Source organism: Paroedura picta, chromosome 13 (genome assembly GCF_049243985.1).
Source record: "Paroedura picta isolate Pp20150507F chromosome 13, Ppicta_v3.0, whole genome shotgun sequence".
Taxonomy (NCBI): Eukaryota; Metazoa; Chordata; class Lepidosauria; order Squamata; family Gekkonidae; genus Paroedura; species Paroedura picta.
In genome coordinates, this window is record NC_135381.1 from 10,738,226 (window position 1) to 10,999,522 (window position 261,297).

At 48.2% G+C, this 261,297-nt stretch overlaps 6 protein-coding genes and 1 long non-coding RNA gene across 11 annotated transcripts; 5 read left to right on the top strand and 2 right to left on the bottom strand.

Annotated features, from left to right (window-relative positions):
* Positions 1-10,732: 10,732 nt before the first annotated feature.
* Positions 10,733-31,591, top strand: TESC (tescalcin). Of its 3 annotated transcripts, none has more exons than XM_077307495.1 (8): positions 10,733-11,105; positions 24,388-24,457; positions 27,200-27,280; positions 27,911-28,050; positions 29,828-29,889; positions 29,999-30,106; positions 30,502-30,549; positions 31,236-31,591. In XM_077307495.1, exons 1-8 carry the CDS (start codon positions 11,048-11,050, stop codon positions 31,311-31,313), a joined length of 645 nt encoding a protein of 214 aa, XP_077163610.1. In that variant the 5' UTR covers positions 10,733-11,047; the 3' UTR covers positions 31,314-31,591. The 3 variants fall into 3 exon arrangements, with proteins under 3 accessions (XP_077163610.1, XP_077163613.1, XP_077163611.1); XM_077307498.1 differs by lacking the exon at positions 10,733-11,105 and adding an exon at positions 23,417-23,503; XM_077307496.1 differs by lacking the exon at positions 10,733-11,105 and adding an exon at positions 23,930-24,164.
* FBXW8 (F-box and WD repeat domain containing 8) lies at positions 30,383-101,194 on the bottom strand. The gene is made up of 11 exons (XM_077307490.1): positions 100,810-101,194; positions 95,753-95,857; positions 90,342-90,506; positions 89,540-89,628; positions 76,623-76,780; positions 60,204-60,400; positions 59,352-59,558; positions 46,430-46,557; positions 38,031-38,204; positions 35,070-35,186; positions 30,383-33,705 (listed from the first exon to the last, which is right to left on the bottom strand). Exons 1-11 carry the CDS (start codon positions 101,137-101,139, stop codon positions 33,561-33,563), a joined length of 1,815 nt encoding a protein of 604 aa, XP_077163605.1. The 5' UTR covers positions 101,140-101,194; the 3' UTR covers positions 30,383-33,560.
* Positions 46,463-54,948, top strand: LOC143822408 (uncharacterized). Its single transcript, XR_013226145.1, has 3 exons — positions 46,463-46,612; positions 49,347-52,711; positions 53,396-54,948. It is a non-coding gene; the product is annotated as an uncharacterized LOC143822408 (long non-coding RNA).
* Positions 101,195-105,076: 3,882 nt separating the features above from the next.
* HRK (harakiri, BCL2 interacting protein) lies at positions 105,077-127,544 on the top strand. Its single transcript, XM_077307499.1, has 2 exons — positions 105,077-105,796; positions 122,992-127,544. Exon 1 carries the CDS (start codon positions 105,425-105,427, stop codon positions 105,734-105,736), a length of 312 nt encoding a protein of 103 aa, XP_077163614.1. The 5' UTR covers positions 105,077-105,424; the 3' UTR covers positions 105,737-105,796; positions 122,992-127,544.
* Positions 127,545-128,490: 946 nt separating this feature from the next.
* Positions 128,491-155,900, bottom strand: RNFT2 (ring finger protein, transmembrane 2). 3 transcript variants are annotated; one of them, XM_077307492.1, is made up of 10 exons: positions 155,821-155,900; positions 153,610-154,057; positions 150,126-150,604; positions 149,375-149,451; positions 148,446-148,546; positions 143,583-143,736; positions 136,292-136,441; positions 134,657-134,722; positions 133,601-133,702; positions 128,491-132,333 (listed from the first exon to the last, which is right to left on the bottom strand). In XM_077307492.1, exons 2-10 carry the CDS (start codon positions 153,690-153,692, stop codon positions 132,199-132,201), a joined length of 1,347 nt encoding a protein of 448 aa, XP_077163607.1. In that variant the 5' UTR covers positions 153,693-154,057; positions 155,821-155,900; the 3' UTR covers positions 128,491-132,198. The 3 variants fall into 3 exon arrangements, with proteins under 3 accessions (XP_077163607.1, XP_077163609.1, XP_077163608.1); XM_077307494.1 differs by lacking the exon at positions 155,821-155,900 and adding an exon at positions 155,301-155,557; XM_077307493.1 differs by lacking the exon at positions 155,821-155,900 and adding an exon at positions 155,263-155,557.
* Positions 155,901-156,027: 127 nt separating this feature from the next.
* Positions 156,028-166,972, top strand: SPRING1 (SREBF pathway regulator in golgi 1). Its single transcript, XM_077307500.1, has 5 exons — positions 156,028-156,334; positions 160,995-161,151; positions 161,967-162,118; positions 164,416-164,529; positions 165,347-166,972. Exons 1-5 carry the CDS (start codon positions 156,224-156,226, stop codon positions 165,428-165,430), a joined length of 618 nt encoding a protein of 205 aa, XP_077163615.1. The 5' UTR covers positions 156,028-156,223; the 3' UTR covers positions 165,431-166,972.
* Positions 166,973-207,875: 40,903 nt separating this feature from the next.
* On the top strand, positions 207,876-261,026 carry LOC143823041 (uncharacterized). The gene is made up of 6 exons (XM_077308839.1): positions 207,876-207,957; positions 215,056-215,144; positions 223,187-223,259; positions 224,867-224,928; positions 260,009-260,070; positions 260,218-261,026. Exons 1-6 carry the CDS (start codon positions 207,876-207,878, stop codon positions 260,282-260,284), a joined length of 435 nt encoding a protein of 144 aa, XP_077164954.1. The 3' UTR covers positions 260,285-261,026.
* The last annotated feature ends 271 nt before the right edge of the window (positions 261,027-261,297 follow it).

Sequence of the window (261,297 nt, forward strand, 5' to 3'; positions counted from 1 at the left end):
TAGTAAAAAGCAGGGGACGAAAAAAACAGCTCTTCTAAACGGATAAGGTCATGACAGGTGAGAAACAAATGGCCCTGGGATGGGTTACCAACCTCCAGCTGGGGCCTGGAGAGCTCCCTGGAATTACAACCAATCTCCAGGCTTCAGTTCCCCTGGAAAACGTGGTTGCTTTGGAGGGTGGGCACACAATAGGTACCCATAGGACTATGTCATGGGAACGTCAGACTACAGATATCTTCTGCCTTGACAAAAATGGTGTGTTGTAGCATACGCCAAGGGTGGCCAAACTGTGGCTCTCCATATGTCCATGAACCAGGGGTAGTCAACCTGTGGTCCTCCAGATGTCCATGGACTACAATTCCCATGAGCCCCTGCCAGCAAATGCTGGCAGGGGTTCATGGGAATTGTAGTCCATGGACATCTGGAGGACCACAGGTTGACTACCCCTGGACTACCGTTCCCATGAGCCCCTGCCAGCATGTACACATGTATTTGAGGGGACGTCTATGAGAAGAGCCTCTTGTGGCACAGAATGGTAAGGCAGCAGAAATGCTGTCTGAAGCTGTCTGCCCAAGAGGCTGGGAGTTCAATCCCAGCAGCCGGCTCAAGGCTGACTCAGCCTTCCATCCTTCCGAGGTCGGTAAAATGAGCAGCCAGCTTGCTGGGGGGTAAAACGGTAATGACTGGGAAAGGCACTGGCAAACCACCCCGTATTGAGTCTGCCAAGAAAACGCTAGAGGGCGTCACCCCAAGGGTCAGACATGACCTGGTGCTTGCACAGGGGATTACCTTTACCTTTCACCTTTACCTATGAGAATGCCGCAGATGTTATTATGCACTCTGTGTTTCTCCAAGTTCGATGGGCACAGCGGTGAGGTTCACAGTGCAATCCTGTTGGCTGCCACCTTTGTTTTCTTCCAAGCAGAGGGCAGTGGTGATTTACAGGGCCTTTGAAATAGCCACTTTTATCTCCAAATGTCGGAGCACGACAGACAATCAGACTCCTCTCAGATAGCCGGCGCAGCCACAAATCCTCCGTCCCATCTGCCGGGGGGAGCGACCACATCCCAGAGATGCTTCACTCCTCCGACTTTAAATCCAAAATGCAAACTGGCTGTTCTTGGCGTGCTCCTGCGGAGCCTTGATTGCGGAATTCCGCCCTTGCAGAATGATATTGGTTTAGAATAAGCCTTCTAGTGTTTCTGCTTCAGGGGCTGGCTGAGGATTCTTTGTACAACAGCTTGCGAGAGAATAGCAAGGGGGGATTCGTGGGGTCTGCGGCCATATGATCTAAGAGTTAGGAAACAAGTCTCCTGATAGCCAAGTTCCCTTTGTGTTCCTGATGAGATAACCTATCAAAGCATGGTTAAGGGGATGGGGGAGACTTCTGTTGGAGGCCCTGGAAGAGTGACTTGGCATAGTAGTTAAGAGAGCCAGCGTTTGAGAGTGGAGGCCTCTTATCTGAAGAGGCGGGCTTGATTCCCCGCTCCTCCCCGTGCAGCCAACTGGGCGATCTTGGGTCTGTCACAGTTCTCTTATGGTGGTTTTCTCGGAGCAGTTTCTCTCTCAGCCCCACCTTCCTCACAGGGTGTCTGTTGTGGGGAGAGGAAGGGAAAGCGATTGTCAGAGGCTTTGAGACTCCTTTGGGAAGTGCAAAGTGGGATATCAAATCCTCTTCTTGTTCTTGTTTTTCCTGTTCTTGTTTTTCTTCTTGTTGTTGTTCTTTTTCTTTGTCTTCGTCTCCTTCTCGTCTTTCTCCTCTTTCTTGTTCCCACTGAGTCTGCCTCCGTAGAAGGCAGCTTCCAGTGTTTAAAATGAGACTCTTTGGGAGAGGGGATACGGCTCCACGGCAGAGCATCTGCTGTACACACCTCAGGTACCAGGTTCAAGCCTCAGCATCTCCACTTAAGAGGAACAGGTAGCAGTAGGTGGCCCCTATCAGCTGTTATTCCGGCATCAGGGAGCAGCTGCACCCCAGCGATGCCTTGGCCAACTGGGCCGTTTTTGATGCCCCACCCCTCCGGCCAAGTGGAGCAGACAGGGAGACACACAGAGAAAGCCAAAAGAGCTGATCAGCATATTTATAACAGGCTGAGAGAGAGAGAGAGAGAGAGAGTATGCAAAGTGAATATAGCCAGAGTTAGCAGGCATTTGAGGCAAATGCTGGCAGGGGCTCATGGGAATTGTAGTTTATGAACATCTGGAGGACCACGGGTTGACTCCCCCTGTTCTGGACGGATCTCACTATTGTGTTTGCGGTACCCACCTCCAATGGCCTCCACCTATTCTGCTTGGTTACATGTACATGAAGCAACCCCTTTTGAAATAAAGTATAATTCTCCAGGCTTCTATGCCAAACTCAAATCAGGGGCTGGATCTTTTCGCCACACAGGGAAGCAAGGAGGCCATTTTCTAAAGGCTATTTGGATGAAAACAGCTAGATCCAAGTCCGGAAGCACCTACGAGGCCGAGATTTTGGGGGCACAAACATCTCCCCCATCCTACTCCTGACCTTAGCAGACTGAGAAACTGCAAAGCAGAACAAAATTCCCCTCCTCCCTGCTTGCACTTTATAATTTAGCCTTCATACCGCCCCTCCCCGCAGGTTGACATAATAAGCAATAAAACATTGTGGAAGTCAAAATTCAACAAACACGTTAAAAACATAAGAAAATCCACGACGAATCTCCCTCCATTCCCACCAGCAGCACCCACCACTCCTGTCCCCAATAAGAGGACGAAGGGGGAGGAGGAGAGGATGGGATGCCCATGATGGGATGTAGCATCTTGGCTAAAAGAGGATTCTTATGACTCAGCACCTCTCCCCCCCCCCCCCCCGCCATTCTTTTTGTAATTGGTGTGCAGTGACTGCATTGTTTCTGCAATCCGTTTCTTTTCACATCGGCCAATTTGGCGGTGGTTCAGGCAGCAGCAGCAGCAGCAGCTGATGACCGGAGAAGAAAGCTACTGCTGAGGGCCCCTGGTCTGTCTGTCTCTGAGGTCATTATGGATCCTTTCTGGCCCAGGTTTTGTTGGCACTGCAGCACAGAGAATTCACCTTCTGCCATTCTAGAAATGCCTTAAAGGTAAAGGTATCCCCTGTGCAAGCACCGAGTCATGTCTGACCCTTGGGTGGATGCCTTCCAGCGTTTTCATGGCAGACTCAATACAGGGTGGCCTTGCCAGTGCCTTCCCCAGTCATTACCATTTACCTCCCAGCAAGCTGGGAGCTAAACTCTTACAGTGATTTGATGGGAATAAATTGCTAGCTGGAAAAGGGAAGAGGGAAGGCGGCTGCTTAGCTGGGATGTCTTGTGGGGACAGCGGGATGCTGCATGGGTTGCCAGCTCTGGGTTGGGAAATACCTGGAGATTTGGGGGGTAGAGCCTGAGGAAGGGGAGGGATGAAGAGGGGAGGGACTTCAATGGGGTATAGTGCCATAGAGGCCCCCTTTCCTCCTGATCTCTACTGTCTGGAGAAGAGTTGTCATCCCAGATCTCCAGCTGCCACCTGGACGTTGGCAGCCCTGGTTGAGAGGGTTTGCACCCTCAGTGTGGTACGAGCAAGAAAGGTGATCTCATTCATGGGATGCGGGCAAGAAAGGGGCTGTTTTTCAACAGCAGGATGCTGTGTGCCAATCCCAACCCTCCTGTGTTTACAACAGTTTTACAGCAGTTGGCTTTAGCAATACATTCCATGCTTTCTGGCAGTAGGTAGTGCTGCCCCATCCTCAGAAGGATTCAGGAGGGAGCGAAGGGCTTGGTGACTGCCAGAATTGGCATCCCGGCTTTGGCCAGGATGCTTTTGACGGTTGGGGCCGTGTAGACTGAATTGTTCTGGCTCAACACAGTCGTCTCCATTGTGTTTCGGTTGCTCTCCTGAATAAGGATCTCTGTTAGCTCGGCTGACCTATGCAAAATGCAGGCATGCCTAACCGGATTTGAAAGAGTTGTCGAAATACGAAATAACAGTTATGAACGGGAGGGGTGATAGCTTTTCGGCTTCCAAGGGGCCCTGGGGGTGAACGTTCATTTCGGCAGCTCTCCCTCCCTTCTCCCTGTCGATGTCTCTGTGTTCTCAGCTGGCAGGAAAGCAGATGCTTATATAATCTGTAAAACAAGGAAAGGAAGAAAAGAAACTCATCTAGATTTGACACCGGCATTTAACACAGGAGTCCATGGATATATAGGATTGGCTGGACTTGCAGAATGCAGATCTCTTTCCACTTAAGGGATCAATTCTCTTTCCAAAGTACAAGCTTTAAAAAAAGCTTTCCGAAAGGCAAGCTTAAAGACTGTGAAAAATTAGACATGGTCTTATCTACCCATCTCGGCCTTTCTCTACTTTTTGTTTTACTGTTGAGAAACCCCTGAAACATTCTTCAGGCTTTGAGAAACCCCAGAAGTGGCGCAATTGTGCAGAATATGGTTGGGAAGCAGAGCTGTGGACACGCCCACCCAGAGCCCCTCCCCTTCCCACCCCCTCCAGGCCTGTCATTGGCCAATTTGGGGGGGGGCAGGGCAACATGACCCTATACAGTCATATCACCCAATAAATATTTAAGAAATTTAAAAAATATATTAAAAAATTAATTGATTCCCACCCATTCGGGAAACTCTTCCAGGGTTGTCAAGAAGCCCCAGGGCTTTCACGAAACCCTGGTTGAGAAAGCCTGGTCTATCTGGAGCAAATTCAGGTGCAAGGCCATCAAAAGTGATTGTAGGGTTGCCAGCTCCAGGTCGTGAACGTATCTCTAGATCCGGTGCTTGCACAGGGGATACCTTTACCTTTCAGAGGGGATACCTTTACCTTTTAGAGATGAGCTGTTAATGTGGAGACAGTGAGACAAATTGCTACACTGGTCAGATTTGTAAATGACGGTGCATCCAGCACACAACAGAAATGGTTTAATAATCGAAGGCTTGGCTGGGCTATTCAAGATTCATTTGGGAGGCCGTTGCCAGTGGATGCATTATACTGAAGAACTGGGTGGCTTTTCCAGGTGCTTGCAAACTAATTTCTTGGCTGATTTACCTGGGATTAGAAATCCTCTATCTTCAGGAGAGAATTGGACATTTTAGAGTAATTTTGCACACGCAAACTGGCTGTGTATCAAGACGAACAACTCATCGGGAAGGCAGATGCTAATTTACAACATGCCTTTCCCCACCAGCCCTTTGGCAGAACCTCTATGGCCCCCTTTCCATGGCAACCTATGCAGTCCTAAACAGAGGTGCCTCCTTCTAAATCCATTCGAGTTGATAAGATTGTCCACAAATGCAGAACATAAATGCACTAATTTTCCACGTCTTCAGCATAGTAGTTAGACTTGTAGGGGAGACCCAGGTTTGGATTCCCCATTCCCCCACAATGCTTGCTAGACAATCTGGGGTCATTCACAAGGGTGGAGGCCATAAGGGTCAAACCGTGAAGGGGGAAATGAAGAAATAAGCGCTTTGGGTCCTCATTGGGGAGAAATAAGTAGTATAACAATGTCTAAGAATTCTCATCACGCTTTAGAGGGACTTTCTTTTCTAGTGGAGGATGTGTTTGTATGAATTCTGAGTTCTGCATCCTACAATGCAATATTAACCCATGGAACTCACTGCCTCAGGCTATAGACGTGGCTGCTAATGGGTTATTAGACAAATGCAAGAGGGGTATCCATTGGCTAAGGGGCAGGATGGCTCTGTGTTCAGAGGTATTGTGAATGCCAGTTTGGGAGGGGCAGCCAGGGTTGTCAGTTGAGGAGGCTGGGTAACTGCTGTGGATTTGGGGATGAAGCCTAGAAGAAGAAGAGTTGGTTCTTGTATGCCGCTTTTCTCTACCTGAAGGAGTCTCAAAGTTGCCTTCCCTTTCCTGGGAGAAACTGTGGCTTCCATGCCTTGCTTGTAGGTCTTCCGGAAGACATCTAGTTGCCTGTTGTGGCTGGACCAGAGTCTTACATTCAAATGAGTGGCAGGAGGAGGAGATGAACGTGGGTCTTGTAGAGCTAGCTGTAACTATTATTCTGCCATTGGATCCAACTATTATTGGATCCGTGAGTGACTTGGCCTTTTGGAAGGAGGGTCTGGTTAGCAGAACACCCAGGACCGCGCTGTGCCCACCCACCGAAAAGCTTCCTTGGCTGCCTTCTGTCTCGATAAATGGAATTTTGGCGGGCAGCGAAGCTGCATTTTAAGTCTTCTCCATCATCAGCAACAATATGTACCAGAATTCTCTCTTAACACTCTGGCCACAGGCCAACGAGTTAATCACCAAGGAAGAGTTCTTGGCGGTGGAAATCGGATCATCTGCTCCCTTCTTGAAGCTCCCCTAAATGGTTGTTGGCGCTTCCCATGACAGCAGCAAGAGGACAGAGCAGGCCGCCAACAGAAAGGGGGAAGGATCCCCTGGTTTTATAGCTCATCTCCAGGCAACAGAGATCAGTTCTGCTGGAGAAGATGGCTGCTTGGGAGGGTGGACTCCGTAGCATTGTCTAGGGATCACCGTCCCCGGATGGGACCTGGCGATCCCTGAAATTACAGCTCTTTTCCAAACTACAGAGATCAGTTTCCCTGGGGGAAACTGCTGCCTTGGAGGGTGAGCTCCATAGCATTATATGCCCCCCCCCCAAATCCCACCCACTCCCAGCTCCACCCCCTAAGTCTCCAGGTCTTTCCCACCCCAGAGCTGGCTGCCTTTATCCCCAGGACACAGAGGCAGCTGGAGTGTGCAGAGCTTGCTTTTTATTCCTGAGTTGTTTGTTATTCAAGAACTGAAGTTACCGTCAGGAGCGATTTGTACCTAATGAGGCCCCGGGAGCCTTTCTGACGAGTCTCCTCCAGCCTAATCGGATTTATGCCTCGCTGCCCCACCCAAGGCAGCCAGTTTGACCAAGGAGAGCGTAATGGAGAACTGAGTTCGGAGGATGTGCCCTTGGGAGTTCGTGTAGGAGGAGGGGGTCTGGCCTGGAAAGAACGTCTTGCTGCAGCTCTCGGTACAGGGTCCATCTGGTAGCGCTTGGAGGGGGAGAAATCTAGATGAAGACTCATCTATCAAGGTGTAGAAATCAATAGCTAACCTCAGAATTGCCTTCCAGCCCTTTCTTGATTTTGGGATGGTTTTGGATCCGAATAATGCATTTGTTCTTTGGAATGTCGGCTGCTTAAAAAGATGGCTCATTCGTGGTTAAAGGTACTTTAAGCGGGAGCATGAAGGAAACAATTCCCCCGTGTTTGTCCCTCAATAACTCTCATGGCGCAGAGTGGTAAGGCAAACCCTCTTGTGGCGCAGAGTGGTAAGGCAGCCGTCTGAAAGCTTTGCCCATGAGGCTGGGAGTTCAATCCCAGCAGCCGGCTGAAGGTTGACTCAGCCTTCCATCCTTCCGAGGTCGGTAAAATGAGTACCCAGATTGCTGGGGGGTAAATGGTAATGACTGGGGAAGGCACTGGCAAACCACCCCGTATTGAGTCTGCCATGAAAACGCTAGAGGGCGTCACCCCAAAAGTCAGACATGACTCGGTGCTTGCACAGGGGATACCTTTAACTCTCATGGGTCCTTGAATCTTCTAATCTTCATCATGCGAGGGTCGCCAAACCGTGGCTCTCCATATATTTGTGGACTACAATTCCCACGAGCCCCTGCTCAGGGTGCAGGGGCTCATGGGAATTATAGTCCATGGATATATGGAGAGCCACAGTTTGGCGACCCCGTTTCGTTAGATCTGAAGATGCATGCGTGCGCATGAAAGTTCAATAACTGGTATTGACTCGCACACTGCCTGCGGACATTGGAGCTACCACAGTAAGCCGATATGGTTTCTGTTAACAGAGATCGGATCACTTTTTCTAGCCAATCAAACCAGTGGTTATCACCAACATCTTGTGGCAGTGAGTTCCATGATTACCTTTTGCTTGATATGCAGAAAGTGCCATCTTTTGATCGGTCCTGAAACGTTTTTGTTGACTTCCTTTGCTGCCCATCTGGCTCTAACACCTCAAGCTCCAGGCCCACCCGCTGACCTTGAAGAACCCGGCCCTTGGGTGCCCTTGGGCTACTCACCCTCGCCAGTTTGGTGTAGTGGTTAGGAGTGCGGACTTCTAATCTGGTATGCCGGGTTCGATTCTGCGCTCCCCCACGTGCAACCATCTGGGTGACCTTGGGCTCGCCACGGCACTGATAAAACTGTTCTGACCGGGCAGTGATATCAGGGCTCTCTCAGCCTCACCCACCCCACAGGGTGACTGTTGTGGGGAGAGGAATGGGAAGGCGACTGTAAGCCGCTTTGAGCCTCCTTCGGGTAGGGAAAAGCGGCATATAAGAACCAACTCTTCTTCTTCTACCTCACAGGGGTGCTGGGAAATTAACATGGTGGACAGGAGAATTCCCTGAGGATAAAGGTGGGCATAAAGGAAGTAAGCTAAAAATAAATCTCACGCAGTCCCAAGGGGGAAAAACCTCAAGGTGCCTTCCCTTTTCTGCACACCCCAGCTAAACTACGTCTGCGTGTATGTGCACGTGCACAGCTAACTCCTTTGTGTACGTTCAGCAATAATTTAAAAAAAGAACCCAGCAATCCCAAGAAGTGTCTATGCAGTGAAACCGTGAAATAAGCATGGAAGACAGCAAGGGATTAATTTTAAAAGAACAGTGTATCATATGGCACCGGAGGGAGAAACGAAAAGGGAGCCTGGTGGTGTGTTAAAAGGATACGGGATCCACTGGGGCTGTACATCCCCCTGCCGTAACTAGCCCTACAGAAGTCATGATTTGTTTTTTGCTGAAGGCTCTCCTCCAGCTGTGTGCACTTCACACCTGGAACAGCACAGTTAGGCAACGGCTCTGCAGGGCAGGGGTAGTCAAACGGCGGCCCTCCAGATGTCCATGGACTACAATTCCCACAAGCCCCTGCTTGACTACCCCTGCTGCAGGGTTTCAGGCAGAGGTCTTTCACATCACCCGCCCATGCTTTTAACTGGTGACGCCAGGAATCGAACCTGGGACCTGGTTTGCCCATCAGCCCCAGCCCCAGCCCAACCCAGCCCACCTGCTTTGAAAGCTCCCGATTAGAGATGGTCCCTATTTCCTGGTTCCTGTCCCTAGAGAAGGAAGCTTCTCCCCACCCCCTCTTATGCTCTCCGACAAAAGGAGAGGATCCAAATGTGATGATTAATAAACCTCAAAGAGAACAGAGTGTAACACTCCTCAGTCTGTGTGCTAATGGGGAGATCTCTCCTCTGCAGCGGATGGATGTCCGTGTTTAAACCTGACAAATCCTTTTTAAAGGAAACGATTCCCATTCACCCCTTCTGTTGCCTAATTCTCAGGGGTTGGATGCTCGGTGTCATAACTTTCCTTGTTGCTGTGACGGCCTCCCTTGGCAGTTGCCGAAGGGAACAAGGAGAAAGCATCACTGTTCCCTGATGCACAGAAGTCGGTATAGCTTCCTAAATTAGGAATGCATTCAGAGAGAGACAGAGAGAGAGAGTAAAATTGGTCCTTAAGCCGATGGGTCCCACAGGGTTCTTTGTCAGGGAGGGTGTTGAGCAAAACAGGGAGGAAAAAGAGCAGTGGTGGGAAAGACTTTGTGCATTTTTAGCCTAAGCAGTTATGTAGCCTAAATCCATTGGCTCCAGTAGACTTAGAAGGATATAACTCTGATTCTGAAGATGGCTCCCGCTGCCAGATAGAGCCCCAGAAGTATCACCTCAAGGTTAGGGTAGCGGAAAAGTGCAATCGAGCTGCAAAAAAAGATCTCAACCTGCACTGAAGGCTGTTGTTTGGGATACTCAGTTCTCTCAGAGCTCTCTCAGCCCCACCTACCTTTCTTGGCCCCACTACCTGTTGTCGGGGGAGGAAGGGAAGGAGTTTGCAAGCAAGTTTCTGGCACTTGAGGCCTGCTGGGTGACCTTGGGCCATTCTCAGTTCTCTCAGAGCTCTCTCAGCCATACCTACCTTACAGGATGTCTGTTGTGGGAAGAAGGGAAGGAGTTTGTAAGCTGCTTTGTGACACCTGAGGCCTGCTGGGTGATCTTCGGCCAATCTCAGTTCTCTCAGAGCTCTCTCAGGCCTGCCTACCTCACAGGGTGCCTATTGTGGGCAGAGGAAGGGAAAGGTGCTGATAAGCTGATTTAGGACTCCTTCGGGTAGTAAAGAGTGGGTACAAAACCCCATCTCTTCTTCTTCCCCCCTCCACTCCCGTTTCTCCTGAGGAAGGGTTCTGTGGTCCGTTCCAAAGCTCACTCCACAACGCTAACAACAGCAGCACTTTTATTGGCATAACAAACCACACAACAACCAGAAACGTGCACCAGATTAAACATAAGAGACTCGTATTCTAATTGCTTGTTGCAAGAAGCCTGCGACTCTGTCTATTAAAACAGGATTCTGACTGGGTAGCCTCAGGAGGGTTTTAGAAGCTTACTCACTCCTGCCTGTTCAATGTGGTCCAGACTCTGCACCCCTGGCCCACTCCCATCCCCACCCATTTTGCCCTGTGAGGCAGGTTAGGCCGGCCCCCATAGAATCACAGAATCCTAAGGAAGGGACCTCCAGGGTCATCTGGTTCAGCCCCCTGCACCGTGCAAGAACTCACAACTCCCTGCCAATCCACAGGGACCCCAGTTTCATATCCAAATGATTCAACCCCCCCCCCCCCCCAGCTCCAGAATCCAGCCTGGCCTGGAGGGATTTCACATACCATCCCACACTGCAGGGCTGTCTTAAGGATCCGGGGCCGAATCATTTAAATCCTGCCTGCTGCGCTGGCCCCTGCGCCCGCCTCCCTTCCCTCCCGGCGCGACATTGCGCGCGAAGCATCAAACGCGGAGGACTCTTGGACCCGGCGGGAGCCTCGCGCCGCTCTCCCTGTGCCTAGCGCTGCGGCTTCCTCCAGATTTAAACTCCGCTGCGGCCGCCGCTGCCCAGAAGTGCAGGCGAGGCGGCCCCTGCAGCCAGCCGCCCTCTGCGGAGTTGGGCCCTTCGGCCAGCCACCCCTGCAGCGGCCAGGCCCCGGGTGCAGCGGAGGAGGAGGAGGAAGAAGAGGAGGCGGCGGCGGCGGCGGGCATGGGGGCATTCCACTCCCGCTCGGAGGAGATCCAGGAGCTGGCCGACAAGACCGGCTGTGAGTATCCCGCCCGGGGTCTGGCCCCGTTGGCATCCCGCGCCCGTGGGCTTTTGCAGCTGCGTGCAGCAGGGAGACCCGCGTGCAAAGTGCGCGGAAGGCGCAGCATCCTCGGGGCGCGGAGTCTCGCCCTCTCGCCCTGCCTGCCTGGAGAAAGTCCGCCTCTGCCCTTGCTGGGGTCCCGCGGTGGCCGCCGGGGGAGAGTCGCAGCGCGGCCCGTCCGTGGCTTTCGCGGCAAGGAGAGGCGCGTCTCCGCCCGGCTGCGGGAAGGAAGTTTGGCTGGGCGGCCGTCCGTGGCGTTCACCTTTCGGCGGCTGCAGCCTTCGGCGCTTTTGTGGCCGGCTGGCGAGGGGACCGCCCGGCCGCCCGCGATGGACTTTTGCGAGGAAGAAAAGGGGGGGGGGTTGGTGCTTGCGGGGCAAGGCTCGTGAATGCTTGCGAGGCTTCTATATGAGGGGAGATGAGGTTGTCATCAACTTTCCCTTCGGTCAGCATTCTGCTGTTTCGGGAACATAGAATCCTAGAGTTGGAAAGGGACCTCCTGGGTCATCTAGTCCAACCCCCTGCACTGTGCAGGACACTCACAGCCCTATCGCTCATCCACTGTCACCTGCCATTCTGGGGTGGTTTCCCTCCCCCCCCCTATTTTCTTAGTTGGACTGGCGGCTTCTTTTGGGGCTTTTGCAAGCAGCCTTCTCTTTCAATTATCTCCCCCCCCCCCCCCCCCGTGGCCAGCATTTTGCCTTCTGGGACTCTTAGCGATTGGGATAAAACAATGGGACACTTTGCTTGTGTTTAGGATAACCCTGCGAGGTAGGTCTGCAGGGCGGGCACTGTTTTGTGGGGTGGGGGAGTGGCAGTTCTAGCTGCTCCCTCACAAATTTTCACCTGCCTTTATCTCCTCCTCCTACTAACCTTGTAAGGTAGGCGAGGCCTGGGGAAGGAATTGGTCTAGACCTGCCAATTGCAGCTGGGGAGATTTCTGGAGATTTCGACGCAGGGCTTGGGGGCAGGCACACCATGCCATAGGGTGATGGTCTAACCGTGGTGCTCCAGGTGTCCATGGACTACAATTCCCATGAACCCCTGACAGCACCATGCAGGGACTCCTGGGAATTGTAGTACATGGATATATGGGGAGCCACAGTTTAGCCACCCCTGCATACATAAAGTCGGCCCTCCAAAGCTGCCATTTCTTCCAGGGAAATTGATCTCTGTCCTCTAGAGATGAGTGGGAATACCAGAAAACTCTAGGCTCCACCTGGAAGTTGGCAACCTCTTGGAATGGCCAGTGATGGGTCGGGAGGGGATTTGACCTGGCCATACAAATCTTTGCTGGCTGAAGTTCGTTGCATGTAGTTGCGACCGGAGTCCAGAGAGGTAAATACTCTAATTTTAACTTAATGGCCGGGGATGGGGGAAAGATGGCTGCAGAGGCATGCCATGTGACATCTAGGGGCGTGGCAGGGAGGTGTGGCCTGCTGACATCACTTCCTGGGTTTCTTGAAGCCTGAAGAATGCTTCAGTGTTTCTCCATGGTAAAAAGGTTGAGAAAGGCTGGAGTAGACTAGGATCTGGGTGGCCCAGAATCCCTAATCATTCGTGCAATTCCTTAAATTATCTTGGGCCAGTTACTCCCTTTCAGCTCAGCCTGTTTCAAAAGGTTGATGATAAAAATGGAAGAGGGAAGATTGTAAACCTCCTTGAATCCCTATTGGGGAGAAAAGTTGGGCAAAATTTATAAATAAAGGTCCAATGGGAGGAAAATACAGATTTGGTGTAAGCTCTGGGACAACTAATACAAAAAACCTTCTCGCCAAGCATTTCTAGGTTGTGTGGCATTGTAGGGAGGGAATTTCTCAGTTGTGGTGCCGCAGCTGATGAGGCTCTGTAGGGTTTTCAAGGCAACAGGTGGTTTACCATTGCCTGGCTCTGTGTCGCAAGCTTGATATTCCTTGGAGGTCTCCCATCCAAATACTGTCCTGTGCCAATCTAGTTTAGCTTCCAAGATCAGGCTATCCAGGCATAGAGTAAATCCATAGCCCGGCGTTATCCAATTTATAATAGGCTCCAGAACCCTAGCTTTCCCATAAAGCATGTTGGTATTTGAGCTTCAGTTTCTTTATCTTGCCTTTCCTCTTCTGTAAAATGGGGATCGAACATTCCTCCAGCAGGAGGAGTCTGAACCTTTAATATTATCTGCAAAACTGGGCCCATAACCTCCCTTGGAGGTCGTGCAGCTGGAAGCGTATCAGAGTTAAGCACGGGCCTGTCTAATTTCTTTTAATAGCTGGAGTGATTTCCATGTACTGGAATAACCCTTTTGTGTGGGAGCAGATGCTGGAGCATTGTTGCTCCGCTCTTGCTGGTGTGTGTTTAAAATTATCGGCTTCCCCTGAAGATGGCAAGTAGACAGTATATGAAAGCCGAGCTTCTCCTCTCCAGGGAAACCTAGCTCGAGCGCTGGATTTGAACTGGGAAGAACTGACCAGCTCCAAATGGACTATGTACCATTTCCCAGCTTGTCCTACCTCATGGGGTTGTTGTGCTACCGAACTTCACTCTACAAATGAATGGGAAGTGATTTTCGTGATTGCTGGGCTGCAAAGTTCATCTTGGGCAATCCTAGAAATTTGGGGGTGGAGCCTGGGGAGGGTGTGGCTTGGAGATGGGAGGAGCCTTGGGGGGGATAACACCATAGAGTCCACCCTCCAATGGGAGACAGCTTGGTGTAGTGGTTAAGAGTGGCTGGCTATAATCTGAAGAACTGGTCTGGATTCCTCCACTCCTCCACATGCACCCAGCTGGGTGACTTTGGCTCAGTCACAATTCTCTTAGACTGTTTTCACATAACAGTTCTCTCAGAGCTCTCTCAGCCCCACCTACCTCACAGGGTGTCAGTTGCAGGGAAAGGAAGGGAAGGAGATCTAAAACCGCTTTGAGATTCCTTTGGGCAGTGGAAAGCAGGGTAGAAAAAAACAACCCTTCTCTTTTTCCTGGGCCGTTTTCTTCAGGGAAACTGATAAGATTCCATCCAGTCCACTAAGCCCTTTCAGACCCCTTCTGTAAGGGTGCATATTGAAAAGAGGTGGCAGCTTTTAAATTAACTTTCATACCTAATTTGCCTGATCCATATTATTTATTACAGATGCCACTTATTCTTGGATGGTTTTTAAACCTGTTGTGAGCTGCCCCGTGCCAGTGAGGGAAGGGCAGTGTGCAAAAATAAAATAATTATGATAATGATTATTATGCCGTCCGGGAATCCGTGGTAGTTCTGGGAGGTCCCTGGGCCTCACCCTGTTATTTGCACTCCTAGGAGCTGCAGCTATGCAACTCAAGGCCCTTGGTTGCAAATTATATCTAGCAACCTGCTACGGTCTTTCTCTGCTCGGTTGTACTCCCACAGGTGCGATGCTGTGGAGCAGGGGTAGTCAAACTGCGGCCCTCCAGATGTCCATGGACTACAATTCCCAGGAGCCCCTGCCAGCGAATGCTGGCAGGGGCTCCTGGGAATTGTAGTCCATGGACATCTGGAGGGCCGCAGTTTGACTACCCCTGCTGTGGAGGAAAGCTATGGAGGAAAGCCAGTTGTGTGAACTGGTTGTGGCGATTGTGAAGAGATGAGACTTGGCTAGCGAGGGGTTTCTGGTAGTAAAGTCCACAGTAATGAGATTGTGCTTATCTACGATACTACTTAGGAGTTGTGCAGCTGCTACGAAAGGTGTGCGGCTGTGGTCATTTCCTTTGGCTGGAGCATTTGCTATTTGTGTTTTCATTGTTTTTTCAACCAAGTGAAATTGCAGGGTTAGAGAGTACAGTTCAAGTCGCTCCCAGTTTTTAGCGACCTTATACATTCATGTCCTGTAAAACATTCGATCCTGAACAGCCTTGTTTGGCTCCTGCAAACGGAGGGTCATGACTTCCTTGGCTGAGCTGGCTCTCCTGTTGGCTCTTCCTCTTTTCCTGCCGCCTTCAGTCTTTCATTTAACATGCAGTAATGGGAGTTACCTAATTATGTACTTTCCTGCGGACATAAAAACCACAAGCCACTTCTCCTTATCCCAACGCCTTCCAGAACGGTCCTGTTTTACATATTCTGGAGCAGGGGTAGCCAAACTGCGGCCCTCCAGATGTCCGTGGACTACAATTCCCAGGAGCCCCTGCCAGCGTTCGCTGGCAGGGGCTCCTGGTAATTGTAGTCCATGAACATCTGGAGGGCCGCAGTTTGACTACTCCTGTTCTGGAGGGTCAGGCAGTTCACGGATGAGTTCTGGATTTGGACGTTCCTGGTGATTTGAAACCTGGCCAACCTGTTTAGCTGAGGCCAAATGGGATCACTGTTAATAGCGGCTCCTCCTTTCAAACCACCATCAACTCTCTCGGGGGGGGGGGGGGGGGAAGTCACCTGTTTCCAGTCTCAGAAGGCGGCAAGAAGTAGTTATGGCAACGCTCCGGAACCCAACAGGGGCCTTGCTACCTGGGCTGGGACTTAGGTGAAATGTTCCTCGTGAGCTGAAGATGTCCAGGACCATTCTGCCTTTCTCTTCGGCTGTTTGGGAGGCATATTTGACCCTTTTCTTGCTTCGATCATGGTTGACTCAGGGTTTTTTAAAACATTTATTTGAATCCTCTTCCTCTGGCGTGTTTGGCTGAGAGAAGGTGGAGAACTCCAGGAACATGCTGTTTGTTCTGGGGACATTCTCCCCGCTTTACAGACTGAGTGCTTTCCTGCTCCTTGCTTTCCTCAAACACCTCTCAGGCTCAGTTGGCATATTTATAAAGAAACAATAAAGTTCATAAGCCTCCGGGACCCTTGGTGTTGTGTCCTTGGTGTTGTGTCTGTAGCCCTACTGAGCCTGAGGTCCGAGGCAGGATTCCAGCCAGCACAAAACTGACCAAGGTGCAGCTAGATCCCGTCTGCCGGATCTAGTCGGTTCAAAATGACCAATAGCGTGCACTAACAGGAAGATCTATTATGTGACTTGCATATATGCGTTGGGGTGTTTGGGGAGGGGGGGTTATTCGGTTCAGTTCAGTACTGCTTGTACTTGGGTCTTAACGAAGAGCTCACATAACTTCCAGCATCCATGTCTACCTCTGAACCCATGGATTTAACACTCGGGACCATATATATTTATATATGATGCCCCCAGGAGAGAAAACGACATCTGGTAAAAATCGAAAGCCACAGTTGATCGCAGTTCTCTCTGGGTGTGAATGGCCTCTCCCTGTCCCCACTGCCCTCTCTGACTCTGCATAGAATTATAGAATCACAGAATCCTAGAGTTGGAAGGGGCCATACAGGCCATCTAGTCCAACCCCCTGCTCAACGCAGGATCAGCCCTAAGCATCCTAAACATGAGATGGAAGAGCAGAAAACTTTCCCCAGAAGGACCGCATCAGTGTCTCTTCATCTCTGGTCTTTGTAGCCGTATGGGGAAAACAGAATCCATCCTTTACTCATTGTATGATGGGACCGGAGTCTGGAAGGAAACCTCAGGGCTCTTTTAACAACAAGAGAAGTAGGGCAATCAATTGACTGGCCTTTTAAAGTTAGCTAAAAGCTAAGCAGTCCTGTACGATAGAATCCTAATTTTATTATTATTTTTCAAAATGGCATTCATGCCAGGTTGTTTTTGCCCTTCACGCGGGAATTCTTGCCTCGACTCATGCTGACAATAATAATAAAGTCGCAAACGGGCCACAGCAGGGGGGAGGAGCGAACTTCCTAGATCACCCTTCATCCGTGACTCCCCATTGCCTCTGGGTTCGTAAAACAGCAGTATGCACACAAGCACCCCGGAACTGGCCAGACTCATTCAAAATCATTGCATTCACTTTGGGCCTTTGGAAGAGCGCAGAGCAACTGATGTATCAGGACTGGGATATGGAGATAGAAAAAGGGTTGGGAAGTGTGACATCACTTGCCTGTGGTACTGTGGTACCCTGGTGCCATGTGGTACCACGAAGGCCCCTCAATGGAGCTGCAGCGTGAAAGTTTTAAAAATGGCGGCTGGGGAGTGCCCTCCTACCTAATACCTGCCATTCTGGCGCTGAGCAAAGAGGAAAGAAAACTTTTAAAAAAAAGCCCTAACCTTTTTTGGGCACATAGATTAAGAGTGGCGGCTTCTAATCTAGTGAACCGGGCTTGATTCCCCGTTCCTCCACATGCAGCCAGCTGGGCGACCTCGGGCTTGTCACAGTGCTAATAGTGCACTCGGAGCTCTCTCAGCCTCACCTCCCTCGCAGGGTGTCTGTTATGGGAAGAAGGGAGGCGATTGTAAGCCGCTTTGAGTCTCCCTTTGGGCAGTGAAAAGTGGGCTCTAGCAGTAGTAATATTTATTACAGCCATAAACCATTACATAGCAAATATAATCAAATCATCAATCAAATATAGGTATAAAAAACAACATTTTCTTCTTTTCCAAAGGGGCCAGTGATGCACCTGGAGGGCAGGTGGGAAGGGGAAACATGAGAGTTTAACGGAGGGCACATTTGGCAGCAGTTGGAGATAGCTGTTCTTTGCTTGCAGGGAGGCTCATTCTGTTTGGAGAAGTGGAACCAGGCGCCTCTCTTGCGTTTCTCTTGCTGTCTGGCTCGAGACGCCAAAGCCAGGGGGGAAATGGGCAAAGAGGAAGGGTTTGTGGGCTTGTTCCTGTTTTGGTAAGGCTGAGGCGACAAATGACGGCTTCTTAGGCGTTTTGTGATGACCCTTCTCCGTTCTCCCCACCCCCCTGCTTAAACAGGGCATCTCCCCAAATTGTGACCCCCCAAAATGCAACTGGCATAAAGGAACAGCTCGGCCAGGAGCTAAATGCCAGGAGCCCCAAAGCCAAAGGAGGAGAATCTTGTTCTCTGCAAGAGTGCAAAGATTCCACGCCACTTCCGCAGGGGGGGCGGAAATCATGATTGTGGCTACAGAGCCTTCTGACTTCCATCCCTCCCTGCACAACCAAAGAGCCTCCTGCAGCATCTTCGGGGGAGTGATCGTACAGCGGAAGGGTGCCATGGTGGAAGCGATCTGGCTGGCGAAGGCCACAGCTCCTACCGGAGCTGGCTTTCAGAGGAAAGCGTTTTTCCTCTCCGGTAAACAGTTTCGGCACACTTTTCCCTGCCTGTCTTGTCAGAGACTCCTCCAGATGGAAGGCAGATGGTTGGAAAGGACGGCACTTCCCAGGCATAGAGCGGAAAGCAGCGGGAGGTGTTTGCCGGATGGAAGACAAGCAACCCTGTCTTTCTCCCAGCCTGTGCATTCAGTGGTTTAAGGGTTTTAAAAATTTTTTGTTAACTTCCAAGCCTTTCTTTTCTGCCTTTCCGTTTTTAAACAGAATCCGTCCAAACGCCCCTCGCGAACGCTAAAATAAACGGCACAGAATCGCCCGGCCTTAAATGGTTTTAAAATAGAGACGTAGCCATAAAAATATCCTTTATCAGACAGGAGCAGAAATAACCTTAAAACTGCAGGAAACCAGAGACTCGCGGGGGGGGGGGGGGAGAGACTCTTTGCATTAAAATAGCAGCAGATGCGCTTAAAATTTTTGCGAAAGGTTCAAAGCTCCCCAAGCCTGTGTCGGTTTTGTAGGGTGATTGGCCTGCGTGCAGCAAGGGCTCTGAGATGGTGCCTTCCGTCTGGCTACGTCCGAAGCTTCCCTCTGGAGTAAGGAACCAAAGTCACTCCAGATGGGTTTTGCACAGATTGCAAAGGTACTTGTGTTCACTGCCCTTAATAAAGTGTGGAGAATTTGGGGACATCAGGGTTGCCAGATCTGGATTAGGAAAGACCTGGAGATTTTTTTTTTTGGGGGGGGGTGTTGGAACCTGGGGAGAGCTGGAGAGGAGGGGAGACTTCAGTGGGACAGAAAGCCAGTCCCCCTTTCAAAGCGTCCATTTTCTCCAGGTGATCTGATCTCCGTTGCCAGAGAGCAGCTATGATCCCAGGAGATCTCCAGTCGCCACCTGGATGTTGGCCACCTTTTTGGGCACAGACACAGGGAGCTCTGGGTTCGAACGTCTGTCTCCCTGAGCTGCACTTGCAAACCATGCTTCCTTCCAAGGTTCTGATGACTACAAATATACAAAAGGTCACCTGGGATTGCGATCATCGTCTCTGTAGAGCAGGGGTAGTCAAACTGCAGCCCTCCAGATGTCCATGGACTACAATTCCCAGAAGCCCCTGCCAGCGTTTGCTGGCAGGGGCTCCTGGGAATTGTAGTCCATGGACATCTGGAGGGCTGCAGTTTGACTACCCCTGCCGTAGAGGAATGGGAAAGGTTCTTCCCAGTTGACGGATAGAAGTGTTGAAGCTTGGAGAAGTGAAATTATTTAACCTAAAGTTATTCAGGAGGCTTGGGGCAAGCCTAGGGACGCCAGCCTTCCAGGTATGACCTGGGGATCCCCCAGAGTTACAGCTCATCTCCAGACTACAGAGATCAACTTCCCTGGAGAAAGCACATGATTTGGAGGGTGGACTCTATGGCGTTGTGCCCCACCTAGGCCCCTCTCCTCCCCAGTCTCCATCCTCAGATCTCCAGGAGCTTCCCAACCTGGATCCGGCAGCCCTATCCCAGCATCCCCTGCCAGTGGCAGCCCAAGGTAAGATGCACATGATGCTGAGCCCCAGAGGGGAAGGTGTGTCTGGATGCCTTAATTAAACATCGGAAAGCCATTCCCTAAGTGCGTGCGCTGCGGATGCAGGCCTGGAGCACTAGAAGAGGGAGGATTTTAACTCTTTTTCATATGTCATTTTCCTGCTTAGCTCCAGGAGCGAAAGTAGACAGGCAAGGTGTGAATGTCTGTCTTTCTGCGTAGGGCTTAAAACAGCAGTGTAGAAGCAAGATTTATTTGAGGGGAGATGACCTGGGAACAAGCGGGCTTCCCCAGCACTGCAGCCCGAATTTAGCTTTCTTTGCAGCGAAGCTTTGCATCTGGAGATCCGAGTGCAAATCTCATGCATCCGTTTGCATGTCGGCCTCCCTCCTGCAGTCACAGCTGCTCCTTCCCACCCTTTGGGAAGAAACTCTTGGCCCTCGGAAAACGGGACAAGGTGCTGCCTTACTAAACAGCCGAGTTCCTGTTTTAGCATTAATTCCCCAAAGTTTATAAGATGGTTGTTTTTGGAGGGAAACTGATTAAAGTTCCAGATGTCTGGAATGACGCTGGCCCCTTGGTTTCCGTGGCAATCATGATGTCAGCCAGCGAGAATGTCAAAGGTCAGCTGATGTCAGGGAAGGTCTAGAAAGCAAAACGTAGGGATGGCTTCCTTTCGGGTGCAATTGGAAGAAGGAAGGAAGAACTCCCAGCCAGCTGGGTGGAGTGTTTAAAAGGTTGTGGGGTCATGATTTGGAGAGAAGTTCCCGTTTTTCTGAAAACAACTAGGGTGACAAAGGTCACATAGTTAAATTTCCATTTTTGGGGGCCCCAATTCAGATCACAACTATGCAAGGACAAGGGGGGTTAACCCAAATTATGCATGCACACAGGATCATAGAATCATAGAGTTGGAAGGGAACTCATGGGTCATCTAGTCTAACCCAAAGCGCCATGCAGGACACTCACAACCCTATTGCTCATCCACTGTAACCTGCCACCCTCTTGAGCCTTCACAGAATCAGTCTCTCTGTCAGACACACCCACCCAGTGACACCTCTGGAGTGCCAGGATAGGGGAAGGTTCAGCAGGAGAAACCATACAGAAGCTGAGAGAATTAAACTTCCTTTGCCCTTCATGCATACCTGGGAAGTATCTTTCCAGTGCTTTGAGATTGTTAGATGTTGCAGGGATGGTGGTATGGGTGGATGAAAGACTAAACTGACCCACCCTCTCCAACCATTTCCTACCCTTATTTTGTGGTCCAGTTATTAGTCAGGGAGAGGGTCCATGCCAGACCTGTTGCTATTCTGCATTCTCTTGGTTTCCAAGCTCCTGTTTTTTTCTAGAAGTTTTCTGTTCTACGTGTGTTTTGTGCCCTCTAGTGGTAGATTTGGTGTTACCCTGGTTTATTTCCAGCATATCTCCCAGATTTAAAATTCAGGTTTTTACACTGGAAATAAACTGCTGTGATATCAAAATGATTGCTATAGGAAACAAAACACGTGTGGAACAGGCACCTGCCCACACCGAAGAAACAGGAATTTAGAAGCAAGCAAGATGAGAAGGCAAAAAAAGCCCTTAGCTGAGCAAAGAGAAGTATCCAGCGACTGATTGATTTGGGAAGGGATCCAGTATTCATAGGAGAGGGCCAGTATTCCTTCTCTTATGTGAATGAGAGTGTCTGAACTGCCAGAGTACCAATTTTGTGGACAAAAAAATCCTCTCAAATTCCTGAGAAACATTTCACCCCAAGCCCTTGTTAAAATGAAATGGCTCATCCAGCAACTTGCCGTATCTTGCGTAGGGCAAAATACGGAGGATCCCTCTAGAATAAATTAGCATATCAAGCTGCATTATGTTATTTACAGAGAAGTTTTCCCTTGACAGAGACTGGGATTTGAAACGCATCAAGAGGTTTTAAAGACCTGAAAGATAGTGTTTTCATGCATGAATAAGAAAGCAGGCTCTAAGGAAGTAGGGTTTTTTTTTTTAAGCAACCAAAGGGTAAGGAGCTTTGGCATATTTGCAGAATGTCCTGTACCTTGTAAAAGTTAAATGTCCTATCTGATAGACAGCCAGCAATTGAACTCCTGTTTTCTTTCAGTTTCATGCGCTCCTGCCAACCAAGGATGAGCATGGGGCTGCCAACTGCATCCTGGAAACTCTCTGGAGATTTGGGGGTGGGGCCTAGAGAGGACTCCACCCTCTGTGACAGCCATGTTCTTCAAGGGAGCTTATCTCTGGAGGTTGGCAACCTTATGCTGAGGCCCTAAATGTTGTGAGCTGCCCTGAGTCCTCAAGGAAAGGACAGCATAGAAATTAAAAAATAAATCAACTGTGTCACATTTAAGAGCGCCAATAGCATGCATTACCTCCCAAATTGGCAATTTAGCAGTTGTTGGGAATGTATTTTGAGGACCCTCATAATCTGAGGTCCTAAATTGTAGTTGACGTATGCCCCTTTCAGACAGTAACCTGTTTTGGTGGCCAGTTGCTAATGGATCTTTTGTGTCCTTTCAGACCCAACCGTTTTAGCAACTGGCTGCTAGCAGATTTTATATACCTTTTCGTACAAAACCACTTGTGTCCCGTTAGTAATCTGTGGTTGAGCTGATCTTGAGGTGAATTGCTCTCTTCCATTTTCTTCCTCTTCTTTGTGTTTCTGAATGTCTGTATTGTGCTGTTTGAAATAGCTGCAGCACTTCCAATAGTGTAGCACTCCCTCCCCCTCCTTTTTCGCCATGCAATCTTCCTTGAGCAATTTTTTTACCGTTCTAAGTGGAGCGCTATAGCGCTAGACTGATACAGTACTTCAGTGCTACAGCAGCACCACTGAAATTCCTTAGCATTCCTGAGATATGCTGATAAGTGCTATATTGGTCTGGGGTTATAGCGCTCAACTTAAGAACGGGTTTTTGTTTTAAGTTCAAGGAAGATTTCATGGTACAAAAAGGCAAAGGGGGGGGAAAGCGAGGCACTGAGAAATGGAACGAAATTCGCCGTATGAAACTTCCATCCCTGTATTGCTTGACTTTGAACTGGGCCAGCAACGAATAACACCCGGTTTAGAACAGTAATTTGAAAGGGGCCTTAGCTTGTGCATAACGCTAATGGAAAAATACATTTGCGTAGGGATTGACTGGTTGTGTGGTAAACCTCATGTCAGGAGGCTTCTGGAGAACCAAGAACAAGAGCTCTAAGCCATTGCGAGGGGGAGTAAAACATCCAGAAGTATTAAGAAAAAAAATGGATTTACTCAATTCTTTTAAAACTGTTGTGGGATTATTGATTTGCACCAGAATATTATCAATACCTTGAAGTGGAACAATCCCTCCAATAGTCATTAGCTTGAATGCAGGCCTGCCTTTGCATGTACAGGAAGGCACTTTGTGTGAGTGGGGGGGGGGCTTTCATCTTGGAAAATAATAGGAAGGAATCTCTGAATGACTCTTGCCTTGAAAAACTTGTGAGGTCACCATAAATCAGCTGCGATCTGAGAGCAAAAAAATAAAGGGAAGGAGTTTTGAGGCTTTCTGCGGAATACCGTCCAACACGGACGCTCGTGGTGGTTGCAAAAGTTATACACAGCAGGCAGTAGAGCAGCATTCCTGCCTCGACTCAATCTTTGGCCTCTTAACATGCGTCAGTCGCTTTATTTAGCTGACCATTGAAGATGATGCTCTGCTCCTTAGGGCTCATAAGAGACTGAAGCTGACAGGTCGTACCCAGAACTGAGCTGTCCCGATTCCGTGCCTGGCCGAGGCAAGCGTTTAGCCTGCGATCCATGGCTATTGATTGGTCTCAAGGTGGGCTTGTTTTCTTTGCCCTGATATCGTCAGATGCTCCCATCTGGATTGGCAGAAGCCGGACTTGCATCTGCTACGGGCTGGTACCTATCAGATATCTAGCAAATACTAATATTGACGAAAGGAGTTACCAGGTTATCAACGGTGGAGAAAGCACAGAGATTGTGTGTGTGTGTGTGTGCGCTTGCATTGTGTTCATGCCAAAAAGCGAAAAAAAACAAACACAACCCAACCGTTTACCATGTTAGCTGTTTGCACAATCTTGACTAATTGATTGACTCACTTGCTGCGGAAACTGAACTGGCTTATGTGGCACTCCGAGGTTGGGGAGGGACGGTAATTTGTCACGTGCAGGCTTTAGTTGCGATACTTTTGGCTTTCTGGAGAAGCTCAGCGCCGTGACCCAGCGGATCCCTTTGGTGTTCAGTGGTCTGTGGACTGCATCCCGGTGTTGAAAAAAGGGGGGAAGCCCCACCAAGGCAAAGAAGAAGAAACTAAAGGGGGAAGAAAGAAAATTGAATATTTCATAGTCATATAACCCCCTACGTACTTCGTATGGAGTTTCATCAGGGGGAATCTTTCAGATTTTTTGTTATGGGTCTCCGAAAGATCCCCCCCTGGTGAAGCTGCATGCTATTGGGTCTTCTAAAACCGATTAACGGTATGAAATACAGCTGGGTAGTCAAGGGAAATTTGTTAGATGTAGCCCCAACAAATACTTGTATAGTGTTTCTTTTTGGAGCCCCACTTTCTAATATCTAGAAAAACCACTTTCAGCTGCTGTTTTCTTCTGCGTCAGAACTAGAAAGCAGAGATTTTGCATTGTGCCTCACACCCTCAGCTGCAGGTTCCTGACCCACGGCTTGTCTTCCTTCTTTTGGTAGTCACTTCCGATCAAATCGAGCACCTCCACCGAAGATTCAAACAGCTAAGCGGGGACCAGACAACCATCCGGTAGGATATTCCCTGTTCCTTTTCCTTTCCGAGCTGTTTTTTTAATCAGGGAGCATGTCACATGGAACGCATAATAATTTGGCCTTCATCTTAGAGCATTCGAGTGTTTATTATTTTGTGGCTGCAGAAATCCTCAAAGCTGCTCTTTTGGAAGCAGATCTTGATCTGAGTTGCAAATTAATTCCGGTTCTGTTGAGTAGTCTGGCTGCATCTGTGGCTAAAGGCCAGGCTATGCCGGGTCAGTGTTTGCTGCATACAGCTGGAGCTGTATCAGGGAACAACTCCTGCCAAGCAAGAAAGCACCCGTACGAAGATGGCTATTGGGAGCTTTGTAATGACCTAGAGAGGCCCCTGTTCCAGCCTTGTGCAATCCTCATTTTCTTTGGAGTAGGCTATTAAAATGGGACTCTATAAGAGGAGCAAACGTGATTATGTGAATTGCAGAGGGAAGTTTTTAAAACACAGAGCCTGGATACTCTTTTTTTTTTTCTTGGCAGAATGACACATGGATGCTTTTCTGTCTGGGGTCCCCAGTACTTGGGAGCCCATGAGCAAACGTGGAAGGGGGCAGTGGAAAATCTTGCTCTGAGAAATGAAGTGAGGCATGTTAACCAGCTTCCAGCTCTCTTGCTTATCCTGAAAAGGGAAAAGAGTTTCTGATGAGTCCAGACTGTGTCAGCAAATTATGTATGGGATTCCACCTGTCTAGAATTGCAGGAGATCAAAGACGACAGACAAAACACAGGAGGGGAGTCTAGACTGGGGAATCAAACCTGCAGACCTTCCCTGGTGCCCACAGAAGGTTTTTAGAAGTCCAGCCTCATTGAGAGAGACAGATGATCGAATACATAGGTCTATTAATGGAACCTCCATGGTTAGAGGCAGTAACCCTCAGAAGACCTGTGTCAAAGGTTAGAAAAGGGAGACGCTTGGGTCTCTATGCTCTGTTGGTAGACTGGGCTCATGCACTAGATGGAGCCCTTGGTCTGATCCAGTGTGGTTTGCTGTTCTGTTTTTTGTATGAAAAATGAACAAATAGGGCCTATTCATACATCCCCACTTAGAGATTTAATTTCTAGAGGCCTTGGAAGCTCTTTGTTGCTTTTCTTTCCTGTTACATGCCAATTTTCGGCCCCCTGGGAGCACTCAAGGCTGCTTATAATACATGGAAAAAAACCTGAAATGATATAAAACCACAATGAACTGAAGCCGCGCAAAATACGAATTAAATTAAAACGTCGCTCTGAAGCAGCAGTGATAAAGAGCTAAAAAATAAAATCCCCCTACCCCAAAGTGTCTCTCAGACCAAAACCTTAACTTCCAGAGGGCTTGTGTGAACAGGACAGATTTTGCGTGGTGCCTAAAAGATGCTAAACACAATAGCAGTTAAATGATCTGGGGTGGGGGGGTGGAGTTGCCTTGGCCTTGGGAACTGTAGTCCATGGACATCTGGAGAGCCACAGTTCGACCACCCCTGCTTTAGTCTTTAGCCTAGGACTGTGGAAACCCAGGTTCGAATTCCCTCCTTGGCGCGGGTGGCCAGACAAGCACTCACAGCCTAACCTACCTCCCAGGGCTGTTGTGAACATGAAACAGGAGGAAGGAGAAGAGAACTACCAGGTCATCCCATGCTCCTTGTAGAAAGGGCAGGGTAGAAATTGTGGCGGGTGGGTCTGGAATGCCAGACATTTTAATGTGTATGCATTTTCAAAAACCAGGTTTTGTTTCCAATCCTGGCCTCAGACTGATTTTACGCCGTTTTGTTTAACTGTTGGTCAGGAATCATTTTCCTTTTTTGTTTGTGCATGTTTTCCTGCACAGTCAGATTTGCAGGCTGACCTTTCCCCAGGTGCTGGGGAATTGGACTCACACAGAGTCACAGCAGTGACCAAGGAGCAGGGCTCCGTGGCGGAAGACTCCTGCCAGGCGGGAGGCTGCTTGCATCATCCTTCCCCGCCTGGGAGGAACAGCCCAGAGATACCCGGCTAGCGGAAAAGAAAGAGGCATTCAGTATCATCGGCTTGCACGCAATGCTCTCGGATTGTGGGCTGTCCGGGTGCTGCGAAGCCTGAGCTGTACCACCAGAGCCCAGCCTAGAAGAACTAGGCCAGGCTGAAGTCCTTTCTGGAATCCACCACCATACAAATTTGCCGTGATCAGCTGGAAGTCCCGTTTCGCCAGAACGCCACCACCGCCACCCCAAAGGGGTTTTGCGTAAAACAGCACCCTGCTCCTGAATGCCGGCGGATAAATATCTCCCAGTGCCGTAAAACAAATGATTTTAAAAGAGGAGAGGAAGAGTTAATGGTGATCATCTGCTCCGTCGGCTTCCCAGGCAGATGTGTCCCGCTGTGTACGATCCTAAACATGTTTTATAGAAATTTAATTAGCTCCATAACAACCGACGGATGAAACGCCATCTTGCTTGTGGTCCGGCTAGCCTAGGGTTGCCTCCTGTTTCAGGCAGACAGAGGTCTTTCCCGACACCTGGCGCCTGAGGTTCTTTAACGGGATGTGTTGGGATCTGAACCTCGAACCCTCTGCATGTCAAAGCTACCACTCAGCTGGAGTCCCAGTGGGACAAAGTCTCTTAAAAAAAACCTTACACAGCCTGTAGAAGTCTGTTTTGAACGCTAATTCCTTCCTGACCACAAGAGAGACCTCGTCTCTGTTGCTCCTGAGCCTGCCGTTTTGGTCTTTGTGGGTGATTCTCACAGCCTTTTTGTGCTTTCTTTTCCACAGGAAGGAGAATTTTGATCGCATCCCGGATCTGGAGTTCAACCCACTGAGGGCCAAAATCGTTCAGGCCTTCTTTGACAAAAGGTAAAGGCCTGGGGGCTTTGTTCAGCGCCAGCTCCCATTGGCGAGTTCCCTCATTCAGCCCTCGGCCTTGTTACTCTGCCCTTATTTCCGCTTTCCCTCTTGGGTCTTCCGCCAGTTCAGTCAGCTGGCGTAGAGATATGCCTCTTCCTCTACCTCCGTTCAGAGCCAGCTTGCTGTACTGCAGGGGTGGCCAAACTGTGGCTCTCCAGATGTCCATGGACTACAATTCCCATGAACCCTTGCTAGCATACTCATGGGAATTGTAGTCCATGGACATCTGGAGAGCCACAGTTTGGCCAACCGTAATGTAGAGGTTAAGAGCAGTGGCCTGTAATCTGGAGAACAGATCTTGATTCCCCCTCCTCCACATACAGTCAGGTGGGTGACCTTGGGCCAGTAACAGCTCTCTCAGAGCTCTTTTGAAAAATAATTGCTAGATTGCCCTCCCTCAGCCTCACAGGGTGTCTGTTGTGGGGAGAGGAAGGGGAGGCAACTGTAAGCTGCTTTGAGACTCCTTTGGGGAGTGAAAAGTGAAAAAAAACAGCTCTTCTTTTTCCGATTGAACGCATACAAATCTCTGTGCCCTTTTCCATCTGTGTCTCATCCACCTTGTTCTCCCGCTTCCTCTAGGAACCTACAAAAGGCGTCTGAAGGGCTGGTGGATGAAATCAATTTTGAGGACTTCCTCACAATCATGTCCAATTTCAGACCGATTGAGATGCATATGGATGAAGGACAGCTGGACAGTTTCCGCAAACAGAAGCTGAAATGTGAGTGGAATCGGCCTAGTTTTCGGCCCTTGATGTCCCCCCGGGGTCATGGCTGCCTTTTCCAGTGAGATGGCTAGCCGGTAAAAAAGAAGAAGAGTTGGTTCTTATATGCTGCTTTTCTCTACACAAAGGAGTCTCAAAACGGTTTACAGACGCCTTCCCTTTCCTCTCCCCACCACAGACACCCTGTGAGGTGGGTGAGGCTGAGAGAGCCCTGAGATTACTGCTTTCTCAGTGCTGTGTTGAACCCAAGGTCACCCAGCTGGCTGCATGTGGGGGAGGAGTAGGGAATCAAGCCCAGCTTGCCAGATGAGAAGTCTGCATCCAGCCCTGTCTACCAAGGAAGAGACTTTTAGCCAATTGGGAGGCTTTTAACCAGGACCGCACTTCTAGCGGATTGATCAGTTAACGTTTGGACTGGCAAATAAGGTATCCCAATTAATGGGAAGGCAGGCTGTAATTTTTAGAAAGCTGCGTCATCTCTAGATGCCTGCCTCTGTGAGACACCAGGAGAAATGCCTTTTTGGGGAGTTGACTGCTGCAGCATGTCCGGCCGTTGCTAAAAATGGGAAAGGTGGCATTTGATAAGGTTGGTTCATGAAAGCTTGGGAGATAAGGTGGGATCCCAGCAGCTTGGGAGCTTGTCACGTGACGCCCCTCCCCCAGTTTGAAGAACAGCCTGGGGCCATGTGAAAACTGACCAGCTGCTGTACTTTATGAAGTTTTAGCTGGACAGAGTAAAGTACGACCCTTCAGTGGCTTTTGAATATTTCCCTACGGGCCATCATGGCTCCCTGTCATTTCTAACTCCTAAAGGTTCCGTTTTGGTGATTTTTCTAATTAAAGGGTCCAGGTTTTCGACCCATGATGAAGACTTTGAATCCTTAAGTTTCACAGGAGCTAGAGCTGGCAGCTCAAGTGCCTCTGAGTCTCTCTGGTGCAGGACTGAAATGCTTACTGCCAGGGGACCCATCGGTGACCCCCTTCCCCCCGTGCAGCCATGCTCAGGAGTAATTTCTGTAGGGCCTTGGACTCAGTCCCGATCATCAGGGTCATGCGTGGAAGGGGACTGCTGGTTGTCAAGCTCCCACCCAGGAAAGAACAGCGGGTGTTGCAAAGGGACAAGACCTGTGGCCCTATCCTGCACCTCCTCTCCCCCTATCTGGCATTCAGTTGGTGAAATACTGCAGGGGGAGGGGCTTCTTGATGACCCTGGAAGGGTTTCCTGAATGGGTGGGAGTTAGTTAATTTTTTTACATATATATATTTTTTAAATTGCTTAACTTTCATGAGGTTAATAATGATGGGCCAGGAGGGGGAGGGGCCCCGGGTTGGCGTGCCCACAGCCTTGCTTATTAACCACATTCTGCACAATCGCAATGCTTCTGAAGACTGTTTCAGGGGTTTCTCAATGGTAAAAATGTTGAGAAGGGCTGAGACAAGACAGAGCGTTCTGCCAGGCTGAGATCCGGGCTCAAAACGGCCCAGCTGAGGCCAATTTAATTTCTTTGGGGCCTGTTTAATTAGATCTACAGCTGCAATAACAGTGACTTGTAGAAGGCCAGCGATGGCCTCTCTCTAGAATTAACTTACTGTTTGATACATGTTCAAGTGTCAAGAGACTGGGAAGTGAAGGTCTCAACATGGCTGCAGGCCTTTAAATTAAGATTTTCTTCTGGACAGATCTGTTTAAGATGGAGCAAGGCTACAAGCTCCGGTCCTAAGCTGGGAAGAGCCTTCTGACCCCCGCTGCTGTCTTTCCCCTTGTATCTTCCAGTCCTCTTTCACATGTATGACTCGGACAGCGACGGAAAGATCACCCTGCAGGAATACAGAAAAGTAACGTATCGTGGGGCTTGGGGGTGGGTTTGGCCACCTCCTTTCCTGACTGCACTTTGGTGAGCTGTGGGCACCGCTCCACCCAAGTTCCTTTGCTCCCCGGAGCCAGGTGGTGCAGGAGCTGCTCTCGGGGAACCCCCACCTGGATAAGGAGTCGGTGAGGTCCATTGCAGACGGGGCCATGATGGAGGCCGCCAGCATCTGCGTGGGGCAAATGGTAAGAGGAGAATCCACCCCTCCGGTTGGGAGGCACCCCCTGAACCAGAAAGTCTCCCTGACTCATTTGACTCTGTGCACCTCTGTGCTGAACACGTCAGTTCGTAATCGTTCCCACTTTGCAGACTGTCAGGGATTAACCGGCTTTGGGTCTTCCGGAACTGGGGTGGGGCCTCCGAAGAGAGTCAAGATAAGTGAACCAGGTGGGGAAAGAAGATCCCTCCTTGGCTCCAAGCCAGTGTGGTTTGGGAGGCTGATGATGGATTGGGTCCAGAAATGTATTAATTTGTTGGTTTATTTAGCAATCTGTTAGCCACCGTTCCTGGCCAGGCCAGCTCTTAGCACCTTATATGACAATGAGAAAATACAATACTCTGTCCTCTTTCCTTGTTCCAGGAGCCAGACCAGGTGTATGAGGGCATCACATTCGAAGACTTTCTGAAGGTGAGAGCAGAGCATTGTGTCATCTCTGGGTTCCAGAGCAGGATGCCTGGCTGGCACGACAATGCTGTCGGGGCCGGTGTTGCCATACCTGGAGGTGGGGAGCACCTGGGACTCACAGCTTCTGGTGGGACCCCCTATTGGTGACATGCACGCTCTTCCTCCGCCTACCTGCTTTGCAGAACTTCTGACCCGGAATATTCAGGGGAAGGATGTGGGTCGTGCAAGCGCCTGTGAGCAAGGCAGTGACCGGGCCGAGGAGGAAATGGGGAAAGGATGCATTTAACCTTCTTAGGGGAGAGGGGCCGTTGCTCAGAGGCAAGAGCATCTGCTTGGCATGCGGAAGGTCTCAGGTTCAATCCCTGTCGTCTCCAGGTAAAGGATCTGGCAGGAGATGATGGGAAAGATCTCAGGCTAGGGCACTGGAGAGCTACAGTTAGTCTCAGTAGACAAATGCTAACTCTGACGGACCAATGATTAGAAGAGCAGGGTACTTCCACTGCTTTTCACTACCCGAAGGAGTCCCTAAGTGCCTTTTACAAACACCTTTCCCTTCCTCTCCCCACAACAGACACTCTGTGAGGTAGGTGGAGCTGGAGAGCTCCAAGAGAACTGCTTGGCCCAAGGTCACCCAGCTGGCTGCAATGTGATCCCCAACTCAGTCTCCTCTCGCCCCCTTCCCCTGACAGATCTGGGAGGGGATCGACATCGAGACCAAGATGCACGTCCGCTTCCTCACCATGGAGCCGATTGCGCCTTGCCACTAACCAAAGAGAAGCTGCGACGGAAACGAACGGTGCCTTTGGAGCGACCCGGACAGAACGTCGGGGGGTCGATACGGGTAGATGGGGGGGACTGGCCTCTCCCAAGGGCTGCAGGGATTCAGGGCAGCTGCTGGGTACCAAATCTGCACTGCTGGTGGTGGAGGGGGCACTAGGGTGAGGCTGATTCGTCTAGCCTAGCTTGGCAGGAAATCCCCCACCCCAAATGTAGTCACGTTTCTGAATCCGCACTAGCGACATGCAATAAAGTAGGATTGTTTATAGTTCTTGGTGACGGCCGGTTATTCTTCCCGAGATCTTGTTTTGCCTGACAGGTCTGTGAACTCACAGGACCCCCCTATAAAGCCCTTTGTGGCATTAGGAGTCAAGTATCCAAAAGGGCATCTCTCCGCGTAACCATTGCAGTCTTCTGGCTGTCACCTCCTCGCTGGGGCCCTGCTTCAGGCTAGGCCATGATTTCTTGATGGCCCTAGAAGGGTTTCCCAAACGGGTGGGAGTGAATTAATTTTGAATCTAACACCATAGATGGTCATGTCAATCCAACCTGCCCCTCCAAAATGGCCATTGATAGTGCAGGAGAGGGTAGGAAGGGGAGGGGCCCCGGGTGGGCGTGTCCACAGCTCTGCTTCACAACTGTATTCTGCCCAATCACGACGCTTCTGAGGTTTCATTTTCTACGAGAATTCTGGCAACCTTCCCTCCCACCGGGAAGGGCCACAGGTGAGTAAACAGGAAGGAGCTCAGAAGATGGCTGGTGTCACTGCGGGTTCTCAATTAGGGGAGAGGGGGAAGGAGGCGGAGAAAGAAACACAGGCTCTGCACGCGCTCGCTTCTGTGCTTCTGCCTTTCCAAAACGTGCACACTAACAAAGGAGGAAGCCGGTCATCAGTGGAGACCTGGCAGTCAAGAACCCAAGATGGCTTGCCACGGTGCCACAGGGGCTGCGTGGACAGGGATAATGCTGGGAAAGGGACATCTCCACTCCCCCCATAAGGAAAGAGGGGATGCAAGAATAATGCTGCCGCCTTTCCTTACTTCCTGGGGGGAAGGTGGTGGCTGGAGAAATTATGCATGGAAGCAGAGGGACAATTATACACCCTACCAACACACAATACTGAATTACATGTCTGGATGTGGCTCAGCTCCTGTGTGATGGGCCGGTTCACCTTGCTTCAGTCATGACTCATAAGAATAAAAGCCCTGCTGGGATGGGCCAGGGGTCCAGTCTCCTGTCTCGCACACTGGCTGACCAGTTACTCTGGAGGGCCAGCAACGGAGCATGGAAGCCGAACTGGACGTCAGCAGTGCCATAACGAAAACTCTCCCCGAACCGGGCAGTGAAGCTGCTCCCTGTGTTTGGGTTTCTGGAAATTGGGCCGTTCCCGGAAGAACGCCAACCGCTAAAGCAATGGCAAGTCTCAAACCCTGCTCCGGCAAGCGTTCCCTTGAGGTTCCTGACAGTGCAGTGACGGCTTGGAGATTCCTGAAGCGCAACGGAAACTTTATTAAGGGAGGCGAGAAAGTTCTCATTTCAATCTGTCCAGGTAAAAAAGTCTGCTTTCCACACAGTTCTTCCATGTGTCCTTTGAGGGGAGCTGGGCCCAGACTCACTCCTTAAGGGTTTGTGCAAAACTTCTCTGTTTCTTCCATTCTTGGGAGATGGGACCCCCCCCCCCCCCCCATTACCACCTTGGCTGTCTCCTTCCCTTCCCTTGTGCCTCCCCCTTCCTGCTTCCTGGGCCTACAGCTCTCTGTTGCTTCTTCGCCATCAAGGCACTGCAGGCTTACGGAAACCCCCGGTCAGCTTTGTCGGAGGCGGTTTCCCGCTGCCTACCTCTGCGTCACAACCCTGGACTTCCACCCAACCGTTGATTGAGGCTGACCTTGCAGAGTTTCCGAGATCTGACAACGGCCTGTTAGCCTGGACTATCGTGCTCTTCTCGCCCCTAGAGCTCCACGGATATTTTCCTGCCCAGTGAAAAAAGGCCAGTCTTCCCGGCTGCTCTCCCTTGCTTTGGGACAGCCCCTTTTTGGATTCTTCTGGGCCAGCCATGTGGAGGCTGAGCTTGATGCTGGCCCATTCTTCTCCTTGGGCCTTTTCCTTGCTTTGGGAGACGTTTCAGGAGGTTTTGGCGCCTCCTCTGAGGCCCGCCATCCCCTTGTTCTGCAGTTCTGGGCCAGGCCTCAGCCCTGCAGCACGGCGTTTCCTGATGACGGAGGGTGACCTGCTCCTTAGAGGTCGTCGTAGGGGACGGCCAGGCCGATGTTGTAGTTGTAACCGGTGGTCTCACTGTAGGAGGAGCGGCAGATGGGAAGGACGCTCTCCGCCGCTAGCTGATCCACCGAGAACTCGTAAGCGTACAGGATTCCACGGTGTCTGCCCGGCGACAGAGAGAAAAAGAAGGTCCAAATGGATAATGGGTCATGGCATTGGTGCATTTTTTTTTAACCTGGCCTTCCTACACGAACCTTGATACCCCTGCCTCCGTTTTACCCTAGTAACACCCCTATGCAGCAGTAGGTCAAACTGAGGGTGGGAGTGATCCAAAGTCACCCACCTGACATCAAAGCACAGTGTGGATTTGAACACTGTAGCCCCCGCAACTTGCTGACTCCCAACTGCCTGCTCCACCCCGGCTTCCAACTTTGCAGGATGTCATCTGGATCAGAACCATTTCTCTCCGCCTGGCTTATTGAGCCTGCTTCTCTAAGTGCCCACGTTCTCATGTTAGGCGGCTTGGATCCTGACTGAGAAAGTGTGAAGACCCGTCTCACTCAGTTGGATTGGGTTTCAAAAGCTAAATGGACACCCCCCCCATAGGGATTTCACGGGGGTGATTTTTGCCTGGTGATGGAGCCTAAGCGGGCCGTTGTAAAACTTGGGTGTTCCTGTTGGTTTCACCACCGAAACAGCTTTGCCTACCACAGGCAAGATTTTTACAGCAGCAACAAAAATACATTTTATTTACATCCCTCCCTTCCGCATCGCTCAGGATGTGTAACGGTATTTAAAACGTACAATTACAAATCTAAAAATTTACAATTTCTTAATACCCTCCAACTAAAATTTTCCCAGACTTGGGGGCTTTGTAAGGACCTTCTAACTCATTCTCCCTCCAGCAGTGAGTCCAGATTTTACTGGTGGGTGTTAATTTGGGCCTCAACCGTAACTCTGGTGGAATAGCTTCATTGTACAGGCCCTGTCGAACTGCTTGAGGTTCCACAGGGCCCTGATCTCTCTTGGGAGCACATTCCACTGGATCAGGGCTGAAAATACCGTGGCCCTTGTCAAGGGCAACTTCACCTCTTTTGGGCAGGAGACCCTGAGCAGATGTTGGTCCGAAGGCCACAAAGATTCTAGTGGACTCCCATGTTTCTATGGTCAAAGAAGAAGAGTTGGACTTCATAGCCCGCTTTTCCTTCCCCGAAGGAGTCTCAAAGCAGCTTCCAGTCGCCTTCCCTTCCTCTCCCCACAACAGACACCCTGTGAGTTAGGTCGGGCTGAGAGCGCTCTGACAGAACTGCTCTGCTAGAACAGTGCTAACAGGACTGTGACTGGCCCAAGGTCACCCAGCTGGCTGCATGCAGAGGAGCAGGAAATCAAACCTGGCTCTCCAGCTGAGACGCCGCTGCTCTTAACCACTCTGCCAAGGCTTCACCTACCCCTCAGTCCTCTTCCTTTCATGCCCAGTGGCCTCCCCCTTCTCCCTCCACTATGAGCAGCACCCAGCTGTCTCTTACCTGCGGTGAGCCGTCAGGTCATCGTCCATGATGCTGGCGCCCCGAGGAGTCTTCTCGTTAGGGATATTGGCGGTGATGAGACTGTGGCTGTTGAACCAGATGTAGCGGACAGGGTGCCTAAAAAAAAAAAGGAAGAGCCAAGTTCAGGTGGCCGTCGTGCAAGAAAGCTTAACCGTGAAAAATGTCTACGCAGCCTGAACAAGGCTTTATAGCTCAAGAAGCCCTTGCCAGATATGAAGAAATCTACTCAGAGTCAGACTATTACAGGGTACGTGGAACAAATACCTGCTCTAGGACTCCCTAGTTCTGGCCCCCCTCCTCTCTGTCTCTCTGTCTCTCTCTCTCACACACACACACTCTCCTCCCTCCCGCCCCCTGCCTCTCCTTCCTGGTCTCTTCCCCCTCCCTCTCTCAGATATACACACAGATTCCTTCCCCCCAACTCCACCTTCCCTTTCCCCTCCTTGCCACTTGCAGCAGGAGGGCCACTATGTTCTGCTGGGTTCCTTCAGGGCCCAGCACCCAGTGAGGCTCAGAGCTGGCCCTTCCTGCTCAGCCACTGCCACCTGCAGCTCCCCTCTTCCAAGGCCAGTCCTGCTCTCCTGATGGCAGGACCAGCCTGGGAAGATGGGTGGTGCCACGGTAGAGCACCAAGCAGGGATCAGTGCTGGGCTGGCTGCTCTGCAGCCACCGGCTTACCTCCTGTCTTCTGATGCTGTTCCCACTCTCCAGAGGGTGGGCCAGCCATGGCGGCTGTGCCAGAGCAACAAGCAAGGCACAGCTACCACCCACCCACCCACTGCGTTTCTATGGCAGAGTGGGGATTTGGCCTGGGCAAATAATCCCCATTGGTGCCCATAGAGAGCAGTACTGGGCTACACAAACCAGCGGCTTCCCCACGGATAGGCGGCTTCTTGCTATCCCTGCGACCCCTTGTCACTGTAATTCCCTGCAAGAAGCAAGAACCAGAATACAAGAGAACAGACGGCTGGAAACAGTGACGATTTTTTTGTCTGTCCCTGAGTTGCTGGTTTCACGGAGAACAACAGCCGCGCTGAGCGGGGGAGGATCGGACTCAATTCCGGTGCTCTTGCACATTTGGGCACCCAGCTTTTCAGGCCCTTCCTCTCCATCTCTACAGCCCATGGAAGGGCGGGAGCAGAATGAAATTCGCTGCTCTCTCAAAGAGGAACAGGCCTTGCCTGGCTTAAAGGAAACGTCGAGCAAAGGTGCCTTTAGCGCCACCCAGTGGGGTGTGGCAGAATTACCACGAGACGTTAGCCGGTCTTGTGAGGTCAAAAAGCAGCTTTCCTTTCAGCACCACTGCTTCTGCGTGACATTATATATCGAGGCCACCGAACACATCACAAGCTGCCAGCAACCAATCGTCTGACTCAGCATAGTCCAGAATTGTTCCTGCTAATCTGGGCAAAGGTGCTGGTGTAACCACAAACCAAACCTGTCCCCTTGGCCTTCTCTCACGTGAATGTAGGAAGCGGTTTAAATATGATCAGGCAACGGGTCCCTCTAACTCAGCACTCTCTCGTCTAATTCAGGGGTAGTGAACCTGTGGTCCTCCAGATGTCCATGGACTACAATTCCCATGAGCCCCTGCCAGCAAATGCTGGCAGGGGCTCATGGGAATTGTAGTCCATGGACATCTGGAGGACCACAGGTTCACTACCCCTGCTCTTATTGACCGCAAAGGTGTGTCATTCTAAGATTCTCCCCAGGGAAGCTTCAATGAGGTTTACATAATTATTCAGAAGAAGTTGCTTTTTATACCCTCTTTTTACCGCCCGAAGGAATCTCAAAGCGGCCTTTCCTTCCTCTCCCCACGACAGACACCAGGGCAGTACAGCTCGGTCAGAAGAGCTGTGTCAGGGCTGTGACTGGCCCAAGGTCACCCAGCTGGCTGCACGTGGGGGAGCGGGGAATCGAACCCGGCTCGCCAGATTGGAAGCCGCCGCTCTTAACCACCACACCAAACTGGCTCTCTGCAAAAGAGACCCAGTGAAGTTGATTAGGCTGAGAGCGAATGAATGGCCCACAGTCACTCTGACCTGGATGGCCCAGGCTAGCCTGATACTGTCAGAGGCCAGAAGCTAAGCAGGGTTGGGCCTGGTTAGTTGTTGGGTGGGAGCCCGCCAAGGAAGCCCAGGGTTGCCAGGCAGAGGGAAGCCACCTTGGTTAGTCTCTGGACTTGATAATCCTCCAGGGACACCGAAAGTGCTTGAGGGTGCTTTCCGTCACCATCACCCCAGTATGTTTCCATGCCCGAGTGGGGATTTTAAGGACCTGGGTTTCCCTTGCCTTCATCAGACACTGTAATCCCAACACCAAGCTGGGGAAACCAGAGACTCAACCAGGGATCTTCTGCACACCAACAGAGGTTATGTTCTAGCACTGAACCATGGCCCTTTCCCATTGCGTAGAATCAGAGAATCACCAAGTTGGAAGGGGCCAAACAGGCCATCTAGTCCAGCTCTCTGCTCAATGCAGGATCAGCCTAAAGCAGCCACTGCTTACAGAATCATAGCACCATAGAATTGGAAGGAGCCATATAGTCCAGTCTGCTGCTCAATACAGGATCAGTGTAAAGCATCCATGATAAATATCTGTCCAGCCACTGCTTATAGACTCATAGAGTCCTAGAGTTGGAAGGGGCCAGACGGGCCATCTAGTCCCGCCCCCTGCTCAACGCAGGATCAGCCCAAAGCATCCAGGATAAGTATCTGTCCAGCCACTGCTTATAGAATCATAGAGTTGGAAGGGGCCAGACAGGCCATCCAGTCCAGCCCCCTGCTCAATGCAGGATCAGCCTCAAGCAGCGAGGATCAGTATCTGTCCAGTCGCTGCTTGAAGACCGCCAGTGGGATGGAATTCACCGTCTCCAACACCAAGCTGTCACAATTACGCAAACCAGCTTAAAAGGCAAACTGGAACGGCAGTCCTCCTCACCTGGCATGCATTTCCCAGAGTTTGGTGCCCATCCGCTGGTCCCAAACGCAGACGAGGCCGTCTTCTCCTCCGCTGACGACCTTCCAGTCATCCATCTGTATGGCAGAGATGCCCAGCTGGTGGCCATAGAGTGAGCAGACGGGGTTGTTTCTGCGGAGGTCGTACACCCTCACCCTAAAATGAGAACAGAAGAACATCAACGCTCACAGGTCGGGGCAGGGGGTTTTTGATTTTAACGACTGATTTGTATTGCTTGGGTCATCTTAAGTTTCCAAGCCAAATGCTTACCCAGTTTGTTGGCACCCTCAAATGCTCTTTGTTTGGCCCATTTTAAATTGCAATATATTTCATTTGACATATTCTGAGCAAGCCGTTTAATCAAATTAATTCCTTGCAATAGTTTTTTTCTTCCGCGTCTTAAGCTGGTTTTCCTTGGAGTGCAGAAGGTCCATAAGTTGTACCCCATTCATTCATTCATTCATTCATTCATTCATTCATTCATTCATTCATTCCTGATTCCTTTTGTTTTTTCTCTATACCAGAGGTAGTCAACCTATGGTCCTTCAGATGTTCAAGAACTACAATTCCCATGAGCCCCTGCCAGCATTTGTAATAAAGTACAAGGACTTATTCCAACACTGGTGACTGGAAATGTGTGTCCTCCTTACCCTGGTATTCCCACCAGACGGTCCTGATGGATGAGATCCAACAGCCATCTAGTCCAGCTTCCCCTCTACCTTTACGAGAACCGGTGTGGTGTAATGATCAAGAGTGGCGGCTTCTAATCAGGCGAGCCGGGTTTGATTCCCCGCTCCTCTACCGGCAGCCAGCTGGGTGACCAGAGGTCCATCAGTCCTGTTAGAGCTATTCTCATAGAAGAAGAGTTGGTTCTTAGATGCCGCCTTTCTCTACCTGAGGGAGTTTCAAAGTGGCTTCCAGTCGCCTTCCCTTTCCTCTCCCCACAACAGACACCCTGTGGGGTGGGTGAGGTGGAGAGAGCCCTGATATCACTACTTGGTCAGAACAGCTTTATCAGTGCTGTGGCAAGCCCAAGGTCACCCCGCTGGCTGCATGTGGAGGAGCGGGGAATCAAATCTGGGTTGCCAGATTACAAGGTGCCACTCCTAACCACCACACCAAGCTCCTAACTACTACAACAAGTCCTGCCAGAGTGCTCTTAGACTCACCTCCCTCACAGGGTATCTGTTGTGGGGAGAGGAAAAAGAAGCCTCTTTGAGACTTCTTCTGGGAGGGAAAAGTGGCATATTAAAAACCAACTCTTCTTCTTCTACCTCTTTCGCAAGCCAAATGCTTCCTGGATCTCTACAAGCAGGGCATAAATGTGAGAAACCCTTTGTTCTTCTTGTGTGCCCCGTGTTCCAGCATCTTCCGTTCAGGTGGGTGATGCTACGGAACATACAGTTTCTATGGAGACTTTGTGGCTTGCAGCTGCTGGCCAACTCGTCTGCCCCTGCATAAATTTACCTAATCCTCTTTCAAAGCTATCTAAGTCGGTGATCGGCCCTCGCATCTTGAGGGCAGCGAATCCCATAAACTGATGAGTTAAAGCCCCGATCCCTGATCATTAAACTCTCTCACAGACTAACCTCCTTCTTTCGGGGGTCTGACTCATAAGCCGTTGACCTCCCGGGCTTGGCTACGTAGCCGTCTGCGTTGTGAAAAGCCAATCACTGCTTCTACCTGGATGGATGGGTTGGCTTTGTCGAAATGGGGAAATCGATACATGATTTCATGCAAGGGGCCCTTTCGAAGGCAGAGTGCCCCCCGAGGATTAATCACGAGCGCATTTGTAAATCACGCTCAGCAGGGCAAGAAGTCTCCGAGGATGCTGGAGTACAGGATGCGGCCTCTGCATGCCGATTCCGCAGTGTTTCACTCTGCACAAGTGGCAACTCTGTATTTGTAACAATAGGAACAAGACTGTATGTTGAATTACAACTGAACTTCCCTGCCCCATATGCGAGCTGGCAAAAATCTCAGAAGCCAGAGAGGTGGCTGAGAAGCGTTCCCAGCGGGCAGGAAAAAGGGGACTGCTAGCAGAATAAATTATGCAGAATACAGAATATATTATGCATAATAGGATCATACTGCCTTGCAACTGGGGTCGCGGGTACTTCAGGTTGCCCGTTTATTGGCATGATGCAAAGAAGCCCTTTTAGAAGAGGAGGGTATGTTTGTACCCTGCTTTTCTCTACCTGAAGGAGTCTCAAAGCAGCTGACAATCACCTTTCCTTCCTCTCCGCACAACAGACAACCTGTGAGGGAGGTGGGACTGAGAGAGAGCTGTGGGAGAACTGCTCTGTGGAAACAGCGCTATCAAGACTGTGACTGGCCCAAGGTCACCCAGTTGGCGGCATGTGGAGGAAAAGTGGAGAATCAAACCCGGCTCGCCAGATTAGAAGCCACCGCTCTTAATCCCTACACCAAACTGGCTTTGGACAGCATTGGACATGCATGGACTATCAGTTCACAAACATCTCCACCCATGCAGATGTGGGCAAGCCCAACTCCTTGGTCAATAAAAACCAGAACATTCACCAATATCATCCATCACACTTGTAAAGCAGCTCATGAACTGTAACAAGCCTTCAGAATAAATCTGGCAAGGCCAGGTCGACTACGAAAGGAGATTTCTGCAGGAGCCAGTAGTGGAATGTACCGTCCTTGTAAGAGCCCCTCATGGGCAAAGGGCGCCTGTTCCAGGGGCAGGATATATGCAGTGCCTCCAGAAGGACCACAGTTCATTCCTAGGCATCTCCAGTTCAAGGATCTCAGGTAACAGATCTCGGGGAAGACCTTTCTCTAGACGAGACCTTGGAAAGCCATGACCGGTCAGACGAGATTTTACTAAGGTGAGAGAGTCCAGTCCTCTGACTTCATATTGGAGAACCTGTGGTCAGGGTTGCCAGGGGAACATGTAGATTTGCTGTATTCTGAAGCTGCGGCATCACTTCCGGAGTGACAAGAGAAACAGGGGAGAATCTTAAAGAGTGTTGCACTGGTGCAATGACCTCACTTCCGGGATCATACCAGAAGTAACATCACGGCATCAGAACATGGTGCAGCCCACCCACCCCTCCCGCATTTGATCGTTGCTGCTCGACTGAGCACCAACACATCCCCGGCCTGTGGCTTTGTAAGAGATCACAGGCCTTGCCGGCAGGAAGGGGCTGGTTCAATTCCAGTGGAAAGGCCTCGTGTGCAGATGTTGGGAAGAGCTTTCTGTGTCTGAGAACAATGACCAGCTAATGATCCGGCTGCTGATCTCTCTTTGTTTTGAAAAGAAATACATATATCTTTGAATGCCCCTGTCTACAGAGGGCCTGGGTATGAGAGACAGGGAGGGAGGGAGGGGGAGAGAAAGAGAGCCCAAGCTCACAGGCACAGAAGGAACGGCTGAAAAGTTTCATAATCCAAAATGGAGGAGATTAAAACAGCAAAACACAAAAGCAAAAAAAAAAAAAAACAACCCGGAGAGACGAATGGGAACCGCCACAGAGGTCGCTGGAAAAAAATCAAAACTCCCGCCGGCTAATCCTTGGGAAAAGACCGACGGCAGAAGCCCAATACCCAAGTGGATAGCGGCCTGCCGAGGAGGAAGTTCGCTGTGCCAGAACTTTCATTGTTTAGGATTCCTGCTCTGATCCGGAGGTTGTTCCAAAATAAAAAAAAGAAAAGGGAAAAAAAGAATCTCCCCCTCCCTCCCCACACACACACCTCCCCTTTCTCCCCTTCTCTAATGAAACCGCTCCATAGGAGCCTGCAGACAGCTCTATCCTGACAATTAAAACAAAAAGACGACAAAGACTCCAACCGGGCGGAATCCGTCTGACAGGCTGGAACGGGGAAGGGGGCACGCTCGGGCTGGGGCGCTCCCAACACCTCCGCGTGGATTGTCAGAACGGTCCACAGATGGAGTAAACAAAAGCCCGGCTCCCCTCTTCCTCCGACAAAGTGGGGGGGGGGGGCTCGGCAGAACCTTGGGCTCGGCAAACAGCGCAAAACACCTCCAAGCCCGGTCCCTGACACCACGCCACCTGGCGCTCTGCCCGCCGGCGCCACGCATGGTAATCAGGCTGCCTTCGATTCCGCAAGCCCTGGCGGCGGCTTTGTGGTTTCATTAGCGAGGACCCGGCGTCCAGGCAACCGTGCCCGGGGAAAAACAAAGACGCTCAAGAGTTGCCGTGGAAAGTCTGACGAGCCTAAGGACCTCCACACGATTGTGTGGCGTCAATCCTCCCAGGCTTCCGGGAGCGTAAGGGTGGAATTCTGCACGTGGGGCAAAATGCAGGATCCTGAGCTCATCTCAGCATCTCTATCAAAGGCACTGTTAGTTGTTTTCTTTTTTAAATGTTTCTAGTCCTCATGGCGATGAAGCGCAACGTGTGGTATGTGAACAATAACCAAGGAACCTCTGAGGATGAAACGGAATCGGATTCGGGCAGCTGCCACTGGTTTGCTTGATTCAGGTATGCAGTGTAAGGCGGAGAGTCCTTAAAAACAACAACATGAAAAAAGGGAGTCCATCGATAGTATGGAGATGGAAACAAGAAGAGTTGCCAGGAGCAACTCAATGAGGGATCTTGCAAGTAAGGGCAAAACTGTAAATTAGTAAACAGGAGGCCTCCAGAAGAATTCAGATGGTTAGGATAAATAATAGCTATGTATATTTTATCGGATTCTCTTTCGACAACTGGAGTCTACAAATGAACAGCATGCTGAATATCTTTCGTTTCTGCATTGTGCAGGGGGTTGGACTAGATCAGGGGTAGTCAAACTGCGGCCCTCCAGATGTCCATGGACTACAATTCCCAGGAGCCCCCTGCCAGCAAATGCTGGCAGGGGGCTCCTGGGAATTGTAGTTCATGGACATCTGGAGGGCCGCAGTTTGACTACCCCTGGACTAGATGATCATGGGGGGACCCTTCCAACTCTACAATTCTAATGTTTTGGGGGGAGCTCACCAGGGTGGGCTACTTTGAATTTCTGCTTCATTGACACAATGTTAATTGTATTTGATACACACAATCTCTATGTCTCCCCCCCCCCAAATTTTCACCTCTCCTTTCTTTCCATGCTCCATTGCTTAAAATAGTGATCCCCAACCTGTGGGCTGCGGACCACATGTGGTCCTTTGATCAATTGGAGGTGGGCCCCGAAGGACACCTCCCCCCCCCGGCCCTTTACTTCATCCCCCCCAGCCCTTTACTTCATTGTTGTGGCGTGTCTGTATCTTATTTTGAAGGGATGTTTAAACATGACCATAGCGATCAGAGAGCGCTAGGGCAGTGGTTGAGAGTAGAGGAGTAAACTACCCCCCCCACTGGGCCTCAGTAAAAGGCGCTGAGTGGTCCCCGGCGATAAAAAGGTTGGGGACCACTGGCTTAAAACACTTTTCACCATGCCTTGGCTTGCTTCTGGTATTGGACTTTGCATGGGAGAAATGTGATTCTAACTAACAGAAGACAGGAAGTTCAGCACAGGAGGCTGTAGCTCCCCCTCCTCATCCATGTGCCCCTTTTCTTGTAATACACACATACACACGCCTTATTGCACATGCGCTATTGCAGAATACATTAATGCAGGCTTTCTCAACCAGGGCTTCATGAATTGATGGGAGTTAATTTTTTAATATATTTTTTCTAAAATGTGTTAAACATTTATCAGTGATAATGACCATACATGGTCATGTTGACCCCTCTTAAAACGGCCAATGATGGGCCTGGAGGGGGTGGGAAGAGGAGGGGCCACGGGTGGGCGTGTCCACATCTCTGCTTCCCAACCATATTGGACACGATTGCGCCACTTCTGGGGTTTCTCGAAGTCTGAAGAATGTTTTGGGGGGTCTCTCAACAGTTGAGAAAGGCTGCATTAATGAAATGGCAACTCCTGTCCACGTTGGCCCTTGAAAGCAAGCTCCTTGCCGCACTGGATTGCTTTCTGACTTCAGGGAAAGATCACTAGAAAGCCACCCTGGCTGGCCCTCTCTTCAAGAAGTAGGAAAGAACAAGTTTTCCGCCATAATTTACAGGACGGGCCGTGGCTTGGCATTGATCTGTGTCATCTCCCATTTAAAAGCGTCAGGCAGTAAGGTGACGGGAAAGACCTCCGCCTGACACCTTGGAGAGCTAGCTGCCAGTCTGCATGGACAAGACTGATCTTGATTTGGTATACGGCAGCTTCTTGTATCCAAGAATTGGCTTTGAGAAGAAGGGGGGGTGGGGAAGGGGAGACTGCCTTCCAAGCAGAACTGCTTACGGCTGCTCCCCTGGAAATGGAAGGGACAATCTGGCCCGGGAGGAAGTTGTGAATCACAGAATCATAGAACAGCAGAGTTGGAAGGGACCCCTGGGTCATCTAGTCCAACCCCCCCCCCCCCCCGCACAATGCAGGACACTCACAACCCTTTTGCTTACCCACCGTAACCTGCCACCCGCTTGAATCTTCACAGAATCAGCCTCTCCATCAAGATTCAAGGGGGTGGCAGGTGAAGATGGGCAGGGTCCACTGCTGGGGGTGGGGGAAATGGTCTGGCTCACAGATAACGGCCATGGAGGTGGGAAAGAGCCAGGAGAACAGACTTACTACTTTTAAAAATACACAAGCCTGTACAAACAGAAAAGTAGCCCAAAAGGGGGACCGACTTTAGGCTTCCTGCCGGCTTTCTCCTTGCAACGTCCTACACTGCAGGGAGACTACAGTGTGATCTCACCTGTGACCTCTGCCTTGGCAGAGCTGCTCCGTTCACCTGCATGCCTCAACCATGCCTTGGACTCAGAGTCTCTGGGTGGAATTGCAGGGACAGAAATTCACCCGTTCTCGCGTCTCCCTCTGACTGCGTGTCGGTTGACAAAGAAGAGATTGGCAGAAAAAGGGAAGGAAGAAAAGTTTTTCCGCAAGCTGGTGCCCTGGCAAACTTGAGGCGTGACATTTGGCAGCTAAACGCCTTGCTGTCGGAAGCCCGCGACACCAGCCCTGCTGCCACCTGCAGTCTGATGCACCCGTATTTTTTTTCCGGGAGGGTGGGAGGGGGGAATGGAACGATTGGGTCTTGGTCTTCGGCCACCACCCCCTCTCTGGGGCAAGACATCCGATCATTGCAATAAAGAGCTCCCCCCCCATCTAAAAAATTGGACTCAAAGGGGTATTTTTAAGCACTTTAATCCTTTTGTGCTGATGACTCCCTGTGCGTTCGCATTTGCCAGCAGACACGGAGCAGAAGGGGGGGGGGGGAGGCAGAACTATGACTGGCCAAGTGGAATAGATAAAGAGAAGGCTTGCTAATCAGCTAAACAGAATCTGGAATCTGTTCACATGAAAAATTCCCTTTTTTTTTTTTTTTTTGGTCACCTGAGGGACACGGTCGCGCATGCAGCCTTGTCACTCGTTGGCGAGTGGAACTATTTTGGCCTGCGAGATTCCCTCCGCACGCATCCCCCTTTAGGTTATTTTTCTTCTTTGGTGCCGGGAAGTGAGGTTTTCCATGCCAAGCTCATTTTGTGAGTGGCAGCGGGAAAGAGAAAGATATTCCAAGAGCCCTCGCTGGGCCGTACACCAACTGTGTCCACCAAATGGCTTAAAAAACACAAAACAAAAAACTAGGAATGGGATTCTTCCCATTGAGCTTTTAAAAAGAAAACAAAGCGGGCCACGCTGTCCAACCATTACCTAATACTCTGCTTCTCAAAGTTTGCAAAGGTCCCCAACCTTTTTATCACTGGGGACCGGTCAACGCTTGACAATTTTACTGAGGCTGGTGGGGCGGGGTAGTCTTTTGCCGAGGGATGTCACTGCTGCTGCTTGAGCCCCTGCTCCACTTGATTTCCCGCCGGCGCCCCTGACTTCCCGCCGCCCACTGGGGGGCGCTGCCAGCAGCAGCTGCGCAGTGCCACGCCGAGGTGAACCCCAGCCATGGTGGCCGCCGGAGAGCACCAAAGGTGAGCCATGGCAGAGTGGCAGGGCAGCCCTCGAGGCAGCAGCCGGGGAGGAAGACGAGGAGGAACTACGGCTCAGTACCGACTGATCCCGGGGTTGGGGACAGCTGATCTAGTCCAACCCCCTGCACTATGTAGGACACTCCCAACCCTATTGCTCATCCACTGTCACCTGCCTCCTCCTTGAACCTTCACAGAATCAGCCTCTCCGTCAGATGGCTATGCAGCCTCTGTTTAAAAATCTCCAAAGATGGAGAAGCCGCTTGTTACACTGCTCCTGCGTGTGGCCAGTCTCCCTGAATGCCAGTTCCTCAGCACTGGAGGGGGTGTGTGTGCTGTTGCCTTTTTGCCCCTGATGGGAGGGGGCTTCCTAGAGGCATCCGGTTGGCCACACTGGGATGGCAGACTAAATAGACCCATTACCCTTCTCCCACACAGACCTACCTTCTGTCCTTATTCCCAGCCACCACCATCCAAGGAGGACTGTCCCGGAGGTTGACGCAGGAGAAGTCGCCCAGGGAGCTGCCCAGCTGCGCCACGCAACCTCCCGTTTCCAGGCTGTAGAGAAGGATCTGGAAAGCAGAAGAGGCGCCACAAGGTTACTTGACAGGGTGGCCGAGGAGAGCGGTGAGGATGATCCGGGGCCTGGGGACCAAGCCCTATGAGGAAAGGCGGAGGGACGTGGAAATGTTCAGCCAGGAGAAGAGGAAGCTGAGAGGGGACAGGATGGCTCTATTTAGGTACTGGAAAAGTTGTCATTCAGAGGAGGGCAGGGATCAGTTCCTGTTGGCAGAAGAGGAGAGCACTCGCAGTAAAACCCTGGTGTTTCTTGATGGCCTTGGAAGGGTTTCCTGAATGGTTGGGAGTTCATTAATTTATATCTATATCTATATCTAGAGATAGAGATCTGTCTGTCTGTCTGTCTATCTATCTATCTTCCTTTGTTAAACATTTATTGGATTATATGTCTGGTCTGTCTGCCTGCCTACCAACCAACCAACCAATTACATTTATGTACCGCCCTCCCCTAAGGCCCAGGGTGGTTCACAAAGAACGTAACAGAACAATACATTAAAATGACTGCTTAAAATCAATGAAAGGTAATAACAGTAATAACGACAATAAACAGAGAACAACAGTCTAACAGTGCAGGGGTAGTCAACCTGTGGTCCTCCAGATGTCCATGGACTACAATTCCCATGAGCCCCTGCCAGCAATTCATGGCAGTTGTAGTCCATGGACATCTGGAGGACCCCAGGTTGACTACCCCGGTAACAGTGAACAGTCCAAGAGGCCCATGGTTGGTCATGTTGGTCAAGTTGACCTCCCTCTGGCCAATAATGGTCCTGATGGGGATGGAAAGGGGAGGGGCACGTGGTGGGCGTGTCCACAGCTCTGCTTCCCAACCGTATTCTGCACGATTGCAGCACTTCTGGGGGTTTCTGGAAGCAGAAAGAATATTTCAGGGGTTCCTCAATGGCCAAAAAGTCGAGAAAGGCTGGGCTAGCTGCTGCTCTCCCAGCGAGCCACCAAACGTTGCTCTGACATGCAAAGATGGCAGCCATGGCGACCGGCTGTGCAAACTCCGGCTCCAGGACTACAGGCTCCGCAGGCGATGGCTGCTGTCAGTCGCGCCCGCCAAACAAAGGCAAGCTTTCCCTATTTACACTTTTCAACGTTCAGGAATTGTGCGTTGCTGGGCCGGAGAGCTCCCCGAGCGCTGAATAATTCAACAAGCCCGAAATGCCTTAAGACGGCCTTCGCCCGTGACGTTTAGTTAAAGACCTTGGAGACTAGGGAGGGGTAGGGGAGGGGGAGAGGAGAAAGCAGGATCCATTTCGCGGGCGATTCTTTTCCACGTTACAAGTCCCTTAACGACCTTTACCGCCTCACCCCCTCGTTCGCTCTTTTAATAAGGCTGAGCAAATGGGACTTCATTTTCGCTGGTTGCTACAGAAGAGACCGCTCAATTATTCATGGGCCCGCTCTCCCTTTTGTTCAGGCAACCCATTAGCCTGATTCCACCTCTTTGTGGCACGAGTCGGGCAACCGGTGGCCGGTGGCCTTCGACAGATGGACGGGTGCGTGGCGGGAGCCCCCATGAAAGAACGGGCAGAAGGGTCTAATTTTGGGCAGGTGGGGTGGGCGGTGGCAATCTTGCTAACGTGTTGGAATCTGCCGACCTTCCAGCACCCTTCTGTAGCTACGTCTGGTTGCTAAGAAGGCCGCTTGGAAACCTTGTCGGGGTCCGGGACCCAAATGCAAGTGCTTCCCAAGATGAGAAAAATGTTGACAGGCTTCCTCGGGAGGTGGTGGGTTCTCCACTCTTAACTACTACACCACTCTCAAAAGTAGGTTAGTATCCTTGAGGTGCTTCTTGACCTGTAAGTAGGACCAGGACTTTTGGACTCCAAACCCGGAAGCAGAGCAGCAGTCAGGCAAAGAGGTCTAGGACAGGGGTTGTACGCTATCTCCCACCCGACGGCGGGTCAGTGGGCCATGCAGCGGCAGGAGTCTCCTGCATGCTTCTCTTGTGAAACCCAATCCTGACCAAAGCATTGCCGATTTCCTTCTCCCCACCGGTAGCACCGCAAACTTAGAGGTTCAAGGGTGACCTGTTGCCTTCTGGGAGGGTGGGAAGCAGGGGGCGGAATGTGCTGATGGGCACCCTACTGTGCCCCTGGAACAGATTGGGCTGCCGAATGGTAGGCTTTGTCTCAGTTGGAGTGCACCCTTGTATTATTTTAAACACGTAAACTGAAATGGCCCACAGTTGGGTTGGAAAGGGCCACCTCTCGATGTTCACAGTGGCAAAGTTCGGAGTTTTGTGATGGTGACTGAAGACAATGGCTTAGTGTGGTTATTGAAGAGCTGATGCTCAGCACAGGCATCATCTTGGGCAGGGGTAGTCAAACTGCGGCCCTCCAGATGTCCACGGACTACAATTCCCAGGAGCCCCCTGCCAGCATTCGTTGGCAGGGGCTCCTGGGAATTGTAGTCCATGGACATCTGGAGGGCCGCAGTTTGACTACCCCTGATCTTGGGACTCCTGGCTTGGGTCGAATGCATAGTCAGCATATGAACACCAACAGAGAGAGAGAGAGAGAGAGAGAGAGAGACAAGTGGATGCATTCGATAATAGATTTACAGATGAGCTAAGATTTGGAACATCTATAGGGGGAGGTTTGGAAGTGCGGGGGGGGGGGCTGAGAAAAGAGTAAATCTACACAGAAGAGCCAAAGGGAGGGAGGTGTGGAATAAAAAAAGGGGGAGGGGGCAAATGTGGAGCGGTTAATATGCATGAATAATGGATGTTTGATTTAAAAGCAGTTTACTCCAATATGATGTAATTTCTTGACAGCCCGCCAGCCAGACTGAGAATCTTGCAGCCTGCTGCCAGAGAGAAGCCAGCATGCAGCGTGGGGAATGCTACCTCATCTAGGATCATGCAGAAAATCGACTTTCATAGCATCCCAGAGGTTACTTTCCATTGGCGCCAGTGCGCGCGCGTGCACGCATACACACACATCCATACAAACAAGACCTCTCTCAGGTGCTGAGCATACCTGTGCAGTGCTCAAAGATGCTGGCTGGGGGGAAACAGCAGAAGCGACATGTTTCTAGCTTCGCGACCACCGAAGAAGAATCCTTTTTCCAAGTCCCTAACTTTGTCGTACAAATTACTGGGGAGGTTCTTTAAAAAAACAAAAGATTTGTCTCCTTTCGGTTTATTTTTTTGTTTGAAGAGCGTCAGAGCAACCTGCCGAAAGCTGTCATCTCTGAGTCAAGCCAGGCATCATGCGGGGAGACAGTGCCCGGGCCGCGGCAGCAAGTTCTGCCAAAGCACCTGCAACCCCTGCTGTTTCCGCCCCGGACCTTTCCTGAGAGCAGGCTGCCAATCTAGGAGAAATGCCAAACCCGACAAGGTTGGGATGTGGGCAGATGTCTGCTGGAGGCAGAAAGGAGGTCACCGGACTCGTTTAACCTGCGGACAAAGACAAACGGGGAAAGGAGTCTTTGCCCGTCTATTAAACATGGCGGCTGCCTTTCACCAGGACAGAGTAGTGAAAGGTGGGAGGGCACGGGACGAGCAAAGAATTCTGCTCTTGCGCATTCATGCCACGTGCAAGGGACTCAAGTTACCGGTCTGAGATGCTGATCTCCAATTAAGGCCTTGAAAAACATCAGCTACAATAATAACCATGCATAAATGCGATGCATACGTATAATTTTGATGTGACACAGAAATCCAAGGCTGTAAGTCGTATGTGACAATATACGCAGGGGCTTGATTTATTGTTGTTGTTGTTATTTTGGGGATCTGTCTTGAAAGCACCAGGTACATATAGGGGTCTCTACACAGGAGTGGATTAGGATTAAAGCCAGAGTAAGTATATCCATTTTAGCAGGGGCTTCTGGGAATTGTAGTCCATGGACATCTGGAGGGCCGCAGTTTGACTACCCCTGCATTTTAGGCTTTGGCCAGTTAATTCGAGGCTGGAGGTCCTAGAATGCCCCTCAACATCCAGGATGAGGTGAAAATGTTAGATGTCGAGAAGCTTGACAAAAAAAAAAACTCCACATCCCCCTCATCATGATTCATGAGACTGAACGGGCCTAACGCCATCTGTCAAGGGGATGTTCCAACTAGGCTGGCGCAGCAGAAAAGGGGTTGAGGTAAGAAATGAGTTCTGTTCCAATCCAGAGGGGCACAAGCCAAACACAAAGCCACTGGGACAAACTAAGTGATGTGAAGAAGTCAACAGCAGCGGACTGGATGTGCAACAGTATGCTGAACAGGTGCTCACATGGATGCAAATGGATGGCATTGTCTGTGCATGATTTTATTTCATAAGCGATAAAAGGGAGGTGTCATATCTGGATAACCGTTTCTGACAGCAGAGAGTCTTGACCACAATTAATTCTTGCACCCCCAAAAAAAGTTTTACTAAGTCTTATGAAGAGTCTGCACTCATGGGCCTCCTTGCATGAGTCCCTGAGCTTTCCACTAAAATAGAACAGAGACCCAACAGGTTGGGTTTGCCATCTCTCTGCTCCCAATCCAATTACGAGAAGATGATGACAACTAAGAGTTGGTTTTAATACCCTGCTTGTCACTACCCTAAAGAGTCTCAGAGCAGCTTCCAATTGCCTTCCCCTCCCCACAACGGACACCCTTTGAGGTAGGTGGGACTGAGAGAGTCCTGGGAGAACTGTTCTGTGGGAACAGCACTATCAAGACTGTGACTGACCCAAGGTCACCCAGCTGGCTGCATGTGGAGGAGCGGGGAATCAAACCCGGCTTGCCAGATTAGAAGCCACTGCTCTTAACCACCTCGCCAAGGCAGAAGGCCCCTGTTCAGTAGAGGAAGGAGGCAAAGCTTCAGCAGTAACTCATGCAGAGTCGCAGGACGCAAGTGGATCCTCATGGGACATTTTAAAATATTGATTTTACACAGCAAATGCAGTCCTCTGGGACACTGTTTTCGCGGGACTAACATGCATGATTAGACAAAGCTGCAAATCTGTAATTTATTTACTTTTGCTAATGACACTGAATCTGGGATTCCCTCCGCACGCTTTTCATGGTTGAAATACAAACAGGTGACATTTGATGTTTAAAAAATGTTGACTCAGGGAATCAAATCAGTAGCTAGTAAAGGAAAAAGGAACCCGGAGGCGTGTTACCTCTGAAAGGGAGGTTCCATTTATTTGTTTCTTTGCTTGTTACATTTATATCCCATTAGCCATCCCTACAAGAGTTTACGTCAAAATATGAAGCCACGGTTATGTCCGAATAAAAATTACTTGAATCATTTTAATCCCGAATGCCTAAACTCCTATTAGGACTGATGGTCGTTTCTCACTTTTTTACATTGGACTGTTTGTATTCGAACAATGCTTTCTCAGTGTACCTGTCAACCTTCAGCATATTTTTAAGATAATGCAACATTCTTTACTTCATGGGGCAAAATGTGCTGGCATTTCATCGACGAGAAAGGGTAAGCCATGAAGATACCAAGGAGGGCTGCAGGTTCAGTAGACCAATCATATATATCCCAATAAAGTTGACCTCAACCATACTAAATGTCTTGTAGCCTTTCATTCAGTCTGGAAGAAACGATGCAGCTTCCCACAATAAAGTAAATGAGGAAGACATGCGAAATGAGCTGAGGAAGACTTGCGAAACTGGATCATACCCGGGATGCCGGTTCTCTCGAACTCACTGTCTTCCATGATGTGAAGATATTTTTCATCTTGCTCTGCTTTATGGCGTGAAGATGTACCATCGCTTCTAGATTAAATGAAAGACTCAAATACATTTAGTGTGGTTGACGTCAACTTTATTGGAATATTGTGATTGTGGAGCCAGACGGTTTTCGTCTTTGGTTATTGCATTATCCCGTGTGATTTCCTTTTGTGTCACTTTGGTTCAGTAGACCGAGCAAGTGAAGTTTTAGTTGATTAACTATTGTATTTATTTATTTACATCACTGAATCTTGCTTTCCTCCCCTAGGAGGACCAAAGAGGCCAAAATAAAGTTTAAACAAAGAGTAAACTAAACCGCATCCGGATCGAGTTATGAATCCACTGGCCAAAAGGCCCCAGACTGCAGGCCAAGAGCCAGAAGGTCCACATTTCTGGTTATACATCTGTGGACTGCAGAAGGAGAATATTACGCCAATTCATTCCATGAGGCAAAAAGGATTTACAAAGAGAAAAAGGTGAGTGGATCAAGTCAGTGTTTAAAGGACCCTACCTGAAGATGAAATTAAAATGCTTTAGCCACCTCATGGGAAGGAAGGACTCCCTGGAGAAGAGCCTAATGCTGGGAGCGATCAAGGGCAAAAGAAGAAGGGGACGACAGAGAATGAGGTGGCTGGATGGAGTCACTGAAGCAGTCATTGAGAGCTTAAATGGACTCCGGGGAATGGTAGAGGACAGGAAGGCCTGGAGGATCATTGTCCATGGGGTCACGAGGGGTCGGACACAACTTCGCACCTAACAATAACAACCGTAGTTTTAACAGAAGATTAAACATCTTTCACGGTGTCTACCTGAGCCCTATGCCTTGATCATCTGACCCCCCTACTCTAGCCTGTTTCCCCCTGCTTTTAAAAGCACCAGTGGGGAAGACTCAAGACTTTTAGGAAGTTGGGTGAGGCAACCTCTGCTTGTGTACTCTGACAGTCAAGGAGAGGGCCAGGGTTAAAGTTCCTCCAGGCTGTTCTTGGTTCTGTTGAGTGTCTGCCAGGCTAGGGACACATCACCACTCCTGGTAGCTCAGCTCCTTCACCATCTCCTGGCTTGAGTCCTCCTCCTCCTCCTCAGGACCTGAGCAGGCCTGATCTGTCTGCAAGCCTTCCATCCCCAGGCTTTCGCTGCATGACCTCTTCTTTCATTTTCAGGTCAACTAGTGGTATGGAGGCGCTTAATGATGATGTCAGATCTGCATGCTGCTGGCCCTGACTGAGCCAGATGCATTCTGCCACAGTATAGGGCTAAGCATTTGGTGCACACGCCGAGCAAGTTCCATTACAGAAATATCGCTGTCATAAGGCATCATAAAGAGAATACCAGAATGCTCCTTTTGACAACACATGTTCACCTTTACTTAAGTGTTAAGCCTCCCAAGGACGTCTTACAGTGAATCTGGTATTATGCTAACACATTTAATTAACTCACTAATAGGTTAAAAGGTGGATTAGGCAACTAAACATCCTCTGGTAAACAGCTTTTTGTGTAAGATGGCTCTGATTGTATCAGGCTGAAGAAGCAAAGCATGGAGCCGGTCTAAATGTGCTCCAGCTTATATGCCCTTTTGGCCAACGGCTTGTAAACTCTTGGCTCCAGAAAACCCAAAATGGAACATGACTCGATGAGTGAGCGGAAGTTTCCGCCCCTCCCCAAACACAGCCAACGCGCTGATACGTCCCCGATATCAAAAGGCTCATCTACCAAATGACCAGAGTAATCAGCCAATACCAAGTCCCTTCACGTCTGGGGAATAATTATCGTAATACACATTAGTAATTAGTTTCCGGCGTGATGTCAGCCAGTCCGGCGATGCCAAGCAATCCCTCGTCCTCGTCAAACACATCCCAGCCGTCTGGACTCCTTCGGCCCCGTCTTCCTGATTAGAATACACACTGATGTGCGGCTCGAGACCATCTGCCAAAGCGCACCAAAGACTTTGCAACCACGTTAGGCCATTCGTCCGCATTGTGGAACGGGGCCGTGAGCCAATCGTTCCCTTCCAGTTTTGTATGGACCAGCCTTTCTCAACTTTTTTACCATTGAGGAACCCCTGAAACGTTCTTCAGGCTTCGAGAAACCCCAGAAGTGGCGCCATCGTGCACAATATGGTTGGGAAGCAGAGCTTTGTCCACACCCACCCGGAGCCCCTGCCCTTCCCACCCCCTGCAGGCCCATCATTGGCTGTTTTGGGGGCAGGTGGTGGGTCGACATGACCATCACCTGATAAATGTTTAACAAATTTCAAAAACATTCAGAAAATTAGTTAACTCTTACCCATTTGGGAAACTCCTCCAGGGCCTTCAGAAATGCCTAGGGTTTCACGAAACCCTGGTTGAAAAAGCCTGTGTTAGAGGCGTGAAGGAGGCCCTTCAGTTTTCAGATCTACGGCCTGCTGGATGGAAGAGGAGGGCTTCTGCAGCAAGGGGTGCAGAGCAGAAATATAAAAGGAGGAGCTCGCTTTCCTGCCTCCCAAGAGGCTGTGTGCCAGAGTTAAGGGGTGTACCGATGGAAATACCAAGAGTGGACAAGGGAGCTGCATTTACAATGTTGATGGCGCATCGTTAGGCTGCATGTGATGACTGGATGCAGTTTTTCCATTTCCAAGAGCTCTGCAGTCCTTATCCTTGTCTTCTGAAGTAAGCCGCTGCTGTCAGAGATCCATCTACTCTATAATCTTAAATGTTGCTTGTGGGCAATGCAAATCTTGCGGTAAAATAAATAATTTAATTTTTTAAAAAATAAAAGGCTGTTGCTGAATTTTTCAGCTTGCAGAAACCGGGCAAATGGAACACCTGCCCGGAATTGCTCTTCTTTGATCGCATTCATTTTTGCAAACGTTACGGTTTTGCATAGCTTCGATTTCACGGGGAAGGGCGGCGTTTTTCCCCACCCTCAATGTTAATTTCGTATCGCGGGCTCTGTTCCGATTGCTAAAACAACACGAAACAGAAGCAGACCCCCGAACGTGAGATGTCAGGATCCCCGTAAGCTGGATTCGGCTGCCAGCATGAAATCAGGTGTGTTTCTGCAGAATCACAGAATTCACAGGACCATTTTTTTCTCGGCCGCTGAGGAAATGAACGGAAGTGGAAAAAGCAAGTTGCCGACAGCCGCGGCAGAGATGGAACTCCACCCAGATTCGGTACACTCCTCTAGCCACCAAGCTCCATTTAGGTTGTGCCTTTCTGTGTGAAGCCGAGCACGGAAGCCGAGCTCTGTGCTTCCCCAGAGCTGATACACCAGTGTGTGTAAGGATCTGAAGTTCAAATCTCACTTCCCATCATCATACCACACTGGTTGGTCTTGGCAAAGCTATTCCTTTCTCTCCCCCACCCCCACATACACCCTCAATGTGCCCACCTCTCTGTACAGGGCCAGTTCCAAGTCTGGGGAGGGGATAAGAAAGAAGAAGACTTGAAGAAGAACAGACTCCCAGAGGAGTCTCAAAGCGGCTGATGGTCGCTTTCTCTTCCTCTCTCCACAACAGACACCCTGTGAGGGAGGTGGGGCTGAGAGAGCCCTGACAGGGCTGCTCTGTGAGAACAGCTCTAACAGGACTCTGACTAAGCCAAGATCACCCAGCTGGGTGCATATGGAGGAAGAGCGGGGAATCAAGCACAGCTTGCCAGATTAGAAGTGGGCGCTCCTTACCACTACACCAGGAAGGAGTTAGTTTTTATATCCCGCTTTTCACTACCTGAAGGAGTCTCAAAGCGGCTTACAATTGCCTTCTCTTCTTCTCTCCACAACAGACACCTTGTGAGGGAGGTGAGGCTGAGAGAGCCCTGACAAGACTCTCTCAAGCCAAGGTCACCCAGATATCTGTCACTACCTTTCCCCCTCTAAACAGGTTGCTTCCTTGTGCACATGTGTCCCCCTCCCCAATCATTTGGGAGAAGAGTGCAGATATGCCCTGGCACATTTTTAAGCCCCTCCTTCTGAAGCTTGCAGTACTTAAAGGAACATGAAAGACTCATGCTCAATCTCCTTCCTTGGGGTCCTAGCAGCAACTTCCAAGTTCCCCCCATGACGTGGTTGTAAGGGTGGTCTTCCAGTCCTGGAGCTGCTAGTAAACCCCCTACTCGGCAAGGGGCCTCCGTAGATGCCCAGCTGTGCTGATCCAGTAATAAACGGACAACACCCGTCTTCTCTTTCAGGTTGGAAGTAAGTATTACTGACATAACCCATGCAAAGGGCTTTGAGCCCGCACATTTACACAATGCTTTTTAAAAATTAAACGGCATCATCCATTATGCAGAACACAAGCTCGATGGGGAAAGACGGCATGGCTGCTATGGTCTATGCCAGGGATGGCCAAACTGTGGCTCTCCAGATGTCCATGGACTACAATTCCCACGAGCCCCTGCCAGCAACACTGGGCTCATGGGAATTGTAGTCCATGGTCATCTGGAGAGCCGCTGTTTGGCCTCCCCAGATTTAGAGCAGTTGAGTTAGGTCAGAGGCAAAAAGAGGCTTCAGCCTTAAAGTCCATGAGTTGGAGCAGATGATCTCATTGCTGGGCTTTTACCTTGAATAACATTCAGAGAATCTGGTTTTCCTAAGTACATCCCTGGTCGCACACGCGTTCTGCTAGTTCCATGCTTCCCTGACACATGGAGGACCAATTCTGATCAGGACAAAGGGCAAGGCAGGAGCAAGAGTTTAGGATGCTTAGGGCTGATCCTGCGTTGAGCAGGGGGTTGGACTAGATGGACTGTATGGCCCCTTCCAACTCTATGATTCTATGACTCCCCCATTTCCCCAAACGCCAGAGGGAGGTGCTATTTGCTTCACAGGGGGGCTGCAAGTGTAAGTAGATATGGCTTCAGGTTATTTTCCCCAAGACAGCAAGTAGCAGCTCCATATGGGGAAGGTTGCAGCTTCAAATACACACAGACACACATGCTCTGTCATCTATAACAGGGGTAGTCAACCTGTGGTCCTCCAGATGTTCACGGACGACAATTACCATGAGCCCCTGCCAGCGTTTGCTGGCAGGGGCTCATGAGAATTGTAGTCCATGAACATCTGGAGGACCACAGGTTGACTACCCCTGATCTAAAACACGTGAAGCAGCCCTGAGTATTGCAGGGGGAAGGAAGCCGGGGGCGCTTTGGGCAGCCATGCTCTGCTGCTATTATAACCGGCTTCTAAATTCCTCCAGGCCTTCAATGCTTCTAAATAAAGGGACGGATTCAATACGCGGCCAGTTCTGAGGAGTCTCGTGCTTTAAAGAAAAACATCTCGGAAAGAAGCTACAGCAAAGGGGCTATTTAAAGTCTGCTAAAGAAAGGCTAAGAGTTCCCTCTAGAGGCCTAGTGCTGTACCAAAAAACCCCAGTCTGACTCCCTCTGCTGTGCCTCGGCCAGGCACGGAGATGCGCTCATCGATCAACAATCCCGAAGGAACAGCTCGGTTCGCTTCAGTGCTGCATCCTGGGAATAATCCCAGTTTTGTGCGGGGAAAGGGGATGAGAACACGGTGGAACCTGGGGCTCGCAGCCAGAGAGATGGGGGTTGCTGCCACTCCTCTCCCTCTCTCTCAACAACCAGGAAAGGCCATGAACCACCTGTAGAGTCCCAGGTGCCACCCGCAGTTCACTGGTAACCCTGGGCCAGTCACGTACACTAGGTAGCTGTAAAGAAGAAGGGGGAATCACCTGATCAGATTCCTACGCGTAACCTGTATGGCCAAGCCTAGCCTGATCTCATCAGATCTTGGAAGCTAAGTAGCTTTCTTCCTTTCTTCCTTCCTTCCTTCCCATTAATTAATCAATCAATTAATCAATCAATTAATTAATTAATTAATATTTATATACCGCCCTCCCCGAAGGCTCCGGGCGGTTTACACAGAACTGAAACTATAAATGGAACCAAACATATAATAACTATAACATTCATATTATTAACTGATAATAACCAGGTAACAGTATAACATAAACAATAGTAATTTAAACAGGTCTAGGAGTCTTAGTGGGTTTCTGGGTGGGGAGGGGGGGCAGGGGCCCTGCAGATGTTGATTGATTGTGCCTGGTCTCAGCCAAATGCCTGGTGGAAGAGCTCCCTTTTGCAGGCCCTGCGGAGCTGTTTTAGTTCCGTCAGGGCTCTGATCTCCTCTGGGAGCTCATTCCACCAGTTGGGGGCCAGGACGGAGAAGGCTCTGGCCCTGGTTGAGGCCCCCTGCTTAGCTTCTGTTTCAGAGTCCATTTATTCAATCTTTGATTATTGACAATAGTTGTTCATGTTATAATTACATTTCTCATTTTCTCCCTCCCTCACTCCACCCCCACCCTCCACCCTACCTGCCGTTTCCTTATAACTCTTTCAACCATGTACACAGCTTCTTGATCCCGCTCAAGGCTTTATTCTTACTCTCCCTGTTCCCAGTCGACCTCAACCAATGGAAATACTTTGTCCAATTACTATTTATCCTTTCCTTTTTCTCTTCCCATAAGGCCTCCCCTCTTAAACAGATCACAATTTCAGAGCTAACATCCTCATAGAGATACTGAAACCAGCTTTCCCATGTCCACTTTGATTTATCTTTCCATCCCCTAGCAACAGCGGCTTGTATTGCAAGTACCATGGCTTTGTATAATTTGAGATCCTTTTTTTCCTTTAAATCATATCCCAAAATACCTGCAAACAACATATTTGCTTCTTTCACTATTGTATTTCCTAGAATATTTTCCATTTCCTGAATTATATTTCTCCAATATCCAGAAACTTCGGTACACTCCCACCACATATGTATATAATATCCCTTATCCTTTCCACAGTGCCAACATTTTGGGGTCAGCCCTTTTATCATATACGCCAACTGGGCCGGCGTTCTATACCATTTCCAAATTAACTTTCTAGTCATTTCCTTATATTTGTCTAATTTTATCTGTTTGTTTCCCTTTATAATTTTATGTACTACTTGATCAGGCAGTTGGATGTCCCTCTGCCCCCTGCTTAGCTTCTGAGATCGAACAGGACGGGGCTTGCCCGGGTTATCCCAAGGGTACTCAACACTTGTACGCAATCTGTCATGAAATAATAACCCAAAGTGAGCCAGAAGGTCCCCGCTCCCCTTTAGGTATTCTGGAACACCGTGTTTAAATACCTTGTTGGTCTCGTTGATCAGCCAGCCAAAGCCTTTGACTCCAAATGCCACTTTGTCTGAGACGTCCAGACATGTGATGGGTTGGCCGTAGACGGAGTGCAGAGTTTTGGTGGGTTCTCCTGCCTTGAGAAGGTAAACGGCCTCGTCTGTGGCGGCAACTGCTACTGGACAGCCTGTAACTTTGGGCACCAGGCACAGTGAGTTGACCTGCAAGAGTTCAGGTGGCTTTCAGAGATTGCAAGAGTTTAGACTTCAGTTCTAGCCTTCCGAGCTCTTTCCTCATGTCCTCTGGAAGTTTTAAGGAAGAGTTTAGCATTTTCCTCTAATCTAATTGTGTTTCACTATCTTCTGATAATGAGCCTCTTGTGGCGCAGAGCGGTAAGGCAGCAGACATGCAGCCTAAAAGCTCTGCCCATGAGGTTGGGAGTTCAATCCCAGCAGCCGGCTCAAGGTTGACTCAGCCTTCCATCCTTCCGAGGTCAGTAAAATGAGGACCCAGCTTGCTGGGGGGTAAACGGTAATGACTGGGGAAGGCACTGGCAAACCACCCCGTACTGAGTCTGCCATGAAAGCGTTAGAGGGCGTCACCCCAAGGGTCAAACATGACCTGGTGCTTGCACAGGGGATACCTTTACCTTTATCTTCTGATAGTGAAATGGAGATTGGGGGGGGGGGGGTTCTTACGTTGACAAGATCACTCATAGACAAGATGTTCACCAATATCTGGAGAACTACCAGGGACACATGAAAAAAAAAAACTCTTAATGATCAATCTGAGCATATACAAAATCCTCTCTGAAAAGTATGATGTTAGAAAACAGACATTTAGGAACATCTCCCTGAGAAACTCACCAGCTTCTGGATTTCAAAGTCTGCCACTGTCTCCCAGTACCCCTTGTCATTAGCGCTTTCCACTTTGACCTGGAAGGCGGACCCAGTGGCTACCGTTGCCCCCTCGGGGGAAAGGGCCATGGCTTGTATCTTCTGATTGTGCTGGTAATGATGGATGGGCTCCCGACCAATCATCAGGCTCCACACCTTGACCACCCCTGCATGTCGCAAAACAAAGAACAGAAATGTCTTTCTTAGGCTGCGTCACACGAAAACCAGTTTGAGGCAGAGCCAGTTCTATTGGATCAAGATGGCTTTCGCAGAGGAGCAAGATTGTCTACCAGAACTCTGAATCACCCAAGGAAACTGATTGGCAAGAACTTCAGGACATGTGGGAAAAGAGCAACGACAAAAATCATCTTTTGGAATTTGCTGCCACCAGCAGCAGAACCTCATGTGCTGGCACCCCTGTTCCAGATCTAGGAACTGAGATAATTTTGGGTTCTGTCATCTACAGAAGGAAGGCCTTGTAGCTGCCCTTCCACTGAAATCCTCCTTTCAAAGAGATTGAAAATATTCTCATTTGTTTAGCAGATTTGCATCCCGTTCCTCTCCCAAACCTGCTTGAGGGCAGCTTATTCGCAAGAAGCTTCTTAATTACGTTGTGATTGCTGGCCTTATTCTAATGGCTGGAATTGCTATTTTGTGATCTGTAAAAAAAAGCTGAATGACTCTTATTTGCGCTCAGCGCGTACATTGCTTTAAAAAACGGCTGGAAAGCAGCCTGCAAGTTTTAGGAAATAACTAAACACCCCCAGAAGTTGGCTGAGAGGCTGCTGTGCTTATACGTTAAGGGAATGTGAGCTGTAGGTGATATTTTGCAAAATTAATGCTTGCGGCCTAATCAACACAGCAGAGATGGTTCAGGGAATTTTATTAATATTCCCATGTTTCGGGGGGGGGGGCGCGGTTGTGATCAAAAGGTGAAAAGAAAAGAAAATGTCAGGCTTTCCATAAAACCTTACTCGCAAGTAGACCCTGCCGAAAACAGCACGGCTCATCCGCGCCACTGTGGCTATGTGAAAGAATGCATCCCGGGTGATTTGCGAAATTCCATATGTATAACTTCCGCCTCTGCCACACAGATGGCAGGCAGAGGTGAGATATTTTGCACTAAGCTCTTATACTAAAAAGGAGGGGGAAGAGCGAGAAGAAACATGACGGGAAACATGGAGGGGGGGGGAGGGCGGGAAGAATAAAGGCCAAGAAACAACATCCATGTAATATTTTTATCAGAGCCAACCAAAATGACCCAAGGTGCAAGGCAAGCTTTCGAGCCAATCAGAACTCTGCTTCTGTCCAGATGTGACAAAAAAATGTTAAAGTTGGAGGTGACAAGCAGGTTTCCAGGTCAAGATTCTTTCCCAGCGTTTTTAGTTAACAGCCGGCCTGATGAAGGCTTCTAGTGAAATGTAAACCAAGCTCGCTATTTACGTGTCATTGGGTCGGTTCTAATAAAAGGTATTATGGAGATTGTGTTTGAGATCTTAAGGCCCAGCCTTGGCAGCTTTTGGTGTTAGAAGCTGACAGGCTCACAGTGTAATTGCTGTGAGTCAGGGGTAGTCAAACTGCGGCCATCCAGATGTCCATGGACTACAATTCCCATGAGCCCCTGCCAGTGAATATTTGTGCCCACGCCTCCCAGCAGTCCCCAGGCCTCCCTCTATTCCCCCCTGTCCTCGACCCAATGGTCTATAGCAGGGGTAGTCAAACTGCGGCCCTCCAGATGTCCATGGACTACAATTCCCAGGAGCCCCTGCCAGCAAATGCTGGCAGGGGCTTCTGGGAATTGTAGTTCATGGACATCTGGAGGGCCGCAGTTTGACTACCCTTGGTCTATAGAATATTTGCAGGCAAACAGAGTTGACACAAACAGAGTTGACACAAACATCCCTGGAGCACAACCGTAAACTGCGCAAGCTCATGCAGAATCACAAGTGAAAACCTCCAGCCTTCCTTGGAAGGATGTCTTTATTCTGCACTCTTAAACTCCGGGCACAAACTGCCTTGCGTATTTCTATGTCTGTCTGTTATTTGTTGTGATCAGGGATGGCCATAAGCAACAAAGGATGATGTTCGAACATCAGAGGAGAGAGAAGGGGCCCAAGGACACCGCTTTGGCTAGCAGCCACACACTTGTCATAACGTTGAGTGCTTGCTACGTTCGTATCCTACGTTTCAGCCATTTGCAAGAGGCTTTCGGAAATCAAAAACCCACACGAATGGAAATCAAGGGGTTGGATTCCGCCAGCTTTGCAGCTGAATGGCTCCCGATTTCCCTTGTTACCGCAAGCCCCCTTTCCATATGGCTTTTGCCGGGGCCCAGCTTGAAAGCAGAAAAGCGGGTCGGATCCAGTCTCAATTTCATTCCTTAGGGAGGGGGCGGGACTCTCAGCTGAGAAGAGTCAGGAACGCAATGGCCACCTCACGCCCTCCTCCTATAATCCCATCAACAAAAGATGGAAGCTGGAGGAAGGCATCCTTAGCTGGAAATAAGATGCAGAGATAACGAAGAAATGAGAACATAAGAAGAGCCAGTGGTTCATCTAGAAGAAGAAGCAGAGTTGGTTCTTATATGCTGCTTTTCTCTACCCAAAGGAGTCTAGAAGCGCCGAAGAAGAAGAAGAAGAAGAAGAAGAAGAAGAAGAAGAAGAAGAAGAAGAAGAAGAAGAAGAAGAAGAAGAAGAAGAAGAAGAAGAAGAAGAAGAAGAAGAAGAAGAGTTGGTTCTTATATGCCGCTGAAGGAGTCTCAAAGCAGCTTACAGTCCCCTTCCCTTTCCTCTCCCCACAACAGACCCCCTGTGAGGGAGGTGAGGCTGAGCGAGCCCTGATATCACTGCCCGGTCAGAACAGCTTTATCAATGCTGCGACAAGCCCAAGGTCACCCAGCTGGCTGCGTGTGGGGGAGCATGGAATCAGTTCCGGCTCGCCAGATGAGAAGTCTGCACTCCTAACCACTACACCAATCTAGTCCAACTTCCTACCTCACAGGCCAGCCAGTTACTCTGAAGGACCCAAAAGAAAAAGTGTTTGTTTTTATACCCCGCTTTTCACTGCCTGAAGGAGTCTCAAAACGGCTTACAGTCGCCTTCCTTTCCTCTTCCTTCCGCAGTCGCCCTGCGAGGTAAGTGAGGCTGAGAGGGCTCTGAGAACTGTGCGCTCAGCTGGCTGCTTGCAGAGGAGTAGGAAATCAAACCCAGTTCTCCAGATCTGAGGCCGCTGCCCTTACCCATGACACCACGCCGGCGTGGATGCCTCGCTGCTCTCTTCTCTCCCTCCAAACATGTCTCCTGCATCCCAAAGGATGCAAAATATGTGGTGACGCAACAGCATCAAAATGAATTTAAGATGAGATTTATGTGCGCTTTTGCAAAAGAAAAAGGGGGGGGGAAAGAAAAATTATTCCAGTGCCTGGAAAGCCCTGGTGTCGTGTGATGAAAAAAAATCAAACCTGCCAACAGTCTTAAGAGCCATCCGATGGCGCTCCCGCGGAATATTTATGTTCCTCATCCTGTGAGCAGAAATCATAAGACAGACCATTTTGGCTTTTATTAGCAGTGCATATTTAAATTAATCTGCTCTTTGCCTAAACAATTAGCCGCCTCTCCGAGCGAACGGAGCCAAAACTGCAATTAGGCTTCCATCAAAAAGCAGAAGTCCCAGCTAAAACTGCCCCAGTGGGGTCGTAAGGCACTCGGAGCAGAGTTTCCGAAATTTACTTCGAGCCGTGGTAGTAATTACATTAATTGTTTGAAAGGTAAATAACAGCTAAACTGGTTTTGTATTGGAAGGGGGGGGGTAAGAGACAGAACGGTGGCTGCCAATTCAGGCACCTCGGAAACAAGTTAACACTTTTAGAAGAGGGTTGTGAACAATAGATGTGAGGGCCTGCTTTTCTGCAGAAAGCCAGCCCCTTAAAATCCAGATTGCAGCCCCGAGAGGAGGAGCCGGTAGGGACTGGAGAAGCCAGGCTCCAATTCTCTCTCTGGCACGGAAGCTTTTGGGAAACCGTAGATCTATCCTGTGTTCTCAGCCTAAGTTATGAGGGTTCTTCTAAGGATAAAAGAGAATAAAAATGGTTTTCCCATTGAGGGGTAAGGTGGGGTATACATAAAATACCTGCTGTATGTCAAAGCCAACATTTTAGCTTTCTTTAATGGGCTTTTGGCCAATCTACCCTTTGAAAATGGGTTCAAAAGGCTTTCTCAACCAGTGTTTTGTGAAACCCTGGGGTTTCCTGACAGCCCCGGTGATATGACCATATATGACATGATGGGCCTGTAGGGAGTGAGAAGGATTCCAGGTGGACATGTCCACAGCTCTGCTTTTTTCAACCCTATTCTGCACGGTTGTGCTCCTCCTGGGGTTTCTCGAAACCTGAAGAATGTTTCAGGGGTTTCTCAATGGCAAAAAAACGAGAAAGGCTGCCCTAATCTGCTCAAACCCACCAAGGGAACTCAAGTTGCTCATTCTTCTGTAGGCACCTTTTCAACTCACACAGATGTCCAAACATTTAATGGGGAAATAGAACACCAGCTAGGCTTTCTTGGGATCAGGATTCTGGAGACGTGGGTTTGAACCTCTTATTGCCACCGAAGCTGCTCGCTCCCTTAGCCTTTCATCACAGGGCTGTTGTGACAAGACGGAGGAGGAGAAGGAGAGAGAATGCTGGTCTAGCCTGCTTTGTGGCACAAATATGCAAAAAAAAAAATTATAGGGGAATCGAAGTGCTCGGCACTTTACAGAGCACAAGGAGATAGGTTGCTGCCCTGAGGAGCTTAGTCTAAAAATCTGGCAACAGGAAGACAGCAAAGGGAAAGGAAGAATAAAGCAGGCAAGAATCTGCAGACATTCCCAGGCTTTTCAGTAGGGATGCCCAAGAAGGTTTACAGAGAAGATCAGGAGGAGGAAATGGCATTACACAAAAGTTGTAGGAGCCCCTAGGAACAGCAAAAGAGAGTTGTCTAAAGCAGGGGTAGTCAACCCGTGGTCCTCGAGATGTCCATGGACTACAATTCCCATGAGCCCCTGCCAGCATTCGCTGGCAGGGGCTCATGGGAATTGTAGTCCATGGACATCTGGAGGACCGCAGGTTGACAACCCCTGGTCTAAAGGAGGAAGAGAACTTTGAATGGTTGAAGGTGATGGAGCTGGCCAAGGGAAGATCTTGCGCAGGGTTGTTCTGAGTCAGAACAGCAGAAAGACGAGAAAGCCTGTGTGGCATAGTGGTCAGAGTGCTGGGCTAGGATCTGGGAGCCCCAGGTTCAAATCCCCTCACTTGCTGGTTGATCTTGGGCCGGGAACACACTCTCAGCCAAACCTGTGAAGAAGTGGAGATAAAACCGGGGTGTGGAGAACGTTGTGAGCTGATTTGAGTTCACGGGAGAGAAAGGCCGGGTATAAATGAAGCAAATGAATATCAATAAATCCAAGGGAAGTGGAAACAAGACCGGAGAGGCCTTTAGAGATAACGAGGAGGTGTGCCAGATCCAAATATGGGCAGTGTGGTATAACTTAAATGAGACTCTGTCTAAACAGCTTCCCTTTGTGACTTTGCCTGGGCTCAGTGCCTCATTTAAAGCAGGCCATAGCCCATGCAAGACAATCATGCGCGCTTAGTTTGCCTGTCGGACATCTGCACCCCTTAGCTTTTGCTAACCATGTTCTGGACACATGTAAAGGATGTCGATTTTTCGAGAGAAGAGCAGCTCCTCTCAGTTGCCAGGGAGAGGGAGACGAGTCCGTTTCATGCAGGAAGAAAAGAAAAAACAGGCTCGTACAGAACACAGTCATGTGGACGCAAAATACGCTTTCGCACGGTTTAAATGGCTTCGTGTTGTTTATGGACTCCATCCCCAAAGGCGATTGCTTCCTGGGTAAAGCATGAAGATTTTCAGCGCTGTGCCTTGCCTCACCCACCCCTCTGTTTGTGGATTGCTCGTGTACTGACTTCACCGGGGCCATGGGGGGTCCCCCGGTTTAAGCCTCACGTCCGGCACAGCCAGAAACTAAAGTGGTTTTTTAGGGAAGTCAAACTTTCTCAGCTTCGGTCAATTGGGCCGGGGGAGCGATAATCAAGTGGCCTACCTTGCAATATTATTCCATTTGAATCCTGCCCTTCTTGAGATAACATACATGGTTCCCCATCCCTGCCAACTGTGTGAGGTTGCATGATGGAAAGCAACTGGCTCCAGCAAGCATCAGAGGATAGTTGGGATTTGCATTTCCATTCGGCCTTCTAAGCCCTACACCACTCTGGACCTCAAGATAACATGGAGCTCTTTCAATACTCAGAGGGGTATATCAGCCTTTCTCAGCTTTTTTACCGTTGAGAAAGCCTCTAAACGTTCTTCAGGCTTCCAGAAACCCCAGAAGTGGCGCAATTGTGCAGAATATGGTTGAGAAGAATAGCCGTGGACATGCCCACCTGGGGCCCCTCCCCTTCCCACCCACCCCAGGCCCATCATTGGAAACTTTGGGGGGGGGGAGGTCAACATGACCATGTATGGTCAATCTCACCCAATAAATGTTTAATCAGTTTAAAAATATTTTAAATTAATTAACTCCCACCCATTCGGGAATCCCTACCAGGGCCATGAAGATACCCCAGGGTTTCACGAAACTCTGGTTGAGAAACCCTGGGTTATATACATGCTGTTGCCGTTATTATGATCTTTATTATATGGAACTTGCATCCTGAGATGCTTTGAGCAGGAACCTCTTGCCAAGCAAGGCAGGCCACTGATATTACCCAGACTCCCCTTTAAGCCGTCGTGTTTAGGCATGGTTGCTAAGATGGCGGCAGCCCATCTACTCCCTAGTAACCCTTACGAGAACACGAAGAGCTCCCTCTTTGTTCACAGGAGCCGAGGCGCAAACAGGGGCGCTGACTTCCTCTCCCGTCTCCTGGTGTGACACGAAAACTTTCCGTGGCAGAAATCAGAACCGGAGAGGGCAGTGGGTTAAAGCAAACAGTCCCCCCCCCACAAAGCCGTGGCTCCGCGCCAGAGCCAGGCAAGCATGGAGCAGATGGAGCCCTGGCAAGGCCCCCACGGCCCCTGCATTAGCAGCATCTGTTCATTACCCAGAAACCCTTCCCTTGCTTTATCTAATGCTCGAGGAAAAGCATTTTGATTTGATTCATTTTGGTAAGGCAACGTGCGAGGCAATTAGCGGTAAAAAAAAAGAAGAAGAAGAAAAAAAATCAAAACTGGAAGGCTGCCAGCGCTGACAATGGGAAACAAGGCAGAAGAAATGGGAGGCCAGTGAGTCGGAATTCAAACATCACAACTGTGGATTCGGCTGCCAAATCCCGTTGGCCTCCCAGGTGTGGAAGGCGGGCGGGCAGGGAGGAGAGGGATCAGCTCGGAAGACTTCCTGTGGCTTTCGCAGAGCGTCTGATGCCCCCCACCCCGGCCCATCCTGTGGTAGAGACTAGGACAATCGTGGAAAAATTGAAGGGTGAGCAGCGGAGGAGGCAGTGGCCTATTCTGGGTGGGGTGGGGAGGGCTTAAGAAGTTTCTGGAGGGACAGCAAGAGGCCACTAAAACTAACAAGTGTAGCGAAGAGGTTGAAAGGAAGAAAGGCCCTTTCGAAAGTCCATGTCTGTAAAATTTCAAACCATGCGGGAAGCTGGAAGAGATTTGTGGCTGCCATAGGAAACAGAAGCTCTATGCGTTTCAAAATGTAAAAACATCTAATGTCGCTGAAACCTCCAGAGACAAGATTTCTGGAAATTTTGAAGACATAGTGGGAAAGTTCCCATTTCCCTCCCTAAAACGGAAAATTGGCTAAGTACACGGTTAATTTTAAACTAGGTTTAATGCAAAAACATGCCATAGATTTTAATATTAAACTTAGTTTACAACTTTAGCTATATAAAATCAACCGTGTGCTTAGCATGTAAAATTATGGTATTTCAATTTTTTATAGGAAGTACGCATGAAAGAAAAACTGCCAAGAAATCCAATATAAGAGTGAATGTACAAGGTGAAAATTGCTACACCTTATGCTAACGTTACATATTTGGATATAGAGTTAAACTTTATTTTTATTTGAGCAATGTTTTGAGCCCAGTGGCACCTTTTAAGACCAGCAAAGTTTAATTCTGAGTATAAACTTTCTATGTGCATGCATACTTCTTCATATCTGTATAGTTTTTATTCTACTGTTTCAGAACAACACGGCTACCTACCTGAATGTATTTTATTTACTAAACTATTTCTACCATGCCTTTCTCCATGGCTAACATAATTTAATATTGTATCATCCTTCACATAACATATGGACTGAGGACAAAGTCAGTCATATTGTAACTATGAACATATATTTGAAAATACAGTGCCTGCCTATACTATGCACAAGTATAGATTCAAATGGGTCGCCGTGTTGGTCTGAAGTAGCACAATAAAATCGGAGTCCAGTAGTACCTTTAAGACCAACAAAGATTTATTCAAGGCGTGAGCTTTCGAGTGTAAGGACTCTTCCTCAGACTACGAACTCCCTACATCAGGGGTAGTCAACTGGTGGTCCTTCAGATGTTCATGGACTACAATTCCCATGAGCCCCTGCCAGCAAATGCTGGCAGGGGCTCATGGGAATTGTAGTCCATTGACATCTGGAGGGCCACAGGTTGACTACCCCTGCCCTACATGACACAAGTATATTACTACTGCTGCTGTTGCTGCTGGTACTACTACTACTACTACTACTTCTATACTGCCCTCCTGAGGATGGCTTAAAGCAGTCTATACCATATACATACATAGTATACACAAGAATGATAATTATGAATGCTGTAGATTCTTATATCTTTATACTATACGTTTTGAGTCAATAACACCTGGTCTTATGCTTTTCACTAATTCCAAAATAGAAAATTGTTCGCAGCCATTTCCGCCCCTTCAAAAAAAAAAAAAAAAGCTCAATAAAAATGGAACACATATGGACACTGGAAGCTCCCCTCCCCCTACAAAAACTCCGCACTCCCCAATTTCCCTGGTTCTTTACTTGAGCTTTCACGTTTCTCAGTCTCGCCTCCCACTACTTAACAGCAATGGCACTTGGCATTTATACAAGGCTGTCCTGGCCCCTACCTGGGGGAATAAGCTCCCGGATGAGCTACGGGCCCTGCAGGAGCTTTTGGCATTCCACAGGGCCTGTAAGATGGAGCTCTTCTGCCAGGTCTATGTTTGAGGCCAGTGCTGGGGGAAGATCAGATGGGCCCCCTCAGGAAGATACGCCAACATTTGGAATATCACTCTGGTGGTGGCTGGCTGGTGCAGTCCCCCTGGCGCCCCTAGGGGCCAGTCGCACTGCTGTAGGGGAGATTAGATTTTTTTTTTTTACCACCATGTTGTTTAATTTTTATTGGGGTTTTAATGGGATTTTATTGTCACGTTAAATGTATCTTTTCAGAACCATTTGTTCAATCTGTCATATTTCCGATAGTCACTTATGACTGTGAAAGTTGGACGATGAAAACTGGACAAGAGGAGAAATGATTCATTTGTACTCTGGTGCAAAAGTCACTAACCAAGAAATACTATAGCACATAACGCCTGATATATCACTGATAGGCAAAATCATGAAACTCCAAGCTCACTTACTTTGGCCATATCATGCGATCCAACTCAACGGAGAATGCAATCATGCTAGGATTGGTCAGTGGTAAAAGGAAACCAGGCTCACAAAGAATGCGGTGTGGTTAGACACGATCAAAATGGACACCGGCCAGAGCATTACAAAACTAAACAAAGTGGAGCAAGACTGAACATCGTGGCGACAGCTAAGCCACAGTCGAACTCGGCTGGGTGGCCAACATCATCATCAACTTGGAAATGGGGGAAACTCAGCTGGAGCAATATCCAGGCAAGATGGAGGGGACAGTAGATGACACTGGGTAATTTTTGCTAGAGGAGATCAGCCCTGACTGCTCTTTAGAAGGCCAGATCCTGAAGATGAAACTCAAATACTTTGGCCACCTCATGAGAAGGAAGGACTCCCTGGAGAAGAGCCTAATGCTGGGAGTGATCGAGGGCAAAAGAAGAAGGGGACGACAGAGAATGAGGTGGCTGGATGGAGTCCCTGAAGCAGTCGGTGCAACCTTAAATGGACTCCGGGGAATGGGAGAGGACAGGAAGGCCTGGAGGATCATTGTCCATGGGGTCGCGATGGGTCGGACACGACTTCGCACATAACAACAACAAGTACAGATGCTGCTCTCCTGATATTTCCATCCCTTCCTTACCGCTCCCCAAAGGACAGAAAAACCAGGCCTTCTTTCTGGCTTCAAAATATCCTGCTCAGCTGCAGGATTTACACACTTCGGGCAGTTACACTGAAGAGAAAACTGCAAAGGTAGAAGCAGAACCTGGGGGCAATCTCCAGGTGATCCATGGAAATCTTCGCTCAGCTGGAACACCGCAAGGGTGACGAGGCAGGCAGTGAAGGAACAGAAGCTGCCTGCCAGCTCCTCGGCGGAGACCGGATGCCGAGGGCATCGCGGCTTGAGCTCTGCTGAATTGGGAGAAAACGGTGTTATGTCGGTGGTTTTGTTGAGAGAAGAGGAGCCCGACAGCGCTGCTGTCTAATGGCACCAGATGGCTTCTCTGCATCCGTCGCATAGACAACTCCCCCTAACCCCAAAGGGAGAAGGCGTCGAGGAGGGAAAGTACTGAGATCTCCCAAGCAATAACTTGAAAAATGGATTTAATATTCTCTCCCGCACCATGCCGCGTTCCGTGACATTCCTTCTCATGCACTGCATGGCTCTGAGATTCCAACACCTTGATACTGTCACGACCCTAGGAGGTCAGCCCACGGTTCTCTTCAGAACCAACAACCAGGAGTTCCAGGCACTGGAATAAAACTGTAGATAGTCTTCATTGAAGAAAATCAGGAGGCATCAATAGGAGAACACATACAGGCAAACATTGTCGAAAGATTTGCCCTGGATAAACAGGACAAATATACTCGTGTCCCCAAGGCCACCTTGAATCACTATATTTTGAGCAGGAATATCCTTTCTCACAGTCACCCTGTTTGATCGATAATGATGCGGAAATAAGAGACAGGCTGTCTGAGCAACAAGCAGGTGTGAAGGCTACAACATGGAGTTGTTTACATTCTTGAGCCAGCTTGGTGTAGTGGTTAGGAGCGCCGACTTCTAATCTGGCGAGGTAGGTTTGATTCCCCGCTCCCCCACATTCAGCCAGCTGGGTGACCTTGGGCTCTGCATGGCACTGATAAAGCTGTTCTGAGCGAGCAGTGATATTAGGGCTCTCTCAGCCTTACCCACCTCACAGGGTGTCTGTTGTGGGGAGAGGAAAGGGAAGGTGACTGGAAGCTGCTTTGAGCCTCCTTTGGGTAGAGAAAAGCAACACATAAGAACTTTCTTCTTCTTCTTCTTCTATCTGGGGTCAGAAAAGACATTAGCACAACAAATGAATTCACTGCACTTCAGAGAGGCAGCCAGGGCAGGGAAGGACACTAACCAGGAATACAATTCAAGCCCAGAAGAAAATGACCAAGTTGACATGAGCCCAAAGTGGCACATGACAGATACAGGGAAGTGCACGTCCACTAGCCTATATACAGAATTCCTGTTGCAAGAACTTCTCTGTTGCTATCAAAGGAAGGAGCCAATGTCAAATGGTACGGAGGCAAGGATGCTTCCGCCATTAAAAAGGTGATGAAAAGTCACCTGGGAGGGATGGCTGGACTGGGGTCAGTTGGTGTCGCTGGTGTGTCTGGCTAAGCAACTGGCAAGGATTGAGGGAAGAAGCTGGTTACACTGGAGGCCAGTTGTCCTGTTTTTCAAGCCTCTTCACATAGCGCAGATTAAAAAAAAATAGCATAAATCTAGGTGCCGAAGTATGCAGTTAAGATGCAAATGTGGCAGGCAGCTGTAAACACAAGCGTCATACAAGTGTTTCTGTATCCACAGCGGAGCCGCAGGATTGGCTGTCTGCTGAAAGGCTTGCTGATGTGTAATGCGTGGACTGGCCATTGCAGGGAAACGGATCTTGACTCTTTCTGAGCTTTGTGGAAAGCTGTGGGAGCAGAAGAAGCTTAGTGGCATCTGCAGGACATGCAGCTCTCAGCGCGTTCATAGAATCATAGAATCATAGAATCATAGAATCAAAGAGTTGGAAGGGGCCACACAGGCCATCTAGTCCAACCCCCTGCTCAACGCAGGATCAGCCCTAAGCATCCTAAAGCATCCAAGAAAAGTGTGTATCCAACTTTTGCTTGAAGACTGCGTATGTGTTACTGGATTGCTAAGAGTTCTTTCACCACCAGACGGAAATGCATTTCTTCAAGATACTGGTGTCTCGGTGCTTGGCTTGGAAAGCTGGATCCAAATCCTCATTTCTACACCTTTTAGGATAGTTGTGCAAATTTCCCCACAATCTGCTGCTTTGTTCCTTCACAGGTTCACCTGCAATAATCAAGGCAATGTGTTTTCGGGAATTTGGGATTGTTCAGACCTCAAAAGGAGTGAGCTGGGCAGAGAGGGAAGATAAAATGCTGGAATATCCAGGGGAGCAGGATTAAAATGACAGACACACACCCCTCAATGGTGAAAACTCTTAACAATAGCTACTTTATAAGGAACTGAGTTGCAATCAGTGTCTCCACCCCACCCTCATTCATAACTTCAGGAGATTTTCAATGGGAAGAAAGAACACATGAGTAACGTATTGGAGTCTGCGAGACCTCAGAGATCACAGCCACACACACCTTCTCTGTACAGTTGCCTTTCTGCACCAAACCATTCTTGTTTCACATTAAAGCTGAAATCTGAGTCAAAAGTAAGAAACATTTGCTCAGTTGGGTTCCAATACACTCCAATACAACAACTGGCAAGCTCTTCAAGGAAAATTAAAGCAATCATAGCAGCTAAGGTAGGGGGAACATCAAGGGAAATGGGGATTCTTAACCAGATTCTCGCCCAGGTTTGGAATCCTGCCCTTTGGTCATCGGTGCTCTGGTTAATTTGCATGCCGAGTTTTGCACAGATAGCCAGGGTTAAATTTTAACACAGATTTTCCAGGTGTGAAAGAGGGGGGGAATAGGAGGACAGGGGTGGCCAAACTATAGGTAAAGGTAAAGGTATCCCCTGTGTAAGCACCGGGTCATGTCTGACCCTTGGGGTGACGCCCTCTAGCGTTTTCATGGCAGACTCAATACGGGGTGGTTTGCCAGTGCCTTCCCCAGTCATTACCGTTTACTCCCCAGCAAGCTGGGTACTCATTTGACCAACCTCGGAAGGATGGAAGGCTGAGTCAACCTTGAGCCGGCTGCTGGGATTGAACTCCCAGCCTCATGGGCAAAGCTTTCAGACGGCTGCCTTACCACTCTGCGCCACAAGAGGCTCTTGGCCAAACTATAGCTCTCCAGATATCCATGGGCTACAATTCCTATGAGCCCCAGGGAATTGTAGTCCATGGACACCTGAAGAGCCACAGTTTGCCCCCCCCCCCCCCCGCAGTAGGACACATGCATAGCTTGGACAAAAAGTCAAGTCGGCGCCTATGCCTGTTTCAAATAAGGCCTAAAGCAATATCTGAAAGCAACCGCAGCATGTATAACCTGTGGGACAATGCACAAAAACCCGCTCACAACTTATATGGTTTCAAACATGCAGGAAGAAGGGTGTCATTATTAGTTCATGATTGCAGCCTTTAAAATTTTTTTTAAGGATTTTGGAATTTGCACCAGCGGTTCTGTAACGTCAGCTAGCAGGGGGGATGCCGTATACACAAATCATTTGAACCCCACCCTCTCAACATAAATAAGAATAAATTGCAGATGAAAGCTTTGCCGTTTCAGCTAAGCTTCTCGAACCTGTAGCCAAAGACAAGAGCTTAAAAATGAATGTACGCAGTCCATTAAAGACACTCACAGGAGACTCGATTGCTTGGACAGAGGACCGGAGGGGAATGCTTGAATAGAACCGCTGGGTTCAGTTTTAACTAGCGACTCAAAACAAGCCGTTGGAAGAGCTAGGCAGCTGGGAACAATGGAGTCATTACAGCCTCTGCAAATGTCAGAGAGACAATGAAGAAGTTTCTGAGCCAGAATGATCATTTGTCCCCTACAGATTTAAAAGAGAGAGAGAGAGAAGGGGGGGGGGCTCTCTCCTGTCCCCAAAGCCTTCTACTATATTGCCAAACTACTCCAATCTAAGGCCACAAACAGTAACCCAATGGCTTAAGGCTTTTATCCCCATCCTTTAAAAAAAATGTATTGTGGTCAATTCAGCTACCCTTTGCTTAATAATGTCATGCTTGTGTCTCAGTAATTAAGCTCTCTTGTATCCACCTTTTGTTAAAAAAAATCAAAGCATTAGAGATAAAAGTCTTCAAAGGGAACACCTGAGACACATCTTATTTATGTTTCCTGTTTTTTAAAAGTTTCCAGGGAGGGGGGAGGAGGGGGAGGAGAGGAAGGATGAATAGATGGAAAAGAGCAGCCAGAATGTCCTGGTCAGATCTGGGACGATAAGCAGGGTTGGCCATGTGCTACATGGATAAGAGGCTACCAAGAAAGACTAAGGTTGCTACTTAGAGGTTGGCAATGGGAAACCGCCTCTGTTTAGCTCTTGCCTTGAAAACCCTACAGCAGAGATTCCCAGCCTGGAAGGAAGTCAACTTGTAAGAAGGATGTGGAGGGGAAGTGGGGGAGGCAGAGGCATTGGCCAGCCCCTTTCCATTAACTTCCCAAGGTCACCTTCAGCTAGTTTATGACATGGGTTTAGAGTATTTGATGACTTTCTTCCAGTAATACGTAAGAATTCTATGAAGTGTGGTCAGCATAGCCTTTTGGAGGGTGGGGAGAGGCAGAGAATGTGGGCTTACCTGAAGCATTTTGGGGAGTTCGTGGCCAGGCCAAGATACAGGGACCCACCCCCAACTTTCCCCACTGTACTACGCAATCTCACTTGAGCACGCACCTTAACTGAACAGGAATGGGATACTAAGCACGCAGTAATTGTGGTTGCTTCACAACAATATATTTATCTTTTATTTATTATTTCAATTTATATCCCGCCTCTCTCCGTGGACTTGTGGCGGGTTACATCAAACCAAATAAGATCCCCAGTAAAACAGTCATAACCCCTAAAACCAAAATGGAACGTACGTTCTGGACTCTAAAAGGATGTCAACATTGCTATAATCATCTTGATTCTTTGGCCCTGCTTCTGTCTTGGATTAAGTAGGAGGCCCAGGGGGGCAAGGAGAAGAATCTGAATTGCTCTAAAGCAGGGGTAGTCAACCTGTGGTCCTCCAGATGTCCATGGACTACAATTCCCATGAGCCCCTGCCAGCAATTGCTGGTTGACTACCCCTGCTCTAAAGAGCCTTTATTGTTTCATAAGATAAGAACTGGGATTGATGCCTTGCAAGAGACCAAGTATGGTCTCTTGTAGCAGCCCCAGACAAGGTGATGTGGTTTCAAAATGCCTTTCTGCCCCAGAATCATTAAGCGTCCTACAAGTCAAAAGCTCTGGATTTTTGCTCCAAAACCATCAAGTGGAAATTAAGATCACCTAGCCACAGGTATTGTTAAGACTCAAGTTAAGACTGATTCTAGAGAACTCTGCAAGTTAACACACACACACAACGTAAATTATTATGCCAACCAAGTTTCAAAAGTGATCCACAATACAGCTAAACAGATGGTCATGCTACTTCTGGCAACCAAAACCACTGTTTAAAAAAAAACAACAACAGAAAAGGCAGGCAAAGGGCCTCAGGGTGCCACAGAAATTACTGCATTCTCACCAAACTCTAATGCCAACTCTGCAGGACTTACCGGAGTCTGTATCTTTGGAATCACGGGTTGCTTTGGCCAAGAGCGAACCCTGTCCCCAGTAGACTGGCCCCTCTTCCTTACTTATCCGGAGTCAAAGCAGATCAAAGCCCCCCAAGACTCTCTAATTTGCTACATCTCCTCGCTACGCACAGGGGGAAGATGACAGAAGGTGCGGGATTTGCATTCATCAGGCGGCATCCGGCCTGTTCTTTGTCTCGCAAGCATGCCTCTCAAGGAAAACCAAGCCGAAACAAATTGTTTGCCCAAGACGAGCTTGGCTGGGTCACCGCGCCTGGCACCGTTACCCCAAGCAGCAGCTCCAGGAGGAATTAAACAGCGGCTTTCATGGGCTCCGTGTTCCAAGGCCTCCTAATGCACCCAGGATTATTGGCCAACTTTTCCACATAAAAGCGAGTGTGAGTGCACACCCGTGTGTGGACAGAGAGGATTAGAGCTGCTCGCACCAAAAAATTAAAAAAAAAAAGGAGGGGGGGGCACAGCTGCTTCATTTTCAAAAAGGCTTTAAAAAAATATTAGGAAAGAGTTGCTGTTACTTACCGTCCTCGTAAGCTGCCGCTGCCAGAGAGCTGTTTATCCTCACAAAGGAGGCGTGTGGCCGCGGTCCAGGTCCAGCCAAATCATGCTCCGGTTCTAGGACTGGGGCTGTGTAGTCCCAGGTGCGCGTGTCCCACAACTTCACATCCCCCGACGTGTACCTGGAAGAGAAAGCAAAAAGTCTTTCCAAGAGCTGCGGGAGGGTTTGGTGTGTGTGTGGGGGTGTGTTTGTGTTGGTGTTGGTTGGGGGACCCAAGAGAGACAGAATTATCTGGTCACAAAAAAGGACCAGTCATTTGGGCTTGATCCGCTGCCTCTCGAGTATATGAACCTGGCCACTTTGCAAACAAAGTCAGATTCTTCCTTCATTGACTCATGCCAGTCAATGAGCTCACATGCACAGACTCAACAAAGGAGGGACACACTTAAGCTTCTCCTCTTTTCTCTCGCACTCTCTGTGTGTCTCTCCTACCTAGGAATCATGTCGACAGGACTGTCTTTTCCCTTACAATCCCCCAAGAGTACTAAGATCCATGGATCAACATCTGCTCAGGGTGCCTGGCCCAAAGGAGGTGAAAGGGGTCTTGATTAGGGCCATGGCCTTTTTGGCCCTAGCCCCAAGCCTGAGGGAACATGCTCCTGTGAGAGAAGAGGGAGATTAAAGGCCAGCGAACAAGGCAAGCTGGAGATGCTTGACTCTGGAAGCAACATTTCGGGAATGTTTCATCATGCACAGATGGTGGAAGAAAATAGATGAAATAGATGTGTAGATGAACCGGCATTCTTCTGGGTCTGGTCACTAGCTCAGTATTAGCTACTCTAATGACTACCAGCTCTTCCATGTCTCAGGGCTTTCCCAACACCAGCTATCCGACATGCTTTACTTTGCCAATGCCAGAATTTGAACCTGGGCCTTCTGCATACAAAGCTGATGCTCCACCAATGAGTTGTGAACCCTCCCAGAGTTATAAGCCCTACTCCAACTGACTCCCAGGAAAGACAAGATTTGCAAAAGAGAAAATATCAGAGAATGAAATTTGAAACCGCCTGTTGCTGGAGGCCCTTCCCCTGAGGTGGATTTGGGAACTAAGAACATCCTTTCTCTTAAAAAGAAGCTTGATATTATCCCCCTCCCCAAGGACGTGAATCATTCATACATCCTCATCCAATGCTTTTGGGCAACATCCCACGCAGTGGAGAGAAACAAGTTCTACGCTCACACTTAAGCATCGCTGTTCAAGGAGAGATGCCAGTCACTGCTTCCAGACTTATTCTAGAGCACGAAAAGGAGCCAGGGTTCTTCTCAAAGATGCTTTCAGGCATTGTCTGAAGTTGCCCCTAAGCCTGATTAGCATAGAAAATGCAGTGCTAAGAAAGGCCGCTCAATGGAAGATGACAAAGGTTGCAATTTTACGGGGTCATGGCACTTAATGAAGCCCTCCTCCATCAAGGAGGAGGTTGGTAGTACAAGTTTTGACTGCTGTCTGTGTGTCAGGAGCCTCCCTTAAGGAGGAGTCTTGGAGGAAACAGAGAAGAACAAGAGGACAGGGCTTGGCTAGGACTATTGGAGCCATCCTGTTTTCCCATACCAGTTTGATCATAGAATCATAGAGTTGGAAGGGGCCATACAGGCCATCTAGTCCAACCCCCTGCTCAACGCAGGATCAGCCCAAAGCATCCTAAAGCATCCAAGAAAAGTGTGTATCCAACCTTTGCTTGAAGACTGCCAGTGAAGGGGAGCTCACCACCTCCTTAGGCAGCCTATTCCACTGCTGAACTACTCTGACTGTGAAAATTTTTTTCCTGATATCTAGCCTATATCGTTGTACTTGTAGTTTAAACCCAATACTGGGTGTCTTTCCTCTGCAGCCAACGGGAACAGCATCCTGCCCTCCTCCAAATGACAACCTTTCAAATACTTAAAGAGGGCTATCATGTCCCCTCTCAACCTCCTTTTCTCCAGGCTGAACGTTCCCAAGTCCCTCAACCTATCTTCATAGGCCTTGGTCCCTTGGCCCCAGACCATCCTCTTCGCTCTCCTCTGTACCCTTTCAATTTTAACTCCGTCCTTCTTGAAGTGAGGCCTCCAGAACTGCACACAGTACTCCAGGTGTGGTCTGACCAGTGCCGTATACAAGCACTGTTTGCTCCTTTCTCCCTCAGAACAAGGAGAAGCCCTGAGCATCCATCTTTCCTGGGACCCAACACGATAAGACGCCTTGTTCCTCCTCCAGCCGAACAGCACAGCCGGGAAGAGGGATTTCTGCTGCTGAGGTTGGCCTTGGCCTTTAAAGCATCTCAAAGCCGGTTTCTAAAGGGAAACAGTGGCGAGCCCTGATCTCTCCCGCTTCCAGTTTCAAGGGAGCCAGCTTTGCAGGACGCAGAAAGCAACGCCGAACACAAACAAAAGGCAAGTCTGGCCAACAGAGGCAGGGGGAACGGAGCTTGGGCGCTGTCCGGAGAAAGCGGTGCTGAAGAGGCTGGCGGCTCCCGGGGGGGGGGGGGATTTGAAAAAAAATGAAAAATAAAAGATTGGAAAGCTGCAAAAAAGAAAGAAAAAAAGACTGGCTAAGCCAAAATCAATCGGGGGAAATGGGAGGCTGATCTCTCTCCAGAGCCCCAGATGTCCTTATCATTGCCTAATGACAAGCACACTCAGCCAATTAAGACTCAGCTATCACTGTTTCATTGTTAGAAAGGCTTTGGCCCCCAATGTTGATGGGCTGTCTAATTAGCGGGTGTGCAAAGTACAACTGCAAGGAAGGCAACGCAAGCTGACAAATGCGGACAACAACAAGCGGGCAAGACTGAGGGTTCTCTCCTTGGGCCTGTGGCACTCCTGCAGAAAGACGGCGGTCTTCCGCAAATGTCTTAACTGCTGGGCATTTCCTTAAGTGTTCATAGTTGCTGACAATATGCTAAAGGTTCAGAAGGAGCTACAGAGATTCTCGTGGGTCTCCTGAAATCCTACAAGGACGGAGAAGAGGAATCTGGTGGGTTTAAGTAAGAAAAAAAAGTAATTATCGGAAGCTGGGGCGGGGGGAGACGCAGGAGAAAGAAGAACCTCGAAAAGGCGAGTAAAATTGTTCCGCCTTTTCGCAGAAGGAGGGACCAAAAATTACACTTTGAACCCTGTGATTGTGTTCTCCTAACAGGTCAGCCTGGAGCTCAGCCTGGGAAAAGTCTGGCTGAGTTGTGCAGCAGCTTCCAGCCGCAGGCACAGACCTAATTCAAGAGACTGTGAGTTCTCCAGTGGTCACCACCAATCTTGTCCCTAGTGAGACCTGTTCAATCAAGGGATGGGATCTTTCCGAGTTTAGGCTCCACCCATATCTTTGCAGAAACCAAGGCTTCGAAGGCTCAGCAACATTCCCTTTGTTGCCTAAAGGTAAAGGTATCCCCTGTGCAAGCACCAGGTCATGTCTGACCCTTGGGGTGATGCCCTCTAGCATTTTCATGGCAGACTCAATATGGGGTGGTTTGCCAGTGCCTTCCCCAGTCATTACCGTTTTACCCCCCAGCTACAGAGTGGTAAGGCAGCAGACATGCTGTCTAAAGCTGTCTGCCCATGAGGTTGGGAGTTCAATCCCAGCAGCCAGCTCAAGGTTGACTCAGCCTTCCATCCTTCTGAGGTGAGTAAAATGAGTACCCAGCTTGCTGCTGGGGGGTAAACGGTAATGACTGGGGAAGGCACTGGCAAACCACCCCGTATTGAGTCTGCCATGAAAACGCTGGAGGGCGTCACCCCAAGGGTCAGACATGACCTGGTGCTTGCACAGGGGATACCGTTACCTTTAAGGACAAGATCAGTCGTTCTTCCTAGCATGCGGTTGAGCCCTGCCAAATTTATTTTAGCATAAGCACCATGGTAAATACAGGGTTGCACAGGAAAGCTCTTTAATTAACCTTCTAAAGACACTGATGGTCTAATAGCAACAATAAGGAGAAGAATAAAAAAAAAATTTGTTTCAAATTTTAGAGCCGTAATTAAACAATAAAACGGATAGCAGGCTACAACTCATAATGATGCAGTGAATCATGAATCAAAAGCATCTGTGAAAGAGTCTTTTATAGTCCTTCTTTATAGTCTGGGGGGGGGGGGAGAGGAATATGCAACTGTAGTCAAGGTTTTGAAAAGAAGGTCCGGCAGCCGAGCCGGCTAACATTGTTTGAGATTTCTGCCCCCCTTCCCCCTTCACGGGGGAACTGTGCCATTTGCTATCTCCAACAGAATAGGATGCTAACTTCATGCCAGCAATGAAATCTGGGCTCACGATATTAAGAGATTTGCTGTAAATTTGGGGGCCCGGGGAACGCCCTGGCCAAGGGTGCACGGGGTGAAAAGCCCTTGGTAAGCCAATAGCTTAATGGGCAGGCCAAGAAGGGAGGGAGTCCGAACAAAGCTCATGTTTCTCTCTGTGGTTTCACCTGCGAGGATCTTTTTCACTAGGTAGGGGAGGAGTGCGTACGCTTGTCACGTCAGGCAATCAGACCCTGCGCGTGCATTTTGTAACCTGACCTGTGTGAACTGATGATGTCATCTGTTTTCTCCCCTGATAAAGGTGACCTCTCAAGGGAGGGAGGGGGAAAGAAGGGGAAATCCTCTCTGTATAAAACGGTGGGGAACAGAGCAATTTCCAGTGTGTGCCCATTTCTCTCAAATAAAACCACCCCCCTATATTCACAGGTGACAAAAAAGCAAGCGACGACATATAAACCTTCGAAGTTTTCTCCCACAAAAGAAGTGGGTTGGTGTTTTCGGAATCGGAACAGCGCTCCAGTTTCAGGGTAAGACCTGGGGGAGCCGTCTGCCATTTTTAAACCTGAGCAGCCTGGACAAGCGGTGTATACTGCTCGGTCAGAACAGTTTTATCAGTGCTGTGACGAGCCCAAGGTCACCCAGCTGGCTGCATGTGGGAGAGCGCGGATTCAAACCCGGCTCACCAGATTAGAAGTCCGCACTCCTAACCACTGCACCAAACTGGCTCTCAAAAAGGCCATGATCGGCCTCCGTTCCCCGTCGCCCAAACTGGGCGCTGGCGGGATGGTGGAGGGATTGACTGATAGCAACCTGAGCCTGCGGGGCGCGAGCAGAGGCTATCATCTCTCCTGTCTGAAGTGCCTCGGTGCTGATGGCCTGACATCAGAGAATTCGCTCTGGCAGGCGTGTGTTTATCAATAACACTTCACGCCGGCCGGTTACGATGCTTGTTTTCTGGGTCAGGCCTCGGATTCCTTTTCATTTCAGACGGCGGTTTGTTTGCGGTTACCTCACTCCCAATCAATGCGGCGCGCTGCCACCCCCCCCCCCTTTTCTTCTACACTCACACGTCTCGGGCGAGCCGCTTAAAGCGACAGCCGACTCTGCCACGTGCGCGCCTGTTTCCAAACAATACAAAAGCCAGCTCAGACAGGAGACACTTCAAAACGGGAGCGTTTCCCCTCCCGTCCCCCCCCACCCCCCAAGGACACCGAGCATTGTGGAGCGTGGCGGCAGCTTGCAAACAACTAGCAGACCGGGGAGGGGTAGAGGAAGTGACCTTGGTTCCTTCTTCAGCTGCTTTCTTGGGCGCTGGAACTTGGGCCTGCGTTAAGCTGCCCGGTGGCTTGAAGGTGACTTCTACTGTTGACCTCTCAGGGTCAGTCTTGTCTGCCTTCCCCAGACCCCCACCCCAAAATCATTGCCTGCTTGACACGCTCCAGCTGCTGTCATCTTAAAAGAGATGTGGCTCTTTTTGCCCGTGAAAAGGCACAAGGGAGGACAAACAAGATTGCCTGGTCCTGCCACACTGTGGCCTTCGTGAAAAATCAGGCCCCTGCGGACTCATTACGTGGCCAAGTTCAGCTCTAAAATGGCATGGACCTGAGAACGTCGTGATGTTTGGTTTCGCCCTTGGTCCAGCTTGCTGAATGGTGCTGTTGGGTGATCAAAACAGGGTTAGGGGGAATCACAGGCTCCCCTGCCAAATCCCTGGAGACGGGGAAGGATCAAAATGCAAGAGATACATATTAAATGAAGAGAGATCATCCAGGTGGATGGCTGTGTTGGTCTGAAGCAACAGAACGACGTTTAAGACCAACGGAGCTTAATTCTGGGTAGAAGCCTTCATGTGTACATGGCTTATACCCAGAATTAAACTGTACTGGTGTAAAAGGTATCGCTGGACTAAAAATTTGTTCTATTATACCAGGGCTGCTCCACAGTACCGAGGTGGCCAAACTGTGGCTCCCCAGATGCTCACGGACTACAGTTACCATGAGCCCCTGCCAGCACCATGGTAACTGTACTCCATGGACATCTGGAGAGCCACGGTTGGGCCACCTCTGCACTAGATGGACTCAGATGTACTGCAGCGGAGGGGTATCCAAGACGGTGACTGTATGGAACCAGCAGCCAGATCCCTATTATCTCCACTTAAGAGATCTCTAACATTGAGATCATTGTTAGATCTATTGTATTGGTGCCACCCTCTTCTGAATATTATTCTCCCCACCAGGCTGAACCTGGGGAGAACTCAGGTAACTAAGATCAGAATTGTGACCACCGCCGCTTATATGTTTTGTTGATGTTAATTGGGGTTTTTATGGGGATTTTATTGTGTTTTAACTATTTATGTTGTAAACTGCCCTGAGACCTATTTGGAGAAGGGCGGTCTAAAAATTAAATAATAATAATAATAATAATAATAATAATAATAATAATAATAATAATAATAATAATAATAATAATAATAATAGACAAATCCCTTGAACTGACAGCCTGGGGATCCATTGCCTGTCAGAGTAGACAATTCTGACCTTGAGAGGTCAGTCGCCTGACTCAGTAGAAGGCACTGTCATGTGACCATAACAACACAATTAGATTGGTGCTGAGCGTTGCTTTTAATGAGAAGTGCTGTTGTCTAGTATGAAAAATAGAGCTCAACAAACACAGGGGGGGGGGGGGGGGAGGAGAGAAGGAGCCATTACTGAACAGTCTTTTTTTGTTCCCCACTCACATACATTTCTGTCAGGTAAATAATTGTTTGGCCTCGTTATTATAGAAAGTTTTGGTGTCTGTGAAGACAACAAGGCAGCTAACATTTGTAATATGCCCAGGGGCCTATTGTGTCATCGGGATGTTCTAAAATTAGCACAGAATCCTCTTAGTGGTTGCATACCTGCGCAGGCGCTTTTCCTGCTTATGTGTAAAAAAAAAAATCTATGTTTCTAAAAACAAGAATCTGTTACTGGCTCATTTTTATCTATGGCGAGGCTCTCAGCCGTGCAGCCGGTAGAGCTTCAACGCTAGCAACAGCTCTTGATGAACTAGTTTCCCAGAAACGATTTTTTGAGGGGTGGGGGAGAGTGGCTATGCAATCACAGGTGAGTTATAGTGACCCCGGGGGGGGGGGGTTTCAAGGCAAGAGATGTTCAGGGGTGTCTTGTCGTTGCCTGTCTCTCCTTCGCAATCCTGGTCTTCTCTGGTGTCTTTCCATCCAAATGCTGACCACTGCTGACACTGCTTAGCTTCTTAAACTTAATTAGATCAGGCTAGCATGGACGACCAGGGAAGATAAAGATGGACAGGTAAAAACCTTAAAAGGATGCTGCTGGAGCCTAAGGTTGTGTCCTCTCCTGCTATAGGTTCCCACTCCCCACTCAAGGTCTCACCCACTGCCACATCTGGGGCAAAGCCTACGTCCCAAGTAATTATTAGGGGAACCAGCAAGTAGCTAAAGGCATCCGTCCATGGATTAAAGTGCAGACCACGGTACTGACAGGCAGTGGACTGCAGAAAGGCAAAATATCATAGAATCATAGAGTTGGAAGGGGCCATACAGGCCATCTAGTCCAACCCCCTGCTCAACGCAGGATCAGCCCAAAGCATCCTAAAGCAGGATTCACAAAGCACAGCTGACCTTTGGAATTTACTGCTATGCAATGGATCCAAGGCCATGGATTTGGCTTTAGAGAGGGAATTAGAAAAATCCATAGAGGCTAGGCCCACCAATGGCTACTAGCCATGAAGCATAAATGGAACCCCCATGGCAAAAGGCAGTCTACCTTTGACTGCCAAATGCTGAGAAGGCAGCCAAGGGAAACTGAGGCCTCAGCGCCTTTCTTGTGAGCCTTCCGAGGGCAGCTGGGATCCCGCTGTGGTGAGCAGAATGCCGGACTGGATGGCTCTGTGCTCTGACCTAGCAGGGCTCCTCTAGCACAGTGGAGTTGGAATCTCTCGTTTGGAACTTTTCCCCTTTGTAAAATCCCTTTATCGCAATGCACCTGCTCCCTCTTTATAGGTCACTGGCTTTTGTGCCGAAACAGAGGGCTGGATTTGCGGCCGGGGCTGATTTTTATGCATCCCTCCGAACGCTGCGGCGATCCACAAAGGAAGTGAAGGCAAAGCGGTCCAGCCTCATGGGGTTTTCAAGGCAAGAAATGGTTAGTGGTGCTTTGCCATTGCCTCCCTCTGCAGGGCGGCCTCCCATCTCCCTCGCTGGTCTCCGAGGGCCGAGCTTGCTTAGCGTCCGAGCTCCGGCCAGCAGGGGCTAGACCGCCTGCGACGCCTATGGACGAGGACTGGTTAATAGCAGGGCTGTAGCTGGCCAGGCTAAAGTCGTGAAAGCACTCGAACCCTGCAAGGATCTCAGCAACTGTCAGGCAGCACGCAGCGCCCTGCCTAGAGCAGATTTTTTTCCCATTTGCTGGCAGGGGCTCATGGGAATTGTAGCCCATGAACACCTGGAGGACCACAGGTTGACTACCCCTGGGCTAAATTAAGGCCCTCAAAGAAGAAGAATCAGGATCGACTTAGCTTTTAGGTGGGAGACAAACAAGGCTTGACATTTTATACAGTAAAAAAAAAAGTGGGGGGGGGGGAGAGAGAGAGAGAGCGAGAGAGAGCGAGAGAGAGCGAGTACTCTGTGAATTCACTTCCAGCAGCCTTCATCTCCGCCACTCAAAGAATCTGGCATTAATGGGGAAGGGGATATATCTTTTACAGACAATTGACTCTAATCCTACTCTACAAAAACGTATCATTAAAATGAAGTGTTGCCGTAAAATGCCATACGTTGATTTATCACAGGACTGAGCCAATTTCACGGTCCCAATGACATCACCCCTTACTTCTGTTCCATGCTGTGGCTTCGGAAGAGTCAAGGGGATGGGGAAAGGGGGAAGAAACAGGAGGGGAGGAGAGAAATCTTCTCTCTCTCTCTCTCTCTCTCTCTCTCTCACACACACACACACACAAACACACACACACAGCCATGCTTCACTCTACACGCCAGGTCAGGCCAAGATGATTTGTGATTATCGTGGGACATCCATTCTCGAAAAACTGTCCATGTTTCAGCGGAGAAACAAGGTTAATAAGGTTCATGGCACCAGAAAGGCTGCTGGAATAAACCTCTTTGACTCTTGCCTTGCAAATAGCAGAGCCCTTGCGAGGATAAATAGAAAGAGGCCCGAGTCACCATGGGAGCAAAGAGATATCTGCTGTTTATTCAGAAGCGGCAGCGCAGGGGCTAGAGCACCAGCCCTACAAGAAGCCGAAAGAGACACCCAGGATAGCTTTATCTGCCAGCGAGAGTGTCTCCAGCTGATCACAGTAATAACGATGAATAACAAGAAGCTTTCTAGGAAAGCACAAATTATTTTATAGCCGAGGGGGGCGCATAAGTACAGCCTTATTACTCGGATCCAAAGATGCACCACAGACCTCTGGCAGGGAAGGAATTCTTATTTCCATGAAGTCAGGATCTCTTTGGTCAGAGGCCAGCCTTGCAAAGAAATGCTGTCAATCCCAGGGACTAGCTGTGCCTTTTCAAAGGGACTCATGTTCCCAGTTCTCAGCACAGATCTTTAACACAACATCGGTGTCAGTGTATCCTATTTTACAGGCAGTCCTCTATAGTAGCGGATCCCCAACCTGTGGACCACGGACCACATGTGGTCTGTCGACTAATTGAAGGTGGGCCGCGAAGGATGCCTTCTCCCCCCCCCCCCCCAGCCCTTTACTTCATCCCCGCCGGCCCTTTACAACACACTTCGGGTGTCATTGTCTCCCATCACTCCCAGATGGGACTATCTCGTTGCAGAGAAACAAGCTCAGGGTTCCCATTGATTTGTTATTGTCATGAGTTAAAATTTCCATGAAAATAAAATGTTCCTTATGTTCATTGTTGTGGCGTGTCTGCATCTTATTTTGAAGGGATGTTTAAACATTACCATAGCGATCAGAGAGCGTTAGTTAGGGCAGTGGTTGAGAGTAGAGAACTACCCCCCCCCCCACCAGGCCTCAGTAAAATCGTCAAGCGTTGAGTGGTCCCCGGTGATAAAAAGGTTGGGGACCACTGCTCTATAGCAAAAATGAAGAAGAAGAAGAAGAGTTGGTTCTTATATGCCGCTTTTCCCTACCCGAAGGAGGCTCAAAGTGGCTTACAGTTGCCTTCCCATTCCTCTCCCCACAACAGACACCCTGTGGGATGGGTGAGGCTGAGAAAGCCCTGATATCACTGCTTGGTCAGAACAGCTTTATCAGCACCGTGGCAAGCCCAAGGTCACCCAGCTGGTTGCATGTGGGGGAGCGCAGAATCGAACTCGGCATGCCAGATTAGAAGTCCGTACTCCTAACCACTACACCAAACTGGCTCTCAAATGCACATGTGAAGCCCCCTGTCAAAAGATCCATCTGCTATTTCAATGGCCGATACACTTTCATAGCAAGAGGTGATTCTTTTGCAGCACAAGCAAGGAGATCTGGGTTTCAGTGGCTCTTATGCAGGGCAATTCTAAGCACGCTTTTCCTGGCAGTAAACCTCTGCTGATAAAATGGGTCTTACTTCTAAGTAGAGCAGAGTGGGGGTGCTCTGCTTGCTGCCGCTCATGTTCTCACCGCCTGCTTTTAATGGCATCTCAGCCTCCAGAACAGTTCGAACCACAACCAGGAACGAGCTAACGAGACGCAAACCGGTTTCGTGTCTAAACATAAAGGTCAAAGCTGCCATCAATCAAGTGCCTGTGTTGAAAATGGCACTCATCGTGCCGCACTTTCCATCTCCTATGACATCCTTAGGAAAGCCTTGAAACAAATGCATTTGTTCAACTGGTATCCCGCCCTTTCTCGAATGAGCTCCGAGCAAGCGCATACGCAACTTCCTCATACCAACTAGGCCCAAACCTGCTGGGCTTGAGATTCAACTATATGCCGTATCTCCAGGGCACAACATCACGGCACATGGATGCGACGCGAAAATCCCACCCGCAAGAAGCACACCTCGAGACCTCGAGAACCCTCCCTTAGTGTGTGTGTGCAATTTGCACAGCCCTCCCACGGACCCCTTTGCTTCCAAGGGTTTGCCTACAGGTTGCCCAGCTGGAATGCTTGATTATACACAAGTGGCAATGACAGTTTCTTTTTTCTCGGATTTCTGATTGTGCAAGAGCTCAAATATGGGAAATCTGCATTGGATCCCACCCGCTGTACTGTTTCCAATAGGGATTCCCATCCAGGGCTCCCTGGAGTCCTGGGGCTTTCTGAGAGCTCCCCCGGGGCTCCCCGACCTTTCACTATATCCTGTCTTAATGCACTGAACCACAAACTATTCCTGGCTGTGAAAGTAGGAGACCATTTCCATTGACCTGGGGTGGCATTCTCGCATGGTTACCGGGCCTGGGAAAGGGGATGGAGCCTGGACACGCGTCTCAAACTACCTCTTCCCCCCACCCCAGTTCTCCTTGGGTATGGCAGGGAGGTGTGGCCAGCTGACACTGCTTCCTGCCCGGTTCCGGGACTCTTCGAAGCCTGAAAAATATATCAGGGGCTCCTCCATGATTAAAGGGTTGGAAAAGTGTGGTTTAGAAATATCAGAACTGGGAGATCCAGGTTTAGACCAAACACTCCTGTGGAAGCTCACTGGATGACTCCAGGTTAGTCATACTCTCAGCCTTCCCCACCTCGCAAGGTAGTCGTTGAAAGGGTAAAATGGAGGAGGAAAGCACACTGTTGTAGGCTACTTTGGGAAGAAAAGCAAGCTATAAATATTTATTTAAATAAGTAAATAAAAACTGAAACCCATACTCCCAAGTCCGAACTTTAGCACTTGCAAAAAGGCCCTGAGAAATCTTGTTTGTCGGCAGGCTTTTGGTGGCCAAGGTTCAACCCAGAAAGATCTCGGATTTCTGACATGCTGCAGTTTAACATACCAGATCTACTCTGAGTTTTGCTATTTTTTGTTATTTCCAAGTACACTTCTACTAGAAGAGACCTATAAAACGAGTAGGAATTCCTACCGGTAATTTTGAAACAAAGAACTGTAAGAACTATCAATGGACATCAGCAGTAGTAAAAAAAAATTAAAAAGAAACATAATCAAATCACCCAATGCTGAAACATACTAAATCCACTTGAATCTGAGAGCTAAATGATAACAAAATGCATCCAATGAACATTTCTGGGGAAGGCATTCCACAACCAAGATGTCACCACACAAAAGGTCTTGCCCTCAAGTCATCATCTGCCTGACCGTCCACAGCTAGGGCACCAATGAAGTTAAAACATGCAGGAGAAACCCATCCATCAGATATCATGGTCCCAGACCATGTGGGTCCTCTGCAGGTTAAAGCCAGCAATTCTCAATGGAACCCCAAAATGGAGAGGGGCATGCTATAAGACAGCAGCTGTGACATCTAAATATATTACCACTTACAATCTGAAAATCTGGCCTGGAATTCATCTTGCAGGAACAAAGTCCAGCCCTCTCCGCAACCTGCACTGGAACTTTGGTTGAAAGTTCTCTTCTCCACACAGCCTCAATTAGGCTGTCAGTTGCCTTCAGTTTACTGTCTCGCCCACAAGCCATCACAGTATCCAATTAGGCTGTCAGTGGGAGACAGGCAAAGATGCTCTCAACAGATAAGTACCATATGCTTACCCAGCAATAGCCACTCCGTCGCAAGAATGTACATCACACAGAACTTTCCCAAGTTCGTACTGCAGCTGGCTCACGGCGCCAATGCGGTTCTGCAGAGAAAGCCAGGGTGGCAGGGTTAGTTCAGTCTTCTCCTCTTCACTCCAAATATTTCTCATGCCACCCTTGCACTGAGATGACTTCCGTGCAACGGATGACACGTAAACACAGCGGATTAAAATGAACTGCAGAACTTAGGCGAGACGACGAGAGCAGTAACTGGATCCCGGCAAATTCATCATCATCATCATCTTTTATTTGTATGCCAATTTGCTGCTGCTGCTTACAGGTCTTGCCATCTGCTTATGCCTCTTGACTCTACCTAGCCCTTCCTGGCAATGAAAACCTGTGCCCAACTATATGTACTCTTTGAGGAAGTCCATTTCAATGTATCTGAAGAAGTGTGCATGCGCTCCATCGTTTACGCCCAGGATTATATTTATTGGTCTTAAAGGCGCTACTGGACTCAACCTTTGTTTTGTTGCTTCAGACCAAGATGACTACCCGCCTGAATCTATCTGTATGATCCAGAAGCTGGCAGGAATTTGTGGCAGCATCTGAGCGTGGCTACCTGAATCAGGAGCAGCTCCCTTGCAAAACCATGAGGAAGAAGTGAGTGGTTGGGGTCTGCATGTTTTGCCAAGGTGGCCCCTGGTAAACAAGCACTTTCTGTGTAAATTGTGGATTGAAAGACAGCCGCTACACATTTTGCTTTAAGGCTACGGCTAGGTCCCAAGAGGGCAGGGGAAGAATTCTGCAAAGATACCTTCCAGTTGGTTCTTAAGGCCTGCTCTTTCTCACGGCACTCACGGAGAGTCGCTTTCCAGCAAGGAGAGTCAGAGATCCGATGGTCCAGCATGTGGCCTTCCCGTTGGCACAAGCAGAACCAAAGGACTTGGTCCTCGGCGAGTATTTTCCAGGCCCTGCTCACCTAAAACGAGAAACAAAGATATTGTTGAGTCAACATAATGGCATTGCAACAATCAATCTCCATTTCAACTCCCCCGTGTGAATTCTCCATTTCAACTCCCCTCGTGAATTCTAATACAGGATCAAATACCTCCAGCCTCCCCCACTCTAAGCACATAGAGGCCACAGAACAGTTGAGACTGAACTCCTAAATTCCTACTTAAACATTCTGTTCACCTCATTCTCCCAACATTTAAACTACTTGGAACATCCTTTTCCAGGGGCTTAGTGCTGCGGTCGCCAAACTTGCGCAAGATGCCAGACACTGAATCACCTCCGTCCCCTCCCACCTGGCCCTCCATTTCAGATTATTGCACCAAAGGAAATGAAAGAACCTCCAGAGCACCCTCCCTACCAGCTGCCTATCCCAGTTTGCTAACCTAACGCTTCAAGCAAAGTGTAACTCCACAGATACTTGTGTGGCTTTGACCATCCTTGGTCTTCAAGAGTTATGGCTTTTGCAGCTCAGCAGACCCAACTGAAAAACTGGTTGGCAGCTTTTGACATTTGGGAGAGGGAAGCACAGTGTCCTGAGGCTAGAGGCCAAGCGTGACTGGAGGTGGGAAAAGCCCACGGCCCCCTCCGCCCAGGAGCGAGCCCTGGCCCGGCCTCAATGACCACCCGCTGTAATTAAGCCCTGGCCACCTTTTGCTTCCCTCCCTTGTGATGCACTGTGCTGTAGAGATAAGGAGACAAAAAGCTCTCTGCTAGGCCTAGCATTCTGTTTCCAGCGGTGGCTAGCCAGATGTCACTTGGACACTCTCAAAGAGTCCTCCCTTTATGGTCTCCAGCATCTGGAACTGAGCAGAGGCCGGCCTCTAAAGATGGAACATGGATAAGGTGACCAGATTGTCCCACTTTTGGAGGGACATCTGGGGGCACCTGGCAAATTGTACTTATGTTGAAATTAAAATATACATATTACAATACTATTTTTGCATTCTATGCATTCTATGAAACTTTTTGTTGCTCCATATAGACCAAACTTTTAATCAAGACCCCCCCCCCCCCCCGGTCAATGATGTTCCGCTTTACCAATGTTAAAATCTGGTCACCTTAAACATGGATGCAGGGCTTCCAAGGAAAAGAACAACATGCCACCTCAGCCCCTTGAAACAGACTGCATTATGGGTAAAGGTCAAGGGATGGAGAGGGGGGGCAGGTGTTTATAGCATCCTTCCCATTCCCAGGAAAGCATCTTGAGTAATAGGGACATCTTGACCCAGAAAGCCTCTGGACTAATGCGGGGCTGCAATGCATTCCGTTCACTTGTTCCTGCAAGCATGTCTTTATTATAACAGAAAAGCTGGCTTCCTTCCGGGACAACCTGTTCAGACTTGGTTTCCCTTGCAGCCAGGTAGACAAGTCCTGAATTATCCTTCAGCTGCTATTTTTTTCTTAAAAGATGAATTTCAATTATTCCCCATCGTCAGACTCAAGGTCAAACGGCATTGTTCAGGAAAGCCAGAAAGTTCTGCTTAAAAGCATCTTATTTCAGGAGGGAACTTCTTAATGCTGCAGAAGTTCTACTCACGCCACACCTAGCCCGTTTTTTTTTTTAAATGTTGTTTTTTAAAGCAGACATTGGCCGATGCCAAGAGGATTCAAAGCAGGCTGTCCCCCTCTTGCTTTGGAGCTGGAGCGACGTGGCTTCCGAACCAAACAGACAAGTAAATGCAGTGAAACTTTGCCAGCGTTTCATGAGCCCGGGGAGGGGGGCAAGGTGATGGAGAGGAGTTACGTTCAGGACTTGCCAAGGTAGAGAGGGAAGTTGCCCAAAGTGGTTCTTTACAAATACTCTCCCCCCCCCAAAAAAAAAAAAGTATTTTAAAGAGGTTCCAAAAGGCTCTTTCAACATTTGTGGTTTTTAAAAAAATTATCCCGCTGTGATTTTAATCAGATTACTTCTAGGCTTCCAAACATGGGCTTTCCAAAAGGGGCTCTAAACCGAGATGCTCTCCCCCCGCCTCTTTAATGCACCAGAAACTGGCACTGCCAAAGCCAGTAAAAGCTTCACCGAGCGGGGCTCAGCTGCAAGAAACTGCTAATAAAAGGGTCTCAAGCACTCTGCTTTACGGTGCCACCGTGAGCAGCTCCATTAACACACTCACACAGAGACACACAGACACAGGCACGCGAGCCTTTGGCCGGAGACCAAATTTACTATCTCTGCGTGAGTTAAGCGGACAGGTGAGCAACAGAATGCCAAAAAGATTTCAAAGGTGGCCTCCGCCCTCCCCTAAAGAAAAAAAAAACATGACACCTACGGCTTCAGTTGTGCCGACAACAGACTGCTTGCCTTGTGGCTGGAGGTTAATGAAAGCTAGCTGAAATGCCCAAATGCACGTTCAGGAGGGGGGGGGGGGAGGAAAATCAATAGGAAGGGCTGTTATTCTTCAGGCAGCTACTTAAGTTGATAGACAGCAAATCACCTTTCTGCACCAGCCAAGCTACAAGGAACGCTTGGTGACAGGTGCGGGGAGCTGGTTACCTTTCATCGACTTGAGCTGAGAAGGACCAACCTACGGAATGTTTCACGTCTTGTTGTGGGGATTTGAACCCAGCACTCTCTGGTCAGATTACAGCACTCTAGACACTGCCCAACGCTGGGTTTCAGGCTGAGTGTCAAAAATCCGCTGGGGAGATTTCCAAATGGGAACTTAACATGCTGGGAGGGGGAATTAATCCTCCTTCCACAATACTGAAGAATCGACGAGCTACTATCTTCTAGCTGCTTGGGTTACCCGATTCTGGATCCCCAGCACCCTTCTACCTTGAATAACCCATAAACGGGTACTTCCTTCTCAGCAGCCAAAGCCGTTTGAATCACAGAATATACAGAATCCCAGAGGGATTACCAACAAGGGCCTGAACAAAGTAGAGGAAGGTCTACAAGTCACTTTCAAGACAGGGCTAATCCCACTGATTTAGACCAGGGGTAGTCAACCTGTGGTCCTCCAGATGTTCATGGACTACAATTCCCATGAGCCCCTGCCAGCAAACGCTGGCAGGGGCTCATGGGAATTGTAGTCCATGGACATCTGGAGGACCACAGGTTGACTACCCCTGATTTAGACGGCCCAAGTGATCTCTCTGTGTTTACACACCATAGAACTGTCCTCGTGCCCTGCCCTGCTTCATATAAAAGTTCCAAGAACCCAAGAGAGAACTGTAACAGGAGGGGCACCAGGAGGGAGTCAGGCTGAAGTTCTACATCTCCAAGAGGCTTTTGCATAGTGATTTCATCTCAAGCAGCCCCACAGTCAAGCGATTTTGCTGTCAGCCAGTCACCTATTTGGCAGCAAGACTTTAAGAAAACAGACTCTCTCCCTCTCCCTCTCTCTCTCTGCACTCACATCGTTCACGATGCCAGTTCCGCTAACCGGTGCAATTTCACCAACTCCCAAAGTGCTCTGCTGCTAGTAATAATAACAAAAAAAAAAAAACCCTCTGCTTACAACAATAGCGGTGAAAAGCAATGGGGCTTTCCATTTAACAGAAGAGGTCTTCCTTCGTTCAGAATCGAAGGCGCCGAGAGAAATATGAAAAAGGTCTTTATTTTTTATTACGCTGCTTTTTACTTGATCGCTCTAAAAGCGGGCTAAAAGCTCCGGCTATCCATCTGGTTCCAAAAGCCTTGTAAAACCGAGGAACTCTGCTAAGATTTTTTTTTCTTTTTTCCTTTTTTTTTTGCTGCCTCTAAATATCCAGGGACAGCTTCCCAAAAACCGCTTTCAGAATGTCAAACGCGGAGGATAAAGCTGTTCCAAAAATGAAGGAGGAAGCATCGCAATGACCCAATAAAGGTGGGAGGGGCAGCCCAAAAGCACTGCTAGCCACTGCAGGGAATTTGTGAGTCTAACCTGTACACTAGAGTTGGGCGCTTTGGCGTGTCTCAGCGGCTTTAGCAATCGCAGAAGCCGGAGGCAGCCAGCGCTGCAGCGGAGAGGGAGAGATTCTTCTTCCCAGAATTCCTAGGTGAGGAGCTTCCTGTGGGAGGGGCAGGAAAGTATATAGGACTGTGACCAGGGAGGAAAAAGGTCTTTGTGTCTTGGGTCTTTCCCCTGCTTGACATCAAGGAAGGAGCCTGCTCTTGGGAGAAAAGGGGAGCATCCCTCTTGTAGAGGGGTGTAGCCTTGCAGTAACTGGTTCCACGGCACTCGTGTGTTGGGACCGTGGGAGACCATAGAGACGAGGCCTCACCCATGTGAAAGGGGCAGCTAGGGGGTCCAGGTGGTGTTGGCGGCTACCCAGAGAGTTCCTTTTGCCACCTGCCTGGAGTTGGCAACCAGCCAGAACAGGAGGTGGGCAAGGGTGGAACTGGGGCTGATTCTGTCACAGGCACCTCTAATTAGTTCTTACTTTACTTTCTTTTTTACCCCAGACAACCAGGCAAGGCATAAGAGCAGATCAACGGAACCTTCAGTTAAAGAATCTCACAGAGGAGATGAAGGGAAGAACCTTTCTTTGCCAGAGACTCTGGAGAGCTGTTGACCGTCCTAGTGGACAATACTGAGTATAAGGCAGCTTCATATATATGTTGAGACCCCAGGGAAGGGGACGACAGAGGATGAGGTGGCTGGATGGAGTCACTGAAGCAGCTGGTGCAAACTTAAATGGACTCCGGGGAATGGGAGAGGACAGGAAGGCCCGGAGGATCATTGACCATGGGGTCGCGATGGGTCGGATACGACTTCGCACCTAACAACGACAACCATTATTCATGGTTGATGCAAACCAAGCTCCCTCATAACCATGGTTTACAAATCCAATTGCAGCAGTTTCAAATTCTGGTTTGAGAAATAACCATCCCTCTTGATAGCACACTGATCTGCTGATCTGGGAGAAGTAAGAGAGAATTCACACCAGAGAAAGGGAAGGCAGCATGTGTACCCAAGCTGGCTCTTGGTATGAAGGATATAAATGGAATGCATACAGCCAAGAAAAAATGGTACACTGGAAGACGGCATTGCCATATTGGCAACTGGAAGAGGATACAGGAGGCAAACGTGCTCCGGCAATCCAGGAACCACAACTGATCCAGTGGAATGGCCCCATGTCTACGTACACCAAGCCTTCCAATAACCAGCCACTTACAGCAAGAGAAGACCCTCCCCTCCAAATGTTAAAAATATTTACTGGAAATAAGACCTGTTGACTTCACTGTCGCTTACTTCCAAGATCCAGGAAGAGCCAAGCAAAGCTTACCTGGGCACACCTTCCCAGCTCTGTCCTACCAAGGAACCGAAAAATTTTCAATGCCAGTTCGTAAGGCAGCTGGATATCAAAGAAGGGAACTTCGTTTATTTCATTCTGAAAACAAGCAGGAAGAGAAACAGGACTGGTCAGACTTCTCATGATGGACAATAATCTGTTCCACTTAATATTTCTGGTAAGGTCTAGGAGGAGGAGCTGGTCTCATGGCTTAAACACCCACTCAAGGCAGCTGTCTTGCCTCTGAGTATCTCCTCCTCCAACCGGCTTGCCTGTCTGTCCAACGGCCAGCCAATTGCCTTCTGTCCCCCACCCTTGACCACCCCCTCCTCCTTCCACTTCCCTCAGAGGCTGCAGATCCCTGCTGTGTGACAGGGTGAGTTCTCTGCCCGGGGGACCTCCAGCCTGCAGCCTTTCCAGGTCCTGGGGGGAGGGAGGGACCATCCGCAGAGTTCTTCCACCCCACCCCCCCCCAATCGAGCACCTGTTATATTCCAGAATGCAGCAGGCTTTGTCTCCAGTAGTATGATATTTTACTTATTCCACATTCCTTCTTATGGCACAAACAAACCAGGCAGGGTGATATAGCGCAGGGGTAGTCAACGTGTGGTCCTCCAGATGTCCATGGACTACAACTCCCATGAGCCCCTGCCAGCAAACGCTGGCAGGGGCTCATGGGAGTTGTAGTCCATGGACATCTGGAGGACCACAGGTTGACTACCCCTGATATAGCGGTTAGAGTGAATAGTAGTATTGCAGAAATCAAACTGTAATGCTGGCAACAAGCTCTGCATCTAGAGAAAGATCTTGGTCTGATAGAGATCTAGGAGGGCCACATTGCTTCTAAGGTCCAACAACACAAAGATATTCTCGTTTAAACCCACAGAGAATAGTGGGTTTAGCCAGTGGTAATTGCATACAGGATTGCATTCTTAAGCTTAACAACATAATGGATTCTTGATCTACAAATCTTGGGAAACATTCAAAACTTTGGGTAGCAACGGGAAGAGGGTTGCATTTAGGATCTGGGGCAGTTCCTTTCCCCAGTCGCGATGACTTCCAGGAGCTACGGCAGGAGAGCTGTTTTATACAACTCACCCTGCCCTGAGGATAAAATGTCAAGCCCTAGATTTCTCTCCCAGGCTCTTAAAAAGAAACTGGCAGCAAATATGAATCAAACCAAATATGAAAGAGCTGGCTGACACATCATGCACAAGGCTGTAATTGAACACATACACATGGTCTATACATTTTAATTCATGTATCATAAATATGCTTTCATCAAGAAAGTTGCCTTGCCAAGGGCTACTGGAGTATGGAGAGGTCAGGAAGGGAAAAGTTTAGCTTCCCTCATCGCTACACACCTTTTTGTTATAAAATCCCCACCCATGCTATAACAAGCAAGAACGGAACAGGTATATCAACAAATGTGGCCACCGCCCGTCATTTTTGGCTTGGCCATGAGACCCAAGGCCAACAAAAGCCCAACCAGGAGAAAACAGCTGAGTAACTACCGTCCCTACAGATAATCCCACCCTCCCCATCCTATAAAGGGCCATAAATCAGAACATCCTATTACTTCAACACAGTGCACAGGTCCAAGGAGAGAACCTTTAACAAAAGAGACAGCCCTCTCTCTCTTGCTGTTTAGGACTCTCAAGCGGCACAAGATCAGCCGTCAGATCACAGAACGCATCAACAAAATGAAGAAATCCATCTTGTTAAACCAGCCCGGCTTTTCTTGAACATCGGATGGACAGGATCCAAAACACTAACACTGCCAACCACTCCTTGGAGACACGCATTTACACGCCACTGCACTAATGGGGCTCTTGTTCCGTAAATGGATTAATTCACAGCCATCAGAAATTTAATCTGCGTCTTTTCTTTTTTCTTTTTGAAAAAAATGTGTAATTAACTAGGGGGAAGGGTAACAAGCGCCTCCTAACCTTTGTATAAATTAGAGCTTTAGATTGCTAGTGGCCACAACAAAAATATATAATGCAATTAAAAAGAAAACTCCTTCAGACAGACAATTACAAAGATTAATTTCCGTCCACTTCATCTATAATATGCACTGGCCTTTGGAGCGAAAATTTCTCGAAAACTAAAACTGAATGCAGGAAAAGTATCAGGACTGGTTCATATTCTGTATGTATTTTACTCTCATGCAATTCTGTTCACTTGACATACTAACGCATGTGAGGGCCTCTTAAGTCTGTTCTCATGATCAAGGATAACGGAATACAGCTAGTGCGTTTATGGGGATTACTGCCAGCTGTATCCATAGCCGCAGAGTTAGGACATCCTGTTTGTCCACATGAATGCGTATCACTAAGCCAAGCTGATTAATCACATAGAGGAAAACAAGAATGTGTACCAGCCTGTATACCATGCACTATTATTTAATAATACCCCACCTTTCAACAGTGTGCCAGACTAGAGTATGGGAGGCCTAAATTTAAACCCTTACTCTGCTATGGAACTCTTGCTGAATGACCTTGTGCCAGAGACACACTCCCAGCCTAACCTAACTCACAGGGTTGTTGTGAGGATAAGTTGTAAGATGTTCCAGGTACTTACTTGCATGGGACAGAAATTAAGTTTTAAAAAAAGGAACTGGAGCAGTTTACTAATACAAAAACTACTACAACAAAGAACAGCAGATATCGAGCAAAATAATCGGAATCGATAATGGATTAATTGAAAAACAGAGCAAGCATAAATAGAAATTAGAAATAAGTGAGGGCCCCAAAAAGCTATCTGAAAAAGCATAGTTTTGGCTAGGGAGTAAAATGTCATTGGAGAAGGGACAAGATAAATCTTCTTGGGTACAGAGCATCACAGCTTTCATGCCACCCACCCAATGTTAGGTCACACGGGTATACAATGAGAAGCTCTAAGGACAACGATTTACTTTTACCCATTTCAAAACTAAAGAACAGCCTTAATACAGCAGCCATAGAGTTCAAGAGTAAATAGAGGCAAGAGATTCACCTGACACTGCCAAGGACTAATAAGATGTGTGATTGCAAAATGGGCACATAGATTGAAGCACAGAAATTAATATATATTAAGATAATGGGAAGGGACATTTTGGAAAAGAGTCCTCGCTGACTTATTCACTTATCAGAAATACTTTAACCCAAAAGGAAAGTATTTCCACCCCAGGATCTTGGGTACCAAAGAGCCAAATGTGATTCAATTTATACTATTTTGAGAAACTAAACACCTCTTCAACAGAGATGAATACCATTACAATTAGCGTAGCAAATCTACTGTGCTTAATTTGTATACTATGTTTTTTTGCATAGAGATAACACCTGACATTTCAGGATTAGAGGAGTTAAGATCAGGGAGAGGGAATAAAAGGGTTTCCAACTCCCCCACCCCTGTGGATTTATCTAATTATTTTGTCCAGGTTTTTCCTCGTTTTATTGGGACAGTACAAAACTGCTTCTGGTCAAATACATTCATTTTGTGGGCTACAAAATCTGTGCTTTCTGTTTTCAACTTTTTTTTCTTCTTCTTCCTCTGGTATGGCAAAACCTAAACTACATAATTAAGGGAGGAGTGGGTGCAGTAGTTTGCAGCCCTCTTGCCCCTCTAGTATTGTGTACGCTTACTATTTGGGTTAATGCAGCCTTTCTCAACCTTTTTACCATTGAGAAACTCAGGCTTCTAGAAACCCCAGAAATGGCATGATTATGCAGAATAAGATCAGGAAATTCACCAGCAGATGCTAAGAATACCAGAAGTGTCCTATGGATCAGGCCAATAGTTTATCTGGTTTGGCACCTGTTGCCCTGAGCACCAACAAACTGGGCATAATGGCTCCCCGCCCCCCCAATGCTCCCTTATAGCAGAAGTATTCAAAGGTTGACTGCCCTTTGATAGGGAGGTTCTCTTTAGTCATCATAGATAGTAGCCACTGCTGGACCTCTCCTCCATTAACCTGTCCAAACACCCGTTAAAGCCAACTATACCAATGATAATCACTACATGCGCTGGCAGTGGATACCCAGGCATGGGAAAGGGGGGGGGGGAACCTATTGATAATGTTTCAAGCCACTCTGAAGGCAAAGAAGGTGACAGATATAAAACAACACCACAGCATGCCTTCTGATTTGTTTTCAACAAGTGCAGTATGTTTCTGTACCTGACAAAGCGGGCTCCATTCCTACAGAAAGCCAATCTGTCCAGCTTTTAAGTTCCACAAAAGGCTTTGCTATTTCTATTTATGTATTTATTTGTTTGTTTTAGAATCATAGAATTGGAAGGGGCCTACAGGGTCATCGAGTCCACCCCCCTGCAGAGTGCAGTAAATTCACAAGCCACCCTAATTCCATGTCCAGATGATTCCCCCCCTCTAGAATTGTAGTCCATGAACATCTGGAGGACCACAGGTTGACTACCCCTGATTTAGACAGGGTGGAATCCCTGGCTAATCTGGCGTAGAGGAAATTGGCCGTCTGACCCCAAAATGGCGATCAGCATTTCCCTGGGCATGCAAGAAAGAGCCCCAAAAGAGCCAAGCTGAGACCCAATCCCTCTGCCCACCCACTCACAATCTGCCTAAATTCACAGAACCAGCATTTTATTTTATTACCTTTATATACCGCACTCCCTTGCAACACAAGGAACGCTGCTGTCATTGAGAACATACAATATTTCTAACGTTGGAAGTCGCCCCAATAGAACACTTAACATTATAACCTTACAGCTTTGCAACTCAGCGACTGTATATTACAGGGGTAGTCAAACTGCGGCCCTCCAGATGTCCATGGACTACAATTCCCAGGAGCCCCTGCCAGCGAACGCTGGCAGGGGCTCCTGGGAATTGTAGTCCATGGACATCTGGAGCGCCGCAGTTTGACTACCCCTGGTATAATACTTATACTGCGCTGTGCATATTATTGACTCCAGTCGTCCAACGGAATTAACAGCATTGGATGGGGGCTGAGGGCAAAACCAATCCAGTCTGGGTCTCAAAAGCCAATCTAGCCTGGGTCTCAGGAGGAGCCCTCCCCACCCCTTTCCCGTACCCATACCAAGTCCCGGATGAGCTGCCCCAGAAAATCCTCCTTCCCTCCTGCGGGGGTCTCGCTGGCGCAGCCGGGGCCAGGCGTAGGATGCGGCGCAGGGGCCGCCGTGCTGGAGCAAGAGGGGCGTCCGGAAGGCTCCGCGCCCGGAGCGCCACAAGGGATGCCCCCGAAGCCTCCCCATCCCTGCACGGGCTCCGGGGCTGCCCCTTCGGGATCCGGCTGCGGCCGGCGCCGCTTCCGCCCCGGGCGGGCATCGCTGCCGCCTCTCCGGCTCCGAGCCAATTCCGCCCGCCAGCGGCGACGAAACGCCTCCAGCTCCGCGGCTCCCTCCACCATGGCAACCCTACAGAGCCCGGATGGACGGAGCCGGTCGCTTCCGGCCAGCCGTCCGCACAAGAATGCCGCCCGGAGCGGAAACAGCGGCCGCCGCTCGAGGGTTCCGTCGCGTGAAGGGTCCGGCCAGAAGACAGCAGGATCAGGGAGACGCCGCGGAGGGTGAGCGCTTGACCAAGACCTGGCAGGGTGCCCCAATCGGAAATGATAATACTAGTTATTATTATAATATCATCACGAGGAAGCTAATCTTCATTTAACAGTGATGGTGATAATCATTATCATCATCCATATGAAGTGAGGGTTAGCTGCATCGTGATAGCGATAGCTGTTTTTGTTGGTATTGTTCTTATTCATTATATCATTCATGATTATTTGGTTTTAATAATGTGGCCACTCATTCTATTGAAGGGGCAATGTGGGGGTTGGTGCATAAGGTTGCTTAATTTAAAAGTTTATTTTGCATTTACAGAATGTAGGCTTTTTATAATCCGCCCTGAGTTTTTGAAGTTAGGGCAGAACATAAATGCCGAAATAGTAATAATGGTAATGATAATTAATAATGATAACAATAAATAAATAACGACCCTCCAGTTTGTTTTTATTACTTTATTAATAAAGTAATAATAAATAAACAGGATTATATTAATAATGATATATTTATTATTGTTATTGTTATTATTATTATTTTTATTTTGCCAACTGATCTTCAGACTACAGAGTTCAGTTCCATTAGAAAAAAAGGCAACTTCAGTCATTGGACCCAATTGCAGGGGTGGCCATACTGTGAATCTCCAGATGTCCATGGACTACAATTCCCAGGAGCCCCTGCCATGGTGTAGCATCCCAACTAAGTGCTCTCCCTCCCCAGGCTCTGCCCCCAAATCTCCAGGAATTTCCAACCCAGAGTGGACAATTCAACTGCTGTCCCATGCAGTTAGTACAATCAGTTCAATTGGTCCAGTTAGTCCCAACTCCTCATATGGAACCTTGAGCATAAATAGTCTTGATTTCAATGTGGTTTGTCAACCTCCAGGTGAGGTCTAGATATTTTGTATTACAATTGATCTCCTCACTGTTAGATCCCTGAGTTCAGAGAACAAGACCCTGAGAGTTCATTTCAGCTCTTTATTGTGACCCCAGCCCCAAGGTACAAGAGGCAAAAACTGAACTAGTAAACCCACACAAACCCTGAATTTATATACACAGCAGAACAAAAGGATCTTCCCACCAGTGTGCTCTATTGGTCAGTTTTACTTTAAACTGACTGGATTACATACACATAGGTCAATTGAATCCTCAGGATTACGATCCTGCCTAGGACCTTAAGCTCAGTCCTTGGCAGGTCTATGGACACCATGCAGACTACCGTTTCCCCAGAGAAAATGGCTGCTTTGAAGGGTCAGCTCAATGGCATTATACGCTTAGGTGCTTCCACCTCCCCCCCCCCCAATTTTAGGAATTTTTCTACCTGGGGTTGCAACTCGAATTTCACTGGAGATGAAGACTCTTACTGTTGGCAGAGTTTAAATATGCAAAGGGATGCAATACTGGATGCTTAAAGGATAACTTTATTGAGAATTGAAACAACTTCGTAAAGCGAGTCAGAGGAGAGAGAGAGAGAGTCCAAGCAGTTTAGCTGACTAATTGTTCATCTAAAGGCAAACAGGGAGGAAGGGTGCTCAAAGGAGCAATCGGGAAGTTCCTAATCTAAGTATGTGAACTACATATTTCCTCTGATGCCCCCTGCAGGATATTTGTCTTGTGCTGATAATCATGCACACTACATAGCTTGCATATTCCACCACTGTGTTCTTATATGCTGCTTTTCTCTACCCGAAGGAGTTTCAAAGTGGCTTACAATTGCCTTCCCTTCCCTCTCCCCACAACAGACACTCTGTGAGGTGGGTGAGGCCGAGAGAGCCTTGAGAACAGCTTCATCAGTACTGTGGTGAGCGCAAGGTCACCCAGCTGGCTGCATGTGTAGGGCTCCTCAAGGGTCCAAAGGTTGAAAAAGGCTCTAGTTTGTACCTTTTGGGAGAAAAAGAATTTACCCGTATTTGCCGGCGTATAAGACGACTGGGCGTATAAGACGACCCCCCAACATTTCCACTAAAAATATAGAGTTTGTTACATTACATTACAGTACTATGGGCCACTATGGGCAGCTATGTCTATCCCAACTGAAGTGCACCCGGCGTATAGGACGACCCCCCCACTTGGAGGCATGTTTTTCAGGGGGGGAAAGTAGTCTTATACGCCAGCAAATACTGTATTTTTTCACGTTCCTTCATGAGGCTATTGATATGGAAATTCTGCCACAAAAATTCCAGTGTATTTTTGGTGGAACGTACAGACACAAGTACCCCTCCAGGTTTATTTTATATTTCCTAACAGTGCTTCTGTTCATCATCTTGCAGGAGGGTTGGATCAAAAGGCGATCAAATGAAGACATGTGTTGTGGCATAAAGTTGCATGGCACAGACCCCACTAGTATACTATCAGTGCAATCGTAAGAAGCTACCCCCTTCTAAACCCATTGTCTATAATGGATTTGGAAGGGGGTAACTGAGCTGAGTATTTCATTGTGCCTCTTGGACTGCCACACCTTTTGATCTCAATCCCTTGCTCCTCAGCTGCCCATGTATGTACATGTGCCAGAAGACTCGACAACTATCACAGGTTGGCCCCATCAAGGGCGCATTTACCTGCTAATCCTCTAATTTGATACAGGTCAGATGTTCATGCACTACAATGATCATGATTTGACTACATGGCCTGTATGTCCCCTTCCAACTCTATGATTCTATGAGGGGGGCTCATGGTAACTCCATGGAAATGTGTCACTGTGGGTAGGCAGGTACTTGTTAGCTCCTATCCCTTTGTCCTCTTGTGGCCTCTTGTGGCGCAGAGTGGTAAGGCAGCAGACATGCAGTCTGGAAGCTCTGCCCATGGGACTGGGAGTTCAATCCTTCCGAGGTCGGTAAAATGAGTACCCAACTTGCTGGGGGGTAAATGGTAATGACTGGGGAAGGCACTGGCAAACCAATCTGTATTGAGTCTGCCATGAAAACGCTGGAGGGCGTCACCCCAAGGGTCAGACATGACCCGGTGCTTGCACAGGGGATACCTTTACCTTTATCCCTTTGTCCTGTATGTGTATATTAGTTGGGGTTTTCGGGGGGGGGGGTTCCTTTGCAGTTTTGGTACTGTTTTATCATGGTCCCACTTGTAACAGTACTATTTGCCTTCTGGGGTGTGCGTGTGTGTGTGTCTGCATGTGTACAGAGACAGAATACACAGTGGGAACAAACCTAAGCAGGACTTCCATGTAGTAAGCTACATGTTATCGAGTGGGGCTGACTCCCAGGAAAGTGTCCTGAGGATTGTAGCCTTTGGTTCCTCCAAGGAGCCATGAAGTCTCCCAATGCATAATAAAGCTGCAAATTCGGAGGGGTTCCACAGATGCATGGCGCATAAGCCCCATCAATGGCTATGACCGAAAATGCCTCCGGAGAGGCACTAAACCTCTCCAGTGATAGTAGAGCAAGGAGGCAGCCCTTGACCTCTAGGGTGGCCCTCGGGGCAAGCTGGCTGCTAATGCCTGAAAATGGATGCGGGACAAGACGGACCAAGGATGCCCAGCCCCTGGGCACCTCTGAGGTCACCAACCAGCCGCGCCTTGTGAAACCCGGGATGCAGGAAAGGAGGTGGGGTGGGGGGTCCGCAACCCCTACAACTCTCCCTAGCCTTCAATCAGCGGCTGGAGGCCCTTCATTCCGGGGATATGGGGACAGCGAGCCCCTTTCCTCGCCTCGCTCCCTTGCACGGCGGGGCGACACGCATCTCCCGAGCATCACGTGTGTGGCTCGGTTTACCTGGTTACCACGGGAGTCTTTGTTGTCTGGGCGGCGGCCAGCAACTCTTCCCTCCGCGGGTGGGGGGAAGACCCGAGTCCTGCCCGGGCTCCGAGGCTCCTCCTGCGGCCCGGATCGGCCCCTTGGTCGTGGGAAGGCGCGCGGGGGAGACGGCGAAAGAGTTAAGGGGCGGCCGGGGAGGGGGGCCGCTCTCTCCCTCCCTCCCTCCTTTCTCCCTCCCTCGCCGCCGTCTTGCGGCCGCCCCGTCGGGGAGGATGATCTCAGCCAGCATGTGACGCCCGAGCGTGGCACGCTTCGCGCCAGACGTACCGAGCAGCTCGGCGAAGCAGCGGCGGCGGCGGCGCCACTCCGGGCTGGCGATCGGCGCTGGGCTGGCCGGAGGCGGCGACGGGACGGTGGCGGGCCTCGCCATGTGCCCCTGCTCCCTGCCCGGCCGCCCCCCGGCCGCGTGCGTCTGCCCCACCATCCCCACGACCACCGCCACTTCGTCCTCGTCCTCGTCGCCCTCCTCTACCAGCGGCAGCAGCAACAGCCCGGCCGGGGCGCGCGTCTCCGCGGCGCAGCTCACGGCGGCGCGCCTCAAGGCGATCGGCGATGAGTTGCAAGCGCGGACGGCGCCCGGGGCTCGGCGGGGCCGCCGGGCGTCCGCCGGCACCGGCCTGGCCACCTCCCTGGCCCTGCTGGCCGCCTTGGCCTGGCTGAGCCGCAGGGGCCGCGCGTAGGGCCGACGGAGCGACGGCGCCTCGACGGGCGGCCGGGCGAGTCAGTGGCACCGGTGGCAGGTGAGAGCGGACGGGGCGGCGGGGGGGAGAGTGGGAAGGGAAGCCCTCCACTACACCCCAACCACCCACCCACCGCCACCAGTTCTTTGCATTGGGCATTCCCTGCCCCGAGGAGCATACAGTCTCTCCACCAAAAGGATGCGGGGAAGGGAGGGGAGGGAGGTTTATGGGAAGGCGACTGTAAGCCGCTTCGAGCCTCCTTCGGGTAGGGAAAAGCGGCATATAAGAACCAACTCTTCTTCCCTCCTTCTTATTCTGCAGCCGTAGGGGGTACATTTGGGGAGACTGGAGGGGCAAAGTGACTGCTGAACACAGGTGGGGGGAGAAAGGGCATTGCCACACATCGTGGGGGGGGGAGAATTGTGGGCCCGGAGACCCATGGAGATCAGCGTTCCTGAGATTCCACCTGGAGCACTGGGTAGATGGTGTGAGGGGGGATGTTTTGGCACCTGTTTTGGTGGGTCCTCAAAAGGAGTCTCCAGGGCCACTTCGTGGGCTGTGAAATGAACCGGGGTCTGGCTGGCCCACAGCAAGGGGCAGGCAGACCTGTCACCCCACAGAAATTATTTCCTGGCTTGGGAGTCACAGAGAAGGACTCAGGTAGGTTCTCTCAGGTGGAGGAGCCCCTGGGCTGCAAGGACAGAACTTCAGTGGAGCACAGACAAAGGGACCGGAGATACCGTCCCTGTGCGTAGAGGGGATGCTGAGAAAAAAAACCCTGAATCCAACATCATCAGATGAACTTCTTGATTTAGGCTTCCGATTGTGCCCTGAGGCAGAGATCCTTGTACCATGCACACCGCAGTACTTGTGGGCAGCTCCAAAATGTACACACAGTATATGCAGGTCTTGTGGGCATCGTGCATCTCTGTAATGTGCAGGGGTTTGCTTGCTGACTCTCTCAGCTGTCAGAAGTGACGCTGACACACCTTGCGTAGTTTGGAGCAGTTGCCTTTTCCTTTTCCGGGACTGTATCCCGAGCCAGGCAGGGATGCTAACTTTGGGTTCCCAGAGATGGCACCTGTGTGGTTCCTTCTTGCCCCTGGTTTTAAGAAAACAAGAGGCATTTTGGGTTGGGGGGGTACCAGTTTGCAGCACAGGGCTTCTGTGCATGCCGCTTTTGGAGAAGAGACATGAGCGCTTGCCGTTGGTCAGCTGTCATCGCCGGAGGCTTCCCAGCTCAGAGCCAGGAATGGGATCCAAACATTTTGGCTGCCTGTGGCTGCCCCTTTTAACGTGCAAATCCCCCGTTGGCTCAGTTGGCAGAGGAGGCGGGGAGGTACATGTGGTACCTAAGCTCTCCCAGGCAGGTGTGTCCTCTGGCACCCAGGGCTCAAATGTGGCTCGGAGGAGCAGAGCAGAGAGATGTGCATGCTCAGGGGACGGGAGGGCAGAAACCCTACCCAAACCAGAAGCGAGTCTGCTTGAGTCCACCAGAGCTAGAATATTGTCTGGAAGCTATATTTCTCCAACTGCGGGCAGTTATTCAATAGTGGTTTGGATTTCAAAGATTTGCTGGAGCGAAGATCTCTGGCCCTGCAAACCTAAAGTGTGCTGTTTTTCCACGCACTTGGGTTGCCCTCAGATTGGCATGTCCATGTTCAGACATCTCTGGCTTCTATTTTGAAAAGATTTGACTCAATGGTAGGCAGATGCAATGCAAGGAACAGGTCCCGCATTCAGTTCCCGGTGTCCTTGTGGTCATTCAGGACAATCATGGCCTGCCAGTACTGGGGAAGTTCTTTCTCTGCTTCAGAGCCAGTCAGAGAATGGATGGGATCAACCATCTGACTTCTGATAACGCAGGGGGGGGGGAATCAAAACCAGCCATATTGGCCCTCTCAGAATCCAGAATAAGACCCCAAATCCAGGTCAGGCCAAACAAAACTATGACAAGACATTCTATGAACCTGCACAAGTTGTGTGCTGTTTTGGCTGGCCTTAATCAGAGGTATAGCATAGATTTTGTGCCTTATTCTCATGAGGCAGTCTCCTTTATTCCTGTCGCTGGACATCAAATCCATGGCTCAGTGGCAGAACAATGCATTTTGTATGCATATGCTCCTGGGTTCAATCCCTGGCACCTCTGGTTCAAAAGACCTCAGGTAACAGGTGTTGGGAAAGACCAGTCTTTGCATCCTGCCCAGAGAGTCCGTGCCAGTCAGTGCTGACAGTTCCTGGGCTCCATGAACCTGTGATCCGACCAAGCATAAAGCATCAAGGTGCTCTCATGTAATTTGGGGACTAATCCATGGAAGGCAAAGCCCGCAGAGGAGATTGCAGCCCCCGTGGGTATCGGTGCAAACGAGGCATTGCTTTCCCCGGAATGGTTAGCTTTGGGGACGTTTCTGAAAGTTTCCCTGCTCTTTGCGCTTCTCTGCTATCACAATCCAGGCAGCGGCTTCTCCCTTCTCTGCGGGCGTACGATGTGGCGCACGATCAGGACCAGGAAAAGTGTCCTGGGAAAAGACAGATTGCTTTCCCCCATGGAGTATGCGTTTGCTCTGTGTGGGAAGGCAGCTGTGTTGTAGACCGTCAAGGAATCTGCAGCGCCTGTTGCCTACGAAACCTCATGCTTGGATGAATCTGTTTGTCTCGAAGGTGCCAGAAGACCGTACTTTTTGCGACCGTACCTGTTGCAGGCAGGAAGCACGCTGCATGTCCCAACAGCAGAGATTGAGATCCCCGAAAAGCACCCGTGTTCTCTCCGTCTGAGGTCTTTCAGGCTCGTCCTTTGTGGGGGTTTTTAAAAACCAAAGCACATGATGCATTATGTGTCTTGGAGCATTGCTCACAATCTGTGCACAGATAAGTGAGAACGTTGTTAAGACGGAACGACAAAAGGGTCTTTGTGGCCACTGAAGATGTGCAGGATGATCACGGCAAAAGCTTTTATTATGCAGTAGAGCCCCCAACCCGGCATGGGTTTTATGGGTTGGTTTGCTTGAACCTCCCCGAAATTGGGGAGGAGGGATCGCTTCCAAGTCCCAGGCCCCTTTATTTATCGTTCGTATTAGTTTTCTGCCCTCTCGCCTGAGACTCGGGGAGGATGACCCCAAAATGGATTGACGTGGATAAAAGTAAAATTCAAAACAGACACTGAAATTCATTAAACAATTTTAGAACATTAAAACCAGGGAATAAATACTAAAACTGGCCAAGTCCCTCCCTTGGCAGGGGAGAAGGTCACTTAAAGACCCCTTTTGTTGATATATCATAGTTTGGTGAGTTTCTGGCAGGGAGCGATGCAAAAGCAAAAGCGAAACCCAACCTAACCAGAAATGTTAGGAACCCAAAGGTTGAGCTGCAAACATTCTATGCTGGTCTATTCCCTGTGCAGTTAGAAACGTGATGTTTTTAAAATTATGATGACTGTGTTTTTAATATGTTGAATTAGTGCACTTTATGTAATAACTGTCTGAAAATTTTGAAAATTATTTTTGCAGCTGAACCTCCTGGCAGGGAGACCAGGGGTTCCAGATGTCATTTCAGGCCTCAGCCATCAGCTTGGTGGAACGGCTGATCTCAATCGGTAGAGCGTTCCACCAAGCCAGGGCTGGGGCTGAAAACTGGTTGAGGCCAGTTTAATCTCCTTTGGGCCAGGGATAGAATCATAGAATTGGAAGGGACCTCCAGGGTCATCTAGTCCAGCCCCCTGCATAAGGCAGGAAATAGCCACTAGAGCCAATTTTGATCCTGAGCAAATGTTGCTCATTAGATCTTAGAGCTCTCCAGGGGACATACAGGGCTGACTTGGAAGTTGGCATTATTCTCTACACCAGTGGTTCTCAGCCTGGGGGTCGGGACCCTTTTGGGGGTCAAACGACCCTTTCACAGGGGTTGCAGCAGGGCAAGCAGCTTGGTGGGGGTGTGTGATCTTCACACGATTGGTCAGTTTTAGTTTAATTTCTGTGAAAGAACACTTGCATAATTTTATGGTTGGGGGTCACCACAACATGAGGAACTGCATTAAAGGGTTGCGGCGTTAGGAAGGTTGAGAACCACTGCTCTACACAAACAAATTCAAGGGAGACTCTTGACATCAAATAGCAGAACTGGATTTTTTAGGAAGTTAGTTTCTATTTGCTATGTCGTTGTGGAGGGCTTATTTATTCTATGCTTATTTATTCTAAATAAGCACCTGTGAATCTTATGTGGCTCTAAGGTGCCACAAAACCATTTTTGGCTGCCGTGGTAGCTTCTTTCAGATGTAAATTAGGACGTGAAAGAGATGTTTCGATCAATCCCAGAGATCTAGGGATGGTTCCGCTGTTGCAAGTATTTCTCTGCTTATCTTGCATCCATTCAAACTTTGTATAGAAAAGTCTCAGAATATATCCCCCGCATAGAACCTTTTGGCTCTACTGTTTATCCTTCTTTCCCTATTGCCGTGTGTAACATGTGCATGCGTATGTCAGGAACTTTAAATATCCCCTGCTCAGAAAAATATGTCTCTTACAAAGCTGGGCTCGTGCAGCCTTGGGCATCCGTGAATCTCGTGCGGCTTTAAGGTGCCATCAAACTATTTGTGGCTGCCAGGGTGGCTTCTTTTAGAAGTAAGTTAGGAAGTGTAAGAGACGTTTTGATCAATCCCAAATGCGTTCTAGTCACTTGTTAGGACTTAGAGCAGGTGTTATGGGGCTCGGTGTTTCCCTGCTCACCTGGAGGATAGGTGGACACAGCAGGCTCGGGAGAGGGTGGAATTCCATGGTGAGTAAAACACCACTCAGATTTGGTCACGTGTTTCACTGCTTCAGGTTTACCAGCACTGTGGTTCAGGTCCCCCAACCTCCACTACAGAATGGCCGTTTTCTCTGAAGGACACCCCCACAGAAGTGCTGCACCACGGCCTTTAATGCATGCCCCAGTATCGGATCCTGCCACATGAGCCTCATTCACAAGCACTCCTGGTCTCACTCTGGTCCTCCCATCTTCAAGGGCATGCCTTCCCCAGTGAGGGTGGCTGACGCCATGTTCCAATACCAGCCTGCCAAGTGCATATTGGGCCAGATGTGCCCATGCAGGACATCTTGTCTCGTTAGCTCCTGACTGAGGTGGACAGGAGGGGGGGGTGGATGTGCACACAGCTGTGTTTCCCATCTGCACTCTGCACGATCCTGCTACTTCTGTGGTTTATTGAAGCCTGAAGGGTGTTTTAGGGGTTTCTCAACGGTTAGAAAGTTGAGACAGGCTGATCTAAGGTCTCAGGTCTTGGTCAGAGAAGGGCCTTCCTCTTTCCTGGTACCTGAGATTAAACCTTGAACCTTCTGTTTGCAAACCAATCGTTCAGTCACTGAGCTGCAGCTCTTCTCAGTTGCAACGATGTAGATTTTACGGTTTCAGCTGCGTAAATGACCACTTGCATGCTTACCTGAAGCGAGTCAGAATTGCTCCCAGGTGGCAAGCTATAGACTCTCAGAAGTGAGGTAATTATTTTTTCTTTTTCATAGCTCTGGTATACGACCAATAACCACAACAGATGTCTGGTCAAGTGAGTGGGTACAGTCTGTTGTGGGCTAATGCTTTTTGTGGACTGTTTTAGAGGAAGTAGATAAAGATTTTTTTCCCCTTTCTTTCTCTTTCTCTCACAATACTAGAATCTAGGGTCATTCCCTTGAAACTGACTGGCATAGATTCACGACAGACTAAAGAAAATGCTTCACGCACATGATTGTACACAGATATAATTAGTAAATTGAATTCAGTGCCGTAAGATGAGGCTGGGACAGCTTTCAAAACAGATCTGCTTTCACCACCTGTTTATGGGTCCCCAGCAAAATCTCGGTAGCCACTGCTGGAAAATGGATACAGGGGTAGATGGGACCTTTCATCTGACCAAATTTCCTCTTGTTTTCTATTGCAAGACTTAGCTGTTATATGATCATGAATGGGAGATTGTCGTGTGCAACCGTAGCAGTGTCTTGAGAGCCAATCTAAAGCTGCTCCTGGCATCCACTGCAGCGGGGTCCAAAGTGGCTCCTGGTTTCACCCATTGCTGCAGCCTGCCCCAAAGCAGCTCCTGTTGTCCACCTCCATGATGGTGGGCTTGGAGCTGCTCCCAGAGTCCACAGCTGCCAGCTCTGCAGAATCGAGGCAAGTGCATTGCCAGCTTGGTGTAGTGGTTAAGAGCGGCCACCTCTAATCTGAAGAACCGGGTGTGAATCCCCACTCCTCCACACGCGGCCCGCTAGGTGATCCTGGGCTAGTTGCAGTTCTTTCAGAGATCACTCAGCCTTACCTACCGCACAGGGTGTCTGTTGCAGGGAGAGGAAGGGTAGGCGATTGTAAGCCATTTTGAGACTCGTTTGGGTAGTAACAAGCAGAGAACAACAAAAAAAGCTCTTCTTATATTCTTGTATTTGGAAGGGAATTTAACACACACCCAATACTTTTTGGAAAGTTTCAGATATTTCTGCAAGCCTGGGTGGTCCTCCAAGAACGTCTGGTATCAGTGTGGCCCCAATCTGCAGATTTAATTATCCGTCAGTGGAGGCCACAACACTGTTGTGGGTTATATAGATTAATGCGAATAAAGCCCCTTCTTTAGTAATCCCCAATTGAACCTTTGGAGGTGGGGACACTATGTAAGGGTCATTTGGGGGGTGAAGTCCCAATTCAAGATTCACTACCATTTCAAGCATCTCAGGATGCAGGAATGACCATTCTCTGTTCAAGACCAACCTCATGTTATCCTGCTCCTGTGTGTGTTTTATGACGCCATCCTAAGCAGCGTTACACCCTTCTAACCCCATTTGCATCAATGGGCTTAGAAGGCCCTCATTCACCTATGTCAGAGAGGGACATGAGTTGGGACCGGGGAAGGGGGGCTGTTTTCAGTGATCCCCACAAGCTGCTCTAATGTTTACTTTGCCTGCTCCCATTGAGGGCTTCTGTTTCCTTTGCCAGCGACACCTTTCTCATACAACGATGAGAAAAACTGAAAAGCAGAGACGGGAACACTCTGAGGGGAAAATGTAAGGAGAGTTGAAATGGGGACCATTGTCCGACCTCTCCCACTGCAGTTGACGTGCTCCCAGCCGATTGGGGGAGGTCCCAAGTCTGGAAGGGAATGAGGCATTTGGTACCTTGAGAAACTCTGTTGATATTCTTCCCAGCTCTTGCGATGCCAAGCACAGAGTGGGTGTTTGCAATATATTGGCTGCATTTGCTGAAGACGCAAAACCCCGGCAAAGATTTCCCGTCGTGCTGGCGCATTATTAGCAACTTTCCCACCGCCTCTGTTATCTTCTCTCCCGCTGCTTCCCGAGTTATTTTTCCTCATTCTTACGTCTGTCCTCTGCACTTTTTTCTGGCTAAAAAAGAAAAATGCCCTCGCTCATCTGGAAAGAGAAAACGTATTACAGAATGGGCATTATATTCTGAACGGGCCGTTTGGGAATACACTCGCCCTAAGGAGAACTCCTTGGTTTTCTCCGTGGTTTGACTGTTATTTCATAATAAAAAGCGAGCTGTGGGAAGTTATTGGGCTGACTTGATAGCCAGAGTGGTGTCATGGTTAAGAGGGGCGGCTTCTAATTCGGAGAGCCGGGTTTGATTCCCTGCTCCTCCACATGCAGCCAGCTGGGTGACCTTGTGCTTGTCACAGCCCTGATAGAGCTGTTCTCACCAAGCAGTCCTGTTACAGCTCTCCCACCCTCATCTACCTCACAGGGTGTCTGTTGTGGGGAGAAGAAGGGAAGGCGATTGTAAGCTTTTTTGAGACTCTAGGCTGTGAAAAGTGGGGTATAAAACCAATTCTTGATTCAAAAAAATGCCAGATGTCCGTTTCTAGTTTGTATTTGGAATAAATTAGGATTTCGTCTAGATTACATTGGCCATGTAAACAGGGCCAGGGGTGAATAAGTAGATCTGCACAAATATTGACAGAAAAATATACCTTGTAGTACAATAAACAAGAGTTATACCCTTTGAAGTCCATTGAAGTTAAAGTTGACATTGGACATCATATTAAAGCTGTTTGAGGGCTGTTCGTTATAAAGATACCTGGGTAATCTCTTAAAACATAGCCATGGTTGAGGAAGCTTAACTCTGGTGAGGTGTGATGTCTGAACAGACAAACCGTGGTTTGTAGGCAGCCAGCAAACTAGAATCAGAAGCCCAGATTTCAAGTGGCTTTGTGCTGATTATGGCTTGGCATGATAAACTGAGTTGGGGTAAGAACATAGTTGCATAAGGGCGACACATCCCCTACCCGATTGGCCCTCCATGACATGGGCCTCTAATAGGAAGCATTCCCACCACCACGGAGGGCCAATAGGGTAGGGGATCTGTTGTCCTTTTACAGCTTCGACTTCATTACGTTTATTGATTAGCTGGAATTAATGGGACTGTCATTTGGGAAGCAAAGGGCTGCTTGCACCTGCAGCAAACCTAATCAAAGACAAGTCGGGCAGCGTAGGAAAGTCTTGCCTATTTACCACTTTCAAGCCTGGTTTCCTGGTTAGAGCACTGGGATTAGAAAAGGGAGAGCGGAATGTGTTTCCCCACTCTGCCAGGGAAGGTCACCGGGCAACTTACTGTTCCTCAGTCTGAACAACCTCACAGGGTTGTCGTTGAGAGAATAAAACCGAAGAATGAAGTTTTAAGCAAAATTGGGCTCCTGTTGGGGGAAAAAGAAGAAAATAAATAAATATCTAGGCAAATAAATATAAACAATTACAGGGATCTCCCAGAGACAAGAAGGCCCGCAGCTGAGCTTTCGAAACGGTTGGCTGTTATTTTGCTTTGTATCTGTTTTCCATTTCATTTAAAGACCTATTTTGAAATGAGGCTGACCCTGATGTTCCAAGATAAAAGCCAGCGAAAGGAACCGGTTAGTGAAAATACTTAAACGTTATTGTGGCTCGTTACATTTTATTTGAAAGTCAATTTCATTGCTGCTCAGTGACTCATTTGTTTTTGTAATTAGCGCAAGGGCTGGACTTGTTAATAATATTTTTTTTTCTTTTAATAAAGTGACTGCTTTGACAATATTTAGCCAGTCAGGCGTCCGTACGATCGATCCTCGACTTCATTATCTCAGGCAGAGAACAGCTACTGTTCTGTTGCTACAGTCACAAAGTTTTGGCTTCTTCTTGCTGAAGATATTTATCCACAGCTTAAGGCTATGATGCTGTGCCAGACAGCTGGCTCCATCTCAGCTTCCCTCTCCAAACTGAGAGTCCAATTTTTGTTCCCTTGTCCTCATCATACACAACTGTCAATTCCCTCGGGCTGCTTTCTGGGGGGTGCTATGTACATTTTCAAAAGAAATAAGATACCTGAAGAGGCCCAAGCCTATGAAGTCTGGTGTGTGTGCATCATTGTTTAGAGTAGCGATCCCCAACCTGTGGGCTGCGGACCACATGTGGTCCTTCGACTAATTGGAGGTGAGCCCCGAAGGACGCCTTCTCCCCCCCCCCCCCGGCCCTTTACTTCATCCCCCCCCCCCAGCCCTTTACAGCACACTTCGGGTGTCATTGTCTCCCATCACTCCCAGATGGGACTCTCTCGTTGCAGAGAAACAAGCTCAGGGTTCCCATTGATTTGTCATTGTCATGAGTTAAAATTTCCATGAAAATAAAATGTTCCTTATGTTCATTGTTGTGGCGTGTCTGCATCTTATTTTGAGAGCGTTAGGGCAGTGGTTGAGAGTAGAGGAGTAAACTACCCCCCCCCCACACACACACACCGGGCCTCAGTAAAATTGTCAAGCATTGAGTGGTCCCCGGTGATAAAAAGGTTGGGGACCCCTAGTTTAGAGGAGCAAAGTGGACATCATGTTTGACTTTCATGATTGGAACTCAAGATCTATTGTGTATTTAAAAGATCTATTGTGTTTTAAAAGCAAGCTCCAAGAAGAAGAAGAAGAGTTGGTTCTTATATGAACCTTTTTCTCTACCTGAAGGAGTCTCAAAGTGGCTTACATTCACCTTCCCTTTCCTCTCCCCGCAACAGACACCCTGTGAGGTGGGTGAGGCTGAGAGAGCCCTGATATTCCTGCTCGGTCAGAACAGCTTTATCAGTGCTGTGGCGAGCCCAAGGTCACCCAACTGGCTGCATGTGGGGGAGCGGGGAATCAAACCAGGGCCATCAAGAAACCCCAGGGTTAGGAACCCAGCATTAGACTATGGTAGTGCTGGGGAGGAGTTTATATTGTCTTTTGGTACTGATTTTTTTTTTTGCCTTGGGCCCGTAGAAGAGTCCCTGGAGTTAGATTGTACAGCGGGAAAGGTGGGAGGTAAATATGTTGACAAATGAGGACAACCCCGATCTCCTCTCATGCTTTGGGATGAACCAGCGTTGACCAGGGAGTTGGACTAGATGGCCCATGTGGCCCCTTCCAACTCTATGATTCTATAAGCAGTGGCTGGACAGATACTTATCCTGTATGCTTGAGGCTAATCCTGCATTGAGAAGAGGGTGGGATGAGATGGCCTGTCTGTCCCCTTCCAACTCTATGATTCTATGATTCACTCCTTCTCTTTGCATCTGCTTTTTACAACTCCAAAATTCCAATCAACGTCGCGTGGCATTTGACCCCAAGTCTATAAGCAGCCGGTCACCTCTCTGCCCTGTTACCTGGGGAGATGAGAGAACACGGCGTGCCCGATTGCTGACCTTAATTTCTGGGTCCCTTTGACGAGTTCATGGGCGCTTTTAAGCAACTTTTGAGAGGTGTTGGAGGTGCTCAGATGGGAGGCCTTGGCTGCTGCACACTGAGAGGATAAAGCCATCCAAGTCTTCTGGTGAATTTCCAAGCCTGAGATGCAGATGAAAATAAAAACGGCACACCAGGATAATTAACTAGGCAAGGCGCGCCTAGCCCGGCTCCCACCCCTACCGCACCATCTGTGACAATCGCTGCCATTCCTTCGATCTCCGACTTATCGCATCCCCTGCCATCCATCTCTTTCTTGCTTCGTCTGGGATGATGAACGATGCGCGGTCACTCCGGATTGTAGGTCAGATCGAAAGCAGGGCGCCACGTAACCGTGTGCATGTTGCCGTGACGATTCCGTTCCCGGGGAAAATGCTCGGAGATTAGGTCATGTGCCGAAACTGGGTATGATACTCCGTGGGATTTGATCGGAGGAAGGAAAAATACAGTCGGAGGATTATTACAGGCTTGATCCTGGAAAGGCTAGAAGCAAGGGTAGTCAAACTGCGGCCCTCCAGGTGTCCATGGACTACAATTCCCATGAGCCCCTGCCAGCGAATGCTGGCAGGGGCTCATGGGAATTGTAGTCCATGGACATCTGGAGGGCCGCAGTTTGACTACCCCTGGTGGCCCCAAAATGGATCCGCCTGTTAGGAAGGAAGGCACCCGTAAGATCAGTAGTACCGTATGAATTTTGTGAGCAGACGGTCCCAGGTTCAAGTCTTGGCATCTTCAGTTAAAAGGGTCTCTGGTCTTTTGTGGGGCCCCTGGAAGTATGGGGCCCGTAGAACGTGCTACATGGATAAACCGGCCCTACACGTGACAATTGGGATTCTGAGAGTCAAGCAATACCCATTGCTGAGGGATCTATATTTTGATCTTAGTATTTTAAAAAAGAAATGTGATTCAGGTTGGGCCAATAGGTTCCACAGGTGAGAGGGAATTTTATCATTCCGTCAAAGCCCACCCTCCTTTGCTGCTATTCATCTTGAAAGGGGACAAAAGGGTGTGTAAAAGATGAGCGCCTACTTTTCCCCTAACCTCCATGGAGTTAATCATAGCTGGCGGTGAAGCAGAGTTCAGTTTTAATTGACCAAACCGTGTAGGAGATAGAACGACAAAAATCTTGTTCCCTCTTCTCCTGTACCTTTAAGGTACTTTTTGAAAAGGAGAGATCTAGCCACATTTTCTTGAGATTCTCATCTGTTTTGCATTGGAAAAAAAGCAGGTGTGGGGGGCAGTCAGCAGAAGCAGAGTGAGTTGATATCCTAGGTCTATTCTGCACACAATAGATAATGCACTTTCAGTGCACTTTAGAAGTAGATTTTCCTGTTCCGCACAGGAAAATCCAGCTACAAAGCACGTTGAAAGTGCATTATCCTATGTGTGCGGAATGGGCCCTAGTCTCCTTTGTGGGCTCTCAAGAAGCATTTGGCTGTCCGCTGTTGGAAGCAGGATGCTAGGCTAGCTGTATTTTGGATCTAATGCAGATAAGCTTTCATTCCTTCTCCCCTCACCTCCAATGTGCAAAGGCACAAATGCATGATCCTCTATTCATGGTTCTCTTTTGCTTTCTGCCTTGCCCTGAACAACAATCAGTCCTGCCTTGGGACAACAAAGGCAGCATCGAGAGTCGCTGTGAAGCTGCCTATTATGCGGGAAACCACCCCGCAGCCTCCTAGCTCGGGCATTCAAAGGGCTGTTTTGCAAACACACCGCCGTGCATTCTTTCATTCCGTTTCCTTGTGCTTTCTCATTAGCAGAGCCTGGAATATTTGGGTGCTCACCCGTCCTTGCCAGAGCTAAGCAACTTGACTCCCGGGCTTCTGCCGTGTCTCTGGTTCGCATGTTGTTGTTGTTGTTGTTGTTTTTAGGGGGAGGGAGTTGCACTCCACGGATTGCAGCTGTTAAATATGCAAGCTGACATCACCTTGAAAGGCCCAGCCAGGCTGGTTTGTGCCAGTCTGGCAGGGGAGCATGGGGTTGTATTTTGCTCCATCAGCCTAGATGTGGCACAGCATGTTAAATTAAAACCCTGCATTTCCCTGCCAGCGCCACCACCAGCCTGGTCCCACGCCAACGACGCTGCCAGTCACTTCCCACGCCATCAGCTTACCCAGCCTTACAGTGAGACGCTCCGTCAGATTTTTTTTCAGCAGAGTTAATTATCTACATTCAAATTGGACCGATAAGACTGATAAGATTTCCGGAGGCATCTCCCGCTGAGCCCGTGCAGGAGTCCAAAAAAACAGCGAAGGGCTTGGAGGCATTGCCCCAGCTATGGGCCCGGGCCAGCTGACTCAGCAGTGGGCAATGTTTTTACACGACAAACAGCGGAGTGCTTTTTGTGTGTGATTAAAAAGGCCCGAATCTCACATCTGCTGCGTTTTGACTCAGCTGCTGTCGCCGAGGAAAAAGTTTTGTTCTGTCTCCCCGGTGAAGCTGAGCAGAAGAAAACTTTCTCGTTGCTCAAGATTCCCGAGGAGTGGCCCTCTTGCGCCGAAATATGGGCTCACGAAAATTGTTGTGGCCGTCGTCTCTGGGTATATGGCTCTTTTGCTTTGCCAGGGCCTCACAACTGGAACGGTGTTTTTCAGAGCATCCTCATTTTGCTAAGTTTCTCTTCCACAAACCACTGGAGTGCTTTTTGTTTTAACTTACAGTTTCACTGTACCTTTTCTTAAGCCAACAGAAAGCTCTCTTGTGGCATGTGTATGGGGGGGGGGAAGAGTTTACAGCCATAAGGGGGATATCCCATAACCTCTGGGAATGCCTCTGCATTCAGAATCACGTGTAGGGTTGTCCGTGTCCAGGTGGGGTCCGGAGGTCTCCAGGCATTACAACTCATTTCCAGACAACAGAGATCAGTTCCTCTGGGGAAAAAAGGCTGCCTTGGAGGGAGGACTTCATGACTCTCCAAGTTAAAAATGGAGATGCAAGTCGGAGGTGGAGTTGTTGAGCGGTAGTTGGAACAAGAAAACAGAGGGATAAGGGATACGGCTCACCAAATCTGCCCCAATAAGGAGGCAGTTTGCAAACCCAGTCTTTCTAGGGCCTAAAACTTTGTGAGTGGCTTTTAGGGTTATGTGCTGAGATCTAGTCTGGCAATCTCAAGCCGGGAGGCAAACTGAATTTTGGGGGCCATGCTTTCATAATGCAAGCTGCAGCAGCTGGCCTTAGAAGGCACTAAGAGACCTGGACTGGATGTAGTGGGTTTGCCAGCTCCGGTTTGGAAAATTCCTAGATACCTGATGTCGGTACCTGGAAAGGAACTTCCATTTCTCCTAGGCTCTATAGTATATCAGAGTCTGACCTTGAAAGTTGCCAGTTTCTCCGGGAGATCTCTGTTGTCCAGAGCTCAGTTGAAATTCTGGGAAGACACCAGCCCACATCTGGAGGTTGGAAGCCATAGGTGAGAGACCTGGTTTGAGTCCCATCCTGGGGGATGAGAACATTTTCCTTGCCTAGTCCATGAGAGAAATAGCGTTTGCTGGCAGGGGCTCATGGGAATTGTAGTCCATGGACATCTGGAGGACCACAGGTTGACTACCCCTGATGTAATGGATCTTCAGGGCCACATGTTTTATTGGGCTTGCACTGAGTTGCTTATATGCCTCTTATTGCTAAGAAATGAATGAAAACATTGGTTTTTAGATCCTTGTGTCCTTTCTGGACCCTGAGGGAGCTATCCAAGTTCTGCAGGCCCAACAAAACGGCACTCTTCCACCAAGCCTATGGTTGAGGCCAAGGCAGCCTAAAATCCAGTTTGGCCTCCCGTTTCCCTTTTCCTTCCCCTCCCCCTTTCCTATTTCGATGCAGGAGTCTTTCCTTCTCTTTGGAGACCCACCATCAAATGACAAACCTGAAGGTGGACAGAGATGGGTGGGGGTGTGAAAGGAGGGTAGTTACTGTTGTTAGGGGTTTTTATGATGGTTTTATTGATTATTGATGTTGATATTTTATTGTTGGTTTTATGTTGTGAACTGCCATGAGGGGTCCATGGGGAGGGGCAGTATACATATTTATTATTATTATTATTATTATTATTATTATTATTATTATTATTATTGGTGATATATCCTTCAAGAAAACTTCATGCTGTCCAGTGCTCCTTTTGCTAGAATTTAATTACTAGCTCTGGCACATTCCCCGTTCGTAGGTGCTCCAAAGAGTAGGGCAGGCTGTAGGTTTCTTGTTGTGGACCCGGAGTGGGGTGCTGGAGATGTTGCAGCTTCTGTCTCGGCAAATGAGATCAGAGTTTGGCTGCCAGCGTGCTCCATTAGTGAGTCAACTGCTGGCAACGTGCAGCCTGATAATGGCACTGAGCAGCTGAAGATGGCCAAATTAATTTATTGGCAGAGAGGTTTCAAGAGGGCCGTGTTGACTCAGAGTCCCAGATTAAGTCCTTGTGGGGAGAGGTCGCCGTCCCTCCTTGCCCTACGGAAAGGCTTAGACTCGACCGCAGGTTTACTTTTATAGTCTGGTTTCTCCCACAACCTTGGAGGATGGTTTCCCCCGCATCTTAGCTGCGTGTCCTGGAAGGTCATTGTTCAACTAGTAAATTTCTGCCGGTTGGGTCAGTGGAATGTAGTCTCCTCCACTCTCCACCCAGACCCCAGGTTGGCCTGTTCATCCAATTGTGCTTTAGACTAGAGTAATTATCCCCAAACATAGGCATCTACTTTATCCCGAGACAGCCGATGGCATTTCAGCATCATCTGCTCAGAATGGCAACTGCTGTCCAGAATCTAGAGCAGGGGTGGGCAAACTGTAGCCCTCCAGATTCATGAACTACAATTCCCATGGGCTCATGTTTGCCCACCTCTGATCTAGAGCAAAGAAAGGCATCTTCCCACACCTGATGCCGGTGTCTTTTTAACTGGAGACAAGGACCAAACCTGGCCTCTTCTGCATGTAGCGCTCTGCTACTGAGCTACATCTCCTGGTGGAGAAAACCTGGTCTAGGGCAAGGGTGGCCAGAACATGGCTCTCCAGATGTCCATGATTGACAGTTACCACGATCCACTGGCAGCATGGCCATGCTGGCAGGGGCTTATGGTAATTATGGTCCATGGACGTCTGGAGAACCACAGTTTGGCCACACCTGGCGTAGAGCAAGCTGTGCAATAAAATGGGCTTGAGACTTTTTTGGGTGGCCACGCCATATTTGTGAAGCGGCCTCCCAGAAGAGTCTATTTCTCTTGGCTTTCTGGCAGGGTTATAAAATAGTAGCATTCCGTAGAATTTAGGGAGAAGTCCAGCTCTGGGCAAAACAAAGCAACAAAAAAGAGAGACATTTTTCTGGCTTTGGTTTTATACTGGTTATTTTAACACCGCTTAAAGCTGAAAAGCAACAAATCCACTTAATGTTTGTAATGTGTTTTACACCGTTTCAATGCCGCCTGTTTTAATTGTTGCTCGGGTCTCAAGGTATCAGGAGAAAGGCAGGCTAATTAAACAAAAAAATATATCCTTGGGCTCACTGCAGAAATTTGCCAACCATCTTCTGCACAATTGGCCTTCTTCTGGGTTTTCTCCAAGTGTGAAGAATGTTTCTCAGTGGTAAAAACGTTGAGAAGGTCTGATCTAGTCCAACTTCTGTCTTGTACAGAGAGCAACCAGTTCCTCTGCAGCAGGGGTAGTCAACCTGTGGTCCTCCAGATGTACATGGACTACAATTCCCATAAGCCCCTGCCAGCATTTGTACCCTGTGCTGTCCTAAGACCTAGGAGGGAGGAAAGACAGACTCTTTTTTTCTTCTGCCAGGGCTTGAAGTACTAATTTTTTATTAACAAAAGGATGTTGGGCCAGTGTTCTTGCTTCAATCCACATCTATTTATTTAATTAAGTTTTAGGCCACTTTTTGGCTCCACGCTGACTCCCTTGGCAGTTGAATGTTGGCCACTCTCACCGGCTGCTTTTTTTGGATTAAAACAACATGTAGCTAAATAACATGAAGCTAAAGAGCCATTATTTGGCGCTTAGGTGATTTCATTTCAGCAACGTGGCAAACTATTTTGTTTTTAAACTCTCTTAAGTTTAGGAGAAATGTTTCCCGTTATTCCATCCGATAAATAAATCTAAAACCATGGTTTTCAGCCCTTCCTTCCTTCCTTCCTTCCTTCCTTCCTTCCTTCCTTCCTTCCTTCCTTCCTTCCTTCCTTCCTTCCTTCCTTCCTTCCTCCCTCCCTCCCTCCCTCCCTCCCTTCCCTCCCTCCCTCCCTCCCTCCCTCCCTCCCTCCCTCCCTCTCTCCCTCCCTCCCTCCCGTCAGTCAGACAGTCAGACAGTCAGCCACCCATCCATCCACCCATCCATCCATCCATCCATCCATCCATCCATCACCCTCCCTTGTGGCTCATGGTGGTTCACAGCATAGATTTACACCTTACCTATAAGGATCCAAGGAGCGATTTGTACTTGATAGTATCCTGTACGAGTCAAACAGTTGCTTTCCACCGCAGTGCTGCTCCAAAGCTGAAATTCCTCTTGCCGTGTAACTTTCAGCAAGCCCTTTTCTGCCCTCTCCTTTTGTAGGCTGAAGGAAGATCTAGGTGCTTGGGAAGTTCCCCCTGTTCCTGCCAGATGACCGCGCCTGAACAGCGGACATGAAGAGTGGGGTAGAAGAGGAAGAAGGATGCTGGGAAGGATCCCCGAGGAGCACGGACGGACGGACGGAGCTGCAGTACAGTCCGACGGTGGAAGGCGCTTTTGTACAGAAGAAGAATGGAAAACCCTCCGAGGGTCAAACATCCATCGTGCATGCCTTGTACAGCAGCGGTCTGAGTGGCGTGTGAGTCGCTGGGTTAGTGATCCCCTCCCGCACAGGTCCCCTTAGATTGTGGGGTGTCGCTTCCCCTTTCCCCATAGCAGAGAGGCAGTGTGCTGTGTTTGACACGACCAGGAGCTCCTTTGTGCTATTATGAGCATCAGCTGGTCAGGAGGTGGAGGTATGCACAGCCCTAAGGAGAAGCAGTCTGTGTGTGCGCGCGCGTGTGTATATATTATATATATATTATATATATAGAAAGAGGTGGAGTGTACATAGCTCGGTCTAAAGGTGCAGGAGGGAGGGCTAAATAAAAGTTAGCTAGACCTTTTGTTTTCTGGTGCTACTGATGAAATTTGCCTGGAGCGGAAGTGTCTCCTTGGTGCTATTTTGTTTTCCTTTAAAATGATCTTAGTCTGAAATGTGGGACTGGGAGACTTGTATTTTGATAATTTATATTTATAGGTGAGGAAGGGGTGTTTTTTTGCCATCACGCCCACCCTTTTCTGGCAGCTCAATAGCTTTAATTTAACTTAGCCCAAGCTTTTTACGCCTGCGGTCGCCTTTGTCATTCTGATATAGCGTGGTCACTGCGGCCACAAAATGGTGGCTGCCAGAGGCGGAGCCAAGCTCAAAATGGCTGCCGCAGCTTACCTTCAGTGAAAATCCTTGTGCTGTGAGGCAGCTGCTGCCAATGCAGCGTTTTACAAAATCCACAGCGCCAATCAAATCTCCTATCGGAATCCTGGCTGGGTAAAAGCCCCTCTTAGCCCCACCCACGTTCTCAAAACCCTTGTCAGGCCCCAGGAAAAGTGTCAGTGGGTGCCCCCAAACTGTATGAAGCTCGAATTGAGGGTGTTTATTGAAGGATCACTTGCTAGTTATTCTGTAGCATCTGTTCAACTCCTAGATTGTACTTCCATGGGTTGGTATTGTCTCCTCTTTCCACCCCATCCTTCCTGTTGCCATGCAGGACTTTCTGGAGGGAGCCTACGGGCTGCCTGTGGTCCTTCCCTGCAAGATCTCTGCCCTGCCCTCCAGGTTTTCAGAGTAGCCGAGTTGTACAGTCCAGGTTCCTTAACCCAAGACATCATTTTGAGGCGTTGGAGCAAGACGCCATATGCCCAAACTGACGGGAGAGGTTATGAGATCATAGTCTGCCCGCAGCAATGCATAATGTGACTCTGAGGAAAGATCTAATTAATTTTTTAAAAGCAACCAGGGGAAGCGCACGCTGCATGCCCCGTTCCCATGTTCCGAGGTGCAGAATGGTTCTAGGAGATATGAGGCAACAACTCTGCCATGATTCTTCTCAGTGCTTGTGCACGCAGGGCTTCTTTCTTCTCCTCCTGTCTTTGTGATTTGCTTGGCCAACTTTCCCAAGCTGCAAGAAATCCATACCAGGCTTCGTCTCCTTCGAGACAGCCGTGGAGATTACGCATCTTTATAATAAATGCTTCGTTGGCAAACATACCAGCAGAACCTAAGATAGGCAAGCGGTCCTCTTTGTGTAGGCAGCTGGAGAATATTTACCTTCCCAAACTCTAGCTAGTATTCCGTTCCAGGGCAGGGGAGAGATTGCCATAAGGGGAGGAACAATCACATTGTTTTATGGAACTCCTGACAAACCCCTGAACACTTTAGGCCAGGGGTAGTCAACCTGTGGTCCTCCAGATTTTCATGGACTACAATTCCCATGAGCCCCTGCCAGCGTTTGCTGGCAGGGGCTCGTGGGAATTGTAGTCCATGAACATCTGGAGGACCACAGGTTGACTACCCCTGCTTTAGGCAAAATAGGCAAAACTATTTGAAACAAAGAAGGCTGTCAGATTCATTGCATTTGGAGTCTTATTACAAAATTATGATACATGAGGCATACAATGGGAGGAAGATCTATATATTACAAGGAATACATAGGGGCTGCCTGGATCAGAGGGATAGAGTCCCCTAAATCAGTCATTCTCAGCTTTTGGGGGGCTACAAGCCCTTTGGGGGGGTCTTCTCAGGCTTCAGAGCTTCGGGATACAACACAACACAAAGAAATAGACAGAAAATCATTCATTACTGAACGCCAAGAAAACGTGAGCATTCCAACATACTGGAAAAACTTTTAAAAAAACACATGACATTCAAGTTTAGAACATTCAACTAAGAGAAGCAGGTGTGTTCATTTCTTCCCCTTGAATGCGTTACCTATCTACTGTGGCTGTCTTTATCCTTCGTAGGAGATGATGCGGCAAACTCAGGGGGGCTTCCTAGAGTAGCAGAAGGGACTGCATTGCCCCTCAGACATTATGTTTTCTGATTTGGCGGCCGGATTTGTCTAATAGCGCTCCCAACCAGTTGCTAGTCAGGTTTACCCAGCATCTGAGATGTAATCTGTGAGCATCAAATGTGTGGACACTGCAGCCATAGTTCTGAGAATGGTTGTTTCCCCCCCCCCCGCCCCGAAGGTGGGGGCTTGACCACAGTCACACATTAAGGTAAAGGTATCCCCTGTGCAAGCACCGGGTCATGTCTGACCCTTGAGGTGACGCCCCCTAGCGTTTTCGGGGTTGATAATGAAACTGGTTTTGATTCAAGGGCTGAAATGCTAGTTTTCAAAGAAAATACCCAATATCTTGGTCAGAAACTGACCTACCAGAGGGCTTCATTGGCCAAGCAAGTCAAGGGAGCATGCTGGGCCAACATTGGAGGGGTGGCGTAGTTTGCCGTCTGTTGGTAGCTCCAGTTCCTAACTAGAGACACTGGATCTGTCTCCCATTGCCCAGTGGGAGAAGAGGTGCGCACATGAATTGCGTTCTGCTGCTTCCCCGGGGACCCTTCCCAGAGCCTCCTGTGTGAGCCCCCACCATGATTCAGTCTTGCTTCTTTCAGACCTGACAGCATTCATGTCCCCAGGGGCTGGCAGCAGATTTTTACAGGTACGTCGTCATCGGACGTCCCTGGAGAACAAGCAAATCATGCTCTGCTTCCTTGGCTGTAGCTACAGCTTGAGGAGGGAGGGCGGCAGGGAAGCCGGATCGTGGCAGAGACAGCAGAGCCACAAGTGGCTGTGATTGGTGGCAGGGGTGGGGAATCTAAGTATGATGGAAGGAGCTTGGGCATGCCTGGTGGCCAAGCGCCCAGGGTGGGCAGCTGCGGGCATATGCGAGAACGCATGCGCAGTAACCCCCATGGCTTGTTGCCAGTTCTGGCTGCCATGGGCAACATGTATTACAATTCTCGTTGGAAAACTGTGATAACATGCAGAGCTAGCTTCGGCCTAAGGCTGCCCATCGCTGACCTCAAGTCGAAGACCAGCTCAACGCAATGCATTTTTATGACTTGGAAACTGCACAGAAATTGCCATGTAGCTGGTCATACCTGTCATGCTTACCAATTTCTGGGGTTTTAAAAAAATGGTACATAATGTAAACAACCGTTGCGGCTTCTAAGCGCATGGAACAAACTGTTCCCCGGGGGATTTACGATTAACTTCTAAAGGTCACCTCTCACTTCCGGGGGCGTGGCAGGGAGGTGTGGCCAGCTGACATCACTTCCTCCTACTTCAAAGCCTGAGAAATATTTCAGCGGTACCTCCAGGGTCAAACTTTTGCAAAAAGCTGCTCTAACCACTAGACATGCTGCTACAGAGCCAGCTTGGTGTAATGGTTAGGAGTCCGGACTTCTAATCTGGCAAGCTGGGTTTGATTCCCCGCTCCTCCCCCACATGCAACCAGCTGGGGAACCTTGGGCTTGCCATGGCTCTGATAAAGCTGTTCTGACTGAGCAGTGATATCAGGGCTCTCTCAGCCTCACCTACCTCACAGGGTGTCTGTTGTGGGGAGAGGAAAGGGAAGGTGATTGTAAACCGCTTTGAGACTCCTTCTTGTAGAGAAAAGCGGCATATAAGAACCAACTCTTCTTCTCATGGTGAGAACACTGTTTCTGTGCTATTTGGTGCAGCAACTTCCTTGTAGTAAATCGGTATCGTATAACGTTGCTCTCAGCTGTCATCCGAAAGCAAGCTGTGGAGCTGGATCTTTCATACTTGAGAACACTGTTAACAGACACAGGAGCATTTCTTGCAGTCCCTTGGGTTAGAAATGCAAATGTGGATGGTGCTCATTGACTCTCCCGCTGACTGTTCAGTCCCGCTGCCGGTGGGCGCCAGCATACGAAAAATCCTTCCTGAAATATTGCCGATGAAACCTTTTTGCTTTCAATCTGCCATTTTGGTGGGGCTTTTTTCTCGGCCTTTTGTAAAAGAACTTCCTACGCTGGAGACTTTGTACATATTTATAATGACTTTATTAAAAAAGAGAAAAATTTAAGCAGTCATGGTGCGTCTGTGTCTTTTCTCTCCGGCATGCAAAAGCACCACCGCGGTGGTCTCCCCTCTGCCTCCGCAAACTGTGGCAACCGAACTAGGAAACTAGCACGTAAAGACTCCCTGTTTCACATGCGGGTTGCTTGCTGGATCAGCCATGCATTCGAGTTCAGCTGCTTTCCAGTCTGTCCTTCCTTGTGGATTTCATCGGTGGCCTGACTGGTCGTAACCAACCCCACTTGCAGCAAGGGAATTATAAGTCACTTTAGACAACTTCAGTCTGAACTCTGCAAATCACATTGAGAGCCAGGTTGGTGTCGTGGTTAAGAGCGGCAGCGTCTAACCTGGAGAACCAGGTTTGATTTTCCCACTCCTCCACATGCAGCCAGCTGGGAGACCTTGAGCCAGTCACAGTTCTCTCAGCCTCACCTACCCCACAGGGTGTCCGTTGCAGGGAGAGAAGGGGTAGGCAATTGTAAGCTGCTTTGAGACTCCTTTGGGTAGTAAAAAGCGGGATATAAAAAAACGCGCTCCTCCTTTTCTTCTTCCTCACCTCTATTTTGCAATGATCATAAAATCACAGAATCCTAGAGTTGGAAGGGATCTCCAAGGTCATCTAGTCCAACTCCCTGCAGAATGCAGGAAATTCACAATTACCTGCCCTCCAACAGTGACCACAATTCCATGGCCAGATGATGCCCCCTTCCTCCCCCCAAAACCCGAATCTCTGGCCAGTCTGGAGGAAATTCGTCTCCTGACCCCAAAGTGACAATCAGCATTTCCCTGGACATGCAAGAGAGGGCCCCAAGAGCCAACCGATAAGGTCAGAAACACAACAGCTTATAAATCCGGTTTTATTGGCGTTTGGATAAGAAACCCATTCAAATGAAGCTTACACACAGGTTTTTTTGCTGTTTAAAAGTCATGGCACAAACACTCTCTTTTAAACTGAGAATAAGTTCCGTCAGTGTATTTATTTTGCATAAATGTTTGTAATATGTATGCTTTATCCCGAGCTCAAGATGTCTATTTTCGAACGATTATGATTAGGGGGGAGATGCAAGAAGAAACAACGGAGAAGGAAAGACTGCCTAAAAGATGGGACAACAGAACGTGTGTAGGAAGAAGGTGCCCATGTATTTGAGCATTTGAAAGCATTAGTTGTTGTGAGCCCATGTTCTGTGCCTTGAGGTTTTCACGCCTCTCTCCAGACTCGGGAGATCTCAATACTTGAGGATTTTATTTTATTTTTTAAGCCAAGGTTCTCAGTATTCAGAGCCAGTGTTGTGCTGCTTTTGTTGGCACTATCAGAAATGTAGAAAGTAACAGTTCTTCATTTCTGGGATAAAGATGCAGCCTTCCCATCCTGCTGTGTTCTGTTCCAACACTCACTCCTTAAACACTGTATAATTGCCCTCCTCCTCAAAAACATGCAGCTAATGCTCTTCTAGTAAGAGACGGCAAAACTCCTGAATGCCTTTGCCCTGTGGGGTAGGGTTGCCAGCTTTGGGTGGGGAAATAGCTGGAGATTTTGGGGGCGGAGCCTAGAGAGAGGAGTTTGGGCAGGGTACAATGTCCATAAAGTCCACCCTTAACCATCTTCTCCGCTGGAACTGCGTTTTGTCTGCAAATCAGTTGTTATTATAGCGGATCTCCAGGCCCTATCTGGATATTGGCAACCCCACTGGGTTTTTGCAAGGGTTCCTTAGCCTTGCTGGGAACAGCTGGGGTTGAACTCCTTTCTGGTCCAGGACCGTTTTCATAGCAACGTTTTTACTTGTCTGTACTTCTGCTTCCCTGACCAGGCCCAAAATCTTCCACAAGGCCACCTGACCAGGTGAGACTCCTGTAGCTCAGCTGACTGATGGGATGAGTCACGTGACACTCCCAGTGGTAGGTGAGTTACACATAATGTCTGCATCATGGATTTACCATGCTGGTTTGAGAAACGAAAGATAGCATTGGTTATCCGTCCCCTTTAGCTGTAAGACGCCACCTGCATTGATGGTAGGCTTAGCATAAATTTCCGGATGCCTTTTTAATAATATAAAGAAAAGGTAATTTAAAAAAGAAAGAAATCCTACCTTTCCTCAAATGGACCCAAGGTGGTGTATATAACTCCCCTTCCTCCATTTTTATCCTTACTGCAGCCTTCAAGGTAGGTTTGCCCAGTGACTTGTCAAAGCTATTTAGAGAGCTCCAGGGCAGGAGGTTTAATCCCCATGAATTCCCAGTTGCTGGCACGGGCTCATGGGAATTGTAGTCCATGCGGCAGGGGCCATGGGCATTTGGAGAGCCACAGTTCGGTCACGCCTTACATAAATTGTCCCTATCATGGTAATGGCACAGCCTAGAGCCCTGGTAAAGCATGCCCATTCTCTCCCCCTAAGCCCCTATTCTCTGGCCCTGACCATGAACCCGGACGCCATTGTGCTAAATCCAACAATGCAACCACAACACTGGCTCTCATAAAGGAAGTGGCACCCATGCTTCAAGTGCCTGGATTAGCCCTAACCGATCTGAGTATTAATCTGTGGAAACCCTTTTCCGGAATCCAAGGAATTGACCATCTATTTAACATGGGGTTTCATCACCGCCAATTAATACAAAGCAATGAGTTTCTGAGAAGCGCTGCTGACCGCAGGAGGGAATAAATGAAGACTTGGCATGCAAGGCTATGTTCTCAGAAGGTAGCCCAACATTAACACCTATTTAAATGGAGATTTGACACCGCCATACTCCGGCTCAGCAGGGACCGGCTGGCTCACTCCGGAAAGTAATTGCGCCCCCTTAGAGGGATAAGGTCGCCTACAATTCACCTGGCTTTGCCAAGTCCTCGCCAGTTGGGAGTGGCCTGTACACTTTTAAACATTACATTTACCAGACTGCGCAAATCGAGACGGTGTGGTATGTGTGTGTGTGCGTGCTTCTCATACCGCCCTCCTGATGCAAAACACAATGCAGGCAAACCAGCGATAAATTAATTCTGGGTATCCATGGTGTATAAGTGCAGGGTAGATGTTAGCTGGCATTCTAAACCTCTGCTTTAGCATTCTAGCGGGCACGAGAGTCCGTGGGGGGAGGGAACTGACTCTAGAAAAGGTTCTGCCACCATACGCACGTTAGTTTTTAAGGTGTGGCAAGATTCTGCCACTGCTGATTTTCCTGCAGCAGATTAACAGAGCTGCTCCTCTGAAATGTCAGCACAGAAACACTATGAATGCCACTGACTGACGGGGAGTGATACTCATCGCCCAGCTTCCAATAAAGTTCTGGAAAGCAGCGTTCCTGAAACCTAGCTGGCTGGGAGCGTGCAATTCTCTGAACACCACACCTCCCTGCAAGCCACTTTACATGTTCAGCCTCGCCTGTTGGTCTGCTCACCATCTATGTTAGCCTTTCTCAATTTTTTTTTGGGTTGAGAAACCCCTGAAACATTCTTAAGGTTTTGAGAAAGCCCAGAAGTGAAAGAATATGGTTGGGAAGCACATCTTGTGCACATGCCCATCCAGGGCCCCTCCCCTTCCCACCCCATCCAGGCCCATCACTGGTCATCTAGGGAAGGGGGGCAGGTTGACCACATTTGGTCATATCACCCAATAAGTATTTAACAAATTTAAATATATATAAATATTTAAAAAAATTAACTCACATCTATTCGGGAACTGCTTCAAGGGCCTTCACGAAACCCTGATTGAGAAAGCCTGGCTTATATATTACAGGAATTTATTGATTTTCCATATTTTCCTATGTATGACTTTTTAAACCATGGTTGAAATGACCACAGATCTCTGATCCTCCCTCAAAGAACCTCTCAAAGAGAGCCAGTTTGGTGTAGTGGTTAGGAGTGCGGACTTCTAATCTGGCATGCCGGGTTCGATTCTGCGCTCCCCCACATGCAGCCAGCTGGGTGGCCTTGGGCTCGCCACAGCCTGCTCTGACTGAGTGGCGATATCAGGGCTCTCTCAGCCTCACCCACCCCACAGGGTGTCTGTTGTGGGGAGAGGAATGGGAAGGCGACTGTAAGCCGCTTTGAGCCTCCTTCGGGTAGGGAAAAGCGGCATATAAGAACCAACTCTTCTTCTTCTTCTCCAGGACCAGATGTGTGGGAGGAGCTGGATCCACATGGGCCTTTAACAATTCTGTATTCTTCATTCGCCAAAGTTTTTGTTTTTTTTGCTTTGCACCCTGCGCTTACAGCAGGGCCGTTTGCTGAATTCTGGGAGGACTGCTTCTGTCTGTTCCGTGCCTTTGAGGCGATGGCAGCCGTCCTTAAATCGGAGCGAGGAAGAAAGGGGAGCACGAGAACCGAGGGACGGGGCTAACACTTGAGAAGAGCTGAAAAAGGGAGTCAAAGCAGACTTTGCCTGACAAAGACAACAACACAAGAGAACAAAACTATAAAAGCCAGACAGGCACATTTAGCAGCGCAGTGACCCCTTTGGGTAGCAATGGAAAGCAGCACAGAAACAAACATATAAATTTATACTGGGGGAGTCATACGAGTGGGACACTGACCACAGTGCAAGGGGAATGTATACGGTGCCTCTGAGAGGGTTGCCATGTGACCGATATCTTCATTGAGGCCCTGAGTAAGACAGGCTACGAGCAGACTGGATGAGAATCTCTCCAGCCCATTTCATTCCCCTTAACGACCCGGAAGTTAATAAACCTGGAAGTGGGCCGAAGTGGTGCCATCTTTCCAGCAGCGCACCGTTTCCACGGCCACGGAACGGCAGAGCGGACAGGTCTTCTCCCGGTCGAACCAAAGGCACAGGCATTCCTCACAAAACACGTGCTGCCAAAATATAGCGGGGAGGGAAGAGGACTCTGTAAATTCAGTGGCTTCGATCCCACGATATCCATCCGTAGAACAAGACTATCTTGCCTCCGCGTGGCCTGGATAGCCCAGGCAAGCCCCATCCCGTCAGATGTCAGAAGCTAAGTAGAATCGGCCCTAACTAGCATTTGGAAGAACGACCTCTTAGGGACCCCAGGCTTGTGACTTCGGGGCAGGTAAAGGCAAAACACCTCCGAATGCCTCCTTGCCTGGCATCCAGACAACCTCAGGCACTCCTGGCTGCATTATACACCTGCCATACGATAAATAATGAATAATAAATTGTCCTGACAGTCTGACTCTCAGAGTATGTGGGACACATACTGGCTCTGGAGCGACTTTGTCAGGGCCCCCTCCCTCGCAAACACACACACACACACACACACAGACATACAGAGACTTCCTCTCCCCCTCCTCCCTGCTTCCTTCCCCCTCCCCTCACTCGCAAACACACACAGAGACTCCCTCCCTTTCCCCTCTTGACCCATTGGTTTCCCGACCTCTCCTCCTCCAAGCAAGCAAACCTGTGTGCACACACATTCACTCTCTTCCCTTCTCCCCTCCAGCTTACCTACTCCTCTGCTGCTGCTTTGACCCCTGCAGATCGCGCATGAGCAAGTACGCATGCATGTGCGAGTACATGTACATGCGCAAGTACGTGCAAACACTCACTCCCTTTCCCCCTCCTGCTTACTTGCTCCTCCCCTGCTGCCTCGGCCCCCGCGGGTTGCACAGCGGCTGCCCAAGCCCCAGAGGCCAGCAGTGGTCTTTCACAGCAGCTTTTTGGAGGCTATTATTTTGGTGGCTGGAGAGCCAGTTGGTGTAGTGGTTAGGAGTGCGGACTTCTAGCCTGGCATGCCAGGTTCGATTCTGCGCTCCGCCACATGCAGCCAGCTGGGTGATCTTGGGCAAGCCACGGCACTGATCAACTGTTCTGACTGAGCAGTGATATCAGGGCTCTCTCAGTCTCACCGACCATACAGGGTGTCTGTTGTGGTGAGAGGAAGGGGAAGGCGAATGTAAGCTTTGAGCCTCCTTCGGGTAGAGAAAAGCGGCATATAAGAACCAACTCTTCTTCTTCTTTTTCTACCGGGCCCCACAATCCCACTTCTGAGGACAAGTTCTGACCGTGACTGTGTTTGCAGCCTCGCTCTTCTGTCCAGCTTAAATACCCCTCACTTGTCCGGACGCATGTCACCCCACAGGGGGGAAAAGGATCATTAACCTGGCATAAGAGGATCAGTGGTTCCCGGAACTCAGCCTGGCAGATGGCACATATGTCCCCAGCCTCACTGCACTGCTGGCTAGTTGCACGGACTCCATAGTTCTGGCAAAGGAATAAAAGGAAGACACTAAGTCTTGGAGATGGAGGATAAAGTAAAACACAATTTCCAGTTTTAGATCACCGGCTTCGACGTCGGCTATTCAGTGTTTTGCCGGCTTGACCAAGACCCTGAAGGGGTTCGACCATAAAGGGTATATTGTGGGACTCAATCACAGAACCAAGGAAGGTGGAAAGCTGGATTGTTTCCACCTCGAGGGACTTGCTTAGAGAATCAGAGTTGGAAGGGGCCAGACAGGCCAGCTAGTTCAACCCCCTGCTCAGTGCCTCAAGCATCCAGGATAAGTGTCTGTCCAGCCACTGCTTATAGAATTATAGAACCATAGAGTTGGAAGGGGCCAGACAGGCCATCTAGTTCAACCCCCTGCTCAGTGCAGGATCAGCCTCAAGCATCCAGGAGAAGGATCTGTCCAGCCACTGCTTATAGAATCATAGAGTTGGAAGGGGCCAGACAGGCCATCTAGTTCAACCCCCTGCTCAGTGCAGGATCAACCTAAAGCATCCAGGAGAAGAAAGGGCAACACAATTCACCCCTCACTTTCACCTTCAGCTATACAGGAACACGATATTAGGCCAAATGTAATTGTGATTTGGGGGTTGGACTAGATGACCCTGGAGATCCCTCCCAACTCTAGTATGATTCTATGTTTCTACACATGTAGAAGAATCACATGGCAATGAGGTGGTAGAATCCTGAAGGGGCAGAATGGACTGTATTCATTCCACCAAGGAAATAACACAAAACTACAGTTCTGGAATATGATGAAGGCCAGGAGATCCATGTATGTTGGTTTAAGCTCTTTGGCCGAAGGGCAGAATAAGAAAATGTGACAGGCTGACCTTGTGGGAGAAGCCACTTTCACAAAAAGACCTTCCCTGTAATTGGCGAGACATCCAATTACTTTAATTATAAGAAACGAAGCAGCTGCTGATACCCACCTGAGGAGTGCACAGGACCTTCAAGGCTTTCCTCACGCTTCCCACACGACCACAGATGTCGAAAGACTGGAACAGAGAATCAAGGAGAGGAGTTGTTTGTGGAGGAAATGCACGGAAAAGACTGTCCCTCCTTAAGGACAGAGGATGCAGTAATGAGGAAGGATCCGGGTGTCAACTACAAAAGAAAGGACTCGGTCGAACCACGCAGAGTTAACTTGTGGAACTCAGATTGAGCAAAGATAGATTTATCTATTTATGTAGGGAATTTATTTATGTAGGGACCAGGGCCAGGGCCTTTTCGGTCCTGGCTCCAACCTGGTGGAATGAGCTCCCGGAAGAGCTGCGGGCCCTGCGGGAATTGTCATCATTCCGCAGGGCCTGCAAGACGGAGCTCTTCCGCCAGACTTTCGGTTGAGGCTGGGCAGCAAGAAGATCTAGCCCCCCTCACAAATGTGATGGTTGCGTCTGTCATCTGCCCCCTCCCTTTCCCTTCTTAGGGGGTGTGGAATTGGGTTAGCTATATTGAATTTTGCCGCCATTCTTGTCGTAACCTTTGTATTAATTGTATTATGTTTAATTGTGCTTGTATTGTTTTAGGGGAGTGGTTTTTATGTGACCCGCCTTGAGCCTCCGGGGGGAGGTGGGATATAAATTAAATAATAATAATAATAATAATTTCTAGGCTGCCTCTCCAGAGGCTTGAGGCAGCTCTTCAAAGCGAAACTTAAAACACCCTAAAAGTTGAAGTGTGTGTGTTTTTTTAATGATACAGCAAATGCCCAGTTTTGTCCAGATGACTATATTTTAAGATCAATTCAGGTGTTGGTCTGTTATAGAATGAGGTTTGAGTCCAATGACACCTTTAAAACTTTGTTGGTCATAAAGGTGCCACTGGACTCCACTATATTTTACCATGTCTTTTACAACTATTACAAAAAACCCTGTTTGTTCACCAGGCCTTTGGAGGAAGCAAATTTTTAACCTGGAATAACTGAAGCAGGAAAATCAATTTTATTTCACTCTGGTTTTTGCTCCAATTGGGCTGCAATTTTCAGAGTTTGCTCTCTTTCATCATGCTATTTATTTTGTCTCTTCACAATCATTGGGCCACTGATGCTGCTTTTGTGACTTTAGGTGCTGTTTTTTTATTTTCATGACATCAGCCGCATTTTATCTAGATTCGAACCCAGTAGCACCTCAGAAACCAAGAAGATTTTCTTGAGGCCGACCGACTCAGAACACCTGCTGGTCCCCCCAGACGCCCAGCCATGACTCTCCCAATGTTACTGTCAATTGTTATTTATATTATAAATGTGGTTTTGTAATCTTTTGATGCTTTATTGAAAGTTGTTTTGATGTTAATGTTCCATGTAAGTTATATAATGTTCAATGTAAACCGCCCAGAGCTGCAAAGAAATGGGCGGTATAGAAATCTAAATAAATAAATAAAATAAATAAAATAAAGATTTTCTGGCTATACGCTTTCGAGAGTTAAAACTCCCTTTGTAAGATATCACCATATTTTATAAACTGAGATTCTGCTTACTGAGTAGTTAGATCCTTTAAAGCATCTATACCAGAAAAATAAAATCGAAATTTGTTAATTAACAAATGGAATCTCAGGCTGACCCTTACTTTGCAGAGGCTGTACAAGATAAGGAGAACCCCCCCAAGGATATAGCTGCTGGATGGGTCATCTCCCATGATGTATTTGTACCACAGCTGGATGGGGACCAGGGAACGGAACAGCTGGCTCAGTTCTTCAATGACCAAATAAAACTTGCCCTGTAAGACACGCCGGGGGTGGGGGATGGGGGGAGAAAGCAGGTCATTTATCATAATTTCACAAATAATGAATTCAAACAAAGACACACAGAGCAATTAAAGGAGTTTGTTCTTGGACTCGTGAATGACCAGTTCTAAAACAAAAGTTGGGAATTGTGACAGCAGAAATATATATCTTAAAGCTCTTTCTTAGAAAATCCTGAACAGAATGAGAAATATTTTCCAGAGAGAATTCAAAGTCTGGGCCTGCAGGATTCAACAGTCTAAGGATCTTTAAGGATCTTGCTTTAGGATCCTTTGGGCTGATCCTGCGTTGAGCAGGGGGTTGGACTAGATGGCCTGTATGGCCCCTTCCAACTCTATGATTCTATGATTCTATTATCTTGGTAGTCACCAAAAAAATAGACTATACATTCCTAGGTCTCCCTCATGATACACTTATTTCATTATATAATTTATTACTAGCAGAAAAGCCTGTCGCATCTCTGAATACAACGGGTGCTAGGCCAACCCCTGCCTGCCCCAGGCAGGCCAGCCAAGGTCTGGAAAGGTCTCAGTGGGCCTTTTCGGGTTGGAGGAGCTGGGGGGGGCAGTCCGTTCCCCCCTTCTGCGGCCCCCAAGAGGCCTGCCAAGGCCTGTGAAGGACTCAGCAAGCCTTTTTGGAGTGGGGACAGAAGGCGCAGAAGGGCAGCTTAAAAGGGCACCCAGTCCAGAAACCTCAGGCTTGCCATATAATAAGAGAATATCTTCCAAAAACTTTCTCGACCTACGAGACAGTCTGGCTTAACAAAGCACATCTCCGAGGGACGTGCAAAGCAATTTAGATCAGTGTTTACCTCCCAGCTAGCTGCACCCCCGGGGAAAGAAAAACCAGCTTGAAAATACAGACATCAGGAGATGTTGTTATCCTTATGCCGTTCGCTCCACCTGCAGAATTCTTAGCCTTGTTTTGAAGAGGGTTTTCACTTCCCTGATGCCTAATGGCGCCGAGATGCCATCTTACAGAGCTCAAAGAGTAGCAGTCCCCCCCTCCCTCTGGGTTGTGCTCTTGGGCCTCTCTGCCAGCCTAACCTACCTCAAAGGGTTGTTGTGAAGATAAACAAAGTCTGGGAAGTTCAAGAGGCCACGGATGTTTCCCTAAGCTTCTTCAAGAAAGGGTCAGATTGAGTTTTAGCCCAGAGGGCTTTCGGGGGATTAAAAACACAGAATCCTAGAATTGGAAGGGACCTTCAGGGTCATCTAGTCCAACCCCCTACACAATGTAAGAACGCACAACTTCTTGCCTACCCACAGTGACCCCGATTTCATGCCCAAATGATCCGTTCCACCAAAAATCTCCAGAATCCAGCCTGGCCTGGAGGAAATTCCTCTGGGCACAATGCCACCAAACCCACCCCTCCCCCAAAACATCCCTGCTGTCCAACTGAACTGATCTCAGCAGCCTGGAGCCAAGCTATAATTCTGGGGGATCCCCAGGGCCCACCTGGAGGCTGGCATCCCTACTGCAGACTCCCTGCTCCAAGCGCTGATGGGCTAGTCCAGGTGATGCAGGGCAAGCAAACTAGTACAGAGGGGCACCAATCAACCCCCCCTCCCCCCATGCATTAGAACCAGCTTTTCTGCCTTTGCTCCAAAACGACCTCCCCCCCCCCGCCCCTCCAGCTTCGTGTCTTGCCACTTTTGTACCTCTCACCCCGCGGGGAGGCAATGGGCTTGCAGCCAGCCCCCCCTGCCTAGTCCCAGGGTCAAGGGGGCAGAAGAGGCGCTCATTCCCAGCGCGCCCCGATGGGGCGGCTCCCCAAACGGGTCGGGTTTTCGGCGCGCCGGGTTTGGAAGGGGGCGGCGACTTGCATCTCCGACGGCCCTGCGCTTCGAGCCGCGACCCCGTTAAGCTCCTAGTGCAGGGGTTGTCAAACTGCGGCCCTCCAGATGCCCGTGGACTACAATTCCCATGAGCCCCTGCCAGCGAACGCTGGCAGGGGCTCCTGGGAATTGTAGTCCATGGGCATCTGGAGGGCCGCAGTTTGACTACCCCTATGGCTCCACTGCATATGTGTGTCTGTAGGGGGGTTGTTTTATTTGGGGGGGGGCAGCGTGCAACATCTCTCTCTGCCAGAGGGCAATGTTTTGCAGCGGGCGCCCAGCCTTGCGCTGCGCTCTCGCTCCGGCCGTGCAAGCGCACGTCCCGCCCGCCTTCTCCAGCGCCGCCGCCGCGGCCGGAGCGAGGAGGACGGAGGAGCCCCTTCGAGCCCCGAGGGGGAGGCGAGCGGCGAGCGGCCCCACTCCCCGCGGAGCCCCCCGGATGAGCTCACTCCGCCGGCCGCCGAGCAAATGGAGGCCTTCGCAGAGCGCTCCGGCATCCGCATGATCTCATCCGCCCCCCTCCCTCTCCCCCTCCCCCTCCCCCGGGACGCCGAGTGAGGTCACGCCAGCCCCGCTCCCCCGGGCCCCGCCAAGAGCGAGAACTGCAGCGGCAGCGCCCGCCCCTCCCGCCCGCCATTTAGGAGATTAGACGGCGCGCTCCGGGCGGCCGAGCAACCCCCGGGGGTCCTCGCGCTTGTCACCGAGGGGCTCGAGCCCCCGCCCGCCCGCCCCACTGCGAGCAGGACTTTTAACAAGCACATTTTTTTAGACGGAGGGATCGATGCTATAGTCACAGTTAGATATTTACAGTTATTGAGAGATGAGAGATATGAGAGAAGGTCGATGAAAGAGAAGATCTCTAGATAGATCTAGATAGAAGACAGAGAGAGAGAGAGAAGACAGAAAGATGAAAGAGAGAGAAAGAGAGAAGCTATACAGGGTAGAAAAGACTATCTCTCTATCTCTCTATCTCTCTATCTATCGAAAGAGAGAAGACAGAGAGTGAGAGAAGGCAGATGAGAAAAACAGAGAGACGGTAGATATGAGAGAGTGGATATATAGATAGTAGAAAGAGAAGATAGATAACAGATAGGTAGACTGAATAGATACAGATGTTATGGATAACATCTATATAGATAACTCTTGTGCTCTACTGTGCTGCGCGGTTAGGCAAAGAACGTCTTACACGTAAGGCCATGGGATTTTACTCTTGATGCGTATTCTCACGCAACTCCTACCTAGTAAGGACTCTCCAATAGCTCTGGATGTGTGTAACATCAACCAGTAGAGACAAAGGGTTGTTCCCATTGGGGGCACTCGCAGACGGTTCCCTCAACTGTGCAAAGGACATTTCAGGTTCAGGAAACAGCATAGGGGAGGGAGTAAGCCCCCTGTCCCCAAGCACAATGGTCCCAATCCAAATTCCCATATGTTCAGGAGTTCTCAGCGCCTAATTGAAGGTCCTTGCGGTCGCTACGCTAGAGACACAAATACTTTGTCATGTCTGCATTGGCCCGTCATAGCCAGCTACAAATGTAAGCTGCTATTAACTAAATTAACTTGTGGGGGGGGGGGCTGGGAGATTTGGGCTCAAACGCTTCCAACATTCCCTCTCTTTGTATAAAGCAGATTTTTTCAACCAGGATATCGTGTCACCCTGGGGTTTCTTGATGGCCCTGGAAGGGTTTCGTGAATGGGGTGGTTCATTAATTTTTAAATCTAATTTTTTAAAATTGTTAAACATTTATTAGGTGATATGACCATATATGGTCATGCTGACCCACTCACCCCCTCCCAAAATGGCCAATGATGGGCGTGGAGGGGATGGGAAGGGGAGGGGCCTCGGGAGGACATGTACACACAGCTCTGCTTCCCAACCATAGTTTGCATGATCGCGCCATTTCTAGGGTTTCTCGAAGCCTGAAGAATGTTTTCAGGGGTTTCTCGGTGTTAAAAAAAAAATTGGGAAAGGCTGGTGTGAAAACAGCATTAAGAACTTGCAAGTTTGCAGCAAATCTCAGTTTCCAATCACATTCAAGCTAGCGAGCTATAGTTAGTGCTTGCTCTGCAAACCAGGGTTCCAAAGATTATCCTCGGTCCAGGATTCTGACTTGCAGGGCTAACAAAGCACAGCTTACAAGGTCAGAGGGAACAGCAAAAGGCAGACCTGCTGTGAAAGTGGAAATCTCGAATTAACACCCTTGCCCTAGGATTCCCCCTGACTCCTTCACACAGGGGTAAATCCCATTACCACTGAACCTGGCTGATCTCTTTCAGCCATCCACTCCCATCTCTCAAAACTTCTACCATAAGGCTGTTGCACAGGTATTGCAGACAAACCAAAGTTTATGCAGAAAGTCAAATTTGTTAGTTCTAACACACAGCGGAACCAGGGTTTGCTGCATAAACCACATCTCAAACAAACCTCGGCTTATTATGAATTCTGAGGGCAGCCATTACTTGGACAACATAAAAGACACTCACTTTCTTTCCTCAGCGGAGAAGCAGCATGAAAATTATCCAGAGCCTTGCAAGAGATTAACTCACCCACCAACATTAGAGTTTTTCTTGGTCCCCCTCTCCAAAATAGTGTCCCCCAAAGGACATAATGCCTAGCATTCTAGCAGCTGGGCTCGCCTTTCCCTCCCTTGGCTAACTCTCCCGTTTGCTGAACGACCTCCATTAAAAACAAAAAGAAGCAGTTACCATTTTGTTCAATATAAAATGAATTAAGACAAATTGAAACGGGCCGAGCCATGTGGCTCCTGGAGGTGCCCATTGTTTCCCGCGCAGCAAATGGCAGTTTCTCATTTACACCGCTAAGCACCGACAGCTTGGTGGGAGGGGAGCTGAGAAGTAAACAGATCTATTCGGCACGAAGGCGAGAGATTGGGGGACACCTGGTGCCCGGCTTCCTCCCCTTCCCTGCCGCTGTCCAAACTGACTTTTCTGAACTTACAAGAAAAGAATGCGGTGCTTTAAATATCGTAAGAATTCCCCGCAGAAGTAGCACAGTGGAACATGAAATCTAAGAGCGGACCGAGGCACATGGGCAAGAGCATGTGTAGCCGTGCTAGTCTGCCTGTAGCAGCGGAACAGAGACAGAGCAAGGGGTACAAATGAGAAGCGCAGGAGTCCGGTAGCACCTTGAAGACTGACGCAATTTGTAAAAGGGTAGGAGTTGTCGCGAACCACTCACTTCTTCAAATAGAGCAGAAGTGACTCACGAAAGCTCATACCCTGCCACAAATTTGGATAGTCTTTCGGGGAGGGCGATATATGAATGAATGAATGAATGAATGAATGAATGAATGAATGAATGAATGAATGAATGAATGAATGAATGAATGAATGAATGATGGCTGAAATAAATTTCCATGTACAGAGGCAGTAAACCTCTGAATATCAGTAACTGTGTTACTGTAGGCTTCCAAGAGGCATCTTTGATCTGATTCATCAGGTGCCTTCTTACATTATTGAACACGGTAACTCAATAGAACCTTCAGGATCAAAGGAAGTATACCTCTGAGTACCAGATAATTCTGGAGAACAGAATGGGGAAGAGATGCCTTGCTCAGGGGTCTTCTGGAACAACTCAGGGAGGGGATTACTCTGGGGGAAAAAGATGCTGGACTATAAAGAACTGTATGAGGTTACTCCATAAATTCATCTTTATCCAATTGTGAGCATCCTGGGGCATACTGCTAGGGACACACAAATGAACTTGAAGTCTCTTTGGCCACATCAGTCAAGGCAGCTTCATTTATTTTACTGCCGATTGGCTTCCCGGCCCACATACAAAATGGAGGTGATCTTTGCCCTCTCGCTCTCAAATGTGATATTCTTTCCTACCCACAGGTAACGAAAGAGTCACGTACGAAGAAACCGGTTTCAGGACACTGCCCCATAAACCTTTCCTGCTTCTCTCAGCAACCCTACGCTTTGGAAATGTCCTTTTTCCAAACAGGGTTTTCAAAGAAGAATGCTGAGATGGTTGCAGGGTTTCAAAATCCCAGGCACCGGAATCACCGTTTACGCAAACACAAAATCCTGGTTTTAGTCTCTGGTCTGCATATCTATTACCCCGCAGCCCCGATCGCAAGTTGTATGCAGGGGTGGGGAGGAGAAGGATAGAACCTGGAGATGGTCCACATCCCCAACAAAGGAAAGACTTTTCAAAACATTTCGGAAAGGCATCTGTGCTGTGAGCCATTAGAGGGCCCTTGACAGATGCAATCTTACCAGCCTCATGCTACGGTTAAAAATACAGATGCAGCCTCTTTCTTCTGCGGGACAAGGATTAATGAGGACTTCGGATGGTGCTCAGACAAGAAAGCAAAGGCTGCAGCCCTTTTCCAACTCTGCAATTTGTCTTGAGCTGACGATCTACATCGTGGCACGTCGGATATTCTTTTTTTCTTTTTTGCAAGCTGGATTACGCCATGACCCAGCCCATTAATCTCCCCAAATAAAATAATAATAATCATTATCATCAGAGCGAAGGGAGAGGAGGGGAGGGGAAAAACAACAATCCCTGGACTGTTGCCAGAGCTAAATTAATCGGCCTGGCGAGCGGGACGTACAAGAAGGAGCTCTTCCAATCCTACCTGCTCCCGCAAAAGCCCCATTTAGAATCACTTCTGCTCCCAGCTTGGAGGTTTCAGCGCAAGCTGGGCAACATTAAGGGAGTGCATTTAATACTGAGCCCACCATCTATCTTCATCGCGGAAGGATGCTTCCGCAGACACGGGAAGAAAGAAAATAACTGGGATGGAGCTTTTGCAAAAGACGTGCGGAACTGCCCCCAAACCGTCTATCTTGATTTGTTTTTTTCCCCCCTTAAAAACTTCACCAAAAAGTTTGTCCAAGTGAGATTTTCATGATGCGTGAACGCATAAAACATTCTTACATCGAGTCAGACTGGTGGTCCGTGTAGTTTTCTGCTTCCAGTTTTTCCGGCATGGTGTAGTGGTTAAGAGTGGCGGCTTTTAATCTAGGGAGCTGGGTTTGAATCCTGCTCCTCCACAGGCAGCCAGCTGGGGGACCTTGGGCTGGCTTCATGGGAACTGTAATCCAAGGACATTTGGAGAGCCACCATTTGGCCACATCTGCCTTATGTTCTTACAAAGCTCAAAAGGGAAGCCGTCACCCACACGGGGTCATTCTGGGCCTTCACAGAATATAGGAACACAGTCAAACAATAGGCCGAATATTTGCACAGCCTACTGAGAGCCACACCAACCCTCCATCATGGCACAAAAGATACACCTTTCTTTACCTTTGATTTGACGGCAAGGACAATTTTGGGCAGAGCGACGACCAGGCATTTCAAGGCGATTGTGAGGTATTTGAGTACAAAGTCGGTTGTCCCCACAATCCACATCAGGTCAAAGAAATCCAGCTTCTCCAGGTTGGGCTTCAGGAAGATGAGGCTGAAAGGCAAGACGGTGATTACCTGAAAGGATGCAGCAGGTGAGACCTGACACCAAAAGTCTGGCAACTCCTTGGGGGGGGGGGAAGGAATCGAGGATTCCACAGAGGACGAACAAAGTCTGCTGAAGAACAAGCAGCGCGATGTCCTTCTACTAAAAAGCAGTGGGTGTGTGGAGGATTTGGGGATCTATGGCAAATTCTAGAAAGTACAAACAGAATGTTCTGGAGTGAAACTCTGCTATTTCCTCCTCCCCTTAACCATTGCAGGTTTTGCATTCTGAGTGTTGGGGAAGACCTTTGGGACGGGAAGGGAATGGGATGCACAGAGATGTAGTAAGAAGGGGAAAATTAACAGCATCCACCCCCCTGCTAGTTTGGTTTGCAGAATTTGAATTCTGCTTGGGCATGAGAAGCAGCAAGTCTTATTTTGTACTTCTTATGACACAGGCCTGCAAATAAGGAAGGCTTTTTATGTGGCTGAATAGTGTCAAATAGCTAGTCAATCCATAGATTCAGAATATCCACAGCCATTAAACTGGATACTCAGGAAGAGAATCCACAAAACTTAGTCTGGATGTGGCCTCAGTGTGGTACCATGTGGAAACTTAACCAGGCTTGCGTGCAATAAATAAAGAAATGTATAAACGGGGGGGACCCAAGCTAAAAATACTCACAATATGGGCACAGCACAACAGGTAAAACTAAAACCCTAAAAAACAAAACAACAACCAGAATGAGAGATTTTTTTAAAAAAACACAATTGATGCAGATGAAGGAAAGAAATGAAGAAATGAAGAAATAAACCGGGAAATAAACAGAAAACTGAAAAGAGAAAGTCCTGGGAGACTAGCAAACTGAGGATAGCATCTCGGCTCCGTGTATGGAAAGCAAACGGACGGGATGTCTCCCACCTCTGCCAGGTTCTGACCTGAGATTCTGGTGTTGTGCATTTGGCAGGGGGTTGGACTAGATGACCCAGGAGGTCCCTTCCAACTCTATTATTCTATGACACTATGATTCTATGATTCTAGGTGCCAGGAACGCTGCTTGCATAACAAGGATTTGGCTGGATGGCTGCAAAACCCGCTTTCCCAAATTTAATCCTGCCTTATCCAAGGATTAATCCTGCCATCCCTGTCTTACCCAAGGACATTTCGAAAGGGCATGGGACCTATTGGCTGAGGCCACAGACGCTATGCTTGAATTCTAGGTATCCAGTAGTTGGTATCCTATGCTGTTTGGTTCACAAACACAGATGAGACCACTTTGGCCAGGCAATCCTGCATGCCTCTGGTAAGAATTTCTGGGTATCTCTTGCAAGGGACAAGAACACAACATACCCCTTTCATTTATTAAAACATTTGCATATCCTTGCTCCCCCCCCCACACACACACACACCCCGAAAGGGATTCAAACTTGCAGCTCCCTCTGCAAGGAAGAACATTCCAACAGTCCTCATTGACCAGGGACTGTCCTGGATTTCTTGTACTGATTGCTACTAAATTACCGTCTGCATTTCGCTTTGGGGAGAGCTACAGGAAAAGGGCTGCTTCTTAAAACGCTGGAAGGAATGGCAGTTACTGTTGCTTGCACCCTTCTCCCCCTACCCAATCTCCTGCATAATCTCAGGGTGGGGGAAGGAGATGAATTTCACCCATGAAAGAACACCCATGAAAACTGAGATTCACAGCTTGCCTGGACTGAACCAAAGCAGCATCTCTGTATCCTCACAGAAACCAACCTGACATCTTCCAGAAGGTCCCCAAAGCTGAGGCCCTCTTGCTCTCCGTACAAGACATCCAAAGGTTTGCTACAAAAGAGGGAGAACAAACTCAACCTCCTCCCCCTTGTTGCTTGCTTAGGTTTCGTAGGGATGCTATTTCTGTTATCCACGGCCTTGCCGCCCGTGAACACGGAAGTTCCACTTAGCTATCATGGCTGACAGCACTTGATAAACCTCTGCTTCCATGAAAGGGTCTAAGTCTCCTTGTAAAGCTGCCTGTGCAAACGGCCATCATTCTTCCTCATGGCAACGGGCACCATAAATCAATTCTAGGCCATGCAAATAAAGACCACCCTTGTATTTCCTCTGCCCTGACTCTACTCCATTGGCTGGCCTTGAGTTCTGGTATCCTGGCTGAAGAGTCTCCCTCTAGCCTCACGTGATGCAGCTGGTGAGACTCACGTCCTTTACAGACAACGCATACCGAGAGCCAGCTTGGTGTAGAGGTTAGGAGTGCGGACTTCTAATCGGGCGAGCCGGGTTTGATTCCACGCTGCGCCTCCAAATGCAACCAGCTGGGTGACCTTGGGCTTGCTACAGCACTGATAAAGCTGTTCTGACCAAGCAGGAATCTCAGGGCTCCCTCAGGCTCACCCACCTCACAGGGTGTCGGTTGTGGGGAGAGGAAAGGTGATTGTAAGGCGCTTTGAGACTCCTTTGAATAGAGAAAAGCAGCATATAAGAGCCAACTCTTCTTCTTCTCCCACCAACTGTGCAGAGATACTCCCAATATACATGGGCACTGTGCTGAGCGAACCAGAGCAGCACACATACAGCTCTGTGGGATGAAAGAAGAGTTGGTTTCTATACCCTGCTTTTCACTGCCTGAAGGAATCTCAAAGCGGCTTACATTCACCTTCCCTTCCTCTCCCCACAACAGACACCCTGTGAGGTGGGTGAGGCTGAGAGAGCCTTGTTATTACTGCCTGGTCAGAACAGCTTTATCGGTGCTGTGGTGAGCCCAAAGTCACCCAGTTGGCTGCACGTGGAGGAGCTGGGAATCAAACCCAGCTCGCCAGATTAGAAGCCGCCCCTCTTAACGACTACACCATGATGGATGCAAAGAGACCGCTGGATTTTCCAGGCTTTGTATTCATGGGTGGTCAATATACATGCTCTCCACATTCATATATCATAGTGACAGGCAGCACCATCTTCTGATCCAGGCAGCTAAGAGACTCTGGGAGTTCGTGACAGTATTGTCTTTAAAGGCAATCATGTTGAATGGTTTTGTGACTTAGTAGCTCTTCAACCCAAAGAATAAATGAATGTCAAACAGGATCTTTCAAAGGAAATTAGCAGGAGGAAGAAAAGAATCTTCAGCAATGGGGAAGGATTGGGAAATGGGAAAATGGCCATTCAGGGCCCCTCCCCTTCTCACCCCCCGCCCCCAGGCCCATCATTACCCATTTTGGGAAAGGGCTGAACAAATGTTTAACAAATTTTTAAAACATATTTAAAATAAATTAACTCCCACCCATTCCAGGGCTGTCAAGAAACCCCAGGGTTTCCCGAAACCCTGGCTGAGAAAGGCAGGGATAATTTCACTTAGTTTAGACCACCCTCCCAGCGAGCTGGTTCAGAGTAGTTAACAACCCAATATAAAATACAAATTACAACAGATAAAAATTATTTTAAATAAACAATGTCAGCTAAAAACAGCAACGATCCATTCGTAGAATGTCTATTGTGGGTGTTGAGTTCTCCCGAAAATTCAGGATGATTTGAGGTGGAACGTTGCATAGATACATGGACAGCTGAGCGGTTGGGGCCATAAATAGGTAGGTAACAAGAGGTTAACCAAAAGCCCGTGAAATCACACCCAGCTTGGGTCTTTCTACAAACAGACCCAGTGGTTGCCTCTGACTCCTAGAACTTTCAGGTCTTCCTTTCTCCTTGCATTTCAAAGTCACCCGAAGAAGAGGAGAAGGGAGGGACCCAGAGAAAAGGGGAATTATAGGAGCTTTTGCGGGCCAGGAAAGTAGGCCGAGGACAGAATCGCACATATTGATTCGCGAGAGCCAACCCAACCTTTCGGCTGCCATCTCTAATTGACCAGGCTGACGCAACGCTCTTGGCTTTCAGATAATCAATGTGCCCAACAGAGAGGATGATTTCATACTCTTGTGGTCAGTGAAATGCCCCCTCAGCCATTCCACCAGGAAGTGCAGTGCCCACGCAATCTACCTAACCTGTACTCTGCATCCCCTCCCCCCTAAATCAACTGCTAGTTCCCATGATCTGTTCAATTACACCAGTGGTTCTCAATTGCCATAACGCCGCAACCCCAACGGGGGCGGTGCGCGCACATGTGGGGGCGGCACGTGCTCAAGCGCGCATGCAAGCGCACAGTGATCTGGAGGCGGCCAGTGCCAAGGCTCCGCCAATGCCGGCACCACCAACCTCTCCTGGCGACCCTGCGGAAGGGGCCAGGTGACCCCACTTGGGGTCGGGACCCCAAGGTTGAGAACCACTGAGTTACAGAAAGATCAACTCAAGGCAGTCTTCAAAGGTCCCTGACAGCTGCCCTGCTTGGTGGAATTAGCCCTCTCCTCTGGGGGTTCATTAGAGATCTAGGCCAAAGTGACACTAAAAGATGGCAAAGTTGTACGAGACTTTCCTTGTTTGACATTCAACAATACTTGTATTCTTGGGAAATATGTAGAGTTATTGTAAATGGAATGCGCTCGTTCCAAATAAGAGATGGAAATGAAAAGGCAAAGAAGGAAAATTCAGCATTTCCACCTGATCCTGGTCTATATTTTTTCCCAGCAGAGGACAGCATTCATGCTTCCATCTCAAGAGATCAAGGGGCAAGCGTGACATCAATACACCCCTCCCCGCAACCATCGAGAGAGTGCCTGCTTCTCTGCTCTTTGGGTGGGACCTGTACATTTCCATGAGGACACAAGGTGTTTGCTTACCTGTTGTACAACTGCTGCGAGCTGAATGTATACAGCAGGTACAGGGTGTTCCCTATGAGAAAGGCCACGATCCAGAAAACCACCAGCACTGACCTCTTTTCCTGAGGAAGGAGGAAAAAAAGACATATGAAGTCGTCTTATACCAAGAATGTGGGTCCACCTAACACTGCTGTCTGCTTTGGACTTGTGTTTGCCCTGTAAAGGTTTCCTAAAGAGGGGCGGGTTCTAATCTGGGGAACTGGGCTTGCTTCCCCGCTCTTCCACAGGAAGCCAGCTGGGTGACCTTGGGCCACCTGCAGTTCTCTCAGAGCTCACTCAGCCTCACCCACCTCACAGGGTGTCTGTAGGGGAAAGGAAGGGTGGGTGATGAGACTCCTTCAGGCAGAGCAGAGCAGAGCAGAGCAGAGCAGAGCAGAGCAGAGCAGAGCAGAGCAGAGCAGAGCAAGAAAGCAAGCAAGCAAGCAAGCAAGCAAGCAAGCAAGCAAGCAAGCAAGAAAGAAAGAAGCTCTTCCCCTCCTTAGAATATCCCAGGGACTGGACCTAGGTCTTTGGGCATGTCTATGTTGTGAAATGATTGTGCTCTGTCACTGTGGAGCTTTCCGCACAAGGACCAGCTTGTGTAGGCTCCTTGTTGCTACTTCAGTTGCAAAGGGGCTTTCACATGTTTCTCCGGCCATTCTTTGTTTTAAATTAGCAACTGAACAGCATATCTATATCAATGTATGGTATTATATGCACCAGGTTCCCTAAATTCTTACATTTCATTAAATTAAAACCCAAAACAGCAAGGATTCCTTGCTGAGACGTGCCCTTATTCCTATATTTCTGCAAGAATTCAGGGAAGCTGTTGTGGGTATCGGTATAACAGTATATCGATATGCCTCCATCCAACCTAAACAAAAGCAAGGGACAATGGCCACTGCACTCACCTTCAAGGAGACCTGTTCTCGTAGAGTCGAGTTTGCGTACGCAAATGTGCTGGCCATGCCGATACACAGAGCGATTCCTGCAAAAGTAAGGGAGAGAAAGAGACCTAGATCAGTTTAGGCTGTTCCTAGCTAGCAAGTCGCTTCGGCCCACAGTCCGCATATCCAGCCGCTGAAGATTCTGGGCCTCAGTTGTGCACATCTGTGAAATGGAGCCATTAGCAATCAACACCCAGCTGAACAAATCAGGTGAGGAAGGGAGCAATAAAATAACACAAAATGAACAAATAAACACTGAAAGGCATGTGTATTATTATCTATTCACTGCCCAATAGGTGGGTAGAACTGGGCATGGACTGGATGTTTGCAAGCAGCACCCCTGTATTGTCAAGGTCACATGACTCAGTCCTCTGCTGTCTGACCTGAAGTTGTAAGAGACGCAAAACCTTCATGAGATCATCCACTGCCAGGTAACTCAAACCGGATCACAGCTTAAGGCAGGGGTAGTCAAACTGCGGCTCTCCAGATGTCCATGGACTACAATTCCCATGAGCCCCTGCCAGCGACTGCTGGCAGGGGCTCATGGGAATTGTAGTCCATGGACATCTGGAGGGCTGCAATTTGACTACCCTGGCCTTAAGGAATCAGAAGGCCATTTAGACACAATCTTTGATCACAAGCACCACTGGGACGGTCGACAGTGACAGTTCTGACCCGGCAAAGCAACACTTAGATTCTTAATTTTGGGACTTACCTAGCTTATGCTGGAAACAGACTTTAGCCAAGAGAATCATAATGAAGGGAAGCCCCTTCTGCAGCCAGCAGATCACGGCCTTCAGCTCCGAAAGGGCAGGGGCTGGAGTCCCCGGCTGGTCTTCGGCGCCTTCCTCGGCATGTCCGTGGCGGTCACCCCCGGCCATGTGCAGCAGGGAGGAGCCCCGCTGGTGGCTGTGGTGGTAGTGGTGGGGCTGCGGCCGGTGGTGGTACGGCACTCCTTCCATGCGGCTGGCCCCTTCTTCCCGTGAGGCCGGCATCTGAATGAACACCTCCCCGCCGCCTACCGAGGACCCGAGGACCAAACCCGACTGGAAGGGGCTGGCTGTGATTGTGCCCGATGGGATGCCCCCCAGCCCTGAAAAGAGCTGCTGAGGAGAAGGGGGCTCGGCCTTGTGACTCTCAAACACGCCACCTTCGTCCACGCTGGTCTCGGAGCTGATGGTCTGACTCCGGCTTCTAAGGCACACCGAAAAGAACAAAAACAGGGAGAAAGAACCCGGCAATTGGCAGCACCTGAAAATCATCATCTCACCCCAGTCATCGTGCACAGCGCATGTTCTACTTTCCTAATCTCAACCTCTGGCCCTTCCTGTTACAGGATCTCAAGCAGCGTGGCTGGGACAAATCTTGCCCGCAGTCTTGTACAGCAGCCACCAATCAGAGCTGATAATATTAAGCAAGGATTGTTTTGGTACCATATAAAGAAGCATCATATAACCACAACGCGGCAGAGGAAAGCAAGGCTGTGTGGTATTGTGCCATAGAATCCAGCCTCCAAGCTGGCCTTTTTCTCCAGGGGATCTGACCTCTGGAATCTGGAGAGAGGTGTCAGTTCTGGGTCGGGAAATGGAAGACATTGGGGGCGGAGCTGGCAGTGGGCGGGATTTAAGGCAGGAAGGGACCTTAGTGGAGTCTAATGCTATGGGGTCCACCCACCAAAGCAGCCATTTTCCCCAGGGGAACTGGTCTCTTTAGCCTGGCGATGATCTAGAAGTCCAGAGGATCCCCAGGTCCAACATGGGGGCTGGCATCTCCTCTCCCTGCTAGCCATGACCTGGAACACACAGCTGTGTGGCTCAAGCCTCTCTCGGGAGCAAACGTGAAAGGCGGCAGGGCCACAGAACTCTGCCGATCCTATGCTGTGGTAGACATTTACCAAAAAGAGAGGCCAGACGTATATACTCCCCCCCCCAGTGGAAATCGGCTCTCAGCCTCAAGGTTTGCCACGATTTAAATTAGGGGTAGTCAAACTGCGGTCCTCCAGATGTCCATGGACTACAATTCCCACGAGCCCCTGCCAGCAAGTGCTGGCAGGGGCTCGTGGGAATTGTAGTCCATGGACATCTGAAGCGCCGCAGGTTGACTACCGCTGATTTAAAGCATCCTGATCTGGATAGCCCAGGCAAACCCAGCCTAGTTAAGATCTCAGAAGCTAAGCAGGGCAGAGCCTGCGTAGTATTTGGATGGGAGACCTCCCAGGAACACCAGGGGTCACGAAAGGGAGGCAGGCAATGCCAAACGACCTACGAATGTCCCTTGCCCAGCTGCCAGACTACACTTGGATGGCCTGGTTACATGACACACAGAAGCAATGTTTTTCTAATCACTTAAAAACTGTCCTATAACAGTTCCACATAAAGAGATTTCCTTCCAAAATGCCAGCGATGGTCCGAAGCCGCAGAGCAGATGCCACAGAGCTGCCGCCTCTCCCGAGCTTGGGCCCCTGGAGCAATCCCAGTTTAGAACTGGCGTGCTTTGGGGAGAGGTCTCCTGGTGCCTCCCCACAGAATCCAGCATTCTCCCTGGACTTTGTTCTTAGCTCTGAGCTCAAGTCTCCTGATATCTCCCAAACAGGGCAACGTCCCAGAGGGCACCGGTCCTTAGCAAGTAGGTTCTTCACCAAAGGTTTTTATAGCTACTCCCAAAGGCTGGGCCAGAAAAACACACACACACACACACACACACAAACACGGCCAGCATCAGCCATGAGGTTAGTTAGCATCTGGCTCGATGCTTCTAAACTAGCAGCATTACGATTCTAATATAGTCTTCCAAGGTTTCAGGAGCCCAATCCCCCAACAATGACATATGCCCTCCTTGGGAATGTGTGGCACACGCATAGAACATCTGAAGCACCTGGTAGAGAGGCCAGGTGTTCTCTGGAGTCACACTCCTGTGATGCAGCAAATAAAAAAACTTGGCAGAGACCCAGAGTGGATTGGAGGCTTATTTTAACAGGACAAATCCTGGTGGGTCAATGCATTGGAAGGTTGGTAAACAGAATCATTCTTCTTCTGTCCAGATGGCTCCCATCTTGCCCCGCCCCTTCCTCCTGGGCCACAGCCCCAAATTAATTCTGCCCCCACCTGCTGTCCGGAGGCAGATATGAAGACGGATCGATCCAAAGAAGCAGAAGAAAACAGGACCAATGGAAGGCATATGAATAAAGAGGTTTTATTAAACCGAAATGGTGTCAAAGTCTCTTATTATGAAATCAAATTGGGGTCAAGTCATTCCATCAGGTGGGGAGGGCGAGTTGGGAAAAGGGGTGGGGACCTTATGACAGAGATATGTCAGCATCTCTGCCGGAGACATATTTAAAAGAATAATTCGGGGGCTACAAAACATTTTTCAGCCTGCGAGCACCTCTGGAACGCTACCACAGGATGGTGGGCACAACCACAAAATGGCCGAGTCCATTAAGGCTGGAAGGGAAAGCTGCGGACCCCCAGGAGTCTGTAAACTCCTGACTGGGAATCCCTGGCTTGAACATAAGAAGATGCCATCTAATGTAGCCATTCATTGTGTTAGATAGTTAAGCTAGCATTCCTTATTTTTCTGAACATGCTTAGTTTTAGAGACTTCTGTGGCCTACTGATAAATTGATATTCTTCAGCTTGTTATTTTTACAAAAATCTGTTTCTTGTGCACAATTGGCCTGAGAATCCACAGTATCCAGTTTGTGATTCCTTGACAAGCTGTCACAAAGCATTCTTCAAATGGCAACAGCATGTCCAGTAGAGCAGGGGTGGTCAACCTGTGGACCTCCAGATGTCCATGGACTACAATTCCCATGAGCCCCTGCCAGCGTTTGCTGGCAGGGGCTCTTGGGAATTGCAGTCCATGGACATCTGGAGGACCACAGATTGACTACCCCTGCAACAGAGTGTATTCTGACACTCTTAATGTATGGGTTGGGGGGGGATGATAATATAGAGAGTCTTCTGACATCCAGGTACTTACACATGGTATGGGGAGTTCATCTATCTGTCCAACATCTTTGATAGTAGAGTTGACATATGCAACAGGAACCTATAGCCTGCCAACCTGCCTGGGTCCAGCAGCCACATCAAAACATCTGCTCCTCACTGCCAAGAACCCAGAACTGGTTTTGGAAGCCCAAACTTCCATTTCTCTGGCACATTCTCATGCACAGTAACCACAACATTCAAAGGTCTCACCTTTCAGGAAGAATGCTATCAGTGATGCTGCTGTGTCGTCTCTGCATCTTCCTTAACACTTTGAAACACAACACACTCAACATTAACGAGGCCGATCAGCGGTGCCCAGGAGGACTCGTGGAAAGGAGTAAGAAGAGGCACCCATTCACTTGGCGGCACAGGTCACAAAGGAAGAATTGGCCCAGAACAATTGGCAAGTCACCAATGGATAAAAAAATAAAAGCTGTAACTCTTCAAAGCTTGGCAGCTAATGTATTAGTAGCAGCAGAACGATATCTCCAGGAAAGACAGGGGGAAAATGGATTTTCTTTTTGTTTGGAAACCCCATTGAAGCTGATGGTCATTTGAGGTTTAGGGAAGACCCGAGATCTTCAGGTTCTGAAGGAAGCATTTGAAGATCGAGACACTTGTCTGAAAGATGGTCCACATGTGAAGAAGGTCTCAAGGCCTGTGGGAAAGAGGAAGAGAAAACTATTAGAAAGCCCCATTTAAATCAAAAGTCAAAACAGGTCTCTAAAAACTGTTTTGGATATTGCTACTTTTTATTTAGGTCCTGGGACCGTAATGACGTGGGCACTGCCCAATAGCTGGCCATCACATTTGCACAACAATGATTAGAAGTGCTAGGAAGGGAAGAGGTTCACGTTTGCCTTGTAAAAAAATTACAATTTAGTTATTATGGGGGGAGGGAATATCCTCCTACAAGCATAGACCAGCTGAACTTTGAAAAAAGTGCAATCTGACAGATGATTCTAAGCAAAACCGGCACACCTAAATCTGTTGAAGTAGAGTTCATTTATTACAGCTGTCAAGCCAGTTTGTAATAAAAACAAAAAGCAAAACGGAATACAAAACAATTGTTTACCATATAATCAAAACAACAAATAGGCCAAGAAATTGTAATGCAATAACCATTCATCAACAGAGGGGGGAAAAGAATAAGCCTGAAAATAGCTAAGAATAGGAGATGACATTGAAGCAATCTCTTGAAGTCCTTGGGCTTAACTCTGCAAAGGACTGCGCTGTAAAACTGACAGGCCCATTTTATAAGGATAAAATGACACCATGATACGTCTGTGTCAACTTCGGCCACTCTTCTCCCCTCTCCAGAGCAAAATCCCACCACGGAACACATGAAGAAGTTGTGGGGGGAAAGAGCATTATGGCATATTTCTTGTTTTCTAAACTGAGCCTGTTTGCAGAGAAGGGCGTTCTATAAATTTAATAAATAAATACAAGAACTCAAGAGCCCCTATACAATTACTCCCATCCTACAATCACTCTACTGGCTCCAGTTAAGGTACTGGCTATTGCATACATGGCCTTGGATCCTCACATCTGCTAGACCAAGGGTAGTCAACCTGTGGCCCTCCAGATGTGCAAGGACTACAATTCCCATGAGCTTGCTGGCAGGGGCTCATGGGATTTGTAGTCCATGCACATCTGGAGGACCACAAGTTGACTACTGCAATCTCGACCTCTCGACTACCGCAATCTCGGCCATAAGACAACTCCAGCATTCTACACCATCCTTCTGTCCCAACCTAACCCACCTCTAAGGGCAGCTGTTGCAAGGACAAAATACAGAAGGGGATAAACAGTGTCATAAGCAGCTTCTTGTCTCTCGGGGGGAGCAAAGCAGAGTATAAGTACCTAAATCAAGCCTTCTCCTTGACACTCTAGCTTTCTACCTGCAGGCGTGCTGTCACAGTGAGCGGCAGCCTCGAATATGGACAACCCACTCCTCCTGCACATACAGACAGCTAGGTCGCAGTTCTCTCAGAGCTCTCTCAGCCTCACCTACCCCACAGGGTGTCTGCTGTGAGGAGTGGAAGGAAAGGCGACTGCTTATCACCTTGAGACTCCTTGGGGCAGTAAAAAGCGGGATGGGGAAGGGGAAAAAACAACCAGTTCTTTTAAAATTATTATCTTCATCATCATCATCATTGTTATATTTATATCCCGCCCACCCCGAAGGCTCCCTAAACAAGTAGCTTCCACATAGGCGCAGAGCAGGCCTCTCAGAAGCCCCCCAGAACCCTGCAGGGCAGTTGCTATGGAGGAGGAGGAGGTGGGGGGAATGGAGAGGAAGGGGGCCCAGCCGCCACGATGCAACCCTCCAGTTTCTTCTTTCCAAGGAAAGAGAGGGAAAGGGAGCCCATTTTGCATTGCTGCCCCCCTCCCGCGCGTGCACGAAGACCCCCCACTCACCTGCCCCTGCCCACTGAGCTCCCCTTTGCTCCTGCAGCTGCAGCCAGCCCTTGCATAAGCTCCTCCCTCCCCCGGGCCTGGCCATGCACGTGACTTCCGCGTCCGCCCCCCCCCCCGCTTCCCTCTTCCTCCCGGTTGCCCCAAACTGGGTGCCCAGCAGCCCCCCGCCCGCGACTTCCCGTGGCCTGGGTGGGGCGCGGAGAGAAGAGCCCGAAGGCCGGCGGAGCAAGGGCGTGCAAGGCTTGCAAGAGGCCCGGCGGTTGTGCATTGGCGAGCGATCCTGGCCGGGCGGGATGGGCTGCCTCGCGCGCGCCCCTCTGGCATGATCCCGGCCGGGGATGGGGAGGGCTAGCGAGGCCTGCTGCGCGTCCCGGGGCGGCGCGCGGGGGCCCGGCCGCCACCCATGGTGCAGCTGCTGGCGCTGGTGTGGCGGAGGCTGCTGCGCAAACGCTGGGTGCTGGGGGTGGTCTTCGGCCTCTCCCTCATCTACTTCCTCAGCAGCACCTTCAAGCAGGTCAGTGGGGCTGGGGGGGGGCAGGGGGGAGGGGGGTGCTGCACAGTGCGCGGCATCCTGAACTATAGGGGGAGATGTTTTTTCTGAGCTGGGAAGACGGTGTTGAAACTGCAGAGAATCAGTGTAGGAGGCTTGTTAATGGCGGGGTGCCTTTATTTGGGCACTTAGGGGTGGCCAAGCTGGGGTTCTCCAGAAGCCCATGGACTACAATGGCCATGAGCCCCTGCCGGCAAGGCTCATGGGAAATGTAGTCCATGGGCCTCTGGAGAGCCACAGTTTGTCCACCCCTGGGCTAGGCGATGCCAGAGGTGACCAAATTGTAGCTCTCCAGAGTCCTGGGGACTGCAACTGCCATGAGCCCCTGCTAGCATGGCTCATGGGAAATGTAGTCCATGGGCCTCTGGAGATCCACAGCTTGGCCATCCCTGGCTAGACATCGCCTCACTGCCCTATGCCAGAGGTGGCCAAACTGTGGCTCTCCAGAGGCCTGGGTACTGGCTCATGGGAATTGTAGTTCATGGGCCTCTGGATAAGCCACAATCTCTCCCCCCCCCAATGTCGTCCTGTGCAGTTCTGTGAGTCTGCTGAGGAAGCAAGAGCTTGGAGAAATGATGGCTTACCCGGTCTTTATATGGACCACCTAGGGTGACACCTAGAATAAGAAATCAAGAGTTATTTTGCTTTCTGATTTCGAGTGAATCATACAGGGCTCTCTGGCCCAGTGATTTCTGCTCTGTTGTAGCCCCCAGGTGAGACCGAGGGAGCCTCCTCTCCAGGCGACAGATGAGTTCCCCTGGAGAAAATGGTTGCTTTGGAGGGGGGACTCCACTGCATTAAACTCCACTGAGGTCCCTTCCTGGCCCAAATCCTGCCCAACCTGGCTCCACTCCCAAATTCTCCAGGTCTTTCCCAACCCAGAGCTGGCAAACCTGCTCCCTGCCTATGGCGGTCCTATAAATTAATGTCTTCCAAAACATCTTATTGTTCGTTAACAGCCTTGTTGAGCTCTCTGTATCTTCAACGTATACACACTGCCCCTTTTATCTTTTATCTCCTCCTCTACCTCAGTTTTGGAGACCACCGTGAGCTGATATAATAAATGCTGACCCCTTGCATACACAGACATCCCTTAACACTTTAGGGGGGCACCCCTTGTTTTTAACAGATAGTTTCCCCCCCTGCAAACCTAGGTTTCCCTGCCCACACAATCTGCCCAAGTACCTTGTAGCTGGCCTTGTGTGGTGGTTTGCATCCATGCAGGGCCCACCCCCTTGGCTTTTAGAGCAGTGGTTCTCAACCTGGGGGTCAGGACCACTTTGGGGGTCGAACGACCCTTTCACAGGGGTCGCAGCGGGGCAAGCAGCTTGCCCTCCACACAACAGCCTTGTGGGGTAGACTGAGCTAGAGCGTTTGTCTGTCTGGAGATTGACATGGTGGGACAAGAGGCAGAGATGAACTGAGAAACCTCGGAAAAAGCAATTTATATACAATCATGAACCATGGATCTTCATGCCATTGGCCAGTTTCGGTTTAAGAAAGATCCCTTGCATCATTTTATGGTTGGGAGTCACCAAAACGTGAGGAACTGTATTAAAGGGTTGTGGCATTAGGAAGGTTAAGAAACACCGGTTTAGATAATTCCCTTGGAAATGCTCCCTCTTTATTCACTGCAGTGTGGGTGTCAGGCAGGATGCTTAGAAAGGGATCTTGTTCTTTATTGAAGTCATGTAACTTACAAATAGCTTTTCATGCAACACATACCTTTCTGACGCTAGCAATTCATGGTTGCTAAAATGCACACAATCATGTGGTTGAAAAGGTCACACCTTCCCAGTCAGGCCTGATGCTGTAATTTGCCTGCTTTTGTCATTCCAACACCTGAAATTATTCCATTCTCCAAGCTGTGAACACAGATGGACTCACATTGTAGCTGTATCTGAAGAAGTGAACAGTGACATATGCAGGCTTGTACCCTGGCACAAATTTTGTTTGTCTTTAAGGTGCCGCTGGACTTTTGCTCTTTTCTACTGAGGCATTGATTAAGACAGGGGTAGTCAAACTGCGGCCCTCCAGATGTCCATGGACTACAATTCCCAGGAGCCCCCTGCCAGCGAATGCTGGCAGGGGGCTCCTGGGAATTGTAGTCCATGGACATCTGGAGGGCCGCACTTTGACTACCCCTGGATTAAGAGAAAGTAATTGATTCTTGGTTCATTTTTGGTAGCTTTTCCTAGAGGTATAGCAGCATTCCCTAGCAAGGATGGCTGATCTATGGTCCTGCAAGCATTAATTATTTGAAGAAGAAGAGTTGGTTCTTATGTGCCGCTTTTCTCTTCCTGAAGGAGTCTCAAAGCAGCTTACATTCACCTTCCCTTTCTTCTCCCCACAACAGACACCTTGTGAGGGAGGTGAGGCTGAGAGAGCCCTGCTATTACTGAAGAAGAAGAGTTGGTTCTTAATATGCCACTTTTCTCTACCTGAAGGAGGCTCAAAGCAGCTTCCAGTCACCTTCCCTTTCCTCTCCCCACAACAGACACCCTGTGAGGTGGGTGAGGCTGAGAGAGCCCTGAGATTCCTGCTCGGTCCGAACAGCTTTATCAGTGCTGTGGCAAGCCCAAGGTCACCCAGCTGGATGCCTGCAGGAGAGCACAGAATCAAACCCAGCTCACCAGATTAGAAGTGCGCACTCCTAACCACTACACCAAGCTGGCTCTTGGTGGGTTTATATCCTGCATTTCAGGAAAAGACTCTCAAGGCAGTTTATAATGAAGCAACATTAAATCCAGTAACACCAATCCAAGGCAATTTAGACCAGGGATAGTCAAACTGCTGCCCTCCAGATGTCCATGGACTACAATTCCCAGGAGCCCCCTGCCAGCATTCGCTGGCAGGGGGCTCCTGGGAATTGTAGTCCATGGACATCTGGAGGGCCGCAGTTTGACTACCCCTGATTTAGACTATGACATTTTGCACCCTTCTATATCACCCTTCCTGCATGGTCTACATGGGTGGAGTTATCCTAATTTTTTTCATTATGTCTGCTTTGTGTGGTATTGGGGGTGGGGAAGAGCATAAGGGGCCATTTGGGGATTTGAGGCAAGGAGGCCTCTGAATGATACACAACACCAGGCAAGTCAGCAGCCCCTGACACAGAGGCATTTGGTAACGATCACTCAGTGTGTGGATGGAAATCCAGATGGAAATCATAGCGGCAGCCTCTGTGCACATTTAATGGGGAACAAATCACTTTGGATTCCAGTAAGCATGTGTAAGATGGTATTAACAAAGAGCTTTTTGTCCTTAAAAGAAATTCGTCTTAGGGGTACTTCGACTCCTGGGGTGAGGTTTATGATCAGACAGCTGGATGACTTTACCAGTGGTTAGGAATATAATTTTCCTCATGGGCAGGTAAAGTACCAGGAAAAAATCCCAATAACAATGACTCAATTAGGCAGAATAAGAGCTATTATGCACATAGGTCGAATAGGCATAATTTAGAAATCACGCAACTAAGTTTTACTTAATACTGAATTTGGGCACCAAGTTTTAATGGATCATTTTAACGTACCCATCTCTTGGTCTCTGCCATACCCTTTTGTCTCTTTGAGCAATTCCCAGGAGTCAAGTTTACAAGGCATCTCTCAACATTTGAAGAGGATCTGGAGCTTCAAAGAACCCCAGTTCCCATGGGTTGGCATCCTTTCTGGCCACCCATTCTTATAATTTATCCACGCTTGCCTTCTGCTTGAGCATGATGCTTGCTCTCACGGTTTTCTCTTAAAAATCGCAAGAGAATCTTTCTTCTAAAAGCTCTCACAGCCTTTTGCAAGCTGCAAAATACCTGTGACTCTCTCTTGGGGCTCTCCTTGCTAAGTTGCAAGGAAAGGCTAATTTTTCAGAAGGGAGGGTGCTGTTCCTCAACCAGGCAAATTGCTGAAACCCAGTAGCCTCTATAAGCTAGTTCACATGGTCGTTCCCTCCCCCATGTGGGTGATCTTCTGCACCTTTGTGTGGCTAGTCCTAAAATGCAACATTATGTTGAGGTGTAACAGATGCGCATTGCTCCCCTTTAGATGCATGTGTACTCAGAATTCCCCTTGATGAATAGGTGGCTGTGATTGTGTGTTAAGATCAACTCCTTCCCCTTTTTTGACATATATTTCCACATATATTGGTGGATCACTTGGGCATGAAATTGGGGTCACCGTGGGTGGGCAGTTGTGAGTGTCCTGCACTGTGCAGGGGGTTGGACTAAATGACCCTGGGGGTCCCTTTCCAACTCTATGACTCTTTATCATTCACCCATAAAAATTATGCCTTGCTTCTTTGCCAGAGCCTTCTAAACCACTCTCCCTTAACATTTTTATCATGCTTTTGCATGTTCAAAGTGCTTCAGATATATTGGCTCGTTCAAATCCCTACAGTAACCCTGTAAGGTAGACCAGTAGGATTATCCTCACGACTGAGCCTGAGGCTAACAGGGAGTGGCCTTGCTTACAGGAAATGCAAATCAGGGGCTTCCAGTCTCTTAATTCAGTCTCTCATCCATATATTCCATATGACAACGTAGGGATGGGTCTTTTGTGCTTTCTCCTGTTGGAAGCTGACGTCCCTCAGGAGAGCAGGGATCTTATTACCGCCCTCCACTGTTCTGTTTCAGGAAGAGAGAGCGGTCCGAGATCGGAATCTCCTCCAGGTGCAGAGCGAAGAGCACCCCCCTGCGTGGAAAGTGCAGTTCCATGCCGTCAACAGCAGCCAGCCGAGCAACCAGTGCCGGAATTCCGTCCAAGGGAAGCTTCTCATTACGGATGACCTGGGTAACTCTCTTTTTGGAGGTAGCCACAGGAGGCCACGTGGGCTATCCGTCTTCGTGGCTGATATCTCTGGGGCTGGCGCCTGAGCATGCCTTTCCTGTTGTACTCAGGGTTTGCTTCAGGCTTAACAGACGTAAGGGTAAACAGTGAGGGTCATGCATGCTCAGCTTGCCCTTGCAGGGTTCCATTTGTGCTGGGGCTCCGCTCCGGAACACAGGAAAGTAAAAACGAAGACAAGTTCACTGAATAGCAATAACCAGTCAGGGATTAGGAGGTGTTTTATATCCTCGGTCCTGGCAGCATTTTAGTAGCCCTTCACTTGCTCCAGTTTCTCCTGTAGGAGATCCATTTTGAGACCGGGTGACCAGAAGAATACGCAGAGTGTCAAATGCATTAATTTGCCAGGGAGGAGGGGGAGCGAATGTGTTGCTCATGCAGGAAGGACTTTGTTTGGCCCAATCCAGAAGAAGGTTGTTATTCCTTAGTTTAACTGGATGATCCCCTAGACTCGCACCCCAGCTCTGAGCTTGGCCCAGCCAGGCACGGTGGTGAGGGAGCTGACATTCCCAAGCAAGCCAGGATCCAGTTTAAAGCCAGCATGCACACGTAGGACGTTCCTGCTCAAATGCTGTGGCACAGAACCAAATCAGGCACTTTGACTGGGGTCACACTGAGCTGTGCAAACCTCAGAGTCGGGTTAGGGAAGCCCCAGCCTGAATTCTGCCCGGTGGCCTAGTGACATGTGCTTTGCCCTTTAGTTCTAGTGCTCCATGCAGGGGTGGCTCTGACCCCCAGTCTTAACCCTTTTCCCTTTGCAGGCTACATCTGTGAAAGGAGACACGTGCTGGTGAACGGCTGCTGCAGCGTCAACGCCCCCAGCACAAAGCTGTACAGCTGTGACTCGTGCCTGCCCATTGGCTGCTGCAGCGTGTACGAGGCGTGCGTGTCCTGCTGCTTGCAGCCTAACAAGGTAGGAGACTCTGGCGCCACAACGCTGCTTCCTGGTCTGATCGAGGGCAGGGGGGGCAGGGAAGGAGCAGAGCCCCTGGCTCAAAGGCCTCGGTGAGAGTTGCGTGGACTCTTGCAGGGCTGCTGATCCAGTGGAGAGTCTGTCTCATTGGATAGAATGGAGTGGATGGGGGCACCCTCTTTCGGAACCCCTGGCAGTGGACTCCATGGTCCACTCGTTGTGAAATTCGGAGGGGGGTCAGGGGAGAGCTTTAATGGGCACTGAAGCCAAATCGGGCCAGTTCGGGCCCCTGGTGCACAAGCCTACTTCCGAATACTGTGTTACAAACTCTATATTTGCTTTGATTTTTTGTATGAACGTGTGTTTCAAAACAGTGGCATCTGTTTGAATATGCTGGTACAATATCAGACAAGCCACCAGCAAATGCAGTAGTCTAAGAACAGCAAACACACTTTCAAAAAGCACCTTTAAGACCGACAAAGATTTATTCAAGGCGTGAGCTTTCGAATGCACGCACTCTTCCTCAAACTTCCTTGCACTCGAAAGCTCACACCTTGAATAAATCTTTGTTGGTCTTAATGTTGTCACTGGATTGTGATTTTGTTGTGCAACCTCAGACCAACACGGCTACCCACTTGAATCTGTACATTCAAAAAGTTATACACCTTCCTAAAACACCAGTAAACCCTCCCCCCAATACTAATAATTCCCAAATTCAAAACTAGAGTTCTTCATAGACCTCAAATGGCTCCAAAATGTCTTTCCATGTATCCCCCATGTTGTATGTAAACCGCCCTGAGCCATATGGAAGGGCGGTATAGAAATCAAATAAATAAATAAATAAAAGTTCTCTATGTTTGTAATTTTTAGACTCTTGCTGATGAAGAACAGTTTGAAAACCAGCATTTACCAGATTATGCACAGTGGGTGCATTCTGCTTATAATTCTGCTTATAATATTTATCACTGCTGTGGATCTATTGACTTGACAGTATCCAAGTCAGCAGTGGCCACCCAAAACCCCAGGTCTTCCCCATCCTAGTTATTGGAGTTCTTGTGAAGTTCTGGGGTTGAGGCTGGGATCTTCAGGACGCCTAGTTGGAGCTCCCACCACCCAGTCAGAGGCCACACAGTCTGCGTGGCAAAGAAAGTGGCCATTTCTCCTAACACGCTGAAATCTCTTTTGCGCCTTATCTCCAAGGAGCAAAAAACCGCCTCCGTTGCAAAAGCAGTTGTTTCATTCGTATGCAAATGACGGAGATTTCATTAATTGATTGAAAGCGAAATGATGGATTAACTTTCCAGAAATGGAGGACGCCCCACGCGCTCGGTGGAAAAAGGATATTTGAAATCCGTGCCGGGGACTGAACCCTGGACAACGCTGCCTCCGGGTTACGGCTCCTCCCCCATTTATCTTTCATTGTCTTGTTTTTATTACTCAGTGGCTTACTCATATATATATATATATGGAGGGCTCCCAGGTTGGAACCATTTTCTGCTTGAAGGGACCTTGTGTGAGACGGAAGTCTTATCTGTAGCCACTTGATGCCAAAACCATCAAGCGCTGAACGTCCAATTGTGACTCAGTCCCTTGACCCTTGCGTTTTCCCGTTCTAGGCCTCTTTTCTGTTCTGAGAAGGTTCGGAATGTTTTGCTTAACCTCCAGTTTGAAATTCCTTCCAGTTTGGGGTGCTAATTGGTTGGAGCGGGTTGCCGTGTTGGTCTGTGGTAGAACAGATAAATTCAAGAGCAGGAGAAGCAGATTTTCAGGCCGTAAGCTTTTGGGAGCCACATGAAACTGCAGGCAGGTTTAAACTGTGCTCAACATTTTGCCAGGTTCTCCCGAACCATGTGTGGATGACAGTCATCTTTCCCCGTGAACCAACCTTGATGTGATGAACCGATTTCCCCCGAGTTTTTAAAAGGCAACTAAAGCCGCGTAGAAAACCCAGTTTGGATCAGAACGTACTTTTTATCTATTATTTATTTGATACATTTTCCTCCTCCATCCTTGCTGCAAGGAATTCAGGGTGCGATTCTCACCCTTCCTCCATTATATTTTCAGATATAATACAACCCTGCGAGGTAGGCTGAGTAGGCCCAGGGTCACATGGTGAGTTTCAGGCTGGGCGGGGACAGTAGCCCCGATACCTAATGAAGGGAGCGTTGACAATCAAAAGCTTCTACCCCAAAACCGTCGTTGGCCTCAAAGGCACTCCTGGGGACTTCAGTCGAGCTGAGTTCGTCATCTCTTTCCTGCCGTCTTACAAGGGTCTCCTTCCTTCTTTCTCCCTGCAGCAACGCCTCTTGGAACGTTTCCTGAACCGAGCCGCCGTGGCCTTCCGGAACCTGTTCATGGCCGTGGAAGATCACTTTGAATTGTGCTTGGCCAAGTGCCGGACCTCTTCGCAGGTAAGAAGTCGGGGTGGGGGGTTGGGGGTGGGTGGCAAGAAGTCTTCGGCGTGCTTGAAGCAGCGGGATCAACCTGTCTGCTTCAGACTTCCAGAATACCTTAGGACTTCAGACAATTTCCTGGACTCCAATCAGCAGACATGGTGCTATCATTGTACTACAGCTCTCAAGAACAAGTAGATTTTCCCATGCGGACAAGCCCAATCCAGTTGTGAATGCTGGCTGCAGGGTCTTAAGTAACATAGGGCAGGCGAACTGGCCAGTGGCTTGCAGGAAACCAAGTGGCCCGTTCCCCCTCCCTCATGGGCTTTTTTGCCCTGCTCAGGGCTGAAGCCATGGAGTCAAGCAGGCTTGGTGTAGTGGTTAAGAGTGCGGACTTCGAATCTGGCAAGCCGGGTTTGATTCCCTGCTCCTCCCCCACACGCAGCCAGCTGGGTGACCTTAACCTTGTCACAGCACTGATAAAACTGTTCTGACTGAGCAGGAATATCAGGGCTCTCTCAGCCTCACCTCCCTCACTGGGTGTCTGTTGTGGGGAGAGGAAAGTGAAGGCAGCTATAAGCCACTTTGAGACCCTTTCAGGTAGAGAAAAGCGGCATATAAGAACCAACTCTTCTTCTTCTTCTGAACTGTTTCCCTGTTCCGGAATCTTAGTTACAAATTGTCAGGTAGCTTAAAGCTGATCTTTGCCCCAGCTTCACTCAGGCTGTTTCTCACTTCCAGCAGTCCTCATTGGTCACTCACTTGGAAAAGGCGGAATCTAATTGTGCCAGTCACAGATGTCCTTTCTCTCTCTCTCTCTCTCTCCCCCCCGCAGAGTGTGCAGCATGAAAACACCTACCGGGACCCTGTTGCCAAGTACTGCTATGGCGAGTATCCCCCGGAGCTCCTGCCTGTATGAAAGTGGCCAGAAACGTGAGACAGTTTGCGAGGCTGAAGATGCCACGAGCAGGAAAGCAGCATGCCAACGGCTTACTTGGACTTTTTGGCCTTCGATCCTCCTGCCACAGTTTCCGACGTCCCTTTAAGTGCCCGTTCTCACCTCCCTGCGGTTAGAAAATGAGCCGAAAGCAGTGGGAATTATTCCGGTTCGGAGCCAGGCATTGAACAGTGGCCCTGGGCCTCCGAGCCCCATGTTAAAATATATTTGCTGATATATTGTTCCATGGATCATGTACCTTCTGGACACGGTTATGACGGATGATCTCTCCCCCACTGGATGGTCAAACGCCATGTGGCGTTCTGGGGCCGGGGGAGAGGGGGCAGCAGGGGCGTGTCCTGTGCCCGTGAATCAAACCTTTCAATGTAAATACGACTTATTTATTGGGATCCCTCGGAAGGCTGCATTTGCTGAAGAGTGCTGGGGATTCCTGAAGCAGAAAGGGGTCCATGGCGGGCTATGTTCAGACGCTGGGAAGGAGTCTGATTTTATTTCGTGTAGCCGAATCGCTCTTCCGTCCTGCCCAGCCGTCTTGCCGCACCAGACCGCTCCATTCATGGACTCGCACCCACTTGCCTCTGCTCTACTCCCTTAAAACATTTGTTCTTTAAAGGGAATGCCAATCACGCAGGGTGGCCACCTCCACCTGGAGCCGGGGGTTCTGCCAGAACTGCAACTGCTCTACGGAGATCAGCTTCCCTGGAGGAAACGGCGGCTTCAGAAGGCGGACTGGATGGCACCGTACCCCTTCGCCAGGCTTCAAGCTCTTCAGTCGCCCAATCTGAAGAAATTCTCCAAGCTGGAGTTGGTAAGCCTACAACCTAGGTGTAGCAAACCACCTCTGCTTGCTGCCATCTCTGGGCTTTGAACTGGCTGCTTCTCGGTGGAGCAGAGATCCAATTCCGTCGCCCGTGGGCAGACTTGGTCTTGGACGGTTGTGGACGTGGGGAGAGAAGTTTCCCTGAAAGGACACTGGACTGCTGGTGGCATTCACTAGTTGGAAAGTGCTGGGTTTTTTTCAGCCGTGTGCCAAAGCCGAGCACGAAGGGACAGGCAGCCAAAGGAACCGGGGCTGTTCGGTGACTCCAGGTGTGCCCAATTTGCAGCTGCCAGCCTTATGAAGATGTGTTCTCTCCCCTGGCAGTATGCCCACCCTTAGGCTTGCAAACGGCCACCCGGTGATCTGGACAGAGCCTTCTGCAGGCTCCAAGCTAGCCGGCGAGCTCTCTGGCTGCAGAGTGCTTTAATGTTCTCGGTGGAACCCTCTCCTTTCTTCCGAGAGTCCCCCTGTGGACTCAAGCTGTTCTTGATGTATGCCTTCTCTCCTGAAGCAGCCATATGGATGTGAAGTTTTGATGGGGAGCCACCTGGGCCAGGGGCTCCGGCCTCCTAGTCACTGCTGCAATGAGCAGATAAGAGGATTTTTTAAGGAGACCTGTAAGTGATTTTTTCCCTCCTCTTGGATGGTGCACAATTCTATAATACACTCCTTCAAAAACTGAACTTTTGTTGTCTTATTTAATGAGTAGGGGAGCAAACCTAACAGGCAGAAGAGGGCCTTCTTCCTGCCTTCTTCATGCCTGACAGGGTGGAGGGGTAGAGCTGGCAAGGGGCCCCCTCCCAGGATTCAATTCTCTTCTGGCTTGGTTGGGGCTCTGCTGTCAGCTTGGGTTTGCTGGTAATTCTCAAATATGTCTGGGATTTTTTCACGGTTTCCTCCCGGTTTTGCTGAAAAAACCTTGATACTTTTGGGAAGCCAAAATGTACCCAAAGAATACTGAAGAGGTTTTTTTCAGGTACACTTTTAGTTCATGTAAACCTGAGTGCACACCCCTTGAAGGACTATAAGCTTCCGTTTGGTGATTTTAGCTTCTAGGGAGAATTGAGGCTTGATTTCATCTGGAGCCCACTTATTTCTGCTTTCGGCAGTCTGGGACATCTGCAAAGCTGTCCTTCAGCACCTCATTTCAAATGGATCAGTTTTTTCACTGCCCACCTTTCACATCCAGTTCACTGTATGCCGCTGGGCTGTTTGCTGGTCCTTATTTGGAATGAGGGGTGGTTCTAGGTGCAAAACAAGTTTCAAGATTAGAAGAAGCGTTGGTGGTTATGCCCTGCTTTTCCCTTCCTGAAAGCGTTTCAAAGTGGCTTGCAGACACCTTTCCCTTCCTCTCCCCCCAACAGATGCCTCGTGAGTTAGGTGGGGCAGAGAGAGCTCTGAGTGAACTGCTCTGCAAGGACAGCCTTGTGACTAGTCCAAGGTCACCCACTTGCACATGGAGGAGTACAAGCCCTGCTCTCCAGATCAGAGGCCACTGCTCTTAACCACTACACTGTGCAAGGGAAGCAAAGTAAAAGTGATCACTCGCCCTTTCAGCAAATAGAAGCAGTGAATCATGCCTACTTAGGAGGTAAACATGGTTTTTGGTGAAAGTAGGAATAGGCAGAGACGTATTTCCCCCCTTTGCATCTCTCTACTGCCCTCTTGTGGTGTGAAGCTGAATTGAGAGACACCTATTAGTGGAAGGAATCAAATAAACAGTTCTAGTTAGATTCAGGTGGGTAATTGGGTTTGTCTGAAGCAACGCAATGAAGATTTAGTCCAGTAGCACCGTAAACCAACAAAGCTTAAATCTGGGTATAAGCTTTTGTGTGCATGCAAAATAACACCTAAAGCTTGCATGCACACGAAAGGTTACCCAGAGTCAAGCTTTTGTCGGTCCTGCCTCTAAAGACAGCAGCCACAATTACCGGTGGAACGTCAGGGTGTAAAACTACTTGACCACGGCTACACAGCCCAGAAAAGCCACAACCACCGGTTAACTCTGGTTGTACTTTGCCCCTCTTGACTGAAGCTGTAATTGCTGGGCGTGAAAATCTGACACAGGTTTATCGGGGTCAACGACCATGCATTCCACCTCTGGAGCAAATCTCCAGCAGGGTTGAGAGGGATGGATTTCCCCCTCTCTCGGGCACAATCTGCTGCCCCGTGCGGAGTCAAGTATTCGGTGAGGAAGGAGAGTTTCTCAGCTTTCTTTCAGCAGCTGGGAAATCGAAATCTCCACTTTTAGCCAGTTTGGTGTAGTGGTTAGGTGTGCGGACTTCTAATCTGGCATGCCGGGTTCGATTCTGCGCTCCCCCACATGCAGCCAGCTGGGTGACCTTGGGCTCGCCACGGCTCTGATAAAGCTGTTCTGACCGAGCAGGAATATCAGGGCTCTCTCAGCCTCACCCACCCCACAGGGTGTCTGTTGTGGGGAGAGGAAAGGAAAGGTGACTGGAAGCCTCTTTGAGCCTCCTTCGGGTAGGGAAAAGTGGCATATAAGAACCAACTCTTCTTTTTCTTTAAAAAAGCACGCAGCCCAGACCCCCTTCAGCCTGGCCGTGGAAGTGTTATGCGGCCGAGGCCTTCAAAGCAAATTAAGCTGTTTATCTGCTAGAGCAGATGAGATTCTCTCGTTGTTGCCTTCCTGTCCCTACTTGGTTGCACTCTGACCCGCCAAAGTAAGAGCAGTCTGGCAGCCACTTAATCAAACTGAGGATTGTCGGCTTGCAGTTAACCCAGCCGGGGAGATGCTTCCGAGCGGGCTGTCACTTCTGATGGATAATGAATGGCTTTCCAGAATCCCATTTTTCTCACCCTGACAGGAGCTGCTCCAAGAAACAGAGATGGAATTTAACTTTGGGACAAAGGAGGACATTGATCCGGAGGGGGCGGGGCTTGTCAAGACCCTGCATCGAGGAGGGTGCTGAATAAGCACCAGATCCATCTCTTTGGCATTGGGACAGGAAAATGGTGGTCTTCCTTTCCCCCAAAAGGTTAATAAGTGTTGGGACTTTCGGACCAGGCTTGGTGTTGGGTGGTGTTGGGTGGTGGTGGCAGCAGTGGAGGGGGCTCTAACCAGTGGCTCTAACATCTCTTTACCAGCAGCATCAAAACAAAGACCAAGATGTGCGACTTCAGGCATTAACCTGTTCAGAATCCCGTGCTCACCCCGGAGCAGGAGCCGCTAATGGGGGAGTGAGGCTTTACGCCTCTTCAGCTGTGGCAGGTTCCTCCTCTTATAGATGGCCGCCAAAAAAAAATGTCCTTTCATCTCTTGCCTATAATTTAAAAAGTGCTTGGGGAATCTTGTGCATGGGCGGGGTGGGGGGAGAAGGGGAGAAGTGCTGCATAAATGCAGGCACTTCTTTGATTAATTAAATGAAAAAGCACCTTTTTTATTTAATGAGAAAGTGCCAGATGTCTGCGCATAATAAAGAACCTTTGTTGTTGATTCTGGTCTGCGCTAAAAAGACCCCCCCCCCTTGAAAAGAAAGCCTCCTTCCGTTAGATGCTCCCGTGGGTTTCTGCAATTTTTCTCTAATTTTTTAAAAAACATTTTTGAAATATAACAAGTCCTTTCTTCACCCCCCCCCCCAAATCTCTAGGAACCCCGAAAATGCCACTGCCCAATTGAATAAGCGGTGTCATAAATCAAATTGCTGCTACTTAGCTGGCAGGAGTGATTTCATTCATGCACCGTGCCAGCCCCCCACCTGACTGCTAATCAACCTTCATCAGCAGGGAGGGAAAGACATGGCCCTTCTCCTTCTTGTGGCCGCTCGGGAGAAACTGAGGCGGCAGGCCTTAATTGCAATGACGCTCCTTTTTCAGCGCCTCGAGTCCTGACAAGCCAAAAGGAGCAGGTGCTTAACTGCATTGCTGCAAACATTATCTTGAGATGGGCCTGAGATCATTTGTCTCGCCGAGTCGAGGATGTCTCGTTACCGACAGGCGCGCGGTGAGCAGAGGTAACAAAATGGAGTGCGTTTGTCAGGGCCCGTAATAAAATTGGACAGAGCCGCAAGCTCCACACTGTGGGGTCTCAAATGTCTGTCTTGGGAGACAGCGAAAAGGTGCTGTTCTGTCTTCTTTCTTTCCTTGCTTATTTAATGTGGGGAATTTATAGGCCGCCTTTCCAGGGAACCTGCCTGAGGCGGCTTACAAAACCAAATGTAAGGAAAAACCTGAAGTGTTTAAAAATTCTTCGTGAAAAGTCAGCATCAAACCACCGTACAGGGCATAAAAATACAAATAATTAAGCAGTTAAAATGAATACCAGGTGCAAGAAAACAAGAAGAAGCCTTTATTGGCATATATAAAAGAAGCGCAATATAAGGGAACAATAGAAGCAGAATACTTCTGAGCAGTTTTTTTTTCAAACTTTTGACCATGGAGGAGCAACTGAAATAATTTTTCAGACTTCAAGGAGCCCCAGAAGTGGTATCCGCTGGCCACGCCCCTACCACACACCCGGAAGTGACATCACTGCACATACCTTTATCCCTCCTTTTACTCCCTCCCCTTCCCTGCTTTTATTACTACTATGGCAGCTCTGCCTCATGTTGGCTTGAAATAGGAGCTGAGAAGGCAGCCCACACTCTCCCCCAAATACCATGTCACTTTAGAGCTCTCACTGACCCCCATGGGTCCACAGACCCCTGGATGGGAATCCCTGCTTTAGAGTGGGATAGGGTAAATTCACAGCACTTCATTTCAACTTGTAAAAAACTTTGCAACCGATTCAATGAAAACAGGATTCTGGGACATCACAACAAACCAAATCTTAAATGCATCAGAATGCTGTTCCCTTTTACAAAGCAGCGGGTGAAGAAATTTAGCTGGGATAGTAAAATAAAAGCGAGAATGCAAAACACACACACGTGCAATGGATTCTACCCAGTATTGTCCACAAAGATGAAACCTAACAGAAAATGGGATTTGTTGAAATTTCCCCTATATCAAGGCAGAAGGAAGAGCATCAGTTCTTGCTAGCATAAATGGGATGTTGTAATGGGACGATTAAATGATCAAATTATGCAGCTAGGGACTGAGAATTCGGTGTGATCCCCTAGCTCGTTGGGGAGCAGCTATTTCTAGCTTGTAATTCTCCGTCTAGCAGTCGGTGTTTTATTAAATCAAATGCAGACTTTCCCCCTTAATATGTCTTAGCCAGGTAGATGATTGGTATGTGGCTAGCATAAGGAAAACGACACCATTAGGGTCAGGTTAGAAATGCATACGAAGCCAGAACTTGATTGGGACCAACCATGCTCTGGTTTCCAATAGTCTTCTCATGGCTGGTTTCTAGACATGGGACTGGGTAAGAGACGGTTTGGAATTCTTGGAATTGAGAGAATTTTGTGAACATATGGGAGCCTTTCAAGGGCTCGATTTAAAAGCACTGATCCTGATTGGGATGCCAGGGAGCACTTGGGCACTTAATTGAAAACATTAACGGCTGCCGGATGTATGGATTACCTCTGGTGGCAAAAAAATGTGTAATCGCCAGGGAGCTAATTTTTGCAGAACTGACTGCATATTTCCTCTGCGTAACCCAATTTGCATCACGGTGGAAACACGTTCCCAAGTCTTTGAAGTTTTTATCTTGTTCAAGGATGTTGCCTCTTATGTTCCGTTTAAGAGACCTCTATGTTTTTTTTTTCAATGTTTGACTTCTCAAAGCTTAGTGCGAGTCTATTCACTTCGCAGCCGCACACTCTCAGGCCGGCCGACCTCGCAGGACAAGATGGAGGGGAGGAGACAAATCTAGTCTGTTTTGTGTCCCCCCACTGAGGAGGAAGGGAGAGGTATAAATAAAGTAAATAAAAGTAAAGCATCAATTTCTCTGTTACAAGAGAGACTTGACCAAATGTTCTGGCCTGGTGCCCAAAACAGGGTAATGTAGGGGTCAAATTATCCTGAAGGACAGGGGTGGCTAAACTGGGGCTCTCCAGATGCCCATGGACTACAATTCCCACGAGCCCCTGCCTTCTGCATGTGAAGCAAATGCTTTACCACTGACACTCTGTTTGGAAGCTTGTATGCTTCCTCTCTTCTCTCCTTCTTGTGGAGCACCAACTTTACAATTTCCTGCTAAGACACTAACCCCATGACGTATGAATCAGACACAACAATAAATAGCATTTAGTTTATGAGCCAGAGGTAAACCACGGTTTAGAACCCTAGTTTGGAGACAAACAACAAACCACAGGTGGGGTTTTTTTTGGGGGGGGGGGGAAGGTTCCATGATTTTGATATTCCACCAAACTATGGTTTGTTAGAAACGAAGAAATCATCCATCTCTAAGTTACGAAGGAGCGTACAGGCTGAAGGGTTTTAGGAATCCATGATTGCTTACAAAACACGTCTGGGTCTGAATTTAGCCCTTGGATCTTTGGAATGGATTTTCATGGATTAAAGCTTAGCTTCTAGTCCTTAAGAGCAGAAACTTTGATAGCAGCAGCCTCTAAGTGGCTACCCGGTAGCTGTTGGTTTCCCATGGGGTGGTGAGGCTTTAAGAGGAGATTAAAAAGGAACGAGACCAAACTCATGAAGGGGTAAGTCCATCAGTGGCTATTAGCCAGGATGATTAATGGAACCTTCAGGTTCAGAGGCAGTCTATCACCAGCTACTGGGTGCTCCAGGAGACCAGAGGCTTAGTCCTCGATTCCCTGCTTATTGGCTTACCAGGAACATCTAATGGCCACTGTAGGAAACGACATGCGTGATCCAGCAGGGCTCTTTTCTCTGTTCTTCGCAGGGTTCGTTTGTCCCGAGGTCAATTTTTCAAAGAATTTTGTTCCTCTTGCTTGCAAAACTGACCAGTTGATTGCAACTGGTCTTCATTCTCCATATATATCTTGACTGGGCTGGATTGCAACTATCAAAACAAGCATGTTCCCCTTGCAACTGGGGGGGGACTGGCTTTTGCTTTGAAACCCCCATGCCCCAGTCTGTGTTGTTGGGTTTTTTTGTTTTGTTTTTTTGCATTCTTCACATTGCTCTTGGGGCTCTTTGTTATTTTCCTAGCACGAAACATGCCCAAATGCTCGGCAGGCAGAGCGCCTGAGTTTCACCTATCTCTTTTGGCTCTCCTTATAGCAATCCCAAGGGGGGGGGAGAGTTCATTATGCGCCTATATTAGGAATAATAAACCGCCTAGGGTGACATTTTTGCATTCAGCTGACTCTCAAGGAAGCACTGCTGCTCCCAAAATAATTCATTATTCTCCTGCAAGCAGGTAGCGAACTTTGTGCTTTGGAGAGCCAGCTTGGTGTAGTGGTTAGGAGTGCGGACTTCTAATCTGGCAAGCCGAGTTTGATTCCTCGCTCCCCCACATGCAGCCAGCTGGGTGACCTCACCACAACACTGATAAAACTGTTCTGACCGAGCAGTAATCTCAGGGCTCTCTCAGCCTCACCCACCCCACAGGGTGTCTGTTGTGGGGAGAGGAAAGGGAAGGTGATTGTAAGCAGCTTTGAGGCTTCTTTGGGTAGAGAAAAGCAGCATATAAGAACCAACTCTTCAGTAATCTCAGGGCTCTCTCAACCTCACCTCCCTCATAGGGTGTCTGTTGTGGGGAGAGGAAAGGGAGGGCGAATGTAAGCCACTTTGAGACTCCTTCTGATAGGGGAAAGCATCATATAGGAACCAAAGAATCAGCATGATGTAATTGTGATAGACAAATAAAGCATCCACTTAAAAAAAAAACATACACATACACATCACCTTGAGAGTCAAGAATTTAGGGAGGTGCCAAGGGTGGGCCAGGTGAGCCCTACTCTTTCTCCAGTACGGCTTGTCCCGTAATAGCTTTAACCCTTCAGCTTTTGCAAAAGTTCGCTTCCTTCACTGGGAACAGTACAAGGGGAGAATCACCGTTGTGACTTGAAGCAGAGCACCGGTAGGGAGCAAAAGGGTTAAACACCTCCCCACACTCTCACAGCAATGCTAGGTTCTATCCCCTTTGCCCCAAAGCTGCTGTTTTCTCTTTGGAAAAAACCCCACTGGCAGAGCTCCATTAGATGTTTTGCATGTTACATGCCATTAGTCCCCCCAAGGTGCTATCTAATGTACGACCGTGTCATTTCGCCTGCCTGCCAAGCTGATGAGGTTCGCTACGAACCGTTAAATAAGATAACCTGCGATCAGACAATTATACATCTTGAAGAAAAAGAGCCTGCTGTCTCTTTGTTTTTGTTTTTTTTTAAATAGTGCAAAGCAAAGGATTGCAGGGCAAATGAATCCATAAAATACAAAGGAAGGTTTGCTCTACTTCCCAAAGAATCATGCCTCTGTTGATGAGGTGTCCCCGTTCCATATGATATTACGTATTATTCTGCCCTCTTTTCTGGTCTCTTGGAAGCTAAGCAGGGTCAGCCTTGGTTAGGACTTGGATGGGAGTCCTCTAAGGAAGTCTGCAGAGGAAGGCTTGCCTTCTCACTCACATCTGTGCTTCTTGCCTTCCCACTCACATCTGTGCTTCTCACTTGACTTGAGAGCCCCTTCTGGGTTGCTTGTAAGTCAGGTGCGACTTGATTGCACTTTAAAATTAGTTTCAAAGGGCATTTTGTTATTATATTTTAGGAGTGGCCAAACTGTGGCTCTGCAGATGTCCGTGGACTACAATTCCCATGAGCCATTGCCAGCTGGAACAGTGGAACAGGCTTCTTTGGGAGGTGGTGGGTTCTCTATCTTTGGAGATTTTTGAACAGAGGCTGGAGAGCCATCTGACGGAGAGGCTGATTCTGTGAAGGTTCAAGGGGGTGGCAGATTATAGTGAGTGATAGGGTTGTGAGCGTCCTGCATAGTGCAGGAGGTTGGAATAGATGAACCAGGAGGCCCCTTCTAACTCTATGATTCTATGGTCCATTCCACACGACTTTAATGTAGCAGGAGTGTGGCAAATTGTAAACGCTACCAATTTTCAGTTATGCACGACGTCGCACACAATCTGCCACACTCCTGAAACCGATCCGCAAAAAGCTATTGACACCCTGTGAGGGAGGTGAGGCGGAGAGAGCCCTGATATTCCTGCTCGGTCAGAACGGCTTTATCAGTGCTGTGGTGAGCCCAAGGTCACCCACTTGGCTGCATGTGGGGGAGCAGGGAATCAAACCCGGCTCGCCAGATTAAAAGCTGGCCAGACGCATTACACTTTATAAAAGGGTCAGGCATCCTAAGAATATAGCATTGCCTTTAAAAATCAGAACTCCAAACCCCAAATGAGCCCTCAGTCCAATCCTCATCTGATAGAGTTTCACCCTTCCCCTAGCTTTGCAAAGCCCGTGTGATTTCCGTGGACAGCCTGCCGAACTTGATGCAGTTTGTTCAAGGGAAACGCGAGTTAAAATATTTACTGGGAAGCCTCAGCGGCTTGGTGACATCACGGCAAGTAAATGAGCTTCGAGATGCTGTGAAAATGAATGTCTTCATTGATTAAATGAGCGGCTGACAGACAGCAGCGGCAGCTGTGCCGAATTCCTCATGTGGCATTTTAAAAGCAGATGATGGATTGAGGCCGAATTTCCCCTTGGTTGGTGGTATGAGGAGATGCGATTCTGGCTGATTGGTTGGAACCGGCACAATTGTAAGCGCGCATGTGTGTGTGTGTGGGGAGGGGGGAAAGAAGGAGAAGGAGAAGGAGGAGGAGAAGGAGGAGGAGAAGAAGAAGAAGAAGAAGAAGAAGAAGAAGAAGAAGAAGAAGAAGAGTTGGTTCTTATATGCCGCTTTTCTCTCCCTGAAGGAGTCTCAAAAAGGCTTACGATCGCCTTCCCTTTCCTCTCCCCACAACAGACACCCTGTGAGGGAGGTGAGGCTTAGAGAGCCCTGAGATTACTGAAGAAGAAGAAGGGTTCTTATATGCCAGTTTTCTCCTTTGAGTAGAGAAAACTTTGAGTCTCCAAGCGGCTTACAATCACCTTCCCTTTCCTCTGCCCAAAACAGACACCCTGGGGTTGAGAGAGCCCTGATGGGGCTGCTCTGTGAGAACAGCACTACCAGGGCTGTGACAAGCCCAAGGTCACCCAGCTGTCTGCATGTGGAGGAGCGGGGAATCAAACCCATCACCACCCTGGCTTTGCTGACGCAAGTGGGGCAATATAAACAGTCTTCTCCCTTCTCCAGGAAGAGGTGTCAGTGCAGAGGTGCATAACGGGGTAGCATGCTTAGGTGGGCCAGTGTCGGAACGCACCTTACCCACCCACCCCGAACCTGCCCGATCCGTGCTCTACATTTGGCTAATCCAACCGAAGGATTCTCGTTTTCCAGAGCCGGCCAGCTCTAGGAGGCAGGAATCAACAAATCCGGGGTTCTGACAAAATATTATGGCCCGACGTTTCCCCCAGATTCATCACTTAGCTTAGAGCGCTATTATAACGTTAGGGAGATTTATGGACATCTTCCCTCCATATAATCCAGCTGTAGCCCTGCCAACAACGGTTAAGGTTTAAGAAACCAATATAGTCTTTACGGCTTGATTTACAAAGGGCGGCTCTGTGCCACGGTGGATTCCTGCTCGCTTTGGTCCTTCCTTGCACTGAAGCCAGTGACTGAATCACATTATTTAAGAGGTCCCGCTGCCCACTGAAGGGCTGATCCCGGTTGCCAAGAGAATTAATATAGCTGATAATAAGCAGGCTGCCTGGAACAAGATCCTGCTTGTTTTCTTCAGCTGCTCTCGTTCTCCCGTTCCATGCAAGTTGCAATGTTTGGGGGGCAGGAAACTGTCTCCATATGCTGACTTTTCTAGGGTGCGGGAGCTGCCTGGGGCTTTTTGGGGGGTGGGGGAGCAGCCTGGCGGTATTGGGAATTCTGGATCTCATACCTGCAAGGAGCTCTGTATGCTAGAAGCCTCGCCTCTTCATCTCAGATATGTAGGAGGAGCTGTCATGCTGGGGGTGGGAGGCATTCTGTGTATGCTCAGAGGCACTCTTTTAGTTGTTCGCTCCTGTGTTGAAGACTCTGGGGAGGTGTATGTCTTTACTATCCTGTTTTCCTCCATGTTTCCTGCTCCAGGGCAGGAAGAGTCTCGCGAAGCTAACTTCTCTTCTGCTCAAGCTAATCATCCGCGTGGCTCAGCCTTTCCGAACTTTTTTACCACTGAGAACCCCTGAAACATTTTTGTTGGGAGCATGGGGGGTCTCCCTTCCTGTCATGCCTCCCCCCTTTTTTGGTCTGCACACACGCAATAACGTACTCGCTCCATAGCGCAGTTAACAAAGTCAGCCATGGCATGCAGATGCTCACAGGTTTTGAGTCCCCATGCTTGAAGCCCTGCTGGATCAGGCCGGTGGCCCATCCAGTCCCTTCATTAAATGGTGGCCAAAGAACTCAGGTGGACCTCCTTCTCCACCCCCTTTAGTAGCCAGGGGGTAGGTATGGGATTTTCCCGCCATGTTGGGAGCTTTTAAAGTCTTTTTAATGGGATTTTTAATGGGGTTTGAAGACATTGTACCCCGCCACGAGCCGTTAGGGAGTGGCGGGAAATAAATATAAATATAAATATAAATATAAATATAAATATAGATATAGATATAGATATAGATATAGATATAGATATAAATATAAATATAAATATAAATATAATAATAATAATAATAATAATAATAATAATAATAATAATAATAATAATAATAATAATAATAATAATAAAAACCTTGGGGCTAATAGCCACTGATAGATCTCTGCTCCCTGAAGTTGTCTGTGTTTCCAGTTGCCACCACTTCTTGTGGCAGAGAATGGCACATGTTAATGACTTCCTTTTCTGTTCTGAACCTACTGCTCATTAATTTCATTGAGTGCCCACGAGTTCTTGTATTCCGTGAGAGAAAAGTACTTCTTTCTTTACCTTCTCTACCCCATGTATAGCTTTGTAAATGTTTATTATGTCACCCCCTCGGTTGCTGTTTCCCACGAGCTAAAGAGATCTAACCTCTTGAATCTTTCTGCGTAGGGAGGATGATCCATCCCCTTGATCTTTTTAGTTGCCTTTTGCTCACTTTTTCTGATGCTATAATGTCCTTTTTGAGGCTTGAGGCCACACCATAGACTGTGATACTGGATGATTTGTTTTCAATCCCCTTCCTAAGAATCCCCAGGCCGTATGCTGTCAGGGCCCACTGTACTTGAGGGACCACCATTCTGCCTACACCCCTCAAAAAGCCTTGTGCTCTGCCACCACCAACCAGCTAATGATCTCTGGCCCTAAATAAGCCCTCCTGGCCTTGGCCAGGGGCAGAGCCTTCTCTGTCCTGGCCCCCACCTGGTGGAATGAGCTCCCGGAGGAGATCAGGGCCCTGATGGAGCTCAAACAGTTCCCCAGGGCCTGCAAAAGGGAGCACCTCTACCAAGCATTTGATGGAGATCTGCCAGAATCAGCAGCACCACTAGGCTCTGAACCTCCCTGCCAGGAATCCACGTACTGAATCAAGACCATAGCTCTGTTTGATTATTACCCTGCTTAACTGTTATCTTCTGTTGTTGTTGTTATTGTTACCATTGTTCCACTGTAGTTTATTGACACAAGAAACTGAGTTCATTGTATACTTCTTTACATTCCATGTGAACCGCCCTAAGCCTCCGGGGAGGGCAGCATACAAATGTAATAAATAACAATAAAATATAAAATATATATATGTAGATGAACTAGGGATGTGTAATTACCAGTTGTGATCAGGAGGTGTCACTGTTGCTATTGCTTCCCGACAGCGTCTGGCTGAACAGAGACAGACAGCCCAGTAGAAGGGGGCGGGGAGAGGGAAGACATAGGCAGAAAGAACAATTTGTTCCCAAAACATTTGCAGTGTAGCGGGGTCATCTATAAATTCTGGGATTTCCTGTTTTCTGAGCAGCTAGCCCCAGATGGCAGCGGTCTGGGTTTTCTCTGCAGCTCATCTCAAACACTCTGCTCTATCGAATAGTGGCAAGGGAACCTCGTCAACTGACCCGTTCTTGTGGAATTTGCAGGAGATCTTATGATCATTTCTCTTTTTCCCCCTCCCCGCTCCCCACCCCAGGTTGTCTGAAAGCCAGGCTTTCATTTCCTCTGATTTGGGTGGTGGTGAGATCATGAGATCTTTCTAGCTGGCTGCGCAGAGAGAATGTCAAAGAACTATTTCACCACCAGAGGTCTGGCCATGTGCTTTATGCACATCCAGTGGGGTGCTCATGAGTGTACTTGAGAGCTAGGGTGCGAGGGAGGGCTTCCTCCACCCTTCTCTTGATCATGCATCATGGACAGAGGTCTAGGATGCAGTGAAGAAGAATTAAATTTTATACCCTGCTTTGCACTTCCTGAAGGAGTCACAAAGCGGCTTATAAACACCTTTCCCGTCCTCTCCCTACAACAGACAACCTGTGGAGCTGAGAGAGCGCTAAGAGAACTGCGCTGTGAGAATAGCTCTAAGAGAACTGTCACTTGTCCAAGGTCATCCAGCTGGCTGCATTTGGGAGGAGAACTCACCAGATTAGAGGTCATTGCTCTTCACCACTACACCATGTTGGCTCTGACACTTAAGAAAAAAAAATAGTGCTGACATTTAAGGAGAAAAAAAAAACACAAGGGGTGGCTTGTGGCTGCCTCTGAGAACAGGAAGATCTCAAGAGGAATGAAAACTAAATGATTGAAAAGCAAAATTCCCTTGAGAATATAGATATCCGTTGTCAAAGGAATGCCTCCTTGTTTGTCTAGAGCAGGGGTAGTCAACCTGTGGTCCTCCAGATGTCAGTGGACTACAATTCCCATGAGCCCCTGCCAGCAAACGCTAGCAGGGGCTCATGGGAATTGTAGTCCACGGACATCTGGAGGGCCACAGGTTGACTACCCCTGCCTTAGAGTCAGTTGGCATGTCCTCGGACCTTGGAAAGACACTCTGTAGAAAACATAATGCTCTTTTATTTCACTGTATTTTATTTATTTGGGGATTTTTATACCGCCCCTCTCAGTTACACTGCCTTGAGGTAGTTTAAAATGTAAAATCCAATAAATCAGTGCAATTAACAATCACATTAAAAAAATCGAAAATTCAAAACCACAATTACCGTAATGTAGCAATGACTCGTAGCCAGTGAGATGTTAAGTTGAAGGAAGCAAGGAGAGAGGGAAGAAGAAGAAGAAGAAGAAGAGTTGGTTTTGACCGAAAGAAATCTCAAAGTGGCTTACTGTCACCTTCCCTTTCCTCTCCCCACCACAGACACCCTGGGAGGGAGGTGAGGCTGAGAGAGCCCTGATATTCCTGCTTGGTCAGGACAGCTTTATCAGAGCTGTGGCAAGCCCAAGGCCACCCAGTTGGCTGCATGTGGGGGAGAAGCGGAGAATCAAACCCAGCTTGTCATTAAACAATGGGAGAGAGTCCTGGAATTTCCATGGCATGTTTTGCATTTTTAAAGGGTTATTACGCAACTGCACTTCTGTGCACGAGCAGCAGAATAGGATGGAGACGAGGGCGAGAACGAAACAGATGTAGCCTTCTATGAAAAACAGAAACTCCACCAAGATTGATATAATGAGAAACGGCAGGACAATCATCTCTTCAAAAGTCAGCGAGGTTGAGATGGATTTCAGTAGCCAGCGGGATGAGAGTCTGTATTTTGCAAAACATTTCCCTCTGCTCCAAAGACCAGCATATCTTAGACAAAATAGAACACCTGTGTTCGTTATCTGAATTCAACGATAGCCATAATCTGGCTTTTTCCTTACCACAGCATGCAGGTTTTTGAAATGTTTAAGACTCCCAAGCCTAGGTGCTCAGGCAAATTGGAGGTACCTGAATTCTGGCATGTTGTTGTTGTTGTTAGGTGAGAAGTCGTGTCCGACCCATCGCAACCCCATGGACAATGATCCTCCAGGCCTTCCTGTCCTCTACCATTCCCCGGAGTCCATTTAAGTTTGCACCTAGTGCTTCAGTGACTCCATCCAGCCACCTCATTCTCTGTCATCCCCTTCTTCTTTTGCCCTCGATCGCTCCCAGCATTAGGCTCTTTTCCAGGGAGTCCTTCCTTCTCATGAGGTGGCCAAAGTATTTGAGTTTCATCTTCAGAATCTGGCCTTCTAAGGAGCAGTCAGGGCTGATCTCCCCGGGGGGGGGGGGGGGCTGAAAAGAAGTTCATGCATGTCACAAAGATGGTGAGCGTATTTCCACTGTGCACTACTGTCTTAGCCTGATGCCGCTTACAATAAATGAGCATTTCTGAGGCAGGCGTCTGCTTCAAAACTCTTTGTCTCTTCCTGTTGGAGCTCTGCGTAAGTCAGTCACTCTGCAGACAGCTTTGTTCCCTTCGGTTCTGAGCAGCTCCTGAGATGCATTCTGGAGGGGAAGTCATGCTGGCCGTCTGAAAAGGTCAGCACTGCCAGTTTTGGCCGAATGTCACCATTCGCTCAGGAGTTACTGAGGCCATCAGAAACCCCACCGCAGTTCCTTATGGTTTCAGGACAATTGCAGAAGACGGATGAATAGCACCCTACCTCGAATGCTCACCCAAACGTCAGGGGCCTGGAATTAACATTCCATCTGGCATTCCTCTTTTCAGAGGGCATTCCAGTGCCTACTTGGGAGTAGGCATGATTTTCGTTTGTGGTTTCCTTCTGAAAGTCCTTGTTTTGGTTTTGCTTCTGCCTTGCCTGAATTGAACCGGGAATTCTTTATTCCAGACCATTTCCCTTTTCCTTGCATAGTTTTTTTTTTAAAGAGTGCATTTATCCAATTTATTTGTAATTATTTCAATAAGCAATATACGTTGTATGTACATTACATGTGTAGATGCGCCCATGATGCTGGCATAGTCTGAATCAGAACTCCGGCCCATCAAAATCAGTGGATCTCCAGGGTCTCAGGCATCGGTCTTTCCCATCACCGGATCCTCTTAACTGGAGATGTCAAAAATTCAGCCACAAATGCTCAGCCGCTGAGACACTGCCATTCCCTGTGACGTTCTACATCCGGCTTTCTCAGCCAGGGTTATGTAAAACCCTGGGGTTTCTTGATGGCCCTGGAAGGATTTCCCGAATGGGTGGGAGTTTTTATATCTTTTAAAAAAATGTTAAACATTTATCGAGTGATATGACCATTTATGGTCACGTCGACATGTCCTCCCCACCAAAATGGCCAATGATGGACCTAGAGGGGGTGGGAAGGGGAGGGGCCCCGGGTGGGCATGTCCACAGCTCTGCTTCCCAACCGTGTTCTGCATGATGGAGCCACTTCTGGGGTTTCTCGAAGCCTGAAGAATGTTTCAGGGCTTTCTCAATGGTAAAAGGCTGGTCTACACTGTAGTGGAAGTGGAAGGAGGAGGGGGTGGTCAGGGGTGGGGGATGAAAGGCAATTGGCTGGCCGCTGGACAGACAAGCAAGCCGGTTGGAGGAGGAGGTGCTCAGGGGCGGGACAGCTGCCCTGAGTGGGAGTTAAACGCTGAGTGGCACTTAAGCCATGAGACACGCTCCTCCTCCAAGGAATACCAGAAATATATTATGTGGAACCAATATATATTTGCTCCCAGATAAGTAGAGCCAAGATTAGCTTCTCACTGTCCCAGGTGCTAACTCCTGGGCTCACACAGACATGGCTTCCGGTCTTGTTCTTCTTAAGGGCAACAAAAGGGATAACAGTGGAAGAATTAAGGGTTTTCCAAGTTTTTAGTATGAACTACCCAAGTCACAGAAGAAGCTAATGTTTTCCATGGAACAATGACAAATTTCTTTCCTACTATTCTTGGCAGCAATCCGAAACTCAGAGACGCCTGCCCATTAATAGTTCTCCTGTTTTCTCCTCTTCATTGTGTGTTTTCTAAAAGAAATACCACATAACGTCCACTACATTCCAAAGGGCGCTCTTCTACCAGGCATGTGGTTAAGGCCAATACAGTATACACAGAAATGTTGGAGGCAGGATGTAGCAAACGCTGGCAGGGGCTCATGGGAATTGTAGTCCATGGACATCTGGAGGACCACAGGTTGACTACCCCTGAGCTAGAAGGAAGGTCACAAGAGGGTGGGGTGCCTCAGGGTTCTGTTTTTGGCCCAGCTCTCCTTAAGAGCTTTATAATGAAGGAATTCAGTTGCTGGTTTCAGGTTGGGAAAGACCTGGAGACTTTGGGGGATGGGTGGGCAGGATTTGGGGCAGGGAGAATAATACTATGGAGTCCCCCCTCCAAAGCAGCCATTTTCTCCAGAGGAACTAATTTCTATAGTCTGGAGGTGAGCTATAATTCCAGGGGATCCCCAGGTTTCACCTGGAGGCGAGCAACTGCAGAGGAGTTCAGAATGCCCTCACTGAGTTTGCAGAGGACACAAACTGTTGCAGAGGACGCAAACTGTTAATCAATCGGAGGATGGAAATAGGATGCAGCTGGACTTGGAAAGAATGGAAGTTTAGGCCTGGGTGGATCAAGTGCAGTTTAACAGGGACAAGTGGAAAGTGTTGCACTTGGGTAGTAAAAATCAGTTTTATAAATACTGGATGGGTGTAACCTGGCTGGGTACTACCATCTGTGAAAAGTAATTGGGATTTCTAGTGGACCAGCAGTGTGATGAGCCCGTAAAAAAAACTTAATGTGATTTCAGCAGAAGTGTGGTGTCGGGGTCACATGAGGTCCTGGTGCTGCCGGACACTGCTTTGATTAGACCTCATCTGGAATCCCATGTTCCATTTTAGGCACCAGAATTTAGGAAGGATGTCAGTGAGTCCCTGCCGGTTGGTAAAGGAATACTAAAAAGCTCAGAAGGACTTTGGATTGAAAGTTACATATGAGATTTCTGAAGTTTGGACTGAAATAATAGCTTGCAATTTCATTATGAAAACATGTTTTATTCCGAAAACAAAGATGTATTGCCATATGCCACAGACACTGCTCTTAGCATTAAAATACGGCAATATTTTAGTTTTATTAAAGCAAAATGAAAAATGCTGCGAAATTAATGGATAGTAATAAGTATTTTTGTAATTGGGAGCATTTATCTACAATGTTTTCAGACCTATCTTTTAATGTGACTTTTATCCAAGCCATGGCAGGAGCTCTCCAGCTAATATAACCTAAAATATATAAAATATAAAATAAATCACATATATGAATAAAATTAATCTCCCAGACTCAATAAAATCATTAAAGTGGGTCTAGCGCTTCAAAGATCAAGGGAAATACAAAAATAAATAAAAGGATATCATGCTGGATCTACATTTTAATACAAATTAAGGCGTACTCCTACAATTGTCTTATAGGCATTGTCTACGGTGTGCGTTATTATAAAATCAATAAAAAACCTAAAGAAACCCTTCTCGTTAGTGAATTCCTGCAATGAAAATCGGAAAATCTGCTGTTAACAAATTATAAATCTTTTACACTTGTTCTTGGGGTGGTTATTGATACTGAAATTCTCCTAGGAAGCCATCTTTCAATAATGCAAAACACATTATTGGGAATGAAAACGTACCTCTGCCATATTCACACATACAGTTTCAATCTATTTCAGGGACAGTTTGGCAAATGGATGTTGTCATTCCACACAGTAAAATCCAGTTGTGATTTTAATCCAGGTGTTTAAACAGAGAAGTATTAATTTTTTTTAAAAAAATAGTGGGCATTGTGGGACTTTTAAAGCATGGAGAAAAGGGATTGGCTGTCTGGCTTGATTGACAGGTGGAGGCATCACGTATAAAGCTCATTGCTCTCTTCCACCATTTCCAGCAGCACTTTTGGAGGGTGAGAAGTGTGAAAAGAAGGCAAGACAGCAAAAAGGTGAGGAATGGCCGGGAGGTGCGATAATATTTAGTGCTACGCCATTCAGCTGGTGTAACGCTATTTTTACCGATATGCGGAAATGCTCTCAATGGCTGTAACCCTATCTTGAACCCACAGACTTAGCAATATTGTTTGGAAGCTATATTCCAGTGACATCCTATAGTGAGTTGTCTCTGTGTTATTACAATGGCGCACTTCTTTTTATGTCTGGAATAGGTTGCCTGCTTTCCTTGTACTTTAATAGCTTTCAAAAAGCTGTCATGTTATCATGTTATTTTAATTCAGAGGAAACAGCTTTCAGAAAGATCAAAAGGTACAATGCTTTTTAACTAACCATAACAGAGTCCATCCTCATCTGTGTACATAAATACTGTAATAATTTCCCACTTCTACACGACAACTAATTTTCTATACATGTGTTCAACAAGGTTTTTCCTCCAAAAAACAATTTTCAGGCTATGCTGTATTACATGTGTTCCGTTTCATATTCCTGCCACCGAGATTTTAGACTTTATCTGATGTTACTACTTCGAATATAGATCCACTAAACCAGTGGTTCTCAACTTGGGGGTCGGGACCCCTATGGGAGTCAAATTACCCTTTCACAGGGGTCGCGGCAGGGCAAGCAACTTGGCAGGGGGGTGCCATCCACACAACAGCCTTGCAGGGTAGATCGAGAGAGTTTTCGTCTGTCTGAAGCAATGGAAAGGGCCAGATTGGCATGGTGGGACAAGAGACAGAACAGAACTGAGAAACCAGGGGAAATAAACAATTTATGTACAATCATGAACAGTGGATCTTCATGCCATTGGTCAGTTTTGGTTTAATTTCTGTGAAAGAACCCCTGCATAGTTTTATGGTTGGGGGTCACCACAACATGAGGAACTGTATTAAAGGGTCACGGCATTAGGAAGGTTGAGAACCACTGTACTAACCTCTTCATCAATTTTCATCATTCATAAGCTTACCTCCATTCTTATCATTATGAATTTCAGAGATTGTCTTGCAGGATGTAAACCCTTTCTCACCTTCACATTCACTCCTATAAAACCCCCTCAGCATCTTTGTCACTGATTCATGCATCAGAATTAAGTGATGTAGCGGTGGGGTCATAGACACAAAGGGCCACGAATAATCGTCATGAGTCCTTCTTGACCAGGGGTAGTCAAACTGCGGCCCTCCAGATGTCCATGGCTACAATTCCCAAGAGGCTCATGGGAATTGTAGCCATGGACATCTGGAGGGCCGCAGTTTGACTACCCGTGGCTTATGGTCATTGTAGTCCACGGACATCTGGAGAGCCACCCTGCCATCATACCTCATTGAAGGGCGTCCTCATCCCAAACTCCACCCTCAGCCTCAAAATCTCCAAGTATTTCCCAAAATGGAGGTGGCAACCTGAGCTGAACAGAATCAAAGCAGCATTTTAGACCACAAGGAAAGGCCAGTTGTTTGCTTTTCTAACCTGTGCATGACACACCATTTACTGAGGGTCTCCTATGCCCACCGGCCATATTCCCCCCACCCCAGAAGACCACGGCTGAAGGGTGCCCACAAGTTAAGCACTGGATGCGGAAACTGTCCTGTCATGTAAACAGCCAACTGTGCACCGTCCCATTCATGTTCCATGTTAGCACAGCATTGATTACTAGCATGAGAACACGGGCTGCAAATGTGCGGCCGCATTGAAAAGAGTTAGGGCGCCTGAGGGAAAGGGACCTGCGTAAGGGCTTTGTCCGTGTGATGCATAAATCAAGCCATGCATAAGTGCACCGTTCTGCTCTTTCCCTGAACCTTAGGTGGCTCTCAAGCATAATTGGTGATTGATACCTTGAAAGCAAAATGGCTCAATTGATACTCTCTGACCTGGGAACCCACAACCCACATAGTCTAGCTATACTATTTAAGCTGCATGTGTGCTGGATTCAAATCATGGCTGTGAAACTAGGGCCCATTCTGCACACATAGGATAATGCACTTTCAATGTGCTTTGGCAGCTGTGCGGAACAGGAAAATCTACTTCTAAAGTGCATTGAAAGTGCATTATCTATTGTGTGCAGAATAGGCCTAGGTCCTGAGGCTTATTTCCAAGCGGGCCCTGATTCAAATTAAGGACCATCTCCCCTTGTCATAAATGTCTGGGTCTGTGCTGTGGACAGTGAAATGCTGAAGGGGAATATTCTACACCGTCAAAAGGCATTCTCAGCTTTATTTTTTTTTTTACTTCATGTTCCAAGGTTGAACTCTTGACATAAAACTGCTGACAATTCATGTGCCAGTTTAGCCAACCGTTAAAGTTACACAGATTGTCGATGGCTTCTTGAGCTTATTTCGGCTGCTGAGCAAGAAAATGCAGTCATGATCCATACAGGTGACATTAGCTCATTTACCTCTATACTGGGATGGCGATGTAATGCACCAATCGCCAGATCTTGAGGCCACGTACTGAGAAGAAGAAGAGTCGGTTTTTACACCCCGCTTTTCACTGCCCAAAGGAGTCTCAAAGTGGCTTACAATCGCCTTCCCTTCCTCTTTCCACAACAGACACCCTGTGAGGGAGGTTCGGCTGAGAGAGCTCTGATAGAACTGCTCTATCAGAACAGCTCTAAAGGGACTGTGACTAGCACTATTAGGGCTGTGGCGAGCCCAAGGTAGTGGAGAAAGAGCGGGGAATCAAATCTGGCTTGCCAGATTAGAAGTAGCCGCTGTTAACCACTACACCACGCTGGCTCTCTGAGAAACTATCGCTTTGTATTTATTTAATACTTAGAACATGCTGCCACAAAAACAGCATTTGGCAAGGGTGAAAATCCTACAAATGCTTGGCAGTTTATTCCACGGAATTCAATGGGATGTCTAGGCACATACATAGCCTTGGCCTACACAATACATCTCTTTGCTTAACGCTCTTGTGCAGGAGTGGGCAAACCGTGGCCCTCCAGATGACCATGAACTACCATTCCCGTGAGCCCCTGCTAGTATTCGTTGGCAGGGGCTCATGGGAATTATAGTCCATGGATATCTGGAGGCACACAATTTGCCCACCCCTGCTCTGTATTTCCTCTGCAAATCCTCTGCATTTACCATCTACTTAAATACTATCACGAGGTCCCTTCCAACTCCATGATTCTATGATTCTACTTTGCTCAGAGTAACAATAGATGAGATATTGGACAGTATGTGAATGGAGCTTTATCTGAGCTTAAACTGTTAAACAGCAGCCATGGGATGGGCCTAGGGTTGCCAGCTCTGGGTTAGGAAATACCTGGAGACTTTGGGGGGGGGGTAGACCTGGGAGTGGGCAGGATTTCTGTGGGGAGGGACCCTCAGTGGAGCATAAAGCTATGGAGCCCACCCCCTCAAAGCAGCCATTTTCTCCGGAGGAACTGATCTCTGTCACCTGGAGAGGCGCTATAACTCCAGGGGATCCTCAGGCCCCACCTGGAGGTTGGCATCCCTAGAACATAGGCCTGGTTTGGATTCAGTTTATGCTGAAGGTTCGCACTCCTCTGATTCTCCACTGGCCCTTTTCCTAGACTCAGTTTGAGCTGTTTGCCCAGCGGGAATCATACAGGATTTGCAACAAGGCAAATCCAGATCTGCATACAGGATCCTCGCTAAGTATCCAGACTGACGGAATTCTTATTTCGTATCCTTCGAGCTATATCGGAATTAATTACAATATATCAAGCTGAGACAGGACTTCCAGCGGATTGCACAAATTTATTCTCTGCTTTATTTACCAAATGAGTTCGCTTCACCTCCTAGACCTCAAGAAATAACATAATCATTACGGCCTGTCCAACGAGTGATAGTTTATGGTTCCTTGTCAGCTAGAACAAGGATAGTCAACCTGTGGTCCTCCAGATGTCCATGGACTACAATTCCCATGAGCCCTTGCCAGCAAACGCTGGCAGGGGCTCATGGGAATTGTAGTCCATGGACATCTGGAGGGCCGCCGGTTGACTACCCCTGGTCTAGATAAATAAGTGGTGTATAATTCCAGTTGATGATGTACGGGCAATATTTAGGGTTGGATCCAGCCAGCTTGTCCAGTGGTAGAAAAGGGAGGAGGCCCCTCCCTTGGACTCCCCAAAAGGCAATGCTAGGGAATATGAGGTCCTTAAGGTCAAACAACCATGTGAGATGGGACTGTGGTCGTGAGGAAGGACATCAGATGAGAGTCAGTGAAAAAACTCCTCTGTCATTCAGTCATTAATTTGGTTCATTCCCATGCTGATAGTTCTGGCCAGAATGTTGAGAAGCAGACATTGGGATACAACGTGTGAATCCAAGGAAGAGTCCCTGGTGAGGTCACCAGCTCACGGTTGGGAAATACCTGGAGATTTTGGGGGCGGAGCCAGGAGTGGGCGGGATTTGGGGCCGGGAGGGACCTCATTGCCGTATAATGCTATGGAGCCCCCCCCTCCATTTTCTCCAGGGGAACCAAAGTCTTTAGTCTGCCGATGAGCTATTCTTCAAGGGAATTCCCAGGTCCAACTTGGGGACTGGCCTCCCTTGTTGCCTTCCTGGCTATTTAAACAAACCACACGCTGAAAACACACAGAGAGCTGCACGGGAGCAGAACAGGACTTCAAGTTAGCGAATGGGATTACAGGAACAGCGTGTGCGTTTTGTGCAGGGAGGTGGTTTTGGATGTTGTTTGTGCATTCGATGCCAGGGAGGGAAGCCCCCGGTTTCCCTGCTGCTTCAGAGGAGCTTTGGCTGCAAGCAAAGTGGTCAGGGGTGTGTGAATGTTACGCACTGAATTGCTAACAGGGTGCCTTGGAAACACTCCTCCCCCCTTCATCTCTTTCTGCTTCTTTTAGGTGCCTGGAAAGAAGCCAGGGAGCATAAAAAAGGCCCAAGGGGAAGTGTTTTGGCCTCCTTTGAACCGAGAGTTTCTGTTTAAATAGAATTATAACTGGATGTCAGCACGAAGGAGAAGGTCCTTTGCAGGGCAAGTCCATTTGCCAGAGCTTTGATAAAAGAGATATGTATAATTTATGCCGCTGTTCTGTTAATCACACTCTGTACTTAAGACAGCGATTAAAGCCCATCACATTAATCTAATTGGAAAAAACTCAGGGAATTGTACTAGATTTCCCCCCCCCCCATTAAATTAAAATTACAGCCTTCAATTAGATGCCTAGGTGTCCATTGTTGTTAAGAGATAATGGAATTATTACGGAAATCGCGATCTGCCCTCTTCTGATCCGGCTGGTGATGTCTTTCTCACACACGCACACACTCCAACATGCTTTCTCCTTCTCCCAAGCCTAAATGTAATGATATTCTTCCCTGTTTTGTCTCCTTTGAGGCTTATTGATACAGGAAGCATCCTAAGGAGCTACTTTAGGCACCTCCAAAGGCCTGTATCCCCATGGTGAGGACAGTCGTTTTTTTAAAAATCCCCCAGTCCTGTGTCCCAAACTGCTTCAAAAGCCGTCTGCAGTGTTTGGGTAAGGAGCAGTGCAGTCCTGGTTTGGGATCTGAGAGAGCCGGGTTCGAATCCTGATTTTCCCTTAAAGCTTGCCGAGGGGCATTCAGCCAGCCACCCTCTCGTAATCCATTTTGAGACTCCTTTGGTTAGTAAAATGCAGGGTACAAAACCTACTTCTTCTAGCAACAGGTTTCTTTTAATTCCCTCAGTTCACAACTGGGAAAGGATCTGCCATTAATCACTTACCTTAACATTTTTACTCCCCTTATGTTGCTGTGAATGGCAATTCAATCCGAAGAACCGCTAACTCTGTTATTCTAGCAAATATCATGCTGCATATATCTACATGATGCTGTTTACTGATTCCCTGCTAATTTACTCTGTCCTTATATATGAAATGTGATGATTCCTATTTCATTGTCTGAGGAAGTGTGCATGCACACAAAAGCTCATACCTAGGATAAAACTTGGTTGGTCTTAAAGCTGCCACTGGACTCAAATTTTGTTCTGCTACTTCAGACCAACATGGAGATGCACTTGAGTTTCTTCTTCTTCTTCTTCTTCTTCTTCTTCTTCTTCTTCTTCTTCTTCTTCTTCTTCTTCCTCTTTCTTCTTCTTCTTCTTCTTCTTCTTCCAGCTTCTCCTGTCTCCTCCGACTGCTTCTTGTCGATTTGCCCTGCATTAATTGGCCCTCAACAGACCTTCTCAACAGGTTCAGACCAGTTCTGAAGAGGGGCGGGTTAGAAATCTCAAAAACAAGTAATTGCTCAGCTGGGCTTAGACGACTATCAAATCCATATCCGCTTCTGTGCCCCGCAGATTCAGTCTCTGTGGCCTGCTTCACACCGAGTCCTACATCGGATCAATCCCTCCGTCCCCAAGACCCGTTCTACCAAACCAAGCTTATGCAGGAGAACCCCAAGAGAGACTTGAACACACAGCCTTCAGGCATGTAATCCCTTGGCCCCAGATTCTTAGTCTCTGCACTAAACCGTGCTTGTTCCGAAAGGATTCCGCAGTCCCTTTGAATGTGTTCCTTGCGTTGTTATTAACGGCTCCCCAAAGTCAGGCCTCCACGGAAGATTAAAGATTGCAGCTGGAGAGTCTGTAAGACATGATGTACTCCACTCACCCCGCTAAGAAGCTTAACAGTAAATGTTCTGGGCTTGTTCTCCTGCCCGCCCCACCACCTTTGTAATCATCATTTCCCTCGCTGGCATTTCCTCCTGGAGGTATGCATTTGTTTGTCCTCTGCAGCAGCAAGGCCGGCAGCCTTTATCGAGCCAGGAGGGTTTTAATAAGTCGAGCTTCCAAAGAGGAGGCAAGTTGGGAGATGAAATGCGCTCTTTTTATACATGTGGCTGGTCCATTCTAAGGGCATTTCTGCACATCGGTAAAAATAGTGTCACGCCAGCTGTATGGCGTAGCGCTAAGTCATATCATGCCTCCTGGCCATTCCGCACATTTTTGCTGTCTCGCTCTTGTCTGCCGCCTTTTCGTGCTTCTCACCCTCCACATCGGCTGCTGGAAATGGCGGAAGAGAGCAATGCAATTTATACGCGACTCGCTTCCACCTGTCAATCAATCCTGGCAACCAATCCCCTTTCTCCATGTTTTAAAGGTCCTGTGGTGCCCACTTAAAAAAAAAATCATACTTCTCCATTTAAACACCTATGCATCTAATTATAGATGCATAGTGCTTTTTGAATGCCACCCCTTATAGAATCACAAGTCTTGATACTTTTAAAAGTTAATCTCATTCCTGATTTTTTTTGGGGGGGGGGACTTTAGAGAGGCATGCTTTGTGTTACAACTTTGGGGGAAAAGCATCACCTGCATTCTGGTCCACCTATTCATTGCTCCAGGATGTTTAAACATTTTTTTAAACATTTCCCATCCCCTTGTAAGAAGGGAGAGGGAGGCAGGTGCAAGGGTGGGACGTTGGAGACAGAGGTAGCGCTTCTTCACCTCCATATATTTCTTTTGCTGGTGGCCTAATGGTTGTCCGCTGGGGGATAGCGCTTTTTAGGTTGGTGAATCCGCTTTTGGGGATCCGCCAACTCACGCTTTAAAATGGCAGATATAGCGAGCAGTTTGCTGGAGAGACACGGGATGTGGGCGATGTCATGCGGAGCGTCCGGAATGCAGCATCTTCAAAAAGGTAAGTGTGACGCTACATTTATTGCATGCAGAAAAGCCCTGAGTGACAACACTCTATGAGCTGTAACGGCAATCAGCTTACTGTGCAGATACCTCCATGGAAAAATATCTAGCCATGTCAAAAGCTCGTCCCCAGGTGGCATCTGGGGATCCCCTGATTTTACACATAGGGTCATATCACCCGATAAATGTTTAGCAGATTTTCAAAATATGTGAAAAATGAATTCGCTCCCAGTCATTCTGGAATCCCTTCCAGGCCCACCAAGAAACCCCAGGGTTTCCCAGAACCCTGGTTGCGAAAGCCGGATCTATAGAGATGCAGTCTCAAGTATAATAGAAGTAGTTAAAACAAATGGTTGGTCCCTGCAGAGCAAACTTTTCAGAGCCAGGAATATGTGTCACCACATCCAACGCACTCGGAATGCGTGTTTTAAAATTTTTATTTATTTGTCGGGAAGGAGGGAACCATTGAGGGAAGGCCAAACAAAACAGAACAGTCTTCACCTCCTGGCAGAAGATGCCAGCGGAAGGGGATGAGTAAATCTCCCTGGGTAGAAACAGTCCCAATGTTTGGGTGCTCTGTCCAAGCAGGCCACCTTCCTGGTGGCCACACTGGTCAACTTCGGATCCCCTAAAACAGGGGTAGTCAACCTGCGGTCCTCCAGATGTCCATGGACTACAATTCCCATGAGCCCCTGCCAGCGTTTGCTGGCAGGGGCTCATGGGAATTGTAGTCCATGGACATCTGGAGGACCACAGGTTGACTACCCCTGCCCTAAAATCACCAAGCCTGTTGCTAAATTTTGTACAATAGTGTGTAGAGTTCGTGTAGCTGGTAGGGTCTGCTATGAAAAATGAAATATGAGGATTTTGTTTCAGGCTCAAAGCTATTTCTGCTCTAGTTTTAAAAAAATCACTATACATTTTACTACCAAGTTTTAAAGTAGCTTTTACTAATAGAAAATATATTTTTAAAATAGATATATATTTGTATTTTAACATTATGTTTTATCTGGGATGCATCGTATAATTTTCCTTGTTATATACCTGGTGTAAACCGTAATAAATCTTACTACACTGGTCTACTTTAATTTTTATTCTTGGTACAGAACCTTTCATTGGGTTTTGAGAGGCAACAGGTCACATTTTACGCTGTGCATGTTTCAGATTAATCTGATGTTCTGTTTGTTAGAAACAGGGAACTGCCACAAATGTCCTCCAGGCCCCAAACAGGGAAATTCCAAGTGACTGGTCCTCAGGATATTCCTATGGAAGATCATTTCTATCAGTGAGGATATCTATTGTATGAGCTTTGAGTCTAGGGCTGCATCCGGACATCGCGATAAAGCGTTTTTTAGAATCGTGGACTGGACAAGCAATTTGGGTTTGTGTACCAGCTATATGAGCCTGTTGTGGTGCAGAGTGGTAAGGCAGCCATCTGAAAGCTTTGCCCATGAGGCTGGGAGTTCGATCCCAGCAGCCGGCTCAAGGTTGACTCAGCCTTCCATCCTTCCGAGGTCGGTAAAATGAGTACCCAGCTTGCTGGGGGGTAAGCGGTAATGATTGGGGAAGGCACTAGCAAACCACCCCGTATTGATTCTGCCATGAAAACGCTGGAGGGCGTCACCCCAAGGGTCAGACACAGGGGATACCTTTACCTTTACCTTTACCAGCCCGAGGCAGATTAGACATGTTCTTTCAATGATCCTCCCACCCCCCTCGGTGAACTTGGGTTTCTTTGCCGTTGCTTTCACCACGACCCTTTCTCCATCTGCCAAAATCATCTGGGAGAAATCCCTCTCCTGGTCCCCAGATCCAGTTCTTCGTGTTTCTCTTCTACGCTGTAAGTGAAACAAAGAGAGCAGGGCCTCCTGAACAGAGGAGGGATTTCTCCCCGATGACTTGGGCAAAAGCGGAGAAAGGTTCGAGGCGAAAGCAGCAGCAAAGGAACCCAAGTTGGTGTTGCTGGCAGGAGCGAGCTTTGTTTTGGACCAGGACTTCGCTGGGAACAGAGACAACACTCTCATCTCGCCCCTGGAATCCTCTCGCTCCCTCTCTCCACGGCTCTCAGGAGCTTGGCTTCCAGCAACAGCTTGATTGCGTCCCAATTTTTTCTAAGCCAAGGTTTGTGTGAAATGCAGTGGAGGCACGCCAGGCCTCTGCTGCGGAGGGGGGGGGGGGGTTGAAGGAGAAAAGTGTGTGTGTGTGTCTGTGTGTACCCCACCAACTGAGTCCTGCACGACAAAAACATGTTTGTGAGATTGGGTAGATTCTGTTAACCCCCCCCCTCCCCATTTTCTCCTTGTTTTCCTTTCAGACGGGATTCAGCCACCGCTTGAGCCTTGGGAGGCATGAAGTGAGATATTAATATATTTCTCCCAGTGATCAGCATCTTTTACTAAACTCTTCTCTGCGGTGCCTTTAAAGACCTTTTTAAGGTGTGTGAGTCTATCTAGGCCAGCCTTGTCAACTTTGACTGGCAAAAGCTCGTGGGGTGAAGAAAGGATTTCCCCAGCGTCTGTGCCTACAGATGTGCACATTCAAGATGCTCCTAAAGGAAACACCAGTCCTGCCTTTCCATATTTTGCACTGACTTGATACGGCATTTTCAAAACGCTCAGAACCGTCTCCAAACGCAGATCCCACCTACGTTAAATAATCGGAAAGTCGCCCAACTTGAAAAGGAGTTAGTGTAAAACCAGCCGTCAGCCAAATACGCCTTCTTAAAAAGATGAGGTTGCACGAGTTGGGTTTGGGGTGGTGATTGATTGGTTTCATATTGTCTCGTCTTTGAATGACAGAAGGTGGTTGTGGGTCTTCCTCTTCCCTGGAAAGGAAGGGGACAAGTTTAACGCACGGGTAATGCACGGGTAACGGAGACATATGTTCCGTGTCCTTGCTCCTTATCAAGAGAAGTCCTGGGAATTCGGTACATAAGAATCTGTCGTTGTCGTAGCTTTGTGCAAGATGAAGTCTTGTCAAATAAGCAGCCTCTAAGGTACACGGGAGTTAGCTGCTTTCTTGACGCAGGGAACAGTGACTTCTGCTGTTCTCTTGGGGAAATGCATGATGTTCCAAAGAAGACGCACTTCCTGGGGGCCGGGTACGGCCAGCAAATCCACACCCGCAGAGCGTAAAACCCTGCGGGAGGCATAGGGCGAAAGGCGGTCCCTAAAGTATGTGGGTCCCAGACCGCGCAGGGCCTTAAAGGTTAATACCAAAATCTTGAACCAGATTCGGGCAGCAACCAGTAGCCAATGTTGTGTCTCATTGCATTTTGTCAACACTGGGCAATATAGAAACAGTTATACATCACTGTAAGTTGGCCCAAGAGCCTCTTGTGGCACAGAGTGGTAAGGCAGCCGTCTGAAAGCTTTGCCCACGAGGCTGGGAGTTCAATCCCAGCAGCCGGCTCAAGGTCGACTCAGCCTTCCATCCTTTCGAGGTCAGTCAAATGAGTACCCAGCTTGCTGGGGGGTAAACGGTGATGACTGGGGAAGGCATTGGCAAACCACCCCGTATTGAGTCTGCCAAGAAAACGCTAGAGAGCATCACCCCAAGGGTTAGACATGACTCGGTGCTTGCACAGGGGATACCTTTACCTTTACCTTTTTAAGTTGGCCCAAAGTATGGTGCTTTCAGGAAGAGGCAATTGCTGTTTTCTTCTGAAGGATACAGGAGGAGCTGGGCCTAAACTTCTGAGATTTTGCAGTTTACGTAAGGTTTGAGTTTTCTTGTCGATCTCCCAGATAGTTTTCATAATCAAATAGGTATTTCTTGAGCACGGAAGTATCTAGGAATATACCTGCTGCACCCAGAACACAGCAAAGTACACGGTACTGCTTTTCTGTAATCCTGTTTCTAAACTGAAATTCATATTCATCTGGGCTTGGAATTGGGGCCCCTGTGGAGGGCAGGTAGTTGTGAATTTCCTGCATTCTGCAGGGGGTGGGGCTAGATGACCCTGGAGGTCCCTTCCAGCTCTAGGATTCTGTGATTCTATATGGGGAGCACAATCTCTTTTAACTTGTTTGGGAGAAGATTTGATCAGTTGATCGTTTGGAGTGTTCAAGTTGATATTTGTACAGTCTGCTAGATCTGGGCTGAGAGTTCCTAACTCCATTAACTATTATTACTCAGAAAACAGAGGGCTGTGGACACTGTGTGAAATTGGCCACCAACCTGGACTTGCCCAATTCTGAGTCGACTTTCTTTTGCCACCTGTGTCCCCAAGCAGGCCAATCCCAAGCCTCTTTAGATGCCTGTGGAATGAACAAAAGGAAAAGGAAAACATAACTAGCCCCCTCCCCAGCCCATGGATTGTGGATTTTCGCAAAGATCAAATGCAGAATGGTTTCGATTATGAATACTGTGTAACAGTGACTTGGGAGATTTTTGGGGAAAAAATTTTTTTGCTAAGAAAACAGACTAAGAACAAATTGACTTTTCCCCATAAAAGTCAAGAGAGTATGAAAAAAATGGTGTCTCTCTGTGTGTTTCATGCCAAGCTGCAGGCTGGAGTTTTAGTCGTGGCAGGTTGCCCCACCTCTTCCTGCACCCACACAGGGGAGCATTTGGCCTGGTGTGCCTCATCCACCCCTGATTTGTGCTCCTGCACGGGAGCTGGGGCAGTGCAGTTCCCAGTGCGTAAACGGTCTCTGTGTGTTTTTAAGCAGCAGAGAGCGTTCCAAGCAGTTGTTCTGTCGGATTTGTAATCTAGCTTTTCTTGGGGAGAGAGCCATCCACTTGACAGATGGTCTGGTTGGGACCAGCCCAGGGGAGGAAAGTGTTGGACCGCAGATAGCGTGGTTCTTTCCAACCATTTATTGGATCGGCTTAAAGATGGCACCCGTCAGCCCTGAACAGTAGCAGCATCTGATCCCTTCTTCCTTGCCCCATCTCTTCCTAGAGGGCACAAAACAGGCATTCCTGTAGCAATTCGCTTGGGCTTCCTGTTTTTGAACTGTTCATCACTAGGAGCATCAATGAGATTTCATTTGCCGTTCCAGATTTTGCATTCAGTGTGCCAAACAGGCATCAACAGATAGGGACATTACTCTTTGTGCAGGACCGGCGAAGTAGCAGCTCAGGTCTTGATATAGCTTTGTGATTTTATGCCACTTGCCTGTGTCCAGTTAGACACCATGCAGGTTTCTGCCCGGATGGCTAAACACAGTGTGATGTGGAAGTAAAGAAGGCGGATGCAGTCTTGGGATGCGTCAACAGAAGCCTCACGCCAAAATTGCAAGATGTCATAGTCCCACTGTATACTGCATTGCTCGGACTGCACCTGGAATACTGGCTCACCAGATTAAAAGCCGCTCTTTTTAACCATCCCACCACGCGGGTTCCTGGCTCCAAAGCCCTGGCTCTGTTCGAGACCAGTATTATTTCATGAAAAGTGCTGAATATTTTAGTGCTCTTTGGGGGGGGGGGGATAATGGAAGAGGTGGTCCCATAAATAGAGGAGTCCCAGACCGTTAAGACGGATTTGTGGAGGTCTATCACCAGCCATGAGCTTTAACTGTCAAATGGAACCTCCATATTCAGACATACTTTACCTTAATGTATCAAAATAGCAGGGCACGGTTTCTCTCATTACGTTCTTCGTGTGACCTGGACAGACATTCGTATGATCCAGCGGTGCAGTTCATCAGGCCTGCCACTCAACTGCAGCTTTTTGTCATCTCCCGCTCGAGCCGAATCCCTGGGGAGAAACTCATTTCATTTAGGGAAAGCTGTTTGTAATCAGCTGAATTGGGTTTTAATAGGGTTCGTGCAGTTAGGAGAAGAATCAAATCAGAATCTAATTGTCATGCACGAGGAGCAGCGCGAAGGACCTACGATAGTGCGCGCGCATGAGTGTGTGTGTGTGTGTGTGTGTGTGTGTGTGCGTGCGTCGAAAGGGGTCAGCAGCCAGAACGATGCATCCAGTCACCATTAAGCCTCCCTCTATAATGCATGAGGCTTGGGAGCCCAGGGGACTGCCTACTGAATGGAGGAGAATCCTCCCAACTGCCCTTCAGAAAAAGACAGCCCGCCTGTCCCAGGAGGAGCTGTTCTGGAGAGCACACTCAGTAACTAATGGGTTGCTTTGGCACGGCAGGTGATGGATCTCTGTTGCACTCTGCTCTGAATACAGCCTTCCCCTCGGCTGCCCTCAGCCGCTTCCTTGCCGCTGGATGCTGCCTTGCCAAAGGGAGGGGACGCTCACAGCCTGCCTGCTGAATAAAAATCTGAAGTGCGATATGGCCAAGCACAACAGTCTGCTAGGCCCCTCCTGCAAAACCTCACCAGTGAGGGGTTCAGTTCCCAGCACTGCTGGTTTCAAGGAGACTGTGTTAGGCCAAGGGAAAGCCTGAGGTTCTGGAGAACCACAGCCAGTCAGCATGGACCGGGGGTGGCCAGAGTGGGGGTCTCCAGGTGTCCATGGACTACAATTCCCATGAGCCCCTGCCTGGCAGGGGCTCATGGGAATTGTAGCCCATGGACATCTGGAGAGCCACAGTTTGGCCAACCCGGGCATAGACAATGTCGACCTTGATCGAAAGTCTTGATGCCTGATTTGAATGTGAGAGGTCCTGAGTTCAAATGTCAGGCAAGCCATATCCAGGGGAGAAGAGTCGTTACATCGGAAGTGCGGAGACTGCAGCTTTGTGGTAGAATGCACACATTTTTTTTGCCAGCTTGGTGTCGTGGTTAGGAGTGTGGACTTCTAACTTGGCGAGCTGGGTTTGATTCCTGCTCCCCCACACGCAGACAGCTGGGTGATCTTGGGCTTGCCATGGCACTGTTCTGCTGTTCTGACCAAGCAGTGATATCAGGGCTCTCTCAGCCTCACTCACCTCACAGGGTGTCTGTTGTTGGGAGAGGAAGGGAAGGCGACTGTAAGCTGCTTTGAGACTCCCTCAGGCAGTGAGAAGTGGCATATAAGAACCAACTCTTCTTCTTCTTCTTCTTCTTCTTCTTCTTCTTCTTCTTCTTCTTCCATATCCCAAGTGTCAGCTCTGGGTTAAGCTCCCTTTCCCACTCTGAGACCCTGGAGAATTGCTGTCTGTTAAAGTAGACCGAACAGGACTTAATTGGAGTGAAGTCCCAATAAAGCAGAAGACAATTTTATACATTCAGCCCTGAGTTGTGCATGAATTTGTACATCTTTTTCTGCTTGTGGAAATTGCTCATTTGAATCTGAGGCATATCTTAAAAAGAACACTTTGAACATTGATACATTTTTAAGATTAGACAATATGAATATATACTCGTAAATATCTCCCGTTTTTCTCTTCAGTTGGTTCCCAAAGCAACTTCCATTGTTCTCATGGCAGAACAGACCAATCAGGGCTGTGACTAGCCCAAGGTCACTCAGTTGGCTGCATCTGGAAGATCGGGGAATTAAACCGGCTCTCCGAATTAGAAACCGCCTCTCCTAACCACTACACCAAACGGGCTCTCTTAGGGGCTTTCCGCACTCCTTCAAAATCGCACAATGGTTGCCAATTGAAAACGCTACTGATTTGCCATTATGCACAACGTCATTGACAATCTGCCACACACCTGAAACTTAGTTATTTCATCAAGTAGTCCTACTTTAATTCCATGGTTATAAGTCTGGTTTTATGTTCGCTGCTTTAGGATATCAAAAGCTTTCTTAGAATACATTTGACAAGGTTGCAATTGTTTTATTGCAGTTTTCCTCCCTGCTCTTGTTGCTTCTTAATCCTTCTCTTATTTTGAGAATTTTGGTCCTTAAGTCATCTTGCATATGTTTGAACGAAGAGGAGGGGTTACGGGTATTTTAAATGAACAGCTCCGAGAAACTCTTCTGTTATCAAAAGGGAGTCCTTCCCCAGCAGTAGGAGAAAGCTTCCCTGTCATTCATTTCTTGGAAGCCCCACCTAGCAAGGTAGGTGCCTGCAGCCTGTGCTAAGAAGGGATAAAATAAGTCACAGCTTGCCGGAGGAGTGACCTGTAGCCCTTAGGGGGTATTCGAGGGAAACGTTGTCTTTGTGCAGGAACCAACAAAGGGGAAAAGAGCTCGGGGTGTAAAACATGGTAACGTTCTGTGCTAGAACTAAATTTTAAATGAGAACCGACAGAATAGAAACAGATGTCTAGATTTCTGCATGCAGACAACCTCAGAGGAAACAAATAGCTCATCGGCAGCAATGAGTCAAAGACTCCTATGGCTGGAGAAGGAGATTCGGGTGACATATCAGCTCCACAAACTTCTTTCCCTGGCTGCGGGCAATCCTTCCCCACTGGGGCACAGTCTCAGTTTGTAAAAATGGGAAAGAGGACCACTTACTTGGAAACAACGGCAAAAAATAGCTGTGCACTTTCGGGCCGATTAAAACCAGCATGCATTCCATGACTGCAGAGTTCTCAGAAACAGTAAGATGGTTCTTTGTTAAGAGATTTATATACTGACCCTCCTGGACGTTGCCGTCTCAGGGCGGTGGGCAACAGTTAATTAAGTTATTAACTGTTAATAACTATTAATGGGATGAAATTAATTCAAAAGAAATTGCATCTAAACATCCGGAAGAAGTTCCTGACAGTCAGAGCAGTTCCTCAGTGGAACAGGCTTCCTCGGGAGGTGGTGGGTTCTCCATCGTTGGAGATTTTTAAACAGAGGCTGGATAGCCATCTGACAGAGAGGCTGATTCTGTGAAGGATCAAGGGGGTGGCAGGTGACAGTGGGTGAGCGAGAGGGTTGTGAGTGTCCTGCATTGTGTAGGGGGTTGGACTAGATGACCCAGGAGGTCCCTTCCAATTCTATGATCCTATGATTCTATTAAAGCAATAAACGTGCATAAGAAATCCAATCCAATCAATAAATGATAAAATCACAAAAAAGATCGCAGCTAGCACCCACAAGGATTACTGAGAGTTGATAGTAATTCCAGCCGTCAATGCAAGGAGAAGTTGGAGGGGAAGGGGAGGGAGGAGGAACGGGAGGGAGGCCAGGAATTTTGATCAATGTATTTTCTGACTAGCCTCAACCGTATGCCCGGTGGAAGAGCTCCTTCTTCTTGCAGAGTTTGGCACGCTCAGAACTTGGGAAGCCCCTGTCTCTCCGGCCACAAAAAGGGGCCCTCAGGCGAATAAGTGCTTGGACAGTCCTGTTTACGTAAGCCACCTTTTAATTTATTATTATTTTACTTATTAAATCTCTGTGCCGCTCTTCTCCGAGGGCTCAGGATGGCTTACAACATATGACTACATTCAATTAAAACGTTTAAGCTATGAAAACCATTTTATGTCAATGCCAGTTATTGAAAATCTTGAGCCACTGTGGCAGTTATGAAGAAGAAGAAGAAGAAGAAGAAGAAGAAGAAGAAGAAGAAGAAGAAGAAGAAGAAGAGTTGGTTCTTATATGCCAGTTTTCTCTACCTGAAGGAGTCTCAAAGCGGCTTACAGTCGCCTTCCATTTCCTCTCCCCACAACAGACACCCTGTGAGGGAGGGGAGGCTGAGAGAGCCCTGATATCACTGCTCAGTCAGAACAGTTTTATCAGTGCCATGGCGAGCCCAAGGTCACCCAGCTGGCTGCATATAGGGGACTGCAGAATCAAACCCAGCTTGCCAGTTTAAAAGTTGGTGCTCTTAACCACTACACTAAGCTGGTACCCAAGTGAAATGCAAACACTGGCAGGTTAGCGAAGGGTACACAATTACAGAAACTTGGGTCATGCTGGGGGCCCCAGAAAACCAGGCAAGGTGTTGCTAGGAGGGTGGCAGCCACATGCTAACTTGTCAAGCAGTTTGTATGTCAAAGGGGGACAGAGTCTTTGTCGGGCGGCTGAGGGAGTTCTTGGAAGCCCTATCAATGCCAGCAAGGTTAGGTGCACGGCCAGACAGGAACTCCTGGGGCTGGTGTTGAGAGTTGAGGGGGGCAATCCACTTGAATGTCCCCAGACCCAGTGTTCCAGGAACTGGTTACATGCTTCAAAAGACCCTATCGTGTGAGTCTAGCTAGCTGGGTGCCTCTTAGATAGAGCCAGGACAGACAGCAGAACTTTACCTAAAGCCTAAGTGGGTGGGAAGGCTCATAGGGGGAGCATTGATCTTTTCACGTCCGCTGGAAGATGGGGAGAATTCTTTAGGCAGTCTCGGTTCAAACACAGATGGCTCCTTTGAGAAAAAATGTTGTTTGTTTGTTCAATTTGTATATCACCCTCCTGGAAAGCCGGCTGAGGGCGGTGTGCAAATTGCGATGGAATCTACCCCGTGTTCTGTTCATACGGCGGGATCTTTTAAGCGGGGCTCTAAAACCGGACGTGGTATTGTGCTCTGCAATCGTAGATCCAGCAGAGGGAGTGCCACTGCTCTAACAAAGGTCCCAACTGCGAGAACTCTCAGGGCAAAATATATAGGCGTACAGGCATTCCTTGCTTTCATTTTTAAAAATCGTTTCATTTATTTATTTAACGTGCTCCATGTAAGAGCCTCTGTGATATTTGCACCTTGTAAGAGAAGACGTTGCAAACAGAACGGAAAAATATGCACATTAGATCATATTTAAAAATCCAGATCTCCATGCACTAATTTTATTGCTCAGTAGTTGCATTAAGTGCACTGGAGAGTAGGAAGGTTACTGCAAATAAGATCCTGGAGTTCTGCTAGAATTTCAGCTGATTCCCCAACAATTGAGATCAGATCTCCAAAGGGAACTTTGCAGGGGTACGATCTTTGGCATCACATCTCCACTCAGCTTCGCAGTCTGATTTCACGGCTGCATCCACCATTTTGATTGATCACAGAGCCAAGAAAGATGAAATCATCAATACATTCAATGTTCTCATTGTCACATATCTAAATAAGGGAGTAGAGAGAGGTGGCCATTGGTGGAACATATTTATTTCAATTCATGGGCAGATATGAAATTTTTAAAACACCCACATTAGTCATGCACTATTGCACAAATGAGCCTCTTGTGGCGCAGAGTGGTAAGGCAGCTGTCTGAAAGCTTTGCCCATGAGGCTGGGAGTTCAATCCCAGCAGCCGGCTCAAGGTTGACTCAGCCTTCCATCCTTCCGAGGTCGGTCAAATGAGTACCCAGCTTGCTGGGGGGTAAACGTTAATGACTGGGGAAGGCACTGGCAAACCACCCTGTATTGAGTCTGCCATGAAAACGCTGGAGGGCGTCACCCCAAGGGTCAGACATGACTCGGTGCTTGCACAGGGGATACCTTTACCTTTATTGCACAAATCCAAAGCATTTTGGCACATGGGTGAATGATAAAAGAACCCAAATGTGTTTCAACCCCTCTTGGGGTCTTCTACATTTGATGAGACACATGAGAATACTCTCCAGCTGAGAGAAGGCTTCAATAAGGGTGGCATTTTGAACAATAAATGCTTTAATTGGGGGTCTCCAAGAGAGATTTGGAAACCTTTTTATCAGTGTGGGAGCCTCTTCCTTCATATGTTTTTACCACTGTATAGTCTCCATTATTACATCACATAAGTGTATTTAAATAGTAGACCACTGAAGAAGACCCCAAGGGGGGGGGGTTGAAACACGTTTGTAATTGTGGGTTGTTGTTGTTGTTTTTTTTTGTCATTCATCCATGTGTCAACATGTGTTGGGTTTGTGCAATAGTGCATGACTAATGTGGCTGCCTTAAAATCTCATACGTGCACGCGCATCAAAATAAATATTTGTATTTTAATACTGAAGAAATTCAGCAGCTGCACAACCTTTTCTGACTTGCGTCTGCAGGTTGGGTTACTTTGTTCCCTCTTTTGTTATTTGCACCAGGCTGGCTCTCAATGTTCAAGTGCATGGAGGGCGATGTCGGATCGGATGGGACTGTACCGGATGAGGTGAGGCCTTAGAAAGCCAACATGGGGAAGAGAAGCAGGGAGAAAAGAGTCCTCTCAGTGTACCAGGCCATCCCTACAAATCCCAGGTGGTGGTTGCAGGAAAGAAAAGCCCCTCTGGGTGCTGGGAAAGCCACGTGGGTAGCCCTGGACAGTCGCTGGTGCCCACTGATACCCTCAGAGAGTAAGACAGGACAGGGCCAGCTGGTCCAAGAGGGGCTGTTCCACCACATCAATATTCTACCAAGGCTGCAAAAACGGAATTGTTCACAAGGGCATTTAGAGGCAGGCTGTGTTTTCCTTTGGAATGAAAGTTATGTTTTGTCGCTGAAGAGTCTGGGGTTATAATCTCTCTGTGTGTCTCTGTGTGCGTATGCAGAGAGAGAGAGTTGGCCTAGCAGCATGTTTAATAAACCCACAGCCTTACTTGGCAGCGCGATCCTAAAAAGCATTTAATCCCACTGACAACAGTGGTTTTTCTGGAGCGTAACTCTAGAGGATGGTGTCGCGGTTAAGAGCGGCAGCTTCTAATCTAGCGAGCCAAGTTTGATTCCCTGCTCCTCCACGTGCAGCAAGCTGGGTGACCTTGAGCCAGTCATAGTCCTGATAGAGCTGTTCCCACACAACAGTGATTTCAGCACTCTCTCAGCCCCACCTCCCTCATGGGGTGTCTGTTGTGGAGAGAGGAAGGGAAGGCAATTGTAATTTGAGACTCCTTTGGGCAGTTAAGAGAGGCATATAAGAACCAACTCTTCTTCTTCTTCTTCACTGCTGTCTTCTTCTCTTCCGCAATGTGTTCCGTCGGTAACAATTTGCAGGGGCAAGGGAGGCCGGTATTTCCCTTCCCGTATTGCAAAAGAGCCTCTTGTGGCGCAGAGTGGTAAAGCAGCAGAAATGTTGTCTGAAGCTGTCTGTCCATGAGGCTGGGAGTCCGATCCCAGCAGCTGGCTCAAGGTTGACTCAGCCTTCCATCCTTCTGAGGTCAGTAAAATGAGTACGCAGCTTGCTGGGGGGTAAACGGTAATGACTGGGGAAGGCACTGGCAAACCACCCCGTATTGAGTCTGCCAAGAAAACGCTAGAGGGCGTCACCCCAAGGGTCAGACATGACCCGGTGCTTGCACAGGGGATACCTTTACCTTTACTTTTATTGCAAAAGCAGGACTGTGGCAGGGAAGATAAGTGGGAATGGCCAGCCAGAGGCCACATGGTGATCTCATGATCAGCCTGAGATTTGAAGAAGTCGATCGCTCAGATTTCAAACAGCTAAACAAGCCCAGAGTGTTTGTACAACCGTGGCTGGACAGTGGCCCCTGCAAATCCTCTTTCAGTGACTGGAACGAAGGAGGTGAAGAAGGCCATGTTTGCCCTCTGCTTGTTTCTCCAGTGGCTGATTTCCTTCGAGCAGTTTTTCACCCTCCCTAATAATTCTGGTGTTCTAAAAATGATCTTGCTTAGCCATGCAAACAAATCCTCATGAATATACATGAGTAGCTGCTATATACTGGTCGGGGTCCTTTTTCTCCTGCTGTGAACATAGGGGAAAAAACAGCTGGGGAGACAGAACGGACACCTGTTTGCCATGTGGATCGGAAGGGATTTTACAGGGAACATATGATGCCTTCCGATGCCGTATCCAACCGTTGACCAGCCATTGTCTTCTCCAAGTGATAATGGCTCTCCAGGGTTCCAGGCTGAGCAAGTTCATCCCAAGTCCTGTTCCTCAGAATCCATCAACTAGGGGGTGCCAAGGACTGAATGTTCTGCCTGAGCATCGGGAGAGCCCTGGATGTAGTCTGCATGGGGTTTTGTATCCACTCCCAGTCTGAATGAATCACTGCCATCTACACTGAATTCAATTTCCATTCTAATTTGGGGTGCTTTAAATTTTCCCTCTGCAACATGCATGATTGGCCCCAACCAAATGCCTGGCGGAAGAGCTCTGTTTTGCAGGCCCTTCTGAACTGCGGTAGTTCCTTTAAGGCCGGCAGCTCCTCTGGGAGCTAATTCTACCATGCTGGGGCCAGCACATAGAAGGCCCTGGCCCAGGTTACTTCCATCTGTGTTGACTCTGCTTCCCATCGACTTTGCTGGGTGCTTGCAGATTCTTGTGTCATTAGACAGGGACACCAAGCTTTTTCTCTTTTCACTCCACCATCTGTCATTTTATAAACCTCCGTCATGTCCACCCTTTCATATCTTTTCTGGAAACGGAAAGCCCCAAATTCTTTAGGTTTGTAGGTGAGATGCTCCAACTCTTTGATCATTGAGTTGGTCTTTGCTAGTTCTGCAATGTCTTTTTTGAGTGGGGATAACCAGCACATGTAACATATACCTTGTATCGCTGGTCTTTGGCCATGGATTGAACTGGGAACGTCCTAATTGCGAAGCCACTGAGCTGTGTATCTGTCCAGTAAAACACTGGCCACTTGATGGCTATTTGATAAGACATCAGTTGCTGCTCTGAGCCCTAATTCACCTCTTCTTAAGCTTGAATTCAGTAACTAACCCATTCTTTTGGTTCCAGGAGCACGCAGCTCTTCCCATGCCCTTTTCAGGAGTGAACAAGCATGTTACAGTCAAGGAGCAAGCGGAATTGGACAGAACCATGGAGGCTATTTGGGTCAGATCCGGATCATGAAGATAATGGCAATGGATGTTTTACCCAAGAGAGTTGACACTCATTACCATAGTCTGAATGCACCGGGAAAGAGCTGGGTGGCTCCCAGGAGCTCATCTATGAAAAATAGTACTTCCTGATGACCCCCAATGTGCCGCATCACTTCCGGATTACATTTAGGTTACATTCCAGAGTCCTTCCACATTTGGGGTAAGCTCAAGGCAAGTGTGTTGATCTTTCAATTAACCAATTATGGCACTACACAAAAATGATAGCCGCAACTTCCTTGCTTTCACTGAGGCAAATCGGAGTATGATGTGATCAAAGTCGGTTCCCCCCACCCCAGTTTCTTCTCTTTCTAGTTTGATAATCAAAGACGGATCATACATCTGAAGAAATTTGTTTTTTTCACCCTCCAAGAATGGCTTGTCAGACTTTAATAGAAACTGCTCAATGGTACCCGCCCCATCGGCATGCTCCCTACCTGCCACACCCTAGCTATGCCACGGGTGGCCCCTGTGGTACTGTCCACAACTCAGGGCTACCAGTGGTCCTCCGGAATTGCAGACCACTGGGCAATTTCCTCAGGAAGCTAAAGGCCAGTTCACCCGGGCGCTTTCTTCAAATCAGCAGTGGCTCAAGGAGGGAAAAATCAATTCCGGACTAGACGTCTTCCCAAAAAGCTTGCATTAATTAATCCACAAAGATTACCCCACAAGGCTTTAAAGCAGTGATCATGTAATTGGCTGGGTTAATTAAGCCGACTCAGAGCTTCAGGTGGGCAAACTGCAGCTGCACCCGATGAATTTGGGAGTGAATTTGGCGGAATTCTGGAAGCTTCTTGACGCTCAAACCAAGAAACTAGGGGGCATTCCGCACCCGAGTAAAAATGTGAAATACTAATCTTATGCAGATGCTTTTTTTGTTGACGTTTAAAGCAAAAAGTGGATTCCCCCAACCATCTAATGCTAGAGGGAGGAGAGCAAGCAGCAAGCCACATGCCAAGGACATGTGCATAACCAACATGGGCAAAGTAGTGTGATCTCCGTCTCCAGCACCCCCCCTTTGAGCCTGCCTCCCTTTCCCTTCTACCCAAACGGGGCTTTTAATTTTTTTTGAGAGCCTGGAGCAACAAATATGCATTGCTATGGCCAGGCATAGCCAGGAAATATTTCCCCCATCAGTTAACGCACAAAGCATGCCTCTCAGCCACACTCCCCCCCCCCAAAAAAATTGTGAAAGCATTTACTGTTCATGAGCTTCAAGGCTATGGGATGGCATAAAATAAGTACTATGCATCTATCAGATGCATAGGTGTTGCAATGGAGAAGTTTCACTAAAAAAAATTAATCACTGTCCCTTTAAAATGGGAGAAAAGGTGATTGGCTGCCTGCTATGATAAACAGGCAGGGGGAGAGTCGCGTGTGTAGCGCGTTCTTCCCCTCCGCCATTTTAATCGGCCGGTGCAGAGTGTCAGGGAGCGGGAAAAAGTGGGAGAAGAGAGTGGCAGAGCAAGAAGCTGAGAAATGGTGGGGGGTACGATTCTTAATAGCGTCACGCACTTTTGCTGGCGTGACGCTATTCTTTTCAGTGTGCGGAATTGCCCTAGGAATGATCCCGTATTCCCTTCCTTTATGCTCATTCATATGTTCAGTATGTTCTATTATTTTCTTTTCGTTTCTATTGTGTATTCATCTTGTATGGCTTGGGCCCTCAGTTTATGGGGGATTTATATTACAGTGTATATCATTTAAATGAGTAGAGCTGATTTACCAATGCATAAATGTTGATAAAACGTTGGAAGTGTATACAGTTTAGGAGGGGGAGGGAAGTTCACAGAAAATACCACGACGATAATCATGCATTCAGTTCACATGAGGGAGAAGCGAAATTGAATTGGGAATTTTCAGGTTGAAAAAACAGGGATGAGAAATTCAAAATCATCTCTTAACGGTAACTGAGACTGAAATTGGTCTCCGTTTCTACAAAGCATCCTGGCCTCTGTTTTGTTCTAACGGCTGCAGAAACATTTCGACTTCCAATAAAGATGCCGCTATTAGCTTTCCTCCTGAGCCTTGTGCAACCCAAATTCTGCTTACAAGTTCTTCTGCTGATCACGTTGTGCAAGGAGCGTTACTGCCTCCTGGATCCCTTCCAGATAATTGGAAAGCAGTGGGGGTGGAATCGCAGCCCTCGTAAATATGCTGTTCTAGAGATGCTCCTGAAATTCTCCCCATCTGAATTTCCCCCCTGGATTTTGTACTTTTAAATTAGCTGGTTTCCAAATTGGAATGAATGACTTAAGAATTGTCTTTTCTTTTTTTAAAAAAATCTGAAATGTGTATAGAAAATTGTTGTTGTTGTTGTTGTTATTGTTATTATCTATTTATTCAATTTACAGCCCGCCTTATTCCAAAGCTCAAGGCGGGTTACATAAAAGCACACCCCATTAAAAACCCCTTAAAATCAACAACCCAAACAGCATCAAGATAAACCAAAATCAGAGTCCAGTGGTACCTTTAGGACCAACAAAGATTTATTCAAGGTGGGAGCTTTTGAGTGCAAGCACTCAAAAGCTCACGTCTTGAATAAATCTTTGTTGGTCTTGAAGGTGCCACTGGACTCTGATTTTGTTGTATTGTGCTTCAGACCAACACGGCTACCCACAAGCATCAAGATGGTGAAGTCCTCCCCCCTCCCAGTCAACCATCAGAGGGGATTTGTTAGATGATATAGCACAGCCTGAGGTGGCCCAGTGATCTTAAGAACCCAGCTTGAACCAAAGACCTGGCAAAGAGCTACATTTTTTCAGGCCCTGCAGAACGTTAACAGTTCTGTCAGGATCCTCAGCTCTCTCGGGAGCTCATTCTGCCAGGTCAGGGCCAGGGCATAAAAAGCAGGGTTCATTTTCCCGTTTACACACCTTTCTTCAATGGTGCTCACTGCAACAGTTGGTATATTTGCGACTCTGCAAGTCCTCCCTTTGTGTATATACCATCTTGTGTCTTTAAAAAGTAATAATTGCTATTGATAATAATTTAAGTTGGGTGGAGAGGACTGGAATAGAGGAAGACACCATTTCTAACATATACCACAGAGTAGCACCTGACTTCTCCTGGTATGGCTCTTGGCACATTAAAGTCCTCTCATTCTTAGAGGAAGAACCTAAAAGACTCATTCAGCAATGGGAAGGGGGGGGGGGCTAATATATTTGGGGTGGGAGGGGGAAGACAGAGTCATATTTTTTAGATATTTAGAAATACAGTGGCTCTGTGGCAGTATTATTCATTTATTATTAATTGTGTGTGTTATCGTGCAGCCAGGAGACCCAAGGATAGTCTGGCAGCCAGGCCAAGGACATTTGGAGGTTATTTGCTCTGTCCTGCCTCTGCATATGACCCCTAATGGTCGTTGCAGGAACCCCACCCAAACAAACTTGGTGTAGCGGAAAGCACAGCAATTTCTAATCTGGGGAGCCGTGTTTGATTCCCTACTCCTCCTCCAAGTGCAGCCAGCTGGGTGATCTTGGGCTAGTCACAGTCCTGTTACAGCTGTTCTCACAGAGCAGTCCTGTCTGAGTTCTCTCAACCCCACCTATCTCACAGGGTATCTGTTGGGGGGAGAGGGCGGGAAGGCAATTGAAAGCTGCTTTGAGACTCCTCTGGGCAGTGAAAAGCAGGGTATAAAAACCAACTCTTCTTCAGGGGAATGCAGGTCCTCATGAAGGTTAACCCAGACATAAATCATTTATAAAGGGTAGTGAAAAGCAGAGTATACAAGCCAACTCTCCTTCTTCAAATCCTTGGGGGTCTCCCATGCAAATATTAAGGGTCAGCGCTGTTTAACTTCCGAGATCTGCCAGAGTCAGGATTGCCTGGGCTGTCCAGTGACAAATATCTACTCCGCAAGCAGAAGTCTAAACTTCAACCACTGGTCTCTCTAGCTTTAAAAAGGATCAGGTAGTAGGCAGCAGCTACAATGAGTAATGTTAGCCTTGATAGACAAGAGGCTCTCTCTGACCGTAAGGTAGCTTCATTAATTACCACTGAACATTCATGTTGAGTGTTCAGTAGTAATTAATGATGGTAACATTATACCAGCCTTTCTCAACCTTTTTACCATTGAGAAACCCCTGAAACATTCTTCAGGCTTCGAGAAAACCCAGAAGTGGCACGATCGTGCAGAATATGGTTGGGAAGCACAGCTGTGGTCACGCCCACCTGGGACCCTCCCCTCCAGGCCCATCACTGGCCATTTGGGGAAGGGTGACTGGGTCGACATGACCATATATGTTCATATCACTCAATAAAGGTTTAACAAATCTTTAAAGTCTATAAAAAATCAATTAACGACCAGCCATTCAGGAAATCTTTCCAGGGTTATCAAGAAACCCCCGGGTTTCACAAAACCCTGGTTGAGAAATCCTGCATTATACAGACTTCCTTGCTTGGAGGTTGCAGGCAGCACCTGGAAAGAGCTGACCTCATAGCGTTCCCTAACCTGACGAGAAGATGTTCAGGTGGCCTAGTTCTGTGGCAGTGTGGGGGAACGTGTTTTAGAGACAGACGTCTCTGCAGGGGCTCAAGAAAACCGAGGGCCTTTCCGTTCCTCTTCGCCTGCGATCCTTCAGCCGGATAAACTGGAGTGACTGGACTTCGTGAGGCCCAGCAGCCTTCCTGCTCTCTGCATCCGAATCCAGATGCCCTAGTCGGACTGGTTCGTGGACCATCCCTGGTAACTGGCCTGTGTTATCTCAGTCATAAAAACACCAAAAGGGAAAGGCACTGGAGCAGCAGAGGTAATGGAGGGAGAAAAGAATGTCTACCAGGCTGGGAGGAGAATGACCTTCCCCAGCTCTGCTCGGCATAATCCCAAGGCGGCGTTGACCCAGAATTGTAATGAAAATATTGTAGCTCTTTCAGGCTATTTTAAGACAGAATGGGAATGAGGCTCCTGCTTCCCGCCCTCCCCCCCCCTTGAAGAACCTTACAACATTGCCTCGCCTTTAATTTCCTTTTGATTAAAAAAACATCAGACTGTCTGAAAGGCACACCGTCTCTTCCCGTGTGCCGTGGGAGACGAGGAAATCAAAAAGAATGAAAAATACAGGTGAACCTGTCAAAGGCAGGTGCAGTGGAAGCTTTTTGCCAGGTAGTCCGGTGCAATTGACCTGGAAGCTAGGGGCAGGGGAGGAGAGGGAGGCCACCCTGGAACATCAGCAATGCTTCCCCCTTCCACTCGGAGAACCGGGGAATGGGATTTTTTAAAAGCCCATCCATTCAAATAAGTAACGGTCCTCATGATGTCTCAGGGGGCTGCTTCTGGAAAGTAACTTTCAGCCCCAGGGTTCCCCTTCTTGAATGGAGGATGAGAAAGGCTAAACAGATGAAGCTGCCCTCTGCTCTGCCAGCACGGCCTGTTTCTGCATTAGCAATACTGTTCGGTTTTGAATTTTTAAAAGGTTGACTTTTTCTTGTCCGTTTCCGCACTAAAATTGACTTCTTCAGCCGTCTCACGTGCCCCGCAGCAAAGGAATCCCTAGAAAACTGGATTTTATCTTTTCAACTGGGGTCTAACAGGGTCTAATTTGGGGCTAACCAATGCAGACATGCATACAATTGGGTTTTCTCCCCGCACCCATCATGGCTCCATGGCAGACCCCCCCCCCCCGCATTTCACACTCAGAAGGTCCTAGAAAGACCCTGGAAAACTGCTGCCAGATGGAGAAGGCATTATTGAGCTAGTTGGAGCAATAGTCTGATTCAGGGTGCAGCACCTTCTAGAAATATGGGTGCTCACATAACACAGAGTGATGCCTGATAGGAACCACTGTGGCCCTCCCGCTTAGGGGAGCAGCAAGACGAAGAGCACCAAGGTGCAGGTGAGTGTTTTTCTGTGGAGGCCCAGCCATCGTGTCGCCAAGCCCTGCCCACCTGTTTGCCCCAGATGCAAAACTGTGTGGGTAGGTAGGTGCCTGGGTTGGAGTTGGCCTGGGCAGACAGGATCCCGGTTCCTACTCAGTCATGAAGCGTCCTGGGTGACCTTGGATCAGTGACTCTTTTGGCCTACTTTTGCAGGGTTGTTGTGAGGTTCCGACAGAGAGGAAAGAATCATTTCCACAACAGGTCACTGGATACACTTAGATCAGTGACTCTCTTTTGGCCTACCTTTGCAGGGTCGTTGTGAGATTCAGATAGGGAGGAAAGAATAATTTCCACAACAGGTCACTGGGTACACTTAGATCAGTGACTCTTTTGGCCTACCTTTGCAGGGTGTCTGTGAGGTTCGCACAGGGAGGAAAGAATCATTTCCACAACAGTGACCTTGGATCAGTGACTCTCTTTTGGCCTCCCTCTGCAGGGTCGTTGTGAGGTTCAGACAGGGAGGAAAGAATAATTTCCTTAAAGAAAGGACAGGATTAGGGGGGGGGGAAATAATGAGATTAAAAAAAAGTCTTTCATTAGATGCTCCCCATCTTTTATTTCCCTTTCATTTTTAGCCTCCATCTCTCCCCCCATCCCTGTTTCAAAATGCGCCGGTTACTATAGCAACACGTGGTGAATGGCGTGGGGGAAAAAAGCTTCGTGAACCCCAGCCGTGTTGTAGAAAGTCATGTTATATAATGGCTGGGAATTTATAACACCGACTCATAAACATCGGCGTTTCCTTGGGTGGTTACCATGACCACGTATGGGGCACATGTGTATTTATAGTATGCTGAGGTCATTGTCAGGAATCATCCATTAAAGACAATAACACCCTTGTGTGTAATTCTAATCCCCAGACAGAGCAATTTTGGGATAGGGACACACGCAGGATTAGCTTCAGCCCGTTGTAGGTGGTTAGTTTATGATACGCGATCTGATCCCTTTCTTTCCATCGTCGCTCCACCCTCTTGCTATTTAGCCCAGTGCCGAAGGGAGGAATACGTTGCAGAGTTCATGCCCGGCCTTTCCTGGAAGCTACCCTTCATAACAGCGCTGTACTGTATTCCACTTTTGTCCTAATCAGTGCCGAACCAGAGATCCTTCAAACATTTCAGATTATGTTGTGTGGCCCAGAGATCCGGGGGTTGTCTGGCAGCCAGGCAAGGGATGTTCGGAGGTGGTCTGCCATTTCCTGCCCCTGTGTCATGACCCCTAGAGTTCCTTGGAGGAACTACATTCAAATTCCTGCAGGTCTCCCATCCAAATACTTAGCTTCTAAGATCTGATGGGATTGGGCTTGCCTGGGCTACGCAGATAAGGGCTAAAAACAAGGTACTTCCATTTTTGGGGTGAAAACGCGGTATTTTCAAAATAACACCTAGCTTTCTCACATTAGGATCACCTGATACGGTTCCTTTCCTGCCGCCACTCGCTTCAATTGCTCCAACCTTTTCTCCTTCACTTATATGATACTTTATTTTGCTCTGCAAAACTGCACAAGGAATGCCTTTATTGGCCTATAAACTCATAGAGTTGGAAGGGATCTCCAGGGTCATCTAGACCAACCCTCTGCAGAATGCAGGAAATTCACAACTACCTGCCCACCCACAGTGACCCCGATTCCATGTCCAGATGATGCCCCAAAATACCCCAGAACCCCTGGTCAGTCTTGTTTTCCAAATTCATTAGTGACGCAGCCCAGCAAGCAGAGGGATTTGGGGTGTCTTTTTAGAACCAGAAACATGCCTTGTTTGTACTTAATGAGAGTTTTTTTGTAGCTTTTTGGACACTGAACAGTTGGAAATTCCTGGGACAAATCTCTCCATTGTGCTTTCATTTTTTTTTGTAATCTGAGAGACAAAAAGGTCAGCAGTGGCAGCAGAGCCACCCAAATTCCAAAAATGACCCCAAAGCCATTAAAAAGCATGTCGAGTTCCATAGTACTCCAATCCCTGGAGCTGCTTTCCCTGAACGATTTATGACCTCACTCCCCTTGTTTCTGTGACATCACACTGAGTTGCCGCGGAAACCGCTTTTTGTTGCCACAAACAAAGAGATCCAGAAGCATTCCAAGGAGCACAAGGCAGCTTGCGGAGAGAGAACGGAAAAAACAAAACTCGGAAGGCTTCTCCCCAAACTCAGAGTAGGTGTTTTGTGTCGATGGCGGCCAAGAAGGGGCAGGGTCCCTTGTTTTATGGTCTTAAATTACGCCGTAAACCGCTGCTGTATGTGTTAACATCCATAGATATGAATACAGCTGTTATAAAGATATGCTAGTAAATTAATTCCTTTCTGCCAAGGCCAGATGGAGAACAGAGCATAGATGTTGAATCTAGTGGCAGAACTGTGACCAGGGAAGTTCCTGATTCAAATCTCTTGTCTGCCACAAACTCGAAGGTAGCCAATCCACTATGAGACTCCTTCGGGTAGAGAAAAGCAGCATATAAGAACCATCTCTTCTTCTTCTTCTTCAGTAATATCGGGGCTCTCTCAGCCTCCCCTCCCTCACAGGGTGTCTGCTGTGGGGAGAGGAAAGGGAAGGCAAATGTAAGCTGCTTTGAGTCTCCTTCGGGTAGAGAAAAGCGGCATATAAGAACCAACTCTTCTTCTTCTTCTTCTTCTTCTTCTTCTTCTTCTTCTTCTTCTTCTTCTTCTTCTTCTTCTTCTTCTTCGTCTTCGTCTTCGTCTTCGTCTTCATCTTCTTCTTCTTCTTTTTTTTCTTCTTCTTCTTCTTCTCTTGTCCTTTCAAGGTGAATTAGATACATTTGTGGTGAATAGATCTATTAATGGCTATTAAAATGACAGATACCTGAAACTTCCATGTTGAGAGGCAGTGTGTCATTTGTTCATTTATTAAAACATTTCTGTATCACCATCACCATTCTAAACCCAACAATGGATCCAAGGTGGTTTGCATTTTTTACAACATTCTTATATCCCCAGTATAAAATAACCTCAAACACTTCAATGAATTCCAAACTTTAAAATCTCAATCTTTAGCCAAGATAAGGTTCGGTTTGTGTGCAGACAATGCACACACTACCTAATTGGCTCTCAGTGGGGAATATGCCCTGAATAGGGAGAGGGCGCTTTACCACTGAGGGCCAATCACTGGTTCCCCCCCCCTCATTACCACCCATTTTGGGCACTTAGGAGGAGGAAGAGCCAGCAGAAAGTAATCCAGGGAGGGGGGGCCATGCTTGCATTGGCAATCCAGACCCCGTGGTCTCTTGGACAAGGCTGTTTTCATAGGTGGCAGATAACAGAGAGAGAAGGTGACAGAGAGCTGGAAGGGTCCAGAGAGGCCATCTAGTCTAACCCCCTGCTGAAATCACTTCCAGTGCCTGTGTCCACCTCTGAACCCATGGATTTAACAGTTACAACTTACAAGGAGCTGAGGGGCAGCAACAGGAGAACTTCTGTTTCCTGGTTGTAGTTATTTGGGGTTGTAGGTCATTTATGGATCATCTGATTGGCTATTGTGCGAACCATTCATGCGACCTTCTGATCCTTACATACTGGACCAGAGCAGGTCTGCTCCCTGCTGCCCAAAGGAATTCGAGGAAGCGAAAAACACCTCTGTTCCAAATGAGTAGGTACATGAAAAGCGAGTTCTCTTAGGCCCATATTTGCAAGCGTGCTGCTCCTCTGGGAATCGCCCTATTAAATGCCATATTGTTAACTATTTTAACCGGTATCCTCTGTTCAGGTGCGCTGGAGCTCCTTTTTCCTGGGTTTCTGCTGATCTTCCCTTTTGTAATGAGCTAATCTAAGGAAGGCGGGGAGGGTTTAATTAATTTCCTTTTGGAGCTGCTCTCAGCCCAATCCATCTTTTCAAGCGTTCGTTTTGAAAGCCTTAACCGGCTTAGAAGTGGGTGCAAGGGAATAGTCGCGCACGTAGAGGGTCCCACTGTGGCCAGGGAGAGAGGAAGAACAGTTTGCAGAGTCCTGAGCATTGCCAGATGCAGGGCTTTCTCATGCCGATGGAGGCCTGTTTGCACTTGCCGAACCACGGCTGTGTTTTCGCATGCTGCTTTTTCCCAGCCCGTCTCCGCCTTTTCTTGTTTACTCCTCGGGTCGAGAGATGCTTCTTTTGTTCCTCTTGCCTTTTTCTCTCCTTTTCTCCCCTCCCTCCTTCTTTCTTTTCCTCCCTGCAATTCTGCGCTCGTTCCCCCACCCCCCCGTGCCCCCCAGCTCAGCCACAAACATTCACTTTTCCTGCCTCCTTTCAAGAATCCCATCTGCCTTCCTCTGCACTTTGCAAAGTGTTCGGCGCTATGCAGAAACACAGAGAGGTTGAGGCAGGTGCCTCCCCGAGGAGCTTGGCAGTCTAAATTTGATTAACACAGCGGAAGCTGTAAAAGCCAGCTGTGCATAGGTGGGAGCAGTTAGCTGCTAATAGCCAGGAAAGGCTATTTGAAAGAAGTGAGGCTGCACTTGATATGAGAGCTCCAGAAGAGTGTAATGGGAGAAGTTGCCTGGTCCAGAGCATATAATCAGAAATCGGGGCTCAGTGGGTTGCCTGGGGCGCAGCCCAGGTGGGTATTTGAAAAGGAGGGAAGGAATGTGCAGGCCGTGTCTTTGAGATCTACCTGCATCTTTAGCCTATCGAGATTCTCCGGTGCGCTCTATACAGAGATTTGTGTAAATAATTCCTTGTGTAAATAATTTCATTGGCGTGGATCACCCAGAACTGTCTCCCAATGAGACAGATTGAAAACACACATGAACAAACACATTGCCTTAGATTGAACCTGACCCTTGGTCCATCCAAAGGTCAGTATTGTCCACTCGGACTGGTGGTCAGTCTCACTAGGATGGCCAAACGGTGGCTCTCCAGATGTCCATGGACTACAATTACCATGAGCCCCTGCCAGAGTAGCCAATTGGCAGGGGCTCATGGTAATTATAGTCCATGGACATCTGGAGAACCGCAGTTTGGCCACTCCTGCTCCAGGGACTCAGGCTGAGGTCTCTCATATCAACACCCGGGGTTTGAACTGTGGACCTTCTTTGGGCCACAGCGTCACACTGCATCAATGTTTCGGCATTATCCACAGCACCTGATAATGTTATCACAGGACAGCATTTGCTTCCAAGCTAAAAGATTACTATTTAAGACAAGATAAATTATATGTACTGTGTCCAATTAAAAAAATGGATGCACACCTATGGGCGGATGTTTTCAGGCACATCGTAACATCTTCCTTCTGCGGACCTCTGATTTGCCTTTCATGACGTTCCTGCGGGAGAATTGTTAACTGGGGAGGCCAACAACTGAATGTGTTTATCTTCTGCAAAGTTTGCGCCTCTTCATGGTCTCTCTCTAAAAGTATGGTCTCTCTTTTCATCAAAGGAATGCAGAAAGGTGTTCTAGTTTATTTGGTATCCTCAATAATTTGAGGAACTTTTGCTCTCTTACTGAGGCTGGAGTGCAAATTATCCAGGTTATGCTCACCTGTTTAGATAGGCAGACAGACAGACAGACAGGCAGACAGACAGATTATCTATCTGACAAGAGGCAGACAGACAGAAAGATAGAGAGACGGGATAGACAGACAGACAGACAGACAGACAGACAGACAGATAAGCATAATTTTAGTTTTACTATCTTATAAGACTTTCCTGTCTCCTCGACTGATATTGCTTCTAATAGTCAAAATGTACTGGAAAGACACCCTTTGCCAGCGTATAGCCGTTGCCACTGGAGAAACTGGTGTTTGGAGAAGCTCTGAGTGAAAATACCCTTTGTCTGAAATCACAGGTACACTATAAAATACATTAATTCAGGAATCCTCCTCTGCTTTATTATTTATTTCTCAAATTTATACCCTGCCTTTTCCCACGGGCTCAGGGCGGCTTACGACAGAGATTAAAACACCGACATTTAAAATTTATAATTCACATTCAAAGCAACCTAAAAATTCAAAATCTATTTGCTATTTCTCTTTTCAGAGAGGGAGGAGAATAAAGTGCTTTGTTAATATACCAAGGGAGTGATTCGTTGTCTCCGCTTATGTCCGGGCGTTCTTCGTTTTTTGTAGGGCGGCCAGCTCGCTGATGGACCATGTTTAGTCCTCAGTTAAAGGGAATATCACCTCCCAAATGTTACATGCTGGGAGTTCATTAAGAATCTGGGGAGATTTTAGCACATAAGAGAAGCCATGTTGGTTCAGTCCAATGGCCCCTTTAGTCTAGCATTCCGTGTCACATGGCGACCAAAACAGATACCATCAGGAGGCCCCCAAGAAGACCTGGCTTTCAGAAGCCCTCCCACTGGTGCCCCCAAGCAGCAAGGATACAGAGCATCACTGCCCTAGACCAAATGTTCCTTCTACACATTGTAGCTAATAGCCACTCATGGACTGCTGAGAAGAAATATGTCCTTTTCAGCGTTCTAAGCCTACTGCTCATTATGCATCCCTGCAAGGAGGACAGCTGGGGGTACCTTTTTGGGGAATCTGTAACTGGAGGTGTTTTTAGTGAACAGGGGGAATGAGCCCCCCGGCAATGCTGATGTCACTCATAGAAAAACAGCCCCTCTCCCACCTATAACATCCCCGATAGAGAATAATGAAACGTGTATAATTTTAGAATCCCAGAAAAAACAGAACACATCGAATACTGTATTTATGCCCTTCCCAAAATCTGGGTTTTAAAAATCCCATTTTTTTCCAGATGCATCGCCCTAGTAGGGAATGCACATCTGGCCAGGGCTACCAGACTAGTCCAGATGCGCCGTGCAATTTGGACCTCAATGCCACTGTTCAAGCCAGCTCCGGAGCGCTGCTTTTAGGAAAGCGATCAATCATTTGCCCTATTTCCCTGTTTCGCCCTAATGGAACTGAAACCGATAAGCAAGCACTTATAAGCACCTCTGCCCCGAAAATTTAGAGGCTCGTGATTTCCTATGCGTTTAATCAATAATTTCCTACTGTTAACCAAAGAAATCCTTTGGCGGAGGAAGAAGTTCAAATGTCAAGGGGAAAAAGGCCTAAAAACGATTGGGCAAAATTGTGGGCAGAAAATGTGTTCCGGAGAGAGCACATCCGGACACATTTGTACACTATGCAGGACACTCCCAACCCTATCGCTCATCCACTGTCACCTGCCACCCCCTTGAGCCTTCACAGAATCAGCCTCTCCGTCAGATGGCTCTCCAGCCTCTGTTTAAAAATTTCCAAAAATAACCACCACATTGGGAGAGCAACAATCATTTTTCTCCTAACATTGGTTACAAACGCTTATGGCTGTCATAGGTGCCCCCCAGTTTGGATCAGGGCCACAGTGTGTGGGTGGAGAAGGGCTTAGCCATTCATTCATTCATTCATTCATTCATTCATTCATTCATTCATTCATTCATTCATTCATTCAGCAATTTGTATATTGCTCCCCTCGGGGTGGTTTACACAGTCTAAAAACTCAATAACACCAACAAAATCCACATATCTAAAATTGAGTTTTTAAACCCACAAATGGTCCCGGTTTGCGTTAGCCATGATTACTGAGATCAATAAAAAGTTTGTAGCCAGCGAGATATGGGGTATTAGGAGGCCAGGAGGAGAAAGGGAGGACAGAGGTGGCGGGAGTGAGGCCCCGGGTTTTGATGTCACCATTATCTACTTGGCCTCAACCATAGGCCTGGTGGAAGAGCTCTGTCTTGCAGGTCCTGCAGAAGTTCAGACAGGACCCTGATCTTCTCCGGTAGCTCCTTCCACCAGGCGGGAGCCAGGGCTGAAAAGACCCTGGCTCTGGTTGAGGCCAGAGGTATTTATTTATAGCCTGGGATCCTTAGCTGGTTGGCATTGCTCAATCAAAAAGTTCTCTGGGGAACGTATCATCACCAACTGAAACCAACCCCTGTACTGTTATTAGTCGGAAAGGGGGGAAAGACAGGCATTCTTTCTTTCACAGCCCTCCTCCCCCCACTTTGCAAGGTTAGTTACAGCCTGGAAGGTGAAAGAGGCTGATCTGAATTGGTGAAACCATAGGATGGTGGAAGGATTCAACTCTTCTCTCCTACTTTGGGCCCCCAGTACAAGAAGTTGTCCTTTTCAAACATCTGGAAGGCTCCAGTCACGAATCTCCCAGGTGCCATGTCGGGTTTCACTCTTAATTTCCTGCTCTGACAGCATCAACCTAGGAAGCCCCCATATATATATATATATTTCCTATCAGCGTTCCTCTCTTGTTTGCTTTCCTTCAATGTGCTCATCTTTAATCAGGGAGATAGACAGGAGGGTATTTCCTGCAACTCTAAGGGATCATTTGTGCTCTTTTTGTGAAGATAATTAACCTTTCGCAAACACCATTCCTCCCTATTCTATTATCACAATCAGAAACTGGGATTGGATTCGCCACTCCGTAGTTAAGGCAGCATTCTGAGGATCCTTCTCTGCATGTGTTATATTTTGCTGGCTTACCCTTTTATTTTTCTCCATCAAGAGCTAAAAGATGGATTTCTGTTTTTCTGCGGTGGGGCAGTCTGTGTTAAGGCTTCAGTTTTGGTTAACTTAACAACAAACAACTGAATTGCTTGTTAGAATCCTTATTCTATAAGGGGCCTTTGGAAAAATCGAAGGGGATCCAACTTAATCTCCAAGATTCTGCCAACAAGTCTATGGTCCATTCCGCACACATTGGACTTCCAATGCGCTTTAGAAGTAGATTTTCCTGTTCTGCACAGGAAAATCCAGCTGCAAAAGCACACTGAGTGTGCATTATTCTACAAGTGTGGAATGAACCTATGGATGGAGACATCTCCCAAATTCTTTGAATGGAAATTTCTCCCCATATTTTAGAGATCCATATTCCCCTGTTCTTGCTTTCATAGAGGATGGAGCAGAGTTCTTCTCTCTTGCCTCGGAGGGACTGACCAGAACCAATGGGATGAAATTAATTCAAAAGAAATTCCGTCTAAACACCCGGAAGAAGTTCCTGACAGAGCGGTTTCTCAGTGGGACAGGCTTCCTTGGGAGGTGGTGGGTTCTCCATCTTTTAAACAGAGATTTTTAAACAGAGGCTGGAGAGCCATCTGACCATGAGGCTGATTTTGTGAAGGCTCAAGGGGGTGGCAGTTTACAGTGGATGAGCGATAGGGTTGTGAGTGTCCTGCATAGTGCAGGGGGTTGGACTAGATGACCCATGAGGTCCCTTCCAACTCTATAATTCTATGATTCTTTGAAATGATAGATTGTAAAAAAAAACAGTCAGATACTCTAGTTGGACCAATGAACTGTGTCCATTAAGGACCAATCAGTTTCTTTGGCAGGTTATCCAAACTGCATATATGTCCATGATTTCCCGTTGTTCCTTGTTTGGTTGGTGTTGCCATCACTAGACGTCACCAGAGCTCAGTTCTCCTGTTTCTCTACAGGACTAGACTCTGTTTCCACAGTGGAAATAGCAAATGATCAATCAATTGGTTGGCTACCCCCCACATCTCACTTTTTTGCCCACTTCTCTGAAGGGGCATGTTACCACTTCTGAGGTTCCCCAACTCCTGAAAAATAATCCAGGGTCAAAAGGTTGAAAAGGGCTGAGTTAGGCTGATTTGGTTTTAACTGAGCTGTGAAGCAGACTGAGTGGCCTTGACCTAATTTTCCTCTTAGGGGTATTGTGAGGATGAAACAGAGCGGGGGGGGGGGGGGCTGTGGTTCTCCATGGACTACAATTCCCATGGATCGGCAGGGGCTCATGGCCATCAGCTGCCCCTGAGATAGAGGACGGGGAAACCATCGATGCTTCCCCGGCTTCTTGAGAGAAATGGTGGAAGGAAAACTTGACAGGTCATTTATACATGCACATAAAATTAAGGCTTTTTGGGTATGTTCCCAGGAACGGGTTCCCAGGATCCCCAAGTGCACATCAGGCAGTCACTGCCAAAAACAAAACAAAAAATCTTGGTACAATTGCATCTCAGATCACAGCAGCCTTTTATTAAAAAATGCAATTCTGCACTGATCATACAAATAAGATGAAAGGTATGAAAAGAACCGACGGAGCTGGAAGGAGTGGCGAATTGCGCACGAGCCAATTCTGGAATTAATTTTGGAGATTATCCTAATTTTAAACAACGGAAATAAAAAGGTGGTGGTGGGGGGGGGGCTGGGGCGGGGAAAGAAATTCCAGAACGGCAGAGGAACAGAATAGAGAAAATTCTTGCCTGTCTAATCATGGTTACAGGCGTGTCGAATTCATCCTTCATCCCTTGGGCTTGGATTCATCGCAGGGCAAGAGAAAATACACTGCATCGAAGGTGATTTTCCTACCTCCCCATTCCAACTCTGTAGCTATCTGTACTCTCAGATATTATACACCCCCCCCTTGAGTCAATAGACCCACTGGAATACGATGGGGGGTCAAAGCTGGGGAGGCCAGCGGCAAGAGGTGGGGGGAGTGGAGACAATTGCTCATCGCCGCCCCATTTTGCAAGCAGAAAGGCAGCTTAGCACCCAGGCCTGAGCCTTCGAGCGAGAGATGTCACATCATTTATCCCAGCCCCATGCAGCTGTGACTCTTCTACGAGAGTCAGTTCCGAAACACATGTAGGTAACTCCTTTGACACATGATAGAAGGGGAAAAGCAGATCAGCCTGTCAGAAAATAGTAGCCTTGATCAGCTCTCAGCTGGGATCTTCAGTCCCCTGCAGGGCGCTGATTGATTCCCACCCCCCACCCCCACAATTGCAAGGATGGTAATTCTTACCTGAGCCACTGACCTGCTTTGCCTTTCTTCTGTTGGCAAAAGAACCGACGGTGCTTTGCATTCCAGTAGACTTGGCTCTTCCTCTTAGGGATTCTCCTGATAGCCTGAGTAGCTTCAAAGTTGTCTCAGCAGGCCTGTTGCTGTCTGATCAATACCAATGAAACAGCTTTGCAAGGGGAAAGGGGGTTCACCGATACCGACCTTCTCTTCCTGCAAAGTAATTCAGGTCAGCCTGAAAGGGGCAAGAGAGAAAGCCAGATTCTCACTGGATTGTTGCAGAGCCCACCAGGTGTCCCCTGCAGCCAAGAGAAATGCTTCATGACTTCAAAAATTCAGGGGTGATGGACCAGCGGGCAGAAGGGAATAGACTAATGTCAATCAGAGATTCAGTGAGCTCCTGGTTCCATTGTAGTTCTGCACCATGGGCCAAATCAGTAAAACACCTTTGGAGGCAAAGATCCCCCCCCCTGTAGGGTATATTGGTGTCCCACAAGAATATAAATATTCTACAGGAAGTGAAACAAAGTATTATCTACTTCCGTTTCCCCAAATGGAAGGGAGTTTCAGGGACAGGCCTGCACAAGGTCAGTTTCCTCCTGGGGGAGGAATACTGAGGGGATTTCCGCACCCTTGAAAAATAGTGGAATGCTTACCTTTCATTGTCGTTATATTCTGGCCCCTCCACATGATGTCGCCAACATGCAGCACCTGAGCAGTAGGCAGCTGGCTACATCCTCCAGTTTAAAGCGCTAGTTGGTGAATCCCAAAAAGAAGATTCACCAACATATGGAGCACTACCTACCTGAGAGCAACCAGCAGGCCACCAGCAAAAAAATGTATGGAGGCGAAGAAGCGCAATCTCTGCCTCCAATGTCCCACCCTTGCCTCCCTCCCCCTTCTTCCGGGGATGTTTTTTTTTTTTTTTTTAAGTGGAGCAATGAATTGGTGTTCAATCGTGTAGGCAGGCAAAGGCAAAAAAAAATTTTTTCCTCTATGATTAGATGCATAGGCGTTTCAACGGAGAACTATTGATTTAAAAAAATTAGTGGGCATCGTGGGCCCTTTAAAGCACAGTGAAAGGGGATTGACTGCCTGTCAATCAAGCCAGCCGGAAGAGAATTGCGTATAAAACATGTTGCTCTCTTCTGCCATTTCCAGCAGCACTTGTGGAGGGGGAGAAGCTTGAAATGTTGGCAGAGAAGAGTGAGACGGCAAAAAAGGTGAGGAGGGGCTGGGAGGGATGATTATATTTAGTGTTTCGCCACTCAGCTGGCATAACGCCATTTTTAATGATGTGCGGAAATGCCCTGAGTTATGGTGTTTTTATATTTGCTTACTTACAAATCTACAGGATCAGCTAGGGTTGCCCTGTCCCTCATAGCGGCTGGTGGGGGATGAGGCTGCACATTTCTGGAGTGGGATGGAGCACCAAAAATTAATGCATGGGGTTCATGTCACTTGAAAGTGCCATTGGTGATGTTGGGGGATAACACTCTGGCTTCTGGGCAAAAACTCTATGGTATAATTAGCTTCTTACCATAGAGTTTTGCTCAAAACTCAGAGCATCACCAATAAGCCCTTATCACTTCCAGGTGACATCAACAAGTTGTATTTACTTCTTGTTTCTTCCCTCCCCGTATCTGATAAGTTCCCTCCCGTTTCTCAGACTCAAAAATACGGGATCCCCAGGCCCCAGCTGGGGACTGGCAACCCTAGGTGAACACAGGGAGAACTGACAAACTCCCAGACAGAGACTGCTGCTATGAGAAGCAGCACAAACCAGTTCCCCTTCAACAAAAGCAAGCTGCATGCTCTTGGGAATCCCCTTTCCTCCAAGACTTACCAGCAGCTCACTACAAAACCTTGGACTTCTTTCTCTTCTGCTGGCAAGTAACCCACATTTTATTGGACTGAATAGATCTCATTGTCGTTGGTTAAAAGTTAATGGCCTTATTAATTGTTATTGCCTTGTTGTGATTTTTTTTTTTTTGGCTGTAGTTATGATCTTGTTTTCTGCTTAGGGATGTCTGCCAGGGCAAAGCAGCATATAGATCTGCTAAATAAATAAACTGAATCATGTCCGTGTTTCATAAACATGGAGTGTACCTACTGCGGCCACCAGGAGAAGCCTACGAATGTCCAAGCTGGAAGCGATGCACCACCACTGGGAGAAGGGGCCTGCCTGTCCTGCTTCCTGGTAGAAAGTTGGCAGGAGCTGAGGCCGTCGAGCAGCCTGAAGGCACAGGAGGCATTGGCAGGGAGTGGTGCATCAGAGCAAACCAGATGTCTGGGTGAGGCCAGCAGCTAGGGCAGGAAGCCAAGAGAGTTGAGGGTTGCTGGTAGAGTTGGGCCCCAGGTAAGGAAGAACCAAGAGGAATGGTGAAAGACTGAAGGAAGGCACTAGAGTGAAGAATAAGCCCTGTCCATGAAAGATGGGGGGTCAGTGTGGATTGTTGGGGGTTGGCCAGCCCAGAGAAGAAATTTCTGAGCCTTCTTGTATTCAAGAAGGGACACAAGGCTGGAGTAAGGGGATGGAAGCCCATCTTGGAGGCACAAAGCTCTAGGGCTGAGCAGCATACTGGGACTACACATTTACGACCGTTGGATAATCTTAATTTTTTAAGTGGATGGCCAAGGGTTGGAATTGCAATCAGCAAGTAATTTGCTGCAGTTAGCTCTGAAGGGCTGTTGTTAAGCTGTTTAAGCAGCTGAGCTGCACCTATGTGGTCACTAGTGGCATCAAGTGGTCACTGCTGAGGTTGCAGTGGAAAAACTCCAAACACATGTTCTAGGGATTTCTTTGGGGTCCCTCCCACTTTCTGCTTCTCCTGGAAGAGAAGCTCTGTGTGCTTTTCTGAAGCTAGGACCAGCCACCATTAGACTCTCAGCTCTCTCCATCTGCTGATTTGTGGGATGGAGTCCTGCCTGCAGCCTAGCCACAGAGGCTTGCAATGTGCTGTTTTTGTAACTACTCTTTAAACTTGTGTTCTCTGATCCGGTAAGGATACTGAAGCAGATGAATATGATATATATTTTCATGTGTAATCTTTCCAGTAAAGATTACTCTCTTTTAAACTTCCAAGCATTGTGAGTCTGGATCCATGCCTCATCCTTTCAAAACACTCTGCAGCACTGATTCTCTGGAGGAACTTGGGACCAAGCCAAGTCCAAAAGTCTGAACATCAAGGAGGAACCGGGGAGGGAATCCCTTGTGTACGACAGCAAAGGGTCCCTGGTCTAAGGCCACAGCAAATAGTGACAGCTGTACAGAGCACAAACAGATATACCTAATCAGAAAGACTGTTCATTGTAGAACTCCACTAACCCCCTTTTAGTCAGCTGTATTCTCTTCCTTGAAAGTTCAGGCTTAGCGGAATTTGATTCTGCCACTTTGTAGAGGATGTCGATTGTGCACAGCTCCAACACCTGTGGTGTCAGAAAGGTATAATCTCACCTGTCATTTGAGGAGGAAATTTACCCTGCAGTTTTTTTTTTAAGCATACTGATTTTATATATCCTCTGCTATGCATATTCGATATGAACCAATTGTCACGGTTTAATTTATTTGTATTTATGTAGTGTTTGTCATTGGTTCTGTTTTGTTGTGGCTTTTGAATGCGAGGTGTCTTGTTTAGGCATTTTTAATGTGTATCTTGTATGGCACTTATATGGGCATAATGCATGTAGACTGTGGGGTTACTGAGGTACAAATAATCTTTAAAAGTTTATATATTTTCTGGGGGAAATTGCCGTCTTGGAAGCCCAAAATGGCTTGAACACAACACAAGGGAAAGGAGAATTCAAAATGGGGGATTTTCGAGGTAAAACATCAGGGGTGAGAAAATTGAAAACATCTGTATTCCTTATTACAGAAGCAGAACGCAAAATAAGCCTATACATATACCTGTGCTTTGTTGGTTGTTGGCCTTCCAGAGGAACTAGCAGCATCCGTAGCCACCTAAGCCATATAATCATCTGTAAGAATAGGAAATCACCACTCATTTTGGACCTTTTTAAAGGTAAAAGGTAAAGGTATCCCCTGTGCAAGCACTGGGTCATGTCTGACCCTTGGGGTGACACCCTTTAGCATTTTCATGGCAGACTCAATACGGGGTGGTTTGCCAGTGCCTTCCCCAGTCATTACCGTTTACCCCCCAGCAAGCTGGGTTATCATTTTACTGACCTCGGAAGGATGGAAGGCTGAGTCAACCTTGAGCCGGCTGCTGGGATTGAACTCCCAGCCTCATAGTCAGAGCTTTCAGACTGCATGTCTGCTGCCTTACCCCTCTGCGTCATTTTTACAGAGATGCAAACAGCAGGATTTTCCGGGACCCAGGCTAGGAATAAGAAATATTTGCTGGCTGAAGATTCTGCAGGACCAGAACCAGCCATAACAGATCAAATACGTTGAAAATGGTAAAGATTTGTTAAATCCAACTGTGTGCATCTGTATATTGATCTCTGATGAAGATCAGTATGATCAAAACGCATTAGGTCTGAACTTGTTGGTGTACACAGTGAGATGTTTTATGTATGCCAAGTAGATATTCTTTTATGGTTTATAAACATTTGAGCACTAATAAATTGTTGATATCGTTTTCTACATTTGGGTTTTCCCCTAACCTTTTTGGTTGGACTAGAAGGACCACTGGTCTGATACAACAGGGCTCTCTTTATGTTCTTTTTCCACCATGTTCCATCTGTGGTGGTTAGTTGTTCCCCGGTCCCCAGTGGGGGTAGATGGGGGGTTGGTTCCTGCCATGCTTGGTAGATGGGACTTTTATTGTCAGTTTTAAGGGTTTCTAGGGGATTGTATATGTTCTTTTATCTTGTAACCTGCCACGAACCGGCTTTGCTGTGAGTGGCAGGCAATAAATCTCGAATAAGAATAAGAATAAGAATAAGAATAAGAATAAGAATAAGAATAAGAATAAGAATAAGAATAAGAATAAGAATAAGAATAAGAATAAGAATAAGAATAAGAATAAGAATAAGAATAAGAATAAGAATAGTGGATTTTTTTAATACCGAGATTCGTTGGCACAGACTTGGTGTGAAATATTCATTTTTAAAAATTTCATAAGGACTATACATGAAACTTCCTAATAATTCCTGGGCAACCCTCTGTATCACAATCCATACCCTGGGTGGTTCAGGGTATGCACGTCTATCGGGGGCAGAGGCCAAGCAGACAGCTGACCGACCCCTAGCAAGGGGGCTTGGAACCATCCACTCCCACCAGAAAGGAGAGATTGTGCCAGAAACAACTGGAGTCTCACTGAGGTTGCTGTGATATCTCTCATCCTGGGTTGGGACCATGACCCTTAGGGTCCTCCTTTCATCCCTGCTGGTTTGGTTGCTCTGCTGGCATGCTGCCCAAGCGGAGGAGTGCATGCCTACCTGCCTAAAAGGTGCTGCTCTTAGTGGGGAAGCAGTCAAAGGTGTCTTAGCTCTCTCTCTCTGCCACCACTGCCTGGAGCCAGCGATACGTACAACTTGAGGGACCGTGGGAGAGAGAAAGGGAGTCCGTTCCACAGCATGTGGCTGCACAAAAAGCTTTTCCCCAGGCCTCGGCTTCGACAAGCTGCTGCAGGTTTCCGAGGAGGACAAGCCACACGGATCTCCTGTTTCCCAACTCCTCTCCCATGAGCATTTGCTTAGGTAGGCGTGGGAGCACCCTGACTCTGCTGGAGAGCAAACAAAGCCGCCTGCCGCCCAAGCCAAGAGCTGCCTGGGTTATGCAAGGTGCAGCATTCCGGATGGGCAACTCAGAGACGCAAGCCTGCTTCTCTCCACGATGGTGAAGCACTCAGGGCTGCCAACTCCAATTCTGGAAATTCCTGGAGATTTTTTTAGGGGGGGAGGGGGGGTGCCTGGGAAGTCTGGATGCCAACCCTCCAGGGCAGCGGTGGGATAAGGAAAATGGCCGTCAGTGGGACATCCGTTCCGGGGGAAACCCAGAAGTGACATCAAGTCTGACGGAACTTGAACCGTTCCGCAGGGCCTGCAAAAGGGAGCTCCTCCGCCAGGCATTTGGTTGAGGTCGACCTGAACCACCGCTTCCCACAGGCCCTCCCCCTGAGCCTCCCTCCCATGGCACCCACCATAATTCCGCCGAAACCACTGGGCTATCAGTATGCATTGATTTAATGCTTTCCATATTTTCCCACTCTTCTATGTTGCTTGTTGTTATCACTTTATGATTGTTAAACTAAGTTATCTGTATTGTTTCTGTTTTATGTGAACTGCAGTATGTAGATGATGATAGATAGATAGATAGATAGATAGATAGATAGATAGATAGATAGATAGATAGATAGATAGATAGATAGATAGATAGATAGATAGATAGATAGATAGATAGATAGATAGATAGATAGATAGATGCCGCCCCTCCTGGCAAGCCAAATGCCTGGCAGAAGAGCTCCATCTTGCAGGCCTTTCGAAACTGTGCCAGCTCTCGAAGGGGCACACAGTTCTTCTGGGAGCTCATTCCACCAGGTGGGGGTCAACAGTGTGCTGTTTGCTCTTAGTTTAGCCTAGCTGAAGTCACAGCGGGATGGCAAGGAAAAGAACTCTGGGCATGCACAGAGACGCTATTTTCTTTCCAGCCCCGGCATGGTTTTCCAGGCCTGATTGTTTCAAAATGTTTCAAGAACCATCTCTGGGGCTGCTGGCTCCAGCGAAGCTTTCGATTTTGGCCCTTTCTACTGCCCAAGATAACTCTGCCTTGCACTGCTTCGGAGGCCACAGCCATGTGAAGCAACGCCGGTGCTTGCATCCGTTTGCTTTCTTTCCTCTCCTCTTTGGTCGGCAAGATGGATTCTGCACTCGGTTCGGGATGAAGATGCCATGGCAACACGATTCCAAAAGCAGATTGCCACTTAGGTACTCCCGCACTCCAGGAATCTCGAGACGCTTAAAACCGGCAAGTTCTGAGAATACAGAAGACGGGCCGGGACACGAGAACATTGCGGTCTGCATTACTCCCTAATAGCATTCTCTTCTCTCTTTGCAGAGATGCTCTTAACGTTATTGATGCACCACGATTTAGTGGCTGGTTACTAAAAAAAACCCAGAGAGGGCCAAGAAATGTGAACGTTAACTGAGGATGCATAGAGATCTATCTTGAGGAGGGGGTGTTATGGCGGGGGGAGATCCCTCCCTGCTTGAAGCTAAGTTGACTACCTTTGGATCAAAAGCAGACCGTCACCCCATTTCCTATGCTCTGGGGAAAGCATTCTGCTCCTGCATTGAGCAGGGGGCTGGACTAGATGGCCTGTATGGCCCCTTCCAACTCTGTGATTCTATTCTTCTTTCCTTACGTTTGCACCAGTAATCTTGCATGGTTAGATGAGCAAACATCATCCCCATCATTATTTTTGCTGTTCTGCTTTCCACCAGGTCGGGGCCAGGACTGAAAAGGTCCTGGCCCAGGTAGAGGCCAGGTGTACTTAATACCTGATTTTTTTTTTTACATGTGAGGCACCAGGGACTGTACCTGAGGTATTTTGCTTACAAAGCAGGTACTCTACCCTTGACATAGAACCTCACTTACACTGAATATGAGATCCAGATTCAAATCTCTGCTCTGTCCTGGGAAGCACTCTGAACAACACAGTCTCAAGCTAACCTGTTTCCCAGGGTTGTTGTTACTGGCATGAGGATAAAATGGAGGGAAAGCAGTGCTGTAAGCCACTTTATGTCCCTGCTGGCAACCAACTAGCTTAATGCAGAACTAAATAAAAACACTCCTAGCATTTCCCAGCTTTATTGACAACTAGCTTTTCCCCTTGGTGTAGAGCAGGGGTAGTCAAACTGCAGCCCTCCAGATGTCCATGAACTACAATTCCCAGGAATTCTCCTGGGAATTGTAGTCAATTCTCCTGGGAATTGTAGTCCATGGACATCTGGAGGGCCGCAGTTTGACTACCCCTGGTGTAGAGGTTAGGAGGAGTGCGGACTTCTAATCTGGCAAGCTGGGTTTGATTCCCCACTCCCTCACGTGCAGCCAGCTGGGTGACCCTGGGCTCTCCACAGCTCTGAGAAAGCTGTGCTGACCGAGCAGTAATATCAGGGCTCTCTCAGCCTCACCTCCCTCACAGGGTGTCTGTTGTGGGGAGAGGAAAGGGAAGGCAACTGTAAGCCGCTTTGAGATTCCTTCAGGTAGAGAAAAATGGCATATAAGAACCAACTCTTCTTCTTCAGTAATATCAGAGCTCTCTCAGCATCACCTCCCTCACAGGGTGTCTGTTGTGGGGAGAGGAATGGGAAGGCGACTGTAAGCCGCTTTGAGACTCCTTTGGGTAGAGAAAAGCGGCATATAAGAACCAACTCTTCTTCTTCTTCTTCTTCTTCTTCTTCTTCTTCTTCTTCTTCTTCTTCTTCTTCCCTGCTAACATCCAAGAAGAAGTCAAGAAAGCGGGAAACTAACTATAAACATTCCAACATTGAAAATATAGCCCATGAGGGCTTGCTGGCTGAAAAGACCGAATTCTGCCTGTGGAATTCTGAAGGCCAGGAGGTGAGAGCACTCAGTAAATGTTTACGGGATCTGATCCAAATACAGAACTGCTTCTCAGACTTCTTTCCATTTGAGAACTAATGTGATTCTGGGACTGCTGATGAGGGCTGGGGGAAATCACAGACTCCCGCAAGGTTCAATCCTCCTCTGCCCCTTGGAGTCCGGCTTCCTTTGGGTTTTGTGTGAATGTGCCTGCATGCTGGTGTGTGCGCTTAGATCTTGCAGGATGGGCTTGCGAAGCCGCCTTGGCAGCTGCAGAGAGCTGCCCAAGTGCCAAGGTAAATAATGACAAAAACACCATGCACGCATTTTGATTCTCATAATTTCCTGCTGCCCTGAGGGCGGTAATAACTTACACACCCTTTCCCCCAAATGTTTCTAATTTATTTCTCAGGACTAGAATTAGCTCATCTGTCCTTCTTTTGCCGTACTTCTTTAAAAAATCAAACCCTCCCTAGGTGAGTGCTCTGTGAAAGAACCAAGTCATCTCGGTATTCTATACAGCACCCTGCACATCCGGCACAAAATGAATGTTGAAAGAAACATTTTAACATCATCGGGGGGGGGGGGCATCATCTGGGCATGGAGTTGGGGTCACTGTGGGTGGGCAAGTAGTTATGAATTTCCTGCATTCTGCAGGGGGTTGGACTAGATGACCCTGGAGGTCCCTTTAAACTCTATGATTCTCTGACTGGTTCCTCTGAGGGGCACCAGTGGGGGATCACACATGATCCTTAGAGTCCATATTCAGCTGCCTAGATGGGGAACATTTCAGTTCACCCAGGCTTTTAATTAAGGGGTTATTATCACTAGTTGAGTCTGGAAATTGATACCTGAAGCTGGCAGGGGTCAGCATTTCTATGCCGGGCTGGGTTTTTTAATCCAGGATTTTACTTAATCACTTTTCAGGTTTTGTTTTTATGACTTGTATTTTGCAAGGCACCTGGGGCAGGATCCTGAAGAGGCAGCAGAAAGATCAGATAAGTAAGTAAGTAAGCAAGCATATCTCTCTCTCTCTCTCTCTCTCTCTGTACATGCACGTGTGTGTAATAAAGCTTGGCATGACAGTGTTGGGGAAGAGAACATTCACTCTCTTCACTCCCTGATCAAAGCAGTCCCCCTCTCCCTGCTACATCCAGTAGTGCAAAAGACAGACACTCCCTGCCTGTCTTTATTCCCTTCTACAGCCCAAAGCAACCTGTGAAGCCATTTACCATGGGAGGGGGGAGGAATTAACTCATTCCTTCCCTGTGTGGATCTCCAGAGCTGTATTTCCCCATCCCTCTTGCTTCTTGCAGCTTCCAAACACAGCCAAGGTCCTAGGGCTCAGGCTCAAGGTGATTTCCAAGGCAGGGGAAGGTCTGGCCAGCAGGCCCTGGTGAAGTACAGGTGCAATTGTAACTGGCCACATACTTCTTTTTAGAGAGCTCCTAAATTAACAATCGGCAACCCCTGCTGTAAAACCTGGCATAGACTTGACCTGATCCAAGAGGGATCAGGGGTAGTCAAACTGCGTCTGTCCAGATGTCCATGGACTACAATTCCCATGAGCCCCTGCCAGCTCTTGCTGGCAGGGGCTCATGGTAATTGTAGTCCATGGACATCTGGAGGGCCGCGGTTTGACTACCCCTAGAGTAGAAGAAGAAGGGGATTTCTGCAACTGTTAAATGTAGTGAAATGCTTATTTTACGTAGTTGTTATATTCTGGCCCTTCCGTATGGTCCTCCCAAGCAGCCATTTTCTCCAGGGGAACCAATCTCTTTAGTGTGGAGAAGAGATATAATTCCAGTGGATCCCCAGGTCCCACCTGGGGACTGGCTTACCTAATTGGGAAATGCCTGGAGATTTTTAGGGTGGAGCCAGGAGTGGGTGGGGAGAGTCTAATGCTATGGAGTCCACCCTGCCTAGCAGCCATTTTCTCCAGGGGAACTGGTCTCTACTGGTGACTGGCAAGGAGGCGATCTTGGCCTTTTGTCTGGGAGAATATGGCAACCCCAAGGTACGCTTGAAAGGCAGATTGAAACACATGTCCAGGCCCAGGATACCTGTGTGACACTACAAACGTTTGAGGTTAAGCAATTATCTTTCATGGTTAAAATCTATTTCAGGGTGTGGCTTGTGCCAACTCTTTATTTCCAGCTGATTTTTCTTCCATTTTGCTTTTATGAGAGAGAGAGAGAGAGAGAGAGAGAGAGAGAGAGAGAGAGAGAGAGAGAGAGAGACCCGCTTGTGCACAATGGTTTAATTTAAGTTTTAGGCTGCTTCCTCTTTGCTAAATATAGACACGATTAATTATTCAGGACGTACCTTTTGTGGCTGAGCAGCTTCTCTCATAGCTGCTGAGCCCCAAGACATGTTTTGCTTTTCAATAATTAATTTTTTTTTTATTTCATAAGCATACAAAGAAATACCTTGCAGGAAAAGAGAGGGTGAGAGTCCTGCTGGATCGTGCCATTGCCCCCTTTCAGCCGGCACCCAGTTGCCCTCAGTGGCTGGCCATGTGCTTTGGGGGGACCCACCAGCTGGGCACAGCGGCCAAAGCCCCCTCTTTCGGTTGCCCTCATCCCACCCCAGAATTCAGTGGAGATGTCAGTTCCAATTAGCCATCATGAGGTATAGCCACTCAGGGACCCATCCTTCCCTGAATCTGTCTAATCCCCTCTTAAAGGCATTGCTGTACCCAGAGGCAATGAGTCCCCCAATTTAATTAGGACGGACACAGGCAGGCTGAAGTGTGGCTGTGTCTGAGTTTCATGCTTAGGGCATGGTTTGTCTTTCCGAATTGCGCACGGGGAGCGTCTGATTGTCACTCTCTGCGTTGTGGTGGGTGAGCCCGTGTGCTGAACGACACATTAGGGTTGACGCTTGATTGCCAGGAGTGTCTTGTGCTCAGATATCAGCGGCGAGGGGCTTGAGAGGACGCAATTCTCCAATGGGCAGAGCCACAGAATGGGCTGGGACTCTGCAGGATAGGGAGAAATGCCTTCTCCCCACCCCCTGAGGCGCTTCCCTGAACCAAGAGGGTCTGGGGTTGCTCTTTTGGCCTGTTTGCAGCAATACACTCACAGGCCCTAGCAGAGTATAATTGTGGCAGGGGCTGCCAGACTGGGGAAGGAGGGGCACCCCACAGCAGAAAGGGGTGTCACTCTAAATATTCTTAAAGGGGGAAAAGGGGAGAGGGAAGGCACTGTGTGGGGCCCCAGGAAATGTGGGGCCCGTAGCACATACTACACCGACCCTGGACCCACCTGTGTCCATGTGTACGCATGTGTGAATGAAGGAAAGGCCTGAATCCAGCAGTTGTCAGTGTTGGGCAGGATCAAAAGAAGGACATGTCTGCTACGAGGTACGAAGCAACCACTTTTGCAATAATAAGGGTATTTCCCAAGCAATAAGGAATGAGATGCTGTTTTCTCAATGAAAAATCTTTCCCCAAATTCTCTGGACACGATCCAGCCATAGCTGATGACTTTGAAGGCCAGTCAATTTCAGGGATAGCATAACCTCTCCGGTGCTTAGTTCTTTCCCCACTGCAGTCGACAGAATGTAAAACTGCTTGATTTTGGCTGGATTGTGGCCCCCGTGAACGTTTTGTGTCAAACATTTACCAGATATGGATACGGATGTGGCATTCCGTGGCGCGTTATTTGAGTGTTTGATATATGATATTTGATTTCAATATTTTACATTTGACAGTCCTTATTTCTCTGTGTTTGATACCGTGAAATGTGTATTTAGCCTTTGCTGAAGTTTGACAGCTGTCATGCGGCAGCAGCTAGTACTTGATCATCCTCCGTTGTTGGCAGTTTATGAGATTTTTTTTAAAAAAAAATTCAAAATCCAACCATTCAAGAGATTATGATAGGTCCCAAGCACCGGATTTATGAAACTGGGGAGAAAATGTACTCAGAATTAGAATCAGAAATTGTCAGGTAAATGTGAAATACTTCAAGGACTGGTGAAAATTTGCCAGATGAAAAAGGAAATTAAAGGCAACTCTAACCAGGGGAGCCTCTCACCAGCTTTGGTTGGTGAGCCAGCTATGGTCCTTTCTGGACAGAAAAGATCCCGGAGCCAGGAGGCCATATCAGAGAAAGGTCTCGACCTTCATGGGCCCTCCTGAGGAATTGGTTGGCCACCCTGTGAGATGGGATCCTGGCCTAGATGAGCCATTGGTCTGCTCCAGCAGGATCTTCTAACCTGCTTAACTTAGTGTAGGAATGGTCTTTGGATCAGTAGGGTAATATTTTGTTAAAACCCTCCCTGTAATTTTCCATTTGGCATAGAAATAGATGTCGGCATTCTCTCAAGACACTTTTATTTGTCCAAGCCCTTGTAAACTATTACTTTGCCGTTTGTCATCTGCTCTGATGTTTCTGCTAATCATTTTTTGTTTCTCCTAAGGATTTTACGGTGCCATTCTAAGTAGAGTTATGCCCTTCTAAGCCCATTGACTTCAATAGGCTCAGAAGGGTGTAGCTCTGTCAAAGATGCCTCTGTTAATTACCCGTCGGATGCTGGTCTTTTAGCTTAATTGTCGTATAATTGTCACTTACACTGAGTCTGGTTTTATTGTGAGCGTTTCGTGTTTTTATGTTCCAGTGTTCGAAAATCTGCCTTGAGAATGTTTAATTGAGGGTATGGCATGTAAACCTATTAAATAAATAAATTGTTCTTGCAAGTAATGGAAGAGAAGAAGTCGCTTTGCTTGGCTCTCTTTGGAATCCCCACACATTGGGTATCATTTTCAATGGAGTCACCAAGGACAGGTCTCAGCACCTCCAGCACGCTGACCATGTATTCCTCCTTCCCAAAGTGTCTTCGCCTGCCCACAGAACTCCAATCCCGGCTCCCGAATTCCGCAGCAGCTTCATGAATGGACAGGGAATGCCGGGCAGCCCCGGGTGTGAGGCTGGTGTTTGTTTTGCTTAACATTCTTCATTGATAACTCCGGAGCTGCCGCCGTCCGACCCCCAGATATTTATGTGAACTGAGCCTCAGCCGGTTTGCAGCCGGGAAAACTCGTTCCTTTTTGCCGGTTTATTTGCTTAAGGTTTAGGAGAGATTTCTGAGCTTTGGCGGAAGAGGAAATCTCATCTCTGAATGAAGCCCGATGCGCCGCATTGCTCTTTATCAACCGGTGGCGCCTCAAGCCCCCATTATTCATCATTTTCTGTGCAGAACAGGGTCATCCTGGTGTACTACCCTGCAAACGCTGCTTTCCCGATCTGCAGCAGTGGTTCTGTAAGCCCAGCGTGCTGGGCCGATGCGGTGTCCTCCAGATCTTGATGCCATCATGCCTGCAAGCACACCGGAGTCGTTTTCTTGGCTCCCGCTTTTTGTCCACTCCCCTGTGCACATCAGTAATGTAGTCGCAAGGGGGGAAAGAGACAAATGGAAGATCCTGTAAACCAGGGGTAGTCCTCCAGATGTTCATGGACTACAATTCCCATGAGCCCCTGCCAGCAAATGATAGCCCTCTTTAAGTATTTGAAAGGTTGTCACTTGGAGGGCAGGATGCTGTTTCTGTTGGCTGCAGAGGAGAGGACACGCAGTAATGGGTTTAAACTACAAGTACAACGATATAGGCTAGATATCAGGAAAAAATATTTCACAGTCAGAGTAGTTCAGCAGTGGAATAGGCTGCCTAAGGAGGTGGTGAGCTCCCCCTCACTGGCAGTCTTCAAGCAAAGGTTGGATACACACTTTTCTTGGATGCTTCAGGATGCTGATCCTGCGTTGAGCAGGGGGTTGGACTAGATGGCCTGTATGGCCCCTTCCAACTCTATGATTCTATGATTCTATGATTCTAACACCTGGAGGACCACAGGTTGACTACCCCTGCTGTAAACTACAGCCAACTGTGCCTCCTCCAGTTCCAGGAATAAGATTTGAATTTTAAAAATTAAAATAGATTCCAGGAAGAGAGGTGTGTGTGGGGGGGGGAATTACTCACCCTCACTTAGGGCATCCCCTCAAAAGTGTGCAGATGGATGCATGCGTTCACGGTGGCTTTCAGCAATGCCATGTGATTTCTCAACCTCTGTGTGTACCATATATCCTAGCATCAATTTACACATCCCCAGGTACTTTCAGGAAATTGCTGCGGGAAGTCAGTCTTGGTGTTCATGACATCTCCCACCTGTCCTGCTTACCGGAGCAGCAGGCAGAGGTAGTCGCAAGCAGAATACCAGTCCAAAGTCCTAAAACGGGTTAATCCAAATGCACAGCTTCAAGTCCAAGGGGAAATCCCAGAGAAAGGCTCTGGGACACTGGCCAAAGTCCAAGTCGAGAGAATCTGGTCTGAATTCAAATTGCAATGTCAGTAACCAGCAAACACATTGCTTCCGCACAGCCGCCCCTTTGTTGGCTGCTCTGAAACATCACGCTCAGCACCTGCCAACCTCCTCAGCCCTGCTCCTGCAAGTACTCATCACCACTGTCAAAGAGCCAGTGCTGCACTCCCAACCTGGCACTGTCCCTTCTGCCTTCTAGCCATTCCCTCCTTGTCTTTCTCCTGTGTGGTTCCTGTGGCACTGGTGACCAGGGAGGTGAATTGGTTGATAGATTACTCTTTGTGGCCAGCTCAGGGCTATTGCCCTGGTACCTGGCTGTGGATCTGTGCCTGGCTCCTCAGAGACTGCCTCTTCCTGTGGTGTCTCCATCACTGCTTTTAACTCTGGGTCAGGTGTACTGTCTGTCTCCTCCTCAGAGGAGCCCCCTGCATCACCTTGTTTTACTGAAGTTGGCTGGTCCATGGCACCACCTTTAATTTCTAATGGCATTTTCTCCCACACCAGTTTGTTGTGTTAGGTCTATTCTACGCCTTCTACTTCTTGAAGCGTGTCCAGATCGAATGCTTTTCAATAAAGAGGGACTTTGTGTAACGATGGGGACCAGCCCAAATTATTCTTTGGAGCTGAGGGTAATGGTATGATTTTTCCATCTGAAAATGTAACGGCAGAATGCTTTCCATTGGCATGGAGTGAGCTTCCCTGCGCCACTCTGCCAAAATGTATCATAGTTTCCTTGTAACAGCTTGGCTGCCAGATTTCGGCTCCTCTTGAACAAGATTCTGTCACTCATGTCAGAGTCACTGCTCTTGTGATGCACACCAAGGGTAAATTTAGGATAAAATTGTCAGACCCGTTTTGGGTTTTTTTGGACCACAAAATCGAGCTTCATGTTGGTGTTTCTGTGGGAGGAATCTAACACATGTTGGCAGTTTTGTTCATTATATCCCACTCTTTTTTCCCTCCACGGGGGGAGGGGGGGGATCAAGAAAGAAAATGAAAGTTGGTAGCTCCAGAGAAAAGGTTGTGATGTGACTGTGAGCTGATGCGCAGAGAGATGAAGGATCGTGATTCGAACAGGGAGTATTGGGGGCTGCTGATATTCTGACCTGAGCCTTACCATGACGATCAACCTCTGGGCCTTCCCTCTTCAGACTATGGGATGTGAGTCTCTGTGTGTGCATGTCTGGATGTTTCCCGAGACAAAGAAATATTTTTTACGTAGAAAGCTAGCTTATCAGAGAGAAGAGTTCTGAGAGCCAGCTTGGCGTGGTGGTTAGGAGTGCAGACTTCTAATCTGGTGAGCTGGGTTTGATTCCCTGCTCCTTCACATGCAGCCAGCTGGGTGACTTTGGGCTTGCCACAACACTGATAAAGCTGCTCTGACCGAGCAGGAATATCAGGGCTCTCCCAGCACCTCCACCTTAAGAGCAGCAGGGCCAGAGAACCCTTCGCTGGAGAGCTGCTTCCTGTGAGAGGAGACAATACTGAGCTCCATCGATGAGTGGCCTATTGGACACCTCTTGTATGTTCTAGTTTCTTAAGCATTGTACCAGTCAAGTAGAACGGCCTCAGTAACAACCACCGAGAAGCCAGGACCTTGAGAATAAGAGAGCTGGTGAGACACAAGGAGTGTTTCAGGGGGAAAGAAAGAAAGGGTACAGAGGAGAGCGACGAGGATGATCTGGGGCCAAGGGATCAAGCCCTATGAAGATAGGTTGAGGGACTTGGGAATGTTCAGCCTGGAGAAAAGGAGGTTGAGAGGGGACATGATAGCCCTCTTTAAGTATTTGAAAGGTTGTCACTTGGAGGAGGGCAGGATGCTGTTCCCATTGGCTGCAGAGGAGAGGACACGCAGTAATGGGTTTAAACTTCAAGTACAACGATATAGGCTAGATATCAGGAAAAACATTTTCACAGTCAGAGTAGTTCAGCAGTGGAATAGGCTGCCTAAGGAGGTGGTGAGCTCCCCCTCACTGGCAGTCTTCAAGCAAAGGTTGGATACATACTTTTCTTGGATGCTTTAGGATGCTTTGGGCTGATCCTGCGTTGAGCAGGGGGTTGGACTAGATGGCCTGTATGGCCCCTTCCAATTCTATGATTCTATGATTCTATGATTCTATGATTCTATGATTCTATGATTCTATGATTCTATGATTCTATGATTCTATGATTCTATGAAAGAGGCACAGTTGCCTCTGAGCTGGCAGAGCCAAGAATGAAATGCACGTCGACAACCGGCCGGCGAAAGTCCAGCGCCAAAACTAAGGCTAATATCATCGAGCTCTTCCAGGGAAACAGCCTGCCCATCAGACGCTCTGCAATTTATGTTTGGCAAGGTTAGCCAAGAAGATCTGAGAAAGGCTTCCTACGCGGCTGAGATGCCACGAGTCGTGGGAAGGGTGGTTATTCCGGGTGGCTTCTGGCGACGGCTTGTTGCTTTGCGTGATTGCTAGACCTGTCGGCCCGTTCGGAGAGATTTGTAGTTCTCCTTTTTTAAATCGCTGCTGTTCCCCACCTTGAGACCCATTTCTGGGAAAAGGCCGGGTCAATGTGTTCTGAAGAAATGAAGGCATTCTGGTCTCCAAAAGTTTAAAGTTGCAGCCCTCCCTCCTAAAACTTTGGCATGTTTTAGAGCAGTGTGTGTGGGGGAGGGTTCCACCATTTGAAGCCTTTATAGAGTCATAGAGTTGGAAGGGGCCATGCAGGCCGTTTAGTCCAATAATATCATCTATTTCTGTTAGAAGGGAAGATCTTATGAGTCATAAAACAATCAGGAGCTCTCTCGAGGGTGTTGCAAAGCCATTCCGATACTGCCGGCATATAGTAGATTTACCAAAACAGCTCTGGAGGAAGCAGCTGGGCAAGAGGGAGGTGGAGGCTGTGGCAAACCGCAATTGCCAAAAAGAGCTGGAGGATTTATGCATGCCATGGAATTGCTCCATGAGTTTCAGCAAGCCTCTCCATCAGAGGCAGTAAAGAGCAGCAGACAAAAATGAAGCCAATCTAAAACTAACAAAGATATGAATCGCAGGAATCTTGCGGCATCTTAAAAGAGTAACATGTTTATTGCGGCTTACGTTTTCCTGAGCCACTTCAGCAGATGCATGAAGCATTATGTTGTGTTGGCAGAGAGATACAAATGGCAGGTAAATAAAGAAAAAGAAGAGTTGGGTTTTATACCCTGCTTTTCACCCCCAGAAGGAGTTTCAAAGTGGCTTACAATCACCTTCCCTTCCTCTCCCAGCAACGGGCACCGTGGGAGGTAAGTGGGGCTGAGAAAGCTCTGACAGAACTGCTCTGTGAGAACAGCTCTAAGGGAACTGTGACTAGCCCAAGGTCACCTAGCAGATTGCATGTGGAGAAGTGGGGAATCGAACCCAGGGCTCCAGGTTAGAAACCTCCAGTCTTAATCACTATACCAAAAGGTCCAGGCAGTAGTGGTGGGATTAGGAGGCCTCAACAACTGGGTGTATTATATTGTTATCATAACACAAAAGCAAATAAGAGCCAGACACAGGGATAAATTATTCAGTTCCATCAAGTTGAATTGAAGTCAATGGCTTTCTGGAGGGAGGAAGCTACTTCCAGCTTCTATTGAGCATAATATTCTCAAATCTATGTATGAATTCAAACTGAGCAGCTGGGAGATTTGGATTACATTTAGAAGGACAGCCAGCACGGCATGGTGGTTAAGAGTGGCAGCTTCTAATCTGGACAAGCAGGTTTGATTCTCCACTCCTCCACATGCAGCCAGCTGGGTGGCCTTGGGATGGTCACAGTTCTGTTAGAGCCATTTTCATAGAGCAGTTCTTTGAAAGCTCTCTCAGCCTCACCTCCCTCACAGGGTGTCTGTTGTGGGGAAAGGAAAGCAAAGGTGATTGTAAGCCATTTTGAGACTCCTTTGGGTAGTGAAAAGCTGGGTATAAAAACAAATTCTTCTTCTTCTTCTTCTTCTTCTTCTTCTTCTTCTTCTTCTTCTTCTTCTTCTTCTTCTTCTTCTTCTTCTTCTTCCAGACTACAAAATGGATGAAGCCAGACACTACTGCCGGAAAACACATCATTATCTTAATAAAAGCACCAAGAAGACATATGTGATTTTTTAAAAAAGGAACTTTTAATGAGATTAAATATAAATATATATATGGACAAGCTGTTGAAGCTATGGAAAATACAACACACAAAATTGTTGTGAACTAAAAATGCCCCAGTTCTGATCATCCCTTCTCAAGAAAGAAAAACAGCTAAAATCCTCGTGACCTTCCTTATGATATTTTTTTTTTGAAATTGTTTAGGACTCGAGTTTAGGGGAAAAATTGATAACTAGGAGATTAATAGTAGATAAATAGGAAGCAAATCTAAGATTAAGGACCATCAACAGTGTCGAGCATATGCACGCTTACGGGATCCTGAGAACTGTATGGTTGCTACCACAAAATGGGACCAGCCTCACAGTTTCCGCATGGTTCTGACCCAAGCTGTTTCTGAAGGGATGCTGTTTCCAAGCGCGTGCTGCTTCGGAGAGGAAGAGAAAAGGTAGTTAAGGTGGGTTGGGTTGTCCAACATGGCCACTGGGACTCCTCCAGGTGGGCAGATAGAAGAAGAAGAGCTGTTTTTTTGTACCCCACTTTATACTACCCAAAGGAATCTCAAAGTGGCTTACAATCGCCTTCCCTTACTCTCTCCATAACAGACACTCTGTGGGGGAGGTGGAGCTGAGAGAGCACTGAGAGAACTGTGACAGGTCCAAGGTCACCCAGCAAGCCCCATATGTCTCAAAGTGGCTGATGACCACCTTCTCTTTCTCTCTCCACAACAAGCAATCTGAAAGGTAGATGAAGCTGAGAGAGTTCTGTGACTGGCCCAAAGTCACCCAGCAGGCCTCAGGAGTCTCAAAGCGACTTACAATAACCTCCCCACTCCTCTCCACACAAGCAGACACCCTGTGAGGTAGGTGGGGCTGAGAGAACTGTGGCCCAAGGTCATCCAGCTGGCTGCATGTGGAAGAGCGGGGAATCAAATCCCGTTCTCCATGCACATTTAACCACTACACCAAGCTGGCTTTCAGACCCCTTTTATTTTGACCAGCTCATTGGAAGAAGGGGAAGTATTTTGCCCACCCTAGCAGGAGAAGGAGGCTCCTGACATTGTCCGGAATGTGGGAAGAGGGACCAACTGGGCAAGTAGGCTGTTTCTCTCGTACATTTTAGAACAGAACAAAATTGGAATCCAATGGCACCATTAAGACCAACAAAGATTTATTCAAGGCTTTTGTTGGCCTTAAAGTTGCCATTGGACTCATATTTTGTTGTGCTACTTCAGACCAACACGGCTACCCACTTGAATCCATTTTAGAACAGAGTTTGGGCCTTGCTGACCCTTATCTAGGCCCGTTTTTCCTTCCCAATCCGCTCCTGAAACATAGGATTAGTTCTTTGCTTCGAGATGGCATTAAGTAAATACTTTGGCAGGCCATATGGTGTCCTTGCGCATCATGTTGGGGTGGCTGCCCTATCACTGTCTTTATGCCTATATTCTCTGGATCATATGCTTATGTCATAAACATAGCTAGGTAAACGAAGGAAGCCAGAATCTCCTGGCACCTGAAAAGCGAACAGAAATTTATTCTACCATAAACTTTCCTGAACAAAGGCTTCTAGAGATGAGGCACCTATAAATAAAGATACCTCATTGGGAGTGCTGTTTTTATAATCTAATTTATTATTTTTTAACCCATGTCTTAGGGAGCATTTTAGGAAGCCGTTGTGTTCTTGATGGCCTGTAGCAGATTCCAGGTTAACAAAATCTGTAGCACAATGAAATTTGAGTCCAATGGCCCCTTTAAGAGCAGCAAGGATTTATTCAAGGCGTGAGCTTTCATGCGCATGCACAAGGCGTGAGCTTTCGGATTCATGCACACTTCCGGAAGTGCGTGCACAAAAAATCTCACATCGTGAATAAATCTTTGTTGCTCTTAAAGGTGCCATTGGGCTCAAATTTTGTTGTGCTACTTCAGACTAACCCATGAAAACCACTAGCAGTGTGTAATCTAAGATAGGGTTGGGGGCACACGTTGGAGAATGCACTTTCAGCGTGCTTTTGCAACTGGGGTTTTCTGCACAAAGCAGGGCAATCTGATTCTAAAGTGTATTGAAAGTGCATCATCCCGCATGTGCAGAAGGATTAGGGCAGGGGTAGTCAAACTGCAGCCCTCCAGATGTCCATGGACTACAATTCCCAGAAGCCCCTGCCAGCGAATGCTGGCGGGGGCTTCTGGGAATTGTAGTCCATGGGCATCTGGAGGGCCGCAGTTTGACTACCCCTGGATTAGGGCAAGCATGCTGTTATTTTCACCGTTGAAATATTGGTGGGGATGACTGATGACTGTTTGGCCTGGTCTACACTGGCAGTGGAATGAGGTGGCAGACTTCTGAAGTGGCAAGGTGGGTTGTACTGGTTCAGGTTCCAGGTGAAATACTCTGTTTCCGGTACACCTTCATCTAAAAAACTCCTCGCAAGCAGGGAATCGGCACATCAAGGAGAAAGCTTGCAATCTAACCCATTGGTGGGGATGATTCATCATCATCATCATCATCATCATCATCATCATCTTGCCTCTCAGAGGCTCTAGGCCTGTTACAACATATAAAACCCCAATAAAACCATACAATAAAACTGCATAAAACAACAATACATACAAATAACAAACTCAATAAAACAAGATGCGGCAAAACACTCAAACCTATCTGAACCTCCCCTCAATAACCCATAACTCGATAACTCCTTGCAAGCAGAGAATTGGCACATCGAGGAGAAAGCTTGCAATCTAGCTCATGCTCTACTAGGTTTCCACTTCCAGGGAATTATTAATTTAAGGAACTTTGGCCAACGTAACCCCTCCCCTGCAGTCTGAAGTGGAACGGTCCATTCTACCACCGCACTATTCAGCCACATTATCTACCACCTCATTGTGTTAGCTGTGTAGGCCAGGCTTTAACATTTCCTGCGTCCCTTGCTTTAGAATTTGTGTTTGTTTACGGATGTGGCTGTTTTGTACCAATGGTCACATTCCCCTCCGCATGCCTCCCACCCCCAACCCCCACAGGTTTCTGGCTATAAGCCTAGCTGGGAAGTAACGTCCAAGTAATGTGGAAATTGCTGCTGTAGAGACTTGGAACATTTAGCAAAGGAAACATTTGCCCCAAAATGAGCTCTTTAGGCACGTTGATGGAGTGACTGACTGCCTTTCCCCCTCCCCCTGCTGGCTTTCTCCGGCGGATTCCATTCAACAGTGTCGAGGCGCATAAGAAGGAGTGAGGCTGGGTCAGACTGCCTGGTAGAGAGGGTCAGACAAGGTTAAGCAGGTCAGGTCTCATTTCTCTGTCTTCCCGGGTTCTCTTAAGCTCCGGATCATTGCATAGAAATTATGCCATTTAATCAGCTGTTAGCAATTTGAGCTCTGCGCCGGAGCTAGGGAAATCAAAGGCGGGGGGGGGGGAGCATCATGAAGGTGGGGGGGGGGCAAAAAAGAGGGGCAAGGACTGGAACCATCAAAGAAGTCCACATAATGAACCCGTAAGGTTGTTGCTGTTTAGAATAAATTTGCCCGTACCTTTCAGCAAAGCAGCCCTTGTTGGGCCACACTTAAAAAATGGCAAAGCTTAGTCTAGAACAGGGGTAGTCAAACTGCGGCCCTCCAGATGTCCATGGACTACAATTCCCAGGAGCCCCCTGCCAGCGAATGCTGGCAGGGGGCTCCTGGGAATTGTAGTCCATGGACATCTGGAGGGCCGCAGTTTGACTACCCCTGGTCTAGAATGTCAAGCCAGGGAGGGGAAAAGCAGCTGAAAGTGCCACGTTGAACCTTGAGCGGCCACAGATTTGGGCTCGCCGCTTCTCGGGTTGCGCACCTGAGCTTGGAAGCAGCATCGTTACGTTGCCGCTGCTGGGACACGTCTCAATAGGGTGGTGAAATAACGAGGATGAACTGACAAAACAGCTTTCACCCCCTGACCTCCAAATGCTTTACCAATTAAATAAAAAGCAATGCAGCACAGAAACGCTGAGCGGAAGGAAGGGAAAGCGCCAGGATCGCTCTAAAGGCTGGTAAACTGAGATGCCTGGAAATGCGGCTTTGCTCCCCCCCCCACCCCCTCCCCAAGGGATTTTGCCTTATTCTGTGGCTGAGCTCAACAAAAGCACCCGGGGTAGAAACCTGCAACAAGAAACTTTAAACTCTGTTCTTGTCAGCACATCAGTCCTGCATAAGTTGGAAAGGTGTACATGGGTGGGTTATCAAACATGATGGATGCAGGTGTGGAGAGATCAGTAAGCGATGGGCAGAACTATATCCAGATAGGAGGGCCTTTTAACTTTGCTTGCAAACCAAACTGACTGTTTAGCCTCGCTGCCTTTAAGAGAAAGAGGCTATGTTAAACACCTTTGGGGAAATCTTTGTATTGTCCTCTCACCTCATGCTAGAGATCATAGAATCATAGAATCATAGAGTTGGAAGGGGCCACACAGGCCATGTAGTCCAACCCCCTGCTCAACACAGGATCAGCCCAAAGCATCCTAAAGCATCCAAGAAAAGTGTGTATCCAACCTTCGCTTGAAGACTGCCAGTGATCACTGCATGTGCCCTCCATCTGCAGCCTGTTTTGTTCATTTACCCTGCAACAGCCTGCCATCCTCTAATTCCAAAGCCAAGAGGGTACTGATTCCCAAGGTTAAAGATATAATAGCAAAGCACCTTTCTCCGAGAGTCTTTTATTCTCGGAAGCAACATCTGAAACAGTCAGCTTTGTTTTGCGTGGCACCCTCACTGACTGGTATCCTAGATACCTATGATGGGTATCATAGAGAGCCAGTTTGGTGTAGTGGTTAGGAGTGTGCGGACTTCTAATCTGGCGAGCCGGGTTTGAATCCCCGATCCTCCACATGCAGCCAGCTGGGTGACCTTGGGCTCGCTGCAGCACTGAGAACGCTGTTCGGACCACGCAGTAATATCAGCGCTCTCTCAGCCAAACTCCAGCAACATTCGGAATTTTATAGCGCTTCGGGGGGAATCTAGAAAAGCGGATTCCCCCAAAAGTGCTTGACTTCTGAGCACAAACTGCAGCACATCAGCAAAAGACATGAGCGTTCTCAAAACAGTTGTAGAAAGAATGTCCCTCCCTAGCTCCCGCCCCTAAGCTTCCGGAGACGGGATCGCCCTTTCCCCCCCCCCCCCCCCGTAAACCGCCGAAAGCAATGAATAAGTGAGCGCAAGGCTTCTTCGGCTGAAGACCCTTCCCAAGCAATTCAGAAATGCTTAACAGTAAAACAAAGCTCCCTTCTGCAATTGCCTTTAAACTTTCCGAGCACAATACAGCCCCCAGTTCAACACTGCCCATAATTTCAGCCAGAAATTGCACCCACTGCAGAAAAAAAATTTTTTTTTAACTTAAAGAGTGTGTAAACGATTAAGCACAAGTTCCAACGCCAGCAAAGAAGGTCTTTCTGAGAAAATGAATGAACAAATATTCGTTGCCGCTGGTGTTTTGGGGTTTTTAAAAAACAGTTCTTAAAGGGAAAGGGGCTTTTGGGGAGCACGAGCAGAACAGTTTATTGGCTGTTCTGTTTGATTGATGGCCAGGGGTGGGCAGAAGCGTTGGAAAATATCGCTTCCTTTGTTGCGATTCTGGCAAGACCGGAAACCTGTGCGGAATAAATAGACCGCTACTGGGACTTCAATATTCCACTAAAATTGCAGGTGTGCGGAATGACAAAATTCCACCATTAATTATAGCATTTCTGCATACTGCAAACATTTGGCAACATTGATCGTTGTGCGGAATGGACCACTGGATTGCTCCGCACCCCTTCCACCCCTTGCCGTCCTGACTTGAGACCGTTCTCCCAGGTCTGGTTGCAAAAGGCAGTTGCTTTTCTTATCGGCCTCCCCTGAGCAGGTTTAGCTGCAAGTCTTAGTACGGAATTTAATCCACTAGTTTCACAGCTGGATTTTGTCACATGTCAGTGCTTTAGCAGATGGCACTTACTCTGTGCATTTGGCATCTTGAAATCCATGGCCAGAGGCGTTCATTGTAAAAGGAAGGAGACGGGCACAGTGAGCTACCTTCCCCTTTAATCCTTCAGTTATAAACACGTACAATGCAAATCGATACAGCAAACTACTTGATCAATCTACCTACTCCCTCCTTGTATTGTACTTTTATATGCTATTAAAGGCTTGTTGTTGTTAATAATCTACATACCAAATAGAGAAGGAGGTGTGTCTCTAAAGAGAGATAATCACAGTTATTACAATGATAAGACCTTTCTCTAACCCGTACGCCAGACTTTCTCAATTTCTTTACCATTGAAAACCCCCTGTAACATTCTTCAGGCTTCAAGAAACCCCAGAAGTGGAGCAATCATGCAGAAGAATATGGTTGGGAAGCAGAGCTCTGGACACGCCCACCAGGGGCTCTCCCCTTCGCACCCACTCAGGCCCAGCACTGGCCATTCTGGGAGGGGGGAGGTCCACATGTGGTCATATCACCCAATAAACGTTTAACAAATTTAAAAAATATATTAACTCTCACCCGTTCGGGAAACCCTCTCAGAGCCATCAAGAAACCCCAGGCTTTTACAAAACCCTGGTTGAGAAAGCTTGCCCTACACAAAGGGTTCATACATTCACCAGCTATGCTTCGCCTTCCATCCAGCAACCTTTAACATGTTACGTGCATGTGCAAAGGGCATCAGTTTACTCTGACTCTGGCCGTGGGCTTCCAAGGCAAGTGAGAAGCATAATCGTCTTGGCATGGCTGTCCTCTGTCTGCACCATCTGCCTTGGAGGTCTCCCTCCCAAGCACTGACCCTGTTAAGCTTCTGAAATGTGACGGGATCAGGCTACACCAGGAGTGGGCAAACTGTGGTTCTCCAGATGCCCATGGACTACATTTCCCATGAGCCCCTGCCAGCACAGGGCTCATGGGAATTGTAGTCCATGGACATTATGGGAGCTGAGGATGAGGAGGGTCCAGCGTGAACATTCCCATGGATCTGCCGTTCTGTTCCAAAGTTTGTTTGCTTATTATTGAACCCCCTTTGTGTCTTAGCATTAAATACACAATAATCCCATTATTGTGGGCAACAGTTTAATGACGGCTCATAATATCACCTTTGTTATTTGTGTTAATTCGTTTATATCCTGACTCATCACTGTGAACTTTTCAGAGCAATGAGCATACGTGAAGCAAAACAGGAGGAACAAAACAGAAATTTAAAAAACAATTATTTCTGCATCTCAACTTTTGGATTCCTGAATGATCACAGAACAGCTGTGCTGTTTCTCGTAACATTCTGGGGTCACAATAAAGAGCTCAAATTACTTCCCAGTGTCTGTGTCCACCTCCAAATCCACAGGGCCTATTCTGCACGCAATAGATAATGCACTTTCAATGCACTTTAGAAGTTGATTTTCCTATTCTGCACAGGGACTGTTTATGCACTGGAGGTTTCATGCCGGGCTGCAGGCTGGAGTTTTAGTTGTGGCAGGTTGCCCCACCTCTTCCTGCACCCACATGGGGGAGCATTTGGACCGGTGCACCTCATCTGCCACTGATTTGTGCTCCTGCACAGGAGCTGGGGCAGTAAAGTTCCCAGTGCATAAACGGTCAGGAAGATCCAGCTGCCAAAGCACATTGAAAGTGCATTGTCCTACGTTTGCCGAATGGGGCTAGGTAGAACTACTACTGCAAGAGACAGCTCTAGGAGTGCAGAGACCTAATGGCCCCCAGGCCTGGTAGGCCAATGGGTGTGTATCTCCTAGTTGGCTAACAATTTTGGCTCCCCTCAGACCTCCCCCCCCCCCCACAACCAAGTCATCATTCTATGTGACTTGCCATAAGAATGAATGAAAACGCTGAGAAAAAAAAAGAAATGGATAGATCCTCGCGACACGAATCCCCAGAGCCTCTGCCTCTGAGGTTAGTACAAATTTGGAAGTGGTTTTGAAGGAAGGCGGTGCCTTGACTTTGTTACACATAACATTGAACCGTGGGTTTCAACAGATCCTCCCGCAGAGGCCAGGCATTATCTCTCTGCTGCAGCGAAAAAGATCCTCGAAAGTAGGTCGTGGAATTAATCCTGCTGGTTCCAGCAATTAGAGTATACAATGGGGTCGAAAGTTCGTGCTGAGCCTGGATATGCTAGACTGAGACGGAGGAGTCCCTGCTTCCTTAGCGCTGGAGGTGGCAGAGTCCCCGAGCCGCCACAGGCGGAAGACTTGTCCGTAATTGGAATATGTTTCTTTCTCAGAGCATTTAGGTGTCGGGGATCCAGCAAATGGCATGAATAGAGATGGGCAAATATGCCCCTTTTATTATTGTGAACTCTTCTGCCTCACCCATTTTTCCCGTCGGAAGTTCTGATTCATTCGTTTCTCTGCCATATTTATGCCATATGCAACGCAACTGGCACAAAAAGAGACGTCTATTTTAACCGCAATAATTCTGTCGAATGTTATTAGTGTGGCTGGAGGGGAGAAACTGCAGTTTTCGACTGCGTAGGGAGAACCCACTGGGGCTTTCCAGACTAAATCAGTATGTTTGGTTACATTCCCAGGCATAAGGCAGCCAGGGCTGCAATCCTGGATCAACAGGTTAATCTCCAAGTTGATTAGTCAGTGGGGACAATTTTAATCTTTAAGGGCAAATCTAAATCAAAATGGCTGTAAACTAAGACATCGCTTCTTCTTCCAAGGAACTATAATTCTGGTGATTGTGACAAGGCTTCTAGGGGTGGGTTTTCAGGTATCAGCTTGAGTAATTTCTAGAGAATTCGGGTTAATTTTATACTGCTTTGGACTGTATGCCAATAAAGGTTTCCTGAGTTTGCTTTGGACTGTGAGTTTTTTTTCTTTTTCTTTGACTCTGTTGGCTTGCTGCTTCTGTTCCTTTGGTGCTTTTTAAAAATTATTATTATTTCATTTATTGACCTCACCCTGTCTGCTACCGAGCCTCGGAGCACTTCACAGCATTTAAAACCGACATTTGGTCAAATACAATTACAGTAAAAACTTACAGTCTTCCTCTTCCCACCCCTCCCCATTGAAACAGAAAAGTGTTCTGCACGTGGTTAGGGTATTCTGAAGGAGAGGGGAAGCCAAGCACAGCGTCTTTCTTTCTTTTCTTGAAGGGGGGGGGAGGATTGAAAATGGCAGTGGAGGGAGAAAAAAATCCAAGACCGACAGAAGTTGAGAGAAATTAGGGGCTTCTCCTTTAAGGCAAGCTTGTCACATGAGCAGCTTTGGCCAATCAGGGGTTCTCTACCATGGAGCAGAGCCCAGATTCAAAGCAGCCTGCATTCTCAATCCGAATCTTAAAATATTGAGGGTTAAAATCAATACTGCTTCTTGCAGAAGGAAAATTTAAATTGCCCAAAATCAAAAAGGAAATTGCATTCTGTGTAGATGGCAGGGACTGAATCGACCTGGGATTGGATAAAAGCTCCAATTAAATGTCATACTATTTATTTATTTATTTATTTATTTATTTATTTATTTATTTATTTATTCATTCATTCATTCATTCATTCATTCATTCAGAATTCAGAAAATTTGGATTTTCTAACCAGGGATATTGATTGTTGAGCAACACGAACACAAATACACACGTGAAGTACAATACACTCAGATGTCTCAAAAGTCCCCAGGGGATCTTCCTGGTGGATGGTGCCTTATGTAATCTGGAGTCATGCGCTCTGCGTGGCAAGCCTCACATGGAATAAGCGAGAGATCTTTCACCACATACTCTTAAATGCTCAGCGGATGCACCATCTACCCATTGACGGCTCTCTAACACACACTGCCCCGTCTAAAAGCTTTCCGAGGCGTGCTTTGACATGGGCGCCTGCTTTTTTCACATTCTCTTTAGTGTGCTGGGAAGTTTCAAGACAACCAGGCTTTCTGGCACATATTCTTGGCTAGTGGCAAAGATTGCATGAGAGGCTGCCGGAATGCAAAGAAAGCCAGATAGGCAGCTGCCCCCAAGCCCCTGCCTGGAGTGTGAGAGATCACAAAGCTAACCATGACTCCCCTCTTGTTTTGTATCCGGATGAGCCCTCTCGCCTCGTGTTTGGGGGCACACGGGCCGCTTTCTCCCACACTTTGGAAGCTGCGATTTGGGCATTGTTTAAAGGCTACAAGGAGCAATCTTGAACTCCAGAGGAAGCGGGCAATAAAAGTTGGTGTCTATAAAAAGAAACATGTGGTCAGGAAATGGTTTCCTTTTCTGAGTCAAAGCAGAGCGACTGTGGAGTCAGAAATTCCAGTGCAGAAGGGTCAGGGAGGCTTCCAAGACGACTGAACCATATGGTGAACATGCCTGCCCCCCTCCCGTCCGCCTCCCCCTGGCCTGCTTCACTTTGGGATTCCAGTGGAGAATGACACTATGTTGATAGCTCTTACTTGGTGCAAAAGGGCTACTTTCTCCCTGTGGCCCCCGGCTTCCCTTTCTGGATTGGGGGCTTTGCAGTGGCCTTTCTATAAAGCTGTTCTGTGCAATCCTAAACACGGAAGTCAATGGGCGTTACTCTGGTTGGGATTGCAGTGCAAAGCTATTACACCGTTCTGCTGCCGGGAAGGATGGGCCAGTGTAAGCTGCATTTTCCCTCTCTCCGTTAATCCTCCCAACAGCCATATGAACATCTAGCAAAGAAGAAGAGGCTTTCTCTACAGTTTGAGAGGGGAGGTAGAATGCCTCTTCTACCAAAGTATCCCTGGATTTGTAAATACGATTGGGTGTTTTTTAAAAAAAAGAATCTACTGCCTGATGAATCAGGGGTAGCTTTTAGAAGGCAACTGGAAGATTTTCCTTGACCCACTCTTTCAATTCAGCATGACCTGAATTGAGAGAGAGAGAGTTTGGTGTAGTGCAGACTTCTAATCTGGTGAGCCAGTTTCGATTCTGCGCTCCCCCACACGCAGCCAGCTGGGTGACCCTGGGCTCGCCACGGCACTGAGAAAGCTGTTCTGACCGAGCAGTGATATCAGGGCTCTCTCAGCCTCACCCACCCCACAGGGTGTCTGTTGTGGGGAGAGGAAAGGGAAGGTGACTGTAAGCCTCTTTGAGCCTCCTTCGGTTAGAGAAAAGCGCCATCTGCAGAGGCAGGCAAGGGCAAAACACCTCTGTCCATCTCTTGCCTTGAAAACCCCATGAGGCCACTGGAAGTTGGCCGTAACTTGACTACCCTTTTCACCATCTAACACAGAGGTAGTCAAACTGCGGCCCTCCAGATGTCCATGGACTACAATTCCCATGAGCCCCTGCCAGCAAATGCTGGCAGGGGCTCATGGGAATTGTAGTCCATGAACATCTGGAGGACCACAGGTTGAATACCCCTGCTCTAGAACGTCTCCTTGCCAAAAAGTCTTCCATTGAGCAAAGCTAAATTCTGTAACTGGTAGAAGTTAGGCAGGCCAAGCAATTTTCGCAGCCCTTTGCATTACTCATCCTGGAAGACGAGCAAGGAGTCTCGTAGGGCGCCAGAGCCCTGGGGTTAAAAACATCTCGAGCTTTCTTTTAACATCTGCTCCATCTTAGAAAGAACTCCGTGTGCTATACAGGGACCGTTCCCATTTTATCCTCACAACGATCCTGCGAGGTGGGTTAAGCCGCGAGAGACGTTTGAGCCAAGGTCACCCAGGAAGGAGGATGATCCTCTCCGCATGGGCAGCCTTATCTACAAGTTATGCAAAGCAATATTATGCAAATCGAGTATGAGAACATCTGCTAATTATGCTAATCAAGCACATTCATTATCCCATTGAGTCTTGGCTGTTGCTTTGCATCTGCTCCAAAAAGTCAAAGAATCAGTGGAAGCATAATTTTTTGAGCCAGAACCTTCCCTTGCTTTCCGCCCCAGACGGCAGCATGCCTGCCAGGGAGGATTTCTTCTAGCAGTCCTGTTAGGTGTCACCAAGAATTCCTTCAGTGGATACGATCATGGAAGGCGGGATGGTACTTGTCTTCCGTGGAATGACGGTTCGAAAAGCTGCCAACGCACAGTTCACATCTCTGCTTCAGGAATACAGACTTCCTGTTTACAATGAAAAGTGGGAATCTACCGATACCACTGTGCACAGAGCATAGGAGGTGAGGGTGGAAAAGGCAACTGGGTTCATGACAGCCTTCCAGAGAGCATCACTGCTGAAGAAGAAGAAGAAGAAGAAGAAGAAGAAGAAGAAGAAGAAGAAGAAGAGTTGGTTCTTCTTCTTCTTCAGCAGTGATGCTCAAGAGTTGGTTCTTCTTCTTCTTTATCTTACTATACAATGCTGAAGAAGAAGAAGAAGAAGAAGAAGAAGAAGAAGAAGAAGAAGAAGAGTTGGTTCTTCTTCTTCAGCAGTGATGCTCAAGAGTTTCTTCTTCTTCTTCTTCTTCTTCTTCTTCTTCTTCTTCTTCTTCTTCTTCTTCTTCTTCTTCTTCTTCTTCTTCTTCTTCTTCTTCTTCTTCTTCCTATACAATACTCATGCAACTGGGAGCCAGGATAAAGCAAAATATCAGTTTTATATTCTATGACCATGGTTTAGGTGTCTATATATAAAGCTGAACAACAGCTGAGTAAAAACAAACCATGGTGAGGTGTTAAATCTGTATAAAGCAGCCGTTATTGCTTTTACTACAATATTGATCACCATGCCAAAATCTCCTGCTGAAAAGGAAATATCCTGTAACTATCGCAGTAAAAATCACCTTATGAGTTTCACTGAGAAATGGGTAGAGGAAACTGGTAGGGCGAATCAGGTGTGAATAGGGTTGCCGGTTGTGGGTTCGGAAGTACCTGGAGATTTTGGGGGTGGAGCAAGGAGTGGGTGGGATTTGATGAGCTATAATCCTGTAGGATCCCCAGGTCTCACCTGAGGGCTGGCATTCCTAGGAAGGGGGCAGCAGGTGGGCAGCCTTTCCCATCATGTCTGGAATAAGCCACAGTTGACAGCCAAACTACACAATACAATTCCTAAGAAGTCAAATCTGGGGAACCTGGATGTGAGTCACTCAATATCATATTGTATAGTTTAGTTCTGTGTTTTTCTTACTTCCCAGGCTATTGAGTGTGAGGCCAGAGGGAACTGCTGAGCATCCGTCATACCTGGCCTGACATTGCTTTCAAATGGTATTCCATTTATATTTCTCTTTCACTGCATAAGCCAACTGAGAGCCAATTGAAAAGGTTGAAAAGTGGGCCAAAATTTCCACCAATCAGTCAATCCATCAACTAACCATACTCTGTGTCCCTGGCTTTCACAAGCAGATCAACAAGGCTAAGAGTTCCTGTGGGGAACTCCCAACTTTGCATAAAAGCATGAAAAGGGTTTTTTGAAAGAGCCTCTTTAAAAACCCGAACTTGGAAAAAACAGAATTTCAGATGTTTTGGATTGCCTGAACATGCTGCCCAAAAAACTGGTGCAGAAAAAAAGAGAGTTTGTGCCAGGAAGTCGGAATGGTGAGAGGAAGGGCAGAAGAGGAGCAGGGAGTGGTGACAGGTAACATGGGTGGCCATGAGAAGGAAAATATGGTTCGGGAAGGGGTTGAGGAGTAAGAAAGATTGGGCCGGGGGGGGGGAGGGGACATGGAGGTACAACAGATGGAGCAGGAGGCAAGCAGGAGGAGCAAGAATTGACAGGGGGGAGGGAATGGGATTTCCCCTGGCCTGTGAATCCTCATGGCTCCCCATTCTTTATAATACTAATTTGCAACTTTCCCCCCTCCTATTTACACATAAAGTAATCATACGTTTACTCCCTAATAAGCAAATTTATCCTTCCATTTACTTGTGAAAACCCACCCTCTTTGTGAAGAATATGTCCATTTGCTTTTGCTCTGCAGCAGGGCTGGTGATATATGGCTTTATCCGAACACCACGAAAGCAGAAACGGCGGCATGCAGGTCTGTGAAATATTTGCGTCTGTTCCATGTTGACTGCGCTTTGCAGATGGCCATATTTCACCACCGAGCAACAGCTTTCTTCCCTGCCACCTTCTCAGCATCCGTGACAGCGAGACTTTCCGCTGAAGAAGCCCCTGACCAAATGCCAGTGCACGAAGCCAGGGAGGGGCAGGAGGAGAAAGAAAGAATGTTAGAAAGGCAGAATGTTAGAATAAAACAGCAGCCTGTAGAAACTGGCCATTGACCTCTTTATAAAAGATATATTTTGCAGAAGAATAACTATATGGCTACAAGAATACAAGTGGGAAGGGAAGGTGGAGCAGGAATCTAAAAACGTCATCATGATAGTAAGGGGCTAGGAAAGGCAGACAAGATTGCTATGCAAATCTGTTACTAACAGAGCCGTCCTAAGTAGAGCAACATTCTTTGAAGCACTTGTGCGTAGAAGAAGAAGACCTGTCAAGTTGAAAGGTAACAAAACAGGGGAGGGATAATATGACATTTCAGTGCAAAGCTCCAAGGTCCATGACAAGGGCTCATGGGAATTGTAGTCCGTGGACAACTGGAGACCCAGTTTAGCCAGCCCTGATCTAGAACTAGAACTGTTTTTTGTACCCTGCTCTTTACTACTTGAAAGAGTCTCTAAGCAGCTTACATATGCCTACCCTTCCTCTCCCTACAACAGACACCCTGTGAGGGAGGTGAGGCTGAGAGAGTTCTGACAGGACTGTGATTAGTTCAAGATCACCCAGCTGGCTACATTTGGAGGAGTGGAGAATCAAACCTCTCAGAAGCCACTGCTATTAATCACTATACCAAACCGTGGTTTCTTCCAGGGGGTACTTAGGGCTTTTCTGCATGTTATAAATATAGTGATATAATTAATTGCCAGTTTGGTTTAGTGGTTAGGAGTGCGGACTTCTAATCAGGCATGCCGGGTTCGATTCTGCGCTCCCCCACATGCAGCCAGCTGGGTGACCTTGGGCTCGCCACGGCACTGATAAAGCTGTTCTGACCGAGCAGGAATCTCAGGGCTCTCTCAGCCTCACCCACCCCACAGGGTGTCTGTTGTGGGGAGAGGAAAGGGAAGGCGACTGTAAGCCGCTTTGAGCCTCCTTCGGTTAGAGAAAAGCGGCATATAAGAACCAACTCTTCTTCTTCTTCTTCTAATCCGATTTTAAGCCTCATTTCAAGTCCTCGTTTGATATACCCTAAATAACCATAATCGTAACTTGCCCTTGGCTAGCCCAGGCTAGCTCGCTCTTGTCAGATCTCAGATGCTAAGCAGGATCGGCACCGTATCTACAGCTCTGCTTCCCAACCATATTCTGCAAGATCCCACCACTTCTATGGTTTCTCGAAGGCTGAAGGATGTTCTAGGGGTTTCTCAACAGTAAAGAAGTTGAGAAAGGCTGTCATAGGGTGTCTGTTGTAGGGAGAGGAAGGGAAAGGTGCTTGTAAGCCAGTCTGGGACTCCTCCAGCTAATAAAAACCAGGGTACATAAATCCGCTCCTCCTTCTCCTCTTCTTCCTTTTCCCTCTCCTCTTCTTCTCCTCCTGGCACCCAGAAAAATGCCAACTCAATATGCAAAGCTTCTGAATTGGCCAGAGACACAGATTCCCGTGACGAATAATCACATCTGGTCCGAAAGTGGAGAGGAGCGATTGTTCCTCGCCCTCCTTAAAGGGTGCCCTTCAGCCAGAGGGTGCCCCTCATAAACCTCTCACCCAACTGCTTTTGAAGGGGCAGCCTCTTCTGTGTCGAGCCAGTGAATGTCGACGGGAGGGGGGAAATACCCCGAGTGCGTGGAGCAGATGGGATGAGACAGATATAGAGAAAGAAAGAATTTGCATGCGGGCAATTTGGCAGGCAGGCTGGAATGCTGAAAGGCTGAGGGTTGAGGGTTGCAAAGAATGAGGCCAGGATGACTCATGCGAAGCAGGGAACAATCCAGGACGTTGAGCAGGAGAGCTGGACCTATTCCTTCCTCCCCAACCGGTGCTTTTGACCTGCTGCCCACATGATTGCTGGAAAGCAGGCATTACCTAGGGGCATTTCCCACGGCTTAAAAATAGCACAATGGTTGCCGATTGAAAACGCTACTAATTTGCCATAACGCACGACGTCGTCAACAATCTGCAACAATCCTGAAACCGATCAGCAATAAGCGCTTCGTTGTGGCGCTTTCAGGGGAATCCAGAAAACTGGATTCACCCTCCGGATAGCGATACACTCCTGCAACCAATCTGCAACACTAGCGCTAAAGACCTGTGCGTTACCATTGTAGCTGGTTCTTCAAAGTCCCTCCCCCTGGATCTCTCCTCCAAACTTCCGGCGAAGCGATCGCCATTTTTTTTTCTCGGAGCGAGCGGGGATAAACGCACCGGCGAGCCTCTTTCTGTTTAGAGGCTTCCCTGGCTTCAGTCCTTCACCTTTAGTCACTAAGCACAAACCACTTAAAAGCCCGTTTGCTGAAATAAAGTCCCTTTATTTTTTACACATAAATTCAGCCGAAAATCGAGCCCGTGAGAAGGGGGGGGGGAATTTTTTTTTATCACTCGGGGCAGCGTGCAAACGATCATACAATCAAACGATAGCTCACAATAGGCAGCTGGATGGGTCTATCCGTAGCAACGAATCTACACAGATTCGTTGCTATGGGTCTGTTTTTTTTTTTAAAAAACCTTCCTTAAAGGGAAAGCGGCTGTTTGGGAGCATGTTAACGGCTGCCCATTGGCTGCTTGACGGCCAGGGGCGGGACGAGCTTGGCAATAGCGCTTCCTTTCTAGCGATTTCTGCCGAGACCGGAAGCCTGTGGGAAACGCTAAAAAACGCAACTGATTCCACTACAAAGCCAGGTGTGCAAAACAACGAATTCCACTATTTTAAATGGCGATTTTTCATTCCGCAAACAATTTGCAACAAAGATCCCCGTGCGAAATGGCCCCTAGAAATAGCTTGTTCTCAAGGCACAGAAGAGACGCATCTTCTGCGGAGCGGAGAGCGAGCCAAGGAGCGCATGACGAACAGCAAGAGAACTGGACCTAAAAGCGACTATAAGGCAGCTATGGATGCGTGATGCACGCGGGAGGGCAGGGGGGTGGTTGCTAGTTCAGGAATGTTTTTCTATGTCTAGCAGCTTCCTGCTCGAATTAAATCCTCAGCTACTCGAACACGAACATTTCCGAGGCTGAAAGAACTTCTGGGTAGGCCGGGGAAAGGGGGGGGGGGGACCATGCAAATCATGTGTAAAATTGTTGTGCTGATCGCATGTGCGTCTGTTTAACGGCATGCACATGGTGTGGGAAACAACGACAATCACTTCTGACTTGGGGGCCGATGGAGCAGCATCAAAATAAGCCAGCAGATCATCTTGTCCTGTGAAAGATCTTTATGGGATGACCTTTTATCTGAGCTGGTTGTCCCAAGTGTTACTTATTTTCGTTTTTATTTATTTAGACATTTCTACCTGCTTTTCTCCCCCCTCCCCCCCACGGGGAGCCCAAATGTTTTAAATTGTTTCCCTCTCCTTTCTTTTATTCTCAGGGCAACCATTATGCGAGGGAGGTTATATCGAGCACGGCCAAGGATTCCCAGCAGTCTTCCAGGTCAGAATTGGGAATGTCTGGTTCTAGTCGGTTGTTATATAAAGCATGGCTCGGTATAATTAGCGTAAGCATTTTTAATATGCTACTCCTCCCTCCAGTATTTTTTATTTGCCTTCCAAATGAGCTTGGCACCTTTTCGTTTTACAGGCAGGGAACGGAAGCTCGGAATAGGATTCTAAGTTTTCGCAAAGCGAGTTGCTTTTGGACTTGTTAATTGCAGATGATACGTGTCTCGTGGTGCGCCGGAAATCAAAGGAACCGCTGCCAACCTCTGATTGGTTGTATGTGTTATGGAGGACTTCCTTTTTATTAAACTGATGTATTAAAATCACACCAGAAATAAATGTTTGCAGGTGGATAAGTTTGTTGCAATGTGGAGTTGCTCATACTTTGGAACAAGTATCCAGCTGGGGTTGGACCAGGTGCTTTCTTTAGGTGTCATATATTATTATTGAGTATTATTTACATAAATGCAAAATTAATAAACTCTGGACTGGATCCAGCTGGCAGGGGCTCATGGGAATTGTAGTCCATGGATATTTGGAGAGCCACAATTTGGCCACCCCTGGATTGACCTAAGGTCTTCCTTCGAAAAGAACAAAAAGCACATTCAGAATTTAACCAAGAAACTGCGGCTCCCTTTCCCTGGAATTTTGGCTTCCCCGAAACCCAAGGAAAAACATCAGAATTTGGATTCGCGCCAGTAGCTGGTTGCATGAGCAGACATCCTTTTTACATTATAGGCTGTCCTTTTGGGGAAAGGGAGGGGGGGGAAAATCAAGTCATTACTAGTTCTTTGAATAATTAAACCAGAAGCACTTTCATCAGAGTAATTCTTCATCGGGTTAATATCTGAAATTGTCTGCCCCAGCAAGTGGTTATAAAAATAGGATTTTCTCTGTAATCCTCCCTTCGAAGTTGAGACGGGTGGAGGCTTGAAGTCCTCGGGAAGAAACATCCTGTTTTCGTGAATGGGGTGTCGTGAAGCCAAGGAGCTGATTGGGAACAGATTATGCAAATTTTGTCAATAAGAGCCTGACTCAGTGCCACACATTTTACTTTACTGCCCATCACATTGTATGCTCAGACAACGACTTATTGTTCCTATCACGGTGGACCCTTCTGGCCCTATGGACAGAATCATTAGACATTTGCTGGCTGATAGGTCCCCAGAAATAATGAAATTGATGGCCAAATTCTTGGCCACTGTGATACAAAGGGACAATC

Excerpts from the sequence above, each read along its gene's own strand:
- TESC (XM_077307495.1), top strand. The coding sequence starts at position 11,048 with ATGGGGGCATTCCACTCCCGCTCGGAGGAGATCCAGGAGCTGGCCGAC. Across the intron at positions 11,106-24,387 it reads GCTGGCCGACAAGACCGGCT|TCACTTCCGATCAAATCGAG; the intron begins GTGAGTATCCCG and ends TTCTTTTGGTAG. Across the intron at positions 27,281-27,910 it reads CAGGCCTTCTTTGACAAAAG|GAACCTACAAAAGGCGTCTG; the intron begins GTAAAGGCCTGG and ends CGCTTCCTCTAG.
- FBXW8 (XM_077307490.1), bottom strand. The coding sequence starts at position 101,139 with ATGGTGGAGGGAGCCGCGGAGCTGGAGGCGTTTCGTCGCCGCTGGCGG. Across the intron at positions 95,858-100,809 it reads GGCAGCTCATCCGGGACTTG|AATGAAATAAACGAAGTTCC; the intron begins GTATGGGTACGG and ends GCTTGTTTTCAG. Across the intron at positions 89,629-90,341 it reads CCTTAAGAACCAACTGGAAG|AACCGCATTGGCGCCGTGAG; the intron begins GTATCTTTGCAG and ends CTTTCTCTGCAG.
- HRK (XM_077307499.1), top strand. The coding sequence starts at position 105,425 with ATGTGCCCCTGCTCCCTGCCCGGCCGCCCCCCGGCCGCGTGCGTCTGC.
- RNFT2 (XM_077307492.1), bottom strand. The coding sequence starts at position 153,692 with ATGTTGAGTGTGTTGTGTTTCAAAGTGTTAAGGAAGATGCAGAGACGA. Across the intron at positions 150,605-153,609 it reads GATAGCATTCTTCCTGAAAG|AAGCCGGAGTCAGACCATCA; the intron begins GTGAGACCTTTG and ends GGTGTGCCTTAG. Across the intron at positions 148,547-149,374 it reads GAGAACAGGTCTCCTTGAAG|GAAAAGAGGTCAGTGCTGGT; the intron begins GTGAGTGCAGTG and ends CTCCTTCCTCAG.
- SPRING1 (XM_077307500.1), top strand. The coding sequence starts at position 156,224 with ATGGTGCAGCTGCTGGCGCTGGTGTGGCGGAGGCTGCTGCGCAAACGC. Across the intron at positions 161,152-161,966 it reads TCTCATTACGGATGACCTGG|GCTACATCTGTGAAAGGAGA; the intron begins GTAACTCTCTTT and ends TTCCCTTTGCAG. Across the intron at positions 162,119-164,415 it reads GCTGCTTGCAGCCTAACAAG|CAACGCCTCTTGGAACGTTT; the intron begins GTAGGAGACTCT and ends TTCTCCCTGCAG.
- LOC143823041 (XM_077308839.1), top strand. The coding sequence starts at position 207,876 with ATGAATTTGGGAGTGAATTTGGCGGAATTCTGGAAGCTTCTTGACGCT. Across the intron at positions 224,929-260,008 it reads AGAGTGAGACGGCAAAAAAG|GGCAACCATTATGCGAGGGA; the intron begins GTGAGGAGGGGC and ends TTTTATTCTCAG. Across the intron at positions 260,071-260,217 it reads GATTCCCAGCAGTCTTCCAG|GCAGGGAACGGAAGCTCGGA; the intron begins GTCAGAATTGGG and ends TTCGTTTTACAG.